Raw genomic sequence first — 271,612 nt, forward strand, 5'->3', positions numbered from 1 at the left:
ATCACATATGAAGAGGAGAAACCAAATACTCAGAAATGATTCCATCAGTGTTTGAGATTGAATCAACATCATCTATTGAAAGAACTTAGAGTACAAGTGTATTTGAAGGGTTGATTGTATCTGAAAGAGTCAAATAAACTGATTTACAGGTACCTACTGAAGAAACAGATGCTCAGATGACTCCAGTAAGGGAGGTTTCAAATCAAATGAGGCTATAGAGCTGAGACATTCTACATGCATAAGGAAACCCCCAGATACTGACTTTGTAAATAATTATCTGTGTAAGTAACCTGATATATTGAGAAAATAGTAAAATGTACTTTTCAGTAAAGGGGGAGGGATATAGCAATCCGATATGCAATATACCTTTAAGACAAGTGTTGTAATATAAGATCACATGATCTTAATACCCAATAGCAGAGTAGCACTGGCTACCTCTGTATGAGAGAGTTTTGAGTTAGACACTGAAGAGTAAAGACAGAGTTTTAAGTTGTGAGCACACAAGTGTAGCTGCTGAGTTTAGTTTGCAAATAAACAGCATGGGCAGAATTTTCTGCCTGGCGGGCGGGCCTGACCCAATCTCCGGCGGGCGGGGAGTCGATCCCCGCCGCCACTTTACATGAGCAAGCCAATTAAGATCCGCCCAGCGTGATGTCCGCCAGGAAGTGCTATGCGCTTCCTGTGTGGCTTGGGGGGCAAGGGGTTCCACAAAAGCGAGAGTGCGCTCTTTCGTGCATGCGCATATCTCCCTGAGGCTAAGTGCTGCCTCAGGGAGAGCGCCGACACTTTTAAAAAAATTAAAAATAGAAGAAAACGTGTCAATGTCACATGAGATGGGACACGTTCATAATTTACATAATTTTATTAAACTTTTTTAAACCCTACATGAAACCTCATCCCGCTGGTGGATGAGGTTTCATGTTTTTTCTATTGCCCGCCGGGGCTCCTGGTCTGCTCACCAACCTTAAGGTTGGACGGGCAGGTCCTTTAATTGTATAACTGATCCTGTCAATGGCCTCAAATGGCCATTGACAGGTCGGCAGGCACACATCTGATTTTGCTGCGGGCCCGCCTTCCTGAAAATTTAAATGGGGTGGGGTGACGTTGGGGGTTCTGCCCAGCGCCATCCCGCGTCAGCGAGTGGGCCCCACCCCCTGCTCACCGACAGCAAAATTCTGCCCCATGTGTTTATTCTAATGACGATCCCCTGATTTTTTTCTCTATACCAACTCGGTCACCCCAAAACACCTGTGCAACCCAGATCCTTTAGCCCCAACAAACCAAGGGCACTGGATCCAATCTAGTAATAAACTTTGCAAAAAGTGAGTTTGCAAAAGCGTAAGTAATTTATTTAGGGCATATCATAGAGCAGGGACAAGTCTTGCCAAGAACAGCAAAGATCCAGGCTTTGATGGAATTCCCTGTCCCTAAAACTAAACAGGAAATCATAAGATTTTTAGGGATGCAGTTTCCACCATAAATTTGTGCCAAACTTCACAATAGCTGCTCCGTTAACAGATTTATTGCAAAATAAAGCAAAGGCAGTATGGGCAAGAGCATGCCAGACAGCTTTTGAGAAACTGAAGGCAATTCTAGCTAACAATCATTCTAATTTCATTAAACCCTTCAAGCTGGCAGTCTATGTTAGTGACTTAGGGGTGGATTCAGTCTTATTACAAGATGAATCAGGCATAGAGAAGCCAGTGAGGTCCTTTTATAAAAAAAATTAAACCAGCATCATAAGAGATACTCTACAGTAGAACAGGAAATCCTGGGATCATTTTGAGATATATATCCATCATGGAAATATGTATATACGCAACCCCTTTGGCCTTTGTGGAAAAATTTAAGACTTAGAATGACCAACTGTTTCAATGGGGCCTTATAACTTAAAAATTGTTCGTATTGCTGGAAAAGGTGATGTAATTGCTGATGCATTATCAAAAGTATATATTTTTTAAATTGACTGGAAAGCAAGGAGGTCAAAGGAAACTACAGATTCTGTACAAGGAGTGAATAGCTGAATGAGTGCATGTTTAAACTATGTTTACAACTTGTACATGTCTTTCTCTGTATACTTTGCAATGAAACACATTTGGAAATTATGCTTCATATCTCAAGACTAAATTTTTATTTTACAAAATGGAAGAACTTGGCATTAACTGTACGTGTTACTCACAATAAGTGTTTGTTTATGGAACAGAGTCCAGAGCTCATCCTTTTTCAAACTGATTTACTCTCAAGCCAGCTCTTCAGTATAACAACTTTTCTTAATCCCTTTCACACTGAAGTGTTACAGCTGTCCCCATTTGTACTATTTTGATAGGGGTACCAATGCCCAGCACCTCTCTTAACAAGCAGTTGTCTTAGCAATGTAATTACCAGTCAACAAGAAGGTTGTCAAGGTCCAAAGTGGCAGCAGAGAGAGCCAGGGACTTGAGGGAAATAAAGCCAAAAGTGGGTGGATCACTGCTGTGAACAAGAAGTGAGAAGACCACGGGTTTGTATTTCCTGTGCCGTTGCTTTCATGTTTACATGCATTTAATCCAGAAAAAGACACAGACAATCCTGCCCATTTTCTCTCTCCTGTTTCATGGGTTTTACGAGAAATTGGACCGTGCTGTGCAAGTACCCTCTGAATACCAAGGTGCAAAAATGCATAGAAAATTGCACAAGTGATGGTGCAGGATACAAATTCTTCCAGGAGTACAGAAGACCCATGATTGTTGGTTTTAATAGCCTTTTGCAAAAGTGAAAGAATGTAGTTTAACCAATGTTACTGATCTGTCATGCTGTTGATAGCATATACAGAAAATTCATTTGCAAATTATTTTCACAAGTATTAACAGTACAATGATGAAGCCACAAACAGCTTCAGCTGTTTTCTTTTTGAGGGCAAAGTTGAAGCTATAATACAGATTGAAATTATAAATAGAATATGCATGACCCTATTGTGACATTTCCTGAATTTGTTGTACCAGTTCAAAATTAAATGTTTAGTGCGTAATGTGACTAATAAAACAATGTAAGCTGATACATTAGCACATTTGGATGCTAACCTGGGATATTTTTAAAAGGTCATAAGTTCGACAAGCAGGCCTCTTCCAGACCTATGTGGTACTTGTTTGTTTTGAACTGCAAAGCTCTTTCATTAATGAAAAGATGGAAGACAAAAATGCAATCACATGGCATATGCAAACCTTAAATTTAAACCTGTGGTTTTGCTTGCAGTCTTATTGGGGAACAAGCTGAGGAAGGTTACCTTAGCTGGTTCTCTTTCTCTCTCTACCTTGCCTAAAATTGTGTGTAGCCAGCAAACCTTCATCTGAGTGTAATTAGCCTGCATTTGGGCCTGTAAAGCTGAGAGTTGGTGAGAATTTCCAGACATCCATCAGGACCAGCAGCCAATCTTCACACAAGGGACTCCAGGTCGACAGCTTCAAGACCCTGTGGACTTTATCCTTTATTTTATAATACCTATCCCCCAAAGCCTATCTCTGCAGAGAGACGCTATCTGTTTGCCCTTTGTCTGTCTGTGTGTATGTGTGCTGGGGGAATTCTTTAGGAAGAGATATAGCCACACTGCCTGATTAAAATTGTGTGTTAGCCAATATTTGCAACTTGTGGAAAGAAGTTTTGTTTGAAAATAAATTAATCATTGAGTTATTTGAAAGGAGCCTGGTCAGAGTCTCTTCTTCTAGATACTAGAAGTATAGGTACACAATTGGCCATTTTGGTGAGAAAATTAAACATTTCAATTAATGGTATAGCCTGCGGAGTAGTGGGACTTGATAATTCATACACACCTCCCATTCCAGTTGTAATAATAAGGCGAGTAGTAAAAAGCACCCTCGCTGCAGAGACCGTCACATTAGTAGAGGCGGTTGACATGGCATTCTTTTTATCTAAAATATTAGGAGAAATACTACAAGGGGGAAATGATGAAGGAAATGTCCCAATAGAATGCTATGTTGACAATCGATCGCTTTTGGATAACATACTTTCCACAAAGATTGTGAGTTAAAATTGATTATGAATTGATATTGCAAGTAGAAAATGAATGGTAGAGAAAAAGGAAATCTGAGTTCCAGTGCATTGATACAAATCGTCAGTTATCAGATTGTTTCACCAAAAGGAATGAATGTTTGTAGTGAAAAATTGTTGGGTGTATTAGAGGGAGGATGATCCTGAATGAGCTTTTTTGAGAATGGGTGATTTATTTTTCTATCTTCAGATATTTTTCTGCAAAGGAAATGTGCTTGTGGTTTTTTTTTGCTTTAAGGAAGGGAATCTGTTAAGGTTGAAATTGTGCTGTAATAGAACACATGCTTTAAATTGGTAATAAATCACAGTTGTCCCCATTTGGGGAAGGATTAGGAAGCATTAAGATTATAAAGCAGTTAATTCCTGAGTGTTTGGGAGAGTCTATGACTTTACTGCTTTGGCAATAAACCTGTTTGAAGGTACGGGCTAGCTTCGGGCTCATTCATCCTCAACATACAATTATTGGCATTAACAAGGATAAGCTCCGAGTGGGCCTAAGTGGAGATAGGAGAGCAACTAGAGATAGAGAATTTCAGAGCAATGCTAGGGAGTAGCTTTAGAGGAAGTTTGGCCAGGTGGGTTAGTGGAAGGGAGAGATGCTGCAGCTGATTGACCTCTTTGTTACTAGGATTGAGACCACCCAATGAGCTCCATGCATTTATTATTTGAGGCGAGCGTAGAAGGGACAAGGACGAGAGGTTTAAGAACACAGTTTGCAGCAGGAAAAGGAAGCTGGGTGTTATTTTTGCAGTTCAGGATGATGGAATAGTGAGCAGTTTTATCAGGCGAGAGCAGCACCCGATAGTGTTTTGTGGTGCAGCCAGTTCTGGCAGTGGATGGCTAAACTACTTGCCCATCATATCCTTTCAAGTCTGTGCCCCTTAGGGTACAAAGGTCAAAAATATGCTTTGTGGCAATCAGTTTGGAAGATTATGAATTGAAGGATAAGTCCTGGATGTCAGCTCCTGCAAGCTTATTTGACTTACTGGACCAAATATTACTCATCATTATAGAATAATTAATTCCAGGAACAAGAACTATCTTGGGAAATAAATAAAAGTCCCAGAATGGGGTAAGTGTTTTGACCATGATGGTTATGAATGCTTTCTGAAGGATAAAACAAAGGAATACATCAACAATGAGAGGAAAGTATTTTTAAGGTAAATTAACTTGCATATTTGCAAACTGAGCAATAAGAAAACCTAGTGTAGTGCTTTCTGTGCTGTGATTATATCTACTTTTGTATAGAAATCATAGTGAAAAACGTTTCCCAGCCAGTTTATCTACCAAACATCAGATTTTGTTTTATCTGCCACAGTTTTAAATCGTTGGTGTTATTAATTCAGTTTGGCTTTATTTATAAATAAATTATGATCAATTTTCTTGTTTGCACAAAGTATTCAATTCTTCCATTAATGGCGAAAGCTAGTTGAAATGTGCTTCTTTGAATTAAATGGCTGAAAGGAGTAACAATGGAATTGAAAAATGACATTCTTTTGAAAATATTACTAACAGAAACGAACTAAAAACATTTCTGATTTGTTCCCTTTGCATTTTCTTTCTATGCATTTAAGGTAATTGTCCGTAAAAGATTTTTCGTACCCTAATGTAGATTTATATATGATGTTTCTACAATTTGAAAGGAATCATGACTAACTCACTCCAGTTCCTACAATGGGAAATATTGTAACGTAAGTTTGCAAACTAAGAATATGCAAACAACTACATAACATTGCTCGATTTTAATTTCAAAATCATTAAAAAAAATTTGCTTTGGCAATATTGAGATGATCATAGCGGATCTTAGATGATATCTTTGTAATATTTCTTTTAAGCCTCTGGGAAAATAACACCTGCTTTGCAATGTCTTGCCATTTACATTTGTTGCTACAGAAATCACTTTGAATATTGCTTTGAAAAGCATTTGAAATATTCATGTCTGATAGTGCAATAAATTGTACCATTGCATGTACTATTACACTAATAATAATAATACATTATATATGAATGATAATGTACCTATGACTAATATACAGATATAATTCATGATTATTTGTCTTTAGTTGTAATTCATAGATGGCATATGACAGGATTCTAAAATTATCCATGTAATAACTTATATTGACAAAACAATATTGTAATCAATGGTAATCCTTGTCTTTTAGTGCTTTCAGTAGTAACATTTTATTGGTAACCATATTTTATAATAGAAATTCACCACATTTGCGTGTGCTAGAAGCTACATGTATTAATACACAGGGGTCTGTTCTTTGCAGACAGAAAGAACATGTACACATATTGTACCTGGTTCAGATAAACAAAATAACTGACAGCCATTTGCTGGTTCATTCCTCAGGACAATGCCTTAACCAATTGGAGTCGAGCTGCCTGGTTTAAAATTTCAAACTATGCTTGGCAGTTAACTGTTTGTTAGTCACCATTAACTGGTGCATTCTCCATGGTAGTGCCTCTACCAATCAGAGTCCACCTGCCAAACAATCCACACTCTCTTCTCATACGATATAAAGTTGTTGCTTCCCCTGACATTGGTATTCTTGCAAGACAAAATGCCTTTTTAAGCATTATTCCTATCAAAATCTATCTCTATTTCACCATCATACAACTTAATTAAGGGAAGAATGAAGAGGTTTATTAAATATTGTATATTTTGGTGCATTAAATAAATATCAAATACCTATCACAAAACTTTTTTTAAAGCTATTAATTTTCCATTACTACCAGTCAATGATTCCTAAGTTCCGTATTGAGAGGATTCCTGTTAGGTTGGCAATATTTTTTGCTGCAATGACTGAATATGGATGAGTGAATACAAGAAAATGTATGAACAATCTGGAATGTAGTAAATATCAGTATTTATGTACTCAGATTCAAATTTCTAGATTAAAATGGGAAGTAAACAGCCTTTAAAAATACATCGGGCCTGGTGAAGTTGCAGGCCTATCAAGATTCATTCATTTGGAGTGAGATTTGATTTAGAAATGTGACATACATGGCCAAAATTAAACACAAAGTCACCTTTATTTAATGGGTTTGCAACTGTGTTTTTGATCAGTTATGCCTCATTGTAAAGACACTGAAGGTTTTTTTTTAAGGAGAATCTGTGTTTTGGGCATGAAGCATTGCCACCTGTGGGAAGGAAAAAACTAGGTATACAGTATAAAAACAAAAAAACTGCGGATGCTGGAAATCCAAAACAAAAACAGAATTACCTGGAAAAACTCAGCAGGTCTGGCAGCATCGGCGGAGAAGAAAAGAGTTGACGTTTCGAGTCCTCATGACCCTTCGACAGAACTTGAGTTCGAGTCCAGGAAAGAGCTGAAATATAAGCTGGTTTAAGGTGTGTGTGTGTGTGGGGGGCGGAGAGATAGAGAGACAGAGAGGTGGAGGGGGGGGGGGGGTGTGGTTGTAGGGACAAACAAGCAGTGATAGAAGCAGATCATCAAAAGATGTCAACGACAATAGTACAATAGAACACATAGGTGTTAAAGTTAAAGTTGGTGATATTATCTAAACGAATGTGCTAATTAAGAATGGATGGTAGGGCACTCAAACCCCACTAGAGCTATACCTTGAGTGCCCTACCATCCATTCTTAATTAGCACATTCGTTTAGATAATATCACCAACTTTAACTTTAACACCTATGTGTTCTATTGTACTATTGTCGTTGACATCTTTTGATGATCTGCTTCTATCACTGCTTGTTTGTCCCTACAACCACACCCCACCCCCCCTCCACCTCTCTGTCTCTCTATCTCTCCGCCCCCCACACACACACACCTTAAACCAGCTTATATTTCAGCTCTTTCCTGGACTCGAACTCAAGTTCTGTCGAAGGGTCATGAGGACTTGAAACGTCAACTCTTTTCTTCTCCGCCGATGCTGCCAGACCTGCTGAGTTTTTCCAGGTAATTCTGTTTTTGTTTAGGTATACAGTATGATGCACATATTAGAAATAAAAGTATGCTAACTTAATGTGCACCAGTCATGCCTGGGTCTTGCTCCTGATCATCTTGCACACCTCATTGTCCCACAGCTTGCCCCCACTCTCCCAGTATCAGGCTGGCTGCGTGCATCCCTGGTTCTTGTTCCTCATTATGCCCCACTCCCAGCTTGACTCTTGTTCCCCATTGACCCCCAGTCCCAAACCAGGTTTTTTCCCCTTCATTGTCCCCAGTCCCAGCCTGACAGGAATCTGGGTTTTATTTCTGATTGACCCTTGTCCTCGTCTGGGTTTTGTTCCACATTGATCCCCTGGCCCAGCCTAGGTTTTGTTCCTCATTATCCCCCAGTCACAGCCTGCCTGATTTGCTCTGAGTTTAGTTCCCCATTATTATCCCCCCAGTCTCAGCCTAACTGAAGGCTGGGCATTATTCCTGAGTGACCCGTTCCAGCCTGTGTTTAGTTCCCCATTATTATCCCCCAGTGTCAGCCTTTCTGGGTTCAGTTCCTCATTATTATCCCCGAATGTCAGCCTTTCTGGATGCTCTGGGTTTAGTTCCCCATTATTATCCCGCAGTACCAGCCTGGGATCAGTTCCCCATTATTATCCCACAGTCCCATTCTGGGATCAGTTCCCCATTATTATCCCCCAGTCCCAGGCTAGGATCAGTTCCCCATTATTATCCCCCAGTCCCAGCCTGGGATCAGTTCCCCATTATTGTCCCCCAGTCCCAGGCTGGGATCAGTTCCCCATTATTGTCCCCCAGTCCCAGGCTGGGATCAGTTCCCCATTATTATCCCACAGTCCCATTCTGGGATCAGTTCCCCATTATTATCCCCCAGACCCAGGCTAGGATCAGTTCCCCATTATTATCCCCCAGTCCCAGGCTAGGATCAGTTCCCCATTATTGTCCCCCAGTCCCAGGCTGGGATCAGTTCCCCATTATTGTCCCCCAGTCCCAGGCTGGGATCAGTTCCCCATTATTATCCCCCAGTCCCAGGCTGGGATCAGTTCCCCATTATTGTCCCCCAGTCCCAGGCTGGGATCAGTTCCCCATTATTGTCCCCCAGTCCCAGGCTGGGATCAGTTCCCCATTATTATCCCCCAGTCCCAGCCCCGGGATGGGTTTCCCTCAGTTGCAGCCCCTGGGATGGGTCGCCCACAGTCCAAGCCCCCGGGATCAGTCTCCCCCAGTCCCAGGCTGGGATCAGTCTCCCCCCATCCCAGTCCCCGGGATCGGTCTCCCCAAGTCCCAGCCCCCGGGATCAGTGTCCCCCCATCCCAGTCCCCGGGATCAGTCTCCCCCAGTTCCAGCCCCAGTGATCAGTCTCCCCCAGTTCCAGCCCCAGTGATCAGTCTCCCCCAGTCCCAGCCCCAGTCCCAGCCCCTGTCCCTGTCTCCCCCAGTCCCAGTCCCCGGGATCAGTCTCCCCCAAATCCCAGCCCCCGGGATCAGTCTCCCCCAGTCCCAGCCCCCGGGATCAGTCTCCCCCAGTCCCAGTCCCCGGGATCAGTCTCCCCCAAATCCCAGCCCCAGTGATCAGTCTCCCCCAGTCCCAGTCCCCGGGATCAGTCTCCCCCAAATCCCAGCCCCAGTGATCAGTCTCCCCCAGTCCCAGCCCCAGTGATCAGTCTCCCCCAGTCCCAGCCCCCGGGATCAGTCTGCCCCGATCCCAGTCCCCGGGATCAGTCTCCCCCAGTCCCAGGCTGGGATCAGTCTCCCCCAAATCCCAGCCCCAGTGATCAGTCTCCCCCAGTCCCAGCCCCAGTGATCAGTCTCCCCCAGTCCCAGTCCCCGGGATCAGTCTCCCCCAAATCCCAGCCCCCGGGATCAGTCTCCCCCAGTCCCAGTCCCCGGGATCAGTCTCCCCCAAATCCCAGCCCCCGGGATCAGTCTCCCCCAGTCCCAGCCCCAGTGATCAGTCTCCCCCAGTCCCAGTCCCCGGGATCAGTCTCCCCCAAATCCCAGCCCCCGGGATCAGTCTCCCCCAGTCCCAGCCCCCGGGATCAGTCTCCCCCAGTCCCAACCCCAGTGATCAGTCTCCCCCAGTCCCAGCCCCAGTGATCAGTCTCCCCCAAATCCCAGCCCCAGTGATCAGTCTCCCCCAGTCCCAGCCCCAGTGATCAGTCTCCCCCAGTCCCAGCCCCAGTGATCAGTCTCCCCCAGTCCCAGCCCCCGGGATCAGTCTCCCCCAGTCCCAGCCCCCGGGATCAGTCTCCCCCAGTCCCAGCCCCAGTGATCAGTCTCCCCCAGTCCCAGTCCCCGGGATCAGTCTCCCCCAAATCCCAGCCCCCGGGATCAGTCTCCCCCAGTCCCAGCCCCAGTGATCAGTCTCCCCCAGTCCCAGCCCCCGGGATAAGTCTCCCCCAGTCCCAGCCCCCGGGATCAGTCTCCCCCAGTCCCAGCCCCCGGGATCAGTCTCCCCCAGTCCCAGTCCCCGGGATCAGTCTCCCCCAAATCCCAGCCCCCGGGATCAGTCTCCCCCAGTCCCAGCCCCAGTGATCAGTCTCCCCCAGTCCCAGTCCCCGGGATCAGTCTCCCCCAAATCCCAGCCCCCGGGATCAGTCTCCCCCAGTCCCAGCCCCAGTGATCAGTCTCCCCCAGTCCCAGCCCCAGTGATCAGTCTCCCCCAGTCCCAGCCCCAGTGATCAGTCTCCCCCAAATCCCAGCCCCAGTGATCAGTCTCCCCCAGTCCCAGCCCCAGTGATCAGTCTCCCCCAGTCCCAGCCCCAGTGATCAGTCTCCCCCAGTCCCAGCCCCCGGGATCAGTCTCCCCCAGTCCCAGCCCCCGGGATCAGTCTCCCCCAGTCCCAGCCCCCGGGATCAGTCTCCCCCAGTCCCAGCCCCCGGGATCAGTCTCCCCCAGTCCCAGCCCCAGTGATCAGTCTCCCCCAGTCCCAGCCCCAGTGATCAGTCTCCCCCAGTCCCAGCCCCAGTCCCTGTCTCCCCCAGTCCCAGCCCCCGGGATCAGTCTCCCCCAAATCCCAGCCCCAGTGATCAGTCTCCCCCAGTCCCAGCCCCCGGGATCAGTCTCCCCCAAATCCCAGCCCCCGGGATCAGTCTCCCCCAGTCCCAGCCCCAGTGATCAGTCTCCCCCAGTCCCAGTCCCCGGGATCAGTCTCCCCCAGTCCCAGCCCCCGGGATCAGTCTCCCCCAGTCCCAGCCCCAGTGATCAGTCTCCCCCAGTCCCAGCCCCAGTCCCTGTCTCCCCCAGTCCCAGCCCCCGGGATCAGTCTCCCCCAGTCCCAGCCCCCGGGATCAGTCTCCCCCAAATCCCAGCCCCCGGGATCAGTCTCCCCCAAATCCCAGCCCCAGTGATCAGTCTCCCCCAGTCCCAGCCCCCGGGATCAGTCTCCCCCAAATCCCAGCCCCAGTGATCAGTCTCCCCCAGTCCCAGCCCCCGGGATAAGTCTCCCCCAGTCCCAGCCCCCGGGATCAGTCTCCCCCAAATCCCAGCCCCAGTGATCAGTCTCCCCCAGTCCCAGCCCCCGGGATAAGTCTCCCCCAGTCCCAGCCCCTGGGATCAGTCTCCCCCAAATCCCAGCCCCAGTCCCTGTCTCCCCCAGTCCCAGCCCCAGTGATCAGTCTCCCCCAGTCCCAGCCCCCGGGATCAGTCTCCCCCAGTCCCAGCCCCAGTGATCAGTCTCCCCCAGTCCCAGTCCCCGGGATCAGTCTCCCCCAAATCCCAGCCCCCGGGATCAGTCTACCCCAGTCCCAGCCCCCGGGATCAGTCTCCCCCAGTCCCAGCCCCAGTCCCTGTCTCCCCCAGTCCCAGCCCCCGGGATCAGTCTCCCCCAAATCCCAGCCCCAGTGATCAGTCTCCCCCAAATCCCAGCCCCAGTGATCAGTCTCCCCCAGTCCCAGCCCCCGGGATCAGTCTCCCCCAAATCCCAGCCCCAGTGATCAGTCTCCCCCAGTCCCAGCCCCCGGGATCAGTCTCCCCCAGTCCCAGCCCCAGTGATCAGTCTCCCCCAGTCCCAGCCCCCGGGATCAGTCTCCCCCAGTCCCAGCCCCCGGGATCAGTCTCCCCCAGTCCCAGCCCCCGGGATCAGTCTCCCCCAGTCCCAGCCCCCGGGATCAGTCTCCCCCAGTCCCAGCCCCCGGGATCAGTCTCCCCCAGTCCCAGCCCCCTGGATCAGTCTCCCCCAGTCCCAGCCCCAGTGATCAGTCTCCCCCAGTCCCAGCCCCAGTGATCAGTCTCCCCCAGTCCCAGCCCCAGTGATCAGTCTCCCCCAGTCCCAGCCCCCGGGATCAGTCTCCCCCAGTCCCAGCCCCAGTCCCTGTCTCCCCCAGTCCCAGCCCCCGGGATCAGTCTCCCCCAGTCCCAGCCCCCGGGATCAGTCTCCCCCAAATCCCAGCCCCCGGGATCAGTCTCCCCCAGTCCCAGCCCCAGTGATCAGTCTCCCCCAGTCCCAGCCCCAGTGATCAGTCTCCCCCAGTCCCAGCCCCAGTGATCAGTCTCCCCCAGTCCCAGCCCCCGGGATCAGTCTCCCCCAGTCCCAGCCCCAGTCCCTGTCTCCCCCAGTCCCAGCCCCCGGGATCAGTCTCCCCCAGTCCCAGCCCCCGGGATCAGTCTCCCCCAGTCCCAGCCCCAGTGATCAGTCTCCCCCAGTCCCAGCCCCAGTCCCTGTCTCCCCCAGTCCCAGCCCCCGGGATCAGTCTCCCCCAAATCCCAGCCCCCGGGATCAGTCTCCCCCAAATCCCAGCCCCAGTGATCAGTCTCCCCCAGTCCCAGCCCCCGGGATCAGTCTCCCCCAAATCCCAGCCCCAGTGATCAGTCTCCCCCAGTCCCAGTCCCCGGGATCAGTCTCCCCCAGTCCCAGCCCCAGTCCCTGTCTCCCCCAGTCCCAGCCCCCGGGATCAGTCTCCCCCAAATCCCAGCCCCAGTGATCAGTCTCCCCCAGTCCCAGCCCCAGTGATCAGTCTCCCCCAGTCCCAGCCCCAGTGATCAGTCTCCCCCAGTCCCAGCCCCCGGGATCAGTCTCCCCCAGTCCCAGCCCCCGGGATCAGTCTCCCCCAGTTCCAGCCCCCGGGATCAGTCTCCCCCAGTCCCAGCCCCCGGGATCAGTCTCCCCCAGTCCCAGCCCCCGGGATCAGTCTCCCCCAGTCCCAGCCCCCGGGATCAGTCTCCCCCAGTCCCAGCCCCCGGGATCAGTCTCCCCCAGTCCCAGCCCTGCTGTCTCCAGGCCCTGACGTCAATCAGAGGAAGCCCGTGTGTGAGGAGCAATGGCGGCCAAACAGGAAGTGGAGTGAGTGCGGGGGGCTGACAGGGAAGCCGAGCCGCCCGGACGCACAGGCACCTCATGGATTAAAAAGAAAAGCCGGAGCCCGCCGATCCGCGGCCCCCACTCTCCTCACTTGTCGCACAGGTCGGTACCCGAAGCCTTTTTGTTTTCAGTGCGTCGAGCGAGCGGGAGCGAGCGACAGGCGGCGGCGGCGGCGGGTCGGGTCGGAGCGGGTCGGAGCGGCCGGGCGGCCACCGAGCGCTGATCTGCTGTAAATCTAGCGCCAGGCTGTGTAGGCCTCTCTCTCTCTCGCTCTCTCTCTCTCTCTCACACAACAGCTCAGACTCCCCGTCTCTATAACCTTCAGTATCTCGAACCGCAACTTCTCTCCCTCTTCAAACAGAACCGAAAAATATAATAATTATTTTTTCAAAAAATAAAAAGAGGAAAGAAAGTGAACCTGTCGAATGAAACCGAGCGTTTCCATATTTTGTGTGGCCTTAAAAAGTGCTTTTGAAACTACGTTTGGAGACGTGTTGACGTTTCTTTTGTTAAAAGTTTGACCCAGTCCAACCTTTAGAAAAAGTTTTATTTTCTTTCTCTTTCTTTCTCTCTCTCTCCATTTAAAAAGTTTATTCCACTTTCCCTCTCTCCCCTCTCCCCCTCTCCTTTTCCCCCCTCTCCCCCTCTCCTTTTCCCCCCTCTCCCCCTCTCCTTTCCCCCCTCTCCCCCTCTCCTTTTCCCCCCTCTCCCCCTCTCCTTTTCTCCCCTCTCCCCCTCTCCTTTTCTCCCCTCTCCCCCTCTCCTTTTCTCCCCTCTCCCCCTCTCCTTTTCCCCCCTCTCCCCCTCTCCTTTTCCCCCCTCTCCCCCTCTCCTTTTCCCCCCTCTCCCCCTCTCCTTTTCCCCCCTCTCCCCCTCTCCTTTTCCCCCCTCTCCCCCTCTCCTTTTCCCCCCTCTCCCCCTCTCCTTTTCCCCCCTCTCCCCCTCTCCTTTTCCCCCTCTCCCCCTCTCCTTTTCCCCCCTCTCCCCCTCTCCTTTTCCCCCCTCTCCCCCTCTCCTTTTCCCCCCTCTCCCCCTCTCCTTTTCCCCCCTCTCCCCCTCTCCTTTTCCCCCCTCTCCCCCTCTCCTTTTCCCCCCTCTCCCCCTCTCCTTTTCCCCCCTCTCCCCCTCTCCTTTTCCCCCCTCTCCCCCTCTCCTTTTCCCCCCTCTCCCCCTCTCCTTTCCCCCCTCTCCCCCTCTCCTTTTCCCCCCTCTCCCCCTCTCCTTTTCCCCCCTCTCCCCCTCTCCTTTTCCCCCCTCTCCCCCTCTCCTTTTCCCCCCTCTCCCCCTCTCCTTTTCCCCCCTCTCCCCCTCTCCTTTTCCCCCCTCTCCCCCTCTCCTTTTCCCCCCCTCTCCCCCTCTCCTTTTCCCCCCCTCTCCCCCTCTCCTTTTCCCCCCTCTCCCCCTCTCCTTTTCCCCCCTCTCCCCCTCTCCTTTTCCCCCCTCTCCCCCTCTCCTTTTCCCCCCTCTCCTTTTCCCCCCTCTCCTTTTCCCCCCTCTCCTTTTCCCCCCTCTCCTTTTCCCCCCTCTCCCCCTCTCCTTTTCCCCCCTCTCCCCCTCTCCTTTTCCCCCCTCTCCCCCTCTCCTTTCCCCCCTCTCCCCCTCTCCTTTCCCCCCTCTCCCCCTCTCCTCTCTCTCCTCTCCCCCTCTCCTTTCCCCCTTCCCTCTCTCTCCTCTCCCCCCCTTCCCTCTCTCTCCTCTCCCCCCCTTCCCTCTCTCTCCTCTCCCCCCCTTCCCTCTCTCTCCTCTCCCCCCTTCCCTCTCTCTCCTCTCCCCCCTTCCCTCTCTCTCCTCTCCCCCCCTTCCCTCTCTCTCCTCTCCCCCCTTCCCTCTCTCTCCTCCCCCCTTCCCTCTCTCTCCTCCCCCCTTCCCTCTCTCTCCTCCCCCCTTCCCTCTCTCTCCTCCCCCCTTCCCTCTCTCTCCTCTCCCCCCTTCCCTCTCTCTCCTCTCCCCCTCTCCTCTCCCCCTTCTCCCCCTTCCCTCTCTCTCCTCTCTCTCCTCTCCCCCTTCCCTCTCTCTCCTCTCCCCCTTCCCTCTCTCTCCTCTCCCCCCTTCCCTCTCTCTCCTCTCCCCCTCTCCTCTCCCCCTTCTCCCCCTTCCCTCTCTCTCCTCTCCCCTTCCCTCTCTCTCCTCTCCCCCTTCCCTCTCTCTCCTCTCCCCCTCTCCTCTCCCCCTTCTCCCCCTTCCCTCTCTCTCCTCTCCCCCTCTCCTCTCTCTCCTCTCCCCCTCTCCTCTCTCTCCTCCCCCCCCCTTCCCTCTCCCCAGGGGAAATGTGATGTTGGAAGGGTCGGATTTTTTTGAAAAAAACAACTAATAATTCTAAGTTGAAACAACTCCTGTTAATAGCCCAGGGAAGTGATCTCATCGAGATGATCTGACAAGGATTCTATTGTGCAAACATTAGGGTTTTTTTTTATTGGTACAAACAGTCCGGAGAGGGACAGACTCTGGCTTTCCACAGTAAGAATGAATATAATCCGGAGCTCTCTCTCTCTGCTCCTCTCCTCTTCCTTCTATGTCGTTTTATATATTTCATTAAAAGCCACGGGTCCAGCTCAGCTCTTTCTTTCCTTTTTTTTTGTGAAGTCGAATTGTACCTGGATATAATCCCACCGAAAAAAAAAAATCCAAAATTCATTTGGTTTTTTTTTCAAATCCCCCCCCCTCCAAAAAAAACCCATTTGTTTTTTTAACAGAAGAAGGCTGGTAAGTATTAAAAGCATCGAGAAATGAGGAGGTAAATGATGTGATAGCGTTTGGGGGAGAGGGAGAGAGAGAGAGAAAACTATGACGGGCGCTCCCCTCCCTGTTTGCTTCAGATTGTTCTTTTAATCTTCTAACTTTTATTTCCGCTTTATCGGCACCGCATCATGTTGGGTGGGAACGATTCTGGGTGAACATGGGAGGGTTGAGAGAGAGAGAGAGAGAGACAGAGAAAAAAAAATCCGCTCGGCGTCTTTTATTCAAAGTTGGAAACGACGCGTTGGAACATTTTTCTCTCTCTCTCTCTCTCTCTCTCTTACGAACTGATGTATTCCAGACTGAAACATGAGTTGTCAGACAAACCTTGTCTTTCTTTTTCCTTCCTCCTCCTCCTCCTCCTCCTCCCTCCCTCCCTCAACTGTTTCATTACTTTCCCATGAAAAAGAAGTTTGTTACGAAATAACTAATCAACACGGATTTAACATGTTTGGCGAGATGAGTTACTTAGTGTCAGTTGCACTGTTTTAAATTTGGGAAGTTTTTTTTTGTTCCTGTTGGTACTCGGCATCAGGGAACCGGTTGTGTGGAATCAGACGTGTAAAAAGGTAAACTTTTGCTGCTACTTGTTTGTTCTTTCTTTCAACCTCGGTGGGCGATAGGATGAAAAGTGACCCGATAATTTTGATAGGCTTCCTCTGACCAGGACAAACCTGGGACGCTATGTCTTGTTTATGTAGGGTGTGCAACGTTCTTGGGCAGATCCGGCCCGGTGTGCCAGCTGACCGGTTGAAATACCTCAGGGCCTTTTAAGGCACCACGATTTACACAGTGGGCTCCAGTTTCTTTGTGAAGTTGGGAAATCTTACGCAGTCGCTTAATCTGTCAGGATCTGTGCAATTCCTAATGCCATGAGTGTCAGCATTGAGTTGGTGCAAGTATCGAAAATAGCAATAAACACAAAGTGCTGGGGAAATTTAGCAGGCCTGGCAACATCTGTGGAAAGAGAAAAGCAGTGTTAACGTTTCGAATCCAATATGCAGTTTTCAGTTCCCAAGAAGAGTCAGTTACCCTCACCTTTCCTTGACCTGTTTTCCCCAGGGAGAATCTATGACTTTCTTTTGTCTTTGTGCTGAAGTACCCCAAAGCACACTGTATTCCCATAGCAGTATTGCATAATTTAATCAAGAGCTCAATCCTAATATGATTTGTTAAAGAATTGAATCAGAGTATGTAAACTACAATCAGTTTGCTTCTCAATGTTTGCTTCTCAAATGTTAAATTTTTATTCTGCATTAGATTTTGGTCTTCGAGTAGATTCAGGTTGATATTTGAGAAGAACAATTCACATTTAATTTAATATATTTGCCAATGTAATCTCCTCACAGAAATAAGCTTAATTTTGTGAAGTTGCTTTATTTTTCTTGGAGCATATTAAAGTATAAACTCATTGCTGAATTTAACACCATATTTCTTTTATCAAACTATTTTTGATTATATATTCCTGAAAATCCTTTCAGCAACATATATTGAGAGAACAGAACTAATTATTTTCCACAATGCTTAATTGAAGCTGGCAGCTTTTAGTTCAGGCTGATGTCTTAGGTACTTCAAGCAGCATTATGTGAATTTAGTTCTTTAACATGTGTAAACTCCCCTCAAGATAACAGAGCTGTACTGGTTGACATAAACTTAATTTTAAGTCAAGAATTCTTATTATGCAAAACAACATTTTATATGTTAACATTTGCAGGCCTATGGAAAAAGAGCAGAGGAGAGGGACTAATTGAATAGCTGCTTCAGATAAGGGGTACAGGGATGATGGCCAGAATGGTCTATGCTGTAGGATTCCACGAGTATCGCTTTAATATCGAACAATAAAAATGCTAGTGAGCACGATATGATAACAAAAATAGAGAATATAATCTTACACAATTTTAATCATTGACTTAGTTACAGGATCCATTGTTGTGTTCTTAATCTAGCTCTTTGTCATTTTCTGTGTGCTTGAAAGAGCCAATAACCAGTTCATTAACAAGATGATGCTACATCAACATTTTCTTTTCATCTAACTTTTCAATTCAAAATTAAAATCTGCTAGGAACTCCTGACCCTTGGCTGCTCTAAGGAAGGCCATTTAATATGGTTATTGTAAATAATATGTGGTTTAAAGGCTCTCTGTGGGTTGTTCCCACCCTTCCTCCCTTCTTCAAAGCCAGTTTTGGTTTTGTGATTTTGCATATGTTGCTTTCTTGCATGTTGCCCCTTTAGCAGTGTTTTATTTATCTGGGGTTTAAAATTTTGATTGTTTACGTGCTTACTAACATCTACATAAGCTGTAGAACATTTAAGATTTGGTGACACAATATCCCACATTTACCCTGCAGCTGATTTAGACTGGTATTTTATTAAAACAAATCGGGGATGATTCTGATTATAGTTTGAACAAAAACTTAATGTGTTCTCCTACTTTTGCTGAGAGCTGAAGCTATTAGTTGAATATGGAAATAAATGTGTACATGCAAATTTGCAATAGTTATTTTAATAGCCTATTTGTCACAAGTTGGGTAGAAGCCTTCATTACATTTCTACAAAAGTAGAAATAATAGATGCAGAAGTGTGATTGAAATGGCTAATTGAAGTTAGATTTTTTTAATCATTCAAGGAATGTGGGCATTACTGGCTAGGCCAGCATTTATTGCCCATCCCTAATTGCCCTTGTCAGAGGGCATTTAAAAGCCAACCACGTTGCTGGAGTTACATGTATGCTAGACCAGGTAAGGACAGCAGATTTCTTTCCCTAAAGGACATTAGTGAACTAGATGGGTTTTTACGACAATGGTTTCAAGGTCATCATTAGACTTTTAATTCTAGATTTTTATTGAATTCAAATTCCACCATCTGCCGTGACAGGATTCGAACCCAGGTCCTCAGAGCATTACCCTTGGTCTCTGAATTACCAGTCCAGCGACAATATGATATTAGCTTAATTTTTACATTTTTATAGTGTTACACTGCAATATGCAATAATTCAAACACAGTGACTGTAACCTCCTATTTGTTTAGCGCCTCTAACATATGGCACCGCAAAGTGCTTCAGAGGCATTATATAGCAAAATATAACTGAGCCATATAAGGAGAAAAAAGGGCAGAAGGTGACAAAAGTAACTTGATCAGAGGTAGATCTTAAGGAGTCTGTATTTTAAAAAAATAAGGAAAGCAAGATAGAGTGGAAATTCCAGAGCTTGGGGCCTAGGCAACTGAAAGCATGGTCAGCAGTGGTGGAGAGATTAAAATCGGGGATACTCAAAGAGGCTGGAATAAGATGAGTGCAGACATCTCGGGCTGTTGTAGGAATGGAGGAGATTACAGAGATAGGGTGGGTCCAGGCCTTTGGAGGCTTTTGAAAACCAGGATGAGAAATTTAAAATCAAGCCTTACTGGACTGGGAACCAATGTAGGTCAGTGAGCACAGGGGTGATAGGTGAATTGGACTTGGTGTGAGTTAAGACACATGCAGTGGAGATTTGGATGACCAAGTTTATGGAGGGTAGAATGTGGGAGGCTGGCCAGGAATGCGTTAGAGTAATCAAATCTGGAGGTAACACAAGTATGGTTGAGGGTTTCAGCAGCACGAGCTGAGGCAGGGTCAGAAATATGAAAACGTTTTTGACAAAGTTGGTGAGGATATTTTACTCTTCTAGATCCTTTATATCCATCTAAGCAATGTAACAGAGTTATGCTTTAACATGCCAAATTTCAGATGAAATCTCCAACAATGGGATGCTCCATTATTACTGCTCTATAGTGTCAGCCTTGATTCTGTGCTCCAGGACCTGGGGCAGGGCTTCTTAACTCAGAAGAAGTTCTACCACTAAGCCAAACTAGCACTTGCCTGATGCAGAAAATGGAAAAGCGATTACACTAGTGTGTGTGAGTTCTCATCTGAAGTTAGGCTTGAGAAACATTATCAGAGCAGCGTAGTGGGAATGTCATACTACGTCTGACTGCGCTATATCCATGCTTGAAATAGTACTTCCCAGAATGTGTAGAAGTTCCAACTTCAGTCTCTGTCATGCTTTTTGGGTTTTACAGTAAAGCAGGGCAAAAATATAGTTATCTTTGCCTTCTTCCGGATACTAAACAAGAACCTTAGAAACTGATACAAAACCAACCTGATGTCTATCAATGTCCTTCTGAGGTCAAAGTGTCAACTGTGTTTTTGTGTGGCAGACATGCCCATTGGCAACTGAAATGACCAGTCATTATTCAGTTTACACTGTATCTCTTAACAGCCATGTCTTTCATTATTTCTCTTTACGTTAAATTTAAATCCAGACCTGAGAGCTGAAAAGAGGCAAGCCTGAGACAGTGAATTTGGTACTGTTTTGAACCTTGTTAACTGAAGTTAAATAAACCAAGGGTTTATGAACTGCAGTTTATGAACTCAAACAATGAGAGCCTACAATTGAATATAGGTGGACAATGAACAGGGTCATATAATTACAGGGATGACATTATATGTTTGTTTATTTTTTTAAAAATCAACTTTGAAAACAGATGCCCTAAGCTAACTACTATTTTACTGATGACAAGTGTGTCCTTATAATTTTGAGACAGTGGAAGGTTTACAATGTAATGAATTTGAGATCAATATCATTAACATGATTGCAATCTTTAATGGTTTTGTTCTAATAATGTAGCACCTTAGCATCACAAACTGTTCATTGTTAATGTTTCTAGTATCTCCACACTATCTAGATGCAGTAATATTGTTTACTCGTACTGTTGTCCAACTCTAGTTTAGATCTGAAAGTACATAACGTCTTGAGTCTATTGTCAATGCTTTTAAAGGAAGCAAAGAGTTGCAATCAAATTGGATATCTCGCAGTTCATTTATACATTCCTGTTGATTTTCATTGAATTAATTTAGTAAATTGGCAAATGACACATTTAATAAATTACTTTGGAAGAGATCTTGAACTAATAATGTAAGAGAGCTGTATTAACATTTCCAATAGAAGCCAAGGTACCTTCTATATTTAGATGAAAGCAAAATACTGCAGGTGCTGGAAGGCTGGAATAAAAACTAAAAATGCTGGTAAAACTCAACAGGTCTGGCACATCTGTGGAGAGAGAAGCAAAGTTAATATGGACTATGAACATAACTTTGTTTCTCTCTCTACAGATGCTGCCAGACCTGCTAAGTTTTACCAGCATTTTCTGTTTTTATTTTACATTATATATATTTAGCTGGTATCCTACCATCTGGGTAACTTAATGCTGAGTTTTCTCAGTGATACAAAGTAAGCAAAAACAACGTGTTCTTTCTTGAAGGGAGTGACCTCTGCTGGCAAACAGTCAGCTGGTGGTCGCTGTCTTCCAGTACCTTGTCCTTGGCTAGTCTTTGTGGGTGCCTATGCGTGAGCGTTAACAGGTCACTCAACCATGGGAAATATTAAAGCTGAACTTGATCCTGCCCTCTTTCAGCAACCGCGCATGCACGTCACCAGATGGTGGTCAGAAGTAGGAACGATGAATTTTTTGTTAAACACTGGTGGCATGGAGAACAGTTCTAACACCCAGTTGCCACCCAGATAGTTTGCTTAACTAAAAGCAATAGAGATCCAACTTGGAACTAGTTTTTTGACTTGATGCTGCACTTTTACCCATTGGGCTATCTAGGGAAACCTGGTCTTGAAAATATGTTTTTAAATGTTGCTAGATCAATATTGTGTTTGATGGTTCCTACAAGAATTTCATTGCAAAAGACTGAATGTTGGTCAAGAAGACATCATTTGCCAGCTACTAGGATTTGATATCCAGCAGCCAGAGTAATCTGCATGTCTTGTATTAAACAATTGATGTATTAATGAGGTCCCATCTTTATTGGTACAAATTGAATATAATTTCATATTTTTGTCTGAAGAAATGGAGAGCGCCACTTTTTTGACCGTAGAGGCATTTTCTGATATAGCACTTTGTTAAAACATATCAGAAGTTTCAGGTTCAATTTGTTTTTTTTTAAGTGTGTACTTAGTTAATCGATTACAGTTGGGCCAACAAATGAAGTGCTGGAATTGGCTTCTGTGTTGCTGTGCTGACGAGGATTTGGTTCCTCGCTACTATCCGTTGGTGTTTGCCAGAAAGATAAGAACAGGATGAAATTCAGTTGTGACAACCTTCAGGGTGAAATAGTTTTCAGGTACTTGGCCTAGCTTCATACGTGGAAAGTTAATTTGGGTAAGATATTGGATGGTTGCTGGTAAATGTGAAATTGTGTACCAACATGAGTCAGTATCTTTAGGATAAGAAAGAAGAAAATTGAGCCAGGAGTGGTAAGTGGAAAATTTTAAAAGAAACTTCACAGAAATATATGGTGTCATCTGCTCTATGTGGGATCAGGTAGCTAGCTATTTGCTTCTGGAGAACAGTGTTCCATTTAGAGCACTAAACCTTTGGGAAAGTATATTGGACCTTGGAAGGGGTACGGCAGAGATTGATACCAGGACTGAGATTGAGAACAGGTTGCATAACCTGGCCTGTATTCCCTTAATTATAGAAGATTGAGGGCAATCTAATCGAGGTATTTAAAAAGCTTGGGGGAATTTGATAATGTTGATTTCTTCCAGCGGAGATATCCTAAACAAGTGGGCATAATCTTAAAATTAGTGTTAGGCTATTTAGGAATGAAATCAGAAATCACTAGTTTACATTGTGGGTCGGTTGAAACCTTTCAGACTGAGGTCAATAGATTTTTGTTGGGTATGGGTATTGAGAGATATGAAGCAATTGCTGGTAAATAGAGTTGAGGTACAGTATAGATCTGCCACAATCAGATTGAATGGCAAAAGGCTTGAGGGGCTAAATGACCTACTCTTCCTTTTTGTACCTATTATGACTGCTAGAGAAACGGATGTGGAAAGTCTGGTCCCAATCGTTTTCCTGTTTGACTTGGTTTACAAATGATGTAACACTGACTCTGCAATCAATCATCATATCTTGGTAGTTTCACATTACTGCAGCCTCAAATATTTTTTAACACTGAATGATGAGGTTAGTTTTGATAAATGCTTCAATTTTAAATTTATTTTTAAAGCAATCTTAATTGAAAAATTGTTGAGAAACTGATCACTGAAAATAACCCCAGTCATGCAGCAAAATGATTTTTATGGGTCATAGGCGTAGATGCATCTTCAGTACCTAGCACAAGCTCCAGTTTCAGTGTTCATCCTTTTGAAATAGTACACTGCCAGTCATCAAAACAAAGTGAGACATGGTGTCTGACACCATAACTTTTGAATATATTATAGGATCTGGTGTGTAAGATTGCCCCTCCTGCATATTTTTCTTCAAATGTGACTGAAAAACATAAATTGCATTATTGACTTATCTAGTGTAAAGTCATACCCCTTTATCTTAAACAGAATTACCTGGAAAAACTCAGCAGGTCTGGCAGCATCGGTGGAGAAGAAAAGAGTTGAAGTTTCGAGTCCTCATGACCCTTCGACAGAACTTGAGTTCGAGTCCAAGAAAGAGTTGAAATATAAGCTGGTTTCTTGGACTCGAACTCAAGTTCTGTCGAAGGGTCATGAGGACTCGAAACGTCAACTCTTTTCTTCTCCGCCGATGCTGCCAGACCTGCTGAGTTTTTCCAGGTAATTCTGTTTTTGTTTTTGTTTTGGATTTCCAGCATCCGCAGTTTTTTTGTTTTTGTTTTTACCCCTTTATCTTAAATGTAAATAAAATGTTCTGGTGGAATATTTTATCATATAAAAAAACTATTCTGATTATTAATTTAGCTGAACTTGATAGTTATTTAAGCTGTTCATTGGATAACATTTTGGAAGAATAAGCTGACAGGAAGTGTAAACAAATGTAAGATTTTTAACAGATATCTTAATTCTTGCACTCCATTTTATCTTCCAAACCACTTCACCCATGTATGTATGCTACAAAAGATTAATATGCAGTAACAGATTTTTAAAAAAACTGCTGAAAATATAATAGGGTGACTGTTGACTATAGACTATGAGAAAATGGGTTAATACTTTGGGTGGAACTCCATCAGGACTGTTCTGATGGAGTCCCACCCAAATTATTAACTTTTCCTTTACAGAGTGGAACCCAGAATCAGGTCAGAAAACCCCCTTTTTTGTTTTTATTCCAGATTTCCAGCATTTAGTATTTTTAAAAACATGGTGCATAATACAGATGCTACCAATTGCTATTCCATACAATATTTTTTTAAAAAGTGAAATGGTGATTTTTGTGGGTTTTTGTTGTTTTTGGAATGCAGTAAAAATGTTTAAGAAATTAATCGGCCCCTTTTTGATAATTATTCAAGCAGTCTTTACAACAATTTGAGCAATATCAGCATTCCCAATACCTATATTTTGATCTTTATAATTAAATAAATGAATAGCTCCCTGTTAAGTCCTAGTCATGAAGAACCAGTATAATTATAGAACTTGCACTCGAGGTACTTGTACTACTGGAAGAGGAAAGGCATGAATCAGTTGATTGCACTTCTTTGATTCAAAAGTGTACCTTTATATAGTGTGTGAGATCCAGATATCATAGATTTTGGAACATGTGAAATGGATGTCTGCATCTCCCGAGCTTGGCAGTATAGAAGAGAGCACACTAAAAACCCCCATATAAGGTGGCTGCAAACTGGTTGCAATTTTTAGTAAAAGTTGAGGGTAGGCTAGAGTATTTTTTTGTGGAACCAAAAGGAAAGAAAATCTTTTTGCCCCTTATCTGAGCAGCCACCAGTGGTCTCTAAGAACTGCTATTCAGCCCCCACAATGTCTGGCCTAACTCCACCACTTCTACCTGAATATTGTAAACAAGGAAGTTCCTAAGATCTTGATTTGCATTTCAAAGCAGCTGCTTATTGGAAATAGGCAGATATATGGATTGAGTACCTGAAAATTGTATCAGGCAAGCTTTGGGCATTACTTTCCTCCCACTGATTCCCAGAGTTCAACAGCCGGCCACTTGTTTTTCAGGTGAGATAAGGCTGTGGGAGTTGAAAATTTCCATTTGGACCTCAAATGCAGTCTCTGTACATAGCTAATTCCTGCCTCTCTATCTTTTCTTCCTTCTATAATCTTCAGGATATTTAAGCACGAATGTGGTGTCACCTATTCACTTCTTGGTTTGTTGTTGCCCATTTTCTCATTCTTCAATCTTATTGACACTTGAACTGCAAACCTTTGTTTTTCATCTTTGCGTTGTAATGAAAAAAGCCAAGGATTTGAGCAGTTTTCACCTGATCTGAAATTTATTTTCCAGACCTAACATGTTAGAGAATCAATACCACAGGAATTACAGTATCTGGTGTAGCTTGAACTATACAGTGGAATTTTTATAAGGCATTTTAATGTTTCACATTTCTTACTGGCTTATATACAGTTGGTGATATTGTCACTTTGGAAAATTTTGTTTACAGTGGTGGGAGAGTGACATAGTCATTTTACCAGGATGACTGCTTCTTGTACATTGACAATAGCATTTTTGTATGTAGTACTTTTTTTGCAACTTAACTGTGTGTTTACTAAAATGGGGAAGAAAATTCCTTTTGTATGCCACTTATATTAAAAAGTTATTTAACTGAGCTTATTTTTGATGTTCTAACCATCAAACTGCAAACCTTGTACCTTAAAACATGATTTTATGGTTTAAAACCGCTTCCCAACTCTCCAGCCTAGGCATATTCTAACTTAATGGGAATGCTATTCTAAAGAATAATGGATTGAATTCAGCTCAAGGAATGAGAGTCCACACTTATAAATATTAATTTTCAGTGCCACTGTCAGTAATTAAGAATTACTACACATTAAAATGATACCTAAACTGGAAGGGCCAAGTGCTAATTTTTGTGGTATGCTTAGCCACTCTCTGCTTACAAGAACCTCACTCCTTTTAGTACTTTAGTACTTGAGATGCTATTTCTGCACAGCTTTTTATGGAGGCCAAAAGCACCTCTGACAACAGCTTCCAAATTTTTGCAATTAACTACGCACATGTACTCACTGGAAGTTGCTGTCTGATTTGCACGCGAATAACGCTGAGCAGCACAAGTTTCGCTGTTATTTTTCTAGCAAAATCCAGCCCCGTGGATCAAAATGGATTGAGATCAGAAGATTATGATACTTCCAAATGCAGGAAACTTTAAACTACATTACACACATATTTGTGTACAAGAATACATGGAATACTTTTTGTTTCTGGTATGTTTGGTGGATTAGTGCTTTTTTTCAGTTTTAAATGATTTTTCTATACTGTTTGTACTACTGTCAGTTCTGATGCGTTAGTTCAGATTCGGAAAGCGCACTTCTGAGTGTTCTCATTCCTGTAATTTTGAGTTCCAGATTTATTTCTTGTTTATTTTTCAAGTAAGAAATATAGTTACGTAAACTTGAGGAGCCAGCAAGAGATCCTCAGGAAGTCTACAAGACCATGAAGTGTCTGCCTGAGTGAGGTCAGGCTGCAACTTACACCATGAACAATGTCTCGAGAATTCTAAACATCACGTACAATTACGTGGAATGTACAGCACAGAAGCAAGCCATCCAGTGTTTGCTTCCTATTTGTGCTTCACACAAGCCTCCTTGCCCCATTTAATTTAACCATATTAGCATAATCTTTTATTCCTTTCCCCTATTGTGTTTATCTAGCTTCCCCTTAAATACATCTGTGCTATTTACCTCAACTGCTCCATATAATAGCAAGTTCCACATTCTAATCACTCTCTTGATATAGAGGTTTCTCCTGAATTACTTGTTGGATTTGTTAGTGATTACCCTGAATTTATGGCTCTTAGTTTTGAACTCACAAATGGAAACATCTCAAGGTCTAACCTTGAAGAATCTTGAAGACCTCCATCAGGTCACAGCTCAGCACAGCATTTCTAGAGAAAAGGGCCCCACCTTGTTCAGTCTTTCCTGATAAGTATAACCTCTAAGTTCTGGTGTCATTTTTACATCTTTTCTGCTCTTCTCCAGCCTTTCTATACACTTTTCATAATATGGAGACCAGAGCTGCCAAGTGTGGTCTAACCAAAGTTCTATACAAGTTTAACTTAATTTCTCTGTTTTTCAATTCTATTCCTTTAGAATATTCCTTTTTTTCCAGCTTTACCAGCTTGCTTTGTTACTTCTCATGATTTTGTGTATCTGTACCTCAGATCCCTTTCACCTGTACCTTATTTAGACTTATTTTTCAAGGAATATGTGACCTCCTTATTCCTCCTATCAAAATGCACCACCTCAGTTATCAATATTGAAAAATTCTACACTTCCTATTGGCATGAGTCCACAATGCAAAAGTGCCCAAATCTGTACCAGTTGATAATCTTGCTTGCAAAGGGGGATGACTAGCATGTGAAGTGGTTCGTAGAACATATTGTTCTGAAGTTGAGACTGGGTCACAATGTTCAGACAAAATAATGTAAGTTTTAATTTGCAATTAATGGTATTGACTTTGGTCTCATTGACTGTGACATGGGATAACAACATTGGCAAACAATTCCATTTTGTGGCACTTGCATCTGTTGAGTGCAAAATTTAATGCTGCATGAAAAAAAGTGTAGCTCAATGATGTACATTTTATCAATATTCTTTCAAAAATTCACAAAGCATAATGAAATAAAGTTTTCTGAAGTGAGTTCAAATTGATTTCTTCTCCTGTTTTCGACCTTCCTGTTTGGAAGTCAGAAGTATGTGTCGTGGTAGCCTGCTGGTACCTCACAGTGGCTATTCGTGAGTTTTGATGGATTATTTGAACATGAGACATCTCAACCAGGCCTTGCCCTCTTCAAACAGCAGCACTTATTCAATCTTGGAGAACTGGATAGTGATAGGGAGTGAAAATCTTGGCTGATTTCCCCCCTCTGTGCTCCTGAGGCAAGTTGTAATACCGTCACTGCTGTTCTAACTGAGATTCTCTCATTATTTCGAAGATCCAATCTGGGACTTCTCTGACTTATTTGGATTACACAGTGCTTTGGTGCACTGTCATTGCTTGAACCTTAAACAAGGAATTAACCCCACGTTTGGATGTAAATATATATATATATATATATATTTAAAATATTACTATGCTGAAGTGCTCAAACCAACAATGAGTTCTATTGTGTAAAGAACGCCAATGTTTCAGCAACATGATATGGGATCACGTAAATACAGACATCGAATATCCATGTATTAAACTCAATAACTTCATTTTAAAGTCCTTGTGGGTAATTCATTCTCAATTTCATCTTTGAACTGTGAAGAGGCCAACATAAGCTGAATTTCAGTGTTGAGGAAAATAAAATAACTGCCAATGATTTAATGTTTTTGACAATACTTTGGCATATTAGTGGTAATTTTGATGAATTTATTTTAATGTTTGATAAATTTAGCAGAACAAATTGTGGGTTTGTGTAGTTTCAGAATAATACATTTTACTGAGCATGGATGAATGCCTTTTAGGATAAATGACAAAGCAAGAAGAATACTGATTCTTCACATTTTCATTTCCTGGGTACACTAATTCAAACAAATATGAGTAAATTGTCACAGCCTGTTTGACTCCATGTGTACAGTTAAATGCAAATGAAGGTGTCATGATAGGATTGAAGATATCCCATACATGAAGCATGTTTTCATTACGTGACATGAGCTTGCATTCACCTAATAGCTTATTAAGTTTCACGATGACCCAAGAATCTTTGAATTGTGGTAACTTACCTGGATAGATACAGAAGCCGGTTTGTACACAGCAAGATTTCATAAATGCAAAGTTAGATGAATGACCATATGATCTATTTCAGAATGATGTTGGCTGAGAAAAAAATTATTGACCAGAACATGAGGAGAATTCCTGCTATTTGAACAATCCCAAAGCATTTTTAACATCCACCTAAACTGATTCTTCCAAAGCACAATGTGGTATACCTCTGGCTAGATCATGGTTAGGAGGTGGAAACTAGGAAACAGGGTCTTAACTTTCTTAAAGCAATATCCTCTCCCTCTGCCACTTCCTGCCATGTAGTTTGTTTCTGATATTGGCTATTTGGGTATTTTAAAGTCAGGGATGCTTTTGTGTTCTTTGACTTTTAGGTCCAGTCAAAAATGGGATTGTGAACTTTCCAGTAGCATTGGCTTCTGCTGTTTTAAATTTTTTCTTCTAAGTTACACATAGAATCTCATTTATTTCCAAATTACTGCTAAAGTCATACCTTAAATTTATCGAGTTTGATTGGAGACAGTTCTGGGATCACTGGGTGGGGACCCAGGGTCTGATAGTACTGAAATAGATTCTCAAAGTGTAGCAGTATTTTGAATTGTGCTCCTTTTGTGAGATTGATCCTTTGGTTCCAATAAAAACAGGATTATTTTATGGGTCAGGCTCTTTGATAAGTGGAAACAGGACTTTGTGATCGGGTGGGCATTGAGAAGGCCTTTCACGATACTATACAAGAGCATTGAGCGGTTCTGAGCTTGGGGAGCACTACAAGTGCAGTCCACGGGCTTGAGTAATTTAATGGGGCGGGGGAGGTGGGGGGGTGGGGGTGGTTCATGAGCCTGAGATGGAATGGTGGAAAGGGCAGATTTCTTGGCTGGACATAAGGGTTCTTTAGAATGTTGATGGGACCTGAATCTGATGATATTGGTGATTGCTGAAATCTGGAAATATTGAGGGCCTGAGCAAAATGGCCTTGTGGGAGAATGGGACTTAAACTGCTAAAGCATTGTTCTATAAAAACCCTGTCTGATTCTCTCGGCAGAGTTGTCCTCTGCCTTTTCTGTACCCTCGGGTACCTTTTGCATCATAAGTTAGTCCCTGTCTTTAAAGCAGTTAAGCATTGATTTCACTGTTTCTTGCGATGAACGGATGGAAAATTATTTTAAAAACAAAAAAACTGCGGATGCTGGAAATCCAAAACAAAAACAAAAACAGAATTACCTGGAAAAACTCAGCAGGTCTGGCAGCATCGGCGGAGAAGAAAAGAGTTGACGTTTCGAGTCCTCATGACCCTTCGATAATTATTTTGTTTGCTGAGGGTGCCTAATTCCCTGACATGCCAGAAGTGGAAAATCCTGTACACCTTTCATGAATTTTACTGCTAGTACAGTTTTTACTAAGTGTAGCATTCTCTTAAACAATGAACTTTTGGACATTTGTTTATGCAGTTACCAAGTTAACAAATTACCTAACCCTCAAAAATGATTCAAAAGCGAGATGTTTTAAGCAAATATGTGATCAAAGGAGGTGATTGACTTTAAAATAAATTCTGTTTGTCTTCAACAAAGAAACCCAAATCACAGCTCTTGCTGTTCACATGTGCTGCTGCTTAAGGATGTTTTTTTTTTATGTAGTTTATAACTAAAATGCACAATAGTTAATTCACTTATAAATGAATCACTTGCCTGAAATAAACATTTTGAGAATTCAATGTCCAATTTCTTCGAAATTCCTCACAGCATGAAGGGACAAACTCGTCAACTCCAGTTGATGCATAAATTGCACACTGGGAAATCATGCAGACTTCTTGCTCAAACCACAAATGTGCTTGAAAAGTCTGAACTGTTGCGGTACAGTGCAGAAGGAAGCCTTTTAGCCAATTGTGCCTGTACCGGGTCTTTTGAAAGAGCTGGACAATTAGCCTTGGTCCTCTGCCCCACAGCCATGCAGTATTCCTTTTCCGGTATATATCCAAAATCTGGTCAAAGCTCTGGATTTTGAAACAGACTTGAGGCCCTTAGGTAAAAACTTTAATATGTTTATTAAGGGGCAAATTCAATGAATAAATGAAATTGTGTCATTGTGAAATATTTTCTTTGTAATGTTTAGAACTTAATTTTGGGAATTATACATTTCGGTTGCTGAAAGGAGAAAATGGCAGATTTTTTTGATTCATTTAACCTGTTTCTTCAATCAGGCCGCTGACAACTGGTGAAAGTTGACATGGCAAACTGAATAAGAAAATATTGATACAAAACTAAGAAGAAAGATTATGACAATTGAAGATGGGGCAAAAAATATACCCAGCCGCCTTCATTCTAAGTCCTATTATGGTGACTGGTAAATGAAGAAAATCATATATTGTAGATATTTCCATTACATTTGGAAGGCGAGTTTTTAGTCATTGACTTACAAAGAAACATTGACTTTTCAAGAGAAATGAAAATTAAACCCATTTGTGCCACATTGTAATATACTTAGTGTTATGTGCAGAAATTGATCTTTAATGCAAATTAACATTTAAAATGTGGAACAATCCTATCGTCAACATTTTTAGAATTAGTATTGCTCTCTGAACTAAATCTGTCAGTGAAACAAATTTACAGGATCCTATTTAGACTAGAGTAATAGAAAAATTTCAACATGAAAACAAATGAAAAATGATTGGAATAAGAAAATCTGAGTCATTCTTGCTGATGTGTTGTGCTGAGTGAAAGCAATCCAAAGCAATTACAAATTCTGTTGTGAAATAAGAACTTCTTTTACCAGCATAATCTAAATTGTTAGCAATATTAACCTTCTTGTTTTAAGAAAAATCACTGTCATTCTTTATCTCCCCTTCTCTTTTAGGTCATGGTATGCCAAGAATATAGCAGATAAGATCGATTGTACCCTTTATTCTTTGCCTCTGGTACTATACACACTTTGACCATGTGCAGAATGCAGTTGGACAGTGCCTAATGCTTAAAGTACATTGTGTCATGGACGGGCAGAATTACCAGCAGAACCATCAAACTGACACTGCAATGTATGCTCTGCCAAATATCCAAGTCCCGTTTTTCTCTCAAGGAACAGAGGTAAGTGTCCATTAGTAAACTTTTGGGCAAGTGCTGTAGGGAGTGGCAGAGGGGGTGTGTGGCTAGAGGTTGGGTAGAGAGCCTGAATGTGGTTTCTAGTTGGCACATGTCCACAACATAAAGACTGCTTATTTTTCCAATTTCAATTGAGAAACATGGGTAAAGGAACTGCAGATGTCACACTGGGGTGTATATTGGAGGAGATTTTTGTTTTTAGAAGTTAATTAGAGCAAGCAAGATAGAATGAACCAAGCATATTGAGTGTTCTGCATTGATACTAGGTAGAGAAGTGGGGGGATAGCAGAAGAGGTTGATTCTCATCCCTCACTTCAGTGGCAGACCCCTTTCTTTATGTTCCTTCACAAGACTTGGATGCTGCAAGCAAGGCCATTATTTTTAGTGCCTATCCCTAATGTTCTTGAGACGCTGGTGGTGAGCTACCCTCTTGAACTGCTGCAGCCTGTGTGGATTGTAATTTCTTGTAGAGGTTTTGATGTAACTGAGTGGCTTGCTAGGAGATTTCGGAAGGCATTCAACCACATTGCTGGGCCTGGAGACACATGGGCCAAATTGGGTATGGATGACAGGTTTGCTTCCCTAACGTGAGAGGACCAGGTGCAATTTAACAACAATCCAGTAGCTTCATTAAAATAAATCAGGAATATAAAGTAATTTAGTTGAACCTAAATCTCCCAACTGCTATGGTGGGATTGGAACAGTCGTCTCATCCAGGACTTTGGATTATTAGTGCAGTAACATAACCAATATGCTACTATACCCAACCATGCTTGTTGAAACATGCTGTCATGTGAAATGAGCTGTATATGCCAGCATCGTGCTGTTCAGTAATGGGCAAAAAGGCAATTGCAAGCAAACTATGTATATTACTACAGGACCAACTCCTTGGGATTGTACGAATAATGAGTTTCAAGTTTGGGATCATGCTTTTTAATTCCTTATTAATCTCTTATTGTTTTAAAGATGCAAGTATAACATGTAATGATGGAGGTTTGAATTTCCCTCTGATTTACTGGTGTCATAATTGCCCAAGTTCCTTACCCTAAAAACATTGGCAAGTGATAATGATCTGTGTAGGAAATGAATGCATGATACCATGTTGTCAGGCAGAAGGAAATTGCTTTTTTTTTTCACTGAACCTGGGATTTATCTTCTGCAGGCCTGAAATTCCATGGTTCTGCTCTGCTAACAGCAAGGCAGTGGAGTTGGACTGCTTGCAGCCATAGACATAGACCCTATCCTAAAGCAGCAAAACTTGCATTTATGTAGCACCCAATAACCTTAATAAAACATCCCAAGGTGCTTCACAGGAGCATTAACAAACAAAATTTGTTAAGGAGCTGAATTTTACAGCGCAGAAAAAAGAAATCTCATGCTGCTGCTCTTTCCCCATTGTTTTGCAAAGTTTAGCTTTTCAGGTAAAATTCAATTCCTTTTTGAAAGTTACTAATGAATCTCCTTCCACCACCCTTTTCGGGTACAGCATTGCACATTGTAACAACACACTAAATAAAATAAATTCTCCTCATCTCCCTTGATTTTTTTGCCAATTATCTTAACTCTGTTATTGACCCTATTGTAAAGAACATATATGGAGAAACTGATTCCAATATCGAAACGGTGATCATTTTGAGCACCTTTATTAAATTCCCCTTTTATCAAAAATAACCCTGGCTTCCCTAGTCCCTTCAAATAACCTAAGCCCCTTGTCCTTGGAACTTCTCCAATGCTTGGACATCCTTCCTAGACTGTAGTTCCCAGAATTGGACGTGATACTGCAACTGAGGCCTAACCAGTGATTTATGAAGGTTTGGCTTCTTTGCTTTTGTACTTCATGCCTCTGCTTGTAAAGGATCCTGCTTGCTTTTTTTTTGGAACCACCTTCTCAACTTGTCCCGTTTCCATCAAAGGTAGTATGTGAATTCCCAGGCTCCTGTCCCTGCAACCCTTTTAAACTTTTATCAGTTGATATTCCCTCATCTTTCCTTCCAGAATACAGCACTGTACAAGGACTGCCTTTAGTCTTTAAATTGTAACAGGAGGTTCCTTTACTTCACGCTTTAGAAATTAATCCAATTGAATAAAGGCTTTTTAATATTTGGTTTTGTTTGTTTCAATAAATGATTTGAGAAGAGATTGAAAAGATGTTTATAAATATCCTTAATTTTCCTCTTTATGGAAATCACAATTTTAATCATATTTTAACCTGGTGTCCCTTACAGTAGTACTCAATAATAGGCTGGTGTTGTACTCATAGACCCCTTGCTATGTTAGGTAAATATACCTGATACAGCAGACATCTTAGTAAAGTCTGTAGCTATATGTTTCACTCATAGTTTCTGCTGCAGGTAAACATTCCCATGTTAGTGTTTTGGGCTTATAAATATTAGCATGCCTATGTCACAGAATGTTTTGATGTTAGCCAAGCCTTAAATGTTTCCCTGTCATTACTTGTGACGTTTATAAATTTTGATGAATATTTGTTTTCAAGATGAAAGATCTCAATGCTGACAATTGAAAGATAAACATTTAAAAAGTACAAAAAAAAGACTGATGCTGTGTAAATGCTGTACACTGAGGAATTGTTCCCCTAAATACACTTATTATTTTATAGTATGCCAGGGCATGTAAGACAAGAGGGCATAAGTGGAAATTAAGGAAAATGTAAAGTTTAAACAAATAGGAAGAACTGCTTTAATGAGGGAATTATAAAAGAATGGAGTAGATTGACAAGCAGGGTAGTAAAGTAATGCATTGGGCTTCCTTATTTGGAGAGTTGGAGTATAAAAGAGATGAGCTTCAGTGGACTTAATGGCCTTTTCTCATTTCTGAATCTTGTTTTCTTATGAACGTCATTTCACTTTTACTCCCAGTGTTGCTATTGAACACACCTTGGTCATATATAGCATGGCCCATTTGCAAAGTAAAGTTGCCCCCACATGGTCCAAACAATGTTATAGCCTTGAAATTAAAAAAAAAACACCTGCCACTTGTTCTTACACTTTTCATGCAACCTTGGTCTCTCCAGTGTGATTCCTCACTTTTACCCGCTACTGTGTCATGACCACTGAGCAAAGCTGTCAACTTAATGACAACTTGTGCTGAATTATTGACAGCTGTATCCTTTGACTTGCCCACTAGGACACAGCCAGATAATAGCCAGATTGTGTGTCGACCCTGTCAATTTGAATTGTATTCAAGCCCAAAACCTGAGGTGAATGGCTGGGATTCTAACCTGTTTGTCACTAGATTTCCACCTTGTCCTCAGACACTGAGTTTTGTTTCAACTTGGTCTGGTTTCCAAAATAAGATAAGATTTGTGCTGTGAACATATGACAGCTTGAGTTTTAAAAATGCAAGTATGATTTTGTTTTAAAGCTCTTTGCTAATGGTAATGCATTGAAAATTCCTCCACTCCTTTTACAGTTTTTGAATTAAAATGCTTTTTAAGGATAACAGAGAACTTTGCAATGTGAACATAACTCTTCTGAGCTTGTTTTGCAACTGTGAAAATTAATCAAGTTCAGACCTGTGAGAAATCTCTAAAATGCCATCGCACAGGAAAATATGCAGTATTGATGCCTGGCCCACGTCAGGCATCGGTAACAAACTTGATACCTGACTTAATATCCTTCAACAAGTTTGTATTAATATTGTGAAGGGCTTCCTTCCCTGTCCTAGGATTCTACAATGTTGCTGTTCGTATAGTGATTTCCCAAATGTCAAAATTGGTCAAACAACAGATTGAATTCTGAAGTTTAGGTTTACCTGGATTAACTGTCAATATTTGCATGGTGACAGTGATTTGAGAGAGGAGGGAAGAGAAATTGCTTTGTTAGTTGACACAAAAAATTGAAGTGCTCTGCAATTGTTCATACTTCAATAACAAGATAAGTAAAGAAGTGGAATGTTTCTCTAGACAGGTAGTCGTAATTATTTGCACAATCAAATGGATCTAGCTACAGACATGCCAGAGTAGCTGGATATTACTACTTCTTGCATTGCTATTGCCCAGTGTATTGAAGCACTGTGGTTGTGCCCACATTTGTGTGTGTTCGCTTTCTGTTGAGATTTTTCTAGTTGGCTACTTACTCTTTCCATCAATCTCTATCTTAATATATTAAAATCAGTATGTCCATGCATGTTTGGGAACACAAGAACAGCAGTGGACCATTCAGCCCCTTGAGCCTGTTCCATCACTCTGATCATGGCTGTTTTGGATTTTAACTGTGTTCATCTGCCTTAACTCCGTATACTTTTATACCCAGGTTTAACAAAAATCTATCTCTGAATTTAAATTATTAAAGTAGGTGACATCTACTGCTTTTTGTGAGAGCTCCACACTTTACTGTCCTTTACATGGAAAAATATTTGCTAACTACTTGACTATGCACATGTCATACTCCACAAGTCACACTTTCTTCAGTTGCAAAACAATATTCTAGCAAAAGAAAAGCCAATAACTTGGTGCTGTCTGCTCTGGACGCAAACCAGAAACTGAGATTAATGATTGGATGTGTGAAGGAACAAAGAATAAAAGGATAGAAAACCAGTTCTATCTAGTTGCCTTGAGCATTGATTTCAAAAACGAAGTCCTGTTACATTGGGTACCCTTAAATGGACATGCACCCCCACTTTGGCAGTGAACTGATATTGTCCACTACTTGGTATAATGTCCACCTGTATAAATCTCTGCATCCTCTGACTAGCAAATACTCTGCATGTGTATGCTGCATACCCTTATATTAAACAAGTATATAAAAAGTCATTCATTTTCTGCTGGTTTCTTGGGGGTGAGAATAAAAGCAATTGTGCTCTAATTAACCTCCGGAAAGCATAGCTACTCATCAAATGACCTTAAAGAAACATATCAAAACATTTATATCAAGAATAATACATTGTGTATTAAAAAGTACAGTGCCCTGTCCTTATCCTCTGACTTGGAACACTGCCATGGTAAATTTACTAGTTATGTATTAAAATTATTTCATGTGGGATTTGCAGATTAAATGTTTTTCTTTGCAAAGAATTTGTCAGTTCTGATTTGTTCATATAGCCCAGGTGCCAAAAAAAACCTTCCCACTATTCACCTGCTTCACTTTCTTTCACTGTATCCTTTCACAAATGCACTTCAAATAAGGAATAAGATAGTAACAGTAATTTGGTTAGTAACTAAACCATCACCCACCATAACATTTATCTCATAATAGGAAATATTACTGAAGAAATGAACAGAAATAAAATGTAAAGTGGGGATGTAGTTTCAGCATGCACTATACTCCTAAGTAGAAAATATAGAAGAATAGGGTGCTGATTTTTCTGAACTTGACGTCTGGCTAGAGTTCTAACAATAAGCCATGATGCCTGACTTGGCTCTGTAGCAGCATTGTAACCTTTTGAGTCAGCAAGTTCAAGGCAGACTCCAGGACTTGAGTTCATTATGTAAACTGCTGCTTCAGTGGTGTGCTGCACATTCAAGAGGTGCTGTCAGTTGTTTAAATTGAGACCTGTTTGCCTTCTCGAAAACAAGTTCAAAGATGACCAATGGAGTTCTGGTGTCCTGGTCTGCAGTTAGTATTCAACCAATGGCACTGAAACAGATTATCTGTTCACTTATCACACTGCTATTTGTGGAACTTCGCTATGGATAAATGGACTCTTATTTCCCCAAGTTACAACAGTGCCGACACTTCAAAAGAAGCGTAGTGTTTTGGGATACCCTTGAATTGTAAAAGTTCTTTCTTTTGATGTGTGACCGTCAGTAAATGGTAAAATGAAAAATAAAAACGGAAGTATCTACAGACAGGAAAGCTCCTTTATAGATTTTTAGTATTACTTACTTGGGGTAATTTGCTTAAATAAAAAGATTTTTTTTCTCCGTTTGCCTCTTTGAATAATGTGCGTAATACAAAACATTAGAGCCTGACTCTTGTTATGTTTTGGTAGAAGGACAAGGTGTAAAATAATATTGTCCCCTGATACTCAAAGTCCGTTTTATTTGTTTCCATATATTATTATGCATTCTAATAATCAAAGTAGCTTTTCATTAGTTGTGGTACACTTAGTTTTTACATTTTCTGAATTTTTGGCAGTTGTCTTCATCTGCATTGTCCAAGGCTCTTCACCACTTCCCAGTCTCAGTTGAGTTCTCAGTTAATTAGCCAAAGCAGAAGTATTTGAGCAATAATCTTCACACAGTTGTCAAATAGTTTCTTGTGATTGTTATTTGCATTCATTTAATGTAGTTCTTCACATTAAACAAAATTTTACTGAATCAAATAGGAGATATTAGGGCAGATGACCAAAAGCTCGGCCAATGAGCATTGTAAAGAGGAGAGGCAAAGAGCTTTAGAAAAATAATTTTCCAGAATTTGGGGGCTTGGCAGCTAGCTGGAGGCATAGTGGTGGAGCAGTGAAAATTTGGATTGCAAAAGAGGCTTGAATTGGAGTGTGGTGATCTGAGGGCTGTAAGACTAGAAGAGATTGAGGAGATAGAAAGGGACCTCCTCCTTCACCATTTTATCACATGTACCATGTTCTGAATTGTGTGTAACCACTTGCCATCTCCATGCTTTTAACACCCCAGTTAAGGTTATATATGTAAAAACACCAACTGTTGGGAAATACTTAGTAGATAAGCTGCAGTATCTTGGCTGTATTATAAATAGTTACAGATTTATTTAACATTCGTAAATGACTCCCATCTACAGAAAGGGAAGAAATATCCCATTATTCAAACACAGTGCAAAAGTTGTGGAACTAAACTCTTTCGGAAGCATGTGAAGGTATAAAGAGGATGCAGATAAGATTCGGGAGAATTGTTCCAGGGTTAGGTGGATAGATTGGAGAAACTGGGGCTGTTCTCCTTGGAGAAGAGAAAATCTGGTGTGGACTTGATCGAGGCATTCAAAATCATGAGGGGCCTGAACAGAATAGATGGGGAGAAACTGTTGCTATAAGCAGGAGGACACAGAACCAGAGGACACTGATGTAAAGTGGTTAGCGAAAGAAACAACAATGACATGAGGGAAACCTTTTTGATGCAGTAAGTGGCTAGAATCTGGAGTGCATTGCCTCAGTGTGGTGGATTCAATCAAGGCCTTCAGAAGAGAATTGGATAATCAACATCTGAAGACAAAAAATGCAGGGCTGTGGGAGTAGGACTAAGTTGCTCCTGCAGAGAATCGTTGCCTCGTTCTGCGCTGTAACCATTCTATGATTCTATAAAGTAAAAATTGAAAATGTAATAGAAACAGTAATACAAATAAAATACTGGAACCAGGAATAGCAGTGGATGTAAACAGAACACCTTTTAGCAAAATTGCATTTTTTTCTCGAACATACAATATTTTGACTTCAGTTGGGGTGTGTAGCGGGGTTGGCAGAATCAAAATATGCTTTATTTTAGGACATTGCTGCCATATGCACATGGAGTTCTGGTAGTGAAAATTGTATTGATTTTTTAAAATCCAAAACATAGTAAAAATGCTCACTTTTTGATAAAATTAACAGACATGAATCTCTTTCCCCATTTGTTTAAGATTTTAAAATGGATCATTGTAAGATCAGAAGCTAAGTTTGTAGACACTGAGCATTTGAAACTGGATTTCACCACAATCACTGTGGCGGTAATTTAAAGGAACCAGTCCACAGAAGGGCATCAGTCAATGGAAAAGAAGAAGCGATTAAAAGTGTTAATCGTTGTTCTATATGTTTGAATACTTAATTATGATCTGTCTTGGAGAGCATATATGTCACGTTTGATTTTAAAAGTAAAGTTTTTGAGTATAATACCTTTCCATGAATCTAACCATTCCCAAATCATTTTGTTTGGTTATTGTTTTATTTTTTTGTGTCCTAATGTGACATGCACCATGTCCTGACTGAAGCCAATGCAATGAGTTGCCATCTGATCACTATTAGTGTTCCACAGTAAGCTCTGAAAAGGTGTGAAAAATGATCTACATGCAGATGTTTTTCTTTTGCTCTTGAACCTTCCTTAGGACATCCCAACAAGTTTGAAGATTAGCTGTCACAGGCAGTTGTGGATGACGACCGTATCCTTCTGGTCTATGAATCAAGCATTTTCATCTCACTACTGAAAAGTAGAATTATAAATGCATATTCTATATAATGTTTGTATATAATGAGTCAATCTTTTAAAAATCCATGTGGGGCATTTCCAACATAGCCGCCTAATTTTTGGTTATTTACATAAATAAATCCCCAAAATTTCTGTGTGTTTTACTGGAGCCTCAAATTTCTAATATGCTATCATTAAAAGGATCTTTTAACTTGTGCGTATCTCTTTCTAACTGCATAATAACTCTTGTCCTGTATCAATATATTTAAATTATTTTATAGGTTCCACGTTTTGATCTTTCTCTACCTAACATGAGAAAACAATCATGGCTGACCCTTTGTAATAGAGAAAAAATACACATTATTAAAGCAAAATCAACAATGATGTTGTTCAAATTATTTTGCATGTCAACATTTTAGGGTGGGGTGATCCTTTACTTTGTGTGGTGATCTGGACTTTGTATTTGATTCAAATTTAATGTAATTTACTTCAATATCTGCCATCTTGTCCTTTCAGCGGTTGGAAATGATCTAGTACTCGCTGTTCAAATTTCTGAAAGAAGCTTTGGAAGGGCTATAATGGTGTGAACACTTTCAGTATTTAAAAACTTTTTTTTACGATTTCCAGTGATGTATTATTGATTTTTGTCAACATTACTACCATTCACAGCGCCTCCTCATTAAATCCCTGATAATTTAGGAGTATTCCTCCTAGCCCCACAAAGGAAAGTTTCAGATTTGCTTAGCAAAGGCTGCTTCTGTCTGGAGACCTGCTTCAGCCTAGTGGAAAGATCTTTGGGGAATCCTGTTCACCATCATCAAGCTCTGGCTAAGACTTCATTGTGATACTGTTGACAAAATGTAAGATCTTGATTTGCAAAAATCTGTGAATCTCCTTCCTGCTTTAGCTGGCAAAATTCTGATGTTGGAAATGGCAGGGATTTGACTTATTGAGTTGACCTGTCATTAACTGCCCACCTGCCTAGTTATTGTTAACTAAATAGAGTTAAAATTGTTCTGGAACAGGCTGAGGTAGCAGTAAATTTTAAAACAGCTAAGTATGTAGTAAACCTATCATCTCTCCCATCAGCACAATTGTTGGAAACCTACTGCCAACGCTTGGGAAGTCTAAAAAGAAAAAAATCAATGTAATTACTTGACCCATTGCACAAAGTTGCCTGCTGAGTGAGATTTGTTCTGTTTGAGTAAACTGGGATGCTGGTGATTTTTTGTTACAAGTACTATTGGGTCCAGGACATACACATATTCAGGACATAATACCTGCACTATGATATTCCAAAAGAAAGGATAGAAAGTGAAAACTTAAGGAAGGAACTTTCATTGAACATTTGAGGCTCTGCAAATAAAAAGCAGTATTTTTGCTGAGTTGCAGTAATGAATAAACATCTAGCTTCCTGTGATGCAACTGAGCAGCAGGAGGCAAAAAAAAACTGCTGTCAACAGACAAACAAATTGGTTTGATCCACAGTATACACACACACACACACACACACACACAGACCCCCCCCCCACCCAACCAACTAATCCCCAAATCCCAACCGTTCCAGTCTCTAATGAGGAAGCTTTCACAAAAGGAACATATAATTTCAACCAAGAATAGCTTGATGACTATATTGTATCATTTCAGTGGGCAAAAGACGATCAGCCAAAATATGTCTAAGTTTTAAAAGGATCTTGATCTAATTTGTTTAGGAGAAAACTAGAAGTGCTACTGATTAATGTTATTCTGCCACATTGTAATATAACACATCGTATCAGCAGCATTTCCAGGACTCAGGATTTGGCTGCCTCAGTATCATTCTTTAGAAGACAGTCGTCGTTGTTGTGCAATGTTGTTTCAGTGGAGCTGAAACTAAACAGTAAGGTAATGCCATTAGCTACCTTTGTGTGATTCACTGGCTTTCAATAGTTTCTTGCTTTATTTTTATTTGCACAATTCCTCCTATCAGACCATCAAATATGATCATTTGAAAATATGTTCCAATTCTCAACCTCTCCCTCTGGCTTTATATTGCACCTGTAGCAGATTACTGGATCAGTTTGAGTTAGGTATATTTAGATATCCACCCTGACATCTGTAACTTACTTTGTTTGGCATCTGTGACTTCCTACATGTATGCACATGTATCATTATCTTCATTTCTCATCTCGGCATTTCCTTTCAAATCAGAGTGTGTAAGCATTCCTTCAATTTATCTAGTTACATGATTCTGCATTTACACCAAGAGCAAAGGACTAACAATTGCTTGATCCTCTGGCATTGGTTTTTTGCCTTTTTAACCGTATGGTATAGTCTTCTGTGCTTTCACATCATCTATATCTGCAGACCTATGCTTGTATATACAGATTCCTGTTGTCTAATGCTTTTTTTTCCCAACTGTATTGACCCACAATGCACAATGTATGCCAGTTATTTGGCTTTGGCTGTTTAAACAGAATTCTAGTTGCTACCTTCAGTAAATAATTTAGTGCATTACTTTTCACATGCCCTCCATGTAGCTGAGGCTCTAAGATAAATTTCACTGAAGTAATTTCTGGATACAAAAGCTGCATCCCTTCATGTTGTATTTATATATTGTCAAAAGCAAAATACTGCGGATTCTGGAAATTTAGAACAAAAACAAAAATACCTGGAAAAGCTCAGGTCTGACAGCATCTGCGGAGAAGGACACAGTTGACATTTTGACCCTTCATCAGAACTAAGACACTGATGACCTTCTTGTTCGCCTCGCCATCAGCCTCTCCTTTTGACCACTTTACCCCTACTCTTTGAAACTCTGTGTCTCAGCCTATTAACTAGTACCATTTTCTTCCCTGCCTTTCTCAAGACTTCCTCTGATGTGGCTTTGCTTTCTCTTGACTCTCTTATTTTCCCCTCTGGATGTGGGCGATGCTGACGAGGCTGCATCTATAGTCTATTCCAATTGTGATTAAGGCACATTGATTATAGAAAGATGGAAGAAACTTGGCTCTTTATCTGGTTTTTGCTAATCCGGCCTTGCAGTGATTGATGAAATCAGCAGATGCCTGTTTTCCATCCCTACGCTTGGCATTTATGTGAACAGTTAAACTTTTTTTAAAAACCTACCAGAAGCTGAAATGCTGTGTTATATTTTCACTGAATCAAGTCATGCACTTAGTTAAAAAAATTTAATCTAGCTTCTGATTTGGAGTTAATAAATCTTACATTTATTTGTCAAAATGCCTCAAAGCACTTCAAAGAATTATTTTTGGAATTCACCAGTTACATAAGCAAATGGACAACAATTCTGCAGCAGCAATTACCCATGAAAGTCTGTGCCAGGCTATTTTCCTTTAGTTGCCAGTTCATGGCTACATAAAGTACAGTGCAGAAGAAGGCGACTCAGTCTGTCGGTTTTATGCCGGCTTTCAGAGAGCTAGTGCGTTAGTTCCATTCTCCTGCTTTTTCCCCATGCCCCTGAAATTGCTCTCCTTGAAGTGTTTATTTAATTCCCTTTTGAAGGCTAATATTGAATCTGTATCCACCACCCTATCATGTTATGTATTCCAAATCCTGGACTTAATTTTAGGGAATGAAGCCGGGCAAGTGGTAGAGGTATCATTGGGGGAGCATTTTGCAGATAGTAATCATAACTCTGTTAGATTCAAGGTTCTTCTGGAAAAGGACAAAGATGAGCTGGAAATCAGAGCTCTAAATTGGGGGAAAGCTGATTTCAATAAGATCAGATATGATTTGGCCAGAGTGGACTGGGAGCAGCTACATTTAGGTAAATCTGCGTCAAAGCAGTGAGACTCATTCAAGAAGGAAATAGGGAGAGTACAGAGCCAACATATTCCAGTAAAGGTAAAGGGTGGGACCAACAAATCCAGGGTATCCTGGATGTTGAGGGACATACAGGATTGGATAAAGAGAAAAAGGGAGGCTTCTGGGAGATAAGCCCTAGACGAGTATAGAATGTGTAAGGGGGAACTTAAAAAGGAAATTAGGAGAGCAAAAAGGGGCATGAAAAAACATTGGCTGGTAAAATAAAGGAAAATCCAAAATTATTTTACAAGTACATTAAGAGTAAGAGGATAACTAGGGAAAGAGTAGGGCCCTTTAAGGACCAAAGTGGTAATTTGTGTGTGGAGCTGGAAGACATAGGTCAGGTTCTAAATGAATACTTTGTGTTGGTGTTCACAAGTGAGAAGGATGATGTGGGTATGGAAATCAGGCAGAAGGTCTGTGATATAATTAAAGAAATTAGCTTAGAAAGGGAGGAGGTTCAAAGTGGTCTGGCAGGCTTAAAATTAGATAAATCTCCAGGCCCAGATGAAATGTATCCCAGGCTGTTGAGTGAGGCAAGGGAGGAGATGAAAGGGGAGTTGGCAATAATTTTCAATACTTCTCTGGCCACAGGAAAGGTGCCAGATTACTGGAGGACAGCCAATGTGGTACTATTATTCAAGAAGGGATCAACCAGGGAACTGCAGGCCAGTCAGTCTAACCCCAGTGGTGGGGAAACTATTGGAAGCAATTCTGAGGGACAGAATTAATCTACACTTGGAGAGGCAGGGATTAATCAAGGACAGTCAGCATGGTTTTGTTAAGGGGAGGTCATGTCTGTCCAATTTAATTGAAGTTTTTGAAGAGGTGACCAGATGTGTAGATGAGAGCAATGTATTTGACGTTGTCTACTTGGACTTCAGCAAGGCTTTTGATAAGGTCCTGCATGGGAGACTGATAATGGAAGTAAGAGCCCATGGGATCCAAGACAATTTGGCAAATTGGATCCAGAATTGGCTGAGTGGCAGGAGGCTGAGGGTGATGGTCAAGGGGTGTTTTTGTAACTGGATGCCTGTGTCCAGTGGGGTTCCACAGGGATCAGTGTTGGGTCCCTTGCTGTTTGTGGTATATATAAACGATTTAGACTTGAATGTAGGAGGGTTGATCAATAAGTCTGCGGATGACACAAAAATTGGTGGGGTGGTAAATAGTGAGGAGGATAGCTTTAGATTACAGGAGGATTTAGACGGGCTGATCAGTGGCAAATGGAATTTAATCCGGATAAGTGTGAGGTGATGCACTTGGGCAGGACAAACAAGGCACGGGAATACACGATGAATGGTAGGACCCTGGGAAGTACCAAGGATCAGAAGAACCTTGGTGTGCATGTCCACCTTAAGACAGCGGGACAGGTAGATAAGGTGGCATATGGGATACTTGCCTTTATTAGCTGAGGCATAGAATATAAGAGCAGGGAGGTTATGCTGGAACAGTATAAAACGCTGGTTAGGCCATAGCTAGAGTACTGCATGCAGTTCTGGAATCCACCTTGTAGGAAGGATGTGATTGCAGTAGAGAGAGCGCAGAGGAGATTTACCAGGATGGTGCCTGGGCTGGAGAGTTTTAGTTATGAGGAGAGATTGGTTGGACTGGGGTTATTTTCCCTGGAGCAGAGGAGATTGAGGGGGGATATTTTTGAGGTGTATAAAATGATGGGCATAGATAGGGTAGACAGGAAGGAACTTTTACCCTTAGTGGAGGGATCAATAACATGGGGGCATAGATTTAAAGTAAGGAGCAGGAGGTTTAGAGGGGATGTGAGGAAGAATTTTTTTCACTCAGAGGGTGGTGAGAATCTGGAACTCTCTGCCTGAAAGGGTGGTAGAGGCAGAAACCCTCATAACATTTAAGAAGTATTTGGAGTGCACTTGCGATGCCATGGCATACAAGGCTATGGGCCTAGTGCTAGAAATTGGGATTAGAATAGTTAGGTACTTGTTTGACCGGCACAGACTCAATGGGCCGAAGGGTCTTTTTCTGTACTGTAGACCTCTATGACACTGATTCTTTTGCCAATGACTTTAAATCTGTACCATATGGCTATCAATTATTCAGCTATAGAAAACCGTTCCTCTTTATTTACTCCAGATAAACCCTTCGTGATTTTGAATACCTCTACTGCTGAACCCTTCATGATTTTGAACTCCTCTAACAAGCCATCTCTTAGCCTTCTTTATTGGATGGAGTACAACTCCAGTTTATATAGGTTTTAGCATAACTCCACAAATTTTATCCAAAATGCTTTTCAAAATAAATTGGGGGGAAAAAGCAGCATCTAGTACTCTTAGTGCACTATTACCTGTTATTGTCAGATGAGGCATTTCCATTGGTATGAGATAGAAATTTTTTGAAAGCCCTCATATTAAAAATATGTGTAATGTTAGAACTTCAGTATAAACCAAGTACTGTATGAGAATAGGAAGTCGCATGTTCATGTGGTCACAACTAGGGCTGGCTGAAGATCAAATCTGTATGGTTGATTTTACAGTGGTGAAGATAAATATATGCAACAAATAGGGCATTACCTTGAGTTAAAAGGAAAAGGTGGTTGATTTTGGGAGTAAGTAATTTAAAATTGAAATCAAGCTTTAAATTCACCCTTGGCACATCGTATCCGTGTGAGAACAAGGCAAACAACAACTTGTGTATTGACAGGTGTGCCATTTCTATTAAAATAAGCCCAGCATGTAGAAAATCTAAATATGCATGTAGTAAAGACACAACAAACGGAACCAGGGGATATGAAAGTTAATTCACAGTTGATTTGCCTACTTTTTTAAATTCTTTCCTGGAATGTGAGCATTGTTGACATAGCCAGCATTTGTTGCCCTTGAGAAGGTGGTGGTGAGCTGCTTCCTTGAACTGCCACAATCCCTGTTGTATGACACTCTTAGTGCTGTTAGGAAGGGATGTCCAGTATCCTGATCCACCAACATTAAGGAATGGCGATATAATTCCAAGTCAGGATGATGTACATCCTTGGAGGTGAACTTGCAAGTGGTGGTGTTCCTACGTGTCTGCTGCCCTTGTTTTTCTAGGTGGTAGAGGTTGGAGGGTTTGGAAATTGCTGTTGGAGGAGGGTTGTTGAGTTTTTGTAACCCATATGTAGTCAAGTCGCTCATATGAGTTACCCAGGTAAAGTCAGAAATTGATCATTCTGTACACTGGAGTGTTCCGTATGAAAGGTTCAACAGCGAATTCTGTGACCAAGGAAGTCAAATGAGCTATTTAAATTTAAAATAAAAGCAAAAAACTGCGGATGCTGGAAATCCAAACAAAAACAAAAATAACTGGAAAAACTCAGCAGGTCTGGCAGCATCTGCAGAGAGGAACACAGTTAAAGTTTCGAGTCCGAATGACCCTGTTGAAGGGTCATTTGGACTTGAAACGTTGGCTGTGCTCCTCTCTGCAGATGCTGCCAGACTTGCTGAGTTTTTCCTGGTAATTTTGTTTTTGTTTTGAGCTATTCAAATTTACTCTTAAGCTTTTAACTTTTATAATTTGTTCTTGGAAGTTTTGTGCAATTTATTTCAACTTTTGGGGACTTTTTCTGTGGGCATTTGCATCAAAATAGAACATTAATGTGAAAACACACAATTTTCAGACCTGTTGCAAGGCCCCAAGTTGCCTCATATCTTCATACTCAGTTGATCTTATTCAGTGGTTTGTAGGGTCATTTTCATGGTATCGGAAGTGATTAAAAGTACAATACTGCACAGTGTAATATTTGTGAAATACCAAGAAGAGCATAGTTTTTATTTTTTCATGTCAAATTCATCAATGCTAAAAAGGCTTAACACATCATAAATTAAATAAATGGACATTCTGTCATTTTACGTGAAATTAAAATTAACCCCCACCAATGTTATTTAGACATTTACACATACTTGTCACCTACCCATCTGTATAAAATAGATAAAAGCAAAAAACTGCAGATGCTGGAAATCCAAAGCAAAAATAAAAATACCTGGAAAAACTCAGCAGGTCTGGCAGCATCTGCGGAGAGGAACACAGTTAACGTTTCGAGTCCCTATGACTCTTCAACAGAACATAAAATATAAAATAAAATAGATGTCAGGCACTGCCAGAGTGTACTGTTTACAGAAAACTGTTTAAAGAGCCCTCCAGTCGCATTTGTAGCAACATTGAAGCTGTTGCTGTATCGTTTTTCTTGTTTCCACCTATCGTAAGAAATAGGAGCAGGAATAGGCCATTCAGCCCATTGAGCCTGCTACGTCATTCAATAAGATCATGGCTGACCTGATTAATACCACTTTCTTGCCTGTCCCCCATAATTCATCTGGTTAGAAGCTTTGTACAAAAGGATTTTGGCATAGCTATTGTTTTGGTCCTACCTGGTACTGGAACCATAGCTTTTCATAGGATTCCGTCTTTAGTTATGTGAATCCATTTATGTGTTGGCAATTTAGACAGTGAGACACTCGTTTCAATATTATAATTTGTTATCAGCAGCAGTCGTGTGATTTAACATTATGGAGGTAAATATGGACATGAATTTTCTTTTGGAATGGGTGTCAACAATGTTGTTGCATGCCCTGGTTTTATTTCTTCCTCCTCCTCCTTTAGGTAACATGCCCTAAGAGGGTATTGGTGACCATGGGCTTCCATTGGGTGGGGCCATGATTGTGCTTGGCAAAGTACTGCAGTGGTTTGCCATTGCCTTCTGCAGTATGGCTGACCAGGAGACTCTCCCACTCTTACCGCCTGCCACCTGACATAGTGGAAGGATTTACAGGCTGATCAACCTGCTTGGCCACATTGTGAACGCACCTCCCATGGCCACCAAGTCCTAAAGTGGGGCTTGAACTAGAGCTTCTGGCCCAGAGGGAGGGATACTACCACTGCATCACAAGACCTCCTTGGTTTTATGTAAGAGAATCAAATCAATATTATGGTGAATGGCTGCTGAGCAGGAACAACCACCCGTGCCTCCCACCAGGCCTGGTACAAATTGGAAATAAAAAGCAAAACTACCAATCTGAAATAAAAACATAAAATGTTGCCAATGGAAAGCAGGTGGTGTCAGTATTTGAAAGAAGGCAGCTGGGGATGTGACCTAATAAAATTATGAAAGGTTTTGATAAAGTGGATACAGAGAGAATGTTTCCTCTTGTGGGGAAGAGCATAACTGGAGGCCATTAATATTAGGTAGTCACGATGAAATCAAATAGCATATTCAAGAGAAACTTCACCCAGAGGTTGAGAATGTGGAACTCGTTACCACAGAATGGTTGAAGCATATAGTATAAATGCATTGAAGAGGAAGTTAGACAAGCATGTGCAGGAGAAGAGAATAGACGGTTAAAATGGTAGATTTAGATGAGGAAAGATGGGAGGAGGTTCACTGGAATGGACTGATCGTATGGAATTGCCTGTTTCTGTGCCGTAAATCCTGTAGATTAGTGTTCTGAGTGCAGGCGTTCAGCATTCATGAGACTTTAATGGGTGGTAAGATTATTGCCATGTAAGGATACATCGTATTATTTCACATATGAATTAGGACTAGAGAGAAATTATGACAGTGTTGTGAAAGCTATTCTCTGAACTCATAACTAATCTTATACCTTTCTAACACTTGAAATAGTTTGATTTGGGTTCCTGCTGTTTTCTTGTGAACGTCCTCCCATGGAGCTATAAAATTTGTTCATTAAAATTTCCACATTGGTTTTCCCATTTTATTTGGTGAAAGATTGATGGCAACCCAGTGTGAACAGTTGTTTGTCATTTCTCTAGGATTAGCATTAAAGTTCTGACAGGAGATGGGAAAATTACATGAGCTTTGTGGCATAGCACCCACAATGATATATCACTCCTTGAAGCAACAACCAGGAGTATGAACACACTCCTGCTTTTGTTTTATTTTTTATAATGTATATTTTCCTATGGATTTTGATTCTGAAATCTATATTTTCGTACTCCTGTGAATTGATCTTTCTTTTGCCAGCATTATGATTGCTAGTTTTTGCTATTGAACAACTTTGCATCACACGAGAGGATTATTATATTTTCATTAAAAATGGCACAGGTGTGTTAGTGGTTTGGTGCTTTCTTATCATTTTTGGAAGCTGTTGTGTTATCAGAGTTGCAGCCTTTTAGATGAGACATTAAATTGTTTGCATGGTTTCCCTCTTTAGTGAACATAAAAGATTCCCATAGCATTATTTGAAGAGGAGCATGGGAGTTTCACTTCTGTTGACCAGTATTCATCCCTCAGCCAACATCACCAAAGTGAACCCAGATTATCTACTCATTTGTCTCATCGTTATTTATGGGATCTTTCTGGGCATAGATGGGCTGCTCCATTTGTTTATATTACAAGTGACTAAACTTCAAAAGTGCTTCATAAACTGTGGAATGTTTTGGGATGCCTTGAGGTGTGAAAAATGCTACATTAAAGCCAGCTTTGTGTATGATAACTGTAAACTGTTAATGTCCTCTGTAGTTATAGATGTCATAGTAAATTTATTCAATACAATGGTGCTGTAATATATTTTCTGATCTAAGTATCTTTTTGTGCATCAGGTTATGGTATCTAACTGAACCTTCAAACTGCTGATAAACAGAATTCAACATCATAGAACAATAAATAGACTTTGTGTTTTTCACACATCACATAATCTACTTATAATACTTTCAGGTACATCTGCCACTTTGGAGTCCTTACAGCGATATTTCTATGCTGGCCTCCAGTTTTTAAAATGCACACTCTGTTCTTGGCTTTATAGTTTAAAAATAAAAATGTGTGAGATAGGCTTATTGCCTCTCCATACTTTTTGCATAAATCCTGCCTTTGTGAAGCATATTTTAATAGAATAACCTAATTCCTCTGTCACTCCTCGGTTATATTTCTTAAAGAACAATGGTCGTAGGTTCTGATCATTTCAATGGAATAAATCACCAAAGGGCAGAAAACAGTTAATTTGTACTTTATATTTTCTGGCACTACTTATGACATACTTGGTACCCCAAAAGGCAGATGTGATTCAGATTAATTTCTGACTTCACTAGCATCACTGTCGACAAATAACGGTTTCCTGCTAACCAAGCAGTTATTCTATAAATATGTCATCAATAGACTCATTCTCATGAGGAGGAAAAGAAAGGCATTCCCAAAGTTAGATTTTCCTAAATGACTAAAGGTAATAGAATTTGGAATAAGACAAAAAAGGAGGCTTATGACAAACATAGGGTTCACAATAAAAAATTAAGCTGAATACAGAAATACAGAGGAGATCTAAAAAAAATGCCTATTAGGGATACAGAAAGTCTATGATAATAGATCAGTGGCTAGCATAAAAGGGACCCCAAAAGTCTCTTATAAACATTTTACTGGTTGTCAAAGGAAGGGTGGAGTCAATTTGGGACCAAAAGGAGATATTCTTGTGGAGGCCAAGGTCATAGCTGATGTACTAAGGTAGTATTTTGCATCTGGTTTCACTAGAGAAGTAGATGCTACCAATGCCAAAATAAAGGAGGAGATAGTAACAATATTGGATATCATAAAATTGGATAAAGAAAAGGTACTTAAAAGATTGTCAGTCCTCAAAGCAGAAAAGTTACCCATTCCAAATGGAATGCCTCCTAGGTAATTAAGAGAAGTAAAGACTGGAAATTGCAGAAGCTGTGGCCACAATCTTCCAACCCCAGTTCTTATCTGATGTGATACTGGAGACAGGAGGATTACAATTGTTATGCGCCTGTTCAAAAAAAGGGAGGGGGATAAACCCAACAATTACAGGCCAGTCAGCCCAACCCAACAGAGGAAACTTTTAGAGAGAGCCCAGTTTGTATAGAATTAAAGTCGGGCCTAATAGCTGGGACAAAATTATAAAACATTTAGAAAGTATGGGCTATTGAATCTGATATCTCTACCAAAGAACCAGCACAGACACGATGGGCCGAATTGTCACTTTCTGTGCTGTATCGATCTATGATTGTATGAATACTACAAACAAAATTTTAGTGATTTTATTTGCTGGTCTGTCTTTGAGAGAAGTTATACTACCTTTATGCTGGAGTGGCTTTAGTACCACTTTGGCAGTATAAATGAGGATAGAGAAAAGTACAAAAGTAAGTTAGAGGTATAGTCTTATGAAAGTGACATCCAGAAAAAAGAACGATTTCAGTTGTGCCACAGTTCTAATGTCATTTCTAACCAGGCTTAAGATTGTTCCCATACTACATTTCAAGCTATGCCCTTCCTTGGCTTTTGCCATATAATTAACTTGTTTGCAGTGTAGCCTTATCCACTAACTTAAAGAAAAATCTTTTAACAATAAGATTTTAACCAGAGATGTGATATCTGTGAGCCCTTTTCCATTAATTTAATAATTTACTTCAAAAAAAATCAGTTGATTGTTGAAGCATGGCAAGTTGAGGATCCCTTATGTCGTGTGCTCTTTCATTGAAAGCCTAAGGTGCACTTGAACATCTTTCCCATTATAGATGTTAGACTACATGTTTTGTAATTTTTTTAATCAAGCCTGTATACTAACTTGCATCGAGTCCGGTTCACCCATCACTGCTGTGCTCCTGACCTGAATTGGCTTCCAGTCGGTAATGTCTTAAATTTGAAATTCTCATCCTTGTATTCGAATCCCCCCACAATGGACTTGCCCTTCCCTTTCTCTGTAATTTCCTCCAGTGTCCTTAGCTGTCTAGGCCCTAAGTTCTGGAAGTGCCTCCCTAAACCTCGCTGCCTCTTTATCCTTCTTTAAGACGCTTCTTAAAATCTACCGCTTTGACCAAGCTTTTGGTCACCTGTCGGAATAACTGTTTATGTAGCCGAGGGTCAAATTTTGTTTGACGTCACTCCTGTGAAATGCTTGGGACGTTTTATTTCACTGCAGCCAAAATATAAATGCAAGCTGTTGTTGCCAGAACTGTAAAATCGAAATATCACATTTAAGATCTCAGGGCACCCGTATTCAAGTGATGGCTAATCTACTGTTCTGGAATTAATGAAAGGTTCTGTGGCTTTCTCAAAACATTTACAAAGGAAGTAACAGTTTAATATGCTTACTGCATTCCTCAATGTTGGTTGATGTCAAGTGGATGCATGTGAACATACATTTGCCTGTAAACAATTGAGAGCATAAATCAATTAATAAGGAATTCCATTTTATGATTTATTTTGTACCATGTATTCCGTTTTGACCATTGACTATGCAATGTACAGATGTTATTAGGATAAATCTAAGTAGAACAAACTTTGATACAAGTAACCAGTCGTCATCCTGTTAGGTTAATATGCAAGATAAGGACTCCAGGAATTGACGGTAATATATTAGCATGGAGGGAGGATTGGTTTACAGACAGGAGGCACAGAGTAGGGATAAACGAAGGCATTTTCAACTTCGCAGGCTGTAACTAGTGGAGAGCCACAAGGATCAATGCAGGGGCCTTAACTATTTATTTACAATATATATCAATGTCTTTAGCAAAGACTCTGAGTGTAATGTATCTAGGTTTGCTAGCGATAAAAAATGAGATGGGAATGTAAGCTCTGAGGAGGACAGATTGAGGCTGCAAAGAAGCATGGTCTGGTTATGTGAGTGGGCAACGAGGTGGCAGATGGAGTGTATTGTGGGGAAGTGTAAGGTTATTCACTTTGATAGTAAGAGTAGAAAAGCGGGAGATTTTTAAAAGGAATGGAATATTTAAATATTGATGTTCAGAGAGACTTGGGTGTACTCGTACAAGGTCACAAAGCCAGCATGAGATGATATTAAAACTTCAGTATTAGTTATTTGATAATTTAGTTTAGGGACCATTAACATTTAAAAATAAATCCCAATACCTCACTTTAACCAGTAGAAATATACCACAAGATTTCACTTTTTTAACAAATCAAACTTAATTTTATATAAAAGAATTCACTAAGGCAAGTGCTATTAACTTGGTTTATAACTACGTACGTTATACATTCAGGTTTACTTACTTCCCCAAGAATTCTCTTATAAGACACATCAATCTTAAAAGTTATTTACTTCTGTGGGGACCACCCTTAAGTATGCCACAGTCCCCTGGAGAATTCTCCTCCGCACCAGGCATTCTCAGAACTAAAACTTTCATTTACTATCTCTTGACTGTGGATGCCCCAGTCCCTTGTCCTGGTTACTTTTCAATACTTCCAGAACAATGCAGCTGATTATTTATTTTCGCAATATGACACTGTGAGGCCCACTGTAGATTCTCCCACTAGTTTCGGAACTAGGCAAACTTCAAGCTTCTGTTACCTCACAAGATTCAAACTGAGATTAAGCTTCGCCCACCTTCCGTACACTGAATGATGAAGTTAGTGTTTTACCTTGCTTACAGTGCAGGCCTAGCTAACTTGGCTATCTTCCCTCATTGAGCTACAAACTGCACACAGTAGTTCCAAGCTACAACTAAAAACTATGTCTGCAAACACCCAGCTAAATGGAAATCGGAGAACCTTCCTAAGCTCCACCCATCTCCATGATGACATAGCCTGCTTTTGGCTGTCTTCAAACTGACCTTTAAGTTAATTATCCCTCATTTATTATTCATTTTTTGACCTGATGATGTACATGGGTTTTGTAACCTTTCAGGTTTTACTGAATGGTTTCAAACTAATTTAGCTCTACCTTCCAAAACAAAAACATCCCTTTGGTCTGCCATTATCACATCACTATCTCTTTGAATGTCTGCAAAAATAAACCTATTTTACTCCATGACCTAATAGCCAGAGTACTATTAGTTGAACCATGAAGACAGATGATGTATTGTGATATCCCATTGTACAATCAAACCTATTTGGGCTCAGTCCTATACTCACTTGATTATTCATGACTTATAAATGCTTTTCTGGTAATTGTTTTCATTCTGTATTTTTCTTTCAGAATCAGATCCTGCATTCTAACAATATATGGAACCATTTTTCATATCCCTATTCAACGTTTCCTGCCACAGTACCTCTAACTGATACCCGGTAAATATTCAACAATATGTTCACTAGTAAAGCGTTACATTTATTTGGGTGCCTGAATTATTTTTTAAGCTTATAAAGGTGTGTGCAAACTAATTTCAAGTGCATGAAGTTTATTTTTTACTGAGTTGAATTGATGTTGCTGTATTGTTCAGGAGATTGTCCATGAAATAGTAAAATAAAACCATTCTGGAAGTTGCATTTTCTAAGAAATTTGCAATATTTAGTAAGACTTTATAGAAACAATAGAAATATGAATTTGTTTGCAATGTTGCCATTTCTGTAAAATCCTAATTTTATATTGAAAATAAATGTTTTTACATGCTTTCCTTAGTCCATAAGGCAAATTTTGCAAGACTCCGCACCAGTGGTGGAGCCTTATAAGCAGCGAATACTGGACACAAAATTCTGCCCAACATCATGCCTCCAGTTTATGGACCACCCAGTTTCCTGACTGGTGAGAAGGGCCGAAATAATCCTGCAATAGTCCCTGTATGGTTGGACTTATTAAAATGTTTCAATACAATATTAAATTGTGGGGTAGCAAACTATCAGGTTTGAGGTAGGTTCTACACAGTGTGTACCTTGTTTATAAAAACCAGGCAACTTAGTTGTTGTAGGAAGCTCACTTGTTGAAGCAAGCCTCTTAAAGCAAGGATTATTTTTCATCACCTTTGTTGAATTTTGTCCCATGTCTTAGTTTGTTATTTGCTAGAAAGACCTCTAATTTTGAACTTTTGTTTTTTCCTCATTGGTTTTCTTTGTTACTCTTATGTCCTACTGGCTTTGAGTGACACATTGCAAACAAGTTACTATTCCTTTGAGGGTTCCAAATGTTCTGCAAAAGGAGGAATTTATTCTGTGCCAGAAGTGCACGAGCAGTGATCCCTGAGACCATATAGTATTTCACTGTTCTACTTTCCACTGGACATGCCAGACTCACTGCCAAATACTTCATAAGATAGGCTGTCACTGATCTGTGGTGCCTGTCTCACAGTGAGCTGCACACAACTTCCAGGTTAGGAACAATTCTTTGCATAGAATTAAGGATTACCAAAGTATGAGGCTTTCATATTACTCCATTCTTTCAAACCAACCTGGAGACACCCGGCATATTATGCAGTTTGCAGTGCTTATATGTATCAGCGAGATGACAACCACTATTTTTGCAGAGGGTAGCAGCAACATCATTTCTACCATAAAAAACTATCAACTGGACAGGAAGGCAGCATTCGCTGAGTGGCAGGGTTCTCTCAAGTGCAAAGGGTCACATATGGTATGTGGATTCCACATATCATTCAATAACAACAACTTGCATTTATGTAGTGCCTACAACATAGCTAAAATGCCTTAAGGTGCTTCACAAGAACAACGACCTTCATGAAGATAAATTAACATTGAGGCAGACTTTTAGGAGGGAATTTTTAGGCATTATGCAAAGACACAATTTGGCTTGTTTCCGACTGTCTAAAGGAATATTAAACTATTGGGGTACTTTTACCGCTCCCCACAAAGATATCTGCTAAAGAGAAGATATACCATATTGTCATGGAGGAGGAGAGAATGCAGTAAAAGAAAATGAGACAATTAACAATGATGCACTCTGGAAGATTCCCTAAGAAAACATAGAGAGTGCAGGTCCCATGAAGACCTCAGTGAAGAGATGTCTATGAGAAGGACATACTTGGGAATCACTAACATCAGTCATAGTGCCATTTGCAGATGTATTTGTTTTTCAATCAGTTTGGCACCACAGCAAGGCAGCAACAAAAGAGGCCCATTGCATTCGAAGGGGTTGCTGGCTTTTTCCTGTATCCAGGCTCCAATAAAATGGCACCCATAATTCTTTGCAAGCTCCTACAGTTAAGCTCAACTGAAACAATGTACAGATTGAACGTAATTTAATGTAGGCGATAGAGGTCTTGCCTGCTAGTTGGAGAACTGGTGAGAGCCCTTCGTCATCTCTTATTGGGAAGATGTGCTAAATTAAGTGCCAATTGGGCACTTAACTGGGCAGTGGTGAGCTTTCCCCATGGTCAGGCACCCTGGGGGGCAGAAGTCCCACTCAGCAAGAGCTGCCAACTAATCAGAGGCTGGCAGCTCCTCATTGCTTGTCAGTGCCGCCGGGGATGGGATGGCTGCTGCCAGTAATGCATCTACCTGAGGCCCAGGATCGTCGATGGACCCAGGCCACAGATGATTAATGGCAGGAGGAGGATCTCGGATTGGGATTGCGGACAAAGTGGGGAAAGGGATTGGCAGTAAAGGCAGGGAGAAGCTCTCAGTGGAATCCCCGCCCTTTCCTGATGCTGGGTCCCTCGATCAGGCGCTGAGTGCCTTTGAATGAAGGACCCCTCCCCGAAAGCCTACAAACAACCTTGCCACCCAACTTGCCAATGGAAAGAGCATTAAATTTCACACATTGTGGGTGACAATATGTAAAAGATCCTGCACATCAGCATGGGATTTTGCTCAAAGTTAGCATGATGCCTTTATCCATCAGAATTCGGCCCTCCATGAGCTGGAAGAATATTATTTCAACAGATGGCGTCTGGGTGACCAGATGTATCCTGTGCTTCCATGGATAATAATCCTCCAACTTCCAAGAGTTAGACAAGGAACAAAAGGGTAGCACTATGAGGCACATGCTTCTATTGTATCTATTATTGAGAGGACCATCGTGAGGTGTTTTTAACACCTTGACAGGTCAGGAAGGGCTCTGCATTATTTTGAGCTCATGTGTTCCATATATCAGTCACTTACATTGTCATCCAGAAAGGCTTGGACAGAAGTTTCCATCTGCTACAGGTATTAGAGACTAAAGTACACAGAATCAGGCTGACTATCACTCAGTAGACTCCTAAGTGACTGTTGCAAGAGGCATCGGAGTACAACTAACACTTGAAGTCATCTTTCCTGTTTAATATTGTCTATCTTTGCCACCACTGCCTTAATTCCTTCTTTCTCATCTTCAAATAAAGAAGCAATCCTTCAGTCTATTACCTTTCCTGAACATCACAAAACATGAGACCTCCTTTCCTCTACTTAACCATGCCAGTAATAATCATCTAATTAAGTCAGAATGAAGTCAGTGCTACTTTTTCCTGTATGACACCAACCTCCATGAATAACAAAGCACAAGTTAAGTGCATTCTTCAAGAATACAAAAATCTCCAAAGTGAACACAAGTCAACCTATTCTTTCCTGGCACTTCAGGCAACATCCCTGAAGCTTGGCCCATAGCTACTTGGTGTTGCCTCCCTCTGGGGGAGGGAAAAAGAAGGATACCTGTCCAATACTGCAGTTCTGAAAAGCAGTGGCTTCAGACAGGTTGCCTCCAACAATCTCCATTCCATTCAGCCCTGGATTTGTCTCCATTGATCAACAGGATGACTGGTCTAACAGCAGGTATCCAATCCTGATTTAGATCAGAGCGCGAGAGATGGGCAGGAAAAGACTCTCTCGGGAACAATATTTGACCATGTACCTCTTCCAAAACTATTCCTCCCCTGGGAAAGGCATAAATACCAGATAAAAACTCAAGCCAATTTGGGAAGAATGAATCTGGAAAATCTCCGACCCCCTTAAGCAATTGAATCTAGTCCAGCCAATTACTCTGGCCCTGATAATGCCATGTAGTGCCTAACGATTTTGGCCCAGTCAGAAACTGATCCAGTTCTCACTTGAAGGAATTCAGCAAATCAGAGCTCACAGGCTGGTGGCGTGTTCCATATCGTGACCTATATCAGAGGAGTAAAAAAAGTACATGAAGCAAGGGGTGAGATTGAGTGGGTTATGACAAAAGAATATGGATAATTTCTTATTATAAGAATTCATTAGCAACCTTAACCCACTCTCTCTATTCATCATCAGCATCCTTTGACTGGGCATCAGTAGCCTTACAATACACAAAGAAGTTCAGTTTTTCCTGTTCTTCCTGCTTTTCCTCCTCATCTTCCTCTTCTGTGTACCTACCTTACCTATGGTGAATCTGCAAGATAGGAAGGTTAGGGTGCAAGACAAGAATTAGGATAACTCTCTTGGGAATATCAAAACAGATGAGGATGCGTAAGCTGAATGAGTACTGTTTCACAGGAATGCCACAGTGATGTGTAGGTACATATCACTAAACTAGCAGCAACATTGTGTGACTGACATTGCCATCTCCCAGGAGTACAGCACTTTTCCCTCCAGCAACTTCATGCTCCCATCTACACCCTCCCCTCTCACCACTACCCCCTCCCTCTCCAATTTCATGCTTCTCTCAGACATCGTGTGCAAGTTCCTGCCACAACTAGATCATAGAATCATGGAATGATACAACACAGAAGGAGACCATTTAGCCCATTATGCCCATACTGGATCTTTGAAAGAGCTATCCAGTTAGTCTTACACCCCTGGTCTTTCACCATCATTCTGTAAATTATTTTCCTTCATGTATTTATCCAGTTTCCTTTTAAATGTTACTGTTAAATCTACTTCCACCACCCTTTCAGGCAGTGCATTGCAGATCACAATTCATTCCCTACAAAAGATTGTTATGTTAACTCTTGTTCTTTTGCCAGTTGCCTTAAATCTGTGTCCTCTGACAGTGACTATTCTACTACTGGAAGCAGTTTCTCCATCTGTTTTACTATTATTTTTAATTTTGAACACCTCTATCAAACCCCAAACCAGAACAAAATTACCTGGAAAAACTCAGCAGGTCTATCAAACCCCATCTTGTTCTTATTAGAGCAGGGAAGATTATCTTCTAGTCCCTACACATAACTGAGGTCCCTCATCCCTGGTACTATTAAATCTCTTCTGTACCTTCACCAAGGCTTTGATATCCTATTCAAAGTGTGGTGCCCAGATTAAACACACTATGCCAGCCTTATCAGTGCTTGAGAAAGATTTAACATTGTTTCCTTGTTTTTATACTCTGCCTCTACTAATAAAGCCAAGGATCTCATATGTTTTTAAATCAGCCTTCTCAACTTATTCCGTCACAGTCAAAGATTTATGTTCATATCCTCCAGGTCTCTTTGCCCCTGCACCCCTTTTAAAATTATACTATTTACTGTATGTTGCCTCTCATTGTTCTCCCAACCAAAACGTGTCATTTCACACTTGCTTGTATTAAATTTTATTTGCCGTTTGCCTATTTCACAAGTTTATCTGTGTCCTTTGGAAATCTCTTTTTACCCTTTTCATTGTTTAGTCTTTTTTTATTCATTCATGGGGTGTACTCACTTGCCCTTGAGAAGGTGGTGCTGAGTGTTGCCTTGAACTACTGCAGTCCATGTGTTGTAGGTACACCCACAACGCTGTTAGGGAGGGAGTTCCAGAATTTTGACCCAGCGACAGTGACAGAACGGTGATACATTTCCAAGTCAGGATGGTGAGTGACTTGGAGGGGAACTTCCAGCTAGTGATGTTCCCATCTATCTGCTGCCCTTGTCCTTCTAGACGTTAGTGGTTGTGGGTTTGGAAGGTATGTCCGGACGTGTTCGGTGGCATGAGCGGACCATATGGCGCAATTGGTTTCACGACGGAGTGGAGCAAAAGTATTCTGTACTACTGCCAGAATATTGTTTATTATATTTCTGAGTTTTATGTTATTTGCAGGCTTTGAAGTTATGCCCCGTATATCCAAGCCTGGGTCGTTTATGTATATATAATATTAAAAATAACAGTGTTCCTAATACAGATTCCTGGGAAACACAACTGTATACCTCTTTCCAGTGTGATAAACAACCATTCACAACTATACCCTACTTATTATCCCTCTGTTAATTTCATATTCATGCTGTCACTGTCCCCTTAACTCTTGGGGCTTTGCAACAACAACTTGTATTTATATAGCACCGGTGACTTCATAAAATGGATATGTGCTCATAAGTATATCTTCAAGGTTATTATGTCAACAAGTCTATTATGTGGTACTTTATCAAACACCTTTTGAACATCCATATGTGCAATATCAATAATTCTGCCCTCATCAACTCTCTCCACTTAAGATTGTGAATTAGCTGAAGGCTAACATTAGAAGGATGCCTCCCAGTTGGTATTATTACCCTGTTAGGCCAGAGAAAGAGGTTTTAAAGTTCTGCATGCTAGTAAATGCTGTTGGAGGAGATGACGACACATAGCAGGGATTGAACAGTGCCACTGCCCAGTGCAGAGAGTAGCTGGGATGTTGCCTTTCCTCTGTTGCTGAGGTCATTGATCTCCTTGTGGTACTGGTATATAATTCTTGGGTGAGAGAGTTGGAACTCAGTGCCAGTGTCACCTCCCTTCAAATGGCACCAGAGATTTCTTTCGTACGGCTTTGTAGACACAGTCCTTTCCTTCTCTTCTTCTCACAGTTTCATTAAGGAACATTTTGGGGTTTTCTTGTTTCTCTTGGTGATGGTCTATCCCTTCTTTGGATACTTGTGCCGGATCCTCCATCGATGAAAAGTCTCACATGAGCATGTCATACAGTTAACTGACAGTTAGCCAAGTAATTTCAACCTGTATCTGCAGCTCCTGCAGCCAACTATTCCAATCTTCAGCCCGACTTAGCTTTTTAAAAACTGCACTCTTACTTTCCAAGCACACCCAGTCAAGTACTATTTTACATAGGATTTGCACTAGAGAACTATCAATGGATATTTAAAAGATTTGGCCCAGATTTTAGTAGATTCAGCTCTGCCAAATACTGATAGATGCACCCCTGGTACAAATCTGACACAATCTGCCATGTGGAATGTTGGGGCCATTTTTTTTTCTAAGTTCCCCTTTAATTCATTTTGTGATTAACTTAACGTTGTTCTTTCTTGTTACCAGCTTAGCAGCCAAAAGTAGGTAACAATTTATTTTAACTGTGACCTCATACAATATTCGCTGAGAAGAAGCGTTAAAATCTCCCCCATAATAATTGTTTGATGATCTCACCTCTTGTTTGTGGCTGCCATTTTTGCACACATAACACCAGTGACTGTACTTCAAAAGTATTTCATTGTATGCAAAATGATTTCGGGCATTGTGAGAACATGATGAAATGTTTTATAAATGCAAGTTTTTTTATATTACAGTTAACAATGTCATTCCAATTTATATTTCTTTTAAAATACAAAATTGAAATGCTCTTGCCAGTAAGCTGGCTAAGAGTTGCCAAGACTTGCCTGCCAATCAGAATCTGATTTCAGTGTCATTGTGTGGGGTACTTTGAATGGGATTTGAGTTATGTGCACGAGGTCAGCTTTCAATAATGTTGCAGTAGCATTGTTTCTGACTCCTTTGAGTGAAAATATCAAACCTGCTAAATTTGAAGGGTTTTTGAAGAAGGAAAAAAAGCAACTTAAATGAGAATGTTAAGTAGCACTATCTCTAAAATCAATTTATGTTGCTTTTAAGCAGCTTTTATTTTCCTTTTGAAAAACTACCATTGTAAATATCACATGTTACAGCTTGCAGGTTACCTGCGTGACTGTGATAGTGATTTCTTGGAATCTGGGATTTTAGCGGGAATGACCTCAGATGAAATTTTATTCTACAAAATGGTTATGAGCCACTGTAGACAGCGACATGCAAACTGTTATCCATATTTCAGTTCCAGTCTCACCACTGGTGGCAACAGATGTTTGCTATGGACAGGGCAGGCATATAAATATTGACGTGACAATCAAAGCAGTTAAAAAGGAGCTTAGACTTCTTCTACTGTACTGGTAGCTTGGAGATAATTTTAAGAAGTTTCTCTCAAGACAAGTAAAATTACACTTGTTGGGCAGTTTAGGCTTTCTTTTTAGGCTTTCTTTTAACTCTGCAACATGGAATAGGAAAAAATACTTACATTTATATTGTGCCTTTAATGAGCTAAGGATGTTCTAAAATACTTTACAACAGTGACCACACTTCATTAGCTGTTATGTCAGGCGGTAGATTGACTTGGAGACTGAGTGCATACATATGTATTCCCTTCCTTTCCTGACCTCCAAAGTAATTTTAAAGATATGAACAGAAAGAGTTATCCTAATAATCCCTTATTGATTCCAAAATTTGGCTCCTGGACATCCTAACAAAGACCATTGTTTTGCAAGGGGAATGTCCTCTCTCAGTTAAAACTTAAAATATTACTTCAAAGCCATGAAAATGTTCTGGCTGCTGGTCTGGTTATTGAAAGGTGATGGAACACAGTCTGACAACTTAAGTGGTGAATATGTTGGGTTAATTTCCACAGATAAAGCCACGGGTCGCGGGGAGGGGGGGTGGGGGGGGGGGGGGGGGGAATTGCACTGCTGTAAAGAAATTGATTAAGAGTCTTTCTTTGTCTCCTGCATCATAGACCCATAGAAAAGTTACAGCGCAGAAGGAGGCCATTCGGCCCATCTTGTCCATGCCATGCCCGAGGACACCCAGGTGCCCTTTCTAATCCTTCTTGGATTAAGAGGAGATCTGATGGTTTGTTTCCAGCGCTCTGGCCACAGAGGCCAGGAGGTTTGTTGAAGATGCTCCCCACCGCTGGCAGAGCAGGAGCAGCTCTGAGGAAATTCTGAGATATAATTTCTGAGCAGGTTAATAAAAGGGATTGATATGCTATCTGATTGTCCATCCATTAATTCCTGTGATAAAAGTTGATGACTAACTAGGGTGACGTAAGGGGAAATTCAGAGGTGAAGCTGATTTGGCTAGCAAGTTAATTCAAAGCTCTGCATCTCCATGCTATGTGATTTTGTTGATTCTCATCCAGATCATCAGATGGAGTGCCAGACAGAAACAATTTGCTCAATTTCAAGTGAACAAGAAGCGATACTGTGCAACTTGTCTTGCATTGTCTTTTATACCTACTTCTTCCTCTTTCTTCTTAATTTCAATGGGTAATAAATAGTTAAAAGCAAAAAACTGCGGATGCTAGAAATCCAAAACAAAAACAAAAATACCTGGAAAAACCCAGCAGGTCTGGCAGCATCTGCGAAGAGGAACACAGTCAACATTTCGAGTCCGTATGACTCTTCAACAGAACTAAGTAAAAATAGAAAAAGAGGTGAAATATAAGCTGGTTTGGGGGTGGGGCGGATAACAAGGCAAAAGAGAGATACGGAAATCCTGTCTGAGAGAAGAGCAATACTTCTTCAAGGTAGGCGTTCCTTGAAGAGAAGTGGCAGTCAACTAAACACTAAGATAAAAGCAAAAAACTGCGGATGCTAGAAATCCAAAACATAAACAAGAATACCTGGAAAAACTCAGCAGGACTGGCAGCATCTGCGGAGAGGAACACAGTTAACGTTTTGAGTCAGTATGAATCTTCAGTAAATAGTGTTGACAGTCTATGACCTTGTCTGACTTGCTAGAAATTGTCAGGCAATCTACAAAGGGAGAGAATGTAGAAAAATTACTGAAGCAAAGAAGATTTATGGATTTTCTTATGTCTAGTCCTAGCTATAGAACACAGTGCAAGTTCATGCATTGACGTTCTTATTTTCATTATTGGTGGAATAAAAACAAATGTAATTTTGCTCCATTGTTTTGACTCAATATTGCCACACATAAAATTAAAGCCATGTTTGCTAACCAATTCATGCAGTACATTTCTGGAACATTTTTTGCTGTAGGAGGGTAGATGAATGTCACGGTATTCCCAGCAGCTGTCATTTTGGCTGGATTCTTTTTTTCCCCTTAAAGCTCAGTAATTTTATAGAGAGACACGAATACAGTAATTACACATCCATTTCTGAGAAGCACACTTAGCCATGATTGATTTTACACTGTCATGATATTCTGTAGCAGTACAACGTGACCGGACTGATGGTGTTCTGAAGTGATTTTTCCGGTAGGGAAATAAAATTGAAATACCAGCATCTTAAGTAAGTGAGACAGTAGACGCAACAATGGCAGTAATTTACTTACTTTGAACAACAATTATTGATTGTATTTGCAGTACTTAAAATAATTCACATCAGTACATTATCACTTAGATGGCCTCCTTAACCTGAAGCATGTTCTTAGTTTAAATATTAAATATAATTTCATCTTAAATGAGCCCATCAGGACAGAAGTTTTGTCATTGTACCTTGTTGGTGTCAGTACAATAGTTTTCCTGTGTAGGTAAGCAGTGAACAGTTTGCATTTATCATATCTTGATAATTACGGATTGTACTAGGCAGTGATGAGCACATGTCAATTTATGAAGTTGAGGGTTGCATAAAATACCTATATACTCATGTAAAAGTTGAATTTTTGAGACCAGCCTTTTAGGCCAAAAGTCATGGGTTCAACTTTTACATGGATAATGTTTTCAAGGGGTAGACAGGGTGCTTGATTTGAACCCAAGTGAAATCCAAAAAAGACCATCAAAATGAAATAAAATGAAAACCAACATCATTCATAACCTAAACACTTTAATAATTCAAATAAATGAAAACGAAACTTAAACTTATATATGTTTGAAGCATTTACCAGCACTCATTCTCATTAGTATTTATACATCTGTAATGAAATTGAATCGTTGACATCCCCAGGATTATCCTTTGGTTCTGAAATTTTTGGACTTTGATCTCTGAAAATCTAGAGTTAACTTTTACACGCTGTATGTGAAAAGTTATGTTTTTTTAAGGCCAGAAAACATGGGATTGACTTTTACATGAGTATATATGGTATTTGTTTATTATTACTAGAGGAAATTTTGTAGGCAGGATTAGTTCCTGTGATAAAGCTTAACCAAATGGACTATTTTGAACCTGAGAAAATAGGAACCTGAAAAGGCCTTTAAACTGAGTTGGCTCGTTCTATTATTTAGGCCCATGTATAGGATTCACCTCTCTCCATCCCTCCACTTGCCTCTGTGCTGACAGACCTGGCTAACCCTCCAGGTAAACATTGTGACGATCAGAGCCATCATCTTTGGTCCTCACAATAAACTCCATTCCTTTGTCACTTTCTCTGCCTCCTTCTAGGTCACTGTCTGAGGTTGAACCAAACTATTAACATAGTGTCCTGTTCAGTTCAAAACTGAGTTTCCAAAGCTTTATTCTCCATCTCAAAGACTGTCTATTTTGATATCTGTAGCACTTTCCATCTCCAATCCACTTCATCATTGCTGCAATTCTATATACATCTTACCTGTCACATTCAGTTACTCCAATACTTTTTTGGCTGATTTACCATTGTACATAAACTTGAGCTCATCCAAAATTCTGTTTTCACACAATGTCTCTGCATCTATTATACCTGTTCTACCTGATCTACACTGGCTCTTGGTTTTCCAAGCTTCAAGTTAAAACTTTTTGTTCTGGTCATTAAATTCCCCTGTGGCCTTGCCCCTTCCTATCTCTGTAAGTTCCTGCAATATTCCCGCCACCAAATTTTCTATTCCTTTGATTACAATTGTTCTATTTCTCACCCTCTCAGTTTACCCTATCATTGTTAGCTGTGCTTGCACTGCCTGGGTCCCACTTCCAGGAAATCCCTGTATAAGCAACTTTGCCTCTTCACCTTATTATCACATTGTTGTTTGTGGGAGTTTGCTGTGCGTATGTTGGCTGCCTCGTTTCTTACATTACAAGTATGTCTATATTTCAAAAGTACTTAATTGCCTGAGACATCCATGAAAAGCGGTATATAAATGCAGGTCCTTTTTTTTCCCTTACTCTCTTTCTTTAACACTCCTTAAAACTATATTTGACCAAGCTTTTTGTCACCCCTCTTAATCGCTTTGTCTTTGGTTTGGCATCATTTTTTCCAAACACCTCATGAAGTGCCCTTTCTGCATTAAAAGCATTAAATAACTGGAAGTTGTTGGTGCTACAGTTCTACTTTTTTCTTTAGAAACAAGCCCAAACCTGTGGAAAGAAAGTTCATACACCAGCAGATACTGGATCTGCGCAGTGTGGTGAGAGAACTCTTTGTTAAAACTGTTTATAGTTCATAGATGTCCATATGTGATGTGTTAGCTTTGTCCTTACATGCTTCACAAATTCAGAAGCATACCACATCCTCCACCACCTTCTCATTTCCATGAATGGTGCTATAATTTGAGACCTTTCAGAATAAGGTTGCCATATTAAAGCTAGATTGTCATAATAAAGCTAGCGTTTGAGGGAGTTTCCTTTTTTGGTTTTTTGTCAAACAGGATTAGAATCATTTACAGCCCAGAAGGAGGTTATTTGGCCTACTGAGTCCATGTCGGCTCTCTGCAGAGCAATCCAGTCAGTCTCACTCCCCTGGTCGATCCCAATAGCCCTGCCAGTTTATTTCCTTCAATTATCAATTTCCTTTTGAAATCATTGATTATTCATGCTTCCACCACCCTCATAGGCAGTGATTTCTTGATCATTACCAATCTCTGCGTTAAAAAAAAGTTCTTCCTCACATTCCCCCTGCATCTCTTGTCCAAAATCTTAAATCTGTGTTCCATAGTCCATCTCCCATTAGTGAATGGGAAGAGTTTTTCTCTATCTACCGTACTGAAGCCTGTATTAATCTTATACACCTCTATCAAATCTCCCTTCAATCTCCTTTGCAACCTAATATTGTAATTAAAACCTCCCATCCCTGGAACTGTTCTGCTAAATCTCCTCTGTACCTTCTGAAGGACCTTTACATCTTCATTGTAACCAGAACTGGACACAAAACTCTAGTTGGAATTTATAAATGCTCAGCATAATCTGCCTGCTTTTTGTACTCTGCCTATATTTATGAAACCCAGGTTCTCTCATGCTTTCTCAATATGTCCTGCCATCTTCAAAGATTGATGAACATGTGTCCCCGGGTCCCTCTGTTCCTGCTAACTCTGTAGAATTGTGCCATTAAGTCTATATTACTTCTCCCTATCACTTATACCAAAATGCATTACCTCCCACTTCTCTGTATTGAATTTTCCATCTGCCACTTGTCTGTCTATTCTGCTAGCCTATTCTAATGGAGGCGATTCAGATCATCCTCACTCTTTGCCACTCCATCACTTTTTGAAATCATTGGCAAATTTTGAAATTTTACTCTGTATTCCAAGATCCAAGACATTTATATATAGCAAAAAAAAGCAGTGGTCCTAGCACTGACCCTTGGGGAACACCACTGTCTACCTCTCTCCAGTCTGAAAAGCAATCATCTACCATGACTTGCTGCTTTCTGTAGTTAAGCCATTTTTTTTTATCTAATTAGATACTGACCTCCCTATTGCATAAGCCTCAATTTTGTTAACCAGCCTTTTACGTGGCACTTTGACAAACGCTTTTTTAAAATCCATATAGACAACATCCACCACATTGACTTCATCAACCTTCTCTGTTACTTCATCAAAAAAATCAATTAGATTGGTCAAACATGATCTGCCTTTTACAAATCTGTGTTCGCTCTCCTTAATTAACTCAAACCTCTCCAAGTACCTGTTGATTTTTTTTCCCCCCTGATCATGGATTCTAAAACCTTACCCGCCACTGATGTTAAACTAACAGGCCTGTAGTTGCTACAGCTAACTTTACACCCTTTCTTGCATAAGGATGTCATGTTTGACACTCTCCAATCCTCTGGTACCTCCCCAATATCTGGGTAAGATTGGAAGATAAAGGGCAAGCCCTTCTGCTATCTCCATCCCCACTTCCTTTAGCAACCTGGGATGCAAGCAATCTGGATCAGGTGACTTATCTACCCTAAGCATAGCCAGCTTTTCCAGCATCACCAATTTCACACTATCCATTGCCTCCTCTGTCTCCGCTTCTGATATTTGTCATATTCCCTTTCCTCAGTAAACATTGATACAAAGAACTCTAAGTATCCTAGTCTTGCCCTGTGCTTCCAAACATATGTCACCCCCTTTGTCCCAATGGCAATGATAGTGCTTACTTGTTAATAGAAAATCATTGTTCTGTAGGAAGTAGTTTAATGTAGCTGCAGCTGGCCTCAGTTGAAACAAAATACTCTTTTTTAATGTTTGTATCAAACTCTAAAACTTGTAATGTGACTGAACAGGTCGCAAAAGCTTGCATTTTGCCAGTTTCATGTATAGTTGTACAAAGACACTTCATTTCCAGTGATATTACATGGTAGTTATTTTCAGGTTTAAAATAAATGCTACATTTATTGCATTTTTAAAAATTAATTTTGTTTTATCTTTGCAGGCAGTTTTTTAATTCACCAAGTGAACCATTTTCAGGTACTTTACCCATCAATGGTCAAAACTATGAAGAGCCAAGTTTGGAATCAATATTCCAGCATAGAAATGGCGAGCATTTACAGGTCTGTAATCCTTTCCACATATATTTATGTTCCTCTCAAAAGAGGATGGTAGGCATTTGCGAAAAGTTGCAGTTTAGTATTCTGAATTAAAGTATGCCACAATATTTTGCTTTTGTATTTATGGCCTTGTCATTTAAATGGATTCAGCTGGAATTTGAACGTTTAAATATTTCAATTTCATGTTTGCAGCAACAATCACTAATGGGAAAGGTGCCAGTATGGTAATGTAGCAGTTGTGCTAGTGGACTAGGAACCTGGATATCATGAGTTTAAATCCTACCGTGATAAGTTATTACATTGAATTCACTAAATCTGATATTTTGTTGGCTGGACTAGGAAAATAACCTTGAAAACTTCTGGTTTGTTACAAAGGCCCAACTGGTTAACTAATGTCTTTTAAGAAAGGAATCTGCCAACTCTACCTGGTCTAGTCTATGTTTGATACCAGCCCCAGACTGGATAGCTAACTCTTAATGCTCTCTGAAGCCGCCACATAAACCAGTCAGTCGTAAACAATCACCACAAAGTTCAAAACTAAGGAAAATACTGGACAGACTTATCAGAATTGACCCAAGTATTGTATCTGATGAAGATTTTTGTGGCACACCAACCAACCTAAACAACTTCTCACACATTTCTGGAGCGGTGCCCAAGTTGGGAAAACCATCCCGCCGGCAGAAAAACCATCAGAGATATAGCACAGCAGTGTAAGCCAATTGAGAAATCTCAACATTGACTCTAAATTCCATGAAGTCTTCACGTCAGACTAAATAAAGTCAAATGAACCACCTCCTGCCCTCATCCTCCCTTGTTAATTGTATATTAATTGTGTTCAATTATATGCAGGTGGTGGACATTAACTGGGGTTTCACTTGAGCCTATATAAATGGACACATTAAAACTGTGGTTGTTTGGTTTGGATTGTAATATGTAATTCTGTAAATAAATAGAAAAGTGTGTAAAGATTGGCTCCAGTTCTATCCTTCACCAACTAGTTTTCTGGACTAAAACAAGTTGATGAATTCATTTTCCTCATCGCTTACTTAAGCCTCTGAGGGAAGCAAGAGCACAGAATGTACTGTGGCTGTCTACCACTAACTGAGTTGGCTGAATCCTGAACGACATATTTGACCTGTCATACTTGGCCTGCATCAAGTTTAACAAGAATATAAGCTAACCATTCTCTAGCTATGTTTTGTAGCAATAAATTGTAATCATTTCCTTTTCATAATAAAAAAGTTGATTAGATGTGTTCTGAATTTTGATGTGTTCATATCCTTCTGAATGTTAGTACCAAAAATCTGTTTCAGGATAAATATGTTTAAATAACTGCAAGGTAAGTATTCTTCACCACATGACAGTGCTGCTTCAGTAGCATTGGTAAAATGTTAATTTTTCAGGCAGTTGCTTGGTTACTGCTGTTGGTCTTTCCTGATTTGTTTTATTGTGTTGCATTTATTTTAGCTGTCCTTGGCTCTTACTGCTTCATAACCATGCTAAAGTCTAGGACACAACCCCAAGGCACAAGGGAGAATCACAGCTTACTAGAGCTAAAAAGAAATATGTAGAAAAAAAAGTGCTGGAAATGTGATAGAGAAAATAAATTTATTTTAGTCCTGAAGAAATGTTAAACACAAAACACAAATTTCCCCAAATGCTGACCATCTAATGGGACGACAGCATGTGAAGGAACCTGCAAGCGAAAGGTTGCATCCACCTCACAGAATAGGCAGGCCAAGGGTCACCTTACTGGAGCTATCTGATGGGTAGCTAATGGCAAGCTAACATTGTCTAGGCAGGTAGTCGCTGAATTCAGCATCCTCCAAACAAAGCCTAGTTGTTTGCTGTATTGGAAGTAGCCACCGTTCTCAACTTTAATAGCTTCAGGCCCTTCCAGGCTGCTACAGGGGGCATTTATTGGTATTCCAGTCAGCTACTTAAGTGCATCAGGCAGCTCACAAATGCACTATTTTCCAGGATCAGCTGATAGATGCTATTTGCAACAGAGGTAAACAACAATAACAACTTCCAATTATACAACTTAGTGATCCTGTAATGTGCCTTAAGATATTTTATGATCAAACAAAACTTGCCAATGAGATACACGTGGAGGTTGAGGAAGATAACTAAATGTTTGGCCAAAGAGGTAGGTTTTAAGGAACGTTATAAAGGAGGAAAGAGAGAGATTTAGGGATGGAATTCCAGAGCTTGGGGCCTTGACAGCTGAAGGCATGGCCCCCGATGATGGGATGATTAACAGTGGGAATGCTCAGGAGGCAAGAATTGGAGGAGCACAAAAGGCTGTGGGGCTGGAGGAGATTACAGAGATGTAGAGGGGCATGCCATGGATGGATTTGAAAAAAACAGAAATGAATTTTAGAAGCAAATCATTGCTTAGCTAGTAACCAGTGTAGGTCAACAAGGACCAGACGATGGATGAACTGGACTTAGTGTGAGCTAGGATAATGACCTCAACTTTATGCCATTAGAAAATGGAGGGGGGTGTGGTGGGCAACCAAGAGTGCTTTGCAATAGTCAGGTCTAGAGTTAACAAAACAGTCAGAATGAGAGAGCCTGTGGCTTTGATGACATCAGGGAGCTCCAGACCAGCCAGGAGCTTTTATTAACCAGAGGGTTACTCAAGCTAAGATTTAGATCCCTTAACAGGCCCAAGGCCTCCCTACAATATTCCGCAGCTAGAGTCTGGTGAATCATTGTGGCATGCTGTGTCCTTCATAACATGGAGCTGCAGGATGAAGAGTGGCAACATGAGTCCTGATTTGATGATGATGTTCACACTGATGGACATGAAGAACAGCCTGAGGAAAACCTAGTGGCTCAAGAAACAAAGGAGACACACACAGCTCAGTGCTTTGCCTAAACACCTCAGCCAAGTTCCACTGAGACCAATCGCCCTTGCTCTAACGTCGCTGCCACCCATAGTCTCTAATCCCTTAATGGTAAATTTTACAACCTTAATGTCATTCAACAAACTTTCACATCAAGGATATATTGACAAAGCAGACTCGTAACTTGCTCCGCAAATGCAGTGCAGATCAAAATGGCAAAAATGAAGAAAGTTTTAATGCGTACACCAAAACAATGTCCAAGTGCTTTCTTTAATCAGGTTTAATGGTTCGACTGCCTCTACAAAATGCAAACCAAGACGCTGAAGCTAGTGGTAAGCTGCTGTGGATTGGGGGCTCATAAGATCCTTACAGCTGCTGACCACTCGAGCCAGTGAGGACCTGACTATAGACGACTACTCCTGAACTTCTGGGGCATTCTGGCCCAATCGGCATTCTGGTATCATACTGGGTATTAGTGAAAGAGTAGACATGATGACAGCCTGAGAGAGGGCCCGTGTCAGCCTCCCTTCCATTAAGCTTTGGCTCATCGCTCATAATGCCATATGGGTTAGCGGACTGCAGGAGGTGAATATTACTTTAAATGCCCAATTTAGTCAGGGCACCAGTTTCATCAAGGTGAAATAAACAGAGCTATATGTAGTATGATGGCCATTTGAATTTGCACCAAAGCGCAAAGGATAGTGATGTGGACCCATGTAGGCCAGACTGGGTAAGGATGGCAGATTTCCCTCCCTAAAGGACATTTTTATGACAATTTGAGACTAACTTTTAATTCTAGATTTTATTAATCAAAGTTAAATTCCACAAGTTGCTGTGGTGAGACTTGAACCAGTGTTCCCTGATCATTAGCTTGGGCCTTTGGAGCACTAGTGCAGTGACATTACCATTATGCCACTCTGTCTCTCGGCCCCCCCCCCCCCCCCGCCCCGTGCCATGTGCCTAGAGGTGACTACATGGTTCAGGTTAGTTTTCAGAGTAGAAATACCATATGACATTTCTTCACAGACACTGGAATTGGGTTTCTTCATCCTTCCTGGCAGAGTGAACAAAGTGTTTGGCAAGCCTGCCAAAAACTCAGTTGCTGGTGTGTCTGAAGTACTTTCATTTTTTTAGGCAGGGCTTCTGATTTCAGTATCTGTGGGCAGAGTTGTGGGGGCGTATTTTGTATCGTTGCCTGGACTGTCCCTGTCACCACTGCCAATTCTTGCTGTGTAAATCACCAGATACAGGTCCCCCTAATTCGCTATCAACCCCATGTAGAATGCCAGTTTCTGCACGGGTACCTGGGAGGAATGTAGCATGTGACAAGAGGTAGTAATTGTTCTAGGTAGTGTGAAAGGCTAAGTGGGAAGAAGCAAGGGAGAAGAGTTAAGATGACAATGAGAAGGTAGATAGGAACGCATGCAAGTCTTGGCCGTACTGGCTGAGATCTTGAAGTTTACTGATGGTTCAGTTGCTTGTTAATGGAGTACAAGTGAAAAACAGTCACTCTGCTGAGAGAAGCCACCAACCTTGCTGTCTGAAATACTGGCACTGACATCCAATGCTTTTTGCTCTGCCTGGCTAAGGATCACAAAGTGCCATGGTCCTCCAGCAGTACTGCCCATCTCCATATTATTGTGCGCTCTCTTCTACAGAAGAGGAAGAGAGTTTATATCTGATTAGTGAAAGTTTGTAATGCTTCCAGATGTGTGTAAGGTGAGAGGGGAAAGAAGGAATGGTGCGGTATGTGACTTGAGTGTAAAGTGAACAGGATGATGAGAGGAGGCTCAAGTTGAGCAATTGAGAATAGATGAGAAAATGATGGCATGAGTGGCAACGATGTCACAGAAGTGTGTTAGGAGTGAAGATAAGTTGTAGTATAGTGTGTTGTTGTGATTGGTGATGAGCAAATTGATGCACGACTGGGGATTGGTTTGAATGGCGGAGGAAGGTGGAAATGAACACTGAGCAAATGCAATGCAAGAGATTAATAATGGAAGAGCTGAACTTAACCTAACCTAGTGAGATCATTGAGGCTTTTCTAGCACTGGATGCACATCTTCTGGGTGATGCTTGTGCTGGCCACTACTTTTAACACCTTCATCCTTGTTTTCTTGGTGAGAGTGTTGGACTGTTTCTTCTTCCTGCAGAATAGGACATCTCCCCAGCCCTTACAGCTGGCAGAAGCACCTCTAGAGAAGCATTGGCAAATTTGGGTTCACCATCCCTTTTATGCCAGTCATTCTGAAACTTTTGCAGCTTCCATGTAGCAAATCCCATGGTATTTGGATCCAATAAAGGCAATCTGTCTTTATGAGGTGCATTCAGGCTTGAAGTACTGAGGGGACTCTCACTGGAAATTGCATTGTGCAGCCAGTGCAATGGGCTAGCCAGTCTGCCAACCATAATATTGCTTATGATTTCATTTTTCTGCATTGAGTTTGGATGTGTTACAAATAATGCAAACTCCCGTATGTATTATATGTCCTTTGCAATGTTCTTTCCCATTGAAATCAACACAATTAATTAACGAGGGAGGCGTTTAATTGGCAGCCAATTCAGTATTGCCCGTGGTAGTTATTCCTGGTTTGATGTGCACCAACTGTCTGTTAGCAACATGCCCATGTACCCAATCTAATAGTATGTTCGGTATTTTACGCACTGCAATAAACATCACAAAAGTGAATTACAACAGTAACTAGTGATTTGTTGGCTATAAAACCCTTTGAGACATCTGGTGGCTATGAAATGTGCTATATAAATGCAAGTCCTTTTTTTATTTAAATTACTTATTTTAAATTACTGGAATTTTTTTTACATTTTTAGAGCAAGGAACACTTTGAAGGAGCAAGAAAATACTGTCATCAGATTAGTTAGTGTTAGATATTGGCAAAATGACAGAAAGCAGTTTTTCAGTTTTTAAAGATAGCATGGAAAAATAATATGCTTTCAAATGTATACCCAAAATATTTTTAATAATTATGTTTAATAATTTTTAATATTTTAAATAATTTTAGGGAACTTTGTGCTTGTAATTGCCCATACCAATTTGTTTACAGTGTTGCTGTGGTTAAACTGGGCAGTTTACAGTAATTTGCAGATGACTGACGGTAATTTTGCTCACCAAATGAGCATCATTTCCTGTAAATACTCTCTTCCTCAAAGGAAGTTTTAAGCCAGACTGATGACTAACCTTCGGTCAGATATGCAAATAATGGTGACAGTAAAAGGAAGGAGGGGCCTCACGGCATGCTTATTCTTTCTCCTGTCCCTTTATTTGTGAATATGAAGTTCACGGGCAGTACCTTTTAGCACTGTTGTGTGTCTAAATACTTCTTAGCACTGTTTGTAATGGATCTCGTGCCCAAAATGCATTTGTATAATAAAATAGAATCCGCTTGGAGGCTTTTCAACAAGGTAACATTCACATTTTTACCTACAGTGTTTGTGGTTTACTGTTTTGGGTTTTGTTTTATTGAAACACCAGCTATACTGTTTATACAGCTTTTCCAAATAGAGCATTTGTAAATGAAGCATTTTTTCTTTTTTAAAAAGCAAACCTATATTGTTAGAAGTGGTTATCGAGCCAATTCCTTGTTCCGTTTTGAAACAATAGTAATTTTTCTGAAGCTCCAGTTGAAGAGGAACTGTACCTGCTACCTAGAGCAAAATAAAATCTTAACTTTGCGTGCTGAACTTAACTTACTCCTACAAAGTAATTTACAGCAGCGAAAAATTTCAAAGTCAACATGACCTATGGTTGTGATGTTGTACTGTATTAAATTCTTAAGATTTTGATATTGTCTGGAGAAATTCTCATCATGAATTTTTTTGGCATAATACAGAAACCTGATTTAAAAGGATTTCCGATTTCTACACTGGAAAGAATTGACCTGGCTGAATTTGACAAATTAAGTACCGAGGTCTTTATTAACGGTCTTAGATAAAATTGGATTATCAGTAGTAACTTAATTCTTTAAGCTTAATTCACATAATATATATAGTTAATTTTTTATGTGTTCCAATGTGTTACTGATTAGGCTGGTTGCTTTAGGGGCAGTAAGAAGTGAAGGCTTCCTTTCCAATTGTGAGTATGTCAAATTGCGTGATTCTTGTTTGAGGCCAGTTATGTAGTAACTTCAGTAGAAGTCCTGCTATTGGTGAGAGAGTGGGGAGGAGGGCGCTTTCTCAATATAGCACAGGTTACGTAGCTAACCTGGTTAAAAGTGGAACAGTTTACAGAACTTTATCCAATCTGCAATTCCCTAACAGGAATGTCTAGTGATACTGAAATCATGAATTTAAAAGACAGTTTGATGATCTGCCAAACCAAGTAAAATTAGGTATTCTTGCCCCCTTTGTTGTTGCTACAATGCTTCATGAACAGAATAAAATATTTAATTATTTGATTGTATTACTTAAAGGTCACAGTCACAGTTGGTTTCCTGTGCTTTTTCAGCATATTTGGGTCAGCATCAATGGAATCTTTCTTAGAAGTACATTGTGATGCATCCCTGTTCCCCCATTCCATTTCACTCCCCAGTCTCCGGACATGAGAATCTGGTGGCCTGTAAAGCATCCGACCACATGTGGAAGCAAATTAAATCTCCACAAGGAAGATCCTGCCTCTGCTATATTTTGTGCTACTTGTCCAGTTTGTTCGCTGGGGCTGCTGGTTAAATTCTATATTCAGCTTTCTAGACCTTTGGAAGAATGATCTCTAAAGTGATGCAGAGCACAGGACCCAGGAGCAGCCTCCAAAATTTATTTTAACACAAGGCCGTTTTTGCAACTCCCAGAGGTGCGCTGAAGCAAGCCTCCACCCCAAGTCTGGCTCAACTCTGCACTAGAGCTTGTCTGCCATTTCCTTCTCATCTTGGGCCAGAAGTTCAACCATGGTCATGGGATTTGTCTGTGTCAGGCAGAAGCCCTGCCTTACCTCATTTGGAAAATCCAGCCTAAAAAATATAATTGCCACGTTAGGATTTCATGATTGTTCTATGCAATGAACGTCAGCACCTAAAATATTTTTCCATTCTAAACTTTAAAACAAAAACAATTAGTATTTATGGCTTTAATTTGTGGGACTGCTTTGCACATATAAGTTAACAGATATATTAAATGGCAATAATTATTTTTTGAGTATGCACATGTTAGTCTGATAACTCATTTGCAGTATCAGTCTCCTGCTGGGACATTAAGGCCACCAGGAACATCTAGAATAGATTCACCAGGATGATAGTAAGAATAATAACAAAGGGAAACAAAATATTTTTTTCCATTGGAATAGCAAATGCTAAGAAGAAATTTATTAGAAGTTTTTAAAATTCTGAAGGGATTTTGATAGGATGAATAGGGTAAGACTGTTCCTTTGGTTAGGAGACAGTGGCAATAAGTCACTCATTTAAAATTGTAACTAAGAAATTGAGAAGAGGAATATCTTTCCACAGTATATGACCTTAAAATGCTTTGCTACTGGGATTTAAAGCAAAGGAAGACATGGAGTGTGGTGATGTAGCAGTGGGGTTAGTTTTGCATTGCCCTAGCAAAGAGCTATTGGCAGAGACAAATGGGCCAAATGGAATTTTTCAATGTTTTAACCTTATTGTCCTATTTTGTTGCCTTCAAGTTTGAAATGGAGGAACAACACTTGAGCCTTGTGCTCATCTGTTGGCCATTGTAAATATCAGTAATGGCAAAAGAAGCAGTTGCTGTCTGTGGTGTACATAAATGATTTGGACTTAAATATAGAGGGCACGATCAAGAAGTTTGTGGATGCCGCGAAAATTGGCAGGGTGGTAAATAGTGAGGAGGATAGCCGTAAACTGCAGGAGGATATCAATGGACTGGTCAGGTAGGCAGAGCAGTGGCAAATGGAATTCAACCTGGAAAAGTGTGAGGTAATACACTTGGGGAGGACTAACAAGGCAAGGGATTACACCTTGAATGGTAGGATGCTGGAAAGTACTGAAGATCAGAGGGACCTTGGTGTGCATATCCATAGATCCCTGAAGGTAGCAGGGCAGTTAGATAAGGTGGTTAAGAAGGCATATGGGATACTTGCCTTTATTAGCTGAGGCATAGAATACAAGAGCAAAGGGGTTATGCTGGAACTGTACAAAACATTGGTTAGGCCAGAAATGGAGTGCTGCATGCAGTTCTGGCCACCACATTATAGAAAGGATGTGATTGCACTGGAGCAGGTGCAGAGGAGGTTTACCAGGATGCTGTCTGGGCTGGGGGAGGGTCTGAGCTAGGAAGAAAGATTGGATAGGCTGGGGCTGTGTTTCTTGAAGCAGTGAAGGTTAAGAGGGGACCTTATAAGATGTATTAGATTATGAGGGTGGTTAAGAAGGCACTTTTTCCATTAGTAAAGGTGTCAATAACCAGGGGGGCATAGATTTAAGGTAAGAGGTAGAAGGCTAAGAGGGGAGTTGAGAATTTTTTTCACCCAGAGGGTGCTTGAGTCAGAAACTCTTGTAACATTTAAGTAGTATTCAGATATTCACTTGAGTTGCCAAAGCCTCCAAAGCTATGGGCCAAGTGCTGGAAAATGGGATTAGTGTAGTCAGATCTTTGTTGACCAGCATGGACACGATGGGCCGAATGGCCTCTTTCTGTGCTGTAAACGTCTATAAGTCTATGAGTGAGGAAAACACTTATAGCACCACGCACCTGCTCAGAATCTTCCCAGTGATTGGGGAAGTTGTTGGAATCAATAAAACATACTTAAAAATCTTTTTCAAAACAGTTGACTGCTGTGTCAAATGACAAATGTATTTTTGTTTCAATAGCTTCATCAATTGCAAGGACTTATGTGGGAAAAAGTGAGTTACTTGTATTGGTCACAACTATGTTTTTTTCATTCTCTTTGTCCCTCTCTGGTTTTTAAAACCATACTGAGTTCTGAACAGGTTGGTTTTAACAATATGAGGAAGAAATCCATATGTACAGAACCATTTCTTTTTCAAACACAATAAATGTTCTATAAACCATGAATTGGCAAATAGTGTAAGAGGTGTAAGTAGTACCCAGTGCCTGTGATGTGTTCATTTTTCATAAATTTAACAAGATGTGTGCTTTTAAATTCAAGTAGGACTTATATTTGTAGAATTACGGTGCACAATACAGGCACATCTATTTAAAAAGAGGTTGTGCAATACACTTGCCCTGCCTACGTATTGGGAAATATTTACTGGCAATCATATGCATTCACGTGTTTGCAAGATAAGAGTTCAAATTTGTTAGTTTTACTTTTACGCGTATATCCTGTGCTATTACTTTAGGAATAATCAGTTACTTTTTCAAAGCATTTGAAGTGGCGTTAGCTCTTATCATTTTTTCTAATTTTTTTCTATTTTAAATGGAACAGATTTTTTTTTAAAAAGTCCTGCTCTTTCTAATGAATAGAGAAGGGTGACCATTTGAAAAGTATAGAACTTTTTCTTTACATTAACATCTAAAACATTAACTTTTCACATTCTTTCAGATTATTTTCTCCTGGTTCTCCCCTACTAGTAACCCACCCCCGCTCCCCAAAGCAAGACACACTGTTGTGTCCTTGACCACGAGGGGAGTATTTGTAGTATTCATCATCAGAGCCACACTGTAGTCTGCAATTCAGCTTAATATGATCTCCTTGTTTTCAATATGAATATGTGTAATTTTGTGCAGTAAGCTGAAAATGCTTCTGATTTTACATTCCATCATCCAGCCACACAGGATAAATGTCGAGAACAAGTGCATTATTTAATCATCTTTCCATATGTGGAAAGTGCTGACGGAGAACAAGCTCCAGAAATACTGTATACTGTAGTTTCATAATGTATTTATAATTAGAAATTTAAATGTGTGATATTGTGTAGATATATCAGTTTGCTTTGGCTGCCAATCATCCTGTGCAATCTGTCTAATTTAAGCTGGGTTTAAAACCAACAGTGCAATGAGAAAACAGTGTTTTGTGTTGCTTATACTTTTGGTTTCCAGCCTAAAAATTCCATGAGTGCTGGGGCAGAATTTTCCAGTTGGCATGCGGGGGTAGGCCCTGCACTGAGTTCGGAGGCACGCCGCCATTAATTGACGGGCCAGTTAAGGCCCTTAGGGCAATTGAATATGATTTTTATGATATGACTTTTCGCAGCCCATGCGATCTTCAGGACATTGCATGGGCACAACGGGCTGGTGGGTAGGAGACATTTGTATAATCCTCATCCACAGGCGGGATAAGAGGGGTGAGTGGGGTTGCGAACATGATCTTTCAGGTATTTAAGTGTGAAAGTTACTTATACTTGCCTGTGTGAGCAGGCATACTTCAAAACTCATGCCAGCTGCCTGGAGAGGAGTAGAAGTCTTGGTCAGGACTCTACAGTAAAGATCATTTTTGGGGCCTGCAGCTTTCAGGAAGCCTTCCCTTAGCCTAGGAATGGGAGTTGCGCTCTGCACTGGAAGCACCTCCTCTGAAGGGGAAGGGAAGGCCAGAAGGGGATAAGGCCAGGAGTCCACATTCAGCCTCCAGGGGAGCCACCTTTGGGAGGAGAGGCGCAGGAACAAGGGGTGCAGGGCCAAGAGGAAGTCCAAAGCGGAAGGGGCCACAGAAGATGCCACTATCCTGCTGCCAGGGTATACAGGTGGCGAAGCAGCTACCTCAATATGCCTGAGGTGCAGTGCTGAAGGAGGCTCCGACTCTCAAGAGAGTCAGTCACCTCCATTTGTTGGATGATAGGCCCTGAGATCTCAGCAAACAATGTGGGTGGGCACCCCATGCCAGTTGCTCTAAAGGTCACAGCTGTCCTCAATTCCTATGTCCCCGGCTCAGGGCTCAGTGGGTGATCTCTGAGGAGTCTCCCAATAACCCTCAGATCATGTTTTGCTGATAGTGGTTGCATGCTGCGCTCTCCACAGCCTGGTGCTGGAAAGGGGCGACGCAGTGGATGAGGAAGACATAGACACAGTTGCTCCGGGTGCACACAATAAGTCAAGCAATGAGTCCAAGGATGAACACGCACAGGAGAACACTGAGGGGGTAGACACTGACCTGAGCATACACCAGGGAGGCAGGGACACCTGGGAGGCTTTAATCCAACGAACCTTCAGCTAGCCCACCACAGATGGACCTTCAACACACGCCAGGGCTGCAGGCTCCATACTCCATACCTGAGTGCTAAATCTGCCTTGATGCTAACATTAACAAAGGCCCTTGTCAATAAAGCTCAATGTCAGACAACTCACTCATAACATCGTGGGTTTCGGTCCACTTGCAGAAGTAAGCAATCACCCTGAGGCATGGCAACATGTCAAAATTTCTTGAGGGAACAAATCTAACTTCATAAACCAAAAAAAGAAAGGTGTTGGACATCACACCAAATCTTCAATAAACTACTACAGGCCAACATAAAAACACCAGTGAGAAACCCGTGGTGTGCCTAATGTGTCTTAAATTTACCCTTACGGGTGATATGTCTCAGTGCTGCCCCCTCGCTGACACCGGCGTCTGAGACAGCCTGCTCACTGTGCTGTCCTGTTGGCCTCGATGACCTTGGTGGACATCCTCTGGCCTGTGGAGCCTTTGATGCTCCCTCCTGGCTTCTCCCCAGTTGCCACAGCCTCATCGGATGCCATGGTCACTGGCAGAGGGGCGGAGGAGCTGCTGCCCTCATCTGGAGTGCCCTGGGAGGAGCCCGCAGAGACGACAGGCAGCTGCTGCGCCGACGTGAGGTTGCTTCAGACCTCCCTGCTCACTGTAGATGGATGGGCACCGAGCTGGGATGCTTGGTCCCAAGCCATCTCCCTCACAGGCTGAGGCCAATGCTGCTGTGAGGGCTTGCAGGTCCAAGCGCAACCCCAGGAAGCCCTGATTGGTCTCCTGGAGGAGCCTCTCCCCGAAAGTCACCACTCTTTCCATCGAGGAAGCTTGGCGCTCAGCCGTGAGGCTCATTGCATTGGTGATGCTCCATGTGGACTCTTCAAGCACAGGCACCATGCCACTCATAGCCTCATGTATCTCCACCAGATCGTCCCCTATATCCTGCTGCACTTCCACTGTTTGCTGCCTCATGGACGACTCCAGAGGCACATCACCAGCCTCCGACTGCTGGCGACCTGGGAGCTCTCTGTCTCTGTCTGTGCCTCAAGCGAGTGTGAAGTGCCGTCACCGCTGCGCCCCGGGACACTGGCCGAAGAGTTAATTCCCACCGAGGTGCTAGTATCTGCGCTGGTGCCTGTCTGCCTGAGATGGTGTGACGCTGGTGAGTGGATTTCCTCCGGGGCCTCAGGTAAGTGGTGGGCCCTCTGCCTCCTCCCCCCGGCCCTGCTCCGGTGATGCTGAAAGGAAGAAAAAGGACGTTTGATTAGTTACAGTGCAGACAATGTCAATTTGCATGCCGCTCCCCCAGATCATTATGCGTTCATCCTTCCATAATCAATGGTCAACCCATGTTGCTAACTTCAGTCACTCAGCAGTGCCATTGATTCTGGGACACACGTGACCTGAGTGCACATGGTGACCCACATGCTCACCAAACATACCTCCCTGTGGCACCCCAGCCTCACCGCCACCAGTGGACCTGGGGGCATGGCGCCTCTCCAGATCCATGGCCTGCTGCTCATAAGGCATTAGGATCGGCAACAGGTCCTGGCCTCAGCGAATCCCCATCCATTCTGCAGAATTTTGTGCAGTCTTCTCCTGAAAAGGAGTGAAGAGCATTGATTAGTTCAGCCTGCACCTGAATTCCCATTGCATTCCTGCCAACCCAGCCAGAGTGGGACATTGCGGGACTCCTGTTCTTCATCACCCCACAGCTGCCGCACACTCACCCAAAGAAGCCAGGGCTGACCACCCCCCCCCACTCCCCACTTGCCCAAATGCTGCCTCCTTCACATGTGGCACCACAAGGTGTCACTTTGCTAAGTGAGGAGGCACAAGCACGTGGAGCGCAAAGACCAGCAGATGGATTGGTGCCCCGCCAACTGGAAGCTCCCCTCCCAGCATGTTAGCACCCTGACTTTGACATGCTTCCCTGATCCAGCTGTCTGCCTGGGTGCAGATTGTTGACTTTCAACCCCATTCTATACCCTGGGTGTCAGTGTCACACATGCTGCAGATGCCAAACGCCTCCTAGCTCAACCCTCTCAGGGTGAACTAGGCATGGGCAATACCAGCTGGTACACCCAGCGAGGGATACATGCCGTGAAGGATTCAATGCCATTACTGTACTCAAGAGTTGCCGGGGTTGGGGGTGGGGGGCTGCTGGGGAGAAAGGATGACGGCTGCATAAAGTGACTTGAGGCAACAGGGTACTCACCCTTCCCGAGTGTAGGAGGTCGTTGAATCTTTTGCGGCACTGGACCCATGTGCGCCGCACCACATCATGGGAGCTAACACTCTCGGCCACCTCCTCCCAGGCACATTTGGTCAGGTGGGGAGGCCTCCGTCTTCCGTTCCTTGGAAAAAGAACCCCCCGCCGCGCTGGCCTACCCTCCGGCCTGGTCTGCCCTGATGGCCTACCCTTCGGCCTGGTCTGCCCTGATGGCCTACCCTCCGGCCTGGTCTGCCCTGATGGCCTACCCTCCGGCCTGGTCTGCCCTGATGGCCTACCCTCCGGCCTGGTCTGCCCTGATGGCCTACCCTCCGGCCTGGTCTGCCCTGATGGCCTACCCTCCGGCCTGGTCTGCCCTGATGGCCTACCCTCCGGCCTGGTCTGCCCTGATGGCCTACCCTCCGGCCTGGCCTGCCCTGATGGCCTACCCTCTGGCCTGGTCTGCCCTGATGGCCTACCCTCCGGCCTGGTCTGCCCTGATGGCCTACCCTCCAGCCTGGTCTGCCCTGATGGCCTACCCTCCGGCCTGGTCTGCCCTGATGGCCTACCCTCCGGCCTGGTCTGCCCGGATGGCCTACCCTATGGCCTGGCCTGCCCGGATAGCCTACCCTCCGGCCTGGCCCGCCCGGATGGCCTACCCTCCGACCTGGTCTGCCCCGATGGCCTACCCCCCGGACTTGAGTGATGCACATTGCCCCTCTGATGTGCTCTTCTCCCGGCCATTCTGAGCAGCCTTGCAAAGGCCGGGTGGGCTTTAATTGGCCCGCCCGCAGGCGGCGATCGGGTCCACTCCCGCATGGCTTGCACAGCCCACCCGACATGGGGAAAATTCTCCCCCTGGAGAAGATGCTGTGCAGCTCAAATATGAAAAGCATTTTTCTGACCAGTCTAATTAGATCAACCTTAGCCAGAAAAGTCAGAATCTTGGCAGTGCCGAGTGGTGGTCTGCTTTTGGTTTCAACTACAGAGTAGGAAAGAACACCTCTCTGAGGTGTTAGAGCATTCTGAGAACACAACACGTTTAAGGTGTTGTGCTGGATGCACTGATACAACTTATTCCTGGATGATAAACAAAGTCCTGGTTGAAACTAATTCTCTACACAAGAGAGTTGTAGGTGCAACATTGTTGAGTACTGTTAAGGTGGGATAGACAGATTTATTGGCCCCTCGGGGAATTAAGTGATATGAGGAGTGGGCGGGAAAATAGAGTTGAAGTCAAGATCAGCCGTGATTGTACTGAATGGCCGAGCAAGCTCAGCGAGCTATGCAGTCTGCTCTTGCTCCTATTTCTTGTATTCTTGAGTCGGCATATCAGTTTTTATTTCAGTAACTCCTTGCCTGGTTCCTTCTGAAATCATTCTGTCCAGCTCCTTTTAATGTTCCTCCGTCTGTTCCTTCCTAGGGCTTGTGTCACTTCAGGACTTGTCCAGCTCCACCACCTTCTTGCAGTATTCCCTGGCCCCTCTATATGGCAACTCCAATGCTATAGGAAGCGGAGGGAAAATATATCTGCCAAATGCAACAAAGAAAGAAGGGGAAAAGAGAGTTTGAAAAGTAAGACAAAAAAATGAGGAAAGAGTCAGAACACAAATGCATGAAAAAGGCTTGAAGCAAAGAGGGAGAAGAAAGAACGAACTAAGTATCTTTGAAATGTAGGGAAATAAAGCAACCAATTTGTGCATGGCAGGATCCCACAAACAGCAGTAACACAATGAGAATTAAACAGATTCAGTGACGTTTATTGAGGGATTAATGTTGGTCAGCCTACCGGGGGAACGTCCTCCTCTTTAAACTGTGCCAAGGGACCTTTTATGTCTGATTGAGGGGCAGTCAGGACATCAGTTTGGCGAGATAAACAGAAACTAGAAGAGCAGGAAAAACAAGTGGATGTGAAGGAGAGAAAGAAATCATAAAGAGGAAATAAAAGTCGGAAGAGAAAGAGAGTGAGAGAAGCAGATATGAAGGAGCAGAACACTGTTGTGTTGTTACAATAATATAAAGACACCAATTGCTCATAAGGGACTGTGCAAACACGCTGTGGGTTCATTTATTTAGACTAGGCACATGAGAAGATATATATGGATAGAAAGCTTGAAGACATCGGCAGCAGAGCTGTGCTCTGCTCAGAAGCAAAAGTGAAACTAAGACTGGATTGCATGACACACTTCCCTTCGTGATGTCATGCTGATATCCCTTAAAGGCATAATACAAGATCCCCCTTTCTTTTTAAAGACACTTTCCCCCTTCCAAAGATGTATTACTATTTACAATACATGTTCATGTTTAGTTACCATTACATGAGCGTATGTAACTGATGAATCTGAGTCTCTAAAGCGTAGTGGTAATCTGCTGATATGCCCAAATCTTGTAATGGTAACCTTGACTGGAGGTTTCTTTAATTGTTCAGTGACCTGTGGGATTCTCGGATGTTATTCCTGGTTGCATTTTGGATCTTGTCCTGGATGCAGTAGGACTGTACAGTGATCGAGGAGCTGGAGTGGATCTAATTTGTCCTCAGTTACTCCTCACTGTTGCATCTTTGTGTGTAATGACTTCGTAAAACCTTTGTTTTGAACAAATCTTTGTCACCTCAGCTGATTGCCACATCCCTTCTGTGTGACCCTGGATGCAAACTTGTTCCAACTGTAAACTTAGCCATTCTATACCTGTGTTTTTATTGTGCACGTTGGTCATCTTCTCTTGTAGTTTTAAAAGTTGCTTTCTCCTTTTTGAGAGTAGAATAGGTAAGACTAGGTAAATTGGTATGCACCGGTCTACCAAACATGAGCTCTGCTGGTGATGGAACAATTGCACTTAAAAGGTGTGGCTCTAAGATGTAACATTGCAATGTGTAGATCTTGTTAACATTTGAGAATTAGGAATTTTACCATGTGAATTATCATATAGCTAGGCTGTTAGATCCAGGGTAATGAGGAGGAGAAGAAGTAGTGTGATCGATATTCCACTTCTCTCATACATTCAAATTGCTTACCAATAAATTGCATACTGTTATCCTTAATGATCTCTCTAGGCACACCAAATAAACTTGAATTGGCACTTAGAATGTGCATGACAATTGTGCTTGATGTATTGTGCAATTGTCAAATAATGGGGTACTTGGTAAAGTAGTCAGTGATGGCGAAGTCAGTGCCACGGATATGAAATGGATACGATTTTGGACCATGGATGAATAGGACCTTCATGTGGAATCAATGGTTCTTTGTGATCTGGGCATATGCCCTTGACAAACCTCGCACTTCTTGACAACGACTTCAATGTACTTTTCATACCCAGCCAATAGATTTTCTCTCTGCCTGATCTGTACCCATGTGTCAGTGATGAAGTTGTTGAAGAACATCAAGTCGCAAAGATTCTGGTACGATGACCTGCCTGCCTTTGAAAATGATTCCCTGGGAGATGCCTAGCTCATCCTGATAAGGCCAAAATAGTCTCAAGTGTTTGTGGACATGCTGACTTGAATCAGGCCAGCCACACGGTTTTTGTAATGTGGAATCTTTCGCCATTCTTGTAGCTGCTGGCATTTGCGTAGTACAAAATGTACTCGATCAGTTGATGCACTTGTATTCTCCTGCACGCATAACATTGCAGCTCCCTTGAAACAGCAGATTTTGTCAACATTCCAGGTATTTCGATGTCAGGTTGTAAACTGAGGCAATAGGAGTAGTTTCTGAGATTGATATGCTGTGTGATGTCTAACTAATTCCAAAGATAGTTACTAGTGTGAGGTCAAGGCATGTCGATGGATCTACAATTTCCGGGCCTTTAGTTTCTCATGATGTAGAACATCTGTGACACCCAGGAGAATCGATTGCACTTGCACTCCAGGACTATGCACCCTGCACATGGAATTAGTTAACCATTGTACACTGAAAGTCGCGCCTTTTAGAACTTGCAGAAGTTACGTGTTGGTCCTTGCCCCTGTGTCAATCTTGGCCAATAGCAGATAGTTGCCAATTTTCTTATGACATAATTTGGATTTTGGCAAACACCTCAGATGGTAGGACAGCATCTGCGTTTCCCATGAGATTGACAGTGTGAAACATTTGTTCACTGCTCTTTGTCTTGTCGCGCATTTCATTGTCGTGTTTTGGTTCGTCCAGCACCTCATATATATTTCTGATGGGATAGTGATGGTTATTCTTCATGCCTGAAGGAACCCGTTTGTAGTCTGTTTGGATCAGTGCACGGCTCTTTATAGCTGCATCAGTCTTTGCTTTAGTGCACTGCTCCTTCAAATGGCCCTTTCTGACACATGCCTTGCAGAATTGCTGGAAAGCTGGGCATTTCCTTGGTGCATGCATAAGACCACACTTTCCACATGTTTTGCTAGGTTTGGGTGTACTCGTAACTGCATCAACAATTGGGGTTGTACTTAGAACTTGTAAGCTTTGTCAACCTGTGAGGATTGCTTGGTACTTACTTACATCCTTGAGTAGTTGTTCAATGCTATATATTTTGGGCTTGCCTAGCAGATCTTTCTGGAATGCTTCCATGGGAGTGGATGTGATCACAGCTCTTTATTTGAGCACTATCTCGGCACTGTGTCATCAAAGCTTTTCTGTGCGCTCACCACGCTGCAATTTCAGCACACTCCAGCGCTGTGACATTGTTTTATGACCAAAACATCGAAGTCCTCTCATGCCATGTAGCACAATCTAAGGCTGTCCACCATGTTGTACCTGTACTTAATTTTGCTGTCATGTTGTTTGATCACTGCTAAGCACCATGTCATGTTGTTATAATGATACAAAGGCATCAATAGCTCATAAGGCATTGTGCAAACACATTGTGGGTTCATTTATTTAGACTAGGCACATGAGAACAGATATACATGGATAGAAAACTTGAAGACATCAGCAGCAGCACCGTGTGTGTGTCCACACTCTGCTCAGGAGCAAAAGTGAAGCTAAGACTGGATCACATGACACTCCCCTTCAAGTGATGTCATGCTGCTATCCCTTAAAGGCATGTTATAACAAACAGATAAAGCAAAGTGCAGCATGAGAGAAACTATTTCCTTATAGCAGGGCAGGGTGTAAGCAATGAAAAGCATTATTTAAAAAAAATGATAGAATGGTTTTTGTGAACAAAAAGTGCAGTTTTTTTAAATTTAGAAATCTGTCAGGATCTCTGTAGCCACTGTGAACCCAAAGATTGCACAACTGCTAAATTTGGCAGATGTTTGGACAAAATGCATTTGTGTTTTATTGTGTACTTCTTGTCCAATCATTTGACATTTTTGTGGTGCAAAATAATGAAATCAGCAGCCAGAAAAGAAAAACAAACTCGGTGTACAGTAAACATTTGGGGGCTCAGTAGACTTAAATGCACATTATTTTGAAAGAAATTCTGGATTATCTGGCAGTATCCACTTGGAGTAAGGAAATACATTTTCTTAGCTAACTATGAAATAAAGCTTGCGAGCTGCTAAGCAAGGGGATGCGCATCTGATATTATGGAGACTACATATTTAGGTACAGCCATTGTAGCAGTTGCAAATCCTGATTTGTAATTTAAAATATTAAATGGACTAAGTATATATTTAACCAGTAAAAATGCAAGTAAGCAGGAAATTTGAGATTTCCTCGGATTAGGGAGGGGCTCATTATACTTGAATGAAAAGTGTGTACAACCATTTATTGGAAAAGAGTGCATCATAAAAGTAAATCATTACAAAATATCTTCCATCAATTTGCTTGTGATTTTTTTTTGACTGTCATATTTTGAAAAAAAACTAAAATTAAGAAATTTGAGATTCTTAATATAGTGTATATTCTTGCCTGCCTGCTGAATGTTTTTATGATTAATAATGGAAAATACAGTTTTATAACACGGGCCCACTCAATGTCCTTTCCGCCTGGAGCGGAGCCTGCAATTCTTCTGTAATGGAGTTTCTCTCCTTCTGCCTTCCCTCCTCCTGCTTTCAGGCTGCTTTGTTCTTCTGTCATTTTATTACTATGCGTGTGAACATACCAAGATAATGTACATGGATGATATTGAGCTGCATGAAACACAAGCAGGGCCATCCACTTGCCCCAAACTGGTACAGAAGAGAAACCCCACAGACCAGGGGCCACTGTTTTAAAATTAGGGGGCGCCCTTTTAGGACTGAGATGAGGAGAATTTTTTTCTCTGAGGGTTGTGCAACTTTGGAATTCTCTGCCTCAGAAGGTGGTGGAGGCTGGGTCATTGAATATTTTTACGGCAGAGGTGGATAGATTCTTACAAAAGCAAAGAACTGCGGATGCTGGAAATCCAAAACAAAAACAGAAATACCTGGAAAAACTCAGCAGGTCTGGCAGCATCGGCGGAGAAGTGCAAACTTGATGTTTCGAGTTCTCATGACCCTTCAACAGAACTAAGTAGAAATAGAAAAGGGGTGAAATATAAGCTGGTTTAAGGGGGTGGGGGGCGGGGGGGGGGGGGTGGGGGGGTTGTTTGAACAAGCAAGCAGTGATAGGAGGAGGGTTATCTCCTCCTATCACTGCTTGCTTGTCCCAACAACGCCCCCCCCCCCCCCCCCCCCCCCCCCCCCCCCCCCCCCCCCCCCCCCCCCCCCCCCCCCCCCCCCAATCAGCTTATATTTTACCCCTTTCCTATTTCTACTTAGTTCTGCTGAAGGGCCATGAGGACTCGAAACATCAACTTTGCTCTTCTCCACCTTTTGTGGATACATTCTTGTTAGGCAAGGGAATCAAAGGTTATCAGGGTTAGATGGAAACGTGGAAATCAAAACACTAGATGATCAGCCATGATCTTATTGAATGGCAGACCAGGCTTGAGGGGCCGAATGGTCTACTCCTGGCTTATTTCTTATATTTTTATGACCTTCCCTACATCATAAGATCAGAAATGGGGATGTTTGTTGATGATCACACAATGTTCAGCACCATTTGCACCCCCTCCTACGTTGAAGCAGTCCGAGTCCAAATGCAGCAAGGCTAGACAACGTTCAGGCTTGGGCTGATAAGTGGCAAATGATATCCGTGCCATGCAAGTGCAAGGCAATGACCATCTCCAACAAGAGAGAATCTAATCATCTCCCCATGATATTCAAATGCATTACCATTGCTGAATCCCTCACTATCCACATCACAGAATCACAGAATTTTAACAGCACAGAAGGAGGCGTTTGGCCCATCATATCTGCGCCGGCTCTCCAAATGAGCATTATGACCTGGTGCCATTGCCCTGCCTTTCCCCATACCCCTGCACATTGTTTCTGTTCAAATAATCATCTAATTACCTCTTGAGTGCCTCGATTGAACCTGCCTCAACCACACTTCCAGGCAGTGCATTCCAGACCTATACTACTCGTGTGAAAAAGTTTTTTTCTGCTCTCCCCACCTGTCCTACCACCTTCAATGACCTATGTACATATACATCCATTTCTTTCTGCTCCTGCACCTCCGTCAAAATTTCACCCCTCGTTTTATATTGTCTGTCCATGTTCTTCCTACCAAAATGCATCACCTCACACTTCTCCACATTGAACTTCTTTTGTAAACACTTTAAATCTGTGCCCCCTCATTCTTGATCCTTTTATGAGTGAGAACAGCTTCTCCCTATCTACTCTGTCCAGCTCATTCATGATTTTGAACATCTCCATCAAATCTCCTCTTAGCCACCTTCTCTCCAAGGAGAACAGTCCCAGCCTCTCCAATCTAGCTTTGTTACTGAAGTTTCTCATCCCTGGAACCATTCTTGTAAACCTCTTCTGCACTGTCTCCAGTGTGTTCACATTCTTCCTACAATGTGGCACCCAGAACTGTACACAGTACTCCTGCTGAGGTGTAACAAGTGTCTTATGTAAATTCAGCATAGCCTCCTTTCTCCTTGCCCCCATTAATAAAGCCCAGGATACTATATGCTTTATTAACTGCTCTCTCCACCTGTCCTGCCACCTTCAATGTATGCACATATACACCCAGGTCTTTCTGATTCTGCACCCCCTTCAAAATTTCACCCCTTATTTTATGTTGTCTATCCATGTCTTCCTACCAAAATGCATCACCTCACACTTCTCCACATTGAACTTCATCTGCCACCTATCTGCCCACTCCACCAACTTGTCTATGTCCTTTTGAAGTTCTACACTGTCCTCCTTGCAGTTTACAATACTCTCAAGCTTCGTATCATCCGCAAACTTTGAAATTGTCCCCTGCACACCAAGATTGGGGAAATTACCACTGACCAGAAACTGAAATGGACCAGTGATATAAATACTATGGCTACAACAGCATGTCAGAGGCTGTAAATTCTGAGGTGAGTACTTCACCTCTGACTCCTCAAAGTCTGTCCATCATAACAAGGCACAAGTCAGGAATGTGATGGAATAATCTCTCACAGCATCTGCAGTATTTTGCTTTTACCATCCAGGACAAGGTAACCTGCTTGATCGGCACCCCATCCACCAACCTAAACATTCGCTCCCTCCACCACACTTGCAAAGGAATAGACTTATTTATCTCAAAATAGCAGTGTGTATTATTAATAGTCATTTAGTGTTACAGAACTTGAGTATTGCTGAAAAAGAGACGTTTTTTTGTCGAAGCTTTTCGTCTTGCACTCATCAGGACATTATTTCCTATGAATTGTCCTGATGAGTGCAAGACAAAAAGCTTTGACAAAAACTGCAGCAATTCAAGAAGGCAGCTCACCATCACCTTTCCAAGGACAATTAGTGATGGGCAACCAATGCTGGCCTTGCCAGCGATGTCCACATCCCATGAAAGAATAAAAAAAAGTATCTTCTGATCATATTTAAAGTATTTACATATTCTTAAGAAAAACAAAATGTTAATATTTAAAGTATAGTTTGAGTAGATACAAGTAAAAGATAAAGGGGACATTCAAGAATTAAAAATGCTGTTCATCAAAGTTCTGAGCATCCTGATTAAGTGATTGCACTGCTGTTTTGAGATAAATAAGCCTATTCCTTTGCACGGGTGTTGGATACCTGACCATATGGTGGCTGTTTGGAATTGTACTTTGTGAACTGTTAGTGGAGGTGGTGAGGGCATCAGAGCATTGCAAAAGTGTAAAATCAGTACTTTATACTTTATTTTAATGATTGTCTAGAACTATGTTATGAATTATGATTATTCTATTTTTATTGACATCATAATTCAGCACCTGACGCCATGTTGATTCTTCAACAAACCAATTATATACTTGCCTGCATCCCCACCCTTCCTGCTTATATATTTCACACTTTCGATTGTCTCCTGAGTTCCAGCTGGCTCCAGTCCAAAGGACATCATGGCCACTCCCTGCTCCAAACACACTTCTCTCCACCTTGGAACTTTTTGTTTTACCATTAGACTAATTATAATTTTTAACATCTATCAAAAATGAAATTTCACTAATGATTGTGAAAAAATGTGGCTTAATTATAGTAAGCTCTTCTGAGACTAGAATCATTGTAAATTCACAATTCTCTGTGTTATTCACAATATCATTTCCCACACAGTTATGACTCTACATATTATAAACTGAGTTTCAGAATAGATGAGGGAATCAAACACACACTAGATTGAGATGAAAGGTCATTGACCTGAAACATAGCACTGTTTCTCTCCCCACAGATGCTGCCAGACTTGCTGACTATTTACAGCATTTTCTGTTTTTACACTGGATTAACATTTAACTGAACCTGTACCACTAGTTGGGATAAAAATTGTCCAATCTGTGCCACTGATTCTACCCTCCACATCTTATTAACGTTTTCATAAAAATGCCTGAAATGATCTGTCTGAGTTTATTACTGCAGTGTCCTACCCAGAAGGGTGGAACCAATACCACTGCTTGGATAATTCCTATCTCAACCACTCATCCCTCTTCACAATCTTAGTATTTCAATAAGTAATTGTCCTACTGATAAAGGTATAAAACTAATTTGTTCTTTTATGTTTTGTTTCCCATCAGCTCATTCCTAAATTATTTGAAATTGGTGTTGAATGCATATACTAAGATATATTTAGATCTTGCACAACAGTAGTGAACGGCTGCTTAGAAATACTTTGATCTTGCTTAATAGCAGATACTATAAGAAAACCCTTCTACCCAGCTTAAATGTTATGATATTCCTTTGCAAAAAAGATTTGTACTTTTCAGATATGGAAATTATTTCTAGAAAGTTTCTCTCATGTTACTAGATGACTGGAGAATACATGCCTTATAGCCAGCATGTATTCTTGTTTTCCTGTCACATATGCCCACTTCAAGTTAAAACCTCAGATACCTACAATTATTAATGTAGAACCAGTTAGCACCAACCAATTCATCAATTAATGAACTATAATCATCTTGTGAGACTCTATGACGCAGTTATATAAGAAAGAAAAGAATATAGGAAAAAAGAACAAATGATTTGCGATTTAGCACCTCCAGTAACCACCAGCTGTTGCAAAGTGCTTTACAGCCAATGAGTACCTTTCAGATGTAATGCTGTTGTGGCCGAAAAGCCACCATACATCATTGATAGTATCTTCTGGTTGGGTGGTGCTTGGTGAAATAAGTGTCACATCCTGCATCTTATTGATTTAATAATATAGAAATGAAGAAAAAATTGGCAAAATATGGCATATGCTAGAAATTGAAAACAGAAATGACAACTAATGAAAACACACAGCATGTTGATTACATCTGTGGAAAGAACAGCCAAGTTATTGGTTTAGTTACAGACCTTTCTTCCGAAATGCAATTTGCTCCTGTCAAATGCACTTTCAAGTAAAGTAGCCTGAGTTTATTAACCATGTTTGAACACAATTTGATAAAGTAAAAAATATTTAGAATGAGACGTAAAATTACTGGGATCAGATAATGAACAAAATAATTAGTATGTGGATTAATGAGCTATACTTGTTCAATGCCTTTTTTCTATACAGATGCTTTGCCTAATTTTAAAAGAACATGAATTCTCTAAAACATAGAATGGAACAGAGAAATCAGGGAACTAAAGCAATGGTTTTCTTCTGGAGACTTTCGGCTATTAAATACGTAAATACTTATACTTTGGCATTAATTTTATTGGATGTGGGTTTTCTGTGGAAGTTTTTTGATGGAAGTTCACCCTGTTGCTGTATTTGACAAACAGGAAAAGACCTAAGTAATGTCTACTCGTTTGTTTTCAGTTGGTTGGTCAGTAGCTGGCATATTCTCTAAAATCCTCAGAGTAATCAAAATATTTCCAAGAATTGATTCAGTGCTTGCTTTAGCAGTGTAGTCAGTCGAGCAAAACATTCTGTGAAATATGATAAATACACAACTGTGATTATTGCAACTTAGCAGAAATGTAAAGTGAAAATGAATTGATTTTATTTAAAGCTAATTCTAGTTGCTGTGAATGTTGAACTACACTTTACTCCTCATTGACATAGGAAGTAAATTAAGAGTAATATTGAGGGTTGTCTCTGTAATCTGTTGTAAACAGTTAAGATTTCATCAAACCATGCCAGGTTTTAAAGCCTGTTCTGATTTATTAGAATCAACTTTAAATTATTGCTGTTGGAAAAATGTACACTTCTGAATTGATTTAATTTATGAGGTCCTGTACTCAAAGCGGTAGCCTTTCATTCCAACATTCACTTTTGTCATTTTTCTTTTGAAAAAAAAAACTATTTATTCTATCACAATGTGTAGCTTACGTACATGTAGTAAAAATAGTCAATAAAACTTAATTAGAAAAACTTTAGTGCAGCGCAAAGATTGAACTTCATGGCATGTTGCCAATTCCTACACTGTAATTTCTTGTGGAAGGAGAACCAGTACAGTGGCTAGATGCACTAGATGCACCTTCCTGGGGACTGAAAGTCAGAGCAAAATTCTTCATATTACATGCCAGCCTACTTAATAGCTTAGCACAGAGGAACATTGGCAGAAGCATGGGAGCACCATAATCCAGTAATGACGTTATATCTTTGCAGAGGAAATAGGAAGAAAAGTAAATATATCTAACTATAAAAAGTTAACACTGCTGCACTGTATTTTTCAGTATTAAATATATTTGAATTGCACCTGATGGATTGCATGCACATCTTGAAAGCTTGATGTGTTAATTGGATTAAGTCTTGTTACTCAATTTTTTTTTGTACATGTATTTTTCCCTTTGAAATCTACCTCAGCCAAGCTTCTGCCTTGAGGCAATAGAGAAACTGGTCTGGTAAACAGATGCATTAGCAGGTCCGCTTTTGTCGGACAGTTTACTTAAGAGAGTTCTTTTTCTCCTTGGTGGAAGAAGGCTAGAGTGGGATTGTTGCACATGACCCTCTGTTGCTACAAGAGGGCCTTTCTTGTTTAAAAAAAAGTAGCTGCTTTAGATTAATTTTATCTATAAATCTTTTTCTTGTCATAAAATCCCTTTTAATTCATCTAGCTGCATTTTCTACAAATGGAATACATAAGGATCCAAATAGAAACATGGAGAATTAGAAAATAATGTTGCCTAGGAAAATAATAAGTATTTTTGAATCCAAGGAATGCTTCCCAATATAAAACATGTAGATTGCAGCAATAAAACAGATACTTTGTCCAGAAATATTGGGATCAATGTTAACAGTAACCCCCTTCCGCAACAAGTAGGAAAGGGTTTGGAGGGGTTGTTAAAAATTGAAAATCGTGCAATGCGATCCTAATCCATCCTGTGTGTGCATATCCTGACAATCATATGCGAAGGAACCCTTAACTCTCCTTTACCTCCTTATAAGGAATTTTCTGGAGTTTTAACTGCCAGTGTAGGTGTAGAGATGAACAATGCCTGACTTGCTTGCATTTAAACCTGGATCAAAATGAATTTATAAAGACAAAAAAACTGCAGATGCTGGAAATCCAAAACAAAAACAGAATTACCTGGAAAAACTCAGCAGGTCTGGCAGCATCGGCGGAGAAGAAAAGAGTTGACGTTTCGAGTCCTCATGACCCTTCGACAGAACTTGAGTTCGAGTCCAGGAAAGAGCTGAAATATAAGCTGGTTTAAGGTCTGTGTGTGGGGGGCGGAGAGATAGAGAGACAGAGAGGTGGAGGGGGGGGTGTGGTTGTAGGGACAAACAAGCAGTGATAGAAGCAGATCATCAAAAGATGTCAACGACAATAGTACAATAGAACACATAGGTGTTAAAGTTAAAGTTGGTGATATTATCTAAACGAATGTGCTAATTAAGAATGGATGGTAGGGCACTCAAGGTATAGCTCTAGTGGGTTTTTTTTTATAATGGAAATAGGTGGGAAAAGGAAAATCTTTATAATTTATTGGAAAAAAAAAAGGAAGGGGGAAACAGAAAGGGGGTGGGGATGGGGGAGGGACCTCACGACCTAAAGTTGTTGAATTCAATATTCAGTCCAGAAGGCTGTAAAGTCCCTAGTCGGAAGATGAGGTGTTGTTCCTCCAGTTTGCGTTGGGCTTCACTGGAACAATGCAGCAAGCCAAGGACAGACATGTGGGCATGAGAGCAGGGTGGAGTGTTAAAATGGCAAGCGACAGGGAGGTTTGGGTCATTCTTGCGGACAGACCGCAGGTGTTCTGCAAAGCGGTCGCCCAGTTTACGTTTGGTCTCTCCAATGTAGAGGAGACCACATTGGGAGCAACGAATGCAGTAGACTAAGTTGGGGGAAATGCAAGTGAAATGCTGCTTCACTTGAAAGGAGCGTTTGGGTCCTTGGACGGTGAGGAGAGAGGAAGTGAAGGGGCAGGTGTTGCATCTTTTGCGTGGGCATGGGGTTGTGCCATAGGAGGGGGTTGAGGAGTAGGGGGTGATGGAGGAGTGGACCAGGGTGTCCCGGAGGGAGCGATCCCTACGGAATGCCGATAAGGGGGGTGAAGGGAAGATGTGTTTGGTGGTGGCATCATGCTGGAGTTGGCAGAAATGGCGGAGGATGATCCTTTGAATGCGGAGGCTGGTGGGGTGATAAGTGAGGACAAGGGGGACCCTATCATGTTTCTGGGAGGGAGGAGAAGGCGTGAGGGCGGATGGCGGGAGATGGGCCGGACACGGTTGAGGGCCCTGTCAACGACCGTGGGTGGAAAACCTCGGTTAAGGAAGAAGGAGGACATGTCAGAGGAACTGTTTTTGAATGTAGCATCATCGGAACAGATGCGACGGAGGCGAAGGAACTGAGAGAATGGGATGGAGTCCTTACAGGAAGCGGGGTGTGAGGAGCTGTAGTCGAGGTAGCTGTGGGAGTCGGTGGGTTTGTAATGGATATTGGTGGACAGTCTATCACCAGAGATTGAGACAGAGAGGTCAAGGAAGGGAAGGGAAGTGTCAGAGATGGACCACGTGAAAATGATGGAGGGGTGGAGATTGGAAGCAAAATTAATAAATTTTTCCAAGTCCTGACAAGAGCATGAAGCGGCACCGAAGTAATCATCGATGTACCGGAGAAAGAGTTGTGGAAGGGGGCCGGAGTAGGACTGCAACAAGGAATGTTCCACATACCCCATAAAGAGACAGGCATAGCTGGGGCCTCCGCATTCAAAGGATCATCCTCCGCCATTTCCGCCAACTCCAGCATGATGCCACCACCAAACACATCTTCCCTTCACCCCCCTTATCGGCATTCCGTAGGGATCGCTCCCTCCGGGACACCCTGGTCCACTCCTCCATCACCCCCTACTCCTCAACCCCCTCCTATGGCACAACCCCATGCCCACGCAAAAGATGCAACACCTGCCCCTTCACTTCCTCTCTCCTCACCGTCCAAGGACCCAAACACTCCTTTCAAGTGAAGCAGCATTTCACTTGCATTTTCCCCAACTTAGTCCACTGCATTCGTTGCTCCCAATGTGGTCTCCTCTACATTGGAGAGACCAAACGTAAACTGGGCGACCGCTTTGCAGAACACCTGCGGTCTGTCCACAAGAATGACCCAAACCTCCCTGTCGCTTGCCATTTTAACACTCCACCCTGCTCTCTTGCCCACATGTCTGTCCTTGGCTTGCTGCATTGTTCCAGTGAAGCCCAACGCAAACTGGAGGAACAACACCTCATCTTCCGACTAGGGACTTTACAGCCTTCTGGACTGAATATTGAATTCAACAACTTTATTTCGTGAGCTCCCTCCCCCATCCCCACCCCCTTTCTGTTTCCCCCTTCCTTTTTTTTTCCAATAAATTATAAAGATTTTCCTTTTCCCACCTATTTCCATTATAAAAAAAAACCCACTAGAGCTATACCTTGAGTGCCCTACCATCCATTCTTAATTAGCACATTCGTTTAGATAATATCATCAACTTTAACTTTAACACCTATGTGTTCTATTGTACTATTGTCGTTGACATCTTTTGATGATCTGCTTCTATCACTGCTTGTTTGTCCCTACAACCACACCCCCCCCCTCCACCTCTCTGTCTCTCTATCTCTCCGCCCCTCACACACACACCTTAAACCAGCTTATATTTCAGCTCTTTCCTGGACTCGAACTCAAGTTCTGTCGAAGGGTCATGAGGACTCGAAACGTCAACTCTTTTCTTCTCCGCCGATGCTGCCAGACCTGCTGAGTTTTTCCAGGTAATTCTCAAAATGAATTTAGTTCACCCTAAAACTGTTGACTGAGTAAGTCAACTGTTGCCAAATCATTAAGAAAGATAAGAGACCATAAATCATATACTAAATATTGTTTATTCATTACAACTTATGGTTAAATTTTGATACACAAATGCTTAATAGACATACGTAAGTGTCTTCAGCATTGTTGAGTAGTTGAGCAGCAAACCATTAGTGGACAGGTTTAGTTAAAACGAGTAGCAAAGATTAGGGGCAATTCAGTGTAACCTAATAAGTCAGTATGAATGGATACTGAGCACTATCCATAGCAGCAATAAGAGTATGAGTTTCTAAATTGGCTATCTTATTTTAAGGATAATTCCTTAGGTAGTTAACATGTATAGTTTTGAACAGTCTGTTAATTGGTTCAAGTCTACATATGATTAACAATGTTCAAAGCTTGTATGTCCTTGGCTCCATGAGCTTTGTGGTTGTGTCAATCTCCTTCCTTCCCTGGGACACAGGCGTTAGCTTCAGGGGTGTTTTAATTTTGTCATTCCACTAAAAAGAAAAGTATTATATTTCTAAACCTCTAGAGAAAACATTATATTTTAAAAGTAAAATGCATGACTTTACACTTTCATTTTACAACCAGTGTTATACAAAATAATTTTATGCATTTAACCTTGGCCAATGGAATTAGATTATTGATAATATCCTGTCAGTACAATTGTGTTACCTTATAAAGAAGCAGAAAGTTGTTGCACCAAGACCAGTCACGTTTTGAAAAATCTTGTTCAAGCATTCAGCAAGAAGTGTCACAATATTTACCTTACTTTCATTGATTTTTCATCTCTGTTTTTCAGGATTTCAATTGTGTGGACGATAACTCCCTTTTCTCTTCACCTGATCCATCACTGTCTGATATTGCCGATACTGAGGATTTTAATCTGGATGTTCTTACTCCAAGTATTTGGGATTCAAGCAGCCTACAATCCAATATAGAGGTCTGTGTTGAAAGTATATGGCTGGATATATTTCACAGTTTGTTGATAACAATGATAGACTGACATTGAAAATTCAGAACTGACCGAACCTTTGATCATTTTAGCACTTAATTGTGTGGTGCTCCAAATAGTTATTAGTTACAAGGGAATAATGGTATTCCCTAGAGGACTCAACCAAGAAGGATATAGAACACCTCCTATCAAAGAGGAGGTCCGTAGATATCCTCATTGAGAGGTCTGTTTCTGATCGCACAGTGAAAATAGATCTGCTTGGCTGGCATAACTTGCAGAGGAGTACTAGTAGGGCAAAACAAAAACAGAATTACCTGGAAAAACTCAGCAGGTCTGGCAGCATCGGCGGAGAAGAAAAGAGTTGACGTTTCGAGTCCTCATGACCCTTCGACAGAACTTGAGTTCGAGTCCAGGACTTTCCTGGACTCGAACTCAAGTTCTGTCGAAGGGTCATGAGGACTCGAAACGTCAACTCTTTTCTTCTCCGCCGATGCTGCCAGACCTGCTGAGTTTTTCCAGGTAATTCTGTTTTTGTTTTGGATTTCCAGCATCCGCAGTTTTTTTGTTTTTATCTATGTACTAGTAGGGCATGTCAGCAGCCATGGGATATGCAAATGGGACAAAACTATAATGCTGTTTAGAAAGAATGTGATTAGAATTTTGTTACATCTATTGTGGAGAGGAAATCCTTCCCCCGAGCTAGAGCATAAGTTCACTCGCAAATCTAACTTGAGAAAATTTTCATGACTGGCCTCAGCACTGTTCATGGACTCAAAAGATGATGAACAGAGCCACTGGAAAATTGCAGCATTTTTTCACTGGCACTCTTCTTCATTCTCCCAATTTCTATTGGCAATCTTCTCGTTTCCCAGTCCACAGTTTACATTGCATGGTTTCCCCCTGTTCAAACAAACACTTTTCCAGTTGCCCTCAGTTTATGTAGGCATTGTGCCACTGAACCATCTCTATCCCTGTGTACACAATTTTCTCCCTCCTCAGTTATACTAGCACTCTTCACCTGCCCCTAATTCATACTTGTAGTCTTTTCCCTCTCCACCCTTCACCTTCCTAACTACCCCCAGCCCATCCATCCTTAGAGGTTAAAACCCTTGCCCTGCCTCTGATGCTAGCAATTCTTCACTTCTTCACAGCTGATGACAAACTGACAGGTCGTAATTACTTGGTTTCTCCCTCCTTTCTTGCAATTTTTCAATCCAAAATTGCAGTTTCTGCATATAGAAGGTTTCAGCAATTGTGCACTGCAATTTTCTTACTTATTTCTTTTAAGACTCGGTGGTGGAAACCCTTATGCCCTTGAGATCTATCAAGCCAACTAAAGAGGCTTTGGAAGCAAATTTCCCAACCATGCTTTTTGCTGTAGGAGTTATGTAGCCCAGCTGTACCAGAAAATGAGAAGATTACAAGATAATGTGCCCTTAAAGAAAGGCATCTTGCTTGTAAATTATATTGTTCATGTCAGAGCCTTATACAAATATCGATAAGATCTTATAATTTAAAGGAAAATCTTCCTACTATTACAAAAATCTTAGTCTTCTCGGAGTTCCAGATCAGCCTTTCTTACATGTAGGCGTTTACAGTAGGCAATATAGTGGGGTAATTACTATATGCTGGAAGTACTTTCCCTTATAAGTACTAATTGTCGCCTTTAAAAGTCTTGCAAAGAAATAAAATGATTTTAACAGTGATCATCTTTTTCCATTCACCATAATCAGATTTAGTTTGTAGAAATAACAGAACATTATGTCAACTCATGTGTTTTTTCTCAGTATTAATGTAGTCAGCTGTAAAACACTGATGTACTGTACAATTTTAATTTAAAGTACATTCCGATGCCTTAAATCAAGTCTTGATGTAAACCTTCCGTCTGTACTTAACTGTGAGGTTCTTCAATTTATCCAAGACCTTGAAATGGCACTTTATCTGTGTGTTTTTAACTGCTGGGCATGGTCCAGCTATTTTATTTGCCCCCAGAGATCTTCTGCAAGTTTCAATGGCATTGGTGCAGCCATATGTAGGGTTCCATCCACTGGGGTAAAGGTTGCATTTGAACAGCAGGCCTTTTTGTTTTAGGTCCCTATTCCATATTCCTGGCTGGCCTCCCACGTCTCTGGCCTCCCACATTTCTACCCTCCGTAAACTCATCCAAAATTCCGCCAGCTATGTCTTAACTTGCATCAAGTCCTATTCACCTATCACTTCTGTGCTCACTGACCCACATTGGCTCCTGATCAAGCAACATCTTGATTTTAAAATTCTCATCCTTGTTGTCTAATCTCTCCATGTCCTCGCCCCTCCCTAACTCTGTAATCTCATCCAACATCACAGCCCTCTGCAAAAGACTATAAGTCAAGTAATAATGGAGAGCTGTAAGAAAGATACTGCAATAATCGCGGGTGACTTTTAAAGAGATATTTCGTAATTCTCAACAAATATGTATTCCGTTGAGAAAAGAAGATTCTACAAGAAGGATGAACCATTCGTGTTACTAAGGGAGTTAAGGGTGGCATCAAATTGAAAGAAAAGGCATACAGTGTTGCAAAGATTAGTGGTAGATGAGAAAATTGGGAAAACTTTAGGAAGTAATCAAGGATGACTGAAAATAAATAGAAGGAGAAAATAGTTTGAGGGAAAACTAGCAATAAATATAAAAACACAGCTAGAGCTTCTACAAGTTTATATAAAGGAAGAGAGTAACTAAAACAAACATTGGACCCTCAGAGGGTGAGACTAGGGAATTAATAATGGGGAACAAGGAAATGGCAGACTTTGAACAAATATTTTGTAACTATCCTCATGGTTGGTTGAAGATACTAAAAGCACCCCAGTAACAGCAGAAAATCAGGAGGCAAAAGGGAGGAACTTAAAACAAGCATTGTAGAGAAAAAGTTCCAGGCAAACTAATGACACTAAACGGTGAATTTCCTTCCCTAAAGGGCCTTAGTAAACCATCTGGTTCACAGTCATCATCAATTCCAGATTTTTTTTAATATATTGAATTCAAATTTCATCATTTGCTGTGGTGGGATTTGAACCCAGGACTCCAGAGCATTACCCTGGATCTCAGGAATACTAGTCCAGTGATAATACCACTATGCCACCACCACCTCTTATATGAAAAGCAAAAGATTAGCATGCTGGTACATCAAGTAATTAGCAAGGCAAACAGAATGTTAGCCTTTATTGCAAGTGTGATGACATATAAAAGCATGGAAGTCTTGCTGCAACTGCAGAGGGCATTGGTGAGACCATGCCAAGAGTAATGCATACAGTTTTGGCCTCTTTATTTAAGAAGGTGAATATACTTGCATTGAAGGCAGTTTTGAGAAAGTTCACCAGGTTGATTCCTGGGATGAAGGTGTTGTCTTATGAGGGACATTTAAACAAGTTGGGCCTATACTCATTGGAATTTAGAAGAACGAGAGGCAACCTTATTGAAAGACATAAGATTCTGAGGGGGCTTGACAGAGTAGGTGCTGAGAAGATGTTTCTCTTCATGGGGGAATCTAGAACAAGGAACGTAGTTTCATAATAAAGAGTCACCCATTTATGCCTTCTCTGATGGCCATGAGTCTTTAGAATTCTCTACCCCAGAGAGCTGTGGAGTTGAATATATTCAAGTTTGAGATAAGACAGATTCTTGAACTATAGGGAGAAGTCGAGGATTATAGGAAACAGCCAGGAAAATGGAGTTGAAATCAACTATAATCATATTGAATGGTGGAGCAGATTTGAGGGGCCATGTGGCTTATTCATGCTCATGCTTCTTCTGTTTTGATACCTGCGGTCATCTAATTGCGGCCTCTTGACTATCCCCGATATTAATCATTCCACCATTGGAGGCCACACCTTTGGTTCCTACGCTTAAACTCTGCAATAACCTCTCTACCTCACTTTCATCCTTTAAGTCACTCCTCTAAACCTACCTCTTTGACTAAGTTTTTGGTCATCAATCTGATTTCTCCCTATGTAGCTTGGTGTCATATGTTATTTTACAATGCTCTTATGAAGCACAGTGTGAAGTTTTAATACATTAAAGGCACCAAGTTGTTGTGATTCTATTACTCAGGTTTTTGGTCACATCTGTAGTCTTTAGTTATTGGCTTTCTTAAGCTGGCTTTTTTGTTAATTTATAAATATCATAGTCCTAGCATATTACTAAGAGTGAAAAATCTAAATGATGTCTCAAGTGGTACATATTGCTGTATTGATGAAGAGTGTTGGAGAGTGAAAGTCGCAATTTCACAAAGTGAGTTCTAAATCTGAGCTGTACCATTTGGCAGAGGGTAAGGGAAGATAACTAGAGAAAAGATTGGTAGCAAAATAGTTAATGGAGAGAATTGCTAGAGATTTTAGAGTGACTTAGTTGGCATTACTCTCAAAAGGAGAGTAATGCACAATGTAGGATGCTCTAAAAAAATTAAGTGGCATGTGTTACTATTATATCACTTTGAATCAGTTGAAGTTAATGTTTGTAAGAATATTTTCATTTTCAAGGTATTTACATCCTTTCCCCCCAATACAGGGTGCTAAAAGGGTTGAATTATGAGGATAGGTTACATACAGTAGTCATGCATTCCCTTGAATATAGAAGATTGAGGGGTGATCTAGTTGAGTTTTTTAAGATGGTTAAAGGAATGTATAGGGTACACAGAGAGAAACTATTACCTCTGATGGGAGAGTCCAGAAAATGGGGGTATAAACTGAAAATTAGAGCTAGGCTGTTCAGGCGATGTCAGGAAGCACCTTATTCACACAATGGTGGTGGAAATCTGGAGCTCTCTCGGCCAAAGTGTTTTTGAGGCTAGGTCAATTATAGCATATAGATGGTGTTATGATGCAGATTATTCTTGATCTAATGGAATGCTGGAGCATGCTCATTGGGCTAAATGGCCTATTCTTGTTCCTGTGTTCCTCCCCTTTGCTTGCTTTTCAGATGTTTACACATTGCTTTTCTCAGTAGAGAGAGCTGGGGCCATTTACAATATAAATGCTTTTCTTTTGTTGCATATATATATTATATATATATATATATATATACATATGAGTGAATCACCAAAGAGAACTTCACAGAAATAGAGTTGTCCTCGTTCTCTCCCGAATGAGTTGGCTTTTACTGGGATATAGTTATAAAGGTGCCAGCTGCTTTCCTAAACCTTGCTTCATCCTAGACCTTTCTTCATGTGAGATTGAGGCAGTGAATGTTAGAAAAATATATGTTCATGGAGAGTATTTCAGTTAAAACTGATGCCAGTTTTGAACCGATATTCACATAAACCCTTTTTTCCAGCAAAATTGACCTAGGAGATCTTGCTTATCCCATTTTTTGGAAGGAATTCGTATATGAAATAGCTTTTCAGTATGTTTGGGTTATTATTTTGGTATGCTATTTCAAAACTGATTCCTGCCTGTTTGTGTTGCACAGCTTGCACGTACATTTCCGCTAGGCCTGCCATTTTCAAATCACCTGCAAATCAACAATGGGCCGACTCATCCCTTTCAGGTAATTTTGCTGTCAGTAGCTTGCATCCAAATTCCAGGTGTGTAATACTGGGTATTGTGAACCTTTCAAGAAGTTTTAGTTTACTAAAAATATATATTTTGCCACATTTTCTAGAATCCTAGTAAGTGGCATCCATTAACAGGGATTGGATTAGATTTTCCTTGGTGATCTGTTTTTCATAGAATTGGCCAGATTGTTGCAAAGATTGTTCCTCACATTAGAACTACCAGGTTTCAAGCTACCCTAGAAAGAATGAACTCATTTGAACCATTTCAGAACATAGGAAGATAGACATGGTCATTTTTCACATCTCTGGAAGATGAAGGACACAGCGTGACTGCAGATATAGTTTGCAGCAAACTCCGATCTACATTGTAAATCAGTGCCTGTTTTGACTGTTTGGTGGGGATAACTTAGGCTTACACTAGGCCATGTCCGAAACTGCTCACCAAACAGGACTTTGTTATTTGAATGTTGAAAGTCATACTGATCAGTATTTTAATGGCAGACTTTTTGAACACTCTTACCTGCGTACCCTGGAGATGATTTTTTTTTTTAATTTAAAAAGCCATATTATTTAAGAGCGTTAATACAAATAATACAAATGTTATATTTGACACATGTCCCTCATGCTTTAAAGCTGCCAGTGAACAAAATGTTCAAAGTGTGACATATTAATATGAAAGTAAATAAAATAAATTTTGCAGTATCACAGTTAGATTTTCCACATTTGAGTGGCCTTGACACTTCTGATGCTCCCACAGACTCCACCACAACCAGAAGAGGAAGAAGAAGCTGATGATGAGGAACCAGAAGAATTAGGACATGCAGAAACATATGCAGAATATGTACCTTCCAAATGTATGTGATGACAAATTGCTGTGGAGTAATTTATCATAGTAGATTTGTGAAGTAATTGCAGTTATGATGTTTTGTCACCAACCATTCTGTCCCCTGAAAGAAAAGGTCATGAAATTTATTCTTAGGAATAAAATTAAGATGTTCTGAAAATAGTGATTTAGTGACAGTGTTGTATGATATTAGTTTTATACGTTAACTACTGCCCTTCTTTGAACATCTCTTTCCTAATCTACCTATGTAGCATTGTTCCACGATTTCATTCCTATCTGTCACATCATAGTTTTTACATTGCTTCCAACAGCTTCTCCTGTCTCCCCTCATCCATCTCTTTAGTAGCCAATGGCTTTATCCTTGTCCCCCTGCTCTTGATTATTCATGATTCTCTTAGGCAATATCCTGTAGAGACATTGGGTCAGCTTTTTCCACTTCTACATGGATGACATTTAGCTCCTCCTCTCTTACTCCTTCCATTGACCTCAAGGCTGTTGTCACTTTCTCTAATTGCTTATTTGACATTAAGACCTGAATGAACCATTAAATCCTCCAAATTAATATTGACATTATCAAAATTTGATTTCCGCAAACTCTTAGACACTAAGCTTTATCAAATTCCCTACTCCCATTAAGAATAGTATCCAAACGTGTGAATCCCTTACATATTGTTCAGCTCTAAGCTTAACTTCCTACCCCATGTCTAATCCTTTATCGGCCGTCAATGTCTTCTGCTGAACCGCCAGTTTTCACTCCACCTCCCCTTCTGCTGCCAAAACTTCACCCATGCCCTGATTTCCTCAATACTTGATTTTTTCAATAGCTTCCTTACTTCCGCATTTCATAAAATATAAGTCATCTGGAATGCCATGCACACTTCCATCATTACTGTCCTTCATGAACCATGCTAACTTCCCATACCCCAAGAAATGTTAAAATGATTGTCCTTACCTTAAGATCATGGTTTTGCCCCACTCTGCCTGAGCTTTCCTATAACTCCATCCATGCTTTCCTAACGATCTGTTCCATTCTTTTAATGTTAGTTTAACTCCTTGTTCTCTGCACCATCATCAATGACCACTCTTTTAACAACTATTTTCCTGATCTCTGGAACCCCCTCGTTCTGCATTTGTGCTTTATTAGCATTTTTCTACTTCCAGAAACTTACTAAATGTACGAACGTAAATTATTGTTGCAAACTCAGAAACTTACCATTAATAATCCTGCTATTAAATTGAATTTGACCGCTGTTTGATTGTTTTAAAAACGAAAATAACTATGATAAAATATTTTCATATGCAGCTAAAATTGGAAATAGCCATCCAGACAGAGTGGTTGAAACAAGTACTTTGTCAAGTGTGCCACCTCCAAACATCAGATACACCCTTTGCCTTCCTGAAGTAACAATTTCAAATGGTTCTCTGTCTGCACTACAACTAGAAGCAATCATTTATGCATGTCAGGTATATTTATTTACTGCTTTTCCTTGGATTAGCCATAAGAACATTGTGGATGCACTGTGGTTTTACATTGATAAAATATAAAATTGTCAAACTAAAATATGATTCAAACATGATTATTTATATATTGACTCCCAGTATATAGGTGACCCTGGTATGGCCACACTGATTACCATTCCTAGTTGTCCTAAGATGGTGCTGGGCCTTCTCCTTGCTTTGTTGCAATTGCAGTTTTTAAAGTACTAAATTATAAGTCAGGCATATAGTGTTCGACTAAAATCATGCGTAGGAGTGTCTAGTTCCCTTCCCTGAAGAATATTAACGAATCATTTGGGTTTTTTCAACAGTCTCGCAGCTTTCCTTTTAATTATTTCTGCTGCCAGCTCCCTTATTAACTAATCTATTTAATTATATTTTGCAGTTTATCAATGACAAGCTCTTAATGATGTTACATGCAAAAGACTTGCAGAACAGCCAGCGATAAAAACAATAAAGCAACTTTTTGCAGCCTCAATTAAAATGGAATTTGTTGCTAAGAGTTGTGTGTGTGTAACTTTAAATTTCCTTTTTCACCTTTTGGAAAAGGCACTCTGCTCCAGGACCTCCATTTAAAGATAATGCAGGTGAAAACACTTCTAGTGGCAAGCTTTCAACTTGCCACTGAGGCATAAAACTGGAGTGCACTTTGGATTCATTGGAAATTAGGGGGTGTTGGGAGCATGGTGGTAATATCACTGGACCAAGCTAATATTCTGTGGATACAAGTTCAAATTCTATCACAGTAGCTGGTGGAATTTAAATTCAGTTAATAAGATCTGGAATTGAATGTTAGTCTTGTGGTCACCATTTCTGAGACTATCCTTGATTATTGTAATAACCCATCTGGTTCACTAATGTTCTTTAAGGAAGGAAATCTACCATCCTTAACTGGTCTGGCCTAAATGTGACTCCAGACCCTCAGAAATGTGGTTGACTCTCAACTTAATGGCCTACCAAGCCACTCAGTTCAAGGGCAGTTACGGATGGGCAACGAAACATACAAACAAAGGAACAAGGAGCAGGATGGGCCATTTGGCCCTTCGAGCTTGCTCACCATTTAATAAGATCGTGGTAGATCTGATAGGAACCTCAAATCTGCATGCCACCTAGCCCCGATAACCTATCACCCCTTGCTTACCAGGAACCTCTCCACCACTGCCCTAAAAATATTCAAAGACTCTGCTTCCACCACTTTTTCGGGAAGAGAGTTCCAAAAACACTCGACCCGGAGACCAAAAAAATTTTGCCTCATCCCTGTTTTCAGTGGGGGACCCCTTATCTTTATACAGTGACCCCTAGTGCTAGGTAAATGCTGGCTTTGCTAGCAAAACCCCCCCCCCACATATCCCATGAAGAAATAAATTAAGGAAATGAAAATCATGTAGTTTCTGTAAAGGACAGCCAATCTGCAACAGCAATTTTACATCCAGGCGGGAAGTTGAAAATGTACCGCCAGTGTTTATTTTAGTCTTTTTTTTAACTGCAAACGCAATTAAATTGTTAGTGTAACTGATCGGGAGACGGTGCAAAAATTAATTGCAGTAGGATTAATTTACCTTCAATAAATTCAGTCACTAACTTTGGGTATTTCAGTGATATTGTGAGTACAGCTTTGGTTTAATTTATTCCAATTCCCGGATGAGTGCAGCTCCAATAACACTCAAGAAGCTTGACACCATCCAGGACAAAGCAGCCCATTTGATTGGCACCCTATCCACAAACATTCACTGCCCCCACTACTGACACACAGTGAGTGGCAGCAGTGTGTACCATCTACAAGAAACACTGCAGGAACTCAGCAAGGATCTTTAGATAGCACTTTCCAAACCAGTGATCTCTACCATCTATAAGGACAAGGGGAGCAGATGCATGGGAACACCGCCACCTGGAAATCCCCCTCCAAGCCACTCACCATCCTGATTTGGAAATATATCGCCATTCCTTCACTGTCGTTGGGTCAAAATCATGGAGATCCCTCCCTAACAGCACTGTGGATGTACCTACACCACATGGACTGCAACAGTTCAAGAAGGCAGCTCACCACCACCTTCTCAAGGGCAACTAGGGATGGACAATAGATGCTGGCCTAACCAGTGATGCCCACATCCCATGAATGAATAAAGAAAAAAATTTGGCATGATAAATCCACCAAACCAGTAGCCTGCTGATGTCATTAGCTTTCACTTAAACAATACAGTATTCGAGTACATCATTTTTAAAATTAATTTTATTTTTAAAATTATATTGATGGCATAATCTTTAAAATGCAGCAGTTATGCAGTGGTTGCTCTGAAGAGTAACTTTATTGTTTTTTCATTTTTCTCCAAAGGCACTAACTCATGTTGGGATATGGTTCAACAAGTGCCAGCATCCCACTGGTACCTGGACCAAGTAGGCAATCCTCATGTGTGCACCTTGACTGTGAGTTTTGCCTGGCAATTCAACCACAGAGATATCATAGCCAAGCCTGATCCTGTCACTCACAACATCCACCCATGCATGATTCCTAGCAAAAGCACTGGATAGCAATCGGGGTGAAAATACTGGCTTATGTTACTACAGATTGCAATACCCCGATTGCTATTCTGATTAAGATCAGTTAATTCATGTACAGTAGGAAGAAAATCTTGGACCAAGTCATCTGTATGACTCTACCACATTTGGTAGTGCATTTATCCATTGAGCCATTGGGAGAGCTTATTTAAATACTAGTGTATGTATCATTGGGTTATTACTGTGTGATGTAAAAAAAAATCGTATTTCTTTCATTTTTAGCAACATGAAATCCTGTTGGAAAATAACCATCGTGCAGGGTTTCTTATCGGTGATGGGGCTGGCGTTGGAAAGGGAAGAACTGTGGCTGGTATTATTTATGAAAATTACATAAAGGGCAGAAAGAAGTCATTGTGGTAAGCGTAAAGTAATTACAGCATGTGTGCAAAAGTGACCTTTTTATATTTTTGAAAATAACAATATGATTGAATTCTAGGAGCTAGAACCTAAAATTCGTTCCCCTATTATAAAGTTATTTTGGTTAAGCTCTAAAAGTTAAACCAGTGTGTTAATTATTTGCTTGTTTTTACAATATCTAAAAATATGAATGATACGGTGGTTTATACACCACAACTGATACATCTCGAGTCAGAGTTCATTTTGAAAAGAATTAACCTGTTTTATGGCATGTCATTCGTGGAATGCTCCATTCTTTTACCCTATCATTTCACTGAGAGAATACCATAATCACATAGGAGTTTTACACCCCATAGCTAGTGACACAAAACATGCTTCAAAATCTAGCTGAATGGTGGAATAAACTGAATGACCGTTTCCTGTTTCTGTGCATCCAGTGCTTGGAAATAGTGTTTGTGATATCTATATGTGCATGGGAAATAAATAAATCAAATGCTGGATGGCAAATGTAGATTATAAAAAAATTGAAGCTAATTAAAATTATTGTTGAAATGTTTACCAAACGATGTGTTGATCGGATTCAATGTTATCATGTTATAGGTTTAGTGTCTCCAATGATCTGAAATACGATGCTGAACGTGACCTTAAAGATATAGACGCTGAAAAGATTCCAGTGCATGCTCTCAACAAGGTACGGAAGAGCAATCCAACATGGGGTATTTTTATAGAATCAAAAGTAATAATAAATTTTAAAGTTCCAGGCCTGTTTTGAATTATCATCGCAGAATATTTGAAGAAGTTATGTAACATTAGAAATAGGCTTTTTGTCGTTGAGAATTCAAAGTACTTTTTAAAATTTATTGACCTTCCCTTAGTTCACCAAGAGCACACACAGTGGGCCTAATTTTAACTGAACCCACATGACGCCTGGTTCGCACACCACCTGATTTTAATTTCCCTTGACATCATTGGGAAGTAAAATTGGTGGTGTATAAAACAGGCACCTAAGCTAATCCTATCAACTTCCAGGCAGGTTAGATTAAAATTTTCCCCTGGCTAAAAGGGCCGAAAGACACCCTGCAGTCGTTGGCCTGGCCACCAACAATGTGAAAAATCAGCCAGCGTGACTTAACCTCTGATTCATCTTCTGTCCCTGTGTTATGCACCTAATTAAATCAAAGATGCTTATTATAATGTATGTTATTTATATTGTATTATCCATGTTCATCACAGTGTGCTATTTTAATTGGTAGCCTGAGTGTCAGCTGTGGCTCAGTAGGTAGCATCATTGTTTATGAGCCAGCAGGTACAAGGTTCAAGTTCCACTCCCCAGACTTAAGCACATAAATCTAGGCTGACACCCGAGTGCAGTACCGAGAGAACGCTGCACTGCTGGAAGTGGCCTCTTTCAGATGAGACATTAAACCAAGGTATATACTCTCAAGTGTATGTAAAAGATCCCACAGCCCTGTTTTGAAAGAGAGCACTGGAATTATCCCAAGTTTCCTGGCCAATATTTATCCCTCGATCACCATCACTAAAAGTAGATTATTTGATCTTTATAATGTTGTTGTTTGTGGAAACTTGCTGTGTGAAAATTGGTCGCTGTGTTTCTGACATTACAACAGTGACGACACCACCTCAGAAGTATTTAATTGACTGTAAAGCACTTTTGGGGCATCCTGAGGATGTGAAAGGAGCTTTATAAATGCAAATCTTTCTTTCTTTTATGCATTACAATGTGATTTTTTAAATTGGTAACAGATAAAGTATGGTGATACAGCTACTTCTGAAGGTGTTTTGTTTGCAACCTACTCTGCACTGATTGGTGAAAGTCAAGCTGGTGGTCAACACAGAACAAGGCTAAAACAGATTCTGGACTGGTGCGGAGAGCAGTTTGATGGTGTTGTATCCTTTAATTGTTAAACTTCTGAGTGATTAATAATTAAATTACATTAAAGCAGTACATTGACATGCTAAGTAAGCAAGCTTTCAATATGATTTGAAGTTATAAATTAGTAAAGTTCACAAAATAATCTTAGGCTTTCTTTCAAAAAAGATCATCGATCAAATTGAAATATGTTGCGTGTACCATTTATAAAATAAATGTGCATTTTTGGCATTATTTGTCCTCTGAAATGGTACAATAGATTATTTATAATTCAAGAACATTAGCACTGATGATGACTGGATGTTCTTTCATGTTTCAAAAGCAGACTTGGAAGGGATTATTTACCATATCCACATATATGATAGAATCAGGCTAGGATAACCTGAGGCAGGATTTTGCTCTTGGCGGGGGTGCTCAGTGGGGGCCAATTAAGACCCGCCCTGAGTGCTGCCTGTGCAGGAGGGGGATGGAGGGAGAGCCAGGACTAAAGCGCAGTTCACGCATATACGAGAAAGAGTGCTTCAGTCTCCCTGAGGCATGGCGCTGCCTCAGGCAGATTGAAGCGGTGTGTGTAAAAAAAAAAAATAAAAATTTAATAAAACATGTCCTCTCATGTGACCCTGTGACATGAACTGGGACATATTTAATTCAAAAATAAAGTTTTTATTTGATGTTTATTTGCTTTAGGAAATGTCATCCCGCTCGTGGATGAGGTTTCCTAAAAAAATGTAAAGACTGCTTGGCCTTTTCCCCTGCCCATCAATTGTTAGGTTGGACGGGCAGCGTAAATTTGAATTTAGTTAGATTGTTAATGGCCTTAATAGGCCTCTTAATTGTCGGCCACCACGCAGCCAACTCTGGTTTGCGCCCACCGAACGAAATCGCGAGACTGCACAATGACGTTGGGACGCGTGCCCGATGTCATCGCACGTCATTTTATGCTCGGGCGTGTTGAGCATGTGCCCGCACACCAAGCATAATACTCTGCCCCTGGCTGCAGGAGACAAAATCGATCAGTTATGATTATTTGTCACTTAGTGGGAAAAACTTGCTTTAAGCAAAGCTCTTTCAAAGCTTGGCTTTGTCAAGGAAAGCTTGAAAGTGCTTTCTAAGTGGGAACAACACCAAACTTTCAAATCCAATTCGATAGAGGATTCTGTGGCCAAGAGCAATGTATTTGCGGTAAACGGGTGTGAACTCAACAGGTTCATCAGCTATTATGATTCCATCGATGTTGAGGCAAACACAAGCTGCTGTCAATGATGTACCAAAAAGATAAATTAATCTCGTTGCATCTGTGGGACCTCGCTCTGCAGAATGAATACCTAGTTGCTAATGTATATCACTTCAGATCATCTCACTGAAGGTGTTTTGAGGCTTTTCTAAGATATATGAAAAGGTGCTAAATAAATACAAACCTTTTTTTTCCCTCTGCCTTTCTGATCATTGAAACAACAATTCTTTGGATCGTCTGTACTTTCCTTGACTACTTTTGCCTCTTAGATTGTGTTTGATGAATGTCACAAAGCAAAAAATGTCTGTGTGAATGGCAGTACCAAATCCACCAAAACAGGCCTGGCTGTCCTAGAGCTGCAAAATAGACTACCATTTGCAAGAGTTGTCTATGCAAGTGCCACAGGTATGGATCTATTCTTTTAAAAAATGTTTTTTTTTTGTGTGTGCGGTAGACACTGAAGGCAATGTATTAGTGTAAGTGTGTTGTGTTATTAGTACATTAAGACTCTTCAGTATAAGTTTAATAAGACTGTTCCTCTTTCCTGAAATAACTAGCTGTGCATTGGCATTTTCTCAATTTTAAAAAGACCTAACAATAACCCTGTGTTGACTGGGTTATCAATTGTTTGGAGTGCTAACTAACTATATACCAACATTGTACAGCATTTTACAGCATCAAAACATAATAATTCATGGGGCGGGGGGGAAGAAATTCATTCACATAGCACTGCTTTTAGCATATCATCGTAGTCTCGCAGGCTGCTAACTGTGTGGCTTTCTCCATTAATAACATTGAGTGCCCGCAAGCTGTCTGCCCCCAAAGAATTGATGAAGTCTGCATAGTGCCACAGCAGTGCTATGCAAATTAGTCCACAACCCCCCATATTAATTTTTTAATGAATACAAATCTTCACCCTGAATTAGTTAAAATGGAGAGTTATTAAATTAATTTATCCCAGCAAATTCTGACATTACTATTATCCATGGATTTTATGCTTCTGTTACTTTCTTCCTGCTTCCTGTTTCGGCTTTTCCTATGTTACACGGGGTTGCCTCAATGCTGGTTGATTACCTCTTCATATCAACCATCATTTTTGGATTTGGCAGGTGGTTTTAAAGCCAGATACCCTTCCTGCCACAAAGCCTCCTGATTGGAGCTGGGGACCAGCACCAATAGACACTGGCTTGTCTGCACCAGTGTCTGGGTTATTATATATTTCTGTTACTATTCGTAATGAGTAAATTGACAGTATTTTTACAGGAATTATTAACAGCAGAATTGATAATACTGTGATATTATCTCAGGCAACCTGTAAATGTTTGTGAAATACTTTTCAAAAGCAAACTTGTAACAAGTTTTCTTCCCAAATAAGTGAAAAGTAGAGATTTTTATTATTATTTGTTCATGGGATGTGGGTGTTGCTGGCTAGGCCAGCATTTATTTCCCATCCCTAATTGCCCTGGAGAAGGCGGTGGTGAGCTGCTTTCTTGAACCTCTGCAGTCCATATGGTGTAGGTACACTCACAGTGCTGTTAATTGCCCCTCCTAATCAACCAGAAGAAAAATTATCTTTGATTTGGGCAATGTAAAGATGCTGCAGCTGTGAGTTTGCACCAAGATACAAGCTGATTCACTTACCAAGGCATCACATAGTACAGAGCAAATACAGTGCAGAAATTATACCTGTCTGATGGATTGAGGCAGATTGATTTAATATTAAAATATGATTTTTTTTTAAAAAAGCAAATAATCAAGTTTAAATAAAATGCATCATATTAAAATGTATAGCTTATCCCATATTTAATGACTTCACCCTGCAGAATTATAACCAATAAAGTCAATATCTTGATTCACACTCAGATATTAGGAAATGACTACATCTCAAGTGACACAGAACTGGTGCTGTGCATGCCTGTAGCTATTCATCTTTGACAAAATAATAGTGTCATCTTTGCCTACAGTATGTCACATTATAAAGCAATAATTTATAGGGTGGACTGTGCAGTGGGGTTCGCCTATTGTCCTTTAACTTGGGCAAATTGTATTTGAATTCAGCTTAGACTAATGGGATGGAAGATTCTCTGCTACCTTACAAGATCTTACAAGAAATTTGACTTTTGAGTGTCTTCCCAGTTCTAGTCATTAATGGAAACTTGTTCATGATTCTGTACAAATGTTTATGGCTGGTGTGAAAATCATGCTTCCAAAGTAAGGGGTTAAAATATTGTTGGAACAGAGTAGAAGCAGCTTTTCCAATGCAGCACAATATTTTCATCTAACCGACAATGTGGAAAATTGCCTAAGTAGGTCCTGTCCACAAAAGGCAGGACAAATCTAATCTAGCTAGTTACTACCCCATTGGTCCATTCTCAATCATCAGCAAAAGTGATGGAAGGTATCGTAGACAGTTCTATCAGGCAGCACCTGATCAGTAATAACCTGCTCACTGATACACATTTGCATTTTGCCAGGGTCTAGGCTCCAGACCTCATTGTAGTCTAGAAAAAAAGAGGTAAATTCCAGAGGTGAGGTGAGAGTGCTTATCTTTGACATCGTTGTCTGAGTGTGGCGTCCAAGGAGCCTTAACAAAACTGAAGCCAATGGGAAATAATCTGAGTGATTTTGTAATGAATATGTTAATGCATTTGTGATTTTTTTTTCCTCCTTCAACTAAAGCTGATATTATCTCGTGATAAAGTTGCATTAACCTTTGGCACAAAATTATCAGCATCAAAACATATTTTTAGAAATTCACTGTTTTATTGCCAAAAATATTTGAATATTGATTATCCATCACATTGTTCACTACTCCTTCAGCTTATGCCTTTTAAACATTCATGGCTTTATATGAGATGGTAGCATATTGGCAATGCCACTTTTTTCAGGCAATGCCACTTTTTTCAGAGGCCTTGGCTAATGCTCTGGGAACCTGGGCTCAAACCCCACCGAGGCAGCAAGTGGAATTTAAATCCAATAAATGCAATTGAAAGCTAGACTCAGTAATGGTGACCATGAAACTATCATTTTTTGTTGTAAAAATCCACTTGGTTCACTAATGTCCTTTAGGGAGGGAAATCTGCCATCCTTACCTGGTCTGGCCTACATGTGACTCCAGATCCACAGTAATGTGGTTGACTTTTAACTGCCTTCTGAAATGGCCTTTCAAGCCACTGAGTTCAAGGGCAGTTAGTGAATGGTAACAAATGCTAGACTTGCCAGTGATGCCAAGCTCCCATGAAATAATTTTTTTTTAAACGTTGGCACGCCGTACGGAGAAAAATGGCAACTCAGTGGTAAGATTTGGAAAGCCCTGCCTGACGGAGTGGTAAATAGAGTTTCAACATTATGGCTTCATGTGTCTGGAATCTTTATTACTGGTTGCAAAATGTTTCCACTCAAGTTGCTTAGCATACATTTTATTTTAAATATAAAGGTGCCTCAGAACCAAAGAACATGGCTTACATGTGTCGTTTAGGTATCTGGGGAGAAGGCACACCCTTCCGCCAGTTTGAGGATTTCCTTCATGCTATTGAGAAACGGTGAGTCTACATTTAAACCTTAAAGAGAAGTAGTAAAGCTTTGAAACTACTATTGGTAACAATTGGAGCTGTTAGTCCAATTAAATTAGGCTTAACACCTGCTTCAGAGTAATGGACAGAGGAAAGGGGGTGGAAGAAAAGAGAGTCCTGGGTTGTTTGTGCATAAATCCTTGACCTGGCATGGTGGGTTAACAAAGCACTTAGTAAAACTTATGTGATCCTCGGCTTTATAATGTCATAGAGCACAAAAGCTGGGAAGTTATGCTAAATCCATAGAAAACACCAGTTTGGTCTCATCTGATGTATTATGTCTAATTCTGGGCACCATGCTTTTGGAAGGACGTGAAGGCTATGGAGAGGTTGGAGAAGAGATCTACTAAAATGGTTTAACGGTTGAGGGATGACTTCTACAATCATGACTGGCTTAGGTGGAGAAAATACAGAAAAAACTGTTTCCAATGCCTGATTGTTTGAAAACCAAAGGGAACAGATTTAAGGTCATTGGCTTTGGACCAGAGGCAACATGAAGAATTTTTTTAATGTAACTCAGTGGTAAGATTTGGAATGCACTGCCTAATGGAGTGGCAAATACAGTTTCAACATTAGCTTTCAAAGGGAAATTGGAAAAACACTTCAAAGAAAAAAAGTTGCCAACACATTGGGAAATAATGGGAAAGTGGCACTAAAGGATTTGTTCTTTGAAAAAGCTGACGCAATTCAGTGGGCTGAATGGCCTGCTTCTGTGCTGTACTATTTTATTGTTCTATGAATGCCATGATAATGGGTTAAGTATTTGTCCCCTAAAATCCACAAGAGACTTCAAGGCTCAATTTCTTCATTGTATACCAGGCACATGGCACATCAGGTAAATTTCACATCAAATTTCATTTATCATTCTCTGAACGATGTGGAAGGTGTACAAAATTAAAATACTGCTGATTTAAAAACTAATCACTTCTGACGATTGCACAAGTCAGGTGATAGAAAATCAGCAGCCCATTTTTCACCCACCTTATTTCCTTTTGGAAAAGGGAGGACCACCGCAATGGACAAGTGATGACGTTGAGAGCACCATGACCTCCAGGTCTCAAACCATCTTACCAGAGCCATATATCATGATTCCATCATCATTATTGAATAAACATCCAGGAATTCCTGACTTAATGTCAGAGTGAGAGCAGCGTCACGAGCTGCGGCAGGTCAAGGAGAAGGGCCACCATTACTAAAGACAAATAAGAACAGGCAATAAACAAAATAATTTGCACTTATATAGCACCTTTAAAGTAGTGAACTGTCCCACGGCACTTCACAAGATTGTTATTAGGGATAAGTCAAAAGATTGGCCAACAAGTTAGGTTTTAAGGAATGTCAAAAAGGGACAGAGAGCTTTAGTGTCACCTACATCCTAAGCATAAATCGAATAAAATTATCCCTTGTGATTTCACACACACACACAAACACACACACACACACACAACGCCCCCCCCCCCCCCCCCCCCCGCCCCCCCGATTTGCACACTGTGATGTAGCACTTTGGGGAGGATTTTGCCCTCAACAGGCGGGCGAGCCCAGGAACGGCCGTGAGACTGACCGTCACTGGCGATCAGGTTCTGACCACTATTTCACGCTGGCTGGCCAGTGTGAAAGGCGCGCTAAGGTCCTCAGCGCTGCCAGGGTGGGAGGAGCGCAAGCGCTGAAGTGTGTTCATGCGAGGGGGAGTGCGCACTGACAACTCCTTGAAGGCGCGCAGACCTGCCCCAGGGAGCGGAAGGATTTTAAAATGAAAAGCGAACTTTTTACATATGATATAAACATGTCCCCACGTATGACTTAGTCCGATAAAGAGGGGCATGTAAAAATGGATGTTAAATTTTTATTTTCTTTTTTAGTAAGCGTTGGAAACCTCACCTTGCCTCTGGGTGAGGTTTCGTTAAAAATTCAAAGGCCTATTCGTCCGCCCACCAACCAAATAATTGAGCGGGCAGTAAAAAATGCAACTTAATGAATTATTTAAGGTCCTTAATAGGCCTCTTAACTGTCGGTGGGTGCGCTGATGCTTCTCGCGCACCTGCTGCCGACTGAAAGATTACGAGAGTGCACGATGACGTCGGGACACTCGCCCCCAATGCCACCATGCACTAATTCACTCCCGTTCGGATCGGGTGCACCCCACCTACCCGCGGGATGAAAAGTTCTGCCCTTGGAATTTTTAAGGACCCATCCATACATCCTGATCTAAAGTCATGGTTGTCCTGCTCTGAAGCTTTTAAAGGAAATTCAAACTCCCCACCGTCCGGCACCACCTTATTGCAGACTTAATAATTGATTGGATACTGGAATTTTTAAAAAGGAATTGATAAAGTGTCACAAGTAATCATATGAGCACAGACTAGTTGGCCTGAAGGGCTGTATATTCTACGTAAAAAAAAAACAAAATGCTGGAAGTGCTCAGCATGTCAGGCAGCAAGTGTGGAGAGAGAAACATTGCATTACAGTACGATGACCTTTCATCAGAACATCATATCAGTTTGAATGCTCCTTTTTGAATATGAGTTCTGTTTGATGTGGGAGACAGCATGTTGGTGCAGTAGGAGTAATTTCCAATGCACTGCACTAGACTGACCACATGCAGATTGACGCCCTACATTTTGTACATTCTGTATTACTCATTTTGGACTTAGTTTTGAATAGATGAATGATCTGGATTTAGAAATTGAGAGAATAACAAAATTTACTAATGACGTCAAATTGCAGGTAATTTGAATTGTAGTATACATTAAGAAAGGCTACAAGCTGACAAAGAAAGGCCAGGAGGATTGGCAGTTGCAACTCAATGTAGAAGAATGTCACTATGTTTTGGAAGTTAAAAAAGAAAGGACACATTGAACAGTTAGATTTTAAATGGAGTAGAGAAACAGAGTGTATGTGGTAAATATTGTATAGCGTTTGAGACATTTCATTATAGGAAAGTCATAAAAGTACCAGAAATGGTTTCATGTAAATACACAAGGATGTTACCAGGAATGAGGAGTTGCAGTTATGATAGGTACAGGTACAGTGTGCTAGGTGCTGCATTAGCATGGTGGCGTGCCGATTAGCTGTCGGCTTTCAGCATCTGTCGTTTCGTGAGTTTCAAACGGTTTGAGTGACCCTTGACCCAGCCCAAACTGCCCGCCTGGAAAACCAACAAGATCCGAAATCCGGCACAGACTTAGTCGCCAGTTTGCCGTTTTGAGACACTGTACCTGTATTTGAGAAGTTATGGCTATTTTCACTAGAGTTGGAAATGTTGAGTGGTGACCCGATGGAAATCTTCAAGATTATTGAGAGTTATGATAAGGTGAATAGTGATAAATTCTGTCTATTGGTGGATGAGACAGTATCAAGGGAACATAAATTTAAGATCAACCCAAAAGCAATTATAGGGTAAGTGAGAAAAAAAATATTTTGGAAGAAAAGACTTGTAATTATTTAGCACCTTTCACGGCTTCAGGACATACCAAAGCACTTTACAGCTAATGAGGTATTTTTGGAGCAAGGAGAGTGGGGTTAGGTTACGTGGCTTATGTGGAGAAAAAACTTTGGTGAAAAGGCAATTGCTGACATTTTTCCATGCTGTAACGTTCTACAGTTCTATGATTGGGTTTCAGTCAACCCCAAATGGAGACCAAATATTACTTGTTCTAATTGTTACATAGAAACTTTCACAACCTCTTGATGCAGGATGTCCCAAACCACTTGACTGCCAATTAAGGCCTGCCCTGCGTGGATCGTGAGCAGCAGCACTGAGCACTGCCTGTGCGGGTGGGAGGAGGAGGGAGAGTGGGCCTAGCGCGCAGTTCCCGCATGCATGCGAAAGAGTGCTTTAATCTCCCTGAGGCACGGAGACGCCTTGGGGAGATGAAACGCTGTTTTTAAAAAAAAGGAAATTAAAATGTCATAAAACGTGTCCCCTCGTGTGACTCTGTCACATGAATTGGGACTGTTTTTAATTCAAGCATTAAATTTTTATTTTATTTATATTTGATTTTGGAAACCTCATCCCACCCGTGGATGAGGTTTCCTAAAAAATGTAAAGGCCGCTTGGCCTTTTCGCCTGCCTGTCAACCGTTGGGTTGAACAGGCAGTGAAAAATTCAGTGCAATTGTTAACTTAATGGCCTTAATAGGCCTTTTAACTGTCGGCAGACATGCCCCTGGCTCCGATGCACGCCCGCTGACCGAACTATTGCGAGAGTGCGCGTTGACGGCACACTCGGCCAACGTCAACGCACTTTATCGCTCCGGCGTGTCAGGCACGCACCCGCATGCACGCCAAGTGTAATTTTCAGCCTGTAGTCATTGTTGTAATATAGGAAATGAAACAGCCAATTTATGCACAACAAGGTCCTACAAAAAGCAGTGAGGTAATAACCTGATAATTTATTTAAGTGTTACAGATTAATAGTTGCCAGGAACTCTCCTGCTCTTCTTCAAACAGTGCCATAGGATCTTCTAACATCTCATTCAGAACACAATGGGCGGAATTTTACTCTGGCAACATTTTACAATCCTGCTGAAGTCAATGGACTTCTGAATGGCTCAACGCATTTTATGTGCGCCCCCCCCCCCCCGCCACGCCACGCCACACCACGCCACAATACAGCCATAAAATTCCACCCAATGCCTCTGACAATGTAGTGCCTCTCTCAGTACTGCACTGAAATGTCAGCCTTAATTTATTTGCTTCTCTGGAATGGGAAGCAAACACAGAACTTCCTGACTCAGAGGCATGAATGCTAGCATGTGTTTCAGCCACATTTGTGGGAAGGTTTGTGCTCTGCCTTAGTAAGGTGATGCATTTCTATGCAACCAAATGAGAAGTCGATCTAACCTGAATGAAAGTCATCTGCCTACGCCTTATTCTAATTTGAAGCAGGGTCTGTTTTATCTTACCGAAAAGGTCATTTTGGCAAAACACACCATGGTTTTGAAAGTATGCTTAACAAGTTATATAGGTTTTAATACACTTTAAAAATACTGGGGAGAAAAACTCAACATTCTTACAGCTTTGAAGAAGTAATTACTATATGTTATGTCAATTACTAATTAATATATTACAGCTTTGAATTACCACAGGCTATTATTACCAATTAATGTATAAAGCTAAAATTTCCATGGCCCTAGCAAGTGGTTGGAAGTGTGGTAGGCCAGGCATTCTGTCTACCACTTAGCGTTCCAAATCAAGGTGCCCCTACCAGTATGGAGGTGGACACTAGAACAGCATGCTGCAGCTCCAAAAGAGGAACTACCAAAGTCCCAGATTGGTTTGAAGACGCAAGCAATTTAAAAACAATCATCTTTGACACCTCTCCAATGGTAATCAGCCCATTTTTTTTTAGAAGTAGAACGAGCAGTTCCATACTTGCACCGTAGTTCTCACAGGAGTGACCTTAAGAAGTGTTATGTAGTATTTTAATGTCTTTGTCAATCTTTCGTCTTACCAATACCATTTACCATTCAAGAAAGGGAATAAAGACTTGCATTTACCTTAGGGTTTTCATGACCACCCGAAACCTGGAAGCACTTTACAGCTAATTAAGTATTTTTTTGAAGTGCAGTTACTGTTGTAATGCTGTACTGTGGGTACCAAATAAAATAATTTGATCTTCAATACAAAATGACAGTGATTTTTGACTAACATCTTAAAATTTGGTTCTATTTTCCTTGTTTTAGTGGTGTGGGTGCTATGGAAATTGTTGCTATGGATATGAAAGTTAGTGGCATGTATATTGCTAGGCAACTAAGCTTTGCTGGAGTAACATTCAGAATAGAAGAAATACCTCTTGATCATGGTTTCCAACTTGTATACAACAAAGCAGCTGTGCTGGTAAGGAGTTCCACTTATTTCACCAATATTCCATTATTTTTGATTTTGCAAATTAAACACCTTAGAAAACATTTTGTCGTGTAACCTGTAAGGGTAAAGTGTGTTATATTTTCTTGAAACACCACGTGTTTATCAAAACTTAAACCACTACAGGGGTAATTTTCACCTTCACTGTGTGATCAGTAAACTACTGGAGCAGAGCCTACAAAAACTTAATTTGAAATGGGATGGGTAGCCAGGGAAAGGGTAGGCCCACTCAGGGACAGAGGTGTGTGGAGCCAGAAGAAATGGGAGAGATACTAAATGAATACCTCTCATCAGTATTCACCAAAGAGAAGGACTTAGCAGTCGATTTGTCTAGGGAAGAGTGTGTAGATAGCCTGGATCATGTTGAGATCAAAAAAGAGGTGTTAGGCGTCTTGAAGAATGTTAAGGTGGATAAGTCCCCAGGGCCAGATGGGATCTACCCCAGAGTACTGAGGGAGGCAAGGGAGGAGATTGCTGGGGCCTTGACAGAAATCTTTGTATCCTCACTGCCTACGGGTGAGGTCCCAGAGGACTGGAGAATGGCCAATGTTGTTCCATTGTTTAAGTAGGGTAGCAGGGATAATCCAGGAAATTACAGGCCGGTGAGCCTTACGTCAGTGGTAGGGAAATTATTGGAGAAGATTCTTCGTGACAGGATTTACTACCATTTGGAAGCAAATGGGCGTATTAGTGAGAGGCAGCATGGTTTTGTGAAGGGGAGGTCGTGTCTCACTAACTTGATCGAGTTTTTCGAGGAAGTGACAAAGATGATCAACGATGGAAGGGCAGTGGATGTTATATACATGGATTTCAGTAAGGCCTTTGACAAGGTCCCTCATGGCAGACTGGTACAGAAGGTAAAGTCGCATGGGATCAGAGGTGAGCTGGCAGGATGGATACAGAATTGGCTTGGTCATAGAAGATGGAGTGTAGCAGTGGAATGGTGCTTTTCTGAATGGAGAGCTGTGACTAGTGGAGTTCTGCAGGGATCAGTGCTGGGACCTTTGCTGTTTGTGGTATACATAAATGATTTGGAGGAAAATGTAACTGGGCTAATTAGTAAGTTTGCAGACGACACTAAAGTTGGCCGAGTTGCATGTAGTGAAGAGGATTGTCAAAGGATACAACGGGATATAGATCAGTTGGAGACTTGGGCAGAGAAATGGCAGGTGGAGTTTAATCCGGACAAATGTGAGGTAATGCATTTTGGAAGGTCTAATACAGGCAGGAATTATACAGTAAATGGCAGAACCCTTAAGTGTATCGACAGGCAGAGGGATCTGGGTGTACAGGTCCACAGGTCACTGAAAGTGGCAACACAGGTGGATAAGGTAGTCAGGAAGGCATATGGCATGCTTGCTTTCATTGGCAGGGGTATTGAGTATAAAAGCTGGGAAGTCATGCTGCAGCTGTATAGAACCTTGGTTAGGCCACACTTGGAATATTGCGTGCAATTCTGGTCGCCACATTACCAGAAGGATATAGAGGAGTTGGAGAGGGTGCAGAGGAGGCTTACCAGGATGCTGCCTGGTCTGGAGGTTATTAGCTATGAGGAGAGGTTGGAGAAACTCGGATTGTTCTCACTAGAGCGACGGAGATTGAGGGGCGACTTGATAGAAGTTTACAAAATTATGAGTGGCATGGACAGAGTAGATAGTCAGAAGCTTTTTCCCACGGTGGAAGAGTCAATTACTAGGGGACATAGATTTAAGGTGAGAGGAGAAAACTATAAAGGAGATGTGCAGGGCAAGTTTTTTACGCAGAGGGTAGTGAGTGTCTGGAATTCGCTGCCAGAGGAGGTGGTGGAAGCAGGTACGATAGTGATGTTTAAGAGGCAGCTTGACAAATACATGAATAGGATGGGAATAGAGGGATATGGACCCCAGAAGTGCAACATGTTTTAATTGACGGGCAATATGATCAGCGCAGGCTTGGAGGGCCGAAGGGCCTGTTCCTGTGCTGTACTTTTCTTTGTTCTTGTTCCTTGTTCTCTAACAAGTGACCCATTCCATTCCATGAGTTTACTGTCCGAGCAGTGAAGGTGAAAATTAGCCTCTTGTGACTAGAACATATGTTAACAGTTAGAATTTCCAAGCTTGGTCATTGGTTCTTTTCCTTAAATGGTCTTCCCTTTCTCCAGTCGTGGAATAAGCAACACATCTGGCTGTTGTAGCTATGATTGAAGTCTAACATGTTGGTCCCAAAATAATTTACTTGATATTTCAGCGCTAACCACAGTTATGATTCAGTTTTTTTTATCATCAGTAGGATGTCTTTTCACTGAACCCAGTGCAGTTAATGATTGATTCTTGCTGTGTTCAGTTAATTATTTAACTTCACCCATTACATTCACCACTGCTTTTATTCTAAGAAACTAGGCAAAGCTGAAAGAGGCAGATTGGTGCCAATTCTAAACTGAAATGATGCTTGTTTCTTATAAATAATAGCCTCGATTTCCCTGTGCAGGAATTTTGATTGTCTTTCCTAAGAACTCGTAACTCTGGCCTGTTTCTGGGCTCAGGGTCACTGACTTGTTGGGAGCTGTTGTTACCATCATTTACAGCTCTGTTGGGTGCCTGCCTCAAGTGAGGGCCCAATTGCTACAGCTCCTCCCTGTGATGTAGGTTGGCATGTGGTCCTGGCAGAAGATCCAAAACAATTTAAAAACGATGCCAAAATCTGGAGATATACAGGTGTTCCATACGCCCAATTTAGCCAAAGCACAAATGAATGAAATGTGCGATGTGGCAATATTTTGTTACTTGTCTCTCAGTACACCTGGACTTATTTGGGCAGGGTTATATGTTCAATTTCGCTTTTGCTGGAAAGTCCCCACCAATTTGCCTGAACTCCCTGCCCAGAGTACATTTGTTTAAAAGTATTAACCAGTGAGAAAACTCGAGCCTCATATTTGTATTACATAAAATGAATTCAGGAATTCCTTTAAATTGCAAATTCCTGGATTCTACTGAAGTCTAATTCAAGCCAAAGCATGCTCCAAGCTCTGATTGTCACCCTCAGATGAAAGAATTTATAAATAAGCAGTCAGAATGTGTAAAATTTTAATACAAAAAAGGGAAATACTAAATAAGCAGTTCCTGTTTTATTGTGACTGTGCAAAACATTTTAATTATAACAGGTTTATCTCATCATCCTCCTCAATAAAGGAAGAGGCTAAATCTAACCTATGGAAACAAATACACAAGCATTTTCCCATTTCTACCAGAAATTTCTAGGCTGAAAGACGGTGCTTAATCTTTTAATTTCTTCAGGTTACATTTAAAACGAGTGCAAGATGTCCACTTAAATAAAAACGCTATTTATTTTAAGATTAGCATAGATTAAGCAAAACCTATATGCTTTCTCAAACTCGAAGTTCTTATGATCAAGCAGAAATCATCTTTTGGAGATAGTAAGTGCAAGAGTTAAATTTATTTGTTAGATATGACGCAAAAGAAATTTGTGTTACTACTTCTGTTTTGCAACGTTTCTGAGATGTTAAATACTGTAGAAACTTGTGTCAGTATTTTTATGTTTAGTTTACTTTGATATGCCTGAAAAAGGGTTTATTTTTCAGTGGGCTGAAGCAATGAATACTTTCCAACAAGCAGCAGACTTAATTGGTTTGGAGTCCAGGAAATCTCTATGGGGGCAGTTTTGGTCTGCGCATCAACGCTTCTTCAAGTATCTATGTATTGCAGCCAAAGTTAGACGTTTAGTAGAATTAGGCAAACAAGAGCTGCAGAAAGGCAAGGTAAGGGGTCACTTTCTGCTTTCAAACTGTGTAGAAGGCAACGATTTTTATTGTTTAATGGAAATAGAATATTTCCAGGTGCACAGCCATATGACCAGGTATAATTATGACATAGCTATATAGGATATAGGACCTGATATGGGACATCAGGTTCTTTGACAATGTTTGACATTTATTTTTGATACACTGTTGGAATCTCTTTACTTTAATATTAGCTCTATCTCGGTGGCCAACACAAATCTCCATCAACTTGTTTTCTGTCTTTTTCCAGTCTTTTTTTTGCATAGCACCAACTTTGGATACATAACAAATAGTCAATACTTATGGGGCAGAATTTTTCAATCGGCGTGCGAAGGTGGGCCCGACACGCTGACCTGTAAAATGATGCGCAATGACGTTGGGCATGCGCCCCGATGTCATCGCGCTGAGTTGCGATGCTGCGTTCAGCGGGCGCGCGCCCCGTCGATGCGTAAACGGCCTGTTAAGTCCATTAGGATCTAATTAAGGTTATTGTGGACACTGCCTGCCCAACCTTAAGGTTGGCAAGCAGGCAATAAGACTGAGCGGCCTTCGGGTTTTTTTTAGGAAACCTCGTCCAGGGGCGGGCTGAGGTTTCCTAAAGCTTTTGTTGAATAGTAAAAACATTTTCATACATATAAAAACATGTCCCAACTCATGTGGCACGTTAAACCTTTTATTTAATCATTTTAATATCGATTCAGTCTACCTGAGGCAGCTCCGTGCTTCAGGGAGATTGAGGCGCTCTAGAGCGCTGGCCCTGACTCTCTCTCCCTCCCCCCACCCGCGACTTATGCTGGGCGGGCCTTAATCGGCCCGCCCGTGTAAAATGGCATGGAGCTAATTGTGGGCGGCGATCAGCTCCACTCCCGCCGAGCCCACCTGTCATATGAAAAATCCTGCCCATGATCATAATGCAGAGTTCTGGGCCATATAATGATGCCATTAAATCAATTCAATTCAAATCAAATGAACTTGTTTGTCATATTAGCATTATCTATTGACACACAAACACATGTTATCAGCACATGGATGAGGATAAATCCAGTGGATTTATGGCACTATAATTGTGCAGGTTAAACAAGAATACAAATAAATGTGATTTCCATGCCAAAAAAATAAGATAGTGTCACTTTCAGTGGCTGTATTTTGTAACTTTATTTTCTATCTTTTTTACCACAACCTTTTCTGCAATCTCAACTTCTGCATTGAATGCTATCAATATTTACTGGAAGTATAATACAGGGGGATATAAAGCAGGATTGATGCTAGTCATATTGCAGATTCCATTCAACTCTCCGTGCTTTATATAGGAACATAGGAATAGGCCATTCAGTCCCTCAAGCCTGTACTTCCATTTGATTAGATTTGTATCTCAAATCAATTTACTTACCATTGGTCCATATCTCTTGATACCCTCTCCTAATAAAAAAAAATTGATCTCAGTCATGAGAATTCAAATTGACACAGCATCCACAGGCTATCGGGGAGTGAGCTACAGATTTCCACAACTCTTTTCATTATTCTCCCCTCAAAATTATTTGACTTCCCAGCAACCACCCCAATCATTAAAAAACAAATAAATGTATGAAATTGGAATATCCAGTCCACTCGCCCATAGCACTGACTGTAGAAATATAGATTTATAAGCAAAGAGGGAATGACCATCCATTTATTTAATGGAATTTTACTATGTGTTCATTCCAGTGCATTGTTATTGGACTGCAATCCACAGGTGAGGCTCGGACACGAGAAGTACTTGATGAGAATGACGGCCACCTTAACCAATTTGTATCTGCTGCAGTGTAAGTAAAGATGTCATTGCCATTTCAATAACCTTTGGATTGTTCAAATCAATGGCTTAAGTCTATCTAATTATTGCAGTTGGCCTCTTTGACATAGTTTCCAGAAGTTAAAATTGTAAAATATTATTATGGAATATTTCTACTTCAGAGGCATTTAATACTTTTATCGCTGTACCTGCTTATTAAAGGATGAGCCCCATTCACATAGGTGATTGCAGGAAATCATTTTCCTTTTCACAAGTCTGGGCAGCAATCCTGGCCAGAATCCCATGGTGAAGTCCACTGCCAATAATTATCAGGTATACCAGAAACAACTGTACTTTAGGTCCTGAATTATATCCACAGAGCAGGAAACTTGACATTTAGACTTCCAACCCACACACTTCTTCACCCCTGCAGCTCCAAACATTGATTTCCATATAAGGGGAAGATGGAAGCTGCCTGGCCCACAACACCATTGAAGAAACTTGCAACACACAGCTAGGGCCTGATGTAACTAGTTTCTGGCTGTTCCAGTGATCTCCTGCAGAACCTACAGCAGGGGCCTCACCATAATTGGCTGCATGCCCAATCTTCATCAAAATTGTTCGGCTCTTTGTTTATCAATGGAGAGCTCTGCATCATTTTTATCCCAGTGCTGTCACTTTTAATGGGCACTGATATCATGGAATGCGATTTATGTATTATCTTGTCTTTACAAAAAATGAAAAAATTAGCTTGTCAAATATTCATTTTAAGAAACAGCATCCTTTACCGTTTTGTTTTATGTTGACTTCTTGCCAGAGAATCTGGCTAAGTACCAAATCTTTTCCTGTTATTTTCTAAATAGGTAAATCTTGTTATAAAATCTGCTTAATGTTAAAATTTTGGTTTAGGTTAAAGTACTAACTTTAGCCATGATGAGTCTCTTGTGTAACATGCAGTTATACATATTAACATGCAAATACTTCTGACCTTTGCATTACTATTTACATAAATTGCTTTGAACCTTTAAGTTTACATGAACATTAATAGATGTGACCTTTGCCTTAGTACATTAAACCAGAGAACTGAGAATTTAATAGTTATGGGTGCCCCGGAAGCAAGTTGGCATGAAGCCAACCAGCTCCACACCAGCCAGTCCAGCAGCCATGAAGTGCTGTGGGCAGGCTAAACAAGGCCCTCGCTGGGGAGGAAGTCCTGCCAGCTAATCCTTTGAGAGGCAGAGCCTCCTTCGGCATTGCACCTCAGACATATTGAGGTAGCTGCATCACCGCCTGTAAACCCTGGCAGCAGGATAGTGGCATCTTCTGTGGCCTCTTCCGCCTTGAGACTTCCTGCTGGCCCTGCGCCCCTTGTGCCTGCGCCTCTCCTCCCACAGGTTCCTCCCCTGGAGGCTGCATTGGGGCACCTCGCATCCTTTCCCTTCTGCCCCTCTCTTCCTCCTCAGAGGAGGTGCCACCAGCGGAGATCATGATCCCCATTGCCAGTGAAACAGAAGTCTGCCTGATACCTGGAAGGGTCCACGCAGTCTGAATCCTCTAGGAACCTTACAGACACCAATGAGTCCTGAAATGAGGCCTGGAAATGCTAACAATGAAGCCCCGAACAGAGATGAAGCTGCCAAGTACCAATAAGCAACCGGCAGCAAACTATCTCCTGAACTCCTCACTACTCACACTGGCAATGCTGCTGACCCTTTTCATCCCACCCTTGGATGAGGTTTTTGAAATTGTTGGCTGCCCACCTGCCTATTTTGCCCACGCGATGAGCGTGAAATGGGCAAAGTAAAATACAGCAAAGCTGCCTTTTTAATGGCCTTAACTGGCCTCATAATTGATGGCGGACGAGGCTACAACTTGCCTCCGCCGAGCAAAATATCGGGCAAGTGCGCGATGATGTCAGGATGCTCATCCGAAGTCATCACGTGCTGTTTTACGGTCGAACGTGTCGGGTGCGTGCCCGCACACCAAGCAAAACATTCTGGCCCTGGATTTGATCTCTAGTCTGTTTTGAATTAGCTGATGGCATGCTGATCGGCAGTGGGTTGCTGCAAGTTGGCTTCGGAGCACTAAACTGGAGAGATGAGAATTCAGCCAGGATTTACATCTCTGATCTCTATCCTTGCTTCAAAGGGTGTACCCCGATGTGAGGTAACAAGAGCATCAGTGTCAACTGTGATAACCCATGTGTTGGTACCGAAGGAATGGCATCAAATTATAAATCAGTTTCTTTAGGATAGCAAAGAAAATTTGGAGAAAAAAATATAAAAATCTCAGTAATCGATTCCCCACATACTAAAAGAAAATACATACTGAAAGGTAACATTGAGTAAAATCCTGGTGAAATGGTGTGCACATCTTTTCTTCGTGGTTTCTGTCGATCCGCTACCAAAGTAGTTGCAGGAGATCAGACGACTCGGTGTAGAAATTCCAGACCTAATTTTCTATTCTCACCTGGATGGTTTGCAAGACCTACCATTGCAAGTCTGACTCTTTGGGTTAACAAACTACCTGCTGGTAGGTATGAATAAAGTGTGTGTTGCAAGTTATATATGCAGCTCACACTGATGCTTCATTTTCCTCTTGACATTCAAATACTCGTGGTTTATACGTCAACAGTGTATTGTACAAAAAGTGGATGCGTCTGCACATTCACCTGAGATGATGCTGAAGCTGGAGAGGAAGCTACAACATGTGGCCTGCATAGCCAGTATAATTTATCTGCTGCAGTTGAACATATTAAATAGTATCAACCCCAAGAGTCAAACTCCATGCCTAAAGATTGAGTATCATCGCAATGTAAAAGTTGCTTTACATTGAAAGAATAATATTGCAGAAATTGAGCTTTTGAACTAACCCTGTGACTCAGTTGTAAGTTTGCATCGTGCGGACGATAGTACTCAACTCATCTCGAGAGTGAATTTCAGCATTCCGTGTTAGGTGGCCACATAGATCTGTTACACAGCTCAGCTGACTCGATATTGTTAGCATGCCTTCCATTAGCAGATTATATATACATCCACTGTATAGCTTGTACCGCTTGACGAAGGAACTTGAAAGGAAGAGAGGGAATATTTCAATTTCACTTTGGATAGTTTACATTTTTCACCATAATATTTTTCATATATTTTATAAATGATGTGGCACAGTAAATGCTTTTGTAATAAAATGTAATAAATTAATTTTAAGAAGGAATGCAATACTTAAATGTTTACAAGCCTTGAGCAGCTGAATTAAATTTTGCATTTTATTTACAGAGGTGTCTTTAAGTCACTAATTCAGAAGCACTTTCCTTCAACAAAGAGAAAGAAAGAAAAAGGAACAGGGACAAAAAGGAAACGTAAGAAATATGACATTTAAATATTACATTTTAATAAGTAAAAGCACTGATTAAGCAACCTTGTAATGTTTTGTTGGTTCTTTCTTCAATATCTATTCAATGACAGCCTACGTTCCCGTAAAACATTAATTTGGCCCCTAAATTATTAAGGCTGGAGAGAGTGGGAAGTCTAATTTCCGCCTTTAGAGGCAGGGAGGACAAATTTGGGGTGGAACCTAATTATGTCCGGATTCCGCCGGGTCTAACGGGGTTTGTCCTGACCTTTTGTAAGTTTCAGCAGGGGGTATGGCCAGATCTTCGGCCGACAATTCCCAAGTCAAGTGGTTGTATCTTTGGGATTCTTGTGCTCCCTTAGCAAAGCCTGGTCTTTGCTGCTTTGAAAGGCCTTAGCAAAATTCATGCCAACAGAAAGTCTTTTGAAGGCCCAAATATTTACTAGAACAAGCTCATCAGTCACCTTGTCTGGAGGCAGAATGGTGAAGACTGCAGAAACAAGATGCTCTTGTTGATCTCAGATACAGGTGGCTGGGGTAAAGTCTACCTTACAGGGGGGGATCAAGCTGAGGCAGGGCAAGGCTAATGCACCCTTGCAGATGCCAGCAACTCACGCTGGCCATGCAATTAACCCGGTCTGCAGGATTTGGGGCAGATTCTTCAACTGTAGCTAGGGCAACCAGTGATTCTGCTCTGCCACATTTGCACTAGCAGAGTAGCGTCCCAAGGAATTTCAGGATTTTCATTTTTCAAACATTATACAAACATGATCACAATTTTAAATGGGTGATTAGATTTAAAAAAAAAACATGTAAATGATCTTTAGAAGGTTAAGAGGAGATTTATAGTGGTGTTCAAAATCACAAAATGGTTTTGAGAGTGTAAGTAAGGAGAAATTGTTTCCGGGGCCAGTAGCCAGATATGATATAAGGCGAAAGAGTCAGAGGTGACATGAGGACTTCTTGTCTGCATAGCGAGTTGTTGTGTTCTGGAATGCATTGCTTGAAAGACTGGTGGAAACAGATTCAGCAGCAACTTTCAAAAGGAAATTGGATAAATAGCTGAAAGGAAAAAATATACAATGTTTATGGGGAAAGAGGAGAAGAGTGGTTGCAATTGGATAGCTCTACCAAAGAGCCAATGCAGGCATGATGGGTCAGGTGGCCCCTCCTGTGTTCTATCATTCTGATTGTGTGAGAAAATACCTAACAGGCCTTGATAGTTTACTCAATAAGTAGCCATAGAGTGACATCTGTATAACTCACAAACATGAGTTACACAGGCCTGACTGGTACTCTTAGCCCGAGTGTTAAATGGGGCATTAAGGTTTTGCACAATGAACTCACAGGAATGCTAACTTTGCTCTGTGAACTTTCTAAAATCTTAGATTTGTGCTGGTGCATTAACAAAATGCACAACTGAGTGGTCAATTTAGAAAATGAGAACTCAGGGCTTATCAATCGAAAAAGAGCCATTCTCACATGACTCGATATTAAGTCTATTTGATCTTTACAGCAGTTTTGGAAATGTGAACGCAAATACCCCAATGCTGTATTAATGTTAGTACATAAGATTAAAAAACATTAATGAACAGCGAACATTGCACTAACTCTAATGAACAGGGGGAAAAATTCATCTCAGCTTGTTTTGTTTCAAACCATGGGGCCTTGTGGTGTATGTGTGACACAACTCATCTTACTTGCTTTCTTTCCTTTAAGGATTGGGAGGTGTTCTGATGTGTACTTTGTGATGCACAGTATCTGTATTGGGATGTGAGAGTACACTGTGAAGGCAGGAAAGCTGATATGTTAATTTTGCAGCAATATTAAACAGTTGATTTGTTTCATAACATTGTATCATTACAGCAAGATTAAGGCACTGAAAATGCTTTGAGATACTGGGATGCAAACACTTTTGTGCATTCGTTTAAAATTCTTATCTTTGCTAATTTAACTGAGGCATTAACCCATTTAAAATAGCTAGGCAAACACCTCCGATGCAGCATTCATACAGCTTTATCACTTGATAATTTCAGAACATAAGTACTTGTAATTGATCAAAAACACAGGCTAAAATGAGGATAATTAACGAAGCTGTTAGCTAACGACTTTCACTATCCTCACTGGCAGTATATAGGAAACTTTCTCATTTTTCATCAGTGTAATCTTTTGCATGTTGAAAAATAGAAGTTGAATACAGCTGTTTTCTTTGAATAAGTTGAGCTGTGTTCCCTTTCATTTCTATGTAACACTAATGCAATCACATTTTGTAAGTTGCTTTGAAATAAAAGTGGTAACTTCTGCAGGTGTGAATCCTTAACCACTTCCTTTATACCAGACCTTAAGTGGTGCTTGAAAGGTATTTTTGAAATTTATGCATTTTTATTGTCTGATGTTAGGACCTAGAAATTGGATATCATGGCACCACATTTTGTGCCCCCATTGCGTTCACTGAAAGCAGTGAATGTCAGATTGGCTAGGGTGGGACTCCAGGGGACATGGTTAAGACGAACCTTGGGCCCATTTCCTATAAATTTCCTAAATATTTCAGGCCACTTTTTCATGTTCGATCACAACTGAGCACAGTGTCAGCCGTGTGCTACAGTCAGCTTCCTCAGGCCTAAAGCAGCCAAACAAGCTCACTTTCTTCTCCCTCCCATGTTCCCAACTCTCCTCCACCCTGGATTAAGAGTGGGCCTGATGCCAGCGTCCCTGCCAATAAGATTTTCATCCTTCTGCAAGACAGGTGCATTGCCCCCCACCAGTCACATCCTGATGATGCAAGACCCGCCATTTCCCGTGACCTGCTTGCGCCTCAGTTTAAGCCACAGCTGCGTTTCCATCTGAATTTGAGTGCAAACCAATTTCTGTTTGGGAATGATTGCAGAGTGATATACCAAAGATGGTAAACAATGGTCATACTATAAAATACAGCACACAGTATATATGGATTGCTCTCTGTAGTAGTACAAAGCTTTCAGCTTAAGAAGATTTGCTAAAAAGCTAGAAGTCTGAATATAGTGATCACAGTATGACGCCATTATTTTTCTTTGTGAAAATTGAATACTGTGTTGTATATACTGTACAATGAAGCCACAGCAAGTATTTTCATGTTAGCTGTGCTTAATGCTCCTTTGTTCTCCTACTGTTAATTGAGTAGCTGTTTGCCAAATAGAAATGGGTAACTCAGCCTCGCTTTTAAATTCTGTAACCTGAAGGTAGCAAGATTATTTGCATTAAAGTAGCTGCAAGAACTGTACAATTTTTGAAGAGTCATGGCTACAAATGGAGGATTTGAAATAAGACTCCATTTACCACTGAGGACAGTTTATCTTGTTCCTTGTTCACTCTTAGTTTTTCACATCTTTGGTCCCATATTTGTACCTTAAGCTATAATAGTGAAAATACAATTTCTTCAGCTAGAAATTTTATAGATTTATCATGCTTCAAAGTCCTTTGTAAAATAGAAAGGAATACATACACGTGAAGGCAAATATTGGGGAGGAGGAGGTGTAGTGGTATCATCACTGGAAGAGTAATCCAGAGACCCAGGGTAATACCTTGGGGACCCGGGGTGAAATCCCACCACCGTGAAATCTGAATTCAATTAAAAGTCGATTGTTGTAAAAATCCGCCTGGTTCACTAATCTCCTTTTGGGGAAGGAAATCTGCTGTCCTTACCTGGTCTGGCCTACATGTGACCCCAGACCCACAGCAATGTGGTTGACTTTTAAACGCCCTCTGAAATGGCCGAGCAAACCACATGATTCTCAAGGGCAATTAGGGATGGGCTAGCCAGTGACGCCACATCCCATGAACGAATAGAAAAACAATGAATCAGTGGAAGAGTTTTAAAAGAAGTTACTTTCAGTGCATTAAATGTATTTTTTTCTTTTTAGGTATTGCTTTTGTACTGCTTAAAATAACTTCTGCGTGCCATTACTATTTCTAAACAAATTTCCTCCTTCAAATACTTTACCACAGGAAAGCAACGTGGCCGTCCCTTGAAACATTTGAAAAGTATCCCAGAATATGTATGTTTAGTGAAAAGCAGTGACGACAGCAGCTGTGATTCTGACCTTGATACTGACAGTGATCTGAACTCATCACCTGCATCTGCGATGGAGATATCAGAAGAGGCTGATCTCATCGCTTTGGATGCTCCCATAAATGGTTTTCAATCTGCGGAAAAAGGTACCAGTCAATGTCATTACTTGAATGGCACAAGGTGTTGGAACTCATTAGTGGAGCATGGGTTTACACCATAGATTTTTGCAATCTCTGTTGTGCCAAAAGGTTAAGGATGGGTACTTCCCACTTGGATGGAGGAAGGAAGAATCATGCCAGGCCATTACTGAGCATGTTATCATTGTTAAGCAGCACTGGAAGTTCATCATCCTACATTTTTGAATGAAACATAATTCCCAGAACTAAAGAGAAAAGTAACTTTAAAAAATACGAACGGTGGAGCAGTCTGAATCCAGTCATTTTACAGAAGTGATAATCTTTCATCAAACCACATGCAGGTTAATTGATAGAGAAAGGATTTTCATTTTAATGATAATTCTAACAAAAACGATTCGATTTCCAGAATGATCATTGAGATCAAAAGAGGACTGAAGAAAACAGTGAAGGTTTTTCTATCAAAGATCAATAGTTCCAGCATTTCAGTGTTGAGTGCTGGGATACAGCCATCCGTAATTTCCAGTGCTAAGCCCCACCAAAGCTTGCAGGGTCACAGGGAGAGCACCCAATTTAAATATTCCTGGAGTGCATCTTGACTGCTGCCTGCCCCAAGAGATATGTGTCAGAGTTTAATGGTGGGCCTTCAACCCCAGGAATGTGCTAAAAAAAAAAAATCCTGTTTGAAAAGGGGTTAATTTTATTTTGAATGAATAACCCACCATATTTGTGTTCCAAAGCCACAAACCAGGTGAAGACTCCTGGCAGGCCCCATTTCTACCATTTAGTGGACCCAGTACACAAGACCTTGCTCGGCATACTAGGCCATAGTTGTCCATCAGGCTGGAGAACACGGGAACTCCCAGGCTGGAAGTTCCTGCCACCAGCCACATTCCCACTTTCACACGGGGATTTTTGTGGCTCTAATCTTCATGAGCCACTGCCAAAACTGCTATGGGAAGTCAGAGACCCCTGGATACTGCCCATATGCCAAACAATGGCTGGACTTATCGCAGTAGTGCACTGGACAGACTGAATTTTATTGCTCCAAATATAATTGGAAAAATGTAAAATTCAAGATATGACAGACTAAGCATAAGGAAGATAAAAACATTTTATTTAGTAGTTCGGTGGTAACTTAAAGTGCATACCATTTTTGTTTTAATATCAGTGTTTTTGACATCACATTAAGTGAGCTGATCACAAACAATACCAGTTGGCTCAAATGACAAGGCTTTTCTCAGTCTGAGCATTAAACTGATTGACAATTAAATAGATTGACAATTATTACGGATAGAAACTTCATTAGGAGGACTGTCACGGAATTTGACTGCTTTCCACTTACAGTACAGATTAGAATCTTTGAAGTTGTGTGCCAAGGTAATATATTTGTCTCTGGCTCAGACTAAATTGCACTCGCACTGCAGGCAGGAAATGAGTCTGGCACAAGGGCCACCCGTAATTTGACCTCGGGCTGCATCTTAATAATTAGGTTGGGCCTGTTGCTTGTTTGGAGGCAGCTTGTATTTTTGGTAATCTCTAATTTTGGCCCTAGCCTTTGGGTGTCAGTGGCCTGAGAGGCAAGTCATGGGGAAGGCAAAGGAGTGCAAGATTGTTATCAAGTGCATGCTGGCACCCACCCACAGTGGCCTCTTTAATGATGATGTAGATTATTCCTGAATGGAACAGACCCAGTCTGATTTCCAGAATTGGTCCAAAAAATATACTTTGGGCCACTCATTAACAGATGCAAGGTGCCTAATACCTGTTTTGGACAGCCTTGTCCATCCTCACCTGCGATCTTTCAGGTGTCCTTGAGGCGCAAGACATGGCCCTGAAAAATTGGTTCTTTCCCTGTTCTCATCTGGAAAACAGGCGCATTTATTCCATTTTCTCTTCATTTGATTCTATGATATTCATTTTTAGTAGAAAGAGAATCCTGGTTATTTTCTCAAATGTACTTCTACTTTTCATTCATTTACCTTATTAAATATAAGGCAATTTTCTGAATGCTGCCTTTTGATCTGAACAATGCAAATGGGTTTTAAACACTTGAGTCACGTAGGCATCTATGAACAAAAACATTCAGTGACCTTGAACAATTTTGATTGACTTGAATTGTTTCCCACTTGTAGCAACACTAGATTTTGTAGAGAAAGTGAAAGGGGATCTGCTAGCAAAAGTTGAACTACTAGGAAAAGAACTACCTCTGAATACACTGGATGAACTGATTGACTTGTTTGGTGGTCCTGAGCACGTGGCTGAGGTAATTTTCTAAAAATCTACATGTCTCAAATTGCTTTACTAGCTCTTAAGAACAAATGCGTTACCTGGTATGGTATGGAACCCCACAGGCCAGCCAGTTAGTTGTGGTGGAACTCTGAAGTTGATGTTAGGCTGAAAGGGAAATCATTCCAAGTTTCTGCTTTTGATCACTGCCCACTAACTCTTGCCTTTATGCATGTACAATGAGTCCCCATCGACTCACTTAACGTTGTTTCGCTTTCATGTTGTTAACAAAGTAATGTCAGTATATCCATTTAATGCTACCAGTTTCACTTTAACGTAGTTTGCTGCAGACTTCTACTTCCAAGGCCTGCCTGCTTGCATGACTTTTCTCGCAGTGCTTCCGCCCTCGCTCTCAGCTCCTCTTCCTCCCGCTGTTGTCCTTGCTGATTCATGGCTTTGCTGATTTCCATCCTCAGTTTTTACCTTAGTCCTTGGAGCCTGTTCTTCAGCTGCTACTCTTCTGACTCCTGTCATTCTGAACTCGCACTGAAGTCTTGTGTCCCATCTAGTGGCAGAAGTTGGTCATTGCAGGTAGTCCTGGGACCTCAGAAGCTATCCGCACTGACCAGCTTCTGCCACTAGATGGAGCCTGATCAATATAAAAGTACTGTACTGGAAGTGAATGTAATTTTTAAGACCAATTTACATTGTGTTGTATATTGTATTTCTTTATATTTTGTGGTGTATTCTATTTCGCAAGTTATTTTAGCTAAGAATGCACAGTGATGGAAATGTATCCTACAGTATTTCAACTTGTACATTGGTTTTTCCGGGCAAGAAATATCAGAAGGTGTTGATTCCTAGGGGAGCTTATGACTCTCATAAAGTTGCTTCACTTAAATTTGCAATTTTCAGGAATACATTATTTTACCAGGAAGAACACCACAACTTTAAGTTGTGTGTAACGTTAGTTGTAATGTTCTTCCTGGTAAAATAATCTTCCGATGTTCGCTATCTAGGCATCTATAAAATGGGCACTGGCTCCTATGGCATTGAATCCTATAATGTTTTCAGGAGAAATTGGAGGGAGTTTTAACTACAATTTTTTATTCCTTTTTGATCAGTTTTCTCTTCTGCTTCCTGTGTGAGATTAGAGCCAGTTATTTGACCACCTGGCATTAAGACACATACAGCAGGGTTCATGAGCTGGCAGTCAGGCATGGGAACCTTGCTACTCACTGTCTTAACTGGCTGAGACACTGGGGGGGCCTTAGCTAAAGTTATGCCCAAATTGGTGGTTGAGGCTGAAACACTCAACTCATGTAAAAGGTACCCCCTTCTGCACCTGAAGTGCTGTAACCTGCGAGGCTATGGACCGGTGCTGGAAAGTGGGATTAAAATGAGCAGCTAGTTTCCTTTTCTCTTTTTTTGGCCGGCACAGACACAATGGGCCGAATGGCATCTTTCTGTGCCGTAATATTTCTATGGTTAATAAAGGCCCCTGTGTTTTTACAATGGTGTCATTGTAAACACCCGTAAAAACTGACTCAGTAGCTGAGTATGATAATAAAATGTGTCATAACCTTGTTATCATACTTGTTATCATACTTGTTATCATACTTGGGATTCTTTTTAGAGGTCAGGCATTCTAGACGCTTCCTAGGTGGGGACTTGCTGCCAAAATAACTTGGATTATTTTATAAATCTATTCGCTATGGTATTGAATTGTTAATACCCATCTAGGTGAAACATTTAAAGAGACATTCTCGAGTGTTACTACAAGTGTCAAACCCATAAAGTGATCTGCTGGAGCTTCTAATGGCTCAGTGAATTGGACTGGGAAAAAAATTGAATAAAATATGATTGCAATTTGTACTTCTACTAATTGGCCTTTTTTGGTGCTGTTCACAAAGTCAGCTTGATAAACAATCAAAACTGGCGACCTCAATAGCTAATACCCCCGAGTTTTCTTGTAAATTCAGGTTGTCTTCTAGGACCTGATTGGCCCTGCTAGTTATTTGATAGATAATACCACTGATCAGCACCAACCAAGCAAAAAGGAACTTGGGATACTACTCACATAATTGTGCATTCCTGTAATGCAGCAAATATGGTATTTTCATTGCATATAAGTATATGGAGGTAGGAAGAGAAGTAGATGATTGCAACATCACAAATATACAATGGCACAAAATTTAAATTCAATACAGACTTTTCTTTGGATAAGTATCAGTATACCTGTCTTACACTATTTAACTGTAAATTTGTGTGTTTTCATAAAAGAGCTCAACAGTTATGTTATTCTGGATAAGGTTTTTGCATTAGATTCCAATCTCTCTCAGATTTATGGTATAGGGGATTAGCACAGCGCACTTTTATTACCCGGGCTTGGATTTGAATTCATCCTCCTGAGCTAATGAAATGAAGAACTCCCTGTTGCAGTGGGTACTAAGTGAAATGATTATTGGTATTCTCAACCCAGTTCCAGGGCATAATGAGTCCAAAACTCAGACTGTCTATTCAGTAATTCAGACCAGATTATCAGTCTCACTAGAAGTGTTGAGCATTAAGTGAAATCTCTCATAGGTGCAACAGATAGTGTTGTTTATAAACAAGGGTTAAGTACCTTGTTGGTGCAGAATAGCGGAAGCTTTATCTTGTATCTGTGAGTGCTTGATGCTAATACTAGGTGCAAAGCGTGGAAAAACATTTTGATTGTAATTTGCATAAAATGTTTTTATTTAAAAAACTGGGTGATGTTTGTAATGTTATAATACAAGTTTTTTGTAATTTAAATGATTAATTTTAATAGATGACTGGAAGGAAGGGACGTGTTGTCCGTAAACCAGACGGCTCCGTTTGTTATGAGTCCAGAGCAGAACAAAATTTGTCCATTGACCATGTGAATTTAAAGGAAAAGGAGCGGTTCATGAATGGGGACAAGGTAGGTTTGTTTCTCATTGTGCATGATTACGTACACTAGGCCTCCTTTTCTTTGAAATCAGTGTGGGACGACATGTTGAAGCAGCACCTCTCCTTGATACTGCAGGAAGGCCATATTTTCCTTTGTAAATTTTAGTGAGTACACTTGTGTAAAAATTGTGCAATACCACCAGGCTATGCTAGTATATGAAAGATTGAAGATGAGTGCAAAGATAAAGCAACATTTTGACCCGTTACATCCTAGATCACATTTTTTTCTCCTCATCATGGGCATTATATTTATTACTTTTGTTAAACAGTGCTTTGCATTTTTAAGTATTTTTTAAATCCAATCCATCCTTTGCTACACAGCATCTCTGACTGTGACAGTCCTATAACACAGGAAACTGGCTTCTAGGAGATACTTAAGACCAGTCAGGGTACCTCACCCTATTATCCCACCTCACTGTGGGGAAGCACCTGACCTCTGCTGTGCACCTTGTACTACCAACTCGTCATGTAATGGACCTTCAGAACGAACCTGTACCCCACTGCCCCGCGATGCCTTGTGTCGAGACTCTAATATGTTGTTCTTGTAACAGAGATTGTACCTTCTCCATGAAAATAAAGAAGTATAATAGTTGATAAATCTTTTAGAATTACAATGATCTCTTTTTGGATTTGTCAAGTTGGTAGCCATTATCTCTGAAGCAGCCAGTTCAGGAATTTCACTGCAGGCTGATAAAAGGATAAAGAATCAACGAAGAAGAGTGCACATGACCTTGGAATTACCTTGGAGTGCAGACCGTGCTATTCAACAATTTGGTAAGTCCCAGCAAAAAGTTGGCTATTGTTAACAATAGCAAGCACAAAGTTACTTTTATGTATATAATGTTAAAAAACAGTGCCATTTTACATCTGAAAAGTATAAAGGTGATAAAATCTAGATATTAATTTACCATATAAATTACAGCTAAATAGCTCTAAGGGTTATAGAAGGTGGTTATATATGCAATAAAATGTCCAAGGTGAAAAGGCACTGGTACACTCATGGGGCTGAATTTTCTCCGCATTGGATGGGGGGGTTGTACAGGGACAGGCGGGAGTAAGCGCAAACCCGATTGGCGACCCCATTCGGGTGTGCGCCGCCATTTTATGTGGGCAGTTAAGGCTCGGCCAGCGTGACGCACAGCTGTGTGCTGTGTGCTCCCTGTGCGGGCTAGCACGTTAGGCATGGGGGTGCCTCAGGGAGATTAGTTTAAATTTTGAAAAATGTAAGAAAGGTTTAAAAAAAAAATTTTAAGGACATGTCCCCACATGTGAAACTGTCACATGAGCTGGGACATGCCTATTAATTCTTTCAAAACATTTTATTTACTTAATAAACTCTTCTTAGAGCCAGAGAGGTCTACAGCACAGAAAAAGGCCCTTTGGCCCTTTGACTCAGCGCTGGTCAAACAAGTACCCTAACTTATTCTAATCCTATTTTCCAGCACTAGGCCCATAGCCTTGTATGCCAAGGCATCGCAAGTGCACATCCAAATATTTCTTAAATGTTATGAGGGTTTCTGCCTCTACCACCCTTTCAGGCAGTGAGTTCCAGATTCCCAGCACCCTCTGGGTGAAAGAATTCTTCCTCACATCCCCTCTAAACCTCCTGCCCCTTACCTTAAATCTATGCCCCCTGGTTATTGATCCCTCCACCAAGAGGAAAAGTACCTTCCTGTCCACCTTATCTATGCCCCTCATATTTTTTATACACCTCAGTCATGTTCCCCCCTCAATCTCTGCTGCTCCAGGGAAAATAACCCCAGTCTATCCAATCTCTCCTCATAGCTAAAACTCTCCAGCCCAGGCAACATCCTGGTAAATCTCCTCTGCACTTTCTCTAGTGCAGTCGCATCCCGTCCGGGGATGAGGTTTCATGAAAAATGTGAAAGCCGCCTGGGCTCTTCGCCTGACCCACCCGCCAACCTTAAGGTTGGACAGACAGCATTCTTAACCGCCTTAATTACTTTGTTAATGACCTTAATAGGCCTTTGCCAGGTCGGTGGGCGCAAAGCTGCGTGCCTGCCGGACTGACAGTCTAAATGACACGCAGTGAAGTGAAGACGCCCGCCTGACATCACCAAGCGTCATTTTAAGCATCAGCGAGTGGGCCCTGCCCCCGCTCGCCAACAAAAAAATTCTCCCCATGGTTACCTCTGGGTCTAGGGGCAATTGTTTACCAGTCATAGCTCCAAAACTGTAGTGAATGTTTTATTTTCCATTCTTTGGTCTTAATTAAACAAAGACGTCGGAAAGTTTTTAATCCATTTCGGTAGATCAAAGGGAGTATTCGTCCTTACTTTCTGCTGTCCACAATAATAGCCTCTGCTTTTTCATCTGTGTAAATGCTTGGACTAAAGTCCAATGGATTTAATATAGTTTCTGAAGACAGAACTATGAGCAACTGTTACAATTCAACTTTGATTTCTTTGCATACTTAACACCAACACTATAAAGACTTTTTTTAAAAACTGCTCTCATTTGTGGGAGCTGCTTAACTGTGTTATCTGTTTAGTAAAAAAAACATTTTTTTTTTTCTATTCTTACTTCTGGCAAATGTGCTTTGAGCCTGCACTCCCCACAACTGGGGGTGCATTGGACTGATTTCCTTCTACCCTGCCCTCCTTCCATGAAGGTGGGGTGCTGAGCCAGATTAAAAAGAGGCACCAAGAACATTCGGGTATGCTGCTCACCCCCTCTCTCCTCTCTCCCCCCCCCCCACACCCAAGCCATTAAAGTAATGGCAAGCTTTGGCATTTCAATTGTAATGTCTATACTGACTCTGCCTTGCTGTGTATTGTCAGTATTTTTAAAATGCTACAATATTTTGATACAGCAGTTATATCTAGTTTTCCTGTGTTAAGGTGTGCTTTACCTCAGGACCATGGGCATAGGCCCACATGCTAACAACAACGACATAAGGCACTTTTAACCTCATAAAACGCATTGTGGGGTTCATCGACCTGGTACCTTCCCGCATTAGCATGGCTGAGACTACCATGTGCTTCACTCTGTAGGAAACTGTCGTTGTAAATCCATTTCCCAATGCACCCGTTTAAATTTCTCTTCCTAGCCACTCCCCATGTATGCATGAGATGGTCCTCATGTCTTGTATAATTCTGCAGCTCACCATTACCCATGAATTCAAATCCTGGGAATATGCTGCCTGCTTGGGGAGTGGGAGTACACATTGAGGTAAAAGTGAACTGAGCTTTGACTTTTCCTACCTCCTCTAAAGGAAGTGCCTCCCACAAAGCAAGAGTTAAACCTAGATTTGATAGAGGTGTTCAAACTCATGAAAGGTCTGCACAGAGTAGATAGTGAGAAACTCTGTCCCCTGTTATGAGAGGATCGAGAACAAGAGTGCACAGATTTAAAGTAATTGGCGAAACAGACGAGCAACATGAGGATTTTTCATGCAGCGAGTGGTTAAGGTGTAGAATGCACTGGTGGAGGCAGGTTCGATTGAAGTATTCAAAAGGGAATTAGACCGTTATCTAAAAAGGGAGAAAGTGCAGGGTTACAGGGAGAAGGCGGGAATATGGCACCAAGTGAATTGCTCATTTGGAGAGCTGGTGAAGACACGTTGGGCTGAATGGCCTCTCCTGTACAGCAGCGATTCTGTGATCTCTGCACAATTTTTCAATCTTTGTTCTTTTGGCTGCTGACATTGCTCACAGAAAACTATAACCTGTTGGCATCAGCCAATTAGTGTAAGTAGAAGTTATTTTCTACCATATGATGGACCTTAAAGGCAATTTTGTGATTAGTATTTTAGCCCACAGTGCAATGTGATTTATGTTGCATTTCTTCTGTGTCTTCATTTTTGTTCTCTTTTTCAGGTCGTACCCACAGGTCAAACCAGGTGTCAGCTCCAGAATATATATTCCTCATTTCTGAACTTGCAGGCGAAAGACGATTTGCCTCTATTGTTGCTAAGCGTTTGGAAAGCCTGGTAATCTCATTATTTTTACTAGGCGTAACGTGTAAAAGCTCTACTTACGCAGGCACTTCAACCAACATGTTAGAGAAGTAACTGGGAACCTGCATTGCCTCCCTTTTTTGCATATCGTAGATGCAAAAATGATTCAATGGCAGTCCGCACAGCACTCAAAGTGACCACAATGCACTCCAATCAGAGATAAAATCAGAGAAATGATCACTGATATTATCTGCAAAGTTTGGGTGATTTAATAGAAATAATGGGTTCACCACTGGTGTTTGGTTCCTCCATAATCTTTTTATTGCATCCCCAGAGTCTTTAAATCACAGTATTAGTAGTTTAGATTGACGATGTTTGACACCCATGCGTCCTTTCTTTCATTGACTATTAATTAAATTAACTATGAAATCTACAACTTTTGCAACCTTGGTGTATTTTACAAAATGTAAGATTGCTGAGAATCACTTGAGAATTTTTATTAGGCACATTCTTTTTCTTTTCCCTACACCCAAAATGTACCCTCCTGACAGTGTTGATCTTGCTGGATATGGTTCCACTCCTTGCCCCTGAATGTGACTGTGAGTTTTAACAGTCTATTCATTTGTGGGAAGCATCACAACCAAGATCATTTGTTCTCATCAGACTTGCTGACACATTCACTTTCCATCAGAGGTCATGTAGAACCCTTGCTGATTTCTTAAAATCCCCAGTCTTGGTACATTTTGGCCAGATGTAGTGACATGGCTGAGATCAACCAACTCAGCACAGACCAGACATCAATCTTGGGTCCTCCTCTGAGCTAATTAGCTCAACACCACACCACGCAATCATGCAGATAGTCAGCTCAAGACAGACCTTCTGGCCTTGATTGCAAAACACTAAAGCTGTTCTGATCTTGTATTTTGGAATCTTCAGTCAAATTGTTGAGTTACTAATACAGAAATGTGCAATGTCTGCAAACTCGAACAGGCAACGAGGGATTTAGATTTTAATAAGTAATACAATATAAAATTTGTTTGGAATGTAAGTTTATTAGTTACCAATTTCGAATTACAAATTTGTTCTTTCCTTAGGGTGCTTTGACTCATGGTGATCGAAGAGCAACAGAATCTAGAGACCTCAGCAAATACAATTTTGATAACAAGGTAGTATCTAACATTTCTCTGTTATAATTTACATTCTTAACCCAGGCACCTGTAAAAGTAAAATCAGACAAGGCCAAAAACGAAAGCAGATGAATATGCGCTCCAAAGCTGCTTTTGTGCAGCATTTTTGTTTATTCTTTCATGGGTTGTGAGTGTCGGATGCAAGACCAGTATTTGTTGTCCATCCCTAATGACCTTTGAGAAGATGGTGTTGAGCTGCCATGAGTCCAGAACCCTGGAAAACTGGAGATTCCCATTTGCCTCTCCATCCCTTACAAGGTAAATAATAGTCAGTGTAGGGGACTGCTTATGCCAGGAGTTCCTGTTCCTTCGGCTCATTTGGGACCCAGCACGTCCAGTGAATTGGCTTGTGCACTGGTAAAAGAAAGGATTATTTTATTTTTAAATAATTTTTTTATAAAGATCAGCCTTTTACATAATGAAAACCACGGCCAGGATTTCCCCCCCTTGGTGGGCTTGGGGGTGGGGGGTCAGGAAGCCGACTGCCGCCCGTGATCAGGGCTGGACAGCGATTTCACGCTGGCGGGACAATTGAGGCTCGCCCAGCTCAGCACTGCCTGTGTGAGGGGAGGAGGAGGGCGAGAGCGCAACTCCGCACTGGTAAAGCTCCCCGAGGCACAGAGCTGCCTCGGGGAGATGAAGGGTTTAAGAATTAAAAATAAACCATTTTAATTTGTTTAAAAAAAACATGTCCCCTCATGACTCTTGTCACATGAGCAGGGACATGTTCTGAATGAAATGTTAACATTTATATTTTAGTTTTATTTGCTGTTGGAAACCTCATCCTGCCCTGTGGATGAGGTTTCCTAAAAAGTGCCCACCCGCTCAACGAGAAGTCCTGCCCCATGTGGCAGGTTTGAGGTTCCCTAGCAAGTTCCCCCTTCCACCATTATGCTTCCCTTCCCTAGGGTGGACAGTAATTAGTTTCTAGCTTCCATGGGTGGTTGGAGCCAGCAATGGTATCAGAAGGGGCCTTTACGTGTTGCTACTCTATAGGATAAAGTTGCCCGTCTACTGATCTTGCACACTGGTGAGGTTGCTGTTGGAGAGCTCCAGTAGATATCGTATCAAATTTAACCACTATCTTAGCCAGTCGATTGTCAGCCTTAGAATAACTTTCTTGAATTCAACCATGCAAACAACTGGCACATGTTGAGGCAAAGGACTGACTGTTAACAACAAATAATGATGGGCCATAACTTCCGAGCTTCCTAGAGTCTCATCTGAGGGGTCCACCCCATGGGACTCTCTTCTCCCCCCTCCCCCGCAACACCCCTGACTCCCCAGGAGTCTCCTACTCTCTCTCTCTCTCTCTCTCTCCCTCCCCCACCCCCCACAGTCCCCAATTACTCTGCCCCACATGGTATTCCCTGCCTTGCTCCTCCACCAACTACCCATGAGATTTCCCCCGACCCGACTCGAACCCTCCCCCACCCCCGCAGGCTCGAGCCCTCCCCAACTCAGCCCCGTGCTGTCCCATCCTCCCAATGTCCCACACCCCCTCCCCGCAAACCAATGTCCAATCCACCCCTCAAACCACCCACCCCCAGATGTCCAACATTCCTCCCCCCACCTCCCCCAGATGTCAGACAACCTCCCTCACCTCCAGATGTCTTACACTGCCCCCACTCCTCCCCCGACGTCCAACCAAACTCCCCCCTAGCCCCTCCTCCCCAAATATCCGATCCCCCGCTCTCCATATCCTATTCACTTAGATTCGGCACCCATCTTCTCCCTGACCTTTCAATTTCAATCCGACCTTTAAACTTACCAGGTTTACAGCAGCTAGTTCGGTAAAAAAGGGAGCATGTCCTTCTTCAACCCGACACTGCTGGACTGGGCTTCAGAGATAGCTGTGCTGCCTGGATCTCGCCTGGCCTGAGTCGGAAGGTTGGGCAAGACGGGCATGGAAGAAATTTCACTCAAGTAATTGCCACTCCGAGGAGGTTTGGCTCAATGATTGAGATAACAAAAGACATTATTGATCTTGGAGTTGCAACTATCTGAAAATAAACTATGAACCCCAAAGGGTTAATATGAAATTTATAGGGCTGTATGTCTCAGAACTATAAAATGTATGTTTGTGCTTAAAATGTTGTGTCGCAACATTCTCCGTTTTAGTCAGGCCATAGGGAGATGTATTTACCAAAAGTGAGCACTTTTGCACAAGCAAGACCAGAAATAGTCATCTCATGCTGCTCTCATGCGCCTCCTGGTGACTAGATTGGGAGCAACATTTATAGAGGCTTAGAACTGAGTTATCTTTATCTTATAGACGTTTACAGCACAGAAAGAGGCCATTCGGCCCATCGTGTCCACGCTGGTCAACAAAGATCTGACTACACTAATCCCATTTTCCAGCGCTTGGCCCATAACCCTGGAGGCTTTGGCAGCTCAAGTGAATATCTGAATACTTCTTAAATGTTACAAGAGTTTCTGACTCAACCATCCTCTGGGTGAAAAAATTTCTCCTCAACTCCCCTCTTAGCCTTCTACCTCTTACCTTAAATCTATGCCCCCTGGTTATTGACACCTTTACTAATGGAAAAAGTGCCTTCCTACCACCCTCATAATCTAATACATCTCTATTAGGTCCCCTCTCAACCTTCACTGCTCCAAGAAACACAGCCCCAGCCTATCTAATCTTTCCTCCTAGCTATCTTCAAAGGATCATTTAGGTTTGGTGCAGGATTGGTGCAGGAGGATTTAAGAGGAAGTAATTTAAAGGAATGTTTATAAAACTGCTTAGCTTAGAGAATTAGGTAGCAATTTTGCTTTAATTTATATTATCCAAATGTCAAATATATTTTGTAATTTGTGGGAGAATTTGCAATGTTAAAATGTTTAGCTAACTTCCTATTATTTGAGAAATTGATATTTCATACCGATTATATATTTGTTTTCTAACAGTATGGAACCAGGGCACTGGATAAAATCATTAAAACCATCTTAGGTCAGGTTGAAAATAAAGTACAACCACCAAAAGATTACATTGGAGGTCCCAGTGTTTTTATCGATGGTAAGTAATTAGGTCCTACTCTGCACATGATTTGTAAAGTATATTACTTAAAATCAATTGTAAGTGATTTTTTTGTTCTTAAATGCATTATTTTCAAACATTCCTATTAATATATTAATGTTTGTAAATTAATTGAACTATAGTGACTAAGTAACATTAAGAATATTTTCTATATAGCATAATATGAAGCCAAATTATCTCTGCATGTCTATAGCAGCCTGTGTGCTGTAGAATATAATATTCAGTCAAAAAATCTAACAAGAAGCATCTACGTTGTAGACATGAGACTGGGACTGATGGCTGTTGGAATTTTCTGCAAAGAAAACCGTTACGGATGTATCAATGTGGAAAAAGGTGAGAATTTAATGTTTCTTTACCCAATTATCAATTTAAATTTAGGATTTGTAAACAGAAGTCCTTTGATAACCATTTGCCTATAGCAGACAGTGGCTAAACTTAACAAATCAGATCAACATGAGCTAGGATTGCCAACTCTGGTTGGAAGTATTGTTGGAAGTTTAATCATGTGACTCTGGATCACAGTTTACAACTACTGTTGCATTTACCTCATAATGGGTTGAGTAGTCTTTGCATCCTGTAAGCCTATCAAAAAATGTTTTTACTAAGTTGCAGGGTTGGAGTGGGCATTGGGAAAGTTCCTGAGTGTCACCCTGATAGGTGCACTCTCTGATTCCCCCACCACCTCCAAGAATCCAAAGGTGGTCCATTCTTTATCATCTCAAAACAAATGCAGAAAATGCTGGAAACATTGAGCATGTCAGGCAGTATCTGTAATCCAGAATGATTGACCATCCTAACATACACATGGGCATTGGGTGTCAAAGGGTGGGAATTGAAATGCAATTGTATACTTCAGTGAAGAATGACATGCTTCATGTGTATACCAACTATGCTGGGGTCTTTGCCATTAAGCACCTTGCATAAAAGTTTCACAGATCTTCCACAGTCAGTAAGTCTCCTCTGCCTCCTTTGCCCATCAGCATGTGGCATTCTACTCAAGCTGCTTGGTTACATTAAGCTTTAATTTCATTGGATAAATTGCTGAGGACCGGTCTTCATGCTTACCCATCATAGTCCATCCCCTCTCTACTTCACTGTTTTCTCCCAGGTTGCTCGCAGCAGTGTCCTGGAGTTCAGTCCTCAATTCTGGGAGGCTCCTGGACAATGCAGGAGATTTGGCAACACCAACAGGGTCCAATTCATTACAGAGGCTTGCTCATGCTCGCTTTGTCAAAAAATTGATAATAGCTAACCTAAGACGGAAGCGATTTAATGTGATTTTTGTTTTTCCTCTGTTTCAGACTGCAGCATCACCAAATTCCTGAATCGGATTCTTGGACTCGAGGTTCATAAACAAAATGCACTTTTTCAGTATTTTACAGACACATTTGATTATCTGATTGAAAAGGACAAAAAAGATGGAAAATATGACATGGGAATTCTAGGTATGATCAAGCGGTTTATAAACAGCAGAGGGTCACCCAAGGTTCTCCACTTTTTCTCCTATCTTGTAACCTCTGCAATAGAAATATGCAGTCGATGTATTTCACAAATGCTGGATTTGATGCTGTTATTTAAATCACAGTTATGCACTGAAAGTGATGGCATGTGTGTGTCATATGCGATTAGAACCCACTAAAGCAAAAATGTCTCTCAGTCCCTAACGCAGTTTTTGAAATAAATAGGAAAATGGGTTTTTGCAATAAACAACAGAGTACATAGCAAATGAATAGAGAAAATAATTAACTGCAAGTGACAAAAAGATGATTTAGGTCATTAATACTTCCCATATTCAATTTTGCCTAATATATTTTCAATACTTGTAGTACTTTAAAGATTTCACATTCCATTGTTCATGGTAAAGCAAATGATACACTGGTTTATACTGTACTGCATAATGTGCAATGTTTTATTTTGCTGCCATGGTAGTACCTCTTTTGAATGGAGGTTGTAGTGAGTGGATGTACCTGAGTGCCAACAGCAGCTACTAGATCTTAACTTGTTGACTACTGGCTGGCTGCAGTTCACATTTGTTTTGGGCAAGAGTTAAAGTAGTGCAGGCCTTGAGATGGTGACAGTCATGACCTGTTGTTGGGGGATGGGGACGGCTGGGCGGGGGTTGGGGGGGTGGTGTGTGGTTAAGTGGGGGACTGAAGGTTGACATCTGTCCACTGTCTTCCCTAAACCCATTCTATAGGGGACAAATTCAACACCATTTGCCTTGTGTTCTAGGTTGCAAGGTGAACAATAGGGGTGGGGGGGGACAAATTTCAATTCACATCCTCCCGTATCCAATCTCCCTAGAATTGTGCCAGCCACCAAATTAGAAGCCTATGACTTTTAGATGTCCAAAGTGCCTACATGAAATAGACACTTTAGTTGAACAATTCAGTCTCCTAATGCGAGTTGTAGAACCATGGTTGAAAGTGATGGACAAATGAGCAGAATTTGCGACTTGATGTCCCGCTTGGTTGTGCCACGCCATGAGCAGTCCAACCAGAGGACCACTGGAGTGCACTGAAGAAATGGCAAACATGGCTTTTAAAAGTTATGTTTCTATGGCACATTAGACAGAGCAGGCGTGCTCCACAAAAGTATCATGGGCCGCTGCTAGCCTGGAATCACCCCTTTCCACTCGCCTGCTCTCCCAGCATCTGCCTGCGAGTCAGCAGCTAAAATTGGCCAGTGAGCTGCATCGGGATGACCCAGTTGCCATCTGCAGCTCACCAATTTAGTTTATATGAGGTCTGATGCTGAATTTCAGTAGGCCCTCAATCAGGCAGGGACCAGCACACAAAACAGTCAAGTCTCTGACTTTGAGCATAAATCCAATTTTTAGCCTTTGTGTTATCTTTGACATTGCTGTTCAGCTACAGTCAAAGCTTAACCTCCAACTTGCCTATGCAAAATACTTAAGGTAGCATTAATTGATTTTCCATTGCCTTGATACGATTCTTAGATTTGGTGCATTGAACACAGTGGGTTACTTTTATTGATTGTGACTCTTCTATTTCATTAGATCTAGCTCCAGGAGTAGAAGAGATATATGAGGAAAGTCAGCAGATTTTCCTTACACCAGGGCACCCACAGGATGGACAAGTAGTTCTCTATAAGGTAAATTATTGTTATGCAGATCTCTCTCTCTCTGTCTGTCTGTTAGCTAGTTACCATATGGTATAGCTGAAAGAGTTGTACAAATAAAACATTTTTAGCAAATCTTCACTATTATAGTCATATGTGATCACTATGTCTAGTCATAGAGCAGCATTCTGGGCCCAATTATCTTCAAATGCCAGAATATTGTTTATTCTCTGCTCTCCCAACAGAGATCAGTTTTTCAGCCTTCAGTCCCATTTCTTGAATTCTCCTCCTAAATCGCTTTGCTTTGTTTACCCCCCTCCTGCCTTCAAAATCTCTAAATTTAAAAAATCCAACTTCTTGTATCTTTGGAATCTCTCTCTCTCCTCCACCCTGTCCAACTGCTGCTGCCTGTGTACCTCTTCCCATTACCAAGGATTCACACTCACGAAAGAGTAAAAGGAGAGGCGAGAGTGGAAGTGAGAATGAAGGACAGCGAGGGCAGGGGATAAGGGAAGAGGGAAAGAGCTGTACAGAATCAAGTTATTAGCTACAGATCCCTTAAATAATAAAATGCTGGAGAAAGAACAAATTACATCGCAAGTAATGATCCAATAGTAAAGGGGGGAACCAACCTGCAATATTCTAATATACGGAAATGTTGTCCCAGTTGATTTCTTTAAATTACCAAGTGTGCAGAGCTGCACAAAATAATTTAAAGAGACCAGGTACTTAAATGAATCAAAAAAAAAAACCTTAAGAGTATGTTGACGGCAGGATAAAGGTAACAGAGTTATGGGGAACACTCGCCCCAAGTTCTCCTTCAATTCACACACCAGTCTGACTTGGACATATGTTGCCATTCCTGCATTGCTGCTGGCTCAAAATTCTGGAATTCTGTACTCTTCTTCTGGAATTGACAGAAGGCTATCGCCATGATGCATTGGGCAGAATCTTCGGTTCTGAAATCTAAGTCTGGCGGCGGGTGGAAAAGTTGGCCTAGTTCCCGCTGGGCGGCAGGACAGCTTGGAACTTCTGCTGTTCAGCTCATTAAGAACGTAAGAACTAGGAGCTGGAGTAGGCAATTCAGCCCCTCGAGCCTGCCCCGCCATTCATTACGATCATGGCTGATCTCATTTCGACCCCAACTCCAATTTCCTGCCCTCTCCCCATAACCTTTCAGCCCGTTGCTAATTAAAAATCTGTCTAATTCCTCCTTAAAATTTATTCAGCGCCCGGCATCCACTGCACCCTAAGGTAGTGAATTCCACAGATTCACGACCCTTTGAGAAAAGTAATTCCTCCTCATCTCTGATTTAAATCTACTACCTCTTAGCCTAAAACTATGGCCTCTCGTTCTAGAATGCCCCACAAGGGGAAATGTCCGCTCCACGTCTACTTTGTCTATCTCCTTTAGCGTCTTATATACCTCGATTAGATCTCCTCTCATCTTTCTAAAGTCTAGCAAATATAAGCCTAAACTGCTCAATCTCTCCTCACAAGACAAGCCCCGCATCTCTGGAATCAATCTAGTGAACCTCCTCTGAACCGCCTCCAATGCAACTAAATCCTTCCCCAAGTAAGGGGACCAAAACTGTGCACAGTACTCCGGGTGCGGTCTCACCAATGCCTTGTACAGTTGCAACAACACTTCACTATTTTTATACTCTATTCCTTTAGCAATAAATGCCAAAATTCCATTTGCCTTCCTTATTACCTGCTGTACCTGCATACTAGCTTTCAGCGATTCATGCACGAGGACACCCCGATCCCTCTGCACTGAAGCATTCTGAAGTTTCTCTCTATTAAATAATAAGTCGCTTTTTTATTCTTCTGACCAAAATGGATAACCTCACACTTATCCATGTTAAACTCCATCTGCCAAATTTTGGCCCATTCACCTAACCTGTCCATATCCATTTGTAAATTTCTTACTTCTTCATTGCAACTTACTTTCCCACCTATTTTGGTGTCATCTGCAAATTTAGCTATAGTACCTTCTATCCCTGAATCCAAACCATTAATATAGATTGTAAACAGTTGAGGCCCAAGGACCGAACCCTGTGGCACCTCACTACAGCTTGCCATCCAGAAAAAGACCCATTTATCCTGACTCTCTGCTTTCTGTTGGTTAGCCAATCCTCTATCCAAGCTAATATATTACCCCTAACTCCGTGTGATCTTATCTTGTGTATTAATCTTTTGTGTGGCACCTTATCAAAGGACTTCTGGAAGTCCAGATATACTACATCTACAGGATCCCCGTTATCCACTTTGCTTGTCACATCTCCAAAGAACTGTAGCAAATTAGACAAACACGATTTACTCCTCTTAAAACCATGCTGACTCTGATGGATTGCATTTTGACTTTCCAAATGCCCCATTACTACTTCCTTAATAACAGATTCCAAAAATTTCCCAACGACAGACGTTAAACTAACTGGTCTATAGTTTCCTACTTTCTGCCTTCCCCACCCCACTTTCTGAATAAGGGCGTTATACTAGCATTTTTCCAAACCACTGCAACCTTTCCAGAATCCAGGGAATTTTGGAATATTATAGCCAATGCATCCACTATCTCCGCTGTCACTTCCTTTAAGACCCTGGGATGTAGGCCATCAGGTCCTGGGGATTTGTCACCCTTTAATCCCAATAGTTTGCTCAGGACTTTTTCTCTAGTGATGGTGATTGTTCTAAGTTCCTCCTTATCTATATTCTCTGCTCTACCTGTTACTATTGGGGTGGTACTAGTGTCCTCCGCTGTGAAAACTGAGGCAAAATATTGATTAAGTGTCTCTGCCATTTCTGCGTTTCCCACTATTAACTCCCCAGTCTCATCCTCCAAGGGACCAACTTTCACTTTAGTTACTCTCTTTCCTTTTATATACCTGTAGAAGCTTTTGCTATCAGTTTTTACATGTTGCACTAGTTCTCTTTCATGATTTACCTTTGCTCTTTTTATTATTTTTTTAGTAACCCTTTGTTGATCCTTAAAAGTTTCCCAATCTTCCAGCCTACCACTGACCTTTGCCTTAGTTTTTGTCTTTAAGCTATCTTTAACTTCCTTGCTTAGCCATGGATGCTTTTCCCCCTCTTACCATCTTTCTTCCTCATTGGGATATATTTTACTTGGGAGAAATTGAATATCTCCTTAAACACCCACTGTTCATTAACTGTCCTACTTTGTAGTCTTCCTGCCCAGTCCACTAGGGCCAAATCTGCCCTCATACCTAAGTAGTTACCTTTGTTTAACTCCAGAACACTAGTGTGGGACTCAAGTTTCTCGCTCTCAAACTGAACTTGAAATTCCATCATACTATGATCATTCTTCCCTCGAGGATCCTTTACTATGAGATCATTAATTAATCCCATCTCATTAGACAAAACCAAATCCAGAATAGCCTGCTCACTGATTGGTTCCACAACATATTGCTCCAAGAAATAATCTCTAATACACTGTATGAACTCTCCCTCAAGGCTACCCTTGCCAATTTCATTAGTCCAGTCTATATGCATATTAAAATCACCCATGATTATTGCCGTGCCTTTCTTACATGTTCCCAGTATTTCCTGGTTTATACTGTGCCCTACTGCTAAACTACTGTTTGGTGACCTATAGATTGCTCCCACCAGGGACTTCTTTCTCTTGCTATTTCTTATTTCTACCCAGACTGACTCTACGTCTTGCTCTCCAGTGCCTATATCATCCCTCACTATAGCACTGATCTCTTCCTTTACTAACAAAGCTACGCCACCTCCTTTTCTTTCCTGCCAATCCTTCCGAAACACTGAGTACCCTTGGATATTCAACTCCCAAACTTGTTCTCCCTGTAACCACATCTCAGTAATCGCCACCAAAGCATACCTATTTATATCTATTTGCACTGTTAACTCATTAGTTTTATTCCAAATGCTACGTGCATTCAGATACAAAGTCTTTAAGTTTGCCCTATTGTCAATTTTCCCTACTCTTATATAATTCTTTGGTGCAATATGGCATTCACACATTTTGTCCCTTTCACTTTTTGATAGCAATCAGCCTCGTCACTAACCTGCACTCTTACCCTCTCCTTAAACTTTGATTTTTTATATTTCCATGCAACTGAACCCTCCTCCCCCCCCACCACTATTTAGTTTAAAGCCCTATCTACGACCCTAGTTATGTGATTTGCCAGGTCCCAGCATGATTCAAGTGGAACCAGTCTGAGTGGAATAGCTCCCTCTTTCCCCAGTACTGGTGCCAATGTCCCATGAATTCGAACCCACTTCTCCCACACCAATCTTTGAGCCACGCATTTACCTCTTTAATCTTATGTTCTATCATCTGTGATTATGCATCTGCAAGGAGCACGGTGAATCTTGTGGCGTTGAAGGTGCTGGCGCCATATTTAAATGGCACCCAGACAGCCATTCACTTAGTGCACGCCAGGAGTTCCACGTTACTCATCCAGAATCCTTGTGGCCACAGCGCATATTAGAGAAGCTGGCAGATGTGACCAGCCACATACAAAGGCACCTCTGACATTGCCTTTCACTTGCTCCTAGATAAGAACAGCAGGCCAATGCTAAGCCCTCACCTGGCCACCTCCTAGACATGGCATCCCCACCCCACCTGTTCCAGGTGAAGGACATCCTGGAGGAGCACAGAAGTGTGTTCCTCCAGTGCGAGAAACCTCCCTCTGACATTATTCTGCTTGCCTCCTTTATGCTCGATCCAGCCGTGCTCCTTGGGGACATCCAACGCCCTCCCTCCCTTTATCCCTGTCTCTGACTGTAGCAGATGGCAAATGGCACTGAGTGAGTGGCAGCTCTACACCTTGCTGGGATCTTGATGTTCAAGATGAGTCCGCAACAAACCTGCTGCCGTGTGAGCATCACAGTAGAGAGGAAAAACAACTGAGCTTGGTTGACATCCAGTTGCTTAATAATTATGAGGGTGACCCTTTAGTCGGCCACTTGTGCTGACCTTCACTCACCCAAAAGACCCACCTCTCAGTTCGAAGGATCTCACTTACTGACTAACTGCGTGGTCAAGGTTAAATATGAAAAATGGTGCACATCACATTCCAGACTTGGTCCATCACCTTCCACCCTCCTCTTGTCACCCACCAACTGCAGCCCCATTACCCTTGACCCAACCAATATCACCATTCCTCTCATCTGTAACCCTTGAACCCCCCCCCCCAAATTACCCTGGGCCTTATCACGATCCATCTCCACATGCCTTTCCTCCCCTCAGAGCTGACACCCATTATGTCCCCATGCCCACCCTGACCCAGCTCCACCTGTCTAGTCCCCACTTTGATCCCCACCATGAGACCTTCACCTACCAAACTCTCCCCCTGGACCTTCCATCCTACCAGGTCCCACTCCCCGCTCTGACTGTGACTGTTCCATCCTATCACCAGTACCTTGAGTTCACCCCCAGAATCCCACCACTAACCTGTCCTCTAAGACTCTCTCTCTCTCTCTCTCTCTCTCTCTCTCTCTCTCTCCCCCTCCCCCCCCCACCACCCACCCACCCCCGCAGTCCTCCCTGCTTAGCTTGTCTCCTGTGTCCAGCCTTAGTGCAGGGTTTGCTACCACCACACGATATGAGTGAAGTTATGTGCGGTCCCCAAGAAGGCAAAAGCAGCATCCACTGACCTCGAAGTCATGGAAGAGTTGAAGCTTGCCAGGTGCACCCCACATGCATACAGTCCTAAAACTGAATGTTCTAGTTTCTTGCTGGTGGGGAACTTAATTTGGAGAGCGAACTCAATTCCAGCAAGGTGAGGCCTTTTAATGAGCATGTGTGATATGCTAATTCATGGAAATGGTGTTCCTGACTATTTCGTCAGGAAGCTCGAATCACCTTTAACAAATTTCAAACCGTTTATCCCACAGTCAGGAAACAAATTTTTTTGCCTCCCACCTTTATGTAGTGTGCAGCCAACCAATATCATAGGAGCAAAGAATTCTGGTTCTGAAAAGATAAACTAATCAATCCTGGCAGAAGGTGACCTTGTTGGAGAATTAGACCATGCTGATATTAGCTAGAAGGCAGTCTATAACTAATGACTGAAATAGGATACATGATGTTAGCTGGTAGTAAAGGCTATATTTTAAGGAAGAAAATAAAGAATATAAATATTGGTAAAGAGTTGTCCATTTATTTTGTTTTCTGTAGATAAGTGTGGACAGGGGCATGCCCTGGGAGGAGGCTCATCAGAAGTCACTCACCTTGACAGGATCTAATGATGGTTTCTACCTTTCACACCGGGTTAGTATCCTTATTGTCGCCATGTAATTATGATAAATAATCTAGGAGACGGAACTATAGGAGCTGAGGTGCAGTTTCTTCTGTGATGCAGCTGAGTGTAAATTGAGTGCAGTAAAGGGAAGAGAGCATGAACCTGAGTACTTTAGACATAACAAAATATTTTCCATTTTAACAAATAAACCTGCAGCAAAAAAAATCAACTTTTTTTTAAAAGCTCAATTTTTCTGCCCCATGGAGACCCTCCAGTACCGTTTCATTCTGTGTTAGGTCATTTCAGTCACATCAGTTGCATGGAACACTCCAAAATCCCTGGAAGCAGTAATGGGGAGAGGGTGACTTCAAACCAGCCAAAGGACAAAATTGGAGCCTCTGACCCTGAGAAGCCATCATTTAGGTTGCAATTTCAGTGATGTTTCTTGGGGTTAGGCTGCTCAGTGATGTCTTCCATGGTGGTTTAAAGTTCACATCCCTTTACTGTTCATGATGGAGCCACCTCTGGGAAGCAACCTGTATCACTAGAGCAGGCTAGCAGAGGGAGAAATTCTTCCCTGGGTTCTTAGATTGACACTTTTAAAAATAACATAAAATAAAATTTTAGTGGAACCAACTTTTTTTTTTTTTTACAACAAGTGGAGCAAGAATTACGTCCCTTAGACTTTCTGTCCCCTTTTAAGCACTACACATAGTTCAAGCTATCCATAGCAGCACCAAACTCTGAATACATACAACAGAAGATGGGGTCAAAAAATGCAAGCCTTCAAGATTTTTTTCGATCACGTGATGGTTGATTAATTATTATTGGCAGAGAACGGATGGGCACCAGTCAGAGCGCACTTGCTTCTAGCATTTCTTGCCGAAAGAGGGCTCAAGCAGTTTAGAGTCCTAGACCTTATTCCTGTGCTGCCAAAGACTCGAGTGCCAAGCGTGCTGCAACTCACTGGATTTGATAGGGTGGAAAATTGGCGACCAGCCACACCGATGCAGCCAACCATAAGAGCTGGCAGTGAAGGGACAGCATGGGGTATAGATGGTACCTTTGGATGTGCCAACCATGACCTGAATTTTTTTTGTTTTTGGACACAGGAGAAACAATCCTGCTTCCTTTGGCACTGCTTTTTTAAAAAAAAGTGTTCCTTTTCTGGGCCATTTTGTGAGCAGCTTTCAGCTGTTCCGTTTAAGGACTGCTGGTTAAGGGCTCTCACTGCTTGGCAAGAAGGGCTGGCGCATGCACGGTGCACCCGTTCATAGCTCAAAATTGTATTTAGGGTCTTTTATACATCACAGGAACCCAAATTTGTATAAATTAATGAGGCAGCTGCCTGGGCCACCGATGTAAAAGTCCTGGCCAAAATGGTGTGGGTGGAAGCAGAGCAAGACAGTTTGGTAAGTGCAGCGCTTTGAATCTAGGACCATTATAACTCTGTTCTTACTGGAGTTAGAATCGGCCTGTCATGTCAAAAGAAAGGAAAATGCATGACTAATGGATCCATCTCAATAAATGGTTTAGTAGAAACTCATCATTAAATGAAGCTGAGGCTACATTACTCCACATTTGAATAATAATGTATAAAATTTCAATAAATCATATGCATTTGAATATTTGCCTGATGGTTTGAAGCTTTGTATACTCATCTGGAAAAAGTGATTTTACAGCGGTGTAGGGTTGCCTTTGCTTTACAATATGTGAAGTGAATTTATACCAAAATGCTCTCAAATCTTACACTTTAGGTGACTCAAGCATAAGCTTATATCTTTAGACATTCTTATTGTTTGTTTCTTTTACAGCTTAGAGGAAATGAGCCTTTTGCACTTTTGGCTGAGCAAATTACTGTGAAGCATTATGTGTTGTATAAACCAAATATTGGCAAACAAATACAACCAGAAAGTTTTGATAACTTACGGAAGAAATACAAAAGAGTGAGTATTGTTCTGTTGTCCCAGTTATTTGCAAAGTTCAGTTAATGAGAAATCCCCTCACTCCTTGAAAAGTTGATTGTTGCCACAGTAAGGTTATATGTGCTCAGGCTGATGAATACCAAATGACTTTTAATACTGTTAGTTGTATGGGAATGCCATTAAGTGTGATAAAATAAATCCCGGCCAACAACAAATGTTTGCAGCTCCCACTATCCCAGAAAGCAAGACCTGCATTTATATAGCACTTTTCACCACCAAAGGATGGCTGAAGTGCTATACAGCCAAGGGAGTACTTTTTGAAATGTAGTCACTGTTGTAAAGTTGGGTACACAGCAGTAAAACTGCACACAGCAAGCTCCCATAAACAACAGTGTGATCATGACCAGATAATCTGTATTTGTGGTGTTGACTGAGGGATAAATATTGGCCAGGACACTGGGGATAACTCCTCAGCTCTTCTTCGAAATAGTGCCATAGGATCTTTTACATCCACCCAAGCAGGCAGATGGGGCCTCCGTTTAATATCTCATTTGAAAGGGCACCTCCAAAAGTGCAGCACCCCCTCAGCATTGAACTGAAGTGCCAGCTTTGATTTTTGTGCTCAAGCTCTGGACTGGGACTTGAACCCAGAACCTTGGGATTCGGAGGTTGAACTGAGAGGATACCAACTGAGCCGTGGCTGATATAATAATCATTCAAAAAGTATTCACCTTACATTTTGGACCTGGCAGTATTAAAGAGATGCTGTCATTATACCTAAGAAAGAATGGCGAAATGTCAATTTTATTAAGGGCAAACACACCAGGAACAAGAGAAATGTTGATATTTTTGCAGTAGTTTGATACAAATTGTGTCATTGCATCCAAATGTTTGACAAATGTATAAAAGACATGCCAATTGTAAATATATATATATATAATAAAATTTATTTATTATATATTAATTGCACTGTGATTTTTGGTTGTTTACCTTTAAAATCACAGCACAATGAGTAAGTGAACAGTTGTTTAGCTATTTTCTCCACCATGTAATACAACTAATCAAAAACAAACCTTATGGATGTAATAATTCTCTGTGAAACAGGCAATATTTGGAGTACAACAACCATTTTTAATGATACCTGTGAATGTCCTACCAATTTTTATTCTTGGAATATGTAGATAACATTCCCACCCACAAGTGCCAGGCAATGACCATCTCCAAAAAGAGAATCCAACCATCTCCCCTTGACATTCAATGGCATTATCATCGCTGAATTCCCCACTATCAACATCCTGGGAATTACCATTGACTGGAAACTGACCTGGACAAACCATATAAATACTGTGGCTAGAAGAACAGATCAGAGGCTAGGAATCCTGCAACAAGTAGCTCACCTCATGACGCCCCAAACCATCTACAAGGCACAAGTCAGGAGTATGATGGAACACTGTCCACTTGCCTGGATGAGTGCAGCTCCAACAATATTCAAGGAGTTTGACAGCATCCAGGACAAAGCAGCCTGCTTGATTGGCACCCCATCTACCACGTGAAATATTCATTCCCTCCATCAATGACACACAGTAGCAGCAGTGTGTGCCATCTACAAGATGCACTGCAGCAACTCTCCAAGGCTCTTTCAACCGCACCTTCCAAATCCACGACCTCTACCATCTAGAAGGACAAGGGCAGCAGATGCGTTGGAACACTACCACCTGCAAGTTCCACTCCAAGATGCACACCATCCTGACTTGGAACTGTATCGCCATTCTTTCACTGCTGCTGAATCAAAATCCTGGAACTCCCTCCCTAACAGCACTGTGGGTGTACCTGCACCATTTGGACTGCAGCGGTTCCAGAAGGCAGCTCACCACCCCCTTCTCAAGGGCAATTAGGGATGGGCAGTAAATGCTGGCCTAGCCAGAGATGCCCACTTCCCATGGACGAATAAATAAAAACAAACACAGTTACAAGAATTCAGGATATTCTATTCAAAACAAACAACGTTGTGAAGATACTAAAGTGTGAGTTAGCAAAATATTCATAGTTAATCTCTCACCAGAAGTGTGTCCCTTTAGGAGCAGTGTGCTTCTGTACAAACACATGTTGCAACCAAAGGGAAAGGCATGAATATTTATCCCTGTGTTCTCTTTTAGTGAATTTCTACTCTCATCTTTATTCTCTCACCTAAAGTATCAGGAAAAAGTACTGAGCAAGTGCAAAATTACTTCCTCATAGGAAAAGAGAAGAACTATAAAATTCTAAGTCTCCGACCAGTGCCACTTTGCACATCTTCCTCTGTGCAGTTACATTGTGGTGTGAGAGAAGCAAAGAACAGGAGGAAGTCATATAAGCATTTAAAGGCTTGCAAAAATTTCTACCCAAGTGGTTTCCAATGAGTGGTTGATATATATTGTACAATGAAATTGCACTTAGCATAAGGAAGGAAACAATTGTCAATTCATAGGCTGGGAATATTACAGTCCCATCACGGTACAAACAGGGCTGTAAAATGCAGCGAGCCACTCTAAACTCCATTGACTTCGGTGGGACTGTAAAATCCCTGTGTCGTAAAATTACACCCATAGTAACAGAAAATAATTTGGAACATTTTTGAGAAGGAATGGAGTAACATAATGATAACTCTTAGAATGCCGCTGGCAAGTTCAACTGTTGTTGGTGTGCAGTTGGGCTACTTGGATTGTCAGAAAGATAACTCACTGAGCAGTAAGATTTCTTAGTTTGAACATTAAAATGTATATAAATTTGTTCTTGATGCATATGTCAGTAACAGACTTCTGATGCTCAGCTGATTGAACAAAACAAGATCTGCAACTGATTTTCAATCAATGTATAAAGTACAACCCAATAGACAGATGAAATCAAATAAATAAAAGTATTTAAAGGTGTCATTTCAAAAATGATTTTAACATAACGACAACATGTATGTTAAAAATAAAATCAATGTATAAAGTACAACCCAATAGACAGATGAAATCAAATAAATAAAAGTATTTAAAGGTGTCATTTCAAAAATGTTTGTAACATAATGACAACATGTATGTTAAAAATAAAATTAAAATACATTCAAATAATAAAAATCGCAAGGAGTGAATAGGAGAGAGGTCAGTATAGGGAAAAAGGAAAGCAAGATTAGCAGAAGTATTTTCAAAATGATTGTTCACATGTTTACTTTAAAATAATAAAGCTGCTGCTGAAATCTGAGCACTCCTGTTGCTGTAATATTAGTTTTTATGTAGTTTAAATTAAAACCATTAAAAGTGTTTTCCCAGATAGCACGGAAACAGGGCATATAAGCAAAAATAATTTAAGGGTGCAATCCTTGTCCTCTGAGGATTAAATCTGAAGCAAGACGAAGACAGTCTGATGCAATAACGGATTTTTGTGCTGGGTTGAGCAGAAAGGTAGAATAGGATTGGCCACCTACAGCACGAGTCTGAATGTCTGATTATAATGGAAAAGGGTAGAGGAATAGATAGGTTGTTCCTTGTTCTATTCATTGTAATTATCTGGCAAAATATGGAGCATGACAAATGTCTTTAAGCAAGTTTCATGTAATTTCATGTGTGCATTATGTTTCTGTATTAATAAAGCAGAACAAATAGTTATCATTTATAGCATGATAAAAGGGGTAATGCTAAAGTCATTACTGTGATTCATACAATTACTTTTGTTACAAAGTATCTTACATTACACACTTAATATTTCAGTTGGACATTGTATAAAACATCAATATGACATTTATTGGAACCAACCACCTTGTATTTCCAGCCTCCATTAAATATTAACATTGAAATTCCCCAAGTCTTATTTAAGATTGAGACACTATTTAAATATTTGTTAGTTATAATGTTTAATATGAATTTAAACCACTAGTTTAGTTTTCACAAAGTTTACATTTAGTTCTGAAACAATGTACTGTAGTGAAACTTGAGTGGATGTCATGGACATTATAATTTTTCATTAAATGTTTGTGGTTAACTCATCTGCAGACTTGTGAAAAAAAACCTAAACTTTGACTTAGGACAGCAATATTTTTATTTGCATTTTTGGATTTTTAATTGTGATTCTTTTGTACTAATTATTGGCACATCTCCAATTCGACAAAACCAAAATAACAGCAAGCGGAAAAAAAATCTCTTTGGCTTTCTTTGTTATTTTCAGCAGTGTTGCAATTTTACATTTAAACTTTATTTATTTTCCTTACATATCTTAGGTTGAACCAGAAGAAGCTAAAGATATTTGGCAAAACCTGTACAATTTCTCCTTCCAAAAATGCAGTCACGCAGCTTGGTAAGGCTTTGCTAGTTTGAATGAGTGTGCTTCAAGTAGTTTCCCTTTCATAATAGGTCCTTCAAAAATTAACTAAGTATAGATAAGGCTTTTAAATAAAGTAATTATATTTTGTGGTATTGGGACAATATATTAATTCAGATTTATATCAGATTTGTAATTGCACCATCGCCGATCTTGGTGCAGCTCTTTTACGTTTATTTATTTCCTTTAAACATACTTTAACCACGGTTTTGTAAAATAATCTTTCAGATATATTGTGTGGTATATGATTGATGTTCCCTGTATATTGTGGTACTGGAAAGTGCATATTTGTTGCATGCAAATAAATTCAACCTTAAAGGATATCAGAAACTAGAGTAGTACGTATCTACCTTTTTGAGCTAGAACTCTATTTCCATATTGGGAAAAACATGCAACTGTGACCAAATTAGCACCATGTGAAAAGATTGTTACCACAACATGTTTAGATTCACTTTAATCCCTGTCAGAAAGAATTATTTATGTTGGGTATTTTGATATTTCCCATTTCATAAATTTAAAAAAACTTTTGATCATTGTATGTACCCTTGTGTTTTTTTTAGTTTGCCTCTTATTTCACAGCTAATACTGACTACCACATTATCTAAAAATCCTCACTTTACAGACCTGCTGATTTCAAAGTTATCAGGATAATGAGCAAGTCAGAAGGGCCTGAGTTCAATCTTAATGACTCCAGGTCTGACCTGACTCTGTAATTAGTGGGGTAGATAAGGGGGAAGCTTTAGATGTCGTATACCTGGATTTCCAAAAGGCATTCAATAAGGTGCCATGCAAAAGGTTAGTATGCAACATATGGGCTTGTGGATTTGGGAGTAACATATTAGCATGGATAGAGAATTGGTCAATAGATAGAAAGCAGAGATTGAGCATAATCAGGGCTTTTTCAAGCTGGTAGGCAGTGAATAGTGGTGTACTGCAAGGATCAGTGCTGGGGCCTCAGCTATTTATAATACAAATGAATGAGTTAGATGAAGAAACAGAGAAAAATATATCTAAGTTTGCTGATGATACAAAACTAGGTGAAAAGGTAAGCTATGGGGAGGACACAGAGGCTGACAAGAGATATAGACAAGTTAAGTGAATGGGCAACAAGATAGATGAAGTATAATATAGGGAAGTGAGAGGTTATTCACTTTGGTTGTAAAAATAGAGAAGTAGAATACTTTTAAAGGATGTCAAACTTGTAAGTGTTGATGTTCAAAGAAACTTGGGTGTGCTCATACAAGGAATGCAGAAAGTTAACATGCAGGTGCAGCAAGCAATCAGAATGGCAGATGGCATGTTGGCCTTTATTGCAGGGAATTGCAGTACAAGAGTAAAGAAGCTTTTTGCTGCAATTGTACAGGATTTTGGTGAGACCACATCTGGAAGTCTGTGTGCAGTTTTGGCCTCCACGTTTAAGAAAGGATATACTTGCATTAGAGGCGGTACAGCAAAGGTTCACTAAATTGGTCCCCGGGATGAGGGGGTCATCCTATGATGAGAGGCTGAGTAAATTGGGCTTATATTCTTTGGCGTTTAGAAGAATGAGAGATGATCTCATTGAAACCCGCAACGTTCTGAAAACATTTGATAGGGTAGGTGCTGAGAGATTGTTTCTGCTGTTTGGGGAATCTAAAACACAGGGGGTATAGTCTTAGGATAAGGGGCTGCTTATTTAGGAGCGAGATCAGGAGAAATTATTCAAGAGTTGTGGATCTTTGGAACTCTCTACCCCCAGAAGGTTGTGAATGATTGTTGAATACATTTAAGGCTAGGATAGTCAGATTTTTGGTGTCTCAGGGAATTGAGGGAGATGGGGAGCTGATGGGAAAATGGAGTTGAGGCCCAAGTTCAGCCATGATCGTATTGAATGGTGGAGCAGGCTTGACAGGCCATGTGGTCTACTCCTGCTTCAGTTTCTTGTTGCCTTGTGTGTTCTATCCACCCACACCCAGCTTTTTCTTCTGTTGGCTGGTCTTTAGTCTGGGTGTGATTGACTGGATAATAGAATGTAATTTACATTATAATGACCAGTTATGGTATGAGTGCTGTATGCCTGCATTATCATTGTATTCTGTATCATTGCCATAGATGTAGTTAAATATGAGAGATAGGAACTTGTACATTCTAATGTTCAATATTAGAGTATGGCTGCTTAACACATTAATGTGCCATCTTTGGTCCATTATTTCAATTGTTAAATTGTTAATTAATTTTGCCAGTTAAAATGGTACACAAATAAATGTTATGTTTTATGAATCATATCTATTATTGTACCTCTGTACAATTGATAAATAATTACTGTGGCCCTGTTTGATTGTTTTCTGTCTTATATGCACCATTATTATTATCATTATTATTGTATGTCCTTTGGAAACAAACACATGGGAAATGTCAGGCACAAGACTGAAATAACATATATTTCCTGTCATCCACAGGAATGGGAAGTGTAAAACAATGCAACAAGGGAAGGAGTGCGTTCAAGGCATGAGGCTGCGCCACTACTATATGTTGTGTGGGGCTCTTCTGAGGGTTTGGAACAAAGTTGGAAACATTATGTCTGATGTAACAAGCTCCAGTCACTTGCAAATTGTACGTCTCAAAACCAAGGATCAGAGAAAACAAGTTGGTAAGTAAATGTCTAATTCTCGATGGATTGAGTTTAAAAGATGCTCTGCAAAGAAAATTGTTCATAGGCTAACTTGCCTCCAGATGGAGCAACCATTGATATTTTTATCTGCTTAATTTATACACAAAAATACGCTGATTCACTTAGTCTAACAAACTGCAAACCCAGTACATTATTTATACATGTTCTCAGTAAACTAGTCTCTTTAATCTCACAGAATATAATGATTGAAATTAAACTATATTTCTGCAATATGTTTAAATATAATCTGCCAAACTTTTTTGCTAGTTAATGAATTTGAAAATATAATTGAAATATCTCATTAGCGATAGTGATTTTGCCCATTAACAAATATTTTGTACTGTAAAATCTTAAGTAATAAAATCATGAAACAGAACAAAGTCTTTGTTATAGATATTATACTTGTGGTGGAGGATAAGCAATAGGTTTTACGAGTTATTGTGTGCAACATTAGCTATGACTGCTTCACATATTTGTGTGACACGCTTCGTCTTTCATTTTATCTCGGTTGTTAACTCATTGTATTTATATTACAATAATGTTCAAAGAAAGGCTATACAACATTCTTAAAGATTTGTATGCTAATACTGCACGCAATTTTTAAACTGACTTTTTTTTAGATTACTTATTAGATTAGGTTTTTTCTATTGCAAACAAAATTATGCCACTTTTGTTAAGGAAACTACATTGTACTGATTTCTGACATCGACCTGTCAGCACTGGTCTAATTTCCAAATGTGTTAGGCATTTCGAACCATGTGAATTTATTGGGATATTCATAGTTTTCTTCAACATATAACTTGACTGTTTGCAGAAAACTATTTAAATTTCCTAGGCCCTGGTTTTATTATTTAGCTCTCATCAGATGCCAAATACAGAGATTCGCTAAATCAGGAGTTCACGTGTCCCAGCCTGGTGTGGGATCGCAAAGTCAAATCTCACTGACACCTGGACTCATCTAAGCCCGCTTGGGGTTAAGGCTTTCTTTGGGGGGGGTGGTGATTACAGGCAGGAATTAGGGCATGGGCCTCTAAAGATCGAGGCTACAATTTTATTTTTATTTTGCAAGTACACCCTGAAAGTGGGCTGCTGAGGGAAGAGTTTGTTTCTCTCTGGGAAAGAGGCCAGGCACCCCATTCTGGCAAGCTTTAACCGGCACTTCTGGTGGAGGTCACCCAAGATGCATCCCATAGCCACTAAAGACCTGGTGTTCCTCGCCCCATAGGATCAGAGGCAGGTGCTACAGAGGAGCATATCCTTGCATTTACACATCTCCCTCACTATAGATTTTCTGAACATTGGGTGAGAACAGAAATCAGGTTCAACAGTGACTCAGCCATCCGGTGGGCTGTGCTTTTTCTTTTGCTTTTGGCTTGTGAACAAAGATGCTGGCCAGGGCTTACTGCTCAAACCTAACTTCCCTGACAAGACCTTGTTGGCCACTTTTGAGGCCAGAGCATGGAATTGGAGTTTCTTGCAGGTTCCATTCCCTGAAGAACATCAGTGAACTAGATGATGTTTTGGCAGCTTTCGTGGTCATTTATTTGGTACCAGTCCCACAAATGACCTGATTTGAACCCTTGACCATGCAGGTCCTTGGTCCAGTACCATAAGCACCAAATTATCATATCCAGCAGCAAAATTTCTCATCCAGTCCGACCTCATAGCATCCGTTCCATCCAGCTGCCTGGTGATAGGAATGTGACTCACGTGCTCAAATTACATTATGGGGAGGCCCTCTAAACAAATGATAGGGGCCATAGTGAGCTTTACATACAGTTTGTGGGCATGTATTAGACCACAAACCTACACACACAAAGCCACCAGGCAACCCTATTGCCACATCAGCTATTGCAACTTATACTCAAGTGCCTATTATGATCTGGCAGTTGCTATCAATTATAATACTGTTTTCTGATAAAAGAGTTGACTTCAGCAATAACTGTTTGCTAATCTAAGCAAACTCTTTTTCTGCTGATATCCACAGGTATAAAGATACCCGAGGCCTGTGTTTATAGTGTCGTGGGTGAGCTGAAGAAAATGGATATGGCGGTGAAGAAAAAGCAGGAGGAGAATCGGCAGCTACTGGCGAATCAAGTACTGCAAATATGTCACAGCGGCGATGCACAGAACAGTTTATCTGCGGAGCAAGCGTTTGCCAGCAATAGTCAGATTTTGTCAGATACTTTTGACCCCGTACAAGTTTTACAGGAGCTGTTAGGCCTTGATTATGATCCATTCGTAGAGCAAGAACAAATGCTAAATCAAGATCGGCAAAGTGTTATTCAGTATGGGCAACCATCACACCTCTGGGAAGCTGGCTGAATAGCAAAAGACTAGAATGCTGCTCTGCTGAAGTGCCTGACTCCAGTCAAAATCCTCCTCATCATATTGACTTGCAGGCTAAAAATTGACGAGTCATAGATTTTTCCCTTCAATGACACTGCCTGCATTAAGATCAGTACTGAGACAAAGCTGCTTTCTTTGAAGCTTTCCTTCAAGATCGCAGGCTTTGAAGATGGATTTCTTCAACTTTTGAATCTTTGGTATGGCGTTATCAGAAGCTGACATATTTCTCCCCCCTCACTCGCTGTATTTTTGGTACTGTTGTAATCAACCAAGCACTTGTTCAGTTTCATCTAGATATCGCATGAGACCTCTGCAAGGATTTGCACAGTCAAAAACCTACAAGAAGGGAGAATTGTACAAAGTAACAGATAATAAGGTTCAATTGTTGAAAAATAAAGTTCGTCCCAACCTAGTGAAACTGAAAACCAGCTTTCCCAGCACTCGCCATGTCATTTGGAAACCTGCTAGAAAAGCTGTATTTCTGAGGAAGAGTACCATTTTCTCTGCTGTCAAGCAACTGCTGTTCTGCACACCTTTTATGTGTTAAATGTTTTTTGGGGGGCTTAAATAAGCACTTAACAGCAGTGTAATTACAGTGTAGTAACTATCCATGTCCTATTAATATGCTTTAACAAAGTGCAACATTGTAATATACAACTATTATAAATATATAAACTCTGTCATCTTTTAAAAAGATCGTAACAGGTTTTGTACCACACATGGTCTGGTAACTGTGGTGATATTTTTCACATTGCCGCGCTTGTAGTATCATATGGATGTAAATTTGTTTCTAAATTATATATTTTAAGCATGTGGTATAAATATATGTTGTGGAAAGCAGCAAGACATGATATATATCTCCAGAGTTACAAACTGTCTGACTTAAGAATATTACTCATGTCTTCAACTATATTGGAACAACTTTGCAATAGCTTGAGTGTAGTTACAGAAAGTGCTGGTTAAAGTCTTGTTATATGCTTATATATGTCCCCCTTGAAATATTTACTTTAACCTGGAAGCTTCACTCTTGTGTAGAGCCACTCCAGATGAATGTGCAGGTTTACAACCCTTAATTTTAATGTTGGAGTTAAAGCAAATTAAATTGGGTTGTTCTGTCTGTTTCTTGTCCCTTTAAGAGCTATGTGGGGCAAGTTGGTAGCTGATGGGAGATAGAAGAGCAATTTGGTTGAGAGTGTTCAAAGCATAACTGATTTGACAGTGAGGCAGAACAGGCAGCCTTTTAACTTGTTTTTATTCCTTTTATAATATGAAATAAAGTAATATTTTATGTTATTTAAATTACTTTCCTTCCTTAAAATGTTATTTCTATCGCCTTTTTCTCTCCAACTCTATTCATGTCTGTCCTGCAGGTTTCACTGCACTAACCTCCTTTCACCATTCATTCATTCCGAGAACTGCAGTAGAAAGTTTTATGTTCTTTCTCTTTCTAAAATCACTTAGTAACTTACTAGCAACGCCATTGTAGGGCAGATAAGCGGCAAAGGTTGGAATAAATATGTAACTGTTTTTTAATTAAAATACTCTAAGCTGAAGATTTTTCATAAAGTAAAATCTGTTGCTCAGTTGTTGGCGGTACTGTAAACCTACCAATCCATTTGGAGTGACCCAAAGACTAGTTTTACGAAAGTCAAGTTCCTTGCTATAGGTTAAAAAAAAAAGTTCCTTTCACTATCCAGCCATTCAAAACTGGGAGTAATCATTGGGGACTTAGAAGCAGTTTGATCCTTTAGTAACTCTTACATTGACTTTATACTAACACTTGCATCACTTACTCAGGTACAGTAAAATTACCTTGTTCCAGTGGGTATATAGACCGGAAGATGATAGAATCAGAATGGTGGTATTTGAGAAGCTATTTTTTGTGGGTTTAAATTATGATCTGACATGATGGTCCCTAAGTTGCCATCAAAGCTGCCTAAAATCTGCATCACAATTTTTCAGTTAAACTGACATGCATGTAGTACTGTATGAATCACTTTATTCAAGGCTGATCCTCAGTTTGTGTGTTTGTGTGATTCACTAATTTTTTTCAGCATGTAAGGGGTTACAATAAAACATTGGTTACAGCACCAAGACAACTAATCCAGTGCCTAAAAATAGTTCAATATATGCATTCCCACTGATTACTCCAGGGTTCTGGCGGAAGTAAATTCAAGCAAATGGAAACTCAGTTTTTTTTAAATAAGTATAATAAATAGTTCAATAATAGCTGGCTTAGTGAAGCCTTGGACCAAGGGTGGGGGGAAATACCAAGAGCAAAATAGCGACCTTTAACTGTCAACCAGACATTTAAGCAAAGTGACAAACATGACAGCTTGATTTATTGTGAGAGAGCTATGTGTAATGTCCGTTGTTTCATCATCTGTGAAATAATGGTTAATATGTTTGAACCAAACAATATGACATGACATTAATGCTGCTATTGCTTGGTAAAGAGAAACCCATTAAATGGAGAGATAAATGTGATTTTATGAATTACGTTAGAAATGAAGCACCAAACCAAACACTTACATTAGTCTGTAATTGCTAAAGTCACGAGTAGCTGATATCTAACGGCTCAAAAACAGATTTTTTGACCCTTTCCTCTACCTATTTAATGGATTGTAAGAACACTTTAAAACACCTAAAAAGATCATTGCCAGCATCCTCTGTGCTTTAGTTCATTTTGAAGTTCAGCTCAAGCCGTAGCATTATTGATTCTCAATAATCCACAAGCCCAGTTATATTTGTTTGCTTGACGTACAGAAAGGAACATCTAATACAGGTGGTGTGTATGTGACAGGGAACAGGAGAAGATGGTGAAATAGGGAAGATGTATGTAATTTTTACTGACTAAAAGCACCCAACTATAAATGTTCTATCGAGTAATTGTTAAGATAATTTAAAAAAATAATTCAGGGACTGCTGTAAAGCTTAAAAACTGCTTTAATCTGCCATCGAAATTTTGGATGCACTGTAATATTAGAAACCGGAGATTAATTGCTTTTGTGCCCTTATACTATTACTTTCACAAAGTATTCTAACAAGGATAGAACACAAATACCAAAGTATTCACCATCTTAAATTGCCTGCTATAAAATCTCTTTGCCTCAGGAACCAATCCAATGGCCCTTTTCTACCTTTTATATCAGGGTTGTCTACATGAATTAAATGATTCATGTTGCTTTTTGTTCATTAAACAGTACATTTTGACTTTTTTACATAAATTATTTTGTTAACCGATAAGGTTCTATTGATTGTAGCTATTGTATATGCTGTGGGTATCTGTAAACAATGCAAGCACTTTTGCCTACTTACAATTTACTGGGTTGTCCTTGTTTTCTATTTGTATTTATAAGTGTAGGAAATGAAGTATATATGTAAAAAAAAAAATTATCAAAATGTGCCTTAAACTAATTATTCTTAATTTTCTACTTTCAAAGAAGGAATATAGTAGCATGCTTTCATTTTTATGATAAATAAAAAAAAAACCTGCAATTATCTTTTTTTACAATTTGCAGTTCACTGTCTCTGAATGTGTGCTTGTTGTTTAGCAATATTTTTTGTAATATATTAAGCGAATGTCTACCTGATACTAACTGAACAGTTTGCTTTTCTAGCACATTGCCAAATCCCACATGACAGTTGCACTACATGTCTATGTATCCATAATGAACATCCTCATTTTACAAAGTTTTATGGTTTTATTCTGTAGCATGCAATAATAAAGTTTCTGTAAAGATATTTTATGTCACTGATTGCCTCGGGGTTAAATACAATGTTTTAATGCATCAATGAACGTGATGGATGCATATCTACATTTCTTGCGGTTATATCTTGCCCTTTATGTTCTTTTGCTTCATACTTTGTTCAAACCTTAACACACATAGCTTTTCCCATTGGAGTATATGAGCAGACAACCCAGCCTTAGAGCTTTACTAATATTAAACCCAAAGAGTGGAAATTTTACTTCTGGATCCGCTCACAATGGGGTAGGCCATTAGTGGGTCAGAAACTCAGAAGCTGGTGGAGTGGCTTTTGCAATGGCTCTTTAACTCAGCCGAGGCATTAGCACTTGCTTCCAGGTTTCCTGACCAATCGAAGCAGGCAGTTTGATCATGATCCACACCTGACTCTACAATCTTGATTTTAGGACCTCCAAAGGGAAATTGTGTGGTGACAAAAGTTCCTCATATAAACAATTTCAAACCACTGAAGGGTGGAGGGAGGGAAGTGGAATCAAAATACAATCAGGGTCCAGAGATTGCTTGAATAGTTAAAAACCTTAACATGATGGATTATTAGTATTCTTCAGATCTCTCTCTGCTCAGGTCACCCCTGGTGGCCCAGTGAGGTATTCCATTAAATAGCTAAACCATACACCTAGGAAGGGTCCATGTTGCAATTTTGAGTGTGTGGTGATTATTTTTTCTTTTCCCCTTCTGCACATATCACTTTCTTCTCAACTTTCACTCTTTGAGCAGAAAATGGTCACGCTTTAGCAAAGTCTGGATTCCTCAAGTTCTTTCCCATTAATCACAATGACACACCACCTTCCTTAAGAAAGACTTCATAATATTTTACTGGCAATGCAACATGTACAAGGAATGGAGGTGAAAGTAAGTTCAGTCTAGTCCACGTTACAATTGTTTACTCTGCTGGAAACATCAGCAAAATCTTACTGACTTTACTGCACGTCAGAATTTATGTAAATATCACAATGTCTAGTAGAACTGAGTTTTAATTACTACTTAATATTACTGGAATAATAGTGAAGTCCCACTTCTTTGATCGCATTTTCGCTTACCTGTGCTAAAGCCTTTGTGCACCACATCACCCATTGTGTGAGCTCATCTGTGTTTTCTTTTCCCTCTCATTAAAGAGACTTTATTCTAAATGAAATTTATTCCATTGTATTGATTTTACTCCGGGAGGATGTGGCCGTGGTTGGTGGGTGATGCCGAGGAGACGGCAGCCAAGAAGGAGCAGAGACCTTGACACGTTTTAACACGGAGATAGTGTCAATGTCTCTGAAAGCTGATTCCTTCCATTAGTCCTGGCCATGGACATTTAATTCTTTTATTTTAATCATCTTTCTAACAGGGGTGATAAGTGGCGCTTGGAATGGTTGTAGCTGAAGTGCAACCCGAATTGAGACAACCTAGAAACGTCTGGATCTCTCGGTCCAAAACTGCAATAGCGCTTCTATTCAATTTTGAAATGTTCATAGATTTATTTCTCTTTTTTATGTCAATGCGTCAACGTCTGATTTGGTAAAACTTGGACGTGAGAGGAGGGATAATGCACAATAACCAGTCAGAGAATATTACTCATTTTTTAAATGAAAATATTTTGCCATATTCTCTTTTTAAGCTTTGCCCTTATCTGCTAGTTTTGAGGTGATTTATGTTTTTCTCAAGGATTCTCTTTTTAAAATTTTCAATACCTATCTTGGATGTTAAAAGAGCCACGAGTCTGTAGTTGGATTCTTCTGTTACACATTGAGCTCAGAGGCTCCCCACACCTATACGGCCCCCGCCCCCTCGTTAACTCATTAAACCTTAGTTTAAACATTATAAATATGTTTAAATGTAGGGTTTGATGAAAATGAAACGTTTCAATTTCCCAAGTTATTTAAAATACCATGCATACGGATGAACACCATCAGTCTCTTGAAGACCGCTGCTAATTATTCTTCAAAAGGTGTTCTTCAGAAAACTTGTTTAGAAACTACAATTTCTATCCCTGCATTGTGAGAATCGAATTTTGAGTTGTGTCGTTCTACTCAGAGGATTTACAATTTGAGTTGTGAACACACAAATTGGATGTACAGCATTTCCCCTATAGGTTAACTGAATAAAGTGAGGAAAGATTGCAGAGATGGACGGGAAGTGAACATTGCCGGATCAGGTAAGTCCACACTGGGGGGGGGTTAGAGGGATGTTGGAGATTGAACTTGGAAGGAGGAGGGGTAGATCTGAGAGGATAGGAGTTAGATTGGATGAGCTGTCAATCTCTGGTTGGCAGGTTAGGGCCAGGGGCTGGGAGGAAGGAGGTTTGAAGCTCATGCATCCTTGGAGATCTCGGGTGGGAAGATGCCCAATTCTAAAGGTTTCTCAGGCAGACACCTGGATTCAGGATGCATCTGTAAAGGCACTCACCTCCTGGATTCATCAAGTCCTCACCTTGACTGAGCTGCTGTCTTCTCTCATGAGCGGGAAACCCATTTAAATTCCTCATGTAGAATGACAGAAGCTCAGAGCTTTATTCTCATTTTAATTCCAACCCACCCAACTACTGGCCTCAGCTGAAACCAGAAGCAATTGGGTTGAAGGTCAGGAAACATTTCTCAGTCTGACCCCTGATCCGTTCTTTTAAAATTAAAATTCTCTTTGTTTTTCCCATTTTGTAGAGCAATTGAGCTATTTCAATACCAATTACAATCCCCAATATTTGGGGCACTGACCACTTGTCAAAACAAAATGAAGAGAAACAGACAAGGGGAGGGGAATTTAATGCCCTCTTGTGGTTGGTTTGGTGGTAGGGGGCATTTAGTCAGTTGGAAAGATGGTGGGGACCCTGCCACCTCCCCACCTCTGCCTGATTAAACACATGGCAGCAAGGCACATGGCCAGCCATCCTACCTCACTGCCAACTGATGCTCTTAAGCGGGCAATGGTATCCAACCAGCAACAAGTAGGGGACTTGCCATGTGGGAAGCCCAAAAAGCAAGCCCTGTTGGGTCCGCTTGCAGGCTCCTAGCATTCAATGCCTGATCACGGGACCCTGTGTTCGTAAGGGGGGTGCCCACTGTGAGTCATCCCCTGCCCTTGCTGCTGACCTCCTTCCTCTGCAACCCCTGTCTCACAATCACATTCCCGTCATCACTTAGCTGTGCCTGAGTGATCCTGAGTCTCTGGTGGGTGTAGTTCTCACAGCTACCACCTCCCCAGTGGCATTGCCAAGTAGTAAAGAAGCTGGCAACCCTCAGCAGCTTTGATTTCCTTTCTTATTGGCGCCTGAGGCGAGTCTTCCCAAAAAGAGATGACCTGGGGCTCTTGCCAATGGAGCGAGGCCTTCATTAAATACCACGCCATGGTATGAAGAGTGACAATGGGTGCAGCATCCACTGACAGCTACCAATAAGAGGACATTCACAGGAGTGCCATTCCTTCACGGTAAATTGGAAAGTTGGTGCAGGGATAGTGGAAAGTTAAACTAGCAAAAACCAACTCAATTTTAAAACCTATTTCAGAAGTTTTGTTTTACTAAAGCACCTGAACCAAAAAGGAGACTAGTACTGTAGAAGAGAGACAAGTTGAAGCTTTTCATCTAGTACTCAAGACACTTCACAAGAATACCAATAAGGGGGAAAACAACAATTTACACTGTATGAGAAGATAGTGCTGAGAGGAGACTAGTATCCGAGGACCCATCTTTAGGAACTCCTGACCAATTTACTATTTCTGCCTTTTATTTTATCATCAGTAAAAGGAACTAGGTATGTCCAAACAGTCCTGATGGAAGGTCACAGACCTGTTTTTCTCTCCATAGATGCTGCCAGATCTGGTGAGTATTTCCAGCATTTTCTGTTTTTAATATTCAGCTTTCCCTCTCCAAAGAGAAATTGGCTTTTTTATATTTGTTCCAAGGCTGTGGCTGTCCCTGGCTAGGTCAGCATTTATTGCCCATCTCTAACTGCCCTTGTGCACATTTGATTCGTCGTCTTTCAAACCTGATGGAGTCTTCAGATTTAAAACTCTATATCTAAATATTCACATGCAGATAAAAATTATGCTTGATTAATTTTAAATACAAGCATGTTCCGGCTTCAAGTGCATGACTGCCCTCATCACATGGCAATACAGCTGATGTCAGCAGGCCATAAAGTATCAATTAAATGAGTGGAAAAAAAATACAAATGTCACACACATTGCAAATGCTATCCCAGAAACAAAGCTATCGTCCCTCCCTACTTTTACTGAAAGGGATGCACAAAAATGTCATTTGAATAATTCTTCACTTAGAGGTCGATAATACCATTTTAAAAATTATGTTTACGTCAAATATAAGATTGAGGAAAGATGACTGGACAAGGTCTGTTGTGAGGGTTGCACAAAATGTAAAGCCTAACTTTACAGATGACTTCTCCATTTTCCCTTTAATAGCTGAAAATATGACCCACCTCTAAAGGTTGCCTGTTCCACCGTTAAGGAGCAAGTGAATCTAAGTCAGTCTAACCATATTTTGCTTGCTGCATTTTTGATTAGTAATTAAAGAGTAATACACAGTGATTGGATTTTTGGGGCATTGTGGCAACACTGCAGGTCTTTACAAATAGTGGACAGAACCCAGATCTGGAAATGCTGTCCTATTTCCAGCAGATCCCATGCTGGTAGGAGAATGGCAGGGAGAACAAGTACAAATTGGTTGGACCATTTAAACTCAGCCCAAGCAGACTTGATTTTCACTCCAGGAAAAGCCTCACCCTGTTGTGTGTGTTCCACAACTTTATGGTAGAGACATAAATGCTTGTGAATGACAGTTAAGGTATGTAAAACCATCAAATTACCTGTACTTCAAAAGGAAATTTTAATGCCATCAAAGTCAAACAAAATCTGTTCCTGCACTTTCAATAACTGTTTGTTGACATAACCCCAAGTGCTTTCATTAGAGCATTATTAGTGCTTGAATGCTTTCCACAAACTATCACCTCAGTAGGGGGGGTTGAAAGTTGAGTTTCATTGACAGCTCAGAGGCTGTTAAAGATTTAGCTGTTTTTGATATGGGATTGAGTACTTGAGGGAATTTAAATAGGGTTGCGTGGATAGGACTTCAGTGAACTCCAATAGATATTTAGAACTTTCATTTTATTTCACATCAATTGAGACACCTGAAAGAGAGAGTGTGGTTGGGAGTTAAGAGATTAAAGCAGTCAACATATGTTGAAGCTGTGATGCCAAGAGACAGCCTATTTACAGGGAGTAAGGGGCAAAGAATAGATTGTTGAGGATTCATGACAATAGTGCCAGGGCGAGAAGAGAAACCATTGCTGGAGATGCTTTGGCTAGGATTCAAAAGACATGAGTGCATCCAAGCAACTGAGTTGGACAGAGGCTTTGGAAAAGGATGGTGAGATCAAAGGCTGCAGAGAGGCAGCAGAAAATGGTTACAGTGGGTCTTATTTGACTGCTTGGGGAGATTTAAAGTTTAGGAAAAGGGAAGAATAAAAGAAATACAATTTTTCACTTCATGGCCAAACCAATGAGCATTCAACCCAAAAGATTTTTAATTGCCATAAAACAAAGAAATTCAACAAAACAGTCCAAAGTTATTCTAAACAATTACAAGCCAAGTTAATGGAATATACAGCAACAATTTGCCAAGAAACTCAAGCACAATATATACATCAGAATTTCCTCCAGGTATGCACACCACATTTGTCAGATCCACTTTTCCACATGTGAACAGGTTTAAAAGCAGACCATCATTGGCCTGGACTGAAAGGCCGATATAAATTTAGTAGATCGAGTTTGATTTCCATCAGCTTGTATTAGTCATTTATAGGTACTTGGGTAAATCCTTTTCAATCACCTGTTTGAAATAAAGACAAAAACTGTAAACAAAATACATTAGATGGCTTCATTATGAATAATGCATTCAACCCTGTAGACAATGTTTACACAGATGTGAAAAGGGGGTGCCATCTTTGTTTGATATGATTGTAATAAGCTTCTCTTTGTGGTTATTCAATGCCAGTTTACTTATTTGGCCAGAGGTTAAGGGGACTAAATCTTTCATTGATACTATGAATGGCTATTTAATTGACATGGTTGGAGGAGCTGTTTTCATCCCCCTTGAGATTTTCAAAGCCCCTTTGAAATGCTCCTGAAAATGACAAAGTAAGCAAAGACTTGCCAGTGTTATTACATGGCTCACTGTATCCACTATGTACAAAACCAGAAATTGTATGAGATATGAGAAGGCGTGGGGTGGGGGTAAGATGAGGGCTAGGAAGTGAACTGGGCCAATGTCCCAGTAGAGAGATGGGCCATCTCTTGCCATCTGCCCGCTTTGGGAGGCAGCAGCCTCTACTTCAGGAGACCAAAATATCAGAAGTGGGCTGATTTTTAAGTCAGTTCTGCAATGTCAGGAAATGCCATGAGACTCCATTCCCAAACGGAGAGCATGAACCTTGTCAGACAGCAGAGGTGAGATGGATGTCAAAATTGATGAATGTGGGGGAAACTGACCCATCGTCTGTAGAGGATACTGAAAAAGCAGCATGAAGGTGAGGTTATGGATGTACCCCCATCCCCTCAATTGGGTAATTTAAAAAATGCAACATGCAAATTTATGCTTCCATTCAAAAAGAACTCAAGATACTTTTAAAATGAAATGCACATCAATCTCTACCTCCTTCAGCTATTTTGAGGCAAGGGTAACTAAAGATAATATCATCCATCAGTAGAGATATGAAATGCTCCTTACACCAATGGGGAAGCAGCCATATGCTGCATGTAAAAATTAATAGATGGGCTGGTATACAAGGGATCAAACAAAACCTAACAGTGTTAATTCAAGCTCTCTTCAGATAAAATCATTGGACTGATAATATAACCCCATCTGAAGTGGGATTACACTGAACCAGTGTCTAGGTAGAGCAAACAGTCTTGCAGCTGATAATTAGTGAGAAAAGATATTCATTAGGTCTCAAGCCAAATGCTATTTTCCATTACCTGATCTTCTTGGTCCTTTTGTTCTCTAGTTACTTGGTTCTGTCCCTTTGCCAATTCTTTTGTTGCCTTGCCTGCTGGTCTTTGTCCCTCACTGCACTAAGTTCCTCAAAAGATAAAGCTTTCCTACTTGAGATACAAAGCCAAAACTATGATATCTTCTAACAGACCACTAATGCATCTCTTCTGGGAAGAGATGTAGAAAGTTTCAAATGCAGGAGCCTATTCCACAAGGAAACATTAGTTTATAGCTAATTCAGAGACAGAGGAACACCTGCAGAGTCCTCAATGCCTAATGAGAAATAGTGTTCTAGCTATAATACAAACTATTTACACTAGAAATTCAGCAGGTAACTAGTTTCCCCATGAAATTATGCATACATACAAGAAGCCATTTAATGTGTGTGTGAGTGAGTGAGTGAGAAGAGAGAAGAAAGAGCACTTCTGGAACCTGTAAAGGCGGCAGACACCCCACCTCACTCCCATGCTCCTGGGAAACCTACCAGGCTGGCTGTTTGGCACAGGCCCATCCTGCTACTGATTTAATCTTGGTGGTGACAAAATAGCCTTAAGTGAGCCACTGGCAGGCATGCTACCCAACATCACTCCCCCCACCACTGGTAAAATTGCAGTGGGGCAGGTAGGACACCTGCTAGATTTAATGTGCCCCTTCAGCAGGGGAATGCTGAATCCAGCCCAACATTAAGTGTTTGCGGATAAAATAAAAGATAACAGTAGCATAGCATGTTACAACACTAGATTCCCAAGAGGGCTAGGTATTTTACTTAAATGCATTTGGCTAGCCATAGGTATAGATTATTCTGCACCAGATGAATGGAAACAAAGGTCAGCTGCTGTAACTCAATTATATAGGATTGAACTGAATATTGTAGCCCTGAACAAATTCAATTTAAGAGACTACTTTGGATTGAGCATCTAAACCCAATAGTGGGGGCAATATGCATTTAGGCTTCTTGCAGTATAAGCTTGCTGAAAGAAATTGGGAATGCTGGCAGGACAACACAAACATGGTAGCCATTTTAAAATGGAACACTAGTCTGAGACCTCAGTAAATGAATATTCCTGTTGTACATCAAGCCAGATGGGCTTTAACTTGATAGCTACTTCAGACCAGCTGTGCAGATTTGGTCTATTGACTTCATCCTAGAGTTGCAAGAATACAGTTCACTTGAAGTTGGTTTAAATTCAACTTACCACAGGGTCATCCATGGGAGAATACCTCTTGACAACCTGACCTTCTTTGTTAATCAAAAACTAGAAGTGGGAGAAAAATATTTGGGATCATATGTCAAGTTCAATTTCTGTCTACATGTTGCCTCACAGCAACATAACCTAAAAATACATTAGTTCCCACATGTGCACTGATGACATCTAGCTCTACCTCACCACAATATCTCCTAGGACATCTTGTCCTGGATGAGCAGATATTTTCCCCCCAGTTAAATTGGGAAGTCTCCTCCACAAACTCTACTCCTGCAGCCTGGCAGACATCTTGAGGCTGAACCAGACTTTTGGTAACTTGTCATATTTGACCCACAGATGATCTTTCAACCATGTGTCATCACCAAGATGCCCTATTTCAACATCACTTTGCCCCTGCCCCAAGCTTTTGATACTGAAATCCTTGATGCTTGTTACCTCCAGCCTCCAGGGATACCTATTCAAGCATATGCTTGGCTGACCTCCCACATACCACCCCCTCTAAACTGGAGGTCATCTAAAAATTCTGCTGCTTGTGTTCTACCTCATGCCAAACCCTATTCACCAACTGCTTGCTGATCTATACTGGCTCCTGGTTAAAATTCTCATCCTTGTTTTTAAATCCTTCCATGGCCTGACCCCTCCATATCTGTAATATTGTCCACCCCTACAATTGTTGGAGATATCTGAACTCTATTTCTGGCCTCTTGAGCATCCCCAGTTTTAAAAAATTAATTCTGCCATTGGCAACTGCCTTCAGTTGACTAGGCCCCAAATTCTGGAATTCTCTCCCTTCATCTCTGCTTTCCTCCAAGATACTCCTCAAAAAAGTACTCCTTGATCAAACTTTTAGTCACTTAGCCTAGAATCTCAAGATAGCGTGTCATGCTTTGTTTCATAAAGCCCCTGCAAAGTACTAGGAATATTTTATGATAAAGGCACTATATACATTCCAAAAAGAACATTCAGCTTCAGATTTTTAATGCAAGCTGTGTATAGAAAGATGTACATGCTTGATATTAGAGTAACTAGCTTCCGTACCTTGGTGAAGTTCCACTTAATAGCACTGTAAAGAGAGAAAAAAAGTTGCCTTGAAAGATTTGATAATTCCACAAATCATCCTTAAAAAGTGGGTGGCACAAATTAAGGGACTGAAGTGAAATCTGATTTTAAGAATGCTAACTTTATGCTCCAACAATCCTTTGGGTTCAAAGTACCCAAAGTTGCCAGTCTCCAATAAGGAAACACTGGCCTGGAGTGAGGGGAAAACAATTATAACTTTGCCATCTGCCCATGCAAGAAAGATTTAATTTATTGATTATGACAATGGGCCATTCCTCAATTAAATTGAGTACAGTCATTTGTAGATTCATACGTACTTTCCCAAGAGCCCTTTTCCTTTTGGCTGCTCCTTCATCCATTTCCAGAGAGGATGGGCGTTATCTCCATTTACATCGATTTTACTGAACATGTCAAACTTTACATTGTAACCACCTGCAAAAGCTTTAATTTTTTCTTCACTTTCAGGTTCCTGAATAGAAATGACAACATTTCAAGATGGATTAGTTCACAGTAAGAAATTTTTTTAATGGAGTTCAAATTTATCAAGTGCAGTAGTGCCCCAAATGTATTAAAATTCATTAATTAAAATTTTAGGTTTAATAAAGGATTTGTTAGAGTGTGTATCTTGTACGTGGATAATATGCCAACACATGGGTGGGGTAACAAATTGGCAGCTTATAAATGCTAAAGCAGAAAAAAGTTAATATTCCCACTGCTGTAGGACTTTAAATAGTTCAGTTTGAAATAGGTTCAAATGAGAATCCAAGTTGCAGACCCCAATTTAAGTGTAATTTTAAACAATGCAAGAATTGAGAAAAATGGAATGCCAAGGCTTTCAAATGGAGTGCATTTTTCACTTGGTTAGAAAAATTCTAAAAAAGGACAACAAGCCAATGATATTCATCCATTATTGGGACTGACCATCAAGGAAACTCCCAACTCAAATATTAGAAAACAAACTGGTTGTAAATACACAAATCTGCATACATTGCCTGTTTAATATTCTTCATTTTCCCATTGCTTACCTGCTTACCAAACTGGTTGCAGGGGAAAGCTAAAATCCGTAAACCTCTCTCAGCATACTTGTTATACATTTCAGCAAACTGAGTGTAGTTTACGGCAGTCTTTCCTCATTTGGAGGCCACATTTGTGATGATGCAGACAAAGTCCCTAAACCAAAAACAAAAAAACATTTCAGACTAGACGAGTTGTTTGGAGAGCACAGGCTATATTGAAATAATTACACGCATGAAAACACAACCACATCTCAGGACAAGCTATTGGTGCACACACACACACGCACAATACTTGGGACTTGATCGAAATCAAAAGCATCAAGGTGCAAAGGGCACAAGTAGATTTTCAGCAGCCAGGAACTGCATCATAGGCCTAACAACTGCAACTTTGCAAGGTAGGCAAATACAACATTAAAGCGAGTTTTGTGGTGCAGTATTTATTTGCTGCCATGATGAAACAAAATATGCTCCTTGCTGAACAAAAGGAAATAGTATTTGAAATTGAATTAATTCTGAACAAAAATAACCTTAAGAATCCAATCAACCACACATGGCAATCAAGGTACTCAGACTGGTCTAAGGGGTGAAATTGATCTACACCAGAAGCACAGAATGGGCTCACTTTCCTATTAATTGGAAAATATGACCAAAATGCTCAGTTTCAAAACAAGTAAAGGCAACAGTGAGAAAGTTTTGACCTATTGTTCTGTGAACTTCAATAGGAAGGAGGTGGTGAGGTACAGTGAAAAGGCTGCTAACTTGCAGAGAGTCTGTTTTGCACTTCTGGCATGGACCAATTTCACCCCTTAAATGGGCCCAATGCATTAAATTTGGATACTAATGTTAAAGCTGTACACTATTGGGTTTAATCAAGGTAGATGCTTTTGATTTTTGAAACTGTCCAGGCCGAATTGCCTTCAGCCAATTTTTGGGCTTAAGAGCCACAAATATTGAACGCTTCAGACCTCCATCTCATTTCAAATCCTGCCAAGATTTTAGCTTGACATAAATCAAAAAACAGCCCAATAGTTCAGATTCACATACAAACATCTTGTTCAAAAGCAGTCACTTTTTTTTTTGCATTGGTAATGTCACAGGTGCAGAAAGGAAAAAAAACAAAACAAGTTGGTTTGCAATTTCCTACTCAAGATGCACCAATTCATTATTTCTGTGGATTTTAGTTCAATTCAGACAATAGCAAATAAGTTTAAATTTTGGCTTGCTGCAAGAGGCAAAGGAGAAGCACCAGCTTAAAATAGTCTGAAAAACTAAACATCAAGTGGTAATATCTAATTCAAGTGTTCATTATTATTGATGCCTTTGTGGGGGTATAAATCAGGGTAACCCTTCAATTACTACAATTTCTTAGAGGAAGTCAATTGTGCCCACTCTTATCTAAGTAGTCTGGTCTCTGTAAATTTCCTCTTTGCAAGTACAAATACAATTCCCTTAAACAGTTACTATAGAATCTGCTTCCATCACCCTTCAGACAGTGTATTCCAGATCAAAACTGATTGCATTAAAACTCCTCTGTGGTGCTCAGAGCTGAGGCCTTACCAGTGATTTATAAAGTGTTACCAAAAAAAAAACCTTGCATTTGTACTATGTCTAATATAAAGGCAAGTATCACTTATGCTTGTTAAATATCAACTTGTACTGCCACCTTCAAAGATTTGTGCATGTGGACCTCTCTTCCTGTCCAGTGTTGTTAGATTGCCCCTCCATTTCTCTCCTTCCCCGCCCCCTCCCCAAAATGCTTGACACTATTGAATTTCATTTACAATGTTTCTGTCCCATTTCACCAGTCTTGTCCTCCTGAAGTCTGTTCCCACCCTCATTGCTTAATTCAATATAATATCTGACAATTGTATGTTTCCTTTTCCTATTGCAGTGGACAACTAGACATCTGATGCATTTCTGATCTGCAATGCCTTTCCAAGTCTTGTGGATGTGGAATGGATTTAAGGTCCAGGAGTCAACCAAGTCAGGAGTGTTAGACACTACACAACATTTCAAATAGCTAGCCTCATTTACAATAGGAATTTTTGTCAATGCTTCAGTAGGGTCAGCAACAATCAAGACAAAAAAAATCTAATAATCCCTATTAAAATTTATCAGAATAAGAACAATACATTTGTTGGGTCAAAATCCTGGAACTCCCTCCCTAACAGCACTGTGGGTGTACCTACACAACATGGACTGCAGTGGTTCAAGAAGGCAGCTCACCACCACCAAGGTGAATTAGAGATGGGCAATAAGTACTGGCCTAGCCAGCAACACCCACATTCCATGAATGTATAAAAAGCCACAATTTTATGGACCAGAATCAGAAGTGCTGTTCCTGACTGGCATTTGGAGGCAGAAGCCCAAATCTATGGTTGAAGTCCAAATATAAATCTACCAAAAAAATACCAATTGGAGAATTATAACTTCATTATTTCCTTTTAGTGAAGGGAGAGAGCATCAGTCAATAGCACCCCTGTCTGCATTCATAGTAATGGCTGGAGAGCCTCTACTAGAGGAACCAAACTATAGTGAATTTAACTTCAAGGGGGATGGGAAGAAATTAACAGATCAATGACTATTTCTCAAAGATTGCCTCTTCCCATATACTCAAGCTTGTCGAGTTCACTGAAATAATCCACAAGTAGGTGGTTAGTGGTGCAATTATAGTAACTTTCATTTAGCGCTTCATAAGAAATGTATTCTAGTAGCTGCTTTAGATGGGAGGACACTTGAATTCAGCTTTGTTCTTTCATTTGCTGTAACGGGAAATTTAGTGCGAGAATCTTGAAGGTTGGAAACTTACATAAGCAAACTTTTAAAAGCAGCTATAAATATCTAGTGAATGAGAATGAGCTACAGAACAACATGTTTATTCACTCACCTGTATTTTTCCAGAGGTACCTCATTGCCATCTATATCCTTGGCACTAAACTCATAAATGGATGTGGCCTTGTGCCAGTCTGCTGGTTGTGCACTCTGAAAGAGGTTTTAGAATATGAAGTGTCAAATACAGCCACTGTTAGCCAAATATAAATACCAGCTAAAATACATTTGTCTATTAATATGGATACATTTATTGTATTCTAACAATCACAAGCATTGCATCAATTATAATTCACCAGCTAGCTCGATCAAGTCTGACCACAATTGTCACTATCGTAAAGTGTGTTGTATGCAAAATGTTCAAAAAACATGTTTTAATCAATTGATGCTGAATTATGCACAAAAAGTTAAGCCATTCCAATTAAATGCTGGAGGCATTTTTGCAGTCCAAAGCCTCATCCTTGGTCTATAGCTTGAATTAAATTGTCTTGCATTTTGACACTGTTCAGCCTTCCCTAAATCAACTAACATTGTTACTTTTTTTATCCTCAAGTGTTACAGTATTTGGCAATAGATGCTCCAATAGTTCCAAACAGATCAAAGTTTGACTTCTGCTTAGAAATCAAATCTCAAAAAAACTAAGACAGCAAAATTCCTGACATTATGTAGTACTAATTCAATCCTAGTCACTAGATAAGTTTTATGAAGGAAACCCTGCTTACAGCTATATTTCCAACCTCAGAGCACTAAGATTCTTAGGCACTGGACTAGTCAAAGTCTGATTCAGCAACTAACTCAAAACAGCAGTCACAAAATTTAGTTATTTTATATAATTTTATGCAAGAAATTAGACCAGTAACATCCTACTCTGGCTGAAATTTTACACCCCCCATATCGAGAGTACAGTATACAGTTTTGGTCTCCTTATCCAAGGAAGGAGATAATTGAGTTAGCAGTTCAGAGAAACGTCCACTCGATTGATATCTGGGATGATGCAGAGGTGGGGTGTGTTATCTTGTGGGGAAAGATTGGGTCTGTATCCACTAGAGTTTAGAAGATTGAGGTGATCTTATTGAAAGATAGAAGATAGTGAGGGGTCTTAAGAATGGATGTTTCCCCTTTTGGGAGAGAGGCTAGAACTAGGGGACAGTTTAAAAATAAGGGTCTCCCATTTAAGATGGAGTGAAGAAACTTTGAGGATCATGAGTCTTTGGAACTCTTCCCCAGAGCAGTGGGAGCAGGGTCAACAAGGGATTCAAAGGTTATCAAGGGTAGGCAGAATGTGGTGTTGAGGCCACAAATAAGTCAGCCATGATCTTATTGAACAGCAGATCAGGCTCAAGGGGCCAAATGGCCTACTGTATGTTCACCTCAGGTTAGAATGTGATTAGAAGAGAAATCTTTTAAAGTTACCATGGTTGTTATACCTCCTCCACAATCACTCTGGAATATGGCCTTACAAGCAAAAACTCCACAACCTTGTCCATCCTTACATGGAATTTTACCAGTGGGATATCCCAGCCAAGCCCAGTCATGACCCTAGTTCAACTGTAGCAACTGTGTCATAAGATCAATGAATTCAGAGAATCTCACCTTCTGTGCTCAGTTGCCATTGAGATGACTACCTCCACCACTTATAAAGGAAAAGACTTAGCATTCAAGAAATTAGAATTTTATTTATTGCAAAGATGTGACAACTGCTCAAATCTACCTTCCTGATCCTTCTAAATCAGAGTAGAAATCAAGAGAAGATTTTGCAGTGTGTTATATATTTCAGGTTGAATTACTTTCCCCAGACTATGGCAAACAGCAAGATCAAATCATTTCAGTCTGCAGACATTTGCCAGACAAAGGTAAACCACTCCAGAAAGAATCTGAGCTGAAGTCTTCAGTCAATATTTCAAGTAAATTTACTGCAATCTTTAATCATTTCAGCAATTTTCAGACTCCTGTCATTTGAGGGATGAGTCATCAACTTCAAAAATCAGCTCAAGTAATAAGCTATAATATTTAGATGATAAAAAAATTGTCTCCATCTAACTTTAAAAGCTTGTATTTAACTTGAATCAAAAATACAACCCATCATTAACATGGCACTAAAAGTCCATCTGTATGAAGGACATAATTTGTTTGCAGATAAAAGTCTAAAACTACTATTCAAGCAACCAACTCTGCTCTTACCTAAAACTAGCTTTGAGGGACAGTTACTAATTTGAGAACTGAAATTAAAGCTAGCTGATCACCGTGTCATTGCCCACAAGATCATCACAAGTTTCTCTCCAAATGCGCCAGTGACATTATAGGTCTGGGAACTTGCAGCTTCTAGTACATCATTCAGCAGCTCAAGTGCCAGCTATAATTATGGTCATATCAGAATTTGACAGTCAAACAAAAGTATGAAATGAAAATGTTATATTTGTTTAAACTAAAAATCAGACTCCACAATAAAGACCAGTTATGGTATACAGTCAGATTTCTCTATTGGTTAAAAAGCTTATTCATGAACATTAAAAATCCATTATACAGCAGGCCTTGGGGCACACTGTACTTACCAGAGAAATGAGTATGAAATTAAGGTTGCCCTTCAGGAAGAATTAAGGGGAGATCTTCACAATTCTTGGGTAACCCACCCCCTACATGTTGGCCCAAATCTTCCAGTCTCTGGCTTGTCAGAGGCCAGTTTACACACACACACACACCACCCCCCCTCCCAACCCCATCCAAGATCTGCTTTAGGACCTTGCGGAAGTCCCAGTGCAATGACTCCAAGGGAATTGCCCTGGAAGTTTGAACTACTGATGGACAATTCCCCTACTCCACAGGACCCTCCGAAAATATCCCCAAGTCCGAGTTAGAGTTGGAGACTTTGGACAGTTCTAATTTGCCTAGACAGACTAGGATTTTCCTGGGTGGCTAACTATACAACTGACACCCCTAACCCATCTTGACTAACCCACACAAGTTTGGGAACCTTTAAGCATTTAGAACATGGCAGCTAGTGCTGTAAAAAGTGGGTATAGCTTCTGCACAGATTTTCTTTGCTGCTCTGAGGATTCCTGCACAGAAAGCTCTTCAGGATTCTCCACTGAAGTTGGAGCCTTTTCAAAATGTATGCAGGTAAGTGGGTAGTTCCCTGACTGATCAGAATCAGACAAAAAGGGGTTCCAACTTTGATTGTAAACTTACTGGCCTGAAACTTCTAGATAACCCAAGTGCTGGCAGCTCTTAGCCAGGGGCTCAAGACTTGTCTATGATTTGTAACTCTCTCTTCTCTCCTCCAAGGGAAGAGTCAGTTCCTTCTCTAGAAGGCCATCCAGTGTACCTGTTGAAAGCGTGCACAAAAAGGTAAGCAAGGATAAGATTAAAAACAGATTCCCCATTGACATGTGAGAACAGAGTTTTTTTTTTTAAATTCCCTTGTTATTAAAAGTCAAATCTGTAATAGATTTAAGCATATACTATAATAGAGCTACTGCACAAAATACAAGAGGATCTGCTTGGGCTAATATTGCATGAATCCCAGCCCTAGAAACATCTACAGTCAAACTGCCTTCCATGACAACCAATCTGAGGGCTCGCGAGAGAAAAAAAAAGTTAAGGATCACTATCACCAAACTTTTCCAGTAGAAACTGGCACTCAAAAACAAGCAAAACCAGCCAAGTCCACAAGGTCAATTATTACTTAATGCCTTTGTAATCAACCATGCCACATTTTGATTGTGATAGAACAGATTAGGAGAACCAACCCAACAAGATATGAAATATGCTTTTATTGCCTTTACTTTTTAAAAAAAAGCTGTAGTTTGAAACTATCAGCAAAGTCAGGATGCCTGGTGTTTTATCAGCAGCTGCACCTGTGTCTTATAACAATTGTTGCTATGGATCCATTGATTTGGCAGGCAAGATCTTCAAATATCTGGAATTGTGTACTGGATCCAGACAAGAATACAATGAACATGCTATAGAATTTAAAAAATGCACTATTAGACTTGAAGTCCAAAAACACAGTCCCTCTTCTACAAGGGGGAGAAACAGCAGCATGTGTGGTATACTTGAACCATGGAATCAAACATGTTTAGGCATAACATCAACACATTATCACTTGATGCAATAGTGGCTCAGTAAGTTAGTGCAGGGTAATCCTGGAGGGATCACAAATTGTGCAAAAATATTCCATGCTCAGCAGCAACTATGTCTTTCCTGCAAATCAAGAATGTACAAAAGTATAATGGATTCTAATCATCTGGTTGCTACTTTACAATACTGGTGGTCAATGTACTAAACTGTTGCATAGCTTGGCATCAGGTGTTCAAATCACATGGCTCCTTTTTAGATGGTGTTGGCCAAAATGGCAGCTTGACCTTGTTAGCCTTTTGCAGGATACATGTATTTGTAAAAAGCCTCTTAAAAATGGTCCAGTTAATCAGGCAACCTAAATCATACTGCAATCTAGGCCAGTTTATTCTTGTCAAGCAATTAAAATAGCTTGTTAGACTTCTAAATGAGATTATACATAGCAACTAAAAAATATAGGAGGATTGGATTCATTAAATTGCATTAACAAAAAGGGTTTTTAGATGCAAGGTAGATACAGTAGAAAGATCCTATAAACATTTGTCCTATTCCTCACTACTTCAGTGAATTGCTTGTATAGAAATTAAGTATTAGGTAACGTTTTTCTAACTACTGAGAAATATCATTTGACTAAAAAACCCCTATCCAAGAAAAATTGCTGTAGAAGTTACTTTCTGCACTTTCCACAATCCAAAAAAGTTAACTCCAAGAGAAATAGAATTCAACATTTGGCGACGGTCTAATTGTAAAGTAGCAACCAGATGATTAGAAGACCTCAATTACTTTAATTGAAGTAATCACAATAGTTAAAAAGTCACTACTTTTCTGTTTTGCTATCAGCATTCCCATCCATTTTTTAAAAAAACATGTGGGAGGCAGCTGCATTATTCTACCAAAAGCCCCATCAGAACAAACTGCCCTTGACCAAGTCTAATACTGGGCCTAATGAATAAGGCACTTCTGAAGTATTAAGATATAATCTACATATTTTAAGACAACATGTGCAGATGGACAAATCCAATGAAATTAGAGCGGACACTGACAGTTGATAATAAATTGGAACAAGGTGTGGTGATGCCTGAATTAGGTATAGAGGGTTTCAGGAACCATTGTTATTTTTACACCAAGTGAAGGGAAACCAGTTGTACTGTGCATTCTTGTTGACAGAAGGGCAGGTAGTGTAGCACTGGCCCAGGGATAAAGGCAGAGTTGATGTTGGTGTGGACTCCAGGTAGTGCAGTTTCCTTCTGAGAAAGGAGGCAGAATTCCTGTCAGAGAAGGGTTGAGGTAGTTTTCCCCACTTTTCCTAGACTGGCTGTTTGAAGTTGTAAATCTGTAGCAAATTATTGATAAGTGTACCTTTCATTCTTTTGCTCCTTTAATAGATAAGTGTATAAGTGTAGGAGCAGAAGTAGGCCATTTGCCCAGAGTCTGCTTCACCATTTAATGAGATCATGCCGATCTGATAATCCTCAGCTCCACTTTCCTGCCTCCTCTTCCCCCCCCACACTAACTCTCCATTCCCTTAGCGAATAAAAATCAGTCTATTGTTTTTTCATCCTTTATTTCAATAAACTTGAAATCATTCACTAATTGTGTCTGAGTCTTTGCCCAAGTCAGTTGAACTAAAACAGTTAAGGATTAATTTGGGATCCAGTAATTTGACTATTTGCAGCCAAATTAGATCATGTTCAAAATACCCTCACTGCACCGAAAAGTTGCAAGGTGTACAAATAACCTCACTTGGTCTATGAACCCTAGACCAAGTATGTAACTTAGCACTTAAGTTACATATACAAATTACTTCCACACCTTTATGGAAATCCATACTGCAGATTTTAAAAAGACTGTTAAACTGAACCCTCAATTTCCTGTCACCAACTCAAAACCAGTTTCAAAAAGTTCAAGCTGCAAGCATGGAGTTGAAAATTGTACAATCTTTTAAAGTGTAAATTAGATAGTATTGTACTATTGTTCCAATAACTTTACTACAGCAGAATGAATATTACTGGTTCCTCCCAGGCCACTGCACTAAACTCATTTGCAATCTTAGTATCCTATCCAAGCCAAGTTTCCAACCCCATTTCAAATGCCAGCTACTTTCCCATCCTGACTGTAGCCCATCTATTGCTGAAACACATCCCTCCCTTTGTTTTTTCCCCCCAGACTCAACTATTCTGAAGATCAAAACAAAAAAACTGCGGATGCTGGAAATCCAAAACAAAAAGAGAATTACCTGGAAAAACTCAGCAGGTCTGGCAGCATCGGCGGAGAAGAAAAGAGTTGACATTTCGAGTCCTCATGACCCTTCGACAGAACTTGAGTTCGAGTCCAAGAAAGAGTTGAAATTATTCTGAAGATCTCCTGGCAGGCCTCCCATCCTCCAAGCTTGATCTCATGCTAAATTCTGCTGCCATAGTCAAACTGCATCACCCACTCAATCACCACCATACTCACTGATCTACTTGGCTTTAATCGTTCAAATTTAAGACTCATCTTTAATTAAATTGCTTTCTGGCCTTTCTCCTCCCCCATCTCTGACTTCTCAGCCTAAGAACCCTACTATTCTCTCCCTCTTCCCACCCCACCCAAGAGCCCTCTATACTCGACATTATTTTCTTCCCTTCAGATGTCCATGTTCTGCAATTCCCTCTTTTGGTCCTCCACAAAACCCACTTTGATCAAGTTTTCAGATTCCTTTCCTTTTTCAGCTTGCCTTAGCAGTAAATACATTAATAAATACAACCCAGAAAAAAGTTCCATCCCTGAGAACTGAGCAACCTCAAAGTCACAGATGAGATTTGCTCGACATGAAGAGTGGTCAACTATTCCTTCTCACTTTTCAACCCATCTGCAATCTTTAACACAGTTGACCACACCATCCTCCAATACCCAACTGGTCAAATTTCCTTTGCTTCGTTCTATTTTTAAATATCATTCTAATCATAGCTACAGAATCACCTGCAATGCCTTCTTGTCCCAGTCTACCACCTTTACCTCAAGGCCCAGAAGGATCTATTCTCTCTCTCCCTGGAGTGGGCTGGAACCCACAGCTTCTGGCTCAGAGGCAAGCACAATACTCACTTCACCACAAAACCTCCTTATCCAAAATATTTATTTATTTCTTACAAGGAGTGGTTCCAAATACAGTAGTATGATAAAACTCACATCAACTTACACAGTAGTAGAGACCTAATTTCATCCCATGAAAGTAACTTTAATCTGGCAATTTTACAACAATTCAGATTAAATTATATAACCATGTTCACCAGCTAGAAATACCCACTAACCACAAGATAGTGATCAAAATACTTGATTAGCTTCTGTCTCAAGTTCAATAGACTAGGGGATACCGTGGGCAACGAATGGCACAACACATCTACAATTCAAATTCATGGAGGAATCTGAAACACCATTTGCAGTAGTCATTTTGTTGCACACAACTGGCTGGTATTGGAAGGGGGGGGGGGGGGGGCCACATAGGCCAAGGCATTCTGGTTTGTATGTTGCAATATCATATTTGCCCATTAATCTATTCTGTTGGGCCAAGAGCTATTTTTGGCTGCAATTCCAGTACTGCTGACCACAATGCAAAAGAAAATGTGTTTCTGTTACCATCACCGATTCGTTCTCAGGATTTCACACTGCTCCTATCGGAAATTAACAAGGGCTTTAATATGAATAAACGAAGGTGACTTGAGTCCTATAACGGTCATTGTACATAAACAGGAAGATGGCTGGGAAACGCGGGGGGGGGGGGGGGGGGGGGGGAGAGAAGGGGAAAGAACCCCCTCTAGCAAAACCGCGATTACAAAGGGGGAAGTAAATCTGCAATTTATTAAGCGATTCCTGCGGCCATACTTCAGCCGTGTTAAAAATCAAAGCTGCGGATTTGAAATTCCTTTGGTTTTAAAGGGGAGTAAATTCCAGCAAACGAGTTTAATCTGTTCTTTTTCGGAGGCTGCAGGCCCGAAATAAAAAAAAAGGTGGAAAAGGGCAGCTTTCGCAATGCGACAGGATTTGGGATGGTGCTTGGAGGACTTTGGAGTACCGGGGGCGGGGAGCGAGCAAAAGGGAAGAAATTCTCCCGGGTTCCTAAATAGGATAAGTAAGAGCCCACACCTAGAGCACGGTGAGAAAGGCTCCTTTCTGTTCTGGGTATAAATCTGCCTTTCGGGGGGTGTGCACTCTTTCTGCAACTCAGTACAATTATCGTCAGCCGCAGCGATTTAAACACAGCTACAAAGTGTTACAATAGATACTCACCATTGCTACTTTCCTCGCCTGCTCCTTAAACGTCGCTAAGCCCAAACGAAACAGCCCCTTTATAAAACCACGAGTGCAACCGATTATCATTGCCCTGTAAAAACACGAGAAAGAGAGAGTGAATCAGCCCAGGGAGGGACCAGAGACTGTGAAACCCGCCTCCGCCGCCAATCCATTGGCTCAAGGTCATGAGCAGAATCGCGAGAGAGAGAAAAAAAAGTACCGCTTGTTCTCCAGCCACCAAAAGGCTTTTTAAAAAAAATTATAGGCATCTGCTCTTAAATCTTAAAGCACATTCTATTCCATGCTTGGCATTTGCGCTACCTGAAAAAGCAGAGTCCCAATCCCCTGCCCTTAGCCCAGACTTTTTCAAACGTTTAGCTACCTCTCTTTTAAAAGTTATCATGGATTCTGCCTCCACTGTCAATTTTTTTGCTGGGGCCTTCTATTACATAAGATTATATTGCACAAGATAATAGGAGTTGGAGTAGACCATACAGCCCCTGGAGAGTGCACTAAAATGTTGCATAGTTTGGCAACTCTGTGGGTGTACCTACACCACATGGACTGCAGCGGTTCAAGAAGGCAGCTCACCACCGCCTTCATGAGGGGGATTAGGGTTGGGCAGCTGTGCATAGATCCTCGGTACGCAAACACCAAGTGTCACTACGTGTCCCCGGTGTTGCGAAGGATGGGTCTGGCCACGCTGCCGCGGAACGCTCCAAGTAGTTGGACCATGCCGTACCACCTGTCCCTCGTGGAAAAATTTATGCAGAGAAACAGCTTTGACCTCAAGTCCATCAGGCAGTGGTCAGCACGTAACGTCTTAGAGGCCCTGCGGGAAAAGGAGAGGGTGGATCCTGTGGGATGGTTCCCCGAGCAGACTGTCAAAGTCATTTGGCAGAATGCCTCATCGCCAGAACTTTCCAACAAACAGCAAGATGTAGCTTGGCTGGTGGTGAGAAACGCCCTCCCTGTCAGATCCTTTCTACACACCAGGAGTCTCACCCACCTCTGCACGTTGCGCTCGAGGTGGGCTGTGGTGGGGACAAGACCGTTGTTCACCTCCTTATGGATTGTGCCTTTGCAAAGAAGGTCTGGAGAGAGATGCAGTGGTTTCTGTTGAGGTTCATCCCGAGCAGTTCTGTGACACAGGACTCTGTGCTCTATGGGCTGTTCCCAGGGGGACACACCGAGACAAACATCAACTGCAGCTGGAGGATCATCAACTTGGTGAAAGACACTCTTTGGTCTGCCCGAAATTTGTTGGTCTTCCAGTGCAAAGAGTTGTCCCTGACCGAGTGTTGCAGACTGGCACATTCCAAAGTCCAGGACTACGTGCTGAGGGACGCACTAAAGCTTGGGGCAGCCGCCGCAAAGGCGCAATGGGGAAAGGTCGCTGTCTAAGACCTTTCTGCCACAATGCACCGAGGGGCTGGGAACTGTTTAGAGCCCTTTGGACTGTACAGCTCAAAATGAATGTCTGCAAATGATTGTAATATTCATTGATTGTATTGATGCATCTCGTGATAAAAGTTGCAAAAGTTGAACCTGAGTGTACTTTTGTGATGGTGATTTTGAATTGGTTTGGAATGTTATTCCAGATATTTAATGAATAAAGTATATTTTTCCAAAATAAATAAATAAATGTTGGCCTAGCCAGGGACACCCACATCCCATGAATGGATAAAAAGGTGTTCAAACAACAAAATGGCTTCTTTTAGATAAATTGTTAATACAAAATGGTGGCTTGACCGAGTTATTGCAAAATACGTGTGTTATAAAATCCTTGAAAAATGGTCACGTTAAGCTGCAGGCAAACTAACTCCTACTATAATAAAATCTAAAACCAGGCCTACTTACACAACACCTCCCTTGGTTCCTTCTATGCAACCACATTGTACAAAGGGTTGCTATTCATGACTCATACCATAATATTGCAATAGGACAGACCACAAGGACTACTTCAGCCAATAGAGGGATTGAACCCACAACTGTTGGACTTATAGTATTCCACACTTTAGCTATTTAACCAGCTGAGCTAACCAACCTTTAATTCCCTTAGAGTCCAAAAATCTATTGACCTCAGCCTTGAATGTACTCAATGACTGAACACCCACAGCCCTCTGGGATAGAGCATTCCAGAAATTCATAACTGTTTGAGTGAATAAATTTATCCTTGTCTCAATCTTCTTCTACCCTCTCTCTGTTGTTTTAGTGATAATCTTAATCGATGCTGCCTTCTAGTAGGAATAGTTTTAGCTGATTTACCTTATCGAAACCCCTCATGCAACATATCCACTCCTCCTGATTTTAACCTAACCTAAATGGTACAGATTCTTTACTTCACACTATTAAAGTTGACAGGGCACAAAACTGGGTGGGTGTCAGTTCCAAAACCACTCCTTTCACCATGAAGGTTAGGTGAAAATTGGGGTCACAGTGAAGGCTGTAAAGGGGAGATTTTATTTGCTGAAATTGCCTTTTTTAAGAATGTATTGCTCATCCCATGATGTGACTTTCCATTATTTATAGCAAAACTATTGCTTGACAATCTCATTGCTAAATTTAACATATGTATAAACCAGGTTAAATTTTTGCTTTAAATATTCATTATGCTGTGTTCAAGCCTATTGTTGAGCAGCAAATTAGTGATTAATCTGGGTTGTAATATTGCTCTGCTGTCTTTTATTATATATTAGTTTCCTTAGAGGCCAGGCTAGCACACTGAATTAGCTCAGTTCTTGTGATGTGAAATTATATATGGGCCAGACTGTGGTTACAAAGCTTTAATCTCTGCTGACTAAAAGTTTTACATCAAATTGGATAGTTCTAACCTAAAGCCCAATGGGTGCAATGCACAGAACAAAGCAAATTCTCCTGCAAAAGATACCATGAAATGACATTCAAGTCCAGAAACATCAAAGGGTTAATTGTATTATTAATAAGGATTGGTACTGTGAGACCATGAAAAATTGTCATTAATACAGTAGGAAGTGCCTTTCTGATGTTTCAGATAAGCAAAAATTCCCCCAACATGGGGAGATGGTGGCATAGTGGTAATGTCATTGGACTCATAACCCAGAGGCCTCCGGGTTCAAATTCAACCACAACAGCTGGTGGAATTTAAGTTCAAATATTAAAATGTGGAATTAAATCTAGTCTCACTAATGGTGAACATGAAACTACTGTTGATTGTTGTAAAAACCCATCTAGTTCACTAACGCCCTTTGAGAAGGAAATCTGTCATACTTACCTGGTCTGGCCTAGGGTTAACTTCGGACTGCCCCCTGAAATGGGCTAGCAAACCACCCAGTTCAAGGGCAGTTAGGTATGGAGAACAAATGCTGGCCTTGTCGGAAACTGACATCCCATGAAAGAATAAGTTTAAAAAAACTGTTTTTGTGAAATCTGTTCAGTTTTTTTAAAATGATTAGGTGAGATTAAGACAGCTTTGGGTACAATGCTAAATCCAAATCCAGAGACTTGGAGCCAGACTTTCAAAGGGCCACGAGATCAGAACCCAGTGTGTGGCGGGGAAGGTGTGGAATTTCAGAATCACATCCCCAGAGGTTGACTTGTGGCTCCAAGACAGTTTTGTATTTTCAAAGGGCTGGTTGTGGGGAGGGTGAAGGAAACACAGTCGTTGCACCATACGCTCTTTAAGGGACCTGTCCATTTGGGATTGCAAATTTTTTTCTGGAGTGCCCAGACAGTCTTTTACATGTTAGTGCATAGATGTTGGGCTTCCCATGGGGCCCAAATAAATTTCTTTGTAGTTGTTTTCATACCAAATTTGTGGGGCCAACAAGCGCGACATGGCTGTTGCTCCTAACCTTGTTGTCCATGGTCGCTTTCTGTCACGTTGGGTCTCCTGGCCTTTCAAGGAGCTGCCTTTTCTCTTTGGCAAGACAGCGGCAGCCCCCAACATGGCTGCCACCTGCTTTTGCCATTTTCTCCAGGCAGGCAGCTCCTACCTCCTGGAGGTGCACGGTTCCTCTAGTTAGGCTATTTGCATTCACATATCGTGTTGTGAGAGCAATGCAACTGAGGCATTGGGTGGGGACATGGAGTTCATTCAGGTGTCAGATACCCCACCCAATTTTGAAAATCTGACCTTTGAGCACAAAAATCTAGGTTGACATTCTAGCGCAGTACTGAATGAATGCCACGCTGTCAGAGGTTCCATATTTCACCTGCTCTCTTGGATGAACATAAAAAGATATCATGACACTATTTTGAAGAAGAGCAAAGGATTTATTCCATGGCTTAGCCAATACTTATCTCATGATCAACATCATAAATGCCTGATCTGCAACATCAGAAAGGCACTTCCTACTGTATTAATGACAATTTTTCAAGGTCCCACAGTAGCAATTCTTATTATTAATTATACAATTGACCCTTCGATTTTTCTGGATTTGAATGCAATTTGATGGTAACTTCTGCAAGAGAATTTGTTTTGTTCTGTACATTGCATCCATTGGGCTTTAGGTTACAACTATCCAAATTAATTTGACGTAAAACATTTAGATTCAGCAGAGATTAAAGCTTTGTAACCACTGGTCATTATCATATTACTGTTTGTTGGATTACAATGTGTACAAAAGTGGCTAGACTTCAAAAAGTACTTTACTGTAAAGTACTGGGAAGCCGGGAGGTCATGGTATGCAAGTTATTCTTTCTTTATGATGCAAGGACACATAGGTGAAGAAGAGTAAAAGTGCAGAATGCTGACTCCAGTGAAAGAAAGCAGTGTAGTAAAGGATTCCATTCTACACAACATCACCATTTAATGCCAGACAGATCCCACCTACCTGGCAGTCATATCATTCTCTGAGGTTTGAAAACATGCATGCTTGGTACTCCTGTAAATTAAAACTTAATTACAGCATGGTCTGGTGACCACAAGAGGGAAAGAAAAGGAGAATCTGCTTAGTCAAGTTAAGAAAGTTAAAAGAGATGATTGAAGATGGAGTAATCTTTACTCATGTTAACAGAATCACTATAAATTCTCAGTGAACCGTTGCACTGTAGCTAAGAAACATAAATCATTTTTGGTCCATTTAGGAAAGGGCAAAATTGATGTGCAATGTCTAAATTTGATGAATGAGAAAAGATGCCTTAAAACTTAAATTTCTAGATTAGTAAATCAAAGAATTTCAGTTTAAAGTGAAAAACTGGTCGAGCTTAATATTTTGAAGTTTTATAGCCAATTTAATATGACCATTTCAAGGAATCAACACTATTTGTTGTAAAATGTTTTAATTACTATATTAATAGAATCCAATAAGACAGGTTAAAGTTATTCTACAAGTGCTATGAATGAGTTATTGGAATGTCCAGCAGTGAACTACAAAAAGCCCAAATGCAATATTTTCTCTAGTATTCATTCATCATGTCAACTGTAACATGTTACACAGGTTTATAGGTAGACTATCACTGGCTTGGACTGAAAAACTACCTTAAATTCATTGGATTGAGGTTAACCAGGAGATATCACCATCCTTGATCATTTATGGGCAACTGGAAATAAATAAATAGAAATGATTGTAAAATTCATACAAACTTATTCTGAATACAATATTATTGTTGTTGTAGTTTATGGACACATCAACTTGTTCTAATGGATCAATAAGTTTATCCAGGGATTAATTGAGCCATACAAATCAAGAAAGTCCCAGGATAATCCCAGTTCTTTGTTGTTCAATGAGAAGGGTCAAAATGATTGCTGTGATTAGCCTCCATGCCCCAGATTATGGTTGCGGCATTGTGGCCGGGGAGGTGGGGTGGGTGGGGGGGTGCACAGTAAACCAGTGATTGCTATCCAGCACTTCTGCTGAAAGAGCACATGTATCAGGAGAGGATAGGATCAAGTTTGGCTGTAATCTTCACCATACTTGCTCCACTCACTGCTAAGGCTCCTGTGAGAGTAATGATCTCCTGGATGAGTTGTCATGTGGCAACCAGTGCCGGTGCAGTGATACTTTATCAAGAAACCAAGGCCTTCGAGAAAGGCGGAAAGGAGAGAATATTGGTAAGAAAAATAGCAAAAAAGGTCCATCATAAAGTCTTCCCTACAAAATCTAACAGTAACTTTTATCATGCCAACACTGTTTTTAATACAGAAAACTGAAGTTAAGAACATAAGAAATAGGAGAAGGAAATGGCCATTCAGTCCTTCAAGCCTGTTCTATCATTCAATATTCTTATGGCTGATCATCTACTTCAAGAAGCCAAAGTTTATTTAACTTTCTCACTTCAAAAATAAACCAACATATTCTCTTTACATAGATTATATCCAATGTTCCCATTGAATATTCTCCCATTTCAGTACCTCATCATGTACAAAATACATTAAACAAGTTAACCTGAATTAAAAAGACTTGCATTTATATTGCACCTTTCACAAGCTCTGGACACCCCAAAATGCTATACAGCCAATAAAGCACTGACTAAAGCGTAGTCATTGGAGGAATGTAGGAAACGTGGCAGCCAATTTGTACATATAGATCCCACAAACAGCGTTGTGCCAATGAACAGATAATCTGTTTTTGTGATGTTGATTTAGGAATAAATATTGGTCAGGACACCAAAGATAACTCCCCTGCTTTTCTCCAAAATTGTGCTATGGTATCTTTTAAATCCAACTTAGAGAGCAGGTCAGTTTAACATCTCATCTGAAAGACTAAAATTAAGAATGTAAAAAAATACTAGTCAACAATTTCCTATGTAGTAGCTCACAGGGAAAAGAAAAAATATTTTCTTCCTATAATTTTGTCTGTTGCTCTGAAGCAAATTAAGGGTCAGCTGTTATCCGTGCAATAAGATTAGACCTGTAATCTGTCAAACAGACAGCTTACTGTAAGCCAAAACATGAGCTATTTTTGGTGCAAAAGGTTTTTATGGTGAAAACTATTTTACAAAGATGGTGTTAGTACAATTGTACCCCTCTGCACAGGCTTCCATTTAGTAATGTGGTCATTTGTAAAAAGGCAATTTTATGAGGCTGTCACTCCTGTTGTAACGCCTTGCCAGTGACGAATGCAGGCCAGAAAATCTGGGCTAATTCTTTTTTTTCATTCGATCATGCGATGAGAGCATCACTGGCTAGGCCAGCATTTATGTCCATCCCTAATTGCCCATTTAAGAGTCAACCACATTGCTGTGGGTCTGGAGTCACATGTAGGCCAAACCAGGTAAGGATGGCAAATTTCCTTCCCTACAGGACACTAGTGAACCAGATGGGTTTTTACAACAATCGACAATGGTTTCATCGTCATTATTAGACTTTTAATTCAAGATTTTTTATTGAATTCAAATTCCAGCATCTGTATGGCACTTTCAACAGTGGTGAAATTAATGATGTCACTGAACTTGGTTGCCACAAAGTCCAACTGGGCAAGGACCATCCAATTTACAGTCCAGCATTTCATTATTGAGGTCACTGTTTCAATAATGTTTCAAAACTCTAGTATACATTCAAATCAACACTGGATACAGAAATTGGAAAAGCAAGAACTTGTGTCTACTTTTCACACCTAATGTAATAAAACGTCCTAAGGCACTTCACAGAAGTGTAATCATTCAAATTTGGCACTGAGCCAAAGAAGACATTCAGACACAAAAACAAAAATAGCTGGAAAAACTCAGCAGGCCTGTCAGCATTTGCAGCGAAAAATACGGTTAATGTTTCGAGTCCATATGACTCTTCATCAGAACTAATAAAGAGTCATATGGACACAAAATGTTAACTGTATTTCTCTCCGCAGACGCTGTCAGACCTGCTGAGTTTTTCCAGCTATTTTTGTTTTATTTTAGATTTCCAGCATCTGCAGTATTTCGCTTTAATCCAAGACATTCAAGCAGTTTGATCAAAGACCTTTAAGGAGCATCTTAAAGTAGAAAGTGGTGGAGAGGCACAGGGTTTCAGAGAGATAATTCCAGACTTTAGGGCCTAAACGTTCAGTCACCAATGGTGAAACGAATTAAGTCGGGGTGCACAAGATGCCAAAATTGGAGGAATGCAGATTATGGAGGATTGTGGAGTTACAGGAAGTTTCAGAGATGGGTTGGGGTGAGACCACAGAGGGAATTGAACATAAAGATGAGAATTTTAAAGTCAAGATGTTGGTGGGCCGGAAGCTAATGTAGGTCAGCGAGCACAGAATAATGGTTGAACGTGATTTTGTACAAGTTAGGTTATGAGCAAAAGAGTATTGGATGAGCTCAAATTTATGCAGGGTGGAATATGGGAGAATAGTGGGATAGTCAAATCTGGAGGTAATAAAATTGTGGATGAGTGACTTAAAAGCAAATGGTCTGAGGCAGGGAAAGAGATGGGCAATATTATGAAGATGGAAGTAGGCAGTTCTGGTGATAGAGAGGATATGGGGTAGGAAGCTCAGCTCAGGGTCAAACAGGATCAAGGTTGCAAACTGTTTGATTCAGCCTAGACAGCAGCCAGGGATGGAAATGAAATTGGTAGTTAGGAAATGGAGTTTGCCGGCAGGGGCTGGGGAGGTGGTCGGGGGGAGACTGTTAAATGGTTTCAGTCTTCCCAATGTTTAACTGAAGGAAAAAGATCTGTTCACCCAGTTCTAGATGCCAGACAAGTAGCCTAGGCTGACATCACAGTAGAGGTTTGAGAGGTAGTGGTTTGAGAGAAACACAAGTTGCTAATGTAATGCCTGTGGAGTCAGGGGAATACTTCTACTCTATTTTTACAAAAAATATTCAGACTTGTCTTTCACTGGTGGGCACACTGAAGAATCCTTAAGGGACAGGCCTGACACCTGCGCCACTCATCTGGAACAAATTTTGAAAAGGAGTCCTTCAACAGACTTTAGACCCCTCATTGACATATTCAAGGGACCTAACACTTCCTTTAATCATCAACCCTGCATGTCGACAAAATGGTTGCAAGAATTTAAGCAATAATTTCAACAGCTGGACGCTATTAAAATCTTATGTTTTGCACTCACTTTACATCCAAAAAAGCAATCACAACATCTACCAATTATACTGATATATTTCTGGCCTGGTGCCTATTTCAGTTTGTGATAGTAATAAGTGCTATGTAGAGACTTGTTCCTCTGAGGGTTCAGTTTGGGTTGTTACTGCCTCAAGGACAGAACACAGCAATTGTTATGACAAATCGCTGAAACCTACTGATTCAGCTTAAAAACTAAGTTACAGGAAACGTGAACGCTCCCTTCAGTTTGTACATCATCAACACCTTCTATTCTTCCACTGTGAAGATCTGGTTTGCCTGCAGGAAGTTGATAAAGGGTTATATATGCTGCATCACACTGGTTGTCTGCTGATTTTCTCTGCAAGAAGAATGATAATATGAGTGGATAATTGGTATATTTTAAGGGCATGGAAGTAAATAATTGAAGGCACTAAAATTGACAGGCATCTATATATATGATAGCAATTACGTTCACACCTGCACTTTATTATTTCTTTTTTGTTCCTTGCTTTTCTCATTATCAAGTCTTCTCAGCGGTCCACTTTGTGTTGCAATTTTAGCACATTGAGTATACTATCAATTTGAGTTTAATACACTAAGCTATTCAAGCAAACATATTTGCACCTGCAACTAACTTTATTAGTCATAAGCGGGTTCCTTAATATATTGCAATCTTCACATATGACTGCCTCCGTTTATTTGTTCACTTCTCACTCACTCTTTCACCTTTCTTTAGTTCAGAATCCTTTCAGATATTGCTCTAGGCGCAACATACATTTTTAGCGTTTACAGAATGCTTCCCTTGTCTGGTGTATTCTTTGATTTGTCGGTTGAGTTGGCCCCTCTACATCACAGTGGATGGCCTGCCATGCAATCCATGACCAATTGTACAGCTTCGTTCAGTCAACCTTTCTTTGTGTCTGGTGCGATTGCCCTCCATTTGGTCCCAAAATCACAAGTGGATTGGCCTAATTTGGGCTATTTATCTCTGTTAAGTGCCTGTTTAACTTGCTCATTATTGAGGGTGCATTCCAATTAGATTCACAGTTAAACATTAGGTATAAGAGCAGAAACTGTAAGTTACCATTGTGAGAGGGGAGTTTGGCTAGATATGTGTATTGGTTGGAGGTTTGGATACAACATTCCTGGCCTTGTTCTGAGTCCTGTGTTTAGCAACTAGCAAGGTGTAACCTGCAGTGAAGCTATGGAAGCAAACAACATGGCCTAATTTCCATGCCTTCAATGCAGAAGGGGTAGGATTTCCAATCAGGGGCAGGAAACAGATGTCGAGACTGTTTCCATGTCCCGAATGCGCCCCCAGAGTAGGGGACGGAAATAATCACTTATCGGGATTTTCACAGGGGAGACCCTTAATTGAGGCAGGTTCTCCGTCCAATCGTGGAAGATGGCAGGTTCTCGGAGCTGGAGGTCCAATCAGAGATCTTCCCTCAAAATTACTTGATATTTCAGAAAGCACGCAGACTAAAGTTGTGAGTTCCTAACAGTATGTTAAAAATCAAGAGAAACATTGACTCAATCTAATGTAATATATGTGTGCTAGAAATAATTACATTCCATTACGCATTACCTGCTAAAGTTCTTGACACAACCAACATATGACCAGTATACATAATAGCTAAGATTTAGATGAAGTATTTCTTAAATTACAAATGTATCTTTAATGTTGAGTATATGATAGCATAAGGGTGATGCAAAGAAAAAAATACAGTTCAGAAATCATTATTAGGTGAAGAGCCACTAACCACAAGTGGAATAATATGGCGGGAGGGGAGTGGGAGGGAGACAAAGAGAGGGAGGAGAGGGAGGGGAGTGGGAAGGAGACAAAGAGGGGGAGAAGGGGGAGGAGAGAGAGGAAGGGAGGGGGAGGAGGAAGAGAGGGAGGGGAAGGGGAGGAGAGGGATGGAGGAAGGGAGGGGAAGGAAGGGAGGGGTGTGGGAGAGGAAGGAGAGGGGAGGAAGGAGAGGGGGGAGGGCATAACCTACCCCCACCCCCCTCCCCTTTCCTCTCCCCTACCTTTCCCCCTCCCCTCCTCCCCCCTCCCTCTCCTCCTCCCCCAATCTTCCCCTCCCTCGCTCCCACCCCTCCCCTCCCCTCCTCCATCCCTCCCCCTCCCCTACCCTGGAAACCACATTAGCATGGAACCAATATGCTCAAGACCAACCCGCCCTGCAGCCATAAAGTGCATCGGCCCCAGCAGTGCCAGGAAGGCATCAGCGGCCACTGCAGAAGGAAAAGATCAAGGCCCATGGATTCTTGGCGCAGGTATGTCCTGAGTCTTGGGCCAGGAGCGTTTGAGCAGGTTAGGTAGAAGGCCGGGTTGGGGAGGGAGTAGGTTTAACGGAAGGAACAGATAGGAAGGGAGCCTTTGACTTGGGGCGGTGGGGGCACCCTGCAGTTGGCCAATGGCAGTACTCAAAGTGTGACCCTCCACTTTCTTCCTGGCCTTTAAACATTTAAGTTTAAAAAACGGGCTTCCTGTTCCCACCTTGCTGACCACACCAAACGTTTTATGGTGTGGGCAGTGTATTATCAGGGTCAATTGGCTTGATAACAAGCCCAGCTAACTCTTAAATGTAGTGGCTGGGCTGCGATTTTGGCGCCTGCCCGCTCCTCACATCATGAGGGAGAGCGCACGAGAAGGCGGTGGAATGGGCATCCACCCCATTTTTAACATGCCCACCAACACCACCCCCTCCAACCCGTTCCCCCCCCCATGGGAAACACACTAGCCAGCGGCACATAAAGTTTAGCCCTACATCTCCCTTGAATTTATATGCAAACAACATGGCCTAATTTCCATGCCTTCAATGCAGAAGGGGTAGGATTTCCAATCAGGGGCAGGAAACAGATGTCGAGACTGTTTCCATGTCCCGAATGCGCCCCCAGAGTAGGGGGCGGAAATAATCACTTATCGGGATTTTCACAGGGGAGACCCTTAATTGAGGCAGGTTCTCCGTCCAATCGTGGAAGGTGGCAGGTTCTCGGAGCTGGAGGTCCAATCAGAGACCTTCCAGCTTGAGAGGAGCAGCCAACTGCAATAGAGGGTAAGTGAGGGAAAGGGTACTTCAATGTGGAGGTACCATCTCTTCAACTTTTTAAAATCATTAATTAAAAAGCAGATTCAGCAGCCAGGTCACCAGTGCGGGGGACCCTCTGTATGGCTGGGCAAGCAAGCAGGGAGAGCCTCTAGAATTGCCTAGAGCGCTAGCTCTCCAGTCTGCTGCTGAGTGCGCACCTCCAGGTACCTAATCCAGCCTCCAACAACGCAGGAAAATTCCAGTCGGCCTTCATTAATTGGACTTATTAAGGCTCTGAACGAGCCTATTGGCCCTGATCCCAGCTCCACAAGAATGACCTGGAGGCAGGATGGAGCCAGGGGACCAGCATGCCAGCTGACTGAGCTAACTCTCACGGCCCTGTACACCACGAACAAATCACAGAAATCAAGACAGGCATCCGTGGTGCAGACGGTGAATAGAAATTAGAATGCATCGATTAAGGGGGCTGCATGGCACTCCAGACATCCAACAGCATGCCAAAGTCTTGGGAGCATTGGGAAACCTCAACGCAGAGGCAGATTGTAACTAGTGGGGCACCACAATGATCAGTACTCGGAGCCTCAGCTATTTGCAATTTACATCAATGTGTTAGATGAGGGGACTGGGTGTAATATATCTAAATTTGTTGTTGATACAAAGATAGTTTGGAATGTAATATAAAAGCAAAGTACTGTGGATGCTGGAAATCTGAAATGTAAACAGAAAATGTTGGCAAAACTCAGCAGGTCTGGCAGCATCTGCAGAGAGAAAAACAGGGCTAACATTTTGAATTCTTATTGCTCTTCTTCAGTGTCGGCTCTGTTTCTCCCTCCATAGGTGCTGCCAGACCTGCGGAGTTTTTCCATCATTTTCTGTTTTTATACTGGAATGTAAGTTGTGTTGAAGGCACAAAGAGGCTGAAAAGAGATATAGACAGGTTGTGAGTGGGCAAAAACATGGCAACTGTCTATTTTGGAAGGAAAGATAGAAAGGCAGAATATTTTTTTAAATGTTGGGATTCAGAGAGATCTGGGTGTTCTTGTACATGATTCACAGAAAGTTAACATGTAGGTACAAGAAATTAAGAAAAGGTTTGATTTTAAGTAATTGATGTAAAAGAATTATGAAGTTTCACTGCAATTATATATAGAGCCTTAGTGAGATTGTACCTGGAATGCCATGCCCAGATTTTGTCCCCTTACCCAAAGAAGGATATAGTAGCTCTTAAGGGAGTGCAGTGAAGGGTCAGTAGATTAATTCCTGGGATTTTCCTGAGGAAAGATTGAGAAGGCTAGGCCTACATTCCATTGAATTTAGAGGAATAACAGGATTTCATTGAAACATATAAAATTCTAAAGGGGCTTGAGAGGATAGATGCTAGGAGGATGTTTCCCCTGGCTGAAGAGCCTAGAATGTGTGGTCACACTCATATCAGGGGGTTGGCCATTTAGGATTGGGAATTTTCTTGCCCAGAGGAGTGGATACTCAATTTTGTTGAACACATTCAAAAGAAGAGTTGCATTTATATAACCCCATTCATGACCACCGCCACCCCCCCCCCCCAAACATCTCAAAGCATCTTACATGCTGATTAGGCACTTATGAAGTGCAGTCCCTATGTAGGAGAGACTGGTAGATTTTTGGGTACAAAGTGAATTAAGGGGTATGGAGGGCGGTGTGGCAGGTGGAGTTGAGGTAAAAGATCAGCCTTGATCGTATTGACTGATGGGGCAGGTTTGAAAGGCCTCCTCCTATTTCTTATGTTCCAAGATGGCTGATGAGTGTTAAAGATAACGACCAAACAAAATTGAACTAAATATCATCGCCAGATTGAGATTTCATAGAGAAAGTACTGTAACAAAGAATTATAAACTAATGGCAAGGAAATAACTATTTGTTCGCTATCAGACACAATTTTCCGCCATTTTATCTGCCACTTGCCTAACGTCCCGCCCGCGCTGGGGGAGCTCCACCACGCATGCGCACGGGCCGGCCGCCGTTGTGTGCGGGAGGACTTGACGTCGAAGCCCGCGCGAGCGGAACTGACGTCATAAACTGCGCGCATGGATGTTGACGTCATAAATCGGCGCCAACGAACGGCCGGCCGGCAGGCCTCGAGTGGGTGATGGACGATGAGGAGGAAACTTACCGTTTGTGGAAGATCCGGAAAACCATTATGCAGGTGGGTGAGGCGAGCCGGAGGGCTTACGGCAGGAGGTTTTGGGGGATGACAGATGGAGTGTTCCTTCAACCCACCCTCACAAACGCCCCCCCAACACCCATCCCCTCCCCTCCCCCTCTCCCTCCTTCCCCTCCCTCCCCCTTCCTACTCCCCTCCCTCCCCCTTCCCCTCTCCTCCCCTCCTCCCCCCTTCCCCTCTCCTCCCCCCTTCCCCTCTCCTCCCCCCTTCCCCTCTCCTCCCCCCCTGCACACCCCCTCCCACCACCACCATCCAGTCAGCCTTTGAATATATTCAATGACCTGCCTCCACTGCTCTCTGTGGAAAGACTGATGACTCTCTGAGGGAAGAAATTCCCCCTCCTCATCGCCATCTTAACTGGGCGACCCCTTATTTTGAAACTGTACTCTCTAGTTCTAGATTGCCCCATGAGGGAAAACATCCTGCTGGTATCTATCCGGTTGAGCCCCCTCAAATATATGTTTCAATAAGATCACCTCTCAGAAAACCCCGATAACTATCGGCCCAACCTTTCAACATAAGACAACTCCTTTAATCCAGAAATCAACCTAGTGAACCTTCTCTGAACTGCTTCCAATGCAAATAAATCTCTCCTTAAGTAAAGAGATCAGAACTGTATGCTACTGTGTGTTGTCTTTCCAATGCCCTGTATATCTGTAGCAAGACTTATCTACTTTTATACTCCATTTCCCTTGCAATAAAGGCCAACATTCCATTTGTCTTCCTAATTACTTGCTAACCTTTTGTGATTCATATACATCACTGTCCATTTAAATAATATTGTTTTTCTATTCTTCCTGCCTCAACCTTACACTTGACCACATTCTACTCCACCTACAAAAAATGCGTCCACTTATTAAACCTATCTATATCCCTTTGCAGATTCTTTATGCCCTCACAACTTGCTTTCCTACTGATCTTTGTATCACCGGCAAATATAGCTGTAATACAGTCTGCCTCTTCATCCAAGTCATTAATATAGGTTGTAAATAGTTGAGGACCAGTTCTGATTCCTGTGGCACTCCCATTGGTTTTCCAACCTGTAAATGACACCTGACTGTCCTTAAAAAAGTCATAATTTTAAACACTATTTCATTTCTGTAAATTTTGGGGTGCTTTCTTGCTTTAGTGTTGGTATTAAGCTGGAGTGCAAGTTGTCTGCCAACTGATCGAAGAAAGGTTTGACCCTCTAGAGAAGACGACCTCAACTCCCTTCCAGTGTGACAACAGCCTCAGATTCAATCAATATCTATTTGCAACTCCGTGTCAGCAAAGGCCATACTGCTTTGCACTAAAGCTGCAGTTGGATTCTGAATTTACCTGTAAACTGTCAGCAACAACACGCATGTGTGCCTTTCATTTACCATGTTTGCTGTGGTTTCTAAATAATTATGGGGCAAATAGAAAACAGATTTCTGATGGAAAAAGTACTTAAAAGGAATTCTTGCGCTTTTGTAATTCACAGCTTTGCCATGATCGTGGATATTTGGTGACGCAAGATGAATTAGATCAGACACTGGAAGAATTTCGGGGTCAGTTTGGAGATAAGCCAAGTGAAGGGCGGCCACGACGTTCAGACCTGACTGTGCTTGTTGCTCATAACGATGATCCCACTGATCAGATGTTCGTTTTCTTTCCAGGTACACAAACTAAATTAATTGGGGTTTTATCTTTTTCCTCTGGATTTTAGGGTAAAATGAATCGTAATCCTTCCCTCCTCTGCCAGTCAGCACTGTTATCGTTATCCTGGGGAGTGGGGAGGAACAGCATTGTATACCAATGGATATGTAAGCTGATGCAGGCGTCAGTTCTTAGTAAAGCAACCAGCGAGAAGGAACATATGCACTCTCATGGTACCTTCCCATCCTCCCTTGAATAGAAATTAACTTTTTACCTGCCCACTTTTCTGTAGGGAAGAACTTGAGGGCCAGAGAGGGACCCACGCTGTCTCTTTTCTGGAAAGTCCACTGAACCACATGCCAATCAAATAGTGGCAAGGCTATTGGCAGGCCTTCCCCTGTAATCGAGACCTCCTGTTTTGGAAGTCCTGCCTAGTGAGAGCTGCTGGCTAATCAGTAGGGATTTCATGGGGCGGGGGGAGGTGTGAAAGGGGTTTCATGGGGTGGGACTTGTGGGGAAAGAGGTATTGGTAGCAAGAGCAGGAGGGTGGTTGTCAGCAGTTCTTCACCCCCCCCACCGACCCCCATTCCCAATGTCCAGTCCCCCAATCGGGCACTGGGATTACTGGCAACTTGTGTGTATGTAGCCATCTTCATGCAATTTGTAACTCTTGAGGAAAAATTGGTCAGTTTAGATTTTCTTGTGTTTGCCAGTCACACCATGTGGTATGTCTTGATGAAATAGATGAATAACAGCCATATTGTTGCTTTTCCAACCATTTTTCCCATGAACTGAGTAGACATGTTTGAAACTGATACAAAAATTATTCATTTGTTATCAGAGGAACCAAAAGTTGGGATCAAAACCATTAAAATGTATTGTCAACGCATGCAGGAAGAAAATATTACCAGGGCCATCATTGTGGTACAACAGGGGATGACACCCTCAGCAAAACAGGTAAAGAGTGGCAATTTAATCAGTATATTACAGAAATTTGCTATTAATGATATTTTTCCTGTCAGCTGGTAAATTGTAATTATCGAATCTTCAAATGAGATGGTGAAAAAGTAAACCAAATATTCCAGGTGTGCTGATGGGTGTGTTATAGTTCACTCAGGGAGTCAGAGTTGTGGCAACATTCACAACATTCACTTTTTACATGCATGTTCTATGTTCTGAAGCGATAGATAGTGATGGTAGAGGTCCAACATTCTTTCACCGCATGGCTGACCAGGAATCTCTCCCACTTTTACTGCCAGCCATTGGCATGTGTTGGAAGGATTTGCAGGTTGATGCTCAACTTGTTGGGCTGCATTATAAATGTATCTTCCTTGGCCATCAAGTCTTGGAGTGGAACTTGAACCTGGAGCTTCTGGTTTAGTGGCAGGGACACTACCCACTGCACCATAAGACCTCCTACCAGTTGTATTAAATTACAAATTCATGCCAAAGTAGGAATTAGGTGATGGAAGCAACCACCATAAAGCAGGGAGTTCAAATTTCAGGCCTGCCTAGACCTTGAACCTAGCTGTTTAAGTGTTGTCCCTTCAAGACAGCAGTTATAGATGAATTCAATATAATGAAATATTGTGCTCAGTGAGAGATGCCTCATGAATACTACCACCAGTCAGCTTGTGACTTGGCCTGAGCACCACCAATGTTACAGATAATGTAGATAGATAGAAACAATATCTGTTGGTTGGGCAGTCTAGGACTAGGGGGCATAGTCCAGGCATTAAAGCCAGACCTTTGAGGAGTAAAATTAAATACTTCCATATGTAAAATGTGGTAGAAGTTTGTAACTCTCCTGCAAATGGTGCTTGATGCAGGGTCAATTTTTAATTTTAAAACTGGGAGTGATAGCTTTTTGTTAAGAGGCATTAAAGAATATGGGGCAAAAGAGGGTATATGTGGTTAGGTTGCAGATCAGCTATTATCAGAATGACCGAAAAGCTTGAGGGGCTAAATAGCCTACACCTATTCCTGTGTTTCTGGACAATCCTTCCTTTTTATTGGAAAAGGAGAATAGGGAACTTTTCAGTGTCTTCAAATATAGTGTTATGACACAGCAGTTGGTAAAGGCTGAGTTATTTAAAATCCCAGGGGGAAACTTTAAACAACTGTCATAACCTATATTTTCAATTGGTATGTTTGAGATGCAGCTCTGAATTCAGGAAGAAAACTACCAGGCCTCAAGAGGTTTTTTATATAAGTTAAATTAAACATTTATTAATTTAACAACAAATTTAAACACGTACACATGTCTACAAATTACTACCATAATAACTTTTAAACAAATCCCCAAATTAATCACTCTCAGATAATCTTCCCAAGGCATCAATAACCCATAGACTTAAATAGACACCAGGCAAAGCACATTTTAGCTTACCAATTCAAAATAAGGTTCCTTTCAATTTGGTTCCTTCGCACGGTTGTAGGCGGTATGCCTCTGACTCACACACGTAACTCTTTTCTGTATATACCTAGCCTTCCCTTTGATTGCAAATTCTCATTATATCACCAGCCCCTTTGAACTCCACCTCTTCTAACAATAAAACCCCTTTCATAGTACCAATTTTATTAAACATTTTGCTTGGTCTGTCCTAACTAGGTGCAAGATTTCACCCCCATTATTTGAATGGTTTATTCAACAAAATGCAAATGTATCCTTGACCTTACTGTTTAACATCTCAAAACTACTCTACATCAAAGCACCCAGACTAGCTGGCTTTAATCCAATTAACACACTCACAGGCACAGACCATACGACAAGTCCAATTTTAAAAATAATTCCCAATCATACATACATTAGTATCTTCATGACAATAGCATATTAATTGCTGCACATGTATTAATTTTGGATGCCTTTTCATAATTAAGCAGTACTTGGGAGATTATTAAAAAAGCAAGAGGTGTTTGCCCACAGGAGAGGACTTCTCTAGCTTGAGTATAGGTGGCCTGCTTGAACTTCATGGAGCAGTGTATGATACCAAGGTATAAAAGAAAACTGAGGTGCACGACTGAGGACTATATTAGAACATTTTTGACAGTAAAATACAATGTAAACAAAATATTTTAACTTTGAAAAGCTTAATATTTCTATTTGATTTCTTATTTTTATCCAGTCCCTTGTTGACATGGCTCCTAAGTATATCCTTGAGCAATTCCTGCAACAGGAACTCCTAATTAACATTACAGAACATGAGGTAAGTTTGGAAAAGCCTTTCTTTGAAATCAATGTGGGTTTGAAGAGTAAAGATACGAAGTGTTAGGCAACAAGTGAGGTGTGTATGATTTGAGAGGTTTACCCTAACTACATCTTGTTTCATTTTTCAATGTGATAAATCAATTTAATCAAATCAATTCCAATTCATTTTTTTCTATACAATGTATGTGATAGGTCCTTCCTAGTGTAACACCTTTGAATAACAGAACCATGCAAATATCAATCAAGCCTATTTTTAATTTGTCAGCCAAAAATTTGCCAATTGTCCAGCAGAATGCTTTTTTAAAAATAAAAACAGAAAATGTTGGAAATACTCAGGCTTTGTATTGTTTTTAAATGTCCTGCACAAGTATTGTACAAACTGGGTACACAAACCTTAATATAAATTTTTACAAATAAAATAAGTTTTCTTGTTTCAGGCGAGGTTTTACTTGCACTGATCTATTTCTCTGGTGCAATATGGTACTTAAGAGTATGTAATGAAAGTACTTACCTTGCATGAAGTCCTGGAAGTGGGAGTAATGCTGACCCAATATGTTTAATTATTCCACCAAAGTTCAAGTTTCAGGTCAGCTGATTTCCTGCCTATTTCAGATCTCTCAACAGAGATTCTTCTGATGCATCCAGTTCTCAGTAAGCTTAAGAGAGCTGTACATAATACATTGGCTGCATTACGTATGCCCTGGAGTGCTTGAAAGTGAAAACCTTTTAGTTGCCTGGGACAATCCTACTTCACAGAGAAGATAGTGAGATTGTCGCATAAAAAGGAGAAAAGACAACTTGGAGCAGTCATGTCAGTTCAAATTGGGAGAAAAAATATATAAGTTGAACAATATTTAAAATCTTTGAGTTTAAAAATAAATTTGGGGATGTGAAATCTCATTACAATTCTTAACCGCGCCCCCCCCCCCCAATGAACTAGTACAGAACGTGGAATACATGACTGGTCTTTTCTATTTACATAATTAGGTATACATTGGGGAAAGATTTTAAAGGAAATGGAAACAAGAGTATGCAAACGATGTCAGGCTATCTAAAGCAGATTCTGTTTCTGTAAATGAACTTAAACCAGTTATGTATCTTAGCTTGTTCCAGAGCACATCGTCATGACCAAGGAGGAAGTTACGGAGCTGCTGGCACGATAGTATCCTTTCTCAAAATGTTATGTTGTAAATATTTCTAATATTTCAAATGATGGCAACTCTTTTTTTTTCTGTGGTCTATTAGAATTGTGCTTTTCTGTAGACTACTCTAACATTAATATTAACAATGTGAGAACCAAAGCATTTTGAGATTTGAACTTTAGCAGAGCACAGTGACTGAAGTTTGGTTCTTATTCTCTGCAATTATCATACATGGGTGTTTAAAAGTCTAACTTGCATAGCTTTACTGTGTAAAATTGGTCTTTGTGTTGCCCTTTCATAACCTCTCTGTCATGCTTCTGTTTCTTCTTCTTCCTCTTGCTGCACCACGATGACCCCAGGCACTATTTAAGCACTGTTTCTAGGACATATAAAAGAAACTCAAGGTAAATTCTGCTATCCCACAATCCAAGTGACACCCTGCTCCTGTCCCCATGGGGAAACTTCAACTTGGCTTGGTGGATCTCTTTATAGCCAGGTTGAGATTTTGAATTTACCATATGACATTATGGATTTTGAAACTCAAGCATATTTAATTCTTGCTAATTTTCTCCCTGTCGCTCTTCTTCAAAGGTGTAGACTGCTGACTGGCACATGTTTCAATGGGGTCCCTCTGCTATCTTGACAAAGTGCCTTTTATTCTTATGATAAAAGCAAAAAAACTGCGGATGCTGGAAATCCAAAACAAAAATAAAAATACCTGGAAAAACTCAGCAGGTCTGGCAGCATCTGCGGAGAGGAGCACAGTTAACATTTCGAGTCTGTATGACTCTTCAACAGAACTAAGTAAAAATAGAAGAGAGGTGAAATATAAACTGGTTTCGGGGGGGTGGGACAAGTAGAGCTGGATAGAGGGCCAGTGATAGGCAAAAGGGCAAAGAGGTGTTGAAAGTGGTGACCAAGAGTGAACAATTTTACCTTTCCTAGCTCAACAAAACTGAAGTCAGTTCATGCACTGCTGCCCCCTTAGCAGAATCAGATTGCTCAGTACAAACTGTGGATTTCCTTGTTCTGTGTGCTCAGCTACATCTATGCCCTATTTTTCCCACCTCTATTGCTCCTCTAGGACAATAAGCAGCTCCACATTCCTAAATACAGTAAGTCCTAGCTTTAATTTGTCTTGTTTTTATGTTGTTTTGATTTAATGTTGTGCTTTTAATAAGGCTGGTATTCGCATTTAGCTCGTGGATTCACATTAACATTGTTTTGTGTGGGTATGACGTTGGGTCATGTGACCTGATTGGTGCCATTTTGGAGTGGCCTCTCCAACTTTTGGCTTGCCTCTGAGCCCTGTGACTCCAAGCTGCTGCCACTCCGTAGGTAGCTCCCTGGCTCTCATCGCTCATCTCCTGTGCTCTCGCTCATAGTGAAGGTTTGGGAGAGGGAAGCGGCCAGTGGGCGGGTTAGCAGTGAGTGGGAAGGTCAGAGAGCATAATCAGCAGTGAGCCAGAGGGTCCGGGGGGGAGGCAAGGAGCAGGAGATAAGTAGAAAAAGTTAGCATGTACCTTTTGTTTACAAATAAACTTTAAAATAGCTTTTTAAAATACTGTAATTTAGCAATGTGTACAGTATTAAAATTGCAGGGTATTTTTTTTCTCTGATTGGACAGGTCCCATTAACTAAAGCTTTTACATTGGTTGCAATGGGAAAATTTATTCTCTTAACATTGTTTCATAAGTTGCACTTTTCAGAAACACAACTACAATGGTAAGTGAGGAATTACTGTATGAGGATCAAAAGAAGGCCTACATTGTGCACCTCCTAAATGTCATCCCTACCACTGCTGAAACTCTGATCTGTGATTTGTAACTCAATCACCTTAGCCACAACCTTAGCTGTACTACATTAAGATCTGTTGCCAAGCGCTCCTGTTGATTTTAGAATCTTTGTACTCATTTGCAAGGAAGGTACCTCCCAACCTGTCACTGAAGACTTCTTCAGTCATGTAATCTGACACAATCTCCAGTGCTCCAGCTGACTTACTTTTCACCCCAATCCTTCCACTGCATCTTCAACTATCTCAACCACGTGCTTTATGAACACTTTTAAGTCCCTATGCCCGCTACCTTTCTCCTGTTTCAAAGGCTTCTTGAAACCCAAAGCTTGGATTTTTGTCTTGCCACCATTCTAGCCCTTTTCCCACCAATACACAGTGTACTTTTTTTCTTTAAAATTCAGCTTCATGAAACAGTTTGGGACATTTTATTTCATTTAAAGATGCTGTAAAATTGCAAGTTGTAACCTGGATAAAATTGCTAAGCTAGCAGGGTACCCTGGTGACTACAGTCAAAACTTTGTTTTGTTTTCTGGAAGAATGAAAAAAAAAATGTGCTAACAGTCTGCATCCAAACCCATCTTAAATTTGCTAAGAGGTTAATTTTAGGAAAGTTGAGTGGAAGATTGTTCTATTTTTTTAAGCTGCATTCTTTTGGTACATGCTGTAATGAATATAGTTACTCTTTGGTATAATTTAATACCAGTTTTCCTGTTAGTCTTGTTATAGAAATGATGCAAGACATAATGCTTGGGGTAAGACAATTGGCTGCAAATGATATTGACTTCCTGATTTGGCTAGAGTGAAGATCATTGCTATTCTGCATGTTTTAACATGATCAAGAAAAAGTTGTTATAATGCAATGAAAGTTGGCCTGTGGGACAAAATAATTGATAAATATTTCTGCATTTTGCTAAGTAACCATTATGTGCCTTAAGTATGTTTGCCAGTAAATTAAAGGAGAGCCAATTGCCAAGAATACAAGCAGGTGATCCTGTGGCACGATACTTTGGATTGAAGAGAGGACAGGTTTGCTACAATACATTGTACAGTTCTTGAATCAATGAGTTCATCATTGCTACTGGTATGAGACATTTGAATGGAACTCTTTTTTTTCTTTGTTTATAGGTGGTCAAGATTATAAGACCTAGTGAGACTGCAGGAAGGTACATCACCTACAGACTTGTGCAGTGAAGCATACTGTAAGTATCTTAGCAAATTTTTGACAAATATGCACCTATCTTGTTCCTCATGGTTGTTGCTTCCCATTTACAACTGGCATTTATAATCGTGGAAGAAAAGCCAATGGAAATAAAGATCATGTTTGCAAAACTGTTCTCTCCATCACAAGCTGCCTATTTCTCATCTGTGACATTGCTCATCTCTGCTTCCAGCTCAGACCATCTACCACTGAAACCCTCATTCAAGTCTTTTTATCACCTCCAAATCTGCCTATTCCAGAGCCTCTTAAACTTCAGCTCTTCCAAATCAAGTTGTTCTATCACAATAGAAAATAGTTCACAGACTTCCTTCATTTTGGATACTAACTACATAAGAACATAAACCATAGGAACAACAATAGATCACACAGTCCCTCAAGCCTGTTCCAGCATTCATTACAATCATGGCTGCTTTTGTACCTCAACACCACATTCCTGCCTGCTCCCCATATCCCTTGACTCCCTGAGAGATCAAAAATCAAACTATCTTGGACTTGAATATATTCAATAATGGAGCATTCATAACCCTCCAGGGTAGAAAACTCCAAAGATTCAAAAAACCTTCTCCTCTCAATCTTAAATGTTTGACCCCTTGTCGTGAACCTTTGCATCCCTGCCCTTGTTCTAAATTCCCCAGTAAGAGAACAACCTTTTGTGTCTAACCTGTCAAGCCCTTTCACCATTGCTATACCGCCTCCAATGCAAGTAAATCCTTCCTTAGATAGGAGACCAATGCTGTGCACAGTTTGGTGTGGTTTTGCCAAAGCCTATACAATTGTAGCAAGACTTCCTTATTCTTGTATTCTAATTCCCATACATTAAAGGCCACTGTCATTTGTCTGCCTTAATGCTGGCTGCACATGCATGCTAATGTACAAACACCTGGATGTAAAGAAGTAAATTGAAAGCTTGTAAATGTGTACTATGCCCTAAAGAGCTATGACCTAAATTTTCCACTCAATTGACAGACTTTTTTTTTGATGCATGTTTTTCCACATACAGTGGCTGACCAACATGTTGCAATTCTAGGCATTAACTAGCTGTTTCTTTCATACTCCACACCAAAGCCCACTTCTGTAGCAAATCGTTCACACTCTTGAAACTGGGCTGTCTTTACGTACATAACATCTGGTAATGCATCATTGCCTATGGGTCAATCAGAACCTCGTTACTATATGCGTCTTGATAGATTTGACACAAGTCTTTGCTTGACTGCCCAGGCTTCAGATAACAGAAAAGCAAAAGTTTTATCTGGCTTTGGCTTAGGCTATCAATGATGAAACATACTTTTTGAAACTAACAGATAAACAATAGCACTTTTAACACGTCTTTGTGGATGCTTCCCTTTAGTATAAAGATGAAGTACTACCTGTGCTAAATGGAAGCTACTGCATTAATATTCCCAGATTTTATTTGCTTTGACCCTAATTTTGGAATTTATCTTGCTGGGTTCAATCACATTCAACTGTAACATCAGAAAGCCTAGGCACAATCTATTGATTAAATAAGGTATGAAGTATATTTACCCCCTTTTTGGAATGCTGAAAAATTGACTTCCATTTGAATGTAATACTAGGTATGTATCCATTATTTACGTCTAAGTAACATGGCAAATTGAAATCAGTTTGAATGTAGATGTCAGAAGTATAAAGGAAAGCCAACACCGTAATCTTCCCCTTTTTTTCTCTAGGCATGAAAATGACATTGATCAAAGAAAACTAGCATTGAAAACTTCAAGCTGCTGCATTCTACTTGTTCCTAACTTGAGCAAAGGGTTGGTCTTTCAGTTTGTTCAATTAGCTATTTTTTTAAATAAACACTATTTATAAATCTCTTAGTCTTGTTTTTGCTTGTGTTAGAATTTGGTTGATCAGTATACATTGGACAGGAGAAAACTGCCACACATACACTTTTGTTCTTTCCTACATGAAAGGGTTTGATACAGTAATTAATTAGGGAAAGGTTATTTCCTCTGATTGGGGTCAACAACTTAAAATGGTCTTTAAGAGAATGAAGGGACAAATTGGGCAGAATTTCATTGTACAAAGTGGGACCATAGAATGCTTCGCTATAGGAAATAGCATATTTTAAAGAGAATTGAATAACCTTTATTTGTATAGTGCTTTTAACATTAAAAAATTGCCCAATTTGCTTCACTGGAGTATAATCAGAAAACTTTTGGAGTTTGGGAACTAAATGACTGAAAACACCTTTGCTAGTGTTGGGTGAAAGGAGTGGGGCATTGCACAAAAAGTCAGAATTGGAGGAATGCAGAGTTCATGGAGGGTTGTAGAACTGAAAGAGTTTGATTCAAATACTTATCTCTGCAACAGGGCAACGGATAGGATTAGTTTTGGACTGCTGTTGCAAAGAACTGGCACAGACACATACCACATAGCCTGCTATCCTTTAAATTTCTATGGTGATATAGGGAAGTCTAGCCTACTTCAGGTTAATTCAACGCTATGTAAAAAGCACTGAACAGTACCCTTTGAGAATTGTACATCTTTCAGATTTAAGTTGCGGCTTGGATACATGTCTTGGAGTCATTACAGCACAGAAGGAGCCCATTTGCCCATTAAGTCCATGCTGATCTTGTTGGAACAGTGTTATGTATGGGAAGTGTTGAAAGAACTGTAGGGTTTTGTGAGCTTGGCATGGATTAGCAGTAGAGGTGCAGCAAGCTAACGGGCAGGACTTTGTGGCAGGCCATCACCTCCAGCCCTCATGGTGCTGTGGACTATCCAACATGGCTACCTTTCATACCCACCTTGTGCAACAGCATTTCTGCTTCCATCACCAAACCAGAGTTTAGGTGCTGTGCCAATAAATCACTTACCCACAAAATCTTAATTCCAGCCCCCATATTTGGTATCTACTCGTTTGTATCAGCCTTTTTTGTGCCATGCAACATTTGCCTGTGATGCTAAATTCAGTGTTTCCATAATCATTTGCATTTTAAACCTGGGACATTTAGTCTGCACAAGGGTGCTGTGTTGCGCTGCAATAGTTTCAGTTGGAGGTTGGTTACTGAGGGAGTTTAAGGGTTAAATTCTATCTAAAGTCTAGTCTTTCTTTTTAATTTAGCAATTAACTAAAAGTTGCTGTTAGGGTTGGAAGAAGGTGAGTGTTAGACCAGAGAGGAGAGGCTAGTGAGAGTAGTATAAAAGGGCGTGAAAAACAGGTCAAGACCGGAGAGAAGAGGCGTACCTTCAGGCAGTGGAGTTCAAAGCAATGTCATGATTCAAAAAGTGATAATACAGGGAGGCAGCTGATTGGTAAGTAGGGTCAGGTGAGTACTGCTACTACTAATTCTACTAATTAAACTGCTGCAGTCCATTAACTTAAAATAAGGTGGGAACTTTGGACCATAGCGGGAGCATTTGGAGTGGAATAAGGCCCCTAGCGTAGTTAGTATTATTTAAAGGGAGTAACTAATGAGCTTAATCTAAAGGGAAGTCATAGCAGCAGAGCTCACACCCATGATATGCACCTCCTGTGCTATGTGGGAAGTCATGGACACTTCCAGTGTCTCTGGTGACCATGTGTGTAGGAAGCGTGTCCAGCTGTAGCTACTGGCTAACCACATTTTGGGGCTGGAGCTGCGGGTGGGTTCACTGTGGAGCATCTGATGCTGAGATTGTCGTGGTCAGCACATTCAGTGAGGTGATCACATCGCAGGTAAAGACTGAACAAGGGGATGGGTGACCATCAGGCAAAGTAGAGGAAGGCAGGTAGTGCAGGAGTCCCCTGTAGCCATCCCCCTCTCTAACAGATATACCATTTTGGATACTGTTGAGGGAGGTGACTTCTTGGGGGAAAGCAGCAAGAGCCAAGTCCATGGCACCACAGGTGGCTCTGCACAAGAGGGTAGGAAGAAGAGTGACAGGGCTATAGTGATATGGGATTCAATAGTAAGGAGAACAGACAGGTGTTTCTGTGGACACAAAAGAGACTCCAGGATGATATATTGCCGCTCTGGTGCCAGGATCAAGGATGTCTCGGGGAGACTGCAGGGCATTTTGAAGGGGGAGAGCGAACAGCCAGTGTTCGTGGTACATATTGGCACCAATGACATAGGTTAAAAAAAGGATGAGGTCCTACAAGCTGTATATAGGGAGTTAGGATGTAAATTTTAAAAGTAGGACCTCAAAAGGTTTTAGGATTACTACCAGTGCAATATACTAATGAGAGTAGAAATAACAGGATATATCGGATTAATATGTGGCTGAAGAAATGGTGTAGAGAGGAGGGATTCAGATTCCTGGGACATTGGGACCGGTTCTGGGGAAGGTGGGACCAGAACAGACAGGACGGGTTGCATCTGGGCAGGACCAGGACCAAGGTCCTCAGGGGTATGTTTGCTAGTAATAAGGTTACAACTGTAATCATGGGTGACTTTAATCTACATATAAATTGGACAAACCAAATTAGCAATAATACTGTGGAGGAGGATTTCCTGGAGTGTGTACGTGATGGTTTTTTTAGACCAATATTTTGAGGAACCAACTAGGGAGCAGGCTATCCTAGACTGGGTATTGTGCAATGAGAAAGGATTAATTAACAATCTTGTTGTGGGGGGTCCCTTGGGGAAGAGTGACCATAAAATGATAGAATTGTTCATTAAGATGGACAATGACGAGGTTGAATCCAAAACTAGGGTCCTGAATCTAAATAAAGGGAATTACGAGGATATGAGGTGCCAGTTGGCAATGATGAATTGGGGGACCTTACTAAAATGGTTGGTGGATAGGCAATGGCTAATGTTTAAGGAACGTATGCATGAATTAGAACAATTATTCATTTCTGGTGCTAAAATAAAACAGGAAAGGTGGCTCAACCATGGATTACAAAAGAAATTAGGGATAGTATTAGATCCAAAGAGGAGATACATGAAATTGCCAGAAAAAGCAGCAGGTCTGAGGATTGAGAGCAGTTTAGAATTCAACAAAAGTGGACAAAAAGATTGATCAAGAAGGGGAAAATGGAGTTTGAGAGTAAACTTGCAGGGAACATAAAAACTGACTAAAAGCTTCTATAACTATGTGAAGAGAAGAAGATTAGCAAAGACGAATGTAGGTCCCTTATGGTCAGAAACGGGGGAAATGATAATGAGGATCAAAGAAATGGCAGAAGAATTGAACACATTTTGGTTCTGTCTTCACAAAAGAGGACACAAATAATTTCCCAGTGCTTTTAGGGAACCAAGGACCTAGCGAGAGGGAGGGATTGAAGAAAATCAGTATTATTAAAAAAAATGGTGCTAGAGAAATTAATGGGATTGAAGGCAGAAAAATCCCCAGGGCCTGATAATCTATATCCCAGAGCACTAAAGTAAGTGACCCTGAAAATATTGGCTCCATTGGTGGTCGTCTTCCAAAATTCTATAGACCCTGGAGCAGTTCCTACAGATTGGGGGGTGGCAAGTGTAACCCCACTATTTTTTTTAAAAAAAAGAGGGAGAGGGGAAAACAGAATTACAAACCAGTTAGCCTAACATCAGTAGTCTATTATCATGCTAGAATCTATTATAAAAGACGTATCAACAGAACACTTGGAAAACATTAACGGGATTAGACAAAATCAGCACAGGTTTATGAAAGGGAAATCATGCGTAACAAATAGATAAGGGCAACCAGTATGTGGTGTACTTGGATTTCAAGAAGGCTTTCGATGAGGTCCCACATAAGAGGCTAGTGGGCAAAATTAAAGCACATGGGATCAGGGGTAATATACTGGCATGGATTGAGAATTGGTTGACAGACCGGAAACACAGTGGGAATAAATGGGTCTTTTTCCGAATGGCAGGTGGTGACTAGTGGTATACCGCAGGGATCGGTGCTGGGACCCCAGCTATTCATGATATATATAAATGACTTGGATCAGGAAACCAAATGCAATATTTCCAAGTTTACTGATGAGACAAAACTGAGCGGGGTTGTGAGGAAGATGCAAGGAGGCTTCAGGGCGATTTAGACAAGTTGTGTGTGTGGGCAAAACACATGGCAGAAGCAGTATAACTTGGATAAATGTGAAGTTATACCTTTCAGTGTGAAAAACAAAGGCAGAGTATAATTTAAATGGTGATATATTGGGAAATGTGAATGTACAAAAGGATCTGGGTATTTTTATACACCAGTCAATGAAGGTAAACAGGCAGGTGCAGCAAGCAATTAGGAAAGCAGAAGGTATGTTGGCCTTCATTGCAATAGGATGTGAGTTCAGCAGTAGGGATGTTTTACTGGTTATACAAAGCCTTGGTGAGACTACACCTGGAGTATTGCATGCAGTTTTGGTCTCCTTACCTAAAATAGGATATACTTGCCATAGAGGGAGTATAGCGAAGGTTCACTAGGCTGATGCTGGGGATGGCAGGACTGTTGTATAAGGAGAGATTGGTTCGACTGGGCCTGTATTCGCTAGACAAAAACAAAAATACCTGGAAAAACTCAGCAGGTCTGACAGCATCTGCAGAGAGGAACACAGTTAACGTTTCGAGTCCACATGACTCTTCAACAGAACTAAGGAAAAATAGAAAAGAGGTGAAATATAAGCTGGTTTAAGGGGGGGGGGGGACAATTAGTAGAGCTGGATAGAGGGCCAGTGATAGGTGGAGATAGCCAAAAGATGTCATAGACAAAAGGACAAAGAGGTGTTGAAGGTGGTGATATTATCTAAGGAATGTGATAATAAAGATAGCCCTAGTGGGGGTGGGGGGAAGGGATCAAAATAGGCTAAAAGGCAAAGATAAAACAATGGATGGAAATACATTTAAAAATAATGGAAATAGGTGGGAAAAGAAAAATCTATATAAATTTTTGGAAAAAAGGGGGATCGGAAAGGGGGTGTGTTCCTCTCCGCAGATGCTGTCAGACCTGCTGAGTTTTAGTTTTTGTTTTGGATTTCCAACATCCGCCGTTTTTTGCTTTTATCACTGTATTCACTAGAGTTTAGAAGAAAGAGAGGAGACCTGATTGAAACATATAAAATTCTATCAGGGCTAAACAGACTAGATGCAGGGAGGATGTTTCCCCTGGTTGGAGAGCCTAGAGCCAGGGGCCATTTAGGACTGAGATGAGGGAAAGTTTCTTCACTCGGTGGTCAACCTGTGGAGTTCTCTACCACAGAAGGCTGAGGAGGCCGGGTCACTGAGTATATTCAAAATAAGTTGATAATCTTTTGGATATTAGGGGCATCAAAGGGTATGGAGAGAAAGCGGGAATATGACGTTGAGATACAGGATCAGCCATAATCACGTTGAATGGTGGAGCAGGCTCAAAGGGCCGGATGGTCTACCCCTCCTAGTTTCTGTTTCCATGTTAGAATTAGCTACTGCTGTTTAATCGGCATGTAGCCTTTTAGGGGATGGAGTGCACTGGATTCTGCTGCTTGGAGCTTTTGTAATATAAAGATAGAATAGCTTAATTGTCTGAAACCACTCACTTCCCTCCATAGCTGAAGAAACAGAAAAGCAAAGCACTACTATCACATCACAAAAGCAAAATGCTACAGATGCTGGAAACCTGAAATTTAAAATACTGCTGGAAATACTCAGTGGGTTATCAGCATCTGTGGAGAGAAACAAAAGTCAACATTTCAAGTCTATGACCTTCATCAGAAATATGTACTAAAGTACTAGCATTGTCAGGTTTAACATTTCAGTGTATTTTATTTACACTCAGAAGTATATATGTGGAGCACAAACACTGGCACGAACCTATTGGATGGAATGGTCTGTTTCTGAGCTGTAAATCTCTCTCCAGGTACCATGCCCTAAGAGTCTCTTGGTGACCATGGACCTCCATGTTAATTTTGTTCTAGAGGCACAGATCATCTTCATTGGTGGTACATTCATCCAGTTTGTGAGGCTCTTTAGAAAGATCCTTCTTTGTCTGCCTCACTTTTTTTTAACCATCATTCTTTCCCATCAGCATTAGACTTTCTAAATCATGGTTTCTTATTACCCGCCCAAGAAATTCCAACTGTCACTTCTTGATCTTTGTCAGCAGAGTTCTTTTGATTTCAGATTTTACTAGCATTTCTTCATTGGTAGTGTGACTTGACCAAGATATCTTCATCATTCACTTCAAAAGCTACAACTCCAGCCTCAATTTTTCTCTGCATTGCTTCACTGATCATCCAAAACGCACTTCCGTTTGTCAAAATTGCCGTGATGTAACATTCCAGGATCTCAGCTTTGTTTTTGTAACTAATTTTGAGTTGATAATAATATTTTGCATTTTTTTGAAATACATCTTTGGCCATTACAACCCTTCATCTTATTTCTTTGTCGTACTTTCTGTCTGATGTTAACATTCTTCCTGGGTAACATGAACATACAAATTAGGAGGAGGAGGAGGCTATTCTGCCCCTTGAGCCTTCTCTGCCATTCAGTAACATCATGGCTGATTTGATTGTGGCCTCAATTCCACTTTCTTTCCTATACCCTTTTACTTCCCTGTCGATCAAGAATTTATCTAATTCAGCTTTAAAAACGTTAAATGACCCTGCTTTCACTGCTCTCTGTGGAAGAGCGTTCCACAGGCTCACGACCCTCAGATAAAAATAAGTCCTCCTCATTCCCTTCTTAGGAGGGAAACCCCTTATTTTTAAACTGTGTCCCCTAGTTCTAGTCTCTCCACAAGGGAAAACATCCTTTCAGCCTCCACCCTGACAAGTCCCCTCAGGTTCTTGCATGTTTCGATATGATTGCCTCTCATTCAAATGGATACAGGCCCAACCGGTCCAACCTTTCCTCGTAGGATAAGTCCCTCATTCCAGGAATCAGTTGAGTGAACCTTCTCTGAACTACTTCTAATGCAATTATGTCCTTTATTAAATAAGGAGGGCAAAACAAGTACTCTATCTGTGGTCTCACCACTGCCCCGTACAACTGTAGCCAAACATCCCTACTTTTATATTCCATTCCCCTTACAATAAGTGACAAAAATCCATTTGCCTTCCTAATCACTTGCTGTACCTGCCTACTAACTTTTTATGATTCATGTATCAGGACACCCAGATCCCTCTGCACTTCAGAGTTCTGCTGTCTATCTCCAGTTAAATAATATGTTGCTTTTTCTACTCTTCTTGCCAATGTGGACAAGTTCACATTTTCCCAAATTATAATCCATTTGCCAAATTTTTGCCCATTCATTTAACCTGTCTATATTCCTTTGCAGATTCCACATGTCCACTTCACAACTTACTTTGTGTCATCAGCAAATTTAGTAACCATACAATGATCCCACCATCCAAGTCATTAATATAGATTGTAAATAGTTGAGGCCCTAGAGGCCCTAACACTGATCCCTGTGGTGCTCTACTTGTTACATCTTGCCAACCTGAAAATGACCCATTTATGCCTACTCTGTTTCTTGTTACCTAACCAATCCTCTGTCCATGCTAGTATGTTACCCCTATACCATTTGTAACAAAATTTGTCTACCTGTTTGATCTTTTAATTCTTCACTGTGATCTTACATTCTGGCATGATTTTATTTATAGACACTACCAGACAGTTGTTTTCTTAGTTTATGCTGAACCCTTTCCTCTCACTATCCAAAATCTTGCTGTTTCTTTTCAGAGTTGGCAATTAGAACAATGTCATCAGCATAATTTACATTAATCCAGAACGATCTTCAATCTCTCTAAGAATATTTTCACCATACAAACTGAATAAATCTGGGGAAAAATACACCTCTGTCCGACCCCTCTTAATCTTTACATAATCACTTAGATCGTTCTCAACTTGCATGACTGTAGTTTGTCCCCAATAAAGATTTTTTATCACTAAGATCTTTGCAATCAAGGGCAAGAGACTCTAACACACTCATCAGTTCTTCATGTATCAAATGCCTATAATCAAAGAACAGATGAATACATCTTTACATCTCTATGGCTCTTTCTGATAGCATGTGAACTATAAACATAGCATTTCTCGATCCTCTATCTCCTACGAAACCACATTGAAGATCTGAAATTCCTGGCTTTATCTTGCTTCTGCCCCTATTCATCAGTGCTTGAAGAAGGATCTTAGTAATGTGACTGATTGTGCAATGGAGCTCATGTTCAATTGCTCCAGGCTTTTTAGGAAGCACGATAAATATTGATTCACTTAAGCCTTCTGTAATTTCTCCCATATTGTAAACTTTAATAAAGATGCGAGTCAGTTTGTCGTTCCAAAGTCTTCTAAACTTATAATTTGTTTGGTGACTATTTCACCTGGGTCTTTATATTCTGCGATTCAATTCTCCTACACCTTGATACCGTATATACATACTGTATTGGCCTGAGGTGCTACATCCAATGAGCTCTATTGATGGTACTATTTGGTAAGTCCACCAGGGGGCATGTTTGAGCAGTTTTGCATGCTGTCCCTGAAACACCAAGCACCACAACTAGCCAATAATGTTACTGAATAGATTCTTCAGATATAAAATGTGTTTTGGTAATTTAACACAATTTTCAGACTTCATTTTGTATCCTAATCTTTAAGAACGTTAATAAACCAAGAATAATTAAAGCTTTGATTGTTGACTTGAGTCATTAAAATAAAAACGAGCTAGAATTGAGCATCTGAAAGATAATTAAGGCATGCATTTGACTAAAATAAAGTAATTATAACACTCCACATTAAATTCCTGTCTGTAATTGTAGTTTTGGTTTTAAGATGAATGGATTTGGACAGGCAAAATAGAAATGAACTGATATGTGTTCAAAAACAACAACAGCCTATATAGTTATTTGGGCCCTTTAATGTCCCAAGGTACTTCACATTATAGAAAACAAAATATGATACCAAGTCACATAAGGAGATATATGATCAGATGACCAAAAGCTAGGACAAAGGGTTAGGTTTTAAGAAGTGTCATAATGAAAGAAAGCAATGTGCAGAGGTGTGGAGGCGTAGGGAAGGCATTCCAGACCTCGTTCGTCATGATTTATGTTTGAGAAGGAATGTTATTAAATGGCAGGGCAGGCTTGAAGGGCTGAATGGCCTACTCCTGCTCCTTGTCCATATGTCACAACTATCAGTCAACTAATTCTAGAATGAATCTGAAGGAGACTCATATTAAAAGACTTGCATTTATATAGCAGCTTTCATGACTTCAGGATGCCCCAAAGCACTTTGCAGCCATTGAAGTACTTCTGAAGTGCAGCCACTGTTACTCATCATTTCCCTGTTTCTTGAGTGATGACATTGATGATAACAGACACTCTTTCAGGCATGTGATTTCTCTCAGGTCACCCAGTATACTCCTCTGTTCTAACAAAACTGTCTGAATTTTTCAAGACTTGCTTCATATTTCCTCATATCTTTTTCTAGTGAATTTCCGCTGGAACCTCTCTATTGCTTCAACATCCTTCCTATAGTGTGGATCCCATCACTGTGGCCTTACTGAGGTTTTAGAAAGGTTTGCCATTGCAATTCAACGTTTATGCTCTGCGCTGCTTTCCATAAAATACAGGCCTGGATTTTCACTCCTGAGGCAGGTGTGCAGAGTCAGGAAATTTCCTGGCCTTCCGCACCCATCTCAGGAAAAAGTGCCCAGCGGGTGTGTGCTGGAGTTGGGCCTGCTGCCCCTGGAATCAGTTCAGAGGCAGACACAGAGGCTGCTGAGTGCTGAGGTGGACTGGTTAAAAGGCTTATCTTGGACCCTTAGGACTTCATCCCATTGTGTGGTTGAATATTGAGCCCTCTAGCCATCACCCCTCACATCCCCACCCACTCCCCATGACCCATCCATGCCAACATGCCAACTCATGACCCCACCCCCCGCAACTCATCCCCATGACCCCCATGGTCCCTATACCAAATAATGCCAACTCATGCCCCCCACCCATCCCCATGGCCCTTTTAGCCCCTAAGCCAACTTAGTACCAACTCATGTCACAAACACACCACCCTTTGCCCTTACATCCTCCATGCCAACTAACCATTATCCACCATGGGCAGACCTCGGGAGCCAAGCTGATATGACAAAAATAATATTCTAAGTATCTTCAGACTTCACGATATACAAAAAACTCTGATAAAAGTCCAGTTAATACATTTAAATACCCTCAAGTACTTAATCTCTTATGAAAACAAACATTTGTATTCATAACCCCACCTTAATTCCGTGATAACCTCATGGAACTGTCAATCAAACTGTGAACTTACAGCCCCCCTGATAATGACAAGTTGTGGAAGCAATCCAACATTAATAATGCTATAACGACAGCCCTTAGGTTTATGTCAACAAACAGCTATTGGAATTGCAAGCACTCTTTTTTTCAACTCTGAGACACAGTTAAACTTTTTTAAATTTAAAGGGCAGGCGATTTAAATAACTTTGGAGCCTAACAGTTCCACATGCTACATCCGCCTTTTACAAGCATTGAGATCTAATCTCAAAAAATCGTAAGTCACACACTACGGGGTACGGCCTTCACTTTGAAATGGGGTCTGGCTGAACCCAGCTGGGTTCATGTTTCCCCCGTGTGAGAGTCATATCCCTTCCCTACTCGCCTACTGGCAAAAGTAGGATCTGTCATAAACAGGGGCAGGACTTCCGGATCCGGGGACCTGGTGCCACCCTGGATAGGGTGCGGAGTCACCAGGACTCTGTGAAAACCTAGACCATGGCATTTCTATATCACTTAATGGACGGAAGTTGATTACCACCTCCCCCCCACCCCCCCCACCCCCACCCTCACCGAGGAGAGTTCAGAGGTGGGGGAGCCTTTAAGTGGGCTTGAGGGTGCCAGTTGGGGACCCCGCTGCCTTCCAGCATCTGTTCTGGTTAAGTGCGGGGCTGGGAAGGCTCGCTGTTAAGTAGGGGAGACCCCCATCCCCATGTTTTGTGAACCCGAAACCTCAACTCCCTGTGCTCTCCTGCGTTATCCAACTATTCCCCATTCAAAGTATAACTTCACTCTTTTTGTAACTAAGATGTACCGCCTTGTAATTACTGACATTAAAAATCCATGTGCCACTTTTCTTGTTCATTCTTATCATCAGTTCCTTGCAGCTTCAGGGTTATTTACAATACCTCCATAGTTTACTATTGTCTGCAAATCTGGGCACCGCTCCCTTGAATTCTATATGTACTGAACAGAAGTGGTCCCAGTACAGAACACTGTGGGACACTGCTAGTCATTTCCAATGACCCTGAGAAGCTTCACTTTGTAACTCTTCTTTTGTGAGATGGGTTATTATGGTGAGTTTCAGTAACAATTAATGAAACTGGGAACCACTTTCTGAAGTGATTATTTTTCACTTTCTGCCTGGACTTAAGCTTCTTACTTTTCTCCTTAGTGCCTGAAGAAGCCCTTGGAAGTCGTCCGCATTGATGCTTAACTCCAGACTTTCAAATAGAGTGACACTGAATTAAAATTTGTGAAGGACCCCTGTTGTTTGAGGTTTATTGGAATCACAGTATTGAATACCTGGTGTAAATATGCGAAGTTTACTAGATAGTAATTTATTGGTACCCAACAATCGTTCTCAGGTTATCAGGTATCACACACTCCAAGAATGTTTTTAGATAGAGCCTCATATCCTGCAACAAATAAAAACCAGCATTGTATGCATCCATCTAATTTAATATTAGTTTCAGATTCTGAATAGATTGGTTCAATTCCGGAATAGAGACTCTAAGCTAAGTGAAGCAATTGGTTGTCGCTTCCAATGTTAAGCAGGTTTTGTGCTCTGTTTAAGAACCACCAGGAGATTTTCACCCCCCCACCACCCATTTTGGACTTAACAGGAATAGATATCACATTCCCTTGCATTGAGGTGAAGGAGACAATACAGGTCATATGAGAACCTTGGTGCGTAGAAATGGGTCAGCAGAATGCATTCCATCAAAGGGGCAATAGAGGAACTTTTCCACCTGCAACATTAGGATCCGGGTGGGGAGGTGGTGGCGTAGTGGTATTGTCACTGGACTAGTAATCCAGAGACCCAGGGTAATGCTCCGGGTGAAATTTGAATTCAGTAAAAAAAAATCTGGAATTAAAAGTCTAATGATGACCATGAAACCATAGAGATAAAAACAAAAAACTGCAGAAGCTGGAAATCCAAAACAGAAACAGAAATACCTGGAAAAACTCAGCAGGTCTGGCAGCAGCGGCGGAGAAGAAAAGAGTTGACGCTTCGAGTCCGAAGGGTCATGAGGACTCGAAACGTCAACTGTGCTCTTCCCCGTCGATGCTGCCAGACTTGCTGAGTTTTTCCAGGTATTTCTGTTTCTGTTTTTGTTTACCACGAAGCCATTGTTGATGGTTGTAAAAACCCACCTGGTTCACTAATGTTGTCTGTCGCCCTAACCTGATGTGGCCTACCTGCGGCTCCAGTCCCACAGCAATGCGGTTGACTCTCGAATGCCCTCTGAGCCATTCAGTTCTCCATGGCATTTAGGGATAAGCATTAAATGCTGGCCTATCCAGCGATGACCCCGCCCCATGAACACATTATTAAAAAATTAGGATCTGCAGTCATGGCCATCTGTTACACCACATCTCTGGCTATGAAAGTGAAAATGCATCCAACTTGTCTGGCACAGACTTATTTCAAGGCTGCCACAAGGACTCTTTGTAATATCAGCCAGGAAGTAACACCAGCCTATACGGAGCAGAAGTGCAACCCTATCGTTCCTTTTAGCCTGGCTTAAACATTAGTGGGGTATTTTGGTACCAGTGTGAAAACAGACACTAAATGACTGCTGTACTGACAAGGTACTCCTGTTTGTAAGCTTGATTTAACCATGCAATCTTGATCCTAATTGCTGATTACCATAATTTGAATTTTCCCACTAGAGGTTCTGAAACTGGCATCTGTAGGTTTAGCACTCAAGCACTGATTAGACATGGAGTCGTATTTGTGGTGGGGGTGGGGATGGGGGTGGGGTGGGGTGGAGGGTCTGGGTTCGAATCCTGCTCATAGGGAAGTTTGAATTCAATAAGAAACCTGGAATTAAAAGTTTAATGATGACCATGAAACCATTGTTAATTGTAGTTTTAGGAAAAAAAACCATCTTCAGGGAAGAAAATCTGCCGCCCCCACCTGGTCTGGCCTACCCATGGACTCCAGAGCCGCAGTAATGTGGTTGACTCTTAAATGGCCTAGCAGGCCACTAACCAACAAAAAGGAATGAAACCAGACGGACCACCCAGCATCGACCCACGTACCGACAACAGAAAACCCAGCTCTGTCGACCCTGCAAAGTCCTCCTTGCTAACATCCGGGGGCTGGTGCCAAAATTGGGAGAGCTGTCCCACAGACTAGTCAAGCAACAGCCTGACGTAGTCATCCTCACGGAATCATACCTTACAGATAATGTCCCAGACACCACCATCACCATCCCTGGGTATGCCCTGCCTCACTGGCAGAGGTGGCAACACAGTGGTAGTTGGGAACACCACCACCTGGAAGTTCTCCTCCAAGCCACTCACCATCCTGACTTGGAAATATATCGGCCGTTCCTTCACTGTCGCTGGGTCAAAATCCTGGAACTCCCTCCCTAACAGCACAGTGGGTGTACCTACACCTCAGGGACTGCAGCGGTTCAAGAAGACAGCTCACCACCACCTTCTCAATGGTAATTATGGATGGGCAATAAATGTTGACCTAGCCAGCGACACCCACATACCGTAAATGAATTAAAGAAACATCCTTAATGAGCTTTAACAGGCAACTCAACCCCTTAACAATCCTGTAGGCAACTGTTCCTAGTGCAAGCTTTACCAAGATGATGCCTTGCGCTAAACACATGCATTTCGGCTCAAGATCCCACCTTGGCTACCTCAGAGGCTTCCTGAAGAAGCCCTCAGAAATCATCCCCAGTAACATGTAACTCCAGACTTTCAAATAAAGTGACACTGAATTTAAACTTGTAAAGGACCCCTGTTGTTTGAGGTTTATTGGAATCACAGTATTGAATACCTGGTGTAAATATGCTAAGTTTACTAGTTAGTAATTTATTGGTACTCAACAATCATTGTCAGGTCGTTAGGTATCACACACTCTAAGAGTGTTTTTAGATATAGCCTCATATCCTGCTACAAATAAAAAACAGCATTGTATGTATCTATCTAATTTAATACTAGTTCCTAATTCTGAATATTGTAGATTGGTTCAGAATTCCGGAATAGAGACTGTAAGCTAAGTAAAGTAATTAGTTGTCACTTGCAATGTTAAGCAGGTTTCTATCCCCTTTTTATAGTTTTCACCTCCCAGGCTCTGGTCTCTCCTGCACAGGAAGTTCTTGGTTTATGTAACATTTGCAACAAAAGGATGTAGAGTGTGTTGCAAAATTTAGAATAATAAGTAGTAAACCCAATGTTGCTGTTGTTGTGGAACAATATGGAATCTCTATCAATGAGTACAAAAAGAACTCAAGAAGGAGCAGAACCAAAGAGCAAAAAATATCTAAAAACAATTCACACAATTCATTTGTGGCAGTCAAATAAACCCATGTGAGACTAGTAACCATTCTATCATTCTATAACGTGTGTTCCAACATAGTTGGTGGCTGACCTTGATATTAGACTGCACCTTCTGAATTTGCACTAAATCGATGGAAGCTTTTCTGATGCTTTAGAGAATAAGTGCACCATGTGATTTGGCACTGATGGCTCAGATTCTAAGGAAGGTTCCATGATCAATCTCAGTCTTTTGCTAATCCATTCCCATATGGAAGGTCTCAGCTTCAATTCCTGACTTATTGAATTAGCCAATTTCAAGTAACCAACCTCAGGTGGGGAACAATTGCCTAGTTTTCCTACTTCTGACCTTAGTTGATGATCCCGTTGTATTCTATGAAAAGTGGTCCATTGGGACTCGCCATTCACACCCATGTGTGAAAATGGAAATTGGGGAGGCACTACATAGTCACTACTGTCAGCAGAGCTGTGCTTTAGCATGATTTGCCATATGCAGGATGCAATATTTGGAAGGTAAAAAGTAACATGAAGTAAGATCAGAATGAATTTATAAAAGAAAAAAAAATCATCAAGAAGCATCATTCTGTGGAATTACAAATATTTATGAAGTAGGGAAGAAAATCAGAGTTGTTCCTTAAGCCTCAAGCAGTTATACATTTCATGGTGGAGAAAAGAGTAATTTTAAATTCAGAAGCAATGACAATTGTGACGTCTCTTAAATTATTACCATCTTTGGTTCGAAGGATTTCACAGTTAATACCTATTAATTGTATAGTGTTGTGTATTTTCCAAACAGTAGAGACTAATTGTTGCCCTGATCATTGTACTATTTAATCAACGCCTTTCTATTCTGAGTACATACTCCAGGTTACCAATATAAACGAGAAGCCCCTTGTAAAATCTATTAAAAGGAAGCAATAAAAATATACGAAAATAATATAAAAGTCAGATATTGGCTTTGTAAGGTGCAGAATTCATATTTTAAGGGTCACAAAGACTTCAAGACAGAATTAAGCTGCTATTGACCAAAATTCTTGGCCTTAGTTAACAAGATTGACCTCAATCTGAAATATCAATGATAAGAGGAGTGACAAACTCTGAATGCCTCATTCCCATAGAGAATGCTGGGACACTTGGCTTGTTGATGGTCACTTTTTCAGGGCTATGCGCTCCAGGTCCTGGCTTCTGAGTATAATAGGTGGGCAAATCATTTCGACCCAGCATTGAGTAGGCTGGAAGTTTTCGCAAGTAAACGTTGGGGTCGGTGCGATTGTACCGGCCAGGCCCTGGGGTTTTGGACAGATCTTCTCTTTTCGTCCTCCCAGTGACTGAGAAACTAGCACTGGAAGGCTTGGTGGGAACCTTTGCTCCTATTAGGGATGGAAGAGTATAGCTGTTAGGAGCAGGAACCACATCCAACTTGCGATATCTAGTTCGGGATCCCATGGAATACGCTGGTGATCTGTGTTCATTGAGGTGGGGTGCATTCTCTGGATTATATGCACCTGGTCCAGGTGTTCCTGGTGTCCGCAAAACATCTAAATTGTCCAAAAAAAAAACATTAAACAGATAACAAGCTGGAACACTATAAAAGCAAGTACAGAATTTTAGTTTGAAACACTTTTCTTACATTTTTTCCTCTCTTTCAGTGTCTCTCTCTAACTTCCTCCCTTGACTCGCATTGGGAGAAGGCTCCACAGCTGTTCCCATTGCTGTGGTACCTTGAGCAAGTGACCATTCCTCATGCAGGAACTTGCCAGCGGAGATGGGGTTTTGCACTTGGCTGTGCAGGAGCCAAGCCCATTCCTGTTCTCACCCAGCATCCACAGACTTTGGGTTGGTGGTGGCATTCCTGCCTGACCATCAGAAGGTTTAGGGTTTGACCCCAGCTCCAGACACTTCTGGGATGTGGAGGCTGGAGTGCCAAACTTGAATTACCATTTAGACTGATACTCGAGTCCAGTTACATGTGGATAGATTTTTTCCTATTCTATGGGTTGTGGAAACCTTAGGTTCTCCTGAACTTCTAATCAGCATGAGAATCCTTTTACTTCACACAACAGCCCATTGAAGAATCAGGAGCAGGATCCTATGTATATTTTTCACGAGCTTAGACCAGAGGTGCTTCCGCCCATTTTATCACCAAACTGCTGCTCCTGGTGAGAAATGCGTATAATTTCCATTGATTCATATCAGGGATCTATGACATGCAATTTTGAGATACTGTTATGTGGATCGCCATACATGGTCACCCCCTGACACTAGCCATTGAGCAACCTAACTAACGGTCAAAGGACCCACTACAGACCATTCAAGACATCTCCACTGTATAGATGTGGCTCAGCAGAAACCCTGAAGAAACATTGCAAACAGCTACTTACCCTCTTTTCCATCAATCTTCCTGTTAAGGCTGGAGATCAGGAGAATCCCCATGGGAATTAGACAGAAAGACAAATCTAGCAGAGACCAGGGACAGATTAGGGATCAAACCCTATAGCTTATACAAGACAAGGTAGAGCACATTTACCATTAACCCAGCAGAGAAACACTGGGGCAGATTTTCATCCTCCTACAGGGTGGGAATGGGATCATAGCATTAATGAAAATAGTGGCCACGTCACTCACTATCTTGTTCCTACCAAGTTCTCAATTTCCACCACTCTGGTCGGGGTCCTCAAACAGGAGAGGGTCCAAAGGCGTCTGTCAGAAGTGGACAGAAGCTTCATTAGCCCATTCATATCAGGGATCAGTGACATGCAATTTTGAGATACTGTTAGGTGGATCGGCCATACATGACCACCCACTGACACTAGCCTTTGAGCAACCTAACTAACAGTCAAAGGAACCACCACAGACCATTCAAGATATTTTCATAAGTAGTCCTTTGTGTGATTTTTTTGTCGAGGAAGGCATTAATGCTCCTCCTAGCTCAAAATTAATAACCACTAGCAATACTGCCCCAAATGATGATACTTTTACAAAATCTCTGATACTGTATTTAATGATAGCTTTTCTCACGGGAGGTTTTCACTCTGCCCAATATGGAGTATGCTGGCGTTCCATTCCTGCCGAATCGTGTGATCTTTGGATCAACATAATACCGAGGTCCTGGGCTGCAGTTGACTTCATACACTGACAAGAGAAAGGGTAAAGAAAATTATTTTAAGGTTTTAATCAGCTTACAGATATCGAATTTGAATTAAGTCATGCTTCCCTCTCCTTTGACATATTCCCCATTTGTCACTGCTTGCTGGGTTTTTTGTAGTTTGCACCAATGTTGACACTGGCAATGCTATTACTGTCAGGAACCTGCGTTAGTATTACATGACTGCTCACTAAAAGAAACGACAAAGTTTTGCAGAAGGAACAGTAAACATTTACAGAAATACAGGGCAGAATTTTCCGTGCCTGCTGGTGATGGGGGTGATAGGTGGCCTGTGTGGAAAATACAGTGCGATCTGCTTCACAGCGGCATGAAGACAGGTCGCCATTGTCTGCTCAGCACGTCAATGGCTGGCTGCGTTTCCCACCATCAGTCAGAGGGGAGCTAATTGTCATATAATTAAAAGGCCATCTCGCCAGGGTCGTGGAGCCCCTGCTGTCTCATCCGTCCATGTCAGCGGGAAAACGCTGTTTCACAGCAGCACGCAGGTGACCAGCACTGGATGGCTTTCACTCTGAGGGAACTGAGGTGAGTGAGCAGTAGCGTTCTCTACAGCTCGTCTCTTGTTTACAGGCCTCAGGGGCAACTGATGCCTGGACTCGGAGATGAGCGCTGATGGTGGCGGGGTTGGGGGGGGTGGTGGGGGTGTCCGGGGGTGGGGGCAAAGGTTGGCCAGCCTCGGAGGCAACTGTTGAGTTGCGGGGAGCTGGTTAAGTGCTGCCCTAGCGCTGCATTCCCTGCACACAGGCAATCGAGGTGGGGGTCAGGGTAATGCCCATGCATTAGGGACGCCTGTATAAACTGACCATGCCCCTGTAACTGAGATGGATCAGGCACAGCCACAGTGATGTGATTGGGGTTTGACTCACAACTTGTTGGAGCAGACACTGGTTGCAGATGGTGGTGTGATGGGGGCAGTCCCACCTTAATGGTGCTGAGAGCGCACAGAGAGAATGAGAGAACTCTGTGGGGCCTGCCCACTACATTCTGACCAGCACCGCCAAGGTGCAGGCATCAGTAATGTGTCCAGGACCATCACTGTGGTCTGAAGGCTGCACAGACACAGGGAAGAAGCCCTGGAGTAAGTCATCTGCCTTTTATCTTGTGCAGAAAGGTTTCACATCTGAGTGATGAGAACACTGCTCATCAGAACAAGGAGCCATAGGCAGGGAGATATTCTTAGGAGTTTATTGACAATAGTGAACAGTATGTACAAGAGATCAACACCTGTGTCCAGACTGTGCAACTACTTTTACTTAACTTTCCTAACGCTGCTGTTATGTCTTGGTGCTCCCCGGACATCCATAGCGGAGGTGGAGGCAGCCTGCTGACTGTGACACCCTGTCTGTGATGACCTTGACGGGCGTCCTCTGGAGGGCCGAGATTTGGAGGGCCCCAGCCTGCTTTCAGGGTCCTGCTGTATGGCAGTGGCCCCCTCTCGGCCTGTAAAGCTGGAGCTGCTGGGGTCACAGGAAGAAGGGAGTCAGATGGGCCGATTACTCCCAGAATCACCTGGGTGGATGGGCCCAGAGCGTGCACCTGTTGATCCTCCTCCCTATGGGTGCCTGAGGGCCCCTGGCTGACTCTGTGAGCGGAAAGGGTAACTGGAGTGAGATTGAATTGCCCAGCACCCCTCTTGCGTACACATTGCTGGATGCCAACTGTGGCATCAGTGATGGAGTTAAGCCCATGCAGCAGTGCAGGAGCAACGTCCTGAACCAAGGTCTCCATGGCGGGCATCATCCTACCAGTGTTGAACGCAGTGCATTGCAATGTTGGCGTTATCACTTCAGCCTGAAGATGGACAGACTCCTCTTTCATGCCTTGCAATCTGAGGAGTGCAATGGACATCCCTTCCTGATGTTCCCGAGCTTGCCTTTGCAGCTCCAGCAACTGTGACTTGACCAAGTCCAGAGGCTTCTCATCTGACTCGGACTCAGCAAGATTCGGGCTTCCAGCAGTCCTCCGGGTGTCGGGGGCCTGGGAAGTCCCTGTCTCGGCCTGCTGTGGATCAGAATGTGCGATGTGCTCACCAGATCCGTGATCCCGAGGCTACTCTAAAGTTAGGTCCCATCGAGGTGTGTGTCTCCGCACTGGTGGAGGGTGTGGGTGAAGCTGTGACAGGACTTCAGGGAGGGTGCCTCCAGATTCCTCTCCAGGGGTTTCTTCGGGTCTTGATTGGAGGCCTTGGGTCATGGACTCTGTTGGCTGTTTGGCAGATGTGCCAAGGGGAGATAATTAGTGCCTGGCAGCGACCTGTGAAAGAGGACACATCACTCACAGCATGGCTGTCTGATGGATCTTACACTGCTAGATGCTCACTTGGTAGAGCTGCACCGACCTCACAGGACCAGTCCTGGTCATCGCCGGCCAGCGAGATGGCTCTGTTTTCCAATTCTGTCAGAACTTTGATCTCTGGCATCTCTCCACCTGCCTGTGACCTTTCCCTCCTGTTATGTACCTGTTTTGTCCTGCATGGATACAGATGGTGAGAGTGTATCAGGATGCCTGCCGAGCCAGATGATAAGTGTGCTTGGCCTGTGTGGGTGGTGAGTGGTCCTGTGGACGGGATGAGGACAATGCTGGTGTGTGTGTGTGAGAGAGCGAACGGTGATGTCCCTTGCACTGGCCGTGAGTGAGGGCCCTGTGGGTGTGTGCTGGGTTTGTGAGTGTGTGAGACGGGAGTGATGAGAAGAGTGACTTACCCTGGTGGTACGGAGGAGATCGTTCATCCTTTTGCGGCACTGGGTGGCTGTCCCCCTCTGCAGGGCATTTGCCCTGCCCACCACTGCCACCACCTCCCAAGCCAGGTTGGTGACTTTGCTGCCCATCCTGGGGCCAGAGCCGGGGTAGAGCACATCCTGGCGGGCCTCCGCGGCATCCAGTGGTCACTCGAATGACCCGTTGTTGAAGCGGTGGCAGGGGGGGGCTGGTGTTGTAGTCTTTTGTCTTTTGCTGGCCATATCTCCCGGGCAGCGGTGGTGAGCTGGTGGTGATGAGTGCTTTGTTGGCAGCTGTCTTTTAAAGATGGCGGTCGACATGATGCATCAGTGAGGTGATGGTGGGCGGGCGAATGGGAGCCCAGCTGCCATGGAAACGGCGTGTTTCACAGGGATGAATGAATAATGAGGCAGACTTTGTAACAATACGACGTGAAAACCTGCCATTTTCGTTGGTGGGTAGACACCATTTTACCCGCTGCTACTACGCTTAGTGCAATTCTGGGAAAATTCTGCCCACAGCCCATGAATCATCATGTGGAAAATTAACAATAACTTTAGGTGGCTGTATAATTAATTAGTGTCCAAAATGGTTTAAATCTCCTTTAAAATAATGGACAGAGTAATTATAGACACACATTAAGCAGTTAGACATATACAATAATTCACAGCATCACATTGTTTTTCCAAGGATTGGAATACATTATTTAAAGATTTCAATGTTGAGTACTGAATCTATTATTTCAATATCGTGGAAAGAACACGTATTTGAACTTTATGTAACTTACTCTCAAATTGCTAAACAAGAAGTTTCAACCTTGTTCATATTCAAGTATTTTAAACCAGCTGCTCGTAGTATTCTCTGAAAAAAATTATTAGCTGTGCACATATCCTTAGCCAGGTCATATTATGTGGCAAGCTCGATAATGAGCACACCATTATCTGATAATGCCGCACACACTGCTGGGATAATGCAGTAGGCTGTGGGTGGTTGAAGACGTGCACCTGGAGTCACTCAAACATCCACTTGGCAAAATGGTGGTCCTGATAGAATAGCAGGAACACTGCCCTATGTCTGTCTTTCTAGACATGTTTGATATGTTCCCAGTTCTGGACAGGGACTGTACATTGCATTCTCTTATCAGGCACTCTATTCTTATTCTAATTGCATGGCAGACATAGAAGTTTGCTACGGAGAGTAAACACACTTCCAGTCACTAACAGTGAGTGTTGTGTTAATCTCTCTAGAATGTTTCTTTCAGGTCCCTCAAACCATCTTGCTTCCAGCCCCACAATTGGACAACCGCTCACAGTCACCAATTGCCCCTCAAGAAGAGGACCCGCGCCCTCATGATATCACTGACAAACCCTCACATGATCACCTCCCTGGACCCCGAACCCCGTCTCTGCCTTCGATCTCTCTCTCTGACCCCCTTTCACGTTCTTAGAAACTGTCAGTGGCAATTGTGAGAAAGGTCTGTTCTAGTAACAGTGGTGCATAATATATGCACAAACAATAGTTAAAAGAAAGAAATAATGATTTTTTTTATTTGACCAGAATGTTGGTAGTAGAATTGAAATATTATTTTACCAAAGCAATGACAGAATGACCTATAAGACCTCTTGATGCTACATTTTTGACTGAAATGTGTCTAAAATTCTTTGCCTTATCACATTGTGATGAAAGAAACAGTTGTTTTATTACTTGAATTCTGTTTACTTACGTGCACTGCTGTGTTTTTTCCCAAACGTGTATGCGGGATTTGTGTGTTTGGTGTAATCATGGCCCACAAACCCAATTGCTGGGGGTAACCCATATCTTCCTGGTCCAGGCCCTGTACAAAACCAGAGAATGAGAAGCTTAAAAAAAGATCACAGGAACGAAACTTCCCAAAGCTGGCAAATTAAGTGCACTAGAGAATCTTCTGGTGACCAATGGAAAACAGCACTCCGAGAAACCGGAAACAGATATCTTGCCATAACTTTCGGCAGAGATGGTGTCGTAGCAGTAATGTCGCAGGACCAGTAATCCAGAGGCCTCCTGGCTAATGCTCTGGGAGCTCGGGTTCAAATTGGTGGAATTTAAATTCAATTAATAAAGCATGAAGATAAAAGCAAAATATTGCGGATGCTGGAAATCTAGAACAAAAACAAAAATACCTGGAAAAACTCAGCAGGTCTGACAGCATCTGTGGAGAGGGATACAGTTGACGTTTCGAGTCCAAACGGACTCAAAACATCAACTGGATCCCTCTCCACAGATGCTGTCAGATCTGCTGAGTTTTTCCAGGTATTTTTGTTTTTATAATAAATCATAAATCTGGAATTGAAAGCTAGTCTCAGTAATGGTGACTATGAACTATCATCGATTGCCCTAAAGCCCCATCTGGTTCACTAATGTCTTTGAGGGAAGGGAAATCTGCCATTCTTATTGGCCTGGCCTAGGTGTGACTCCAGACACACAGCAATGTGGTTGACCCTTAATTGCTCTTTGAAACGGCCTAACAAGCCACTCCACTTCACTCAAGGGCAATTAGGGATGGGAAGCAAATGCTGGCTTTGCCATGAAAGAATTAAAGAAAAGTAACTTTCCTATCAGCAATAGCCTCGTGGGATGGGAGGGGGTGGTGGTGCTGAAATGGAAGTGAGGGGGGTGGTTGTCATGCAAATCGTTATTATAAAGTAATTAGAATCCACATGTGGACACGAGAAGATGGTTTCGCACCTTCACACTCTTCCCTTGGAGCACAGGGTGAAACACGGGGCAAGATTTTTCAGTCGGCCTGAGGGGTGAGCGGGCTTGACACAAGGTGTGTAAAATGACACGTGATGACATTGGGCGCGTGTCCTGACATCATCGCGCTGACTGGCGATGTTTCATTCGGCAGGCAGGGGGCGCAGAAGTCTGCTGCGCGCCCGCCGATATGTAAACAGCCTATTAAGGCCATTAAGGCGAAAAAGGCCAAGCGGCCTTCACGTTTTTTTTTTAGGAAGCCTCACCCACGAGGGGGATGAGGTTTCCTAAAGCTTTTATTAATTAAATAAATATTTTTTACGAAATGTCGAACATGTCTCATCTCAAGTGAGGAGACACATTTATAATTAGATTTTAAATCCAGTCATTTAATCATTTCAAAATCCCCTCAATCTCCCTGAGGTTGGGCCGAGTGCTTCGGCTCACCTCGTACGCTGGGCCGGCCTTCATCGACCCGCCCACGTAAAATGGCGGCGCGGAGCCGATTGCGGGCGGTGGTCAGCCCCGCCACTGTCCCCAGCGAGCCTGCCCGCCGACTAAAACATTCTGGCCCACCGAAACATTCGGATAAAAACAAAAAACTGCGGATGCTGGAAATCCAAAACAAAAACAGAATTACCTGGAAAAACTCAGCAGGTCTGGCAGCATCGGCGGAGAAGAAAAGAATTGACATTTCGAGTCCTCATGACCCTTTGACAGAACTGAGTGAACTCCCTCCTCCATCCCCACCCCCTTTCTGTTTCTTCCCCCTTCCTTTTGTTTTTCCCAATAATTTATATAGATTTTTCTTTTCCCACCTATTTTCATTATTTTTAAATCTTTTATGCCCCACTAGTCTTTCCACCCCATCCCCACTAGAGCCGTACCTTGAGTGCGCTGCCATCCATTCTTAATTAGCACATTCATTTAGATAATATCACCACCTTCAATATCTCTGTGTTCTTTTGTTCTTTTGTCTGTGACATCTTTTGATTATCTGCTCCTATCACTGCTTGCTTGTCCTTACAACCACACCATCCACCCCCCCACTTCTCTCCCCCACAACTCCCCCACCTTAAACCAGCTTATATTTCACCCCTCTCCTTATATTCACTCGGTTCTGTGGAAGGGTCATGAGGACTCGAAACGTCAACTCTTTTCTTCTCCACCAATGCTGCCAGACCTGCTGAGTTTTTCCAGGTAATTCTGTTTTTGTCCACCGAAACATTCGGCTGATTAGCAGGCGTTATGTTATATATCCACTCCTCCCACGACTGTAACCATCCGTCCTTCAGGTGGTTAGTCCTATGTGGCTGGAGGATTTTAGCTCAGCTCACTCTTGCCTGCGAACTCTTGAGTTCAAGTCTCCTGACAGGGGTTTGAGCACAGAAATCCATGCTGGCCCTTCAGGGAAACATTGCCGCTGGGGGTGTTGTCATTTGGATGAGACGATCGGCCTCACTTGCCTACCCTGGTGGACGTAAAAACTCATTTGAAGAAGAGCAGGGGGGGGTTATCCCTGGCGTCCTGGCCAATGTTTGTCCCTCAATCAACATCACAGAATAAAACAGGTTACCTTGATGATTATCACATTGCTGTTTGTGGAAGTTCGCTGTGTGAAAAAATTAGCTGCCACATTTTCCACATTATAGACCGACTACACTTCAAAAGTGCTTCATTGACTGTAAAGCGATTTGAGGCGCCTGACGGTCATGAAAGGCGCTATATAAAGGCGAGTCTTTCTTCCATGTACAAAATGACAAAATGGAACCATCCTAATACAAGAATGCTGCGGGAAGATATCTTACTACTTTCAGCATAATTTTATATGTTTCACTGATGATACCAGCAAAATGGAGGATGTCACCAGCAACAACCGAAATAATCTTGGTCGCTACGAACTCCCCTGTCCGCTGAACCCTTACTTCTGATCTTGTAGCAGGTCAAGTTTTTTTCAGCGGGCGTGACGTGACATCAGACTGTGGTCTGGCAGACTAATTCCAACATCCTGTTCTTAAAAAAAGGAATGAACCATTTTTGTCAGCATACGTTTGAAGCCAAAGTGTTAATTTGTTGGATGGTCATAGTTATTTTAATTATTAGCTCTGACTGGTTTCAAGCCAGAGCTGAATCATCATTTGTCTGCATGAGGTACATTTCTACTAAATATCTAATCTGGATTCTGCATGGATGCACTACAGGGGGCCTCGCTTTAAAGTGATAGAACAGGTCCCCCCCACCAACCCCCCCCGAGACCAAATAGATAGAAATAGATTGTATGTGAAAATGAGAAAACTGACAAGCTGTCAATTACTAGTATAGGTATAATACATCTTTAAAATTAAAGTTTTCATGTAGTGAAGTCCAAACATTAACTTTTTAAAAAAGTCATACACAGATGTAACAGTGATATAAATTCTCACCGTAACATTTACAAAGCGTACATCGACAGCCTAGTTGTGCATATTTGTACAGTAATTTATATTTGAGGCAAAAATAAGTTGGGGGGTGATGTTCAGCACATTGGACATTGGGGCTCACTTAGCCCTATAGGAAGATCTGGTTGGGTCAATTGTTCTCTGCAATCTGGGGAACAATGGTGTTCTGTGCATTAATACATTTTGCCATCTGTGGAGGTCTATTATGGATTTGGGAGAGGGAACCTGTTGTATTAGTTTCCAGGAGGGGCAATTAGACTGTTTGGTATTTTCCCAGTTCTGGATAGGGGCCATACATTGCATTCTCTTATCTAATTGTGTGGCAGGGATAGAAGTTTGCCACAGAGATTGAACACACCTTCCTGTCACTAACAGTAAGTGTTGTGTTAATCACTCTAGGGTGTTTCTTCCAGATTCCTCAAGATATTGTGCTTCCTTCCCCGCAATCAGACCATCCACTGATTGCCCCTCCTTTACAATTGGACTGCCCAACGAATAAACCCTCTACACAATCACCGCTTCCACACCCACGACTGGACATGAATCGCTTCATACAAATAACTAATGAGGCATGAACCTCTCTCAGTCACCAACTACCAACCAAGAAGGGGACTCCACTCCCATTATATCACTGACAGCCCCCCACATGATCACCTCCCCCCACTCTGAAGCCCGTCTCTGCCTTTGATCTCCCTCTGACTCCCTGTAATCACCTCTGAGCCTATAAGCCATTCTGTACACACCAGTACTTGCAATCTCTACCCCAGGGGCATAAATTTACCTGTTCAAAATGAATCCAATCCTGTCAATCAGACGGGCTCCCAAGTGGAGGATCCAGTTTAAAAAAAAACACATACACACACACATGCATGTTCAGAGAAACCCAGACTTCCAATTAAGTTTCCTGATCAGAAATTTCCTTGGAAATCAGGACCCAGTAAATATTGGGACCGATGTCACTGAACACCATCACATACAAGCTCCCTTCCAAGTCAAACACCTTCCTGGTCTGGACTGTTGCTGGAACAAAGATCATAGGATTCCTACTGAACACCATCGTGGGAGCACCATCACCTCTAGAACTGCAGAGATTCGAGGGGAAGACCCCCAGCCACTTCATCAGGCCAAGTGGGAAGAGGCAATAAGTGCAACCTTGCTATATGTAATCCGAGAATACATTTTTAAAAAAAGGATCCAGCCAGAAAACTGAGTGCACCTGGATATCTTCAGGGGAATAGGAAGTGGTGACAAAGTAAAATAAAATCAAAATAAAAAGGGTTAATTTTCCAGCCTCACATGAGCTACAAAAAGATTGCTTCATACAAACAGCTAATGAGGCGTCCCTTAATTTTATAGATGGGCAGTCTTTAAACAAAGATTGGTGTGGATTTCTGACTCACTTATCTGAGGCCTACGAGCAGCCAGTATGAATTTCAGATCTCATAAAATGTGGAGAAAATAACACTGTGTTTGTGATCTCCAATTTTGATCATTCCTAGGGTGCTTTCTTCCATGGAGAAGTCTTGTCACATATGTAGAGAGCTCACAGGGTGAATAAGTCAGAAAAATCTTGCTCATCGTTTCTTCTTCACAAGTGGATAGAATAAAATGTATGTTTCATTGTTCCCTGGTTTCTTTTCTATTTCAATCGCAGCAAAATATTTATTACAAAATGATATGTTGAAAACTTGAAACAGGAGTTATTATATTTTGAGGAAGTTAGTGCAACAGGAGAGTATTGCGCAACCTTAGAGAATTGTTATTGGTGTGTGTTTTGTGTTAAAAATAACAGTGAGACTATCAGCGCTTATCATTTTTAAAGAATGAAATCCTGGCCAATATTTTCTTGAAATATGCAAACAATAAAATAGTTACTACAATGTTGCATGAAGGACTAGAATTTGCAATAATTTCCATTTTTTGCCATTATCTATGGTATAACAAGTTTTATTTCCAGTCAATTAACTCATCTACGTAATAGCTTTCTCTGAAGTGAAACTTTGTGGGATACCCAGTGAGTAATTTATATAGTGTCTCATCCCTCAGGATGCCCCAAAGCATTTTACAGCCAAGGGATTACCTTCCGTAGTTATGTAGGAGGCTATTTTGTGTTCAACAACGTTTGACAAGCAGCAAATTAATGGACTGGCAGTTCTATTGGTTGAGGCATAAGAAGAATGCCTTGCTCTTCTGAAAAGACTACAATGGTATCCTTGACATCCACCTGAGCAGACGGATAGGACCTCAAGTCTTGTCCACTGCAAGGCACCTCGAACAACGCAGCAATCTCTCAGTACTAGAGTACTTACGTGCTCAAGTCTTGGAGTGGAAGTTGAACTATGCACCTTCTGACTCCAGGCTGAATATTCCCAAGCCCAAGTTGACACAGCTGGACTCATTTAGTAACCTGTTTTCCAACTGCTTTACATTTTGGGAACCATTCCAGAAATGCTGTCCCTTCGGTGACTTTGCTGGAGCACCTAAGAGGACCTGGTACACTGGGTTTCTGGTTTCTGTACTGGTGAGGAACTTGATGTCAAATGAGAAGTTTAATACCCTTTTTAATGCAAAATGGAAGAATACTTTGAGCAGGTGTGACCCCCACCCCCCCACCAACTTAAACTTTCCTTCCCGTTTAAGGTTTTGGAATTTGCATCATATAATAGGCGTTCATTCACAGGTGTTAAGAATTTTCACAATTACAAGCATGTTGAAGAGGGTGCATCAATAATCATATGCACATGTGTAGAAATGGCACCACAAACCTGGCTGAACATTGAACGAAAAGGACAGGATTTCATTTAAGGTTCCCTGTATCAATGAAGTGTAATTATCTTCAAATGCTTATCTAGCACATCATTTATTGATCAAATAGATCCTAGTTTATACTTCAGTAATAAAACATTCTTAAATTCTGACCTACACTTTCTTCTGTGCTATACATGTGTTGCAGTACTGGCATTTAATGCTGTTCAAAATACACACTTTACCACCTGGGGTGACAATTACAAAGCAGAATATGAATCGTTGCAAACCCAGCTTAGAATGAACACTGTATTTACTGGCTGCATTGTAGCACATAATTGAGTTATTATAGATACTTAAATGTTGTAGACAGCATCTGGATGAATTATACAGAACACTGTGCTTTTGTTGGTTCTTTGAAAGATGTATCCGATTAGTCCCAGTCCTCTTTGTACATAGCTCTGCAGATTGCAGATCTTTCCTCTTGAAGTATTCATCCCATTCCCTTTGGAAAGCTATCATTGAATCTGCTTCTACCGCCCTTTCAGGCAGCGCATTCCACATCATAACAACTGTCTGCAAAAAAAAGTCTCTCCCTTCTGGTTCTTTTGCCTTTTCACCTTAAATTTGTGTCCTCTGGCTGCCAACCCTCCTGCCAGTGAAAAGATGGGTGACAGAGCTCTCCAAAATCAAGCGTTTAGCATTGACTATAAACTATGATTTCATTCCACTATATAACTTTTAACACTCAAGCCCTGTTTTACAGCAGTACAGCAAATATTTACATATACTACTTCGAATAATCACGTTTTGAGTTATTCAGCACATCTCCACTTAGATTGTAATTGCATCAGGAAAGGTAGTTCATATACTGCCACAATTACTATAAGGAAATTTTGAATAGCAGAGCAGAAGGTTACCTCTCTCATGAGCTGCAATTGTGGGATATGCTTTCTCAGTGTCATTGTCCATCTTGTGGGAATGAAGTTGTTGAGGCTGGAGTTAAGCAGTTCTAGTGATTACTGAAATGTTATCCTAGTGACAGGCTGCTTTGATGGAGCAATGATACAAATGTTGCTGCCTTTAACAACCACCAAGTTGCCATGGAAGCAATTGCTCATCCAGGCATACGGTTACTCATACTCCTGAGCGAGACTTGCGCTTCTGTACTGGATTCTGCTGTCCTTTCTATTGAATGCAGAGAGCGCACCTGACAGATGTACAATGCAGTGTCGTGGTTATGTTACTGGCGCATTAATCCAGGGAACGTGAGATCATTTCTCATCACAGCAGCTTAAGAATTTGAAATTGGTTTAAACAGTCTGAAAGTATAAGGCTGACATCATCACCTTTACTGATTTCAGCCTTTTATCATCAACTGGGCTGGTTTGGGGTTGTGCTCATTTTCTTGGGTGGACAGTCACTAGGAGGCGTGTTTCAAAAGTTTTGATATATCAAAAATATTTAATTTATTACAAAACTAACTAGTGTTCAGCAATGAAACTATTAAAGTATTCAGTATAGATTTTTTAAAAGTAATTTTTAGTGATTTTAAATCAGGTTACTCACAGGTAGAAGACTGGGCATTTATTTAAAATGCCTTTTTGGTGCTAAATCCATTTCCAGCCGTATAAGTAAAAATGCTCCAGTTTTACCTCTCTTAATTCCATCAAACAATACTCATATTGAAAAAGAACCGATTACATTCTGCAAAACAGCCGGACTGCATTGCCTCACTGAAGATTTTATAATTGTGAGTATGCAAATCAATTTACCAGAAGTTTGAAGTGTAACCTAACCAGCACAACTTCAAAGGTACTTTGAGTGCAATTTTCTGAATGTGTCCAAAGCAGAAACTTTAAGCCAATATGTTTGATTGTGTTCTGTTACAGAGCAAGAGAAAACTGCTGAAATCCCCATTCCCTTATCAACTGTCCGCAATCAGTAGACTTTAGAGAGGAAGGTATGTCTTTTATCCCTAAGTGTGTGGACAATTTGAATAACCAGCAGCAATCTTTTTGTGGGTTTATATAAAGAGGATTGTTCATTTACGTGCTCACTCCAAAATCTAACACTACAGCACTCACTTACACAGTCATACACACAAATACACTCAAGGAAACTACAGTTAAAGAGAATAGTGCACTTTTACAGGTTATAAGCAAAAGAATAGTTCATAATTCATGTGATTGTCTTGTTCTGGAAAACACATGTTGCAGACCTGTTGAAGATGATGTCTTCACTCCTGAGGGATAGTTTAGGTGAATTCACCAGCTGAAATTGTATGCCAAAGTCTTTTCAGGATTCTCTTGAAGGATGGACTTTCTGCAGGTCATGAAGTTAGTTGCCTGTAGTCTTGTTACCAGGAGGTCAATTTACTGAATTGATGGACCCGGAAAGGAACAGGCTTGGAGAACTTGTGATGTTACAGCTTCCAGTTCTTTTTAAGGCGTAGGTGTTAATATCTTTTCTGCTGCTGCTGTGTCTTACTTTCTGTTGTCAGCATTTTAAATTTACAAAGGGACAAACATGGCTGTCTTACCAGGTGGCTTCTCACAATTTCAGTTTCTTTTCCAAATATGGCGGTGGTCTTAGGTTGATTAGCCACATCCTGGTTTCTTGTTTTAAAACACTCATTAAGACAATCACCTTCTTTGTTTCAGAAGAAACCCATTCAATTTAGGAATGTCTTCCGATGGTCTCAGGATGGGTATAGTTGATAGCTCCTAGTGTCTGGAGTGTATCCTTCTGTCCTTGTGAGATATTGAGGCAGTTTTTGAATACACAGTTGAAGTCTGACCTTCAATGGCCATCTTTGCAGCACATTGGCTGCATCTCATTAAAAGGTTCATTTCAGAGTCCACATTGAATAAAGTTAGGAACCTGATATGGGCATAACGTTACATCAACAATAGAACACCTAAACATCCTGTTTGTTAAAGTACACAAGTTATCCCATAAAATGCAAACTAAAAGTTTTGCAATGACTAAATTTTCAAAAGCAACTTCTTTAAATGGACACGTATTTTTAAATGTTGACACAGCTATTTTCAAAGTGAATTACCCATTTTTTTCATTCATTTATCCTAATCCATTATGAAATGTGATTTGAGTGGAAATTTTCACCAAAGAAATTTGTAAATAGAAACAGCAAAGGTGGAAAACGAACGAAGGAATGAATAATACCTTTCTTACCAATTGCAGATAGATAAATAAATAATAATATACAATGTTCCCCTTGGATACCAAAGTAACATAAGTAAATACATCAGGGTCTGTAAGATGGAGGAGAACAGTTCAAAGAAGAGAAGCAATTTAGGAAAAGAAAGAAAGACTTGCATTTGTATGGCTTACTTCATGACTAGGGGATCTTCTAGATTGTTTTACAGCCAATGAAATACTTTTGAAATGTTGTCATTGTTGTAATGTAGAAAAAGGAGCAGCCAATTCGTGCAAAACAGGATCCCAAAAACAGCAATGCAATGACCAGGTAAATTGCTTATGCATTGTTGATTGATGAACATTGGCTTGGACTTTCCTGCTCTTCTTTGGAACAGTGCCGTGGGATCTTTTACCTCCAGTTGACAGGGCACACAGGGCCTTTGATTAATATCTTAACTGTAAGATGGCTGCACCAACTCCCTTGGCCCTCCACTGGAGCATGTAGTGGCATCATTATTTTGTCTAGCTGAGTGATGTTGGAGATCAGAGGAAAATAGTAATGCATTCAACTACTGATCAGATTTACTAACTGTGCAAGGAAGGTCAAAGGCCCAGATACGTAATGAAAATCTGCGTATTAGGGGGTACAAATCAAAAAGAATAGTATGCTAGGGGGTGAAGAAAATGATTGGATGAGTGATATGAGCTCGCCTGTGGAACGGTATACTGTATAATATGTGGCTGCTTCAAACAGAATTGAATTTAAAAAACTCATATTATTTTGTTGCATTCAGTCCAAAAAGCTGCCTTAATATTTACAAGAAAATGGCATCTGTTTTCAAACGCCTAATAATGAATTCCTGGTTTTGTGGATCACCTCACTGGATATGAGAGGAGGGAGGTAAATGAATCTTACAAACAGCTAGTCCTTGCATTCTCTGTTAATAGTCAGTCTTTAAGTCAATCATTGAAACAATCCTGGGAGTTGTCAACAACACAAATGTTGGGAGCTTGGCGTATACAGTACTATCTTGTTAAATCTATTTGGCTATCAGGAATTTTGGAATAAGGATATGTCATTCAGCCCCTCGAGCCTATTCTGCCATTCAATTAGATCCTGTATCTTTACTTTCCTAAATTGCTGCCTTGATTGTATTGTTGCCTATCATAGACTTTCAAATGAGATGCTTTGGAAATGCAATACATACATTGAGGTGTGATGAATGACTAGTAAACCCAAATCTTTTTTCTATAGGTCAATGGAGTTGAATTAATTTGGTCTAGTGAGAGTCAGAGGCAGTAGCTTAAAATGAAAAATATTGGGAAAACTTTCACTGGATCCCCCTCCTTTTTATATTTTATACTGGTAGCTTTATCTCACTACTCATTGATAATTAGTAGATTTTGTCTGTGCTTGCTACAAGTTGTTTGGTGCACCCTACTAAACAACTTGAGGCAAGCACAAACAAAATTCTCAGCATTTTATATACATTTAAACCAATCTGGTCTAAGTGTGACATGTGTCTCAAATATGATATACAACAGTATAATCAAGACAGGTAATCAGGAAAGATACAGATCAGTCAGGATCTAACTGAATGGCAGAAGAGGTGTGAGGGGTTGAATGACATACTCCTGTTCCAACGTTCCTTTGAGGTGCATAATTTTGTGGCGCGATGGTTAGAAATCCATAGTAAACCCAAACCTTTCTTAATTTCAATAGACTGTTGAATCATTTAGTGTCATTTCATGTTGAATTATGGATAGTTTCATGTTGATTAGGAAATGAATTGAAATATGTCATAAATGCGGTGCCGAGAATGTAAATACTGGTAATAGAAAATTACGATCTTATCTGTAATGTAAATGGATCAGGGTAACATTAAGACAATGCTAAGCTTGTGGTATTTTCCTACTCACTCCATATTTTCATGACTTGCTTGAAGTCACCACTAATTTTAAAAAAAACCCATAAAAATGTTATTGTTAAAAAACATGGATTTTTGTTTTTGCCTCTGACTTATCCAAACTTTCCGGGTAGTTATATTTTGCGGTTCCTCAACACTGATTAGTTCTGGAGTATATAATATGGCACTGTTGGAAGAGTAGGTCAAAGCCATAGGTTTTACAATAGAGATGTTATGGGTCCCCCATAATGGTGCAAGGGGTTCACCCAGTGATAAACTGAGCTAGAAAGAAATTCCGTGGTTTGACTGCCAGTGTGAGTTACCTGATCTGAACTGCGTTAACATCAATATTCATAGGTGGAAAAATTGGTCACAGATCAAAGTTTGCATGTGTAAAGGTCAGCTTGATGCTAGTGGAATTATTTGCCCAGTATGGAATCACAGAATTGTACAGCACAGAAAGAGGCTGTTTGCCCAATCATGTCTCCGCTGGTCCCCAAAATGATCTATGTGCCCAGTGCCATACTCCCGCTTCCTCCCCATAACCCTGCACATTCTTCCTTTTCAGATAATAATCCAACTCCTTCTTGACCGTTTCAATTGAACCTGCCTCCACCACACTCTCAGGCAACGCTTTCCAGACCCTAACAATTCAATTGAACCTGCCTCCACCACACTCTCAGGCAACGCATTCCAGACCCTAACAATTCAATTGAACCTGCCTCCACCACACTCTCAGGCAGTGCATTCCAGCTCCTAACCACCAGCTGTGTAAAGAAGTTGCTCATCGTGTCTCCATTGCTTCTTTTGCCAATTACCTTAAATCTTGATCCTTCCACCAATGGGAACAGTTTCTCCCTATCCACTCTGTCCAAACACTTGATGATTTAGAACAACTCTATCAAATCTCCTTTCAACCGTCTTTTCTCTGAGGATAACAGTCCCAACTTCTCTAATCTATCTGTGCATCTGAAGTTCCTCATCACTGGAACAATTGTTGTGAATCTCATCTGCACCCTCTGTAATTTGATACCTTCAAATGAAATAATGAGAATTTGAATTGAAAACGTAAATGAATCAAAAAGGGGGACCAAGTTAGTCGTGGCAATATTTCAATATTTTTACGATAAAAGCCACTCTGAAAATATTTTCCTGTGTTAAAACTTGAACCTGTTCGAAATCAGTATTATTGTACAAGCTGCAGTGAATCGATGTTTCAACTTTGATTCTGTCCAAACTGTCCAAAATTTTAATGAAGTTTTTTTCTGATCTGCAAACCATTAATGCATGATTTTTCTTTGTATTCCCTGCATTGTATTAGTGCTTAATGTGACAGCCTGAGTCTGCAGTTAATCTTGAAAAGGACAGGACTGAGTCTGGCATAATACACATTCAAACATTATTTATAACCTGGCTTTACTAAACCATAACAAACAGCTAATTGAGATGAACCATACCTTGTCAGTTTTGATAAACCCACTGAAATCAAAGAAATTTTAGGAATGAGAAATGCAACAATTCTCAGCTGGGTTATTTTTCAATATCAAGTGCTCTGGTGGTACAGATAGCAGTGCACTTCATTAATGTCTTGCAACCTCATCCCCCAGGGACCAAGATGAAACAAGTCCTGACCTGACTGCCCACTGGCGAGGTTCCTGGCTTCTCCTGGATTTTATGAATCAAGTTTACTATTAACAGAGGGTAGGAATGAGCATTGGTCTGTTTAGCTAATGATGTAGCAGTGATTACACTATGAAAGTGCCTCTTAAACTCTTGGACAACAGCCAGTATTGGTGACAAAATCTGGGCGCAGTAGCAGTGATTCAACTTCAAGCCACATAAAGTAGGTGGTGTCCTAGCATCACCTGACCATCATGGAACAGAATACTGTAGAGGGCATTGAGATTTTGTGTTGAATTCTGTGATGTAACTAGGAGAGATGGCAGTGTATTGGTAACGTTCTCTGTACTAGTAATACAGAAGCCCAGGCTAATGCTCTGGGGATATGGGTTCAAATCCTATCACCAACAGCTGATGGAATTTAAATTCAATTAATAAATCTGGAATTTTAAAGCTAGTCCCAGTAATGGTGATCATTGATTGTTGTAAAAATCCACCTGGTTCACCAATACCTTTTAGGGAAGGAAATCTGCCAATCCTCACCTGGTCTGATACTTGACTTCAGATCCATATCAATGTGCTTAACTCTTAACTGCCCTCTGAAATGGCCCTAGCAGTTTATGAGCAACAAATGCTGGCCTTGTCAGTGATGCCCAGATTCCATGAAAGAACGAAGAAAGAATATATAGACTGCACAGTGGAAGCAGTGAACATAGAAAATATACAATGCTGGACTCACCTGACACAGGGTGGAATTTTCCCAAATTTGCACAAATTGTGGTAGCGGGTGGGTATAACGGCGTGCTGCCTGCCGATGGCGAAGGTGGGTTTTCATGCTGTATCATCCTGAGCCTGCCTCATTTTTTATGCGCTCCCAGGAAACACGCTGTTTCCATGGCGGGCGGGCTCCTCATTCTCCCGCCAGCCATTGGATCACGGTGGGCACCATGTTTAAAGGCCAGCCACAAGCACAGCGCTCATTGCTTCCACCTCACCAGTGCTGCCCGGGAGACTTGGCCCTCAAAGGCAAGAAGACTGCAGTCCCCGCGGTTTAATGACAGGCCCCTCAAGTGACTGTCGGATGCCATGGGGGCCCACCGGGATGTCCTGTAACCCCCGCTCTGGTGGGATGGGCAGCAACGTGATCAGTTCGGCTTGGGAAGCTGTGGCAATGGTGGTCAAAGCCAATGCCCTTCGGAAGAGGACAGCCACCCTGTGCCGCAAGAGGATGAATGATCTCCTCTGTTCTGCCAGGGTAAGTCACACTTTTCATCACTCTCAGCGCACACACTCACAAACCCAGCACACATCTACAGGGCCCTCACTCACTGCCGGTTCAAGGGACATCACCATTCACTCTCTCACACTCACCATCATTGTCCTCATCTCGTCCATGGGACCACTCACCACCCACACAGGCCAGGCACAGTTATCATCTGGCTTGGCAGGCATCCTGCTTACACTTTCTCCATCTCTATCCATGCAGGACAAGTCGGCACACAACAAAAGAGAGAGGTTGCAGACCGGTGGAGGAATGCCCAAAATCAAGGTCCTTATGGACTTTGAAAACAGAACCATCCAGCTGGCCGGCGAGGATCTGGACTGGTCAGTGAGGGTTGGTGCTGCTCTAACAAGTGAGGATCCACATGGAACGTCCACCAGACAACGATGCCATAATGATGTGTCCTCCTTCACAGTCCATTGCCCAGGCAGTAATTATCTCCCCTTGCTTTCGCAGGCACATCTGCCAAACAGCCGAAAGAGTCCATGACCCAGGACCTCCAATCAAACCCCGAAGAAACCCCTGGACAGGAATCTGACAGCACTCTCCCTGAAGTCCCATCACAGCGCTCACCCACACGCTCCACCATCACATAGACTCACGCCTCGGTGGGACCTAGCTTTAGAGTAGCCCCAGGATCATAATCTGGTGAACACATCGCACTGTCTGATCCACAGCAGGTGGAGGCAGGGACTTCCCAGGTCCCCGGCACTTGGAGGACTGCTGGAGGCCAGAACGTTGCTGAGTCCGAATCAGATGATGAGCCGCTGGACTTGGTCACGTCACAGTTGCTGGAGCTGCAAAGGCAAGCTCAGGAACATCAGGAGGGGATGTCCGCTGCACTCCTCAGATTGCAAGGCATGATGGAGGAGTCCGTCCATCTTCAGTCTGAGGTGATAGCGTTGGCATGCTAATGCACCAAGGTCAACACCAGCTGCCATAGAGACCTTGGTCCAGGAGTTCGCTCCTGCTCTGCTGCGCGGGCTCAACCCCATCACTGATGCCATAGTTGGCCTCCAACAGTGTGTACACAAGAGGGCTGCCGAGTAGCTCGATCTCACTCCAGCTACCTCTGCTCCATTAGGGAGGAGGATCAGCAGGTGCACATTCCAGGCCCATCCATCCAGGTGTCTCCCAGAGTGTCCGGCCCATCTGAATCCCCTCTTCCTGTGACCTCAGCAGCTCCAACTCCCCAGGGCGCGGAAGGTGCCACTGCTACACAGCAGGACCCCGAAAGCAGGCTGGGGCCCTCCAAATCTCAGCCCTCCAGAGGACACTCACCAAAGTCATCACAGACAGGACGTCACAGTCAGCAGGCTGTCTCCACCTCCACTACGGGTGTCCGGGGAGCACCAAGACGTAGTGGCAGAGTTAGGAAAGTTAAAGAGAATTAGTTGCACAGCCTGGGCACGGGTGTTAATCCCTCGTACATAATGTTCACTATTGCCAATAAACTCCCAAGAATGTTTCCCTGCCTGTGGCTCCTTGTTCTGATGAGCAGTGTTCTTGTCACTCAGATGTGAAACCTTTCTGCACAAGATAAAGGCAGGTGTCTCAGTCCAGGGCCTCTTCCCTGTGTCTGTGCAGCCTTCAGACCACAGTGATGGTCCAGCCTCACACTCCCTGGAAACATTACTGATGTCTGCACCTCGACAGTGCTGGTCATTGCTTCCAGAACGTAGTGGACAGGCCCCACAGAGTTCTCTCATTCTCTCCGTGTGCTCTCAGCACCTTTAAGGTGGGTCTGGCCCCCATCTCTTCAGCATCTGTGACCAGTGATGCTGGGCTCAGTGGTGCTGAAGGCGGACAAAGGGTCACTTGTTTCTAAAGTTTCATGGCTGTGTCTTTATGATATGACCCTGATCACAGAGCACAAGCGAGCTGCCCTCAGCCAGACAGGAGTCAGACATTCTCAGAGGCTACGTGAGGATCTATGGAGTGTCCTCACTCCATGTCGTCAGCATCCTCCTGCATTCGGGTGACTATTAGGGCCTCCACTGTATCTCCATGTCAGGAGCATTCTCACAGAGGGTATGAGCGCTGCCATAAGCCAGACTGGAGTCAAACATTCACAGGTGCGATGTGAGGATCTATGGGGACACCTCTCTCGTCATCATCCTCCACAAATCTAGCATCTATGAGGACCTCCCAAGCACGCCTGCCTCGTCCAGCCAGTGTGAGGGCCTCATCCCCATCACCGTCGCATCCGAGGACCTCCTCACCCTCATACCCATCAGCGTTGTCCTCATCGGAGGAGACGTGCAGCTCCTCCATCTCCTCCCCAGCCAGCTCCTCTCCCTGTTGCAGTGCCAGGTTGTAAAGGATGCAGCAGACGACGACGATGTGTGACACCCTCTGTGGACTGTATTGCAGGTTCCACCAGACCAAGCCAGGCACCAGAACCTCATCTGCAGCATCCTGATAGTCTGCTCCACCAAGTTGTGAGCTGCTGTCTGAGCCTCATTATAGCGTCGCTCTGCTGCAGTCTGAGGCCACTGCACAGGTGTCATCAGCCACGTCCTCTGTGGGTGGCCCTTGTCCCTGAGAAGCCACCCCTGCAGCTTCTGTGGACCCTGGAAGCTCCAGGGATCTGTGACCGACTGAGGATGTAGGAGTCGTGCACACTCCCTGGAAACCGTAGTGGTCACACACCAGCTACACATTCAGCGAATCTGCAGCCCTTGCTGTTGATGTAGTTGTGATGGAGATCTGAGTGCCACATGAGTGCAGTCAATCGCACCCTGCTCCTGTGGGAAACCCGAGACTTGGGCGAATCCAATGGCTCGAATCCAATCGCTTTTGCATCCTGGCCCCGAGCGAAATGCACAAAGTTGTTGCTCTCACAAAGATGGCTTCCATGGCCTCATAGATGCATTGGTGGGTGGAGGCTTGAGAGATCCCTCTGAGGTCACCTATGAAGCCCTGAAATGAGGCACTGGCATAGAAATTGGGTGCCGCTATCACTTTCACGGCCACTGGCAGTGGATGCCCTCCATGTCCCCGTGGCACCAAATCCTTCAGCAGCTGATGTGACCGACTAGTTCCCTATACATGCACAGTCTTCAGCGACACTGGTTAAGAACAAAGAAAAGTACAGCACAGGAACAGGCCCTTCAGCCCTCCAAGCCTGCGCCGATCATATTGCCCGTCAACTAAAACATTTTGCACTTCTGGGGTCTGTATCCCTCCATTCCCATCCTATTCATGTATTTGTCAAGCTGCCTCTTAAACACCACTATCGTACCTGCTTCTACCACCTCCTCTGGCAGCGAATTCCAGACACTCACTACCCTCTGCGTAAAAAACTTGCCCTGCACATCTCCTCCAAAGTTTTCTCCTCTCACCTTAAATCTATGTCCCCTAGTAATTGACTCGTCCACTCTGGGAAAAAGCTTCTGACTATCTACTCTGTCCATGCCACTCATAATTTTGTAAACTTCTATCAAGTCGCCCCTCAATCTCTGTTGCTCTAGTGAGAACAATCCGAGTTTCTCCAACCTCTCTTCATAGCTAAAACATCCAGACCAGGCAGCATCCTGGTAAGCCTCCTCTGCACCCTCTCCAACTCCTCTATATCCTTCTGGTAATGTGGCGACCAGAATTACACGCAATATTCCAAGTATGGCCTAACCAAGGTTCTATACAGCTGCAGCATGACTTCCCAGCTTTTATACTCAATACGCCTGCCAATGAAGGCAAGCATGCCATATGCCTTCCTGACTACCTTATCCACCTGTGTTGCCACTTTCATTGACCTGTGGACCTGTACACCCAGATCCCTCTGCCCGTCGATGCACTTAAGGGTTCTGCCATTTACAGTATAATTCCTGCCTGTATTAGACCATCTAAAATGCATTACCTCGCATTTGTCCGGATTAAACTCCACCTGCCATTTCTCCGCCCAAGTCTCCAACTGATCTATATCCCGTTGTATCCTTTGACAATCCTCTTCACTACCTGCAACTCGGCCAACTTTAGTGTTGTCTGCAAACTTACTAATTAGCCCAGTTACGTTTTCCTCCAAATCCTTTATGTATACCACAAACAGCAAAGGTCCCAGCACTGATCCCTGCGGAACTCCATTAGTCACAGCTCTCCATTCAGAATAGCACCATTCCACTGCTACACTCCGTCTTCTATGACCAAGCCAATTCTGTATCCATCTTGCCAGCTCACCTCTGATCCTGTGCGACTTTACCTTCTGTACCAGTCTGCCATGAGGGACCTTGTCAAAGGCCCTACTGAAATCCATGTAGATAACATCCACTGCCCTTCCATTGTCGATCATCTTTGTCACTTCCTCGAAAAACTCGATCAAGTTAGTGAGACACGACCACCCCTTCACAAAACCATGCTGCCTCTCACTAATACACCCATTTGCTTCCAAATGGTAGTAAATCCTGTCACGAAGAATCTTCTCCAATAATTTCCCTACCACTGACGTAAGGCTCACTGGCCTGTAATTTCCTAGATTATCCCTGCTACCCTTCTTAAACAATGGAACAACATTGGCCATTCTCCAGTCCTTTGGGACCTCACCTGTAGCCAGTGAGGGTACAAAGATTTCTGTCAAGGCCCCAGCACCTCCTCCCTTGCCTCCCTTAGTACTCTGGGGTAGATCCCATCTGGCCCTGGGGACTTATCCATCTTAATATTCTTCAAAGCAAAAACAGAATTACATGGAAAAACTCAGCAGGTCTGGCAGCATTGGCGGAGAAGAACAAAGTTGACGTTTCGAGTCCTCATGACCCTTCAACAGAACTAAGTAAAAAACAGGAGAGGGGTGAAATATAAGCTGGTTTAAGGTAGGGGCACGGGGGGAGAGAAGTGGGGGGGATGGTTGTAGGGACAAGCAAGCAGTGATAGGAGCAGATAATCAAAAGATGTCACAGACAAAAGAACAAAGAGGTGTTGAAGGTGGTGATATTATCTAAACGAATGTGCTAATTAAGAATGGATGGCAGGACACACAAGGTATAGCTCTAGTGGGGGTGGGGTGAAATAAGACTAAAAGGGCATAAAAGGTATAGATTTAAAAATAATGGAAATAGGTGGGAAAAGAAAAATCTATATAAATTATTGGAAAAAACAAAAGGGAGGGGAAGAAACGGAAAGGAGGTGGGGATGGAGGAGGGAGTTCAAGATCTAAAGTTGTTGAATTCAATATTCAGTCCGGAAGACTGTAAAGTGCCTAGTCGGAAGATGAGTTGCTGTTCCTCCAGTTTGCGTTGAGCTTCACTGGAACAATGCAGCAAGCCAAGGACAGACATGTGGGCATGAGAGCAGGGTGGAGTGTTGAAATGGCAAGCGACAAGGAGGTCTGGGTCACTCTTGTGGACAGACCAAAGGTGTTCTATAAAGCGGTTGCCCAGTCTGCGTTTGGTCTCTCCAATGTAGAGGAGACCGCATTGGGAGCAACGAATACAGTAGACTAAGTTGGGGGAAATGCAAGTGAAATGTTGCTTCACTTGAAAGGAGTGTTTGGGCCCTTGGACGGTGAGGAGAGGGGAAGTAAAGGGGCAGGTGTTGCATCTTTTGCGTATGCATGGGGAGGTGCCGTAGGTGAGGGTTGAGGAGTAGGGGGTGATGGAGGAGTGGACCAGGGTGTCCCGGAGGGAACAATCTACAGAATACTGCTGGGGGGGGCGGGGGGTGAAGGGAAGATGTGTTTGGTGGTGGAATCATGCTGGAGTTGGCGGAAATGGCGGAGGATGATCCTTTGAATGCGGAGGCTGGTGGGGTGATAAGTGAGGACAAGGGGGACCCTATCATGTTTCTGGGAGGGAGGAGAAGGTGTGAGGGCAGTTGCGCAGGAGATGGGCTGGACACGGTTGAGGGCCCTGTGAACAACAATCGGTGGAAAACCTCGGTTAAGGAAGAAGGAGGAGATGTCAGAGGAACTGTTTTTGAAGGTAGCATCATCAGAACAGATGCGACGGAGGCGAAGGAACTGAGAGAATGGGATGGAGACCTTACAGGAAGCGGGGTGTGAATTCAAGATGCCTAACACCACTTTTTTGATCTCAGCATGATCCAGGCTATCTACACACTCTTCCCTAGACAAATCGACTGCTAAATCCTTCTCTTTGGTGAATACTGATGAGAAGTATTCATTTAGTATCTCTCCCATTTCTTCTGGCTCCACACACAGATTCCCACCTCTGTCCCTGACTGGGCCTACCCTTTCCCTGGCTACCCTCTTGCTTTTTACATATGTATAAAAGGCCTTGGGATTTTCCTTCATCCTGGTTGCCAGTGATTTTTCATGACCCCTTTTAGCCCTCCTGACTCCTTGCTTAAGTTTCTTCCTACTTTCTTTATATTCTCCATGGGCTTCATCTGTTCCCAGCCTTCTAGCCCTTACGAATGCTTCCCTTTTCTTTTTGACTAATCTCACAATATCCTTTGTTATCCAAGGTTCCTGAAACTTGCCAATGCTTATCCTTCATCCTAGCAGGAACATGCCAGTCCTGAATTCTTATCAACTGACGTTTGAAAGCCCCCCACATGTCAGTGGTTGATTTGCCCTCAAATATCCGCCTCCAGTCTAGATTCCTCAGTTCCTGCCTAATATTGTTATAATTAGCCTTCCCCCAATTAAGCACCTTAACCCGAGGACACCTGTTATTCTTATCCACCAGTACCTTGAAACTTACTGAATTATGGTCATTTTTCCTGAAATGCTCCCCTACTGAAACTTCAACCACCTGGCCGGGTTCATTCCCTAATACCAGGTCCAGTATTGCCCCTTCCCTAGTTGGACTATCTACATATTGTCTCAGGAAGCCCTCCTAGATGCACCTTACAAATTCTACACCATCCAAACCCCTAGCACTAAGTGATTCCCAGTCAATATAGGGAAAGTTAAAATCACCCACCACAACAACCCTATTGCTTTTACATCTTTCCAAAATCTGCCTACATAACTGTTCCTCAATCTCTCGCGGCAATTGGGAGGCCTATAGTAAACCCCCAACATTGTGACTGCACCCTTCCTATTCCGGAGCTCTACCCATATTGCCTCGCTGCATGAGCCCACTGAGGTATCCTTCTGTTGTACAGCTGTGATATTCCCCTTAACCAGCAGTGCAACTCCCCCACCTCTTCTACATCCCTCTCTATCCTGCCTGAAACATCTAAATCCTGGAACGTTTAACTGCCAATCCTGTCTATCCTTCAACCAAGTCTCTGTAATAGCAATAACATCATAGTCCCAAGTACTAATTCAAGCTCTAAGCTCATCTGCCTTGCCTGTTATACTTCTCGCATTGAAACAAATGCATTTCAGACCTGCCGTCCCTGTGTTCAGTAATTACTCCCTGCCTGCCCTTCCTCTTAGTCCTACTGGCCATATTCACTGGTTCCCAATCATTTATTTCACCTGATGACCTATTGCTCTGGTTCCCATCCCCCTGCCATACTAGTTTAAACCCTCCCGAGTGACACTAGCAAACCTCGCAGCCAGGATATTGGTGCCCCTCCAGTTTAGATACAACCTGTCCTTCTTGTACAGGTCCCACCTGCCCTGGAAGAGATCCCACTGATCCAGATATTGGAAACCCTCCCTCCTACACCATCTGTTCAGTCACGTGTTCAGCTGCACTATCTTCCTATTTCTAGCCTCATTGGCATGTGGCACAGGGAGTAATCCTGAAATTACAACCCTAGAGGTCTTGTTTTTTAACTTTCTGCCTAACTCCCTGGACTCCTGCTGCAGGACCTCATCACTCTTCCTGCCTATGTCTTTAGTACCAATGTGTAACACGACCTCTGGCTGTTCTCCCTCCCCCTTCAGAATGTCCCGTACCCGATCAGAGACATCCTGGACCCTGGCACCAGGGAGGCAACATACCATCACGACCGCCTATCTGAGTCCCCGACTATAGAGTCCCCTGTGACAATTGCTCTTCTGTGCTTTGGCCCCCCCCCCCTGCTGAACAACAGAGACAGCCGTGGTGCCGCTGCTCTGGCTACTGCTGTTGTTTTCCCCTGATAGGCCACCGCCACCCCCCCACCCGCTTCCCCCCACCCCCAACAGTATCCAAAACGGTATATCTGTTAGAGAGGGGGGGACAGCCACAGGGGATCTCTGCACTGATTGCCTGCCCCTTCTAGCGGTCACCCATCTATCTGTCTGTACCTTGGGTGTGACCACATCTGTAAAACTCCTGTCAATGACGCTTTCCGCCACCTGAACACTCCCAAGTGCATCCAACTGCTGCTCCAACCGATCCATGCGGGTCTGTGAGGAGCTGCAGTTGGGTACACTTCCTGCAGATGTAGTTGTCCGGGATACTTGAAGCGTCACAGATTTCCCACATCCCACAGGTGAAGCACTTCACCCCAGCAACTGCCATTTCTAGAACTATTTAATAAATCAATTTAAATCTAGTAACTGCTTATTGACTCCTTATACGTTCCCTAGGGCTAGATTTCTACTATAAATGCTAAATTCTAAGAACAGCAATCCCCTGATTCTGGTCTAGATACCCTCTACTTATTAATTGATTAAGTTATTTGGATTAAATAGCTTAAAAATGTTTTAGTTTCAAATTCAATGTAGATTCTCTACCAGCCAATCAGGTCACAGATTTAACGTGACGCCACTTTTAATTTTTTTTAAGACCCGAGGTCAGGTTTTTATAATCACCTCCCCGGAAGTCCGCCCTCCCGCTCTGCTCCCCCCCGACCCCGCCCTCCCGCTCTGCTCCCCCCCGACCCCGCCCTCCCGCTCTGCTCCCCCCGACCCCGCCCTCCCGCTCTGCTCCCCCCCGACCCCGCCCTCCCGCTCTGCTCCCCGCAACCCAGCCCTCCTGCTCTGCTCCCTGGATCTCTCCTCGTGCTCTTTTATCCCGCGTCTCCACCACTCTCGTGTTCTTTTATCCTGTGTCTCCACTGCTCTCCTTGTGCTCTTTTATCATGTGTCTCCACCACTCTCATGCTCTTTTATTCTGTGTCTCCAATGCTCTCCTTGTGCTCTTTTATCATGTGTCTCCACCACTCTCGTGCTCTTTTATTCTGTGTCTCCACTGCTCTCCTCGTGCTCTTTTACCCTGTGTCTCCACTCTCCTCGTGCTCTTTTACCCTGTGTCTCCGCTCTCCTCGTGCTCTTTTACCCTGTGTCTCCGCTCTCCTCGTGCTCTTTTGCCCTGTGTCTCCGCCACTCTCGCTCTTTTTTATCTTGTGTCTCCAACACTCTCGCGCTCTTTTACCCTGTGTCTCCGCTCTCCTCGCGCTCTTTTATCCTGTGCCTCCTCGCTCTTTTTTATCCTGTGCCTCCTCGCTCTTTTTTATCCTGTGCCTCCTCGCTCTTTTTTATCCTGTGCCTCCTCGCTCTTTTTTATCCTGCGCCTCCGCTCTCTTTGCATTCTTTTTTCCTGTGTCTCTGCTGCTCTCTCGCTTTTTTACCCTGGTTCTCGGTCATCTGCAGGAATGAAAGGCGGCGTCTATAGACCCTGGGTGTTGCTAGGCGCCAGCCAACGACAGCTCACTGTGGCTCTTGAGCAGCGTGTGTGGGAGCCCCAGACGCCCCTTCTTCCTGAGGTTGCTGCTCCTGCCCCTGTGCAGCCAGGAGCCTCAGTCGCTCTCTCCTCTGTTAGCTTTGCTCTGTATAGACCATCAGGCACGTTCACCAGGCTCCATGTTCCTGCTGTACTCCTGCAGGATGAAAGAGAGAGACACGTGTTTAGCATGGGTGTACCAAGAACCTGCCCTGCTTAAATCTGACGGCCCCTTACCACTTCCCGGTGAGTGCTGGCCCCCACTTGCATGGCTGCCCTGTTAGCTTGAACCATGGGGGAGACGGGTCCAAACTGGGATGTTGAGATTGCAAGGGGCTGTGAGAACCTCCAGAGGTGACTGCTCCATGGCCAGCTTTAGTGAGGAGATTATATAATATGTGCAGTCCAACTGCTCTGCAGTCAAATAAAATCTCTCCCGGTAGTGTGGGGAGGAGTGGCTAGTGGAGCTTTGGAGAACTTGGTGGCACTTTGATGCCTCTGTGTTGCTTGAGAGGGCAGATGAGTAGGAACCCAACCCAATCACATCAATGTGGCTGTGCATGGACTGTCTCAGTTGCAGAGGAATGGTCACTTTCTACAGGTTTCCCGATTTGTGGCCACTTCCCTTGCCCACCCTATCCCCCAACCCTGAATGCTCGTGCACCATATTGAACGGCAGGGCTACCCTTGCCCCCACCACCAGTCGCCTCAGAGGCAGGGTTGCCCTTAACCTCCACCACCACCCTCCCGCCACCAGTTGCCTCAACGACAAGGCTGCATTTGCCCCCCACACCCCCCTCACCCTCAAAGGTCGCCTCAGAAGCAGGGCTGCACTTGCTCTCAAGTTGCCTCGGAGGCAGAGGTACACCTGGCCCCCACTCCTCCTCACCCTCACGTCGCCTCAGAGTCAGGGCTGCACTTGGCCCCCCCCCACTCCTCCCTCCCTGTCACCCTCAAAATTCGCCTCCGAGGCAGGGCGGTAATTAACCCCAACACCCCCCCCCCCTGCCCCTGAAGCCTACAAAGCACAGGCGACCCTGGCGAGCGTTGCTGTGCACTCACCTCCAGTTCCCCCAAAGTGCAGGCTGCCCAAATGCACATTGCCTCTGTGCTGTGTCATGAAACACCTTGGCCTGCTTTCCCGCCAACGTGGACGGACGATCCAGCGAGGGTCCAAGAGCCCGGCGGGATGATACGCTGATGCGCTACGAGGTTCCCGATGACCGATGGTGGGAAACGCAGCCTGCGGTCAGCAGGCCGAGCAGAGCTCGCAACCTGCCTCCCCGCCCTTGTGAGGCCGATCGCCCCATATTGTCCGCTCATGCCACCTCTCACGCCCAACGCCAGTGGGCACGGAAAATTCCACCCCGTGCCTTTGAATCTTTCAACCCAGCATTATGGTCGAAGTTCGTAGGATTTGAAAGATAAAAGATAAGTTAATGAAATATTTCAGCCTGTACTTACTCTATTCCACGGAAACCAGATACAAAACAGAAATTCTAGGTTTTGGCTAATTTCCATTTAAGAGCAATTTACTTCAGCTGTGGTGTTTCTACTAATTCATTTCTGAAGTATTAAAAATGTGAGATGCCACAGGATTTCCCAGCATTGCTTGTCTCTTGTGGCTAACCTACAGATATTTCTGTTGCCTGAAAAAAATGCTGTTTTGCAATTGAATCCACGTAAAAATAAGGGATATAAGGGGCCAGCCAGGGCCATGTGATCAGTCAGTGTGTTTATGAACACAGACTGTGCCCATTTTTGGTCCCTATCTAATAGTGTTTTAGTTCAGTCAAATATTTCAGTTACCACCCAGTCCAAAAAAAATCAAATCACAGATGATGCACATTGGTTGAGAGCCCAAGGCTGTATTCGTGGGGCTTCAGGGCTAGCTTTATTACCGGAATTACTGATGATGTTACCTTTTAAATGTCTTCCTTTGTTTTTATCTTGAGAGTTTCATATTGCACAGAACAGCTGAGATTAGTGTTAAACATAAATGTTGCTGTAGTATTGTCATATCTCTTGTATTACAAACAGCCTTGGTTCAAACATGGACAAAAGAGCTGAACTCCTCTGATGAGACTGCCCTTGACACCAAGGCAGCATTTGACCAAGTGTGGCATCAAGGACCCTTAGCAAAACTGGAGTCAATGCGAATCAGGGGGAAAATTCTCCGCTGGTTGGAGTCATACCTAGAACAACGGAAGATGGGTGTGGTTGTTGGAGGCCAATCATCTCAGTTCCAGGACATCACTGAAGGAGTTCCTCAGGGTAGTGTCCTTGGCCCAACCATTTTCAGTTGCTTCATCAATGATCTTCCTTCCATCATAAGGTCAGAAGTGGGGATGTTCGCTGATGATTGCACAATGTTCAGCACCATTCATGGCTCCTCAGATGCTGAAACAGTCCATCTCCAAATGCAGCAAGACCTGGACAATATCCAAGCTTGGCCTGACAAGTGGCAAGTAACATTTGCACCACATAAGTGCCAGGCAATGACCATCTCCAACAAGAGAGAATCTAATCATCGTCCCTTGACATTCAATGACATTACCATCACTGAATACCCCGCTATCAACATCCCTGGGGTTACCATTGACCAGAAACTGAACTGGACTAGCCATTTAAATACTGTGGCTGCACGAGTAGGTCAGAGGCTGGGAATCATGCGGCGAGTAACTCATCTCCTGACCCCCCAAAACCTGTCCTCCAACTACGAGGCACAAGTCAGGAGTGTGATGGAATACTCTCCACTTGCCTGGATGAGTACAGCTCTAACAACACTCAAGAAGCTTGACACCATCCAGGACAAAGCAGCCAGCTTGATTGGCACCACACCTACAAACATTCAATCCCTCCACCACCAATGCACAGTAGCAGCAGTGTGTACCATCTACAAGATGCACTGCAAGAAATCACCAAGGTTCCTTACCAGCATCTTCCAAACCCGCGACCACTGCCACCTAGAAGGACAAGGGCAGCAGATAGAAGGGAACACCACCACCTGGAAGTTCCCCTCCAAGCCATTCACCATCCTGATTTGGAAATATATCAGCCATTCCTTCACGGTCACTGGATCAAAATCCTGGAACCCCCTTCCTAACAGCACTGTGGGTGTACCTACACCACATGGACTGAGTGGTCCCAGAAGGCAGCTCACCACAACTTTCTCAAGGGCAATTCAGGATGGGCAATAAATGCTGGCCTAGCCAGCAATGCCCACATCCCATAAATGAATTAAAAAAAATATGGAATACAGTCAGTTACAACTGACAGGCTGCAATTCTGCTTGTCAGCAACAGGAATCTTTTTCAAAGCACAAGCTTTACCGTTTTAAAATGATTTATTGTCATCATATTCTAATATATGAACTACTGTTATATGATTTACTTCTGCTGAAGTCAATCCTTTTCACCATTACAACAATAACCTTGCTTTATTTTTATTGGCAGTTAGAGGAAAGATAAGGGGTTGCCCTGGTATATTATACATTATTAAAATGTTGTGCTTTCTTCCTGGTGTTAATGAAATTTGGCCTGTGTTACGGTCAGAAAGTTGTAGATTTTTTTCCTGAAAATTGTGTAGTGAGTATTGTTGAGTATAACATCTGCTTGACATGATGCTTAACTCACTGCACAATTTTCAGGAAAAAAATCTAAAAATTTCTGACTGTAATTGTCAGGGGGAAATCAAGGGATACAGTAATGGTCAAGGGACTTGACTTAAAATATCCCAGCATGCAAAGCCACAATTGCTAAGTAGTTAACTTACAGTTAAAGTTCAGGCTGGGACAGAGAGAATGGTCCGGTCAAGTATCAAAGAATCAAGAGGAGGACTCAGGACAGGAGATAGGAGGCGCCAGGTGGAGCCGTGCAGGTGGGCTAGTGGGGCCAAAGCCGCGCAGGAAGGCCAGAACCATTACCCAGCTAAGAGGAGGGAGGAGCCGTGCTGGCGTGGTTACGGTTTGAAATATAACCTTAGCCAAAGCCGCGCAGGGAGGCCAGACCCCAGTGAAACTGCACCATGCCTCAGATAACTAAGCTGTTAGGACCGTGCGAATGTACCACGCAGAGATAGACGGAAATAAGAACAGAATGCCGTCAGGGAAACAGCATAGCGCTACGGAACCCGACTGGGGAACGGCGGACTCCATTACGAGGTTCATGGCGGAACAGCAGTGAAAACTAATCACTAAAATGCAGAAGGAGGGGTGGAATCCACAGGTACCCCCCCAGAGAACAAAAACAAGTGGTGGTTAGAGCAAAAAAAAGGATAAGAAAGGAATGATGGTTATTATCACACTGTACCTACAGTTGTGCAGACGGGGTAATACTAAATTCCAGTCGATTAGAGAGACAGAAACAAAGTCAGATCCAGGACAGATCAGAGCAGTGGCTGCAGCTTGTAGTGATACTGATCAAGAGGAGGAGAGGTCCAAAGGAGAAACTTATGATGGAGCTGAGACTGCCCCACTGTACCCTATTGCCCCTATGGCAGTAACTGTTTGGAAAAGTAAAGTCAGGAGGAGAACTAAAATCTGAAGGGAGAAAGGGGGCTGGGGAATGGGAGGAGGATGAGGAGATTGAGAGGGTTACGGAGAAGGTTAAGCACGTACCATTCAGCCCGGGGGAGAAGCAGGTTTTGTCTAAAGAACTGCTGACACTTAAAACTCAGCACAACAACCCAGATTTCTGGACCAAATTTTGGGAAATGCAAGATTTCCATGCAATGCACCCCCTTGATACCCATATACTGGCGAACGCTAAATGCCCAGGGGATATCTGGGGAAGATTACCCATGCAGTTTAGAAGTGGAGACTGGGCGAAACCTGGGGATGTCCCAGATCGGGAGAAGGCATCAGCCCTGCACAGGGAGTTTGAGAGGGCAGTCCAGGAAGCCTTGGGGGGGTGGGGGGAAAACAAATTGGGGGTGTATAATGTCCCGTGCGGGATGACGAGATTTTCCTGAAAATGTGGAAGGATGATTGAGACCCGAAAGGTCCGCTACTCAATTTTCTCTAACTTAAAAAAAAATGAATTGATCTAAGTTACAAGAGCTGCTTGTGCTGAAGAGAGAGAGAGAGAAAAGAGAGGGATATCCCTAGGGATGTTAATAAGCACTGATAGGCAGTAGCAGGGGAAATGTGAGCTTTCGTCAGTTTGAAGGTCCCTATAGGTGGAGCCTTCAAGATCCCTTTATTTCTCCCACTGCTATTTGAAGTTTCGTTTAGAAAATGAGAGTTTTATGTCGTTAAGTTAAGGATACAGAAATATAAATACATACCCCTAAATGTATGTTTGTTTGTGTGCAAGGAAGCATTTGTATGTCAGCTTTAATGTGTTTTCTTCAGTACATTGTCATTTGTGTGTGCAGTTCAGCACTTTAGGGTTGAAAGCCCCATGTTAGATTAAAGGAAAAGTATACTGAAACATTCCAAAGTTTTGAGTATAAGGTTTGAGTTGAGATTTCTGGCAAAAAGGTTCGCAATTTGAAGGTATCATGAATCTGGACAGGGTTAGATGAACCAACCTTTGTATCACCCCCTTTGCAGACTGACATCACCAGCTTCCAAGCT

General features: G+C 41.6%; 4 protein-coding genes across 10 annotated transcripts; 2 read left to right on the plus strand and 2 right to left on the minus strand.

The window, feature by feature from the left end:
* Positions 1-13,207: 13,207 nt before the first annotated feature.
* LOC121286830 (protein strawberry notch homolog 2-like) lies at positions 13,208-173,655 on the plus strand. 6 transcript variants are annotated; one of them, XM_041203901.1, is made up of 33 exons: positions 13,208-13,376; positions 30,907-31,049; positions 31,560-31,786; positions 54,602-54,690; positions 68,769-68,886; positions 99,423-99,563; positions 105,019-105,096; positions 105,861-105,957; positions 107,251-107,411; positions 110,223-110,356; positions 110,958-111,048; positions 112,122-112,265; positions 113,752-113,887; positions 116,919-117,024; positions 122,739-122,892; positions 126,497-126,673; positions 128,399-128,496; positions 131,735-131,817; positions 135,795-136,004; positions 138,128-138,258; positions 141,034-141,165; positions 141,833-141,968; positions 145,034-145,146; positions 146,208-146,279; positions 149,211-149,319; positions 149,599-149,673; positions 150,642-150,785; positions 152,360-152,454; positions 158,588-158,680; positions 160,466-160,597; positions 164,814-164,890; positions 167,353-167,543; positions 169,552-173,655. In XM_041203901.1, exons 3-33 carry the CDS (start codon positions 31,670-31,672, stop codon positions 169,887-169,889), a joined length of 3,972 nt encoding a protein of 1,323 aa, XP_041059835.1. In that variant the 5' UTR covers positions 13,208-13,376; positions 30,907-31,049; positions 31,560-31,669; the 3' UTR covers positions 169,890-173,655. The 6 variants fall into 6 exon arrangements, with proteins under 6 accessions (XP_041059835.1, XP_041059833.1, XP_041059837.1 ...); XM_041203899.1 differs by lacking the exon at positions 30,907-31,049; XM_041203902.1 differs by lacking the exons at positions 13,208-13,376; positions 30,907-31,049 and adding an exon at positions 15,683-15,731.
* A 5,507-nt stretch (positions 173,656-179,162) lies between these two features.
* LOC121287090 (phospholipid hydroperoxide glutathione peroxidase-like) lies at positions 179,163-209,193 on the minus strand. 2 transcript variants are annotated; one of them, XM_041204613.1, is made up of 8 exons: positions 209,092-209,193; positions 195,118-195,211; positions 186,836-186,930; positions 183,958-184,102; positions 183,250-183,401; positions 182,912-182,936; positions 181,865-181,924; positions 179,163-179,507 (listed from the first exon to the last, which is right to left on the minus strand). In XM_041204613.1, the coding sequence occupies exons 2-8, from the start codon at positions 195,205-195,207 to the stop codon at positions 179,475-179,477; spliced, it is 600 nt and encodes a 199-aa protein (XP_041060547.1). In that variant the 5' UTR covers positions 195,208-195,211; positions 209,092-209,193; the 3' UTR covers positions 179,163-179,474. The 2 variants fall into 2 exon arrangements, with proteins under 2 accessions (XP_041060547.1, XP_041060546.1); XM_041204612.1 differs by lacking the exon at positions 209,092-209,193 and adding an exon at positions 200,582-200,630.
* On the plus strand, positions 209,175-220,162 carry LOC121287089 (DNA-directed RNA polymerases I, II, and III subunit RPABC1). The gene is made up of 8 exons (XM_041204611.1): positions 209,175-209,332; positions 210,816-210,990; positions 211,812-211,927; positions 214,096-214,176; positions 215,282-215,340; positions 218,063-218,141; positions 218,241-218,314; positions 220,023-220,162. Exons 1-7 carry the CDS (start codon positions 209,276-209,278, stop codon positions 218,304-218,306), a joined length of 633 nt encoding a protein of 210 aa, XP_041060545.1. The 5' UTR covers positions 209,175-209,275; the 3' UTR covers positions 218,307-218,314; positions 220,023-220,162.
* Positions 220,163-235,822: 15,660 nt separating this feature from the next.
* odf3l2b (outer dense fiber of sperm tails 3-like 2b) lies at positions 235,823-249,535 on the minus strand. Its single transcript, XM_041205563.1, has 4 exons — positions 249,484-249,535; positions 242,371-242,481; positions 237,782-237,895; positions 235,823-236,283 (listed from the first exon to the last, which is right to left on the minus strand). The coding sequence occupies exons 1-4, from the start codon at positions 249,533-249,535 to the stop codon at positions 235,823-235,825; spliced, it is 738 nt and encodes a 245-aa protein (XP_041061497.1).
* Between the last annotated feature and the right edge of the window lie 22,077 nt (positions 249,536-271,612).

This window comes from Carcharodon carcharias, chromosome 14 (assembly GCF_017639515.1).
Source record: "Carcharodon carcharias isolate sCarCar2 chromosome 14, sCarCar2.pri, whole genome shotgun sequence".
NCBI classification, from domain to species: domain Eukaryota; kingdom Metazoa; phylum Chordata; class Chondrichthyes; order Lamniformes; family Lamnidae; genus Carcharodon; species Carcharodon carcharias.

What these genes read in the sequence shown, in the direction of transcription:
- LOC121286830 (XM_041203901.1), top strand. Translation starts at nt 31,670, where the DNA reads ATGCTTAAAGTACATTGTGTCATGGACGGGCAGAATTACCAGCAGAAC. An exon ending in AGAATATGTACCTTCCAAAT is followed by an intron (nt 105,958 to 107,250) that starts GTATGTGATGAC and finishes TTTCATATGCAG; the next exon opens with CTAAAATTGGAAATAGCCAT. An exon ending in GTCCTGAGCACGTGGCTGAG is followed by an intron (nt 138,259 to 141,033) that starts GTAATTTTCTAA and finishes TAATTTTAATAG; the next exon opens with ATGACTGGAAGGAAGGGACG.
- LOC121287089 (XM_041204611.1), top strand. Translation starts at nt 209,276, where the DNA reads ATGGACGATGAGGAGGAAACTTACCGTTTGTGGAAGATCCGGAAAACC. An exon ending in TCCGGAAAACCATTATGCAG is followed by an intron (nt 209,333 to 210,815) that starts GTGGGTGAGGCG and finishes TGTAATTCACAG; the next exon opens with CTTTGCCATGATCGTGGATA. An exon ending in GATGTTCGTTTTCTTTCCAG is followed by an intron (nt 210,991 to 211,811) that starts GTACACAAACTA and finishes ATTTGTTATCAG; the next exon opens with AGGAACCAAAAGTTGGGATC.
- odf3l2b (XM_041205563.1), bottom strand. Translation starts at nt 249,535, where the DNA reads ATGGACAATGACACTGAGAAAGCATATCCCACAATTGCAGCTCATGAG. An exon ending in GAAAAAACACAGCAGTGCAC is followed by an intron (nt 237,896 to 242,370) that starts GTAAGTAAACAG and finishes TTCTCTTGTCAG; the next exon opens with TGTATGAAGTCAACTGCAGC. An exon ending in GGGCAGAGTGAAAACCTCCC is followed by an intron (nt 236,284 to 237,781) that starts GTGAGAAAAGCT and finishes TGCGGACACCAG; the next exon opens with GAACACCTGGACCAGGTGCA.